Source organism: Rhinolophus hipposideros, assembly GCF_964194185.1.
Source record: "Rhinolophus hipposideros genome assembly, chromosome: 19".
NCBI lineage: Eukaryota > Metazoa > Chordata > Mammalia > Chiroptera > Rhinolophidae > Rhinolophus > Rhinolophus hipposideros.
In genome coordinates this window covers 40865357-41153714 of record NC_138065.1, presented here as the reverse complement: position 1 = coordinate 41153714, position 288358 = coordinate 40865357, and the positions used below count along the sequence as shown (strand labels likewise).

The window sequence follows — 288358 nt, the reverse complement described above, 5'->3', positions numbered from 1 at the left end:
TAGTCCAGCAGGAGAGGAAGCAAGGCAGGAAATTTATCATTCGTTTTAATTACGTGCCTATCTGTTGCACATCTGTCTTCCTTATGGGAGACAGAAGAAGAGAATAAAGGCTGAGACTGTAGATGAAGATAGTGTGCTAAAGGAAAAGCAATGCAGTGGCAGGCTTTTCCCAAACAGGCGGAGCAGAATTTGGGAAAATAAAAGGAGCTCACCTTGAAAGATTTGTTTAAAATGGCATTACCATTCTCATGTCTTCAGAAATTATAAACTGACTCCCCCACTGGAGCCCTTGCCCCATTCATGTTATCATGAGAGCTTCTTGTTTCTTCCACTTGAGTCAGGCGAGATGGAATGACCTGTCTGCTCCCAAAGAGATGCCAGTTATTTGCACTCACATGTACTGACTACGTGTCACCATAGGGCACAAAATCCATGTAAAAATGGGAGGAGTGGGCACCTCCAGAAAAGTCTCGCCCTGGCCTTAATGATGCTTCCTGAGTCAGAGGCCACCTGCCGGGTGCAATCGATGTGTCTCCAAGAAGCCCCAAAAGGTGGCATACCCCTGAAGGAACTAGCCTCAGAGTTCTACCCCCAATCTCTCCATCCTTTCTGGAGGAACTATGGATTCGGAGCAATAATAGGAGAAACATGGGCCAATCTGAGACCAAAGTCAGAAAACAGAATTCTAGAGCCTCACGGCTCCCATTTATCATGGCCCAGGGTGTGAATGACTCAGCCTGGTTCAAAGGCACAGGTCATGTTGCACGCAGTGTGGAAGCGCAGCTTGGGTCATGGCTGTGCTCATTGGGGCCAACACCCTACGTCCAAATGTCCTCCTTCTAGTAGTTCTGTTGGTCAGAACCAGTTCTCAACTCTGGCTAAAGAGTGCAATCAGCTGGGGAACTTCAAAAAATACTGATGCCCAGGCTTTTTCTGAGATGAATCAAATCCGGATCTCTGGGATTTCAGAATATCTTTACACTATATGCTTCCAGTGGTAAATGAACTTAAAACAGATAAAACATCAGAAGAATCACAAAGGAAGAGAAAATCCCGAGCTTACAATACCAGGTTCCTAACATATGTAACACTTCTTTAAAAAAACCTCTCTTCTTGTGGAGCTGCTGTGCTTGTTCGTGCCTATGCTAAGCGTGCTTTTATGCAATACCCTTTGATCACCTCTGATTATCTGATGTACTTGAAGAATGTCGGCCTTCAATGAGTCTGCAAAAAAAAAAAAAAAAAAGTTGCAAATCTGTTTTGACATCCACTTATTCTATTGCTGTTTCTCCCAACCAGTGTGGTTTTGTCAAAATAGTGCCTGGCACTTAGTAGGAGCTCAGTATGTTTTTAATAACTGATTGGCGATCCTAGATCTTGCCCCTGAAAATTTCAGCTCACTAGATGCTTCGATGGGTTTCGGGTAATTTATGTAGAACTTAGAATGTTGGTAAGTAAGTCAATCCTTCATAGCCACAGGGGCGACTGGCTGTAATACAGTTTTCCAGAATTTTATTTTCTATCTATAGTTCTCCTGCCCTACCTCATCTGTCAGACAAACAAAGCGCTCACACTGCAGGATGTTTCCACCTTGTCTGCGTATGCCTCATGAAATGGTATAAGGAGCTCAATTGCAGAAGAGGTAGATAGAAGTCGTTTTCAATGTTTATAGCAAATTTCAGACCTGGATTCTTTGAGTCCACTGAAACCTGGGTTTCTGTTGTTGGTGGTGTTATTTAATATTCCTTTGCAGTTCTCCTGTAGGTGCTGGATGATGGATGGGGCAGGAGTGCAGTCTATCAAAGCATGGTGCTGGCATACAGATTGCAAAATCTGCTATGCCAATCATCAGTGCTCACGTAGAACCCCGTTCCTCAGCCCTATTTATCTTTGTTCAAGCTTCTGTTTCTACCTGAAAGGCTTTATTCACCACCGCCCTCTCCATCTCTAGATCATTCTTCCAGGCACCTCCTTCAGAAAGCCTTCCTTAGAACCTTAATGTCCTGATCATATCTTCTGCTTTTCCCCGTGAGCACACCTACCACTGCATTTGAACCCTTGAGGACAGAAATTGTGCTTATTCATGTCTGAATTCACAGCACGTAGCAGATTACAGACCCTTGCAAAGTTTTTGATCAGTCTATATACTCGATATATAATTGTCTGGCCATCATCCAAAAATATTTCTGAGAGAAAAAACATTTTCTCCCTGTCTCCTAAAGAAAAAAGTAAGTCACTGTTCTTTGCTACAGACGTTCCCAGGCTGGAATGGAATGGTGGTTCCTCTTTGACCCCTCCCTCTTCCTATAGGCCTTCTTTCTTCCATCGTTCCGCCTGCCTTGTGGTGGCTCTTAGCTCTCCATGCGTCCCCCGTTGTCCTAGGCCTTGCCCGCCTGCCCTCCCTCTTCTAAGGCACATGCTCCTCTGTTGGCAGTCTCTCTTGCCTCCAACCAGTTTTGCAATCAGTTTCCACAGTAATCTTTATAAAGAGAAAGGCTTGCTTTTGTGCCTTGCATTTGCTCAAGAACCTATAATGGCTCCCTCTTCATGTTTATTTTTTCCTGAAACACTTCTTTGATTCATTGTGCGACCTCCTGCAGACCACCTATCCTAGATCTACTCACTACTCTCCCTACTCCACCCACCCAAGACAGATTGTCCAGTCCAGTTCAGTGGATTGCTTCCCTGCTCACCCCATCAGCGTGCGCACAGCCATCCCCCACGCTCGCTCGGACATGTCTGCTGTACGGCTGTGTTCAGTTTCTTCCTCCACAGACAGTGGCCTCATCCCCACGCTATGCCCGTTATCCTTCCAATCCTCAAGGCTCACCCCAATCCCTCCCACTCCAGTCCCCCCTCATCTCCTCTTTCCCTGGTTTCCTTTTACATTATGAGTCGATGCCATGACTGCTTAGTGTTCCCTAAACATTACAGGTGTTTTCATATCTTTTCCCCAACTTGATTGTAAGCTTCTGAGACAATTATACTTTTTCTTTTGCATTCTTTGCCTATCGCCATGGATCTGGCAGATTTGTTGGTGTTTATCGTCTCTTAAGAAGGAAAACATACCTTATTTACTGTGACCGATAGGAGTGTTATAAGAGGTTAGACTGAAGGGGCATAAAACACCAAGAAATAAGCTCTGAGTTGACATAGGGAAAATAAAATTGGTCCATGTAGAAGGATCACGTATATGATTATTTTTTATATTAAGATACTTCTTAGACCAATTATTTTGATGAGGACAATAATGGTGATAACAGTAATAATAATAGTAGTAACTATAACCATTATGCTGATTCAATTCAGCACACATGGGAGCATTGAATGAGTATATACCACGTGTCAGCCTTGCAGTGGAGGAGAGCTGCTGGAACTTGAAAGTGAATAAACTGTAAGCAGGTAATAATGGTACCACTTAGGCTGCAGATAACACTCTAAGAGTTGGAAACATTTTTAATATATTTTGACCTATGGTTTATGGAAGGACTCATGGAACGAGGGCCTTGATACAGGATACTGATTTTTAAAGGGAGAGGGTAGAACCTCACAGAGTACTGGGGATGAAGGGAAGCGTGGAGTAGAGTAATAGTGCTAAGAGGAGCACCTGGCATGGAATTTGAAAGTACAGTATGTGTTTAAAGAATAGTGAGCGGTGTGCTGTTCTTTTGGAACATAATGTATTCGGGAAAGGGAGGAAGAGGCAGAAAACATGGCCAGGTAGAAAGGTTCATTGCTACCAGGTTGAGGCCCCAGCGGTTTGGACTTTTTATGTAAGCAAAAAGAAGCCATTGAAAGTTTTTGAGCAAAGATCTGATTGCAAATTTTTGCTGAATTCTGTGGCATCATTCCCTTTAGGATGTTGGAGAAGTAAAAGCTTGGCCTAAGGCAACCAATTTCCTCTTTGCTTGAAACGCCGGACTTGAAAGACATATGTCAAATGAAACTGAAAACTGTAGAGCATCTCACACAGCCAGGAGTTTGCTTTTTAATGTGTGGGATTTTGCTAAATGTATAATATTTGCATGTTTCCAGTGTTGTCATAGAAGCAAATGACATGTTATTGAGAAAGCAGATCTCCTCTGGTGTTTCCTGGCTAGTACAGGATGTGCTTCCATTTACAGAACTGCATGTCTGGAGCCCTAACCAGGGTGCACGTACACCTTCCAGAGTTGAAATGATTGGAGGTGAGAGGTGGCCACCATCTCCAGCAGCAATGGTTCTTTTCAACTTTTGGCAAGCATGCCCACAAAAGGAAAAGTAAATCAGAGAGGCTGAAATCAAAAGCAGTTTATTTTCACTAACAACTGCATTTGCATTTAAGTATTCCGCACTCATATGTACTGGAAGTAGCAACTTGTGTCGTTTTCTTTGGGTCATTAAAATGTGCTCATCGGAGCCATAAACAAAGCCAGTCATGCCCAGATATCAACTAGAACAACTCGATTAGCGATAATTGCATCACAGTCCTCCAGGAGCATTTAGAGGCTCATTTGATTACGGTTACTAAAGATAATCCTGGCAGGAGGGTGTTGGACAAGTGGTTCTTCGTGGTTTCCACCCTCAGACCGTTGTGAAGGGGAAGGATGCTGCCTTACAACTGTTCTCCCTCAAAAGCGTTTCAACACCGCAGGTAAATTGGTGGGGAGAATAGAGTAATATTATAATGGTAGTAAAAAAGTTTTAACGTAATTTGGTTATGGCTTATGGATATAGTCATGGAATCAGGGCCTTGATACAAGATACAGGATTTTGACAGGAAGAAGTAGGACTGTTAGAGTCCTGGGAAATGAGGGAAAAGGTGGAGTATAGTAATAAGGCTAAAATGAGCAAATGGCATGACATTTGAAAGGCTAGCATAAAATAAACAACCATATGTTGAGAAAATGTATTGTTATTGTCTGATCTTAAGCATGAACTCTTTAAACTTTAAGGAACTGGTCTTACCAATCACAGTCCCATGGATTATATTTTGAGAGCCGCTTCTCAGGTAATTAATACATGCACACAAAATTGAAGGATGCTAAAAAGGCAAGGAGAGGTGAAAGAATAGGTAAGAGACGTTTCAGAAAGTGCCAGCCCAAAGAGTCTGGGTGTGTGGTGGTGCTTCTTGGAAGTAGCCATCTTGAATCTTGACTTTCAGAGACGTGGCTGGAAGTGCTTCCTCTTAGAGTCCCTCAAGTTCAAATCCAAAACACAGGTTCTTTCTCTATAATCACTGAACCCTTCAATGCTGTGCACATCGTAGGTGCTCAAAGATCGTTTGCTGAACAAATCCTCAGAGATAGTTCAACTTCATGCATATAGGTGACTCTGAACCCAAATGAAGCCATCTCCACGCCTGTGTAGGGTACCTGCCCTGTTTCCAAAACAGGCAAACGCTCAATGCTGACAGAGATTCTCTTTTTGTTGATTTGTTCATAGTTTTCCCTTTGTGAATGTTAGTTTGTTTTCCCCTGCTGGATTGATTGCAAAGGTAAAATAAGAACTTTGTTTCCCCAGGGCTATCTTCATTCTTCCAAATTGAGCTGGGAAATACTGTTATTAGTTTTAACAATACATGAAAGAATTTCTCCCTAATATATTGCTTCTAGGGGGCATTGGGGAATTCTTAAGCCTAGGTAACCAACATGAGAGATCCAGAAAGAATCAAGTATAATGAGAATGTCTGGAAGAGTTTGCTCTTTTGAGCAAACTAGCCCATCGAAGGAGTATAGCAGCTTAGGCATATTTTGAATAACCATTTTAGAGGAGTTAGTTTACCTCTCTAAGTGCCTACGTTTCCTCATCTGTAAAACAGGGATAATGAAGAGTGCTATGAGGATTTCAATTTCAATGAGCTATAACGCATAACATGTAGAAGAGAGCTAGCATGTAGTAAGTTCTCAATTAATTCTAGCTTTCATTATTTTTATTCGCATTAATTTTTTCTGAACTTGTAAAATAAATTTGTACAATAGCCTTCTGCTTTCCTTGGGAATTTAGAAATAATATCCATCATTTATTGAGTATTGTATTGTTTCTGGTTACTTGGCACACATCTAATTTGATCCTCACAATAATCCTTTCAGAAAGGTACTAGAAATCGAGGATCAGAGAAATTAAATAACTTGGCCACACATAATAAGGAACGAAGCAGGGATGTGAGCTGAGGGCAGAATGATTTCTAAAGCCCAATTTCCCACTACGGTGCTACTTCTCTAAGACACTAAGGAAACTGCTTTGTATCCCAACATGAAACTGAACGCAGTTAAAAATAAACACATGGCCAAAGACTTATCTCTCACAGGGTAGATTGCTTGGTGCCTCTCAGACAATTTCAGCTTAACACCCTGAGATTAGTCAGCCTTGCGTCTCTGATCCGTGGAGCTTTGTTTAATTCAAGTCACATGTGGGCATTTTCGCTCCAATTATAACGTCAGTTCTAAATCTGTTGGTATGTCATAAAGGCACAAGTTCAAATCCAGGAAAGAACTTGAGCTGCCGCTGTTCCCAAGCAGAAACATCCTTGGAAGCTTATCTGAACAGAATGCCCATCTGAAACCTTGGAGGTTTGCCCGGCCCTGGTTTCCTGTCTAACTGAAAGCAGAGAGGCCCAGAAACATAGCCAAGAGGTTTGTACTCAGGAGATCCTAAATTTGAGGATTTGGACCAGTAAGGCCAAATGCAGCCTGCAGCCAGGGCTTGGCCAGCATTACCGCTCCAATGGGCCCAACAGTACAAGCGAGAACGTACAAGGTAAGTGTTATAAATGAAATAACAGTATAATGAGGCAAACCAGCCCCCCAACTGGCAAAGAAGAGGAGACAGATTCCCTAGATCATTTTTATAGATTATTCTGCTGGTTTTGGCATCCAGAAAGGATCCTTTGCTATCTGTGATAATTCTGGGAGCTAACATAAACACTTGCCATGTTTGTGATACTATTATATATGTTACATATGTATTACATATGTATATATGTGTATATAATACATATGTGTTATATATGTTATTATATATATTATATAAGCCCCTTACACATTATTACAACGAAGGTGGCCGAAAGGCTAGCGTGCAGCTTCAGGGGCTCCACAGAAGGTGTCATTTTGGCAGAATCTTAGCTAAAAAGAATCCACCTCTATTTTTAGAGCTGCACCACTTCACCTGGCTACACCATTTTCTATACCCCAGCACGAGGTCACCTTGAGTCAAGATGCTTTGTTGTCACTGGCGTGGCCGTACTACAGAAATGACCCCATCACCTAGTTTGGGAAGCAGAACCCCTGATGCATCCAAGGCCCTTCAGCAGATATTTCCGGCCACCTTTCAGTGATGCTTGTTGCCCTGCCTACACTTGAAGCCCACAATCAAACCATATCGCTCCCTTGTGAACACCCTCCCTTTGCTTAGAGGAGACAGGGCAACGTTTGTGAGAAGAAAGGGGAACTAGCTCTTCATGTGTTATTTTCTTGGGAGGGAGAAAGCTTTCCTAGATACCCACGGGAAACTTCACATCTCCTTGGCCAGACTTTGGTAACATACCCCTTTCTAAATCCAACCTTCACAGGAATGTGGTGTCATGATTATCGTAGAGTCCCTGGGGTCTTTCCCTAGAGCCGTGAATGGGGAGGACCTCCCTCGAATCATGTCAGCAGAAGTAGAGACCGGAATAAATGGAGGGTAGGAAGAGAGAGTGTGTAACAGCCAGCAGTGTCCTATGCAGGTGTCCACATTTCACAGCAGTGACTGTCCTTCTCACCTCTGCCCCAGGTAAAGTCTTCCTTTCCCTCAAGTATCAGCACTCCAGGACTGGGCTCTGCTGTTCCCAAGGGAAAAAAAAAAATCTGTCCCTCTTTCTGTTTCCATGCCAGTCAGTGCCTGCCTCTAATATAGCCCTGATGTCTATTTTTTTTTAATAGATAGCTTTTTTGTACACATAGCTCTCCCGGCTAGACTATGAGTTCTCCGATCATAGAGGCCATGTGTTATTAAATTTTATATTTCTAGCATCTAGCATAATGTATGAGATAAAACAAGTGCTCAGTAAACAGTGGGCTGAAGTGATTCCTGAATTTCTTTTATGAAAGTCTATTTCATCATTTACCTAGAATGGGGGGAGGGGGAGTGCAGGTTTGGTGTAGAAAGTGGGAAAGGAGGATGGCTGTGGTCGGCTTGTTTTATTACAATGAAAATTTAACCTGCTTGATTCAAAAGTGGGATGTAAAGGAGCCAGGAGTGCTGGTGTGATGTGCTCTGCTTGCTGTCACCATTCCTATACTCCCCACAGCGCACAGGACAAGGTGGGAGGCAGTGATTCTGACCTCAGCCGTCTGTGCTTAAATTCAAAGGCAGACATATTTCCCAACTTGCCCGAGGCGCTGGCAGGGAAAGCTCAGATCCCCAAACTCAGGTCATTCTAGGCAGCAATAACCAGCTGGGCTTTCAGCAACTTGGATGGAGCCATCTGTTTTCCCAGCCCACAGAAAAATATGCACTAGAAGGGTGCAAATCAGCAAATCTACAGTTTCCAGGGGACCCAGCTGGGATGTGCCCTTCCTTTGGGGACCCCTGAAAGGTAAATTCAGCGTTGGAAGACAGAGGGCCAGCAGCAAGGCTGAAAAGCTAAGCAAATCCAGTCTCTGTTGTCTCTTTTCTGCCTTTGCCTAGAATAGAGCCCATCTGGCTCCCCAGCCACATGGCCACTTGCTTGTTCGGTGCCACAGAGCACGCTGAGAGCCCGGAAAATTACCAGCGGCCTCACACCGTTCCCACCGGGCCAGGAACTGGCCACATAGGAACTCCCTTCTCTGACACTCCCGGGTCCTCTGACTGCCTGGTCAACTCTCGCCTTCTCACATAACGAGCCTGGTGAGCCCAGGTGGCCGGGAACACAGGGGCTTTTTGTGTCCTGGTCTTAGAGAAGAGAGCCCCTTGGCTTTTCCCACAGACCCCCGCCCCTTCCGTGGCTGCAGCTTCTCCTTCCCTACCACGTCACATCACAGACGGAGATTTACAGTTGTCTTGGCTCTCCAGAGAAGACAGAGGACAGTGGACTCCACATGAAAAACAGAACAAAAAGGGGGTGCTGTTAGCCAGCCACCCAGGTGCAGATGGCTTTTGGCAGCCCAGGATCCAGCGGTGATTTAGAGGGGTCTGTCTCAAAGTCATTACAGTTAATTGTCACAGAGCTGCGGACTCATCAGTGGGCAAAGCGCCAGCTCAAAATCCCCAGGACATTTCAGATGGATTAATAAACAAAGTGGCATGCATGTAAGGCAGCTGATTATCTGTAAAGAATTCTCTCTTTGTTCTTCATTCCTGGATCCAGGGCGTATTGTCCACATCTTGGAAGGCATTTGCCCAGCAGGACTCTGGGTCAGAGGAAATGATTGTATTCCTTGTTTATCATCTGGCAACACAAACACTTTCACCTAAACGCCTGCGACTAGTGCGTTTTTCACGGCTCCTGAGTCATCTCAGAAAGCTGCCTTTCAACCTGGTCACCTTCTTGACTCAGTGGCATTCACCGTGAAACCAAAATTCTGCATAGAAACACTGACGCATCTTAACAACGATGGTAAGAATGGCGTCACCACTGGCTATGTATAGAAAGCCTGCACAGCACTGGGAGCCAGAGCAGTAGCTTAATTGACATCATACACAGAATGAGGGGATCTGTTCGTTAGAGCTGGTACTGAGGAAAGGAAGGCAGGTCTGGGCTTTGAACATAACTTCCTCTTTCAGTTTTTCTTCTTTGATTTTTATGCTTAGGTCTCTATCATTACTCCCGAGAAGCAGGAATTGTCTCAGAAAGCATATTGTTTTTTGGTGTACAATGTGATGTACAATGGCCCCAACCTACCCCACAAACCCTGCAAGTCTAGTGTGGATGGAGAGAGCTGTGTATCTGCCAAAATCCACCCATCACAGATGACCGGTGCCTGGCTTCGTCTCTCCTTGCTGCTTGTGACTTTCCATTTCCTCTAAGCCTTCTCTACTCTACACAGCCCCAAGAAATACATGTTAATGAAAAACAAAGAGTTTGACTTTATAAATGAAGAGGAAAATGCATTCTCTATAAAAGCAGAAACTAAGTGAACTAATATCTGTGTGGGAAAAAGAAAAGCTTTTCGGAGCTGTTTAAGAGTAATGATATAATTACCACGTTACTACTTGAAGATATTCTTATTTTGCCCGTTAGTGCTATTTCCTGTTTAAATTTCTCAGCATGACTAAAGAATTTATCAGACTGAGTCCAAGCTTTCCGTACTTAAAATTGCATGAAAATAATACAGAAAATAAGTGGGTAGCGTTGCTCCCAACACATAAACAGGTCAGGCAAAATCTGCGGAATAATACTCCATAGCAGGGGTTGGCAATCTTTTCCTATAGAGGGCCAGAGAGTAAATATTGTATGTTTTGTGGGCCATGCAAGCTCTGTTTCAACTATTCAGCTCTGTCCTTGCATCACAAAAGCAGCCATAGCCAATACGTAAACAAATGAGTGTGTCTGTGTTCCAATAAAACTTTATTTATAAAAACAGAGTTCAGACCAGATTTGGCGCATAGGTTATATCCGGCCGACCCCTGCTTTGTAGTAAAGCCCTAATAAATTTTCTTCTTTGGCTAAACAGTGAGTGGGAGCTTGCAAAACAAAAGTCATTTTGAGGGGTGATATATCCCCTCATGGCAGCAAGCACAAAAACTGGGTTTTTTTTCTTTTACATTCTAACAATAACTGGCAATTTAACAATTATTTTCAGCTTACAAAGTATATATATATTATCTACTTGAACTATAAATTCTGTGAGACAATATCATAATGCATATTATTTATTATCTCCGATTTCAGGAATAGCAGGTAAGTTATCCAGTTTAACCATCTTACTGAAAGCAACTGAAAATGCTGGCTGTAATACAAAAAGCATCTATCTAAAAGTACTACAGAGCTATCAAGGTAGAAAGAAACTATCAGACCTAAATGTAGGGAAAACATTAAGCACAGAAACAACTTTTACCATGATAATATTTGCTGATCCTGGCAAAACTGAACTTTCATTTCGATGATTTCATAGTGATCAGGACAGAAATCAAAGTCTAGGGCCTGTATAAGCTAGAAAGACTACTACAAAATCATCCCTACAATAAACTTGAACCTCCAAAGAATAACCCTTGGGGTAAAAGAGAGCCAGAAGTGAAGCAGCCTTCTGGCAAATAAGCAGGTATATTTCATATCCCCAGGAGGAACAAGGACCCTCAAACCTTGAACTTTGTTTAAGGTGTTAGTTCTTCTAGACATCTTTCAGAAGCAAACATAAATCCTCTCTGGAGAGAGGTACATATGATTCATCCTGGGCCTCAAATTCCTCCTACAAATGATTTCCCAAGCACAGGGACCTGGAATACAGTCAAGAAAATTAAGCACACAATTGAACAAAGCACCATGATGTCAACTAAAACCGATTTGCAAATATACTAGCTGTTAGAATGATCAGATACAGGTTATACAGTTAGATGTTGCTATTCTTAAAGAGGCAAAAGAGCAGGCTTGATAGCAGACAACCACAAAAATGACAGCATCATTGTTTTTCTTTTCTTTAAAGAACCAACAGGACTTCTAAAAAGGGAAAATGAAACAACCAAAAATTAAAAGCTTAGTAGACGTATTTTTTTAAATTAAAGTTTATTGGGGTGACAATGGTTAGTAAAGTTGCATAGGTTTCAGATGTGCAATTCTGTAATACCCCCAAAATCTGTAAACATTTATCCGTAAAGATATATGTGCTCCGATGTTCATTGCAGCTTTATTTATGGTGGCCAAGACATGGAAACCACCAAAATGTCCTTCGATAGATGGTTGGATAAAGAAGATGTGGTACATATACACAATGGAATACTTCTCTGCCATAAGAAAAGATGAAATAGTGCCATTTGGGACAACATGGATGGATCTGGAGCAGAAGTTTTTAATAGCAGATCAGATACATCAGAAGAGAGAATAAGGTATTAGTAGCCCCAATGGAAAAGAGATGTCCAATGTCCCACTATTAACAAGTGACCCCAAAAATAATTTTGGACCTAAAATCTCACAGGCTTTTCAATACATGGCCAACTCTGTGGTGATACCTGTTTACATTGCAAAGAGAAAGAGCAAAGCTTACCTTCTTCTCTTCCCTGCATTAAACTGATAATTTTCAATCCAGTCTTGGAGCCACATTCTGTCTCCTAACAAACTCCCCTTCAGGCCACCAGGACGTTGCTGTCTGTGTCCTATCGAGTCATTTTGGTCTTCGGACCAAATCCACTTGATTGCTACAGTGGAATTCAAGTTCTTCTTACCTTTCACTTCAGTTTGTTCTAGATAATGAAATGGAAAAAAGAACAGCCTGCTGTGGCTCAAAGGGCCCTTGTGTGTAATAACCAAGCATGAACAAAATTGAGACTAGAGGGGGAGAAAATTGGGAAAGAAGTGTTCATAACAATATTTCTTTATCTAAAATTATTTAAAAATCAATACATGAGAATAATGTTAGTTCCACTGGTAGTTTTACAGCTCAGAGAGAGGGCTAGGTAATCATGTTCCTCAAACAGCTCTGGACACTATCCTTAGCCTGTTGCACTTTGTAGTTCCCAAGGTCCCCTAACACTTTGTGTAACTAACTTCACTGGGACTGAGCTCTGCCCAGATACCTTTAGAAGGACTCTGAAGACTTAACCAATTTAACTGGTTGTTTTTTATGGCTTCCTATAATAAATTAGAGTGCAATTGACACCCCATCCTAATTTGTGTTATGGTCTTTATGAATTTTCATTCTCTCTACATGTTTATCCCCACAAGACCATCAGTATGCATTACATTCACCATCTACTCTTTCTATTTCTCTGCATTCCTTCTTGGATGTCTGGGATAATACTCCTCCAGTCTGAACAGTTCCCTTTAGCATTTCTCTTGATGCGGATTTCCTGGTGATGAATTCTCTGTTTCTGTTCGTCTAGAAAACTGTTGATTTCACTTTTGTATTCGAAGGATATTTTCACTGGATAAACAATTCCAGGTTGGCAGTTTTAATTTGGGGTTTTTCTTCCTTTTGGCATTGCAAACTTATCATAGCATTGCTTTCTGGTTTTTGTTTCTCTTTTTGAGAAAATAACTATCAGTCTGATTGATGCTCCTTTTAAAGCAATGTGTCTATTTTCTCTGGATGCTTTGAAGGTTTAGGTTTGCAGAAATTTCATAGTCATGAGCCTACTGTGGTTTCCTTTGTAATTATTCCGCTTGACATTTGCAGCACTCTGATAGCTTTCATCAGTTTTGGAAAAAAATCTCAGCTATTATCTTTTCAAATAGTGCTTCTGCCCTGTATCATCCCTCTTCACCCCTTCTGTGGCTCCAATTAAATGTATGTTGGATCTTTTCTCCAGGTCCCATGTATCTCTTACGTGACTTTCTGCATTCTTCATCCTTTTGCCCCCTGTACTTCAGTCTGGGGGCAAATATTTCAACTGACCTATCATCTAGTTAACAAGGCCTCTTTCTTTGTTATGTCCAATATGCAGTTAACCCCTCTATTGAGATCCTATTTTCAGATATTACATTCTTCAGTTGTAAAAGTTCCATTTCATGCTTTTGTAGACTTCAGTTCTCTGGCGAAATTCTCCCTCTTGACATCTATTTTTCTTGAATATATTAATCAGTTTTTGAAAAAAATCCAGGCCTCAGAATTTTAATAGCTAGGATAACTGTGGGTCTGTTTCTATGGTAAGTTTTTGTTTTAAGTTCTTGGTATATTTAGTAATACTTTGTTGACTATACGATATTGTCTATGAAAAATTGTAGATGTTCAGTATGATGTCGTTTTTCTCCAGAAAAAATTTATCCTATCCACTGACATACAGTTATAGTAAACCAGAGACTGGGCTGATTCAGGAGACTTGTAATCTTGGTAAGGCTTTGTACACCTCTGCCACGGCAACTGAGAGCCTAAGGGATCTATTAGAGCTCCTCCTTTGCAGATCCTGAGCTCCAGTTTTTATCTCTTCACCCTCATGAGACCACCTCGTACTCCTTTTGGCTTTTCACCTGCTTTCTGCTTGACTTTTAGCCTCCTGTCTGTATACCTTAAGAATTTAACAAATGACTCTAGATGAAAACCAGACTATCCTCCATACCTCCCTCTCTTCTCTCTTCTCCTCAAGTTTTAACTCCATAGGCACTCCTAAACTCCAATTTTTGTCTCCCTAGCTGTGTGAGACTGCTCAAAGCTCTGGTGGGTTCTCTGCTTCTTAACATCCACCTTCTGCACAATTCTTAGCCTTTCCTTTCTTGCCCCAAATTGGCAAACTCCCTGAATTGGCACAGAGAATATTGGACTCACCTTCATGAAGTTTATTTCCTCTGGGATCTTGACCCCCTCACGTCCTGGATATTTTGGCTGTTCTTTGATATCTTATAAAAATGTGTATTTTGTGTTTTATGTGGATATTCTAGGTGTTTTCAACAGGAGACTCGGTCTGCTGTGAAATAATGTCATTATAATCAGGAGTAGGACAAGCTTCCTATAATAGAAACATAAAATTTTTATCTCTCTGCTTTCATCTTTCTTCTTTTGTCAGGTACAAGAAAATTTGGCTCTCAATCCCTTCTCACACATGTGAGAATCTTCTAATGCCACTTAAATGTCTCATCGCTTCATTATTTTAAGGTTAAGCCTACCTAGTTCATGCTTCTGAATATACCCAGACCTCCAAGTAAAAGAATGTGATTGTCACATATTTCCTGCGGTGTGGGTTTCTCGTCTAATGTCTGTGAAGACATACTTCCTTAATTTGTGTCTTCAAGCTTCAAGTTAATCTCTGCTAATTTCTAAATTTCTCTAACTTACTAAGCTTCTTCCTGTTGTTCAAGACGAAGTTTCCTTCTTTATTCATAAACATTTATTTGTGCTCAATAATTTCTTGGTCCTTTCCTTTTTGAGCCTATACTTCCATCATAAAATGCCACAAGATCAGGAAAACATGAGAAAATCCTAGGAAAATCTGTTCACATACCTATTGCTATCCTTTCTTTTCTGTTGTGACTCCTTTAAAAAATATCTTTTAACTGTATTTAGAATCCATCCAATGAGGCCTATTTATTAAAATCCCATTAGGCATTATTAAATCAATTAAAATACATCATTCAGTAGACATTGGATTGAGCCTAATTTAAAATGCATATTTTGGAGCCATAATGGATTACCCATGTTGTCAGATATGGTGGTTCTTCATCTGTTGCTGATAAAGATGAAACTGTTTTTTGAAAAGTAAAAGCCATCTGCAGCTGCTTTGAAAGTCAACTGACATTTTGTTAATTAGCATTTATTTACAGTAGTTGAATAACAATATCAAGCCACAATAAGGAATGAGCAGTTAACATTAAAAAAAAAAAGCTGGTGACATTAAGTTTCATCATTTGGTATCTAGTTAAAAACATGAATTCTTTCAGGATTGTAGAGAGGGATTCATTGAAGTCTGTTTAAATGTAAAATAAACTAGAGAAGAGAATGCAAGATCTGAGAGAGGTGGGGTTAAGGTGTGGCTCTCCCACAGGTCTCAGAATGAAGCAGATAAGCAAACCACTAGTTGAGTAGCCAGTTAAGCAAAAGGGGAGGTTAAGAAGTAGATGAGATTATTTCCTTATTTAGTGGCTTTTTAATACATGCCAAATCATCACTGGAATTTTGGTAGTCAGCAGATTCCAAATGACTTGATCAAATTAAGATGTCACATTCAACTCAGGTCCTGAACTATTAACATCTAATCTGGACATGGAGACATGGAGTGAAGGGAAAAGAGAGTCCTGATTTTATCAGGAACTTTTTGTTACATTAGAATTAGTTATCAGGGAAAAAAAATACACGCAGTTTTGATTTCTTGCTTGCTTTCTTCCCTTCCCATGACTCCTAGGAAATGGGAATGTCAAAACTGAAAGTCACTAAGATACTTTCATAATAAAGCCAGTGGTATGTTACCAGATTTTCAGTTAATCTTAAATGCTATCAGTAAACAAATAAATCACAATCTCACCATAAGCCAGAGAGAAGCACAGTTGCCACCTCTGTATTTGTCCCTGTATTTGTCACCAATGCTAAACGTTTGTTGACAAAGGAAAAAGAACAAATACTGCTATTTGTCGTTTAGGAATGTGAACGCTGTTTCTAACACAAAGGTCTTATGTGTCTAACCTTCCATATTGATAAGCAGGGAAAACACTGCTTCTTCTTTCATAAAAATGCAGGCAAGCTGGCTTTGCCTCACACTTACAATACTCTAACATTATTTTCTTCCAGGAGGGCGATAAAGCAAAACACATTGCCAGAAAACAGCTAACGTTTTCATGCTTAGATTGTAAGCTATGCGTTTGTGGAACTACGGAGATAATCCATTTTCTTACATCTCTACAGGTTTGGTGTGCGTTTTCCTACCCAGCCTCCCGGAGTAATCTCTACTCCTTGAAGTCTGGTGGGTAAGCAGAGATGTGAAAGACTGCCTGGCAGTGCTGGGTAGAATCTGCAATTCCGCCTATCTCGGTGCTCAGGTACAAATTAGATAATACAGATATGGAACGTATTAACAGAAATAAAATGTGCCAACTTTCATTCTCCAGCTCATGCTGGCCAAATGACACTGATGGACCGGCAATGACCAAAAGTCAAAACTAGTTTTTAAAACCTCCCTCATTTACTGAAAAGCGATGGGTGAAAGACTATTAAAGGCCAGTTGCTCAAAGTTTCCACTCCACTGAAGCCAATAATTGTAGTTTAAAATTAAGGAGTGGCTTTATATTTGAATTATTAATCTCTCTTTGAACAGATGTGTTCTGAATCTGCCCACTACTCTTTGGATCAAGTCAAGTGATCTGTTTCCCCAGCTATGCATGTGGAATGCTAGTAAATAAAATATGTGTACTATCAAGTATTTCTCTTATAAATACAATTCGTGAATACCCCCCAGTTTTCCTAAAGATTTTAGATGGGCACATTTTAAAAATAACCAACCTAACGTGCGATATGATAGCAAAGCATGATCTCATTTAGTTCACTAAGTCTCCGTTTGCTGTTAAAATTCTTCCAGTTACCCTTTTGCTTCAAAGCATGGAAAGTTGTACATTTTTTTCATTAAACATTTCCCTTCCTTACCACTAACTTTTATGTGAGATCTACCCCGAACTTGCATTCCCTTGTTCTGATACACAGGAGACGGATTACTTGAAAAATAAATTCGCTTTTTCACGCTGAATGATCAACCATTTCATATTAAATCGAAGCGTGCAAAGCACGCTGACAAATAGCATCATCTTTAATGTAAATAGCATCATCTTTAATGTAACTCAATCCGTCAACAATCTTGTAAATTAGCTATTATTATTCTCATTGTACATATCAGCAACTGAGGTTTACAGGGGTTAAGAGAGTTCAAAGTGTCACAATGCGAAAACAGTGCTCTTCCTATCACAGGACAATGACCTCATTTCATTAAGACAATCGGGAATATAGTTGATATTGTTAAGGTGAAGGATAAGGTGGTACCCTTCTCCCTAAATTTTTAATTCAATTTTGAGTGATGCTGCCTTTTATTTGAGTTGGTCCTCTTTTCCCTTAAAAATCAAAACTAATGCCAAACCCTCCATTATCATTAGAATATCCAGAAAAGGTTCCCATTGTTTAGTCACCTGTTTCACCCTTTGACATCTTAGGAATAAAGTAGGTATGTTTGCTATTATGCTTCTTTTTTCTTTTCTTTTTATTAAATTTATTGGGGTGACAATGGTTAATAAAATTATATAGGTTTCAAGTGTACAATTCTATAATATAGTGTTTTGTGTGTTTAACACCGAGAGTCTGTTCTCCTTCCATCACCATATATTTGACCCCCTTTACCCTCTTCTACTTTCCTCCCTCTTTTATACCCTTTTGTAACTACGAAAACTCTTGTTTGTGTCTATGAGGTTTTTGTTTGTCTTGTTCATTTGTTGCTTTCAGTTTTGTATCCCACATGATTGAAGTCATACGAGTTCTTGACTTTTTCTATCTGACTTATTTCGCTTAGTGTAATAATCTCAAGATCCATCCATGTTGTCACAAATAGCACTGTTTCACCTTTTCTTATGGCAGAATAGTATTCCATTGTGTATATATACCACACCTTCTTTAGCCAATCATCTATTGAAGCAGACTTTGGTTGTTTCCAGGTCTTGGCCACCGTGAATAATGCTGCAGTGAACACAGGGGTATGTATATCTTTACACTTTTAGATTCAGAAATCAAAGGAGGTAAGAAACCAAAAATGAGCTCTAGATGTTAACAGGAAGTTCCTTATCCTGCTCATAGGTTATCCATCTCTCTCATTTGGTTAGGGATTATTTCTTCTTGCTTTCTCTTCCCATAACTGAGCAATGTTTGCAGTTTTTCAAACGTTCCTACATATGGGGTTATGGTCTTCAGTGAAAACTAGCCCGTTAAAGCACAGTGTAGAAGAGAGTGTGGGCTTTGTCACAGACAGATGTGGCATCAGAGTCCTCATGTGACCCACCCCCATGCTGTCAGAATAGGCACGAGTAACCTCTAAGCCTCCGTTTCCTGATGATGTTGGCCCTACAGAGTTTTTGCTGAACAAGATAACGGTAACATAATATCTGAGCAGGAACCTTTTTACAGTAAAAATTATTCTCTCTACTTCCCTGTGTTAGTTTATCTAGAGGCAGCTTATTTTCTATAAATCTATTTTCTCCATTGTTGCTCTTTCTGGCCTGGACAGATAATTTATCATTATTAATTTTAACTGTGGTAAAATTAAATACACATAACATAAAATTTACTATTTTAACAATTGTAAAAATTGTTAACAATTGTAAAAATTGTTAACAATTGTTTTTACTATTTTAACAATTTTTAACTATACAGCTCAGTGATATTAAGTACATTCACATTGTTATACAATCTTCATCTATCTCCACGACTTTTTCATCTTCCCAACTGAAACTCTGTACCCATTAAATAAGAACTCCCCATTCCCTCTTTCCTCAGCCACTGGCAACCACCATCCTACGTTCTGTCTCTATGAATTTGGCTACTCCAGGTACCTCTTGTTAGTAGAATCATAGAATATTTGCCTTTTTGTGACTGGCTTGTTTCACTCAGCATAATGTCCTCAGGATTCATCCATGTTGTCACGTGTCAGGATTTCCTTTCTTTTCAAGGCTGAATGATATTCATTGTATGTGTCTACCTCATTTTGCATATATATTCATCTGGACAGATCATTTTGATTGTGTGGATGCTTGGGGAAAAAATGAAACTGAGACCATCCTCCTTCAAAAAGCACTTCTGTAGTTTATTCTGCTCGTTGGGCAGATTGAGGAACAGAGGGGAAAACTTAGTGCTGGGTGTTCAAAGCTTTGTTGTCCTCAGCACTTAACCCCTTCTCCTTTCTGTGATTTAGCACTTTCTCTTCACCAGTCTTTTCCTTCTTCTCTATTGGGATATATCATTTAAATAGCAATGGCCTCAACCAAACCCTAAACCTAAGCTTTCAGTCTGACATTAAGTTAGGCAATCACTCAGTGTGAGGAGAAGGTAAATAATACTTACTGTGAGTTTAGAAATCTTTCCTAAGCAAAGCTTGGATTTTGATGGTTCAGAATTTTTATGCCTGTGAGACTAGGAAAGAATATGTTTCATTCATCTATTTCTTCTGTCTCCCTTCTCTTCTCCCTCTCCTCCTGTCTCTCTCTTGCCCCTCTTTCATTTCCCACACTCATCATACTTCTTTTGCTGTCATGATATATTTGAGTCTCTGTTCTTTCCTTAAAATGAGTCTACAGAAACATAGTATTATGTTATATTCTAACTAAATAATTTTCTATTTCAAAACTGTTCCTAGGAAATTCTCCCTTTTTTGCTCATTTTGTTTTGTATCTCCAGGGTCCCAAATCTTAGGAGGAAACGAAGAGTGAAACACTAGATACTACAGTACAATATTATGTAGCTCAATGGGAATTTGAAATAATGGAAAATTTGGTACAAATACAGTCCATTTACACTGAACTTCCAGGCTGGTTCTTAAGACGTATATCTTTTTGAAGAATTGTTCCAAACTCAAACCCGCTGTAGGTAACAAGAGCACATGAAACATCCATCCTTCTTTTTTAGAAAATGAAGAAATATAAATCAATCTTTGTTTCTTGCCTTCAGAACAGTATGAAAAATCACCGTTGAATTATGTGTCCTTCCCAACCTAGGCAGCTTTTTAATTCTCTCTTAAGAAAAGGGAATGAGGGGTTTTGGTCAGAAGCTGTTTAAAGCCCAAGTCCCCATGCAAACATTTTTATAACCAAATAGTCCCTGGAAATACTTCTACCATGAAGACTGGATGGTTTATTATTGGACCATAAAAAAATTGTAGAATTTTTAAGGTGGAAGGATCTTGGTTCAAATGTCTAAATGGGTGCTTCTCTTCTAGTTGATAAAATGAAAGATGTAGCTGACAAAGAGTAGGGACAGTGGCTTGTGTGACTCATGATCATTGTAGGAGGCTGGAAATAAGATCAATGTATTTGGGAAGCACAAAGGTGGAGGAAAGAAAGGGAGAAGGGGTGGAAGAAGGGGCAAAACAGAGGAACAGGGAGCGAGGGAGGAAGCAGGGAAGAAAGGACAGGAAGGGAAGTAGTATTTATTGCATATTTTTTTTTCCAATAGATATTGCCATTTTGATTAATTAAATTTTACAGACTCACACTTATTAAATGCTTTGATTCCAGTTCTATAATGAAGAGATTATAGCTACACCCACAAGTTACATAGACCCTGGATTAATATCGACAAAAGGAATTTCTTTATTTGTCAGATTTGGTGAAAGAAAAGATGATAGAATTTATAATGTTTTCCTTTCTAAAAGTTCTCTTATACTGCTAATGTCCCCTTCGATCCCTCACCAATTGTGGAACATAGTAGACTATGGAAATATGGTAGGAAATGGCCTCATACCAATAAGCAATGCTAAAAAAGGAGGAAAACATCACTTTCAACCAGGCAGTGTTTGTACCCCAAGATGTGAGTTCTGATTATTCTGATTTTAGTTCCTAGAACAATCGGTACTATAACTGATTGGACCAATAACTAATTGCAGGAAAAGAGATAGGACTCCTGAAGTGTGTGTAATTTGTAAGCAGGACTTCACTGACACATTATTTAAATAATTTAGAAAAAGTGAAGGGCTTTCAAATTCCCCAGCATCTCTTGCCTCAAGACACAAAGGTCTTTTGGGGGTGTCTCAAATGTAATGTTCTGAGGTTTCATGCAGACTTCTCTGTCAAATCTTTTTTTTTTTTAGATTTTAAAATATGCATTCTCTTTTTTTCAAAATAGAATGCATTTTCAAAATATGCATTCTCTTTTTTTTCTTTTTTTAAGTTTATTGGGGTGACATTTGTTAGTAAAATTACATAGATTTCAGGTGAAATCTTTTAACTTTTGTGCATCTCAGTTTCCTTCGCAATAAAATGAGAAAGCTGAACCAGTCTCTATGGTCCATGCCAGCTCTAGCCTTCCAAGGCGTTTTGGATTCCCTGAAAGGTCCATGTATAGAATGCTGAATTCACTGTTGACTTTTCTGCACCAGTGCAAAGATTTATACACACATTTTCATCATCAGCCTCATCCCAGGAACTTTCACAGAGTATCTGTTATATGCTAAGAACTGTATGTATAATATTTCTAATTCACACTAGAATCCTTAGGATGGGTATTCATATCTCTAATATATTAATGAAGAAATTGCACTAGCTTAAGAGTTATTCAATATTGGGGATCTGGGCTATAGGACACTTTCAAAGCTAATTCACCAAAAAAGGTTTCTGTTTGTTTGTCAGCTTAGTTTTATTTTGTTTTTTTTTTTGTTTAATTCTTTTTCTTTATTTATGATTGCTTCCTTAGGCTTGATTCGCAAGAGAATAATTGTATTTTTAAAAACTATGAAGGTGAACTCTTTTTCTCATTCTTATTCCATGAGTCAGGCAGTTCCTGAACTTGTCTTTCCACTGCTTTCTTGGTATCCATTTTGGACACTGAACATATTTCTGTCACAGAACCTATAACACTTGATTGAATTTAATCATTACATGCCTATCTCCTTTTACCAGATTCTGCCTGTGAACCCCTAAGATGATTACTTTTGTCTTCATTGGGAGAGGATTTTTTATCTTTATTATTCCATCAGTTCAATAGTGCCTGATATATTGTAGGCACATAAAAAAAATCATGAATGAATGAAATGTTGATAAATCAGCTTTCATGCTATTGTATAAATGTAAACTACACACACACACAAAAACGTATGAGTGTGTTTTATTATATCATTTCTACCTTTGCATCAGCGTGGTAGACTGGCAGAGGAGATGCCCTCAATCACTCTTTTCTTCTCAAAGTTTCTGCTTCATCCTTATCCTGTGTCCTCCTTCACCCGTTCCCTCACTGTTGACAGCATTGATGAGATCATAAACATTAGAGATGGAGCAGCTTAAACCATTATTTCTTGATTGGTCAACATTAGCATTAGGTTAATCATTGGCTGTCTGCTGAAATTGGCCTATAATTTACCTTTAGTCCCTCCTTTTCCCTATGTACGTGTGATGGTAGATTTTGCTTGTCGACTTGACTGGCCCATGGGATATCCAGATATCTGATTAAATATGTTTTCTGGGTGTGTTCTATGAGAGTGTCTCTGGAAGAGATTAACATTTGAATTGGTGGCTAGAGTAAAGCAGATGTTCTTCCTCAGTGTGGGTGGGCATTATCCAATCCACTGAGGGCCTGAATAGAACAAAAGGTGGAGGAAGGTTGGATTTGCCCTCCTTCTGCCTGGCTGCTTGATATGGGACATCTATTATCTCTTTCTCAGACTACACTGACTTCTGTGGGTCTCAAGCTTCACACAGCACGATGTGGGACTTCTCAGGCTGCTCATAACTGCATGAGCCAATATTTCCAGTAAATCAATTTCAAGATATATCCTATTGGTTCTGTTTTTCTGGAGAACCCTAATACAATACATATTTTTATTTCCTCTATTGAATACACCTAAACTTATTCTCTCATTAGTACTCTTTCTTTCAATTTGTTGAGAAGCAATTCTTCAAGTAACGTCCTAAGAAATTCTGCCTGGGAGGTAGAGTTTTACTGTACAGGTACATTTGAATACATTTTATTATTGGACTGATCATTTGGGCAATATATTCTAGACTGAAAATCTTTTCCCTCATACTTCAAAAACATTGATCAATTTGCTTTCAGCATTCACTGTTATTTTTTTTTTAATTGGTTGCCAGTCTGGATCTTATCCATTTTTATGTCACCTATCCCTCGCCCCTCCACTCCTTCTCCCACTGTGGAAACTTTATGATCTCACATCCAGAATTTCACACAGGTATATCTAGATTTCTATAACCATTCACGAACCGTTCTTGGCATAGAGTAGGGTCTCTTATTTTGTGATTCTCTAGTATCTTTGCACAGATGTTACCATCTGAGTGAGGCCTTCCCTGACCACCCAGCTGAAGTTGCAGACCCGCCCCAGGACTCAGTCTCTCTTCCTTTCCTGCCTTATTTTTGCCCATAGCTCTGAGCAATCTCTCTCATACTGAATAATTCACTTACTTTTTATTCCTCTTCCATCACTAGAATACAAGCCAAGAAGGCAGGGATTTGGGTCTATTCTGTTAACTATTTTATGCCAAGAACCTGCCCCATATCTAGTGGGTATTTAATCAATGTTTGTTACATAAATCTTTGTTTCATATTTTAGAAAGAGGCAATAAAACTCCGTCAGCATATGTAGGGCTTGTCAACTGTCAGACTCCACTTTAGGTTGAGCATAGAGGCAGCTCTCCATGAGGAGAGCTGGCCATTACACAGGGGACTCTCAGATGAGAGACTGAAGAAGAACTCACACTGCCGTGCAAACACCCAAGTTCTCTGAAGAGAGTTCATTCTGGAAAGCAACGGGACACAAATTTTTATTTACGATTATGAGTAAATATCTTTTAAAATAACATGTGTGGGAAGGATGTGGAGAGAGAGAGAATAGAAATCAGAGGTAACTCCACTGAAATAGATGGTAAGATTATTGTGATTTCTTTTTCTCTGTATCTCTGTATTTTCCTGTATCTTTCAAATTTTTGTATTTATTATAGAAGTTTACAAAAAATTAAAAATTAATAAAATGTTTTCAAGATGCTCCCAGTGTTAGTTCATAATGTGACATGCTCATGTGAACCATCTATTCAATTGATTTCCTCTTCCACTGTCTCCATGTTCTTTTTTTTTTTTTAAACTCCTTAACTGTTTGGAAATACCACTTTAATTTAGGCATGGGTTAATTTAGAAATCTTATCTTTGATAGAGTTGTTAGCATGTCCGCTATCTAGGCAACAAAGCATGGTTCTGTCACTAACATCTTTTCATTTTTAGCAAAAGTGAAATCTAAAATCTTTTAATAAACTTGCAAAAATAAAAGCCAACTTAAAAATTTCTCTTAAAGAAAAAAAGAGAGGAGGGGAGGGAATAACTATAATGGGCTACATGAATGACTGTGTATCTTAGAGAAACCAGAACAAGTTTGGAGAAAGAGTGATAAGGGGGCATATTTCAAAATAAAACCAAAGACATTCTGAAACATCAATAACATCCAGTTCTATTTTTCAAAGTTTGATTAATTCCTTGAAGAGCATACTGACTGAGTACACATATTACATCTTAAATACATGTAGACCCATATACGCTATTTTTTAGATTATGGAAGCAATGCTTCTTATTAGAGAAAACATGAAAGTATTAAAAATGCAAATAGATTCCAACTTTATTACCCTAGTGCAATACCCTAGTGCAAATTCCAGAGATAACATCTCTAGAATGTAGTTTTGATTTCTACACTTTTAGTTAAAAATTGTATTGTGAACATTTGCCATATCATTAAAGTTCTTTTTCAACACATTGGCACACACACAACACAATATTTTTTATTACCAATATCATAGTCTTTTAAAATTGTCAGTAAATGTAGATTGCATCTCATTCTTCTAAATATATGTATCCACATACCCACACACACACAATTTCCAATGTACAGAAATAACATGGCTCATTTCACAGATTTAAAAAATTACAATGTAATAAACAATAATGAGAATAACATTCTCTTTGAAAACGTTCTTCAAATAGCAAAGATAAGTGTATATATCTTCATAGTTCCTCCATTTATTAAGTAAACACTTAATAAAGTTTTCCTTTGAAAAGAGTTATAGATTTCATCACAAAGTAAAACAGAAAAGTTGTCAGAATATCAAGAGTGGGTTCCCATAGAGCCTACACACGATCTCTCCCATTGTTAATATCTCACGTTAATGTGGCACGTATGTCACAAGTAAAGGACCAATACTGGTAAGTAATGAGTCACTAAAGTCATATTCTTTTCAAATCTCCTTAGTTTTGTGTTTTATTTTTTTAATTTTTGATTTTTGAAATAATTAGAGTCACATGCAATTCTACCAAAAAATAGTTTGTGGATCATTTGCCCAGTTTCCCTCAGCAGTAGTATCTTGCAAATCTAGAGAACAACATCACAACCAAGATTAAAGTTCTTCAAAATCAAAAATGTTTTGAACCATCAATGTACCATAATCTAACGATTCCAATGCAGTTTTTTCATTTAATTTCTTTCCAGTGTTTTATATTATGAATAGAATGTAAAGAGCACCTCTATACTAAAAGTGTTGCCTACATATCTTTTTTTCATTTCTAATGACAATTCCAGAGGAAGATCCCTAGGTCAAATCACCAAGGTTTTTAGGCTCCTGAAACACACTGCCAAATCCCGCCCTGGGAAGATAGTGACACTGGACACTCCTCCCAGAATTACCTGACAGTGTCCACCACCTGACCCTATCTAGTTCTGAGTTGACAAATAGGTTAAAGATGATATTTAGATTTGAAAGATTATTAGGAAAAGTTGGACTTTCTCCATCCTTATTGACCATTTATAATTCTCCATAAATTACTCATGCCTTTTTATCCATTGTTTTTTGTAGCAGTATTAGTATTTTTCATTTCAATTGATAAAAACGCTGAAAGCAAATGTTATCAAGTCTTTGTCTATCATCAGTGGCAAACGTTTTCCCAAGTTTGTCATTTTAATGTTTTCTCTAATACTTTCTTTTTAGTTGAAGAAATGAGAGTTTTGATATACAGAGTTTAAAACTTTATGTCACCAAATCTATTGATCTTTTCCTTGCTCAAAGGGGTCCTTTTCCTGATAGCCACCCTTATTTTCTTCTAATATTTGTGTGGTTTCATTTGCTATATATATTGTATTATTTAGAAATTACTGGAAATGATTACTGTATGTAACATATGGGATAAGGTAAGGATCTAGCTTAATATCTTCCATATTCTGTTTATTGAGCAATCCATCCCGTCCTTCGTTTTGCGATGTCATCTTTATAGCATCTCAAGCCATTGCACATGGTAGGGTGCTTTCTTTTTTCAGGCTTTTCTCTTTTATTCATATTTGTGCCAGTCCCACTCTTTGCTGGAGCTTTGTAATATGTCTTCTATCTGGTTGAACCAATTCCTCCTCATTAGCTTTCCTTTTGAAAATTTCTTTTATTATTCTCATGTGTTTACTTTTCCAGCAAAATCCCAAAGAAAAATCCCATTGAGAGAGTATTGGATTGCATTATACCTAAAAATTAATGTGCATAAAATTGATATATTTTTAATAGTCCACACTGACACACTGTATGTCTTTCCATTTAGTTAAGCCTCATTTTCTGTTTTTTGGTATAGTTCTGTGGCATTTTTCACAAAGGTCTGACATATTTCTTATTAAGCTTATAGTTCTAAGTGTTTGAGACCTCTGGTACTCATATGAAAGAGATTTTTGTCCTCATTATATTTCCTGATTGTGGCTGGGATGTTTGAAATCCATTATGCTTATATTCATTCATCTTGCTGAACTCACTTCTAATTATTTTTTTAGCTGATTCTTCAGAGTTTTTCTAGGTATATGATTATATCATTTGCAAATAACGATAACTTTTGTTTCCTTTTTACCAGTAATCATACTTTTTCTGCTGTGAACAAAACTTATAAAATAATATTAAACAATAGGGAGAATAGCAGGCATCCTTGCTTTGTTCCTGATGTTAAAGGGACTCTCTGGTATTTTTGCAGTAAATAATGATATGAGCTGTCAGTGTAAAATCTTCTTTAATGTGATTATTCTTCTATTTGTGGGTAACAAAAAGATTTTTTCCCATTACAAATGATTGTAATATTTTCTCAATACCTTTCAAAATTTAATGATCATATGTTGCTTTATTTGATCTATCAATATGACATGACAACAATACATTTTCTAATATTAAGCCAAACTGATAGATTGTACTTGGTTGTGGCGGATTATTCTTTTCAAATATTTTTAGTTCAATTGGCTGCTAAATTGTTTCGAATTTTAAAATTATATGTACATATATAGAATTTATATAATTCTGTCTATATTAATATTTTAGTTCTTATCTTTTTATTCTATCTTTGTTAGGTTTTATTACTGATAATAATAATGGCAGTTGTGATAATTGTGAAAGCTCATACCATATTCCAATACAGTATTTCCTCTTGTAATTTTTGCAACATTACAAACTAGGTGTAGCATTATCTATATTTTGCAGATAAGGAACTGAGCCCCAGAGAAGTTCTTAACTGAGGCTAAAATCATACAGCTCAAGAGGGGAGCCTGTCTCTACAGCCTGTGCTAGATAGTTTGGGAGCATTAAATATGAGTTAGGTAGCTTTCTGTGTTCTTGGATAAAGTATATAAAATAGGAAAAAATCTGTGCCTTGAAAAATGAAACGACTGATTCCTATGAGTGAAAGTACATGGACTTTGAAAATAGACAAATGCTGTTTCAGCTCTGGAGTTGCAGCTCCGTCCATTACTTAGTAGCACTCAATAAATAGAAACTATAGTCATTATAAAAACATCTTGTCCAAGAGCCTTCTTTGACAACATTTTTGATTTGTGCCCGGGTCTTTTTCTCATATTTTCCCCATAACACCCTGTTGCCCCAGGAAATCATGGATTTTTAGATAATGAAATACTAAATCTAGATAATGCAATACTAAATATACAGAGCATGCCGAAAAAATGTATACACATTTTAAGAAAGGGAAAAACTGTATTAGAATTACGCTGATGGTAACCACTTTGAGTACCTCTTGTAACTGCAGAAGTCAAACATGACTTGTGGCAGTTTCTGACATTCATGTTTTTGATGACTTTGTTTGAAGAATATTGGTCAGGTATATATTTAGAATGCCACTCACCTGGGATTTGTCTGATGTTTTCTCATGATTAGACTGGGGTTATGGGTTTGGGGGATGAGGACCACAGACAAAGTGCCATTCTCATTACATTATATCAAGGATCCATGTTGTCAACATGACTTGTCACTCTTAATGCTGACCTTGATTACCTGGCTGAAGTAGTTAGTGTTTATCAGTTTCTCCACTGTAAAGTTACTCTTTACCCTTCCTATGTCTAGTGTTTTTCAAACAAGGAGTTTTAAAGTTTTATTTGTCAATTGCACTATTGTTTGCTTTATAAGTAATTAGTGTCTGCTTTTATGTTGATTAATTCCTTCTGTCATTCTTGTAGTTATGTTTTTTATTTTTCTAACTTCTTGAGTTAAATCCTATGTTTATTTTTATTCTTTTAAAAAATATATGAAGCATTTAAGGACACATGATCTCCTGTTGGTAAGGGGTTGTTTGTTTGTTTAAATACTTATTATTACCTTCCATGTTTATAGCATGGTGGTAAAAGAGTGTATTTTATATAACTGCTGCCTTTTGGAACTTGGTCAGTTTTTATTTGGTCTATTATATAACTACTTTCTGTACTTTCTTTATTTCCATGAATACTTTGAAAGAAGTTCTGTTTTCTGTTAACAGGGTATAAATGAGGCTCTGAATTTTGCAATGGATAGGAACATATTTATGTTGATTACTCTCAAATATGCAGTTCCTCAAACAGGGCCTGACACACAATAGGACCTCACTACACAATTGAGTAAATGACTACACAATTTTGACACCCCCCACTTGTGACAACCAAAAATGTCTCCAGACATGCCCAACTGTCCCCTTGGGAACCAAATCACCCTCAGGAATGAACCACTGCTCTAAGATGATGTGATGGTCTACATAGAAAATCCAAGAGAATCTGCTCCAAAATAATCAGAATTAATATTTGACTTCAGCAAAATTAGTTGATAGTATAAAATCAATGTTAAATAAAGATTCCTAGACAGCAGTAGTAAATATTTAGGAAAAAACGTAGTTTTAAAATAAATAACATCCAGGGCCGGCCCGGTGGCTCAGGCGGTTAGAGCTCCATACTCCTAACTCCGAAGGCTGCCGGTTCGATTCCCACATAGGCCAGTGGGCTCTCAACCATAAGGTTACCAGTTCAATTCCTCGAGTCCCGCAAGGGATGGTGGGCTCCGCCCCCTGCAACTAAAATTGAACAGGGCACCTTGAGCTGAGCTGCCGCTGAGCTCCCGGATGGCTCAGTTGGTTGGAGCGCGTCCTCTCAACCACAAGGTTGCCAGTTCGGGTGGGCTGCACCCCCTGCAACTAGCAATGGCAACTGGAGAGCTGCGCCCTCCACAACTAAGATTGAAAGGACAACAACTTGACTTGGAAAAAAGGCCTGGAAGTACACACTGTTCCCCAATAAAGTCCTATACCCCTTCCCCAATTAAAAAAGAAAGAAAGAAAGAAAAAAGAAAAGAAAGAAAAAAACAACATCCACAATAGCAATAAAAAATTCAAAGAACAAATCTAATACGAGATGTGCAAGAACTTTATGAAAAAAATGGTAAAAAATGTAAGTAAAGATATTTTAAAAACCAGAGAGAAATTTTCTGTAATTGTGTCTGAGAAGACTCATTACCATTGAGACGTCACTTCTTCCCAAACACTGCAACCTCTTCAATCTTTCACGGTCTGGCAAGCAAACCAGCATCTCCTGGCTCTGTCTGGCTTACTGCTTATGCTCTGACCACTCTCTCTCTGGAAGACCCTCCACTTCTTCTGTGCCCTAATGGGTTCAAGACAATAGAATGGCCACTTCAGGAAAGAAACTTTTTCATTTTGTAGACTAGGAAACCCACATACCGAATGATTGGGTGACTTGTTCTAAGAAACCAAGTGGTACACTAGAAATAGAGGGGCAAGCATAGTGAAAATGACTTGGTTCGCTGACGTGAGAAACATCTGAATTTGAACAATACTTTGGTAACTTACTGGCTCACTGACCTCAGGCCAGTTACATCACCTTCCTGAAACACATTTTCCTTACTTATAAATTGGGAAGGATAATATCTTCTTTGTAAGATTGTTGCAAAGATAAGAAATAAAGTATATAAAATATGTGACGTGTACTAAATTTTACTGTAGTTTTCCAGTTCTTTCTTAATTTTATTACACTGCCTCTTTCTATAGGATTAATTTCCTTGAAAGTGGATCTACGTTTTAGCAGTCCCTTGTATTCTCCATAACACCCAATACAGTTCAGAGTATACGCTGGGAGCTTCAAAACTACAATAAAAAAGTTGTTCTCCAAAGGACCCTTGCTTAAGTGAATGTTCTCTGGAAGAACAACATTCGCTTGAATGAAAAATGAATTTAAATCTATTCACATGTTTGTTCCATTCCTATTGCTCTATTATGCCCTTATCTTTCATATACATTCCCATGTGACAAAATATTGCATAAACAAATAAAATGTTAGTAGCAAATGAGATTTCTGCCTTATAAGAGAGTAGTATCCATTGAACAAGATTTAGGGACTTATGTAGTTACAATCCATGGAAAATAATTAAGGTCTTCCCAATGTTAATTTACATTTTAGTATGAAAACACCAGGTACCAGAACTGAAAAGATTTCCAGACTCATGCCAGAGGGTAGCCTCTAAGTTTACTCTGGCACAAGGCCACTTGCAGGGTGAGAAAAAGTTCATGGTTTCCCATTGTGTGAAGTCACATATACACAGTCCCTTTGTCCAAGTGGCCTTGTCATGTGACACTGCTAAATAGCTTTCACTTGGCCTTCCAATCACATCCAAAGGGTCATAGCCCTAGAAGCAATTTGATATGTGAATAATGGGAATTTAAGGTGAAGTTCAGAGGGGTCATCAGTTGGTAAGAATTGTACTGTGACTAGTGAACCGAAAGCAGACATCTCCCAAGTTTACTTAGAACATGTAGAAGGTGAGAAAAATTCAAATTAAGAGTTGAAGTCATTTCAGGGCTAAGAGGTAAAAATAGAATAGTGGTCAGGTTATTGGAGGACAAAGTGGATGAGTGTCTTGTTTGAGAACAGAGCTTGAATTAAAATGGAGTTCAAAGCATTTTAGGATTTATTCATTTTACCAAACACAAGTAAAGGCAAACGGATCATTTCTTAGAGAGCAGAAGACAACAGAATCAGAATTTAATTTTTCACATGGCATAAATAAAAACCCGCAACATTTTTCTTGTTTTGAAAAAATAACCAAGGGGTTACTTGGTAGGAATTTTATTTTTAAATTCCTGCTTGAAGCTACTCATTTTTGCCCTCGTAAGCAGTCTTTGTCTCTTACACCAAACCTGAGTCCGGTATAGTTGTTTAATCACATGAACCACAAAGGCCTGTGTCTGCTTGTTTTATTCTGCAGATTATCAATCAGCCCTCATGAATGCTTGTTTGGACACAGTCCCATTAACAATTCTATGTGCACTATCCAAACTCCTCCTCTCTTCTGGTAACAAATCTTCATTAGACTTCAATTCTTCCACCATTTAAACCCTGACTACACATTTTAGAATATTACCTTGGTCATCTGTTTGCCAAACTTAGATGGTAACTTTCCCAGGAGAAGATACAATTTTTGTGACTTAGCTCCACCATGTATATGTATTAAAACAACATCCTTCTAAGGACAGTATTAGCATGTATTTATACAGGGGATTTTTTATCCTTAAGGATTTCTTGAGAAGGGGCAATGTTCCAAGTCCTTGTGACATTCTCTAATAGAAATAAACAAGAGAAAAAGAAATCGTAAGGAGATGAGCTTTTCTTCCAGTGGTATTAATTATGGAATGATTTCTGGGCCCCTGATGAAATCTGCTCCTTCTCACTTGTCTTCCTGGTTAATATGGTGAAGAGAGCAAAGGCCATTTTAAGAATTGAGTGAAGGAAACGCAATGCAAGTCTTCCACAAATGTCTAGAAGGGCGTCCAACATTCCCAGTTATCTAGTTCTTCCCCACTGCCCAGGAGATCCTAGGGAACCCACATCCTCTTTCCATGGTGCTCTTGAGAATATCGGTCTTATTGATTTAAAAACAAACGGTGCTGGAATTTCCAAAGAGAGGGATGACTGGGGTAGGCAAAGGGATACTTCTTGAAACTGCACAAATTTTTAAAGAACAGTGAGAAAACATCAGGTGGCCATCTCAAAGAATGATGATTAAGAAGTGTATGGAGATTATGCGGGGACTAGTGACCCCAGTATCTCCCACGCTCACGTAATACTGGCTTTTATTCTTTACGTATTGCTCCTTGATAATAAACTTCCCACTCCCCTCACAATTAGTCAAACTGAAAAAAAAAACCCAATGCACCACAGATTGAAAAACAGGTCATACTGTATTAATAAAATGTAAATTATAGGAATCATGTTTTTTTTGTGTGTGTTGCTTGCCTAATGCTTTAAAAGCCATATTTTCTCTTTATATTCACCACGTGGAGCTAAGACCAATGTGATGTTTTCAATATTTGATGTTTGAATCTAATAATATGAGTTTTCATGGCCCATTATCGTTTGTCATGTGCTGTCTTTTGTATAATGTTGTTTCTCAAGCAGAGATCATCAGAAATAGGATAGAGATATACAAGCTCAAAGAATAAAGAGTATCAATTTATTGTTTCTACTGGTAAGGCATTTAAAATGTTATTTTGTATTAAAACAAGTACACATCTATTATTAAATATAATGCATAATTCACTTGAATTTTTCAGATAAAACCTGAAACTTCAAAGAAATGCTATGCCTGTAATGCACAGCTCTCAGCTTTCCCTTTAGTCTGCTAAGAGCTTTAAGGGTGCTGGGTGGAAATTTGAGTAACGTAGGTAGGCATTTCTCTTCTTTTATTTTCCCAACAAGATGTACGGTAGAGAACATGTTTATTCCTGTAATGCAGGGTCTCAGCTCCCGCTCCCCGCACAAGAACACAGGATATGGTGAGGCTGAAAAGGAACAACAACGGAGCCCTAGATAGGGGAGTCACACCACTATATTCTCAATGGCGGCTGGCCGAGACACAAAAGCCAAACATCTGCCAGTACCCCACCAAGGGGTCTTCCTGCACCCCAGTCTCACTGTGAGACACAGGAAGTAGGATTAACAGGATCTGCAATCCACAATCCGCTTGCTAACTGCGCTTGCTAGCTGCAATCTGCCATCCACTTCTCTGCCAACCAAACAACCCCCTAGGCTAGCCATGGCAGTTATATTAGTGGCTAATGGCTAACTGGTAACAGTGATGGCCACCCAGCCACAGCGACTGGCCATCTGATTACAGCTGATGACCATCTAATAACCAAGCCAGCACCTTTCCACCGAGAGCCTGGAAACTGCTCTCTGGGAGTCTATCCCCCCAACCCCTTTACAAAACAGAAATCTAAGACTTGGGAGATTCAAAGCTTCTCCGAGTCCCTTTGCTACTTTCTACTTGGCAGGGCTCTTTCTGGCTGCTACTCTGTGGGGACAGAGCCAGGAGTGCAGTTTCCAGGCTCTCGGCCTCACGTGGAAAGGTGCTGGCTCAGGTAGTAAATGGCCATCAACTGTGATTGGATGGCCATCAGCTGTGGCCAGTTGGCCGTCAGCTGTAACCAGTGAGCCACTGGCCACTCATATAACTGCTGTGGCTACACTAGCAGCAAATGGGGGCTAGCAAGGGCGGATTGCAGTTAGCACAGCGATTGCAGCTAGCAAGTGGGGTTGGTTGGCAGAGAAGCCGACAGCAAGTAGCGGGTCACGTGGCTGTTACTTCCTATGTCTCCAACCCAGCCGCCAGCAAGAATATAGTGGTGTGACTCCCCTACCTATGGCTCCGTGGGTGTTCCTTTTTGGCCTCACCATGTCCTGTGTTCCTCTGTGGGGAGCAGGACCAGAGACCCTGCATGACATTCTCCATGAGGACGACTTTAGTGAACAATGGTTTCCCTGGTATGGGAGGCTGAATAGTAGCCTTCCAAAGACACCCAGAACCTGTGAATATGTTGCCTTATGTGGCAGAAGGGATTTTGCAGATGTGATTAACTAAGGATTTTGAGAGGGCAAAATCATCCTGGATGATCCAGGTGAGCCCAGTGTCATCACAGAGTCCTTATAAGATGGAAGCAGGAGGATCAGAGTCAGAGAGAGATGTAAGGGTGGAGACAAGGTCAGAGGAGAGAAGATGCTACATTGCTGGCTTTGAAAATGGACGAAGGGGCCACAAGTCAAGGAATGTTGACAGTCTCGAGAAGCTGAAGAAGACAGGAAGTCAAGGTAAGAGAATGGATTCTCCCCAGAGACTCCAGGAAGGAACATAGCCTTACCAACATCTTGGTTTTAGCCCAGTGTGACCCCTTTCATACTTCTGACCTCCAGAGAACAGATTTCTGTTGGTTTAAGCCGTTAACTTTGTGGTAATTTGTTAGGGCAACAGTAGGAAATTAATATACTTGGTAAGGCTCTGGTAGCCCCCTAATTTTTCTCTCATCCTTATGTCTATTATTAATGATATCACCTTATGGTTTTATTTTAATAATTGTCATTTATCACAGTGCTAGATAAGCATAGTTTTTAGTCTGTTGAGAGTTCCATGAAATTTTAGTTCCATTAACAGACAGATGGACCAGTATGGATGAGGATATGGAGAAAATGGAACCCTTGTTGATTGGAATGTAAAATGGTGTAGCCATTGTGGAAAACAGTTTGGTGGATTCGCATTAAATTAAACATGGAATTACCAAATGACCCAGGAATTCCACTCCTAGGTACGTACCCAAAAGAATTGAAAGCAGGTGTTCAAACAAAAACTTGTACACAAAGTGTACATTATTCACAACATTATGCGCAAGAGCTAAAAGGTGAAGAAAAAAAACCCCCAAATGTCCATTAGTGATGAATGGATAAACAAAATGTGGTGTATTCATACAACAGAATATTATTCAGCCATAGAAAGAAATGAAGTACTAACATATTGGATAGAGTGAATAAAGCGTGAAAACATGCGAAGTGAAAGAAGCCACTTACAAAAGGCCATCTATTGTTCAATTCCATTTATATGAAATATCCAGAGTCAGCAAATTCATAGAGACAGGGAGCAGGTTAGTGGTTGCCTGGGGCTGAGAAGAGGGAAGAATGCAGATTGACTGCTTAATGGGTACAAAGTTTCCTTTTGCAGCAATGCAAATATTCTGGGAATGAGATGGTGGTGATGGTGGCACAACCTAATGAATTTACTTTATGAAGTGTCAAAAATGGCAAAATTTATGTTATGGGTATTTTGCCACAATATAAAAATTATTTTAAGACAAATAGAGCTAAAAAATTTGAAAGTCAAAGGTAATTAGATATCAGACCCCTTCCTCCACTGATCTCTGATTCCCAGTTCTGCAGGCCAGGGGCTTCCAGTTAAAACAATTTGATTTTGGGGTCACTGATTATTTGGATATATTCTGCACATTTCCAAATAACATGCTTGTCGTGTACTGTCATCTATTGATTTATAGTTTTTGACATTATCGGTTGACTTCCAATTATAGTAGACATGAATTTAGCTCTCTTTTTCAATAAGCACATTTTAAATATCCAAGATCTCTTTCTTGTTCTCTGACTTTGTGTTTTTGCAGAATACCATTCTTCCCAATCGCTGCAATAACTTTTCTCTGAGGATGTATATTATAATTATTTTACATTTTATTCTGCTCCCTGCCTCGCCTCTGTTTCATCCAAGCTCTTTTTTCCTATATATTTATTTTCTTCTCTGTCCTTCATGTTGAAGACTTTCTTCAAATGTCTATGGCCTTTAATTGTTCATATTTAGGAGCAAGGCACTGAAAAGATGGTTGGCAGTTTGTATTATTGCAGAATAATAGGGCCAGTTGAAACTTTTATTAAGGAAACTCATATGTAAGTATCTTAAAGTCTTTTCTCTGGGGAAATGTGGTTTCTGCAGAGAAAATTTTTTAAAATTCCACCTGGTTTGTATTCCTTTGTGTGGAGGGGTGGAGGTAACATAGGTGCTGCCAGCTCTCTAGGTGTTCCATCATTAATTATTTCCCTTACACTCCAATGTGCACCTCTCTACCCTGTTTCCCCGAAAATAAGACCTAGCTGGACAATTAGCTCTAATGTGTCTTTTGGAGCAAAAATTAATATAAGACCTGGTATTATGTTATATTATATTATATTATACCTGGTCTTATATTATATTATATAAAACCCGGTATTATACTATATTACATTACATTATATTATATTATACCTGGTCTTATAGTAAAATAAGACCAGGCCTTATATTAATTTTTGCTCCAAAAGACACATTAAAGCTGATTGTACAGCTAGGTTTTATTTTCAGGGTAACACGGTAGTTCAGTTTCTCCAGGTAATAAACTGCTGGACTTCTGTGGTCACCTGGTTGTTTACAGGCCAGAGAAGGGCCAAGGCGTTTAACAGATTTCCTGCCAGTCCCGTTTCCAGCTGGGCCTACATCTCCACCTACCACAGCCCATGGGGCTTCTCCACCTTCCCCTTCCCAGACATCTGCCAGGAAAATGAGTGATTTTCTCAGTGGCATTGCCTCTGCTGAGACTTAGGTCACCACTTCATTGTAATGACCTACCTACCAAAAATTTGGTGGCATTTTTTGCCTACATTTTTATTCCTTTATTTCACTCTAGTGGGGTTCCCATAGGGAAATGATAACTGTGTGTTTAAACTTACAATTTTAACTGGAAATCAGATTTGTTTGCTTTGGGTGGGATATACAGCATTCTCACTTATCCTGTCTCGTGTATTCCTCACGAAAATTCTGTAAAGATGGTTGATGTTATTGCCTGAAATTTCATAGCTAAGGAAATAGATGTTCAAAAAGGAAATTAACTTGCCCCAAAACCACACAGCTGGTAAATGGGGAACCCAGGATTTGAATACAAGTCTTTAACTCTGTTTAAGGACTACTACTACTACTAATAATAATAATGCCAAGAAAGGCTAACACTTATGTAATACTCACTATTTATGGAAGGCAGAATAATGGCCCTCAAACATGTCCATGTCCTAATCCCTGGAGCCTGTGAACATTACGATACATGGGAAGAAGAATTATGGTTGCTGATGGAATTAAGTTTGCTCACCAGCTAATCAACTAGGCAGATTATCATGGATTATTTGGATGGGACCAGTGTAACCACAAGATTCCTTAAAAGTGGAAGAGGGAGTTAAACAAAGGGAGAAGTGACTACAGAAGAAAGACACAGAGAGCTAGCTGCAACATTGTCGGTTTTGAAGATGGAGGAAAGGGGCACACGAGCCAGACATGTGAATGCCCTCTAGAAGCTACAAAAGGAAAGGAAATGGATTCTCCCCCAAAGTCTCCAGAAAAGAACACAGCCTTGTCAACAATTCAGTTTTAACCCAAAGAGACCTGTGTCAAATATTTAACCTGCAGAACTATAAGATAATAAATTTGTGGTTTTTATGCCTTTAAATTCCTGGTAATTTGTTATAGCTGCAATAGTAAACTTATAGACTATCTGCCAGGAATTGCTTTATATATATATATATATATATATATATATATATATATATATATATATATATATATATATATGATTTAATCTTTCTAAAGATGTTGTAAGCTATGTATATTTCTCTTTTTTCTGATGAGCAAACTGAGGCATGGAAAATATTTAAAACATGTAACACAAAATATTTGAATAGACACTTTACAGAAAATATAAGTGTCAATGAGAACATGAAAAGATCCTGAGCATCCAGTCATCATGGAAATGCAGATTAAAATAATAATGAAGTAAGTGCCTATGAGTAGAGGTACATTAGAATGACTAAAATTAACAAGACAATATTAAGTGTTGGCAAGGCTATTGAGCAACTGGTGCACTCATATATTGTCAGCATGGGTGTAATATGATAAAAATCACTATGAACACATTTTCACAGATTCTTTCAAAGGAAACATATACTTACTGTGACACCCAGCAGTTCCACCCATGAGTATTTTACCAAAGAGAAATAAACATATGTTCACACAAATACTTGTACACAAAAGTTCCTAGCAGCTTGTTTCACAATATCTTAAATTGGAAGTAATTCAAAAGTCAATCAACAGATGAATGGACAAACAAAATTTGGTATATCCATGTAATGAAATACTTCTGAACAGTAAAAAGGAATAGGAAAACATGTAAAAAAAATAGGATGAATCTCAAAAACATGCTAAGTGAAAGCAGTTAGATACTAAAGAGTACATACTGTATGATTCCATTTATGTAAAACTCTAGAGGAGACAAATCTAATCTGTAGTGATAGAAAACAGATCAGTAGCTGTGTGGGTTGGAGGTTTCCAGATTAACTGAAAAGATGTGCATGGGAGCATTTTAGGGTGATGGAAATGTTCTTTATCTTGACAGTATTGGTGGTTATATAGGTGTGTAAAATTTTTAAAACTCATAGAAATGAGGGTATGTCACTACATATAAATTATATCTCAATAAAATTGATTTTTAAAAAGTTTGCGAAGTCACAAGTCGCAAGGCTTGGATTTGAATCCCAAGCAGTCCAACTCAAGAGTTTGTGCTCTCACCACTAGATAATGCTGCCTTTCAGGACTATTTGGGCTCTGTAACAACCCAAATAATTGTCCCTAATTGTGAGTTAAGATTCTTTCACACCCCTCCCATCAAGAGGCAGAGTCTTGTCCTCCCTGTGTGAATCTGGGCTGGCCTGTGAGCACTTGGACCAATAAAGTAAAACAGAAGTGGCACATTCCAGTTCTGGGATAGACGTTAAGAGACTGGCAGCTTCTGTGTTGGTCTCTTGGAGCCCTGGGATGCCTTACCAGGGGTCAAAACTACCCTTTGTGAGAGGCCCTGAGATTTTAAAGAGTAGGAGGGGAGTCCAGCTGAGCCCAGCTTCCTACCATTCTCCAAAAGACACCAAGTATATGAGTGAAAATATCTTAGACCCTCCAGACCAGAGAACCCCTGAGTGAAGGCTACCGAATGACCCCACACCACATCCCATGACTCAGTAGAATTGTCCGGCCGAGCCCTGTCTGAATTCCTGACCTACAAAACCACGAGATATAATTAAAAGGTGGATGTTTTAAAACACTAAGTTTTGGGGTATTTTTGTATGCAGCAGTAGTTAACTGGAAAACTGCTCAACGGGCATTCTCATTTCTGTTGTCCCTGGATTTTTTCAGTGCTTCCTGGAAACCTTTCTCTTTAGTATCCCAGATATGATACTGTATTGTCCCACTCATGGGCTTAATAAAGGATGAACAGCTGAAAGAATTACGGAGACCCATCATCACTTGTTACATCAAATCCATAAATCCAGAGAAATGTGAAATCAGAACTACCAGGGTCCCTGCTCAGCTTCCGCGTCTGCGTCTTCACTGCATTTAAAGGAAGATCTAGGTGAGCCACAGCATGCCTACTCCACAAATTAAACAACCTTGAGTTTTTGTGTCATAACTAGATGTTTATATAGTTCTTCTGTGGAAGGTAACCCTTTCTGAAACTGAATCACCTAGTGGATACAGATAAGCCACGGGATTCCACAGAATGAAGATATTTTCTGAAATGCTGGACAACGTCTGAGCTCAGCATCTGCGTGAATGCAGTACGGTAAATATAAAGCACTGATGCTTCACTTTGTGGGACTGGAACTCTGCTTAGCTACCAAATGCCAGCTGTCCCCAAGGTCCAATTGCTTACTATTCAAGAATAGCCAATGTACAAAACAGAGCTATGCACAGACTGGTAGAGAAGCCCTTGACAACACTGCAGGTTTGAGAACTGTCAGGGCTTTCCTGGTGCCTTTCAGATGAAAATGCTTCCATTTGTTATCCTTTCTAAGTGTATTTTCATAGAATCAAAGTTTCTTGTTTGTTTCTTTTGGTGTTTATGACAACCCAGACTGTTTATCTACAGTTTGAAAAAATATCAAATGTTAATTAATACTTAAATGATCTGCCAATATTACAAGGTCGGACAATTAAGTTTGCGAACTCATTCTAGAAAAAGTGCTGCATATCTCATTGCTGACTGTCACTACTATCACCTTCGAAGGACTCCCCTTGGGAAGCTATGTACTGATGCCAGTGCCTAGTCCACTCTTCAAAGCAATTTTGGAACTCTTTTTCTGGAATGCCATCAGAGCTGTGGTCATATTACACTTGATGTCCTGAATGTCATCAAAATGTCTTCCTTTCAATATTTCCTTTTTCTTTGGGGAAAGAAAGAAGTCACTGGGGGCCTGATAAGGTGAGTAGGGAGGGTATTCCAATACAGTTATTTGTTTACTGGCTAAAAACTCCCTCACAGACAGCGCTGTGTGAGCTGGTGCATTGTTGTGATGCAAGAGCCATGAATTGTTGGCGAAAAGTTCAGGTCATCTAACTTTTTCACGCAGCCTTTTCAGCACTTCCAAATAGTAAACTTGGTGAACTGTTTGTCCAGTTCATACAAATTCATAATGAATAATCCCTCTGATATCAAAAAGAATGTAAAATGTTAGTTACAACAAGTTCGCGAACTGAATTGACAGACCTCATATTAGCAATGCCAGGCCACGTTCTCCCTATATAAAAGCCATGGTCTAAAAAAATCAGACACAGTCTCCCCACTGCCAACCTCTTTCACATGATGTCTTTCTCTTCACTATTTTCCAGTCACAGGGGCCTTTATGAAGCACTTATTGTACACCAGGCTCTGTGCCAAGTTCTTTAGATGCATTATCTGATTTAATATTCATAAAAGCCCTAGGAAAGAGATAATATTATTGCCATTTTATAAATGAATTAAAACCAAGAAATTATGTAACTTGGCCAAGGTGACATATGTACTGAGTGTTGGAGCCAGATATTAACTCTCTGTATACTGAACCAACTCCCAAAAGTGTGCATAAGTGAGATTGCATAACTTCTTTACAAAATTTGGGTATTAAAGTTGTGTAGGCTTTGTAAAATTAATCAGGAGCATCTATATTTTTCTATGTTCTAGAATCATTTAAACGACATAGGAACTAGCTGTTCTTTAAAGGTTAGATAGATTTCAGCTATGAAACCAGTAGGTAACATTTTTAGTGAAAGATCTTTTTGACCTTTCCAAGGTCTTCTGTGGTAATTGGTCTATTCAAAGTTTTTCATGTCTTCTTCTAATTTTAGTCATTTATATTTTACTGACAAATTATCCATTTCCTCCAGATTTGCAAATTTGTTTTCATGGAGTTGCATGTGATTCTATATTGTAATATTATTAAAACTCTTCTATATTATAGTTTGTCTCTTTTTCATCCCTACATTTTTCATTGTTTTACTTTCTCTCATATTTCTGCAATCAATTTGGGAATAGGTTATACATTTCATTGGTTCTTTCGAAATGCCAGCATTTAGATTCATTTATCGTTCTACTAAATTCTGTTTCTCATTTGGGTTAGGTTCAATTTTTATCTCTATAAATTCTTGCTTCCTAAATTGCAAGAAAAAGTTTTCCTATTCTTTTTCTAATTTCCTAGATAGATACCAAGTTTCTTAGTGTTTTTATTTTTCTTATTAAAATAATAAAGGCATTATGACTATATGTTATTATTATATTTTAGCTGAGTACATCTTTGGCTGTGACCCATAGTTCAAGTATGAAATGTTCTCCTTTTTCATTGCTTTCCATAGAATTTAAAATTTTAGCCTTAAGGTTTTTCTTGATCTAATGGCTATGTAGAAGTACGTTTTTTAATTTCCAAGTAGTTAATGTTTTTACCTTCGTTCAACATTTTATTATTTATTTCTAAAGCAAATAGAATCTAGCTGTGTAACTAAAGAATTAAAAAAACATGAATCATTATGGATTATTCAAGGAACACAAAGGTGGTTGTGCATTAGAAAGTCTATCAAAGTAACTCATTAGAGCAGCAAGGGGAAAGTGGCATTTAATGAATTCAACGATCATTCCTCTAACCCTCCAGGTCAGGGGAGGACTTCCAGAAGGGCTGAGTGCAGGGCTCAGCATATATTATCCCACAAAGCAATAAAACTAGACAATATTGTCCAAAACAATCATTTCAAACTCTAGAAATTAACCAAAGTATCCAAAAAGTTGAAAAGTATTTATTCCTGGGTACATTTCTCATTGTGAAGTCTCTTTTGTCTGTTATCAGGATAGCCACTTCAGCATTCTTTAGATCAGTGTTTTTATCTTTTTACTTTTATCCTACTTGTAATGTTTATATATAAGGTGGATTTCTTGTAGAAATCTTACATGTCATGTCCATGTAATGCAATTATTAATATGGTTAGATTTAAGTACACACTTTTGCTGTTTGTTTTCTCTTTGTCCCATCTATTTCTTGCTCCTTTTTTCTCCTTTTTCCTGCTTTTTTTTAATAAAAAAATATTAGTATTTCATTTAATCATTACTTCCTTGTTAGAGACACCACTTTTTCTTTTGTATAGTTATCACAGTCTATCTTCAAATAGTTTTACAACACTTCCCATATATCTTAAAAACCTTACAACAGGGTACTCTACCTTTCCTCCTCAAACATATATTATTGTGGTATATTTTAGTTCTATATATGTTATAAAACTCACAATACGTGTGAGTAGAGAAAAACCAAGTTCTCCTCCTATGTTTTTCTCTACTCTCACACTACTACCACACTCACACTACTACCCCACTCACACTTCTGACACCAGATATGTGAGGGGTTTTCCTCAGAATGAGAAATTCTGTGACACCAGCTGGGTGTTCTATAACTGAACTCAATTCTGACACTATCTACGTGGAGATTGTGTCAGATCCCACAGGTTAAGTGTTCAGTATTATAAGACTGACCCCCCAACACACACACACACACACACACACACACACACTTCAGATGCCAATCGCAAGTCCAGGTTGTCACCTGACTTCTAACTGATTGGCTGTATATCAGAGGTTTCCACATGCCCCTCCTTGGGTTCAATTAATTTGCCAGAGTGCTCACAGAACTCAGGAAAACAGTTTACTTACTGTTTATCACTTTATATTATAAAAAGTGATGACAAAGGATGCAGATGATCATCCCCGTGGAGGAGACTCGTAGGGCAAGATGTGTGAGTCAGGGTGGAAAGCCACAGCTGTCTCTCCACTCTCCCAGCACCTCCATGTCTTCACTCACCTGGAAGCTCTCTGCACCCTCTACTTTTGGGAGTTTTATGGAGACTTTATCACATGGACACGATCAATTGATTGTTGACTCCATTTTCAACCCTTCTCCCTTCTCTGGAGAATGGGGGGTGGGGCTGAAAATGTGAAGTTTCTAATCATGCTTGGTCTTTATGGTGACCAGCCCCCATCCAGGAGCCACCCAGGGTCACCTCATTTAGAACTAAAGACAATGCTATCACTCTGGAAATTCCAAGGGATTGAAAAAGTGTGTGTCAGGAACTGGGGTCAAAGACCAATTAGAACAAAAATGCTCCTAGTGCTTTTGTCTAGGAAATTACAAGGGTTTTAGGAGCTCTGTGCCAGAAACCGGGGGCAGAGACTAACACATATATTTTCTGTTATCTCACAACATGCTTATTACTATTCTTTAAACAACGAATTATCCTTTAAAGAGATTTTAAAAGTGGGAAAAATGTATCTTATGTTTAATCACATATTTTACCTTTTTTAGTGCTCTTTATTCTTTTGTGTTGATCCAAATTTCTTTTAGTATCATATTCTTCTGCCTGAAAAGCTTCTTTTAACACTGTTTGTAGCATAGGCCTCTCAGGTTTTATTTGCCTGAAGTCTATATTTAACTTTCATTTTTAAAAGAGATTTTTCTGCCTGGTAGAATACTGGGTTGACGCTTTTTTCTTTCACAACTTGAAAGATGTCACTTCATTATTGAAGACAAGAAGGCTGCTCTCTTCCTTATTTCTGTTCATGTGTCTTGGCATGATTTTCTCTGTGTTTCATTTGTGGTTTCTTAAATTTCTTATATTTGCAAGGTTAGAGTATTCATTAAATGTAGACATTTTTCAGCCATTATTTCTTCAAATATTTTTTTCTGTCTCCTACTCCCTTCTATAGTTTCACTACACACCTGTTAGATGGCTTGATAGTGTTTTACAAGGCTGATGTTCTGTTCATTTTCCCCCCAGATTTTTCCCTCTTCTGTGTTTCAGTTTCGGTAAGTGTCTAATGCTAATATGTCTTCAAAGTCATGAAGACTTTTTCTGTGGTGTCTAAGCTGCTGTTAACCCCATTTGGTGTAATTTTCATTTCAGATATTGCAAGGAGAAAACTAGAATAGGGGAGATAAAACCCAGGTCAATATTTAAAATATGGCCATCAGGGAAAAACCTTTGTGATTAGGTAAAATTTGAGCAAAGACCTGAAGAAGGTGAGGTCAGGAAATTCATGTCTTCATTCCCTCTAAAGCCTTTTCTATTATACCCTTAACACTTTCTATTTAATCTGTTCTTTTCTTCTAATATAGCAGGATAGCTTTCCATTGTCTTCTGTGTGTTCCTTTTTTTCCCCCTCAGCGTCTCCTTAATTCTGTTTGTTTATTTATTTATTTATTTATTTTTACATTTTTTTCTATTTATCTCTCTCCTGTCTTCCTTTCCCTTATGATTCATTTCTTCTGCTGCTTCTCTTGTGTCTTCTGTATGTAAATGGTTTTATTTTATTCTTTCATTCTTTTCAAAGCTTTCACTACTCTTCACCTCCTCTTACGTTATATTTGTTTTTTTTTTTTTTTTAACAAACTTAGTATTTTAATATATAATGATAAATTTCTACAGTTATTTAGGTCTTTTTTATATATTAGATGCATTAGTTTTCAGTTTGATGTAAAATTGTTACATAGTATTTAAAATTTTATTCTTAGCTAGTTTATGTTTGCATTGTAAATTAGAGTGTTTTAAATTTAAATTTACTTTTAAATATTTTGCTAGGATTAAATAGAAATATAAAATGTGTTTTCTTTTTTTTTTTTTTAAATTTATTTATTAGTTTCAGGTGTACAAGACAAGGTAATACTTAGACGTTCATCATTTATATCCCTCACACTGTGAACCCCCCTCCCCCCATCCACTATCCCTCCGACCTCACACTGAACCATCACATTATATATATAAAATTATAGTTGGCATTCATTAATGTTTAGCTTCTGGTGTACAATGCCATGATCAGGTATCCACAGTATCCCTGAGGTGGTCTCCCAAATAGGACGCATGTCCATCAGATACCCAACAAAATCTTTACAACATTATTGAATACCTTCCCCAAATTAATTTTTCAAAAAAACCCTGAGGCCATCTTGTGGTTACCAGCTGCTTCCAAATCCCTTCACCTTTCCCCTTATCCCCAACCCCCCCCCCCACCCATCTAACAACTCTCGGTTTTTCCTTTGTGTCCCCAAAACTGTTTCTGATTAGTTTATTCACATAGTCTTTTCTTTAGATTCCATATATAAGCGAGATCATATGGTATTTGTCTTTCTCTTTCTGACTTATTTCACTTAACATAATGTTCTCTAGATCCATCCATGTTGCTGCAAATGATAAGATTTCTTTCTTCTTTATGGCTGCGTAATACTCCATTGTATAAATGTACCACAGCTTCTTAATCCAGTCATCTACCGATGGGCATTTCGGTTGTTTCCATATCTTGGCTATTGTTATATTTGAACACTTTTATCTCCCCTTTAATTTTTATTTCTAGAGACATTTTCTTTAATTTAGTTGATATCAGGAGGAAACATATTCTGTGACATAAGTCTTCATCTGGTGAATATTCTTTATCCAATTTTTGCTTGTCATGTACCTTTTTCCTGTGGCTGCTTTGTGATAATTACTCAACTTTGAATGGGACCAGTTCTTTCTGGACCTATTACTTCTAAAAAGTCGTCTGGGAAGGGTTCATGAACTAGTAGAAACAGAAGCTACCTTGGACTTAAGACTTTCTCGCTTTCCTATTGCATACACGTCCACACTGCGTGCTCTCAAATTCTAATGTTCTGGAGCGACCTTTGGGGTAAGCAGAAAGTTCCCTTGTCTCTTGTACGCCACGGTTGTCTAAAATGGTGATTTAGTGATCATTGGTCTTGATAATTTTCTTTACCTGTTAGCATCACCAGCAGCTGAGCTGATTGTCACTTAGGTCTGCTCACCTTCCCCATCAAACTGACAGCCTCTTGTAGAAATGGCAGGTCCACACAAATGATCATGCAGCCCCTCATCTCCTGCGTCTGTATGGTTTTAAACTAGGTTTGAGATACTCCCACAACCCCAACTCTACCCTGCCAGACCTACTGATACCAGAAAGTGAGTAATGGTTTGGCCCTCAGCATGGCCACCTACTTGGAAGAAACTCATGTGTTCCTCAAGGTTTGTCCAGATGTGTGCCCATTCTTGCTGTGCTCCCTGTTTGGTCCACATATTACTATATTTGACAGCAGCTATTACTCATAGGCTCTTGTGTCCCGGCATTGCTCTTTCCTTATCTCATGTTCTTCTCTGTGGTTTGTGATTGCTGTTTTGCTGGTGGTGGTGATTTCACAGAGAAGAGTGGGGTAGAAAAGTCTTCATTCCAATCTCTAATTGGAAGTTTCTCCTAGTTATTTTCATTCAGTTCCACTGAACAACTATTTCTTCAGTGCTTCTGAAGAGTAAGGTATTATGCTTAGTGTTGGGGAGATTAAAAAGGCGAAAGTAGAAAGTCCACAGCAAGTATTTGAAGAATATAAGTAAACCCATTCTATGGGAGCACAAGTGTAAGGAAAGAAATCCATACCCATCACTATAGAGGCAACAGGATTGTTGTTTCAGCAGAAAAGTCTTTGCAACTTTGCCTTAAGTGAAATAGTCCTATTTATGTTCTGGGAACCCTCAGGACTAGCCTAATAATAGCAGTGCTTGGAAATATTAATAAATGATGCTGAACCATCTAAATAATTATGGGAACTAATATTCAGCATACTCTTTGGTAGGTACTGTCATCCAGAAGCATGTGGGCCATTTAACAAAATAGCATTTCATCAAAAACAAACAAATCAAAACAAAAATGAGCTAATGTAAAATAAGCAATTCTCTGGAGTGACTCCTTACCTAACTGGGAGTATGGCTGTGCCCTCCAACTTAAAGAAATTGTTCTGTGGTAATTAACGGAGGGGAGTACGAGGGGGGAAGACTTTGTGTCTCTTCAAGAGGCCAAATAAATGGGATCAAGGGCTATGGGGACCCGTGACGTTGCTTCCGTCAGGAAGTGGATTTAAATATAACTAAGCAAGAATGAGGGGTGGTAGCCACTCTTTCTTCTCCTTAAGTCTGGAGATACTGCAACCAAAAATAAACAGCAAGATTTGATGGGTTAATTGCTCTTCCTTCTGCCCCAAACCATGACAAAAAGTCTTCACTTCAAAGAAACAGTAAATGACTCTCAAAGCACTTGCTCAGTCATTTGCCCCTGACCTCCCCATCCATCTCCTCTGTGTTCTCTGACTCCAATGTGTTCTCCCAGAACCATACTTTGCTAAACCTCTGGGTTCTGAGATGAACTTGCCCATGGAACTATGACCTGTTGTTTGTAAAACAAAGATTACAAGGTGAACGGGGGGGCTTTTTTCCCTCTTTTGGAATCTTGTGAGAAGTCATACAGATGGACTAGCTATGATAGCCCTTGAACTGGGAAGAACTGACATGAAAAGACTTAAGCACTGCTGGCCTAATATCAGACCTTAGCTTTCAAAAATGTTAATAAATGCCATGTCATGTTAGTAATGGTTGGTTCTGGATTGGAAATAACTATATATAAGCAGATTCTAGAAAATATGTTTTATTACATCAGCATTATTAACCAGATGGATCCTCTTGGGAGATATAGAAGAAAGAGAAGTGACAGTTGTGGAACTAAGACCTCTGGGGCAATGGTTCTCTGAAATGTGGCCCCCAGACCAACAGCTTGTTAGAAATGGAGCTTGTTAGAAATGTTCATTCTCAGGCCTCTCCCCATACCTGCTGAACCAGAAATTTTGGGGGTGGATCCCAACAATCCATTTTAACAAGCTCTTTAGGTCATTCTGATGTATGTTAAAATTTGAGAACCAATGCACTAGGGGACAAAAAGAAACTCAAGTTATAGCTCAGTAGTACTTCTCAAACTTTATCTTCCACCAGAATCTCCAGGAGAGTTTATTAAAACAAAAATCACTAAACCCTACTCGAAGAGTTTAAGACTCAGTAGGGCTGGGTAGAGGAAAAGACAATTTGCATTCTACCAAGTTCCTTGGCGATCACACTTTGAAACCACTGGTCCACATAGAGATTTGAGTAAATGCAAGACTTCTTGGCTCCAGATTAGAAAAGAATTTTCTGGACTTGGAATTGGAGTTGGGGAGACGGGGGAGAAGTGGTGACTATATAGGGATTTATACAGAGAAAGGCTCTGCCCCCTTTGGGTTCTGGGGAGACAGCAAAGCCTGGGTAGTCAGGGCTTCAGATTCACTTACCTAGTTTCCTGCTGTCCACGTGTGGGAGTGATAGGAAAGTAGTAGAAAGAAAGAGCAGTCCAGAAAGGGCCAGGTGGACAATCTTCAAAGTGGTCAGCATAAACCCAAGGCCCAAGGACCAACCATGGTGAAGACCTATCAAGAGTCACCTGCATGAAGAGATGAGTTCATGGAGAAGATTCCACTCTGATACCCTGACAACTTAGCACCTTGGAAGCCTCCTGAGCACAGCCATGAACTGAGGGAAAGTAGGGAAATTTCCAAATGGACGTAGATTGTTTTCACCACCATGTAGTAATGGCCAGCCCTGAGAGAGTGAAGGATCTGGGAGGATACAACTAAAATAGTGCATTTGAAAGGGTGTATGCCGTTAGCGTTTTTCGTAGGCTCTTTGGGATGTTGTTAAAGACAGAATTTTTGAAATTTAATTTCAGTGACGCTTAAGGTGCAGTGTCTCACAATAAACCCTTCACGCTTGTTCCTGAAACGGCCACCTCAGTTGCCCTACCAAAGAGACTAGCCTTATGGGGCCATAATATGCAAATTAAGTTGAGTTATAAAACACAAAATGATTAATTTTATGGAAATTAGGAAATAATTGGTACAACTCAAATTGAAGGCATTTTACCAAACAATCGGCCCATACATTCAGATATGTGCTGCATATTAGATTATGAGATTATAGCAATAGTTTCCTAAATTTGAACACAAATGAACCTGACTTTTGTGGATTGAGATTTGTACCTGTTACCTTGTGGGGACGGAGTCCCAGAGAGCAGTTTCCAGGCTCTCGAATTCACGTGGAAAGGTGCTGGCTCGGGTGGTAGTAGATGGCCATCAGCTGTGACTAGTTGGCCATCAGCTGTGACCTGTTAGCCATTAGCCACTAATATAACTGCTGTGGCTACGCTAGCAAGTGTGGATTGCGGATGACATGGTTAGCAATCCCGGCTAGCAAGAGCGGATTGCAGCTAGCAAATGCGGTTAGCAAGTGTGGATGGCGGATTGCAGATCCTACTTCTTGTGTCTCGCCTGGCCGCCAGCGAGACTGGGGTGCAGGATGACCCCTCGTTGGGGTACTAGCGGATGTTTGCTTTTGTGTCTCGGCCAGCCACCATCAAGAATACAGTGGTGTGACTCCCCTATCTATGGCTCTATTGGTGTTCCTTTTTGGCCTCACCGAAATCTGTGTCCACCCGCCAAGAGTGGGACTAGAGACCCGGCATTGCATACCTCCACACCCATATCCCCATGTTTGATGCTTTCACCAGAATAGTGATGCCCAGAATAGTGAAGTTCCTACTTCAGCACAAAGAACTACACCAAGAATAGGAATTGTGTGCTTTTTTGATTTTGAATTATTTGAGGACTTTCAAGAGTCCATAGTTGACTTCCTTCCCTAGGCTCTTCTCACCCCTAGAGTGGGATGTGCTGGAATATTCTAGGGCAGGTGTGGAATATCACACAGTCTTGATTTCAGTCTTTCCCAGGGTGATAACAGCCACCACGGTTACTACTGACACCTGAGACAGGAAGCGCGGCTTCTTGCAATCTCTTTCAAAGTGTCTGCTCTTTGATTGATCTCCTTGTGGGATCTGTCTTGCTTCTGAATTTCTATAGTGCTTGGACTCTGAACTAAGCACCCTAACCATTGATTTTATCCAGCCTGGTATTTCCCCCCACTTGTTTCATGTACATATAATTCATCTCCCAACTCAGATGTAACCTCCTCAGAGGCAGGAGTTGTGTTTTCCATTACATTTGCATGCTGAATAGTGTTGCACTGTGTGGGACCCCTGTAAACACAGAAAAGCATTTGTCAGTTTATTCAAATGATGTAGTGAATGAATGCGGAAATGAGAGGCAGTGCCCATTTCTCCTAATATGCCAGATAAAAAAACCAGCTCCTCTCGGAACTATGTTGGATTTGAGAGAAGTTGGATAGCCAATTATATACTAAAAAAATTCAAGAATTCTCCATCTGCATATGACACGTTGTTGTTTGTGTCATGAATGGTTGCCTGTATATTCCTTTCAACTCTTTGTTAGAGAATTCCTGCATGCCTCATTATTTAGGCCCAATCACCATGCATCCCTATGTCAAGTGAGCTGTTGGACTAAGTCAAGCGAAACTGTGACATAAGCAAAATCTAGCTCTGTTGTCCATCCTTCTAATGGCTGTTCATATCCTATCCCCTCATCCCCACTCTCCCATCTCCTTCTTAACTAGCAGTTAATTAACTGGTAAGAGCTAAAGTATTACCCCTCTATAGAACGATTTGTCTTTTAGTAAAGGAGTCATTAAGAGCTAGCTTTTAGAGGCTAAAGAAATGAATCCCTAACTGTAAATTTTCATATATTAAACAGCCAGTGGAAGTGAGATTTAGGTACTCAGGTTCCTTAAATCTCCCCTTCTAGGAAGAAGCCCATTTTAACTACTCATGAAACCAGTGCTAGTAATATTTATGAAAAATAACCCATTTCTATGTAGAGTTTAGAAACTCAGTTTTTAAAATTTTATGTAGGTATAGTCATGTGTTGGAGAATAGATTGGGCTAATGAAACTCACATATCACTGTTTTATAAATCAGAAAGTACTTTATTAACTTGTTCATGCTTTCTTAATTATTAGAATATTCATGTGTTCTATTAAAGGGATAGAAATCAAATACCTGATAGAAGGGCCAGCGATTTCTCTTCCTCTGCTCAGAGCAGATATTGCTAGTAGTGCAGAGCGCGCCTTTCCTTCTTCACACAGTGCCTTAGGGAGCAATTGCCATTGTTCTGTGCTGCCATTATCGTTCTTTCTAATATCAAGGTACCCAGGAAGTAATAATTTATTAGAATATTATTTGGCAAGAATGGAATTAGAGCAAATGCCCTATCACGAAAAAATACAATTAGGAAATAAAATAACACAAGTGAAAATACATTAGAACAAAGGAATTATGAGAAACGAGTAGGAAGTCAAGATAGCCAAGGGGTATGGCTCTATGTAGTTATTATTGTTCTAGAACGTAACATAAATTAACCGGATTCAGAAGTTCAAAAAAGAAAGAAAGTGCAACGCGGTAAAGAGGGAGGAAAAGAGGGATGGAAGAAGAAATTGGGGATGGAATGTCACATGAGGGATGAATGATTTGTTAGACTGTATCCTTATTACTATGGCAAATGCAGCAATGGATTTCATAAGGCTAACTCAGTGATATGTCCTAGGCATAGTTCATTGAAGGCAGTTCCATAGTGGGTCAAGATCATGTGTTCTAATTTGATATCAGAAAAAGAACCAAGGCTTCTGAGAAGTGTGGGTGGATAACCCGAAAAGGAATTTGATAGTTTTGCAAAATATTGTCTGTGTTTGGGATATTACTGCTAACCCACAACATAGTATAACTTTCTAATGACTGTAATACCAAAAAACAGTATCACTCTTGTGTAAGCCCTGATACAACATTACTCTTCCTCTCTCCTTTTAAGTAATTTCTAGAGTTTGCCAGAAACTTCTGTCATTGCATTCCCTCATAACATTGCTATGTCCTGTAATGAGGTATTTCTGAATTAGTAATATTTTAGAAGAATTGCTTCTTGCAAACATATGAATCCTATTAAATTGAGAATGCTTTTCTATTCCGTAGTGTAGCACATAGTGGTACCGTTTTCTCAAACATAGCCATTATAACTCCAGACGCTTCCCAATCACGTACAGTTTCCGGTGAACCGAGGTACTTGATAATATTCAGTGAATAAATGAATATCAAAGAGCCCCTTATTTTCTCCCGCATGCTCCAGGTTTTGAAAGAATTTGTCTGGTAAAAAATTTGCATGTGGATAATAATGAATTTGCATTTTCAGATCAGTAAGATATAATGTTGGCTGTGTTAATTCTGATTTTTTTGTGCTCTTTGACTCTTACTGGATTTCACTTACAGAGAATAAAAGACACTGCCTGGTCTTGAAATGTTGCCTTCGTTTGGGATCTTCTCTCAATGGTACATGCATCATCCTCACTGCATGCCATGAATCAAACTAAATTCCAGAAGTTTAAGAAATAAATGTAGAAAAAGAAATGATAATCAAAAAACTAAAAGAAAATTTAGATGAATTTTTATCTTCCCCACATTTAAGAAAGGAATCTAAGCATAAAAATCATTTTTTAAAATGTAGATTTTATTATATAAAAGTTAAACTTCTGCACATAACAAAAAATCTGAAGGAAAACAAAAAGTAAGAATATACTTTCATTAATATGTAAAGATTTAATAGCCTTCATTTATAAAGCATTCATACAATCAAATCGATTTCTCAATAGGAAGGTTGTCAAAGGACACTGACAATTTTAAGAAGAAAAAATAAAAATAGGCCTTAAAAACATTTTTAAATGGTCAGCACTAACAGTAATAAATGGAAATTGAAATGAGACACTCAGTCTGATCTATCACTTTAGTACATATTTCAAAAGTAATAATACTCGATATTGGCAAAGGTATAGATTTTCTGGAAAGCATTTTGGGAATATGTGCCAAAAACCTTTAAAGTTCCCCTGTAAACCCAGGCAAGGTTGTATATATCACATAATATTTATCACATTATTTATAATGGCCAAAATCTGGAGGAGGGGAGATTAGATATCTAAAGTGAAAGGGAAAGATTAAAATAATTAAACCGCAAAACCGAAAAAAATTTTGATGAAATTGGAGAATCATGAGAAATTGCATATGAAATAATACTAAATGACAACAAAACCGTGTGCCTACATACATTGTAATTTCAGTTACCTATATATCTATGTATGCATAGAAAAAAGTTGAAAAGGAAATACGCGTATACCAAAATATTAACTCTGTGTTGTACTCATATAAATGATTTTTTTCTTCTTTGTCCTTTTATTTTCCAAAATTTTCTGCAAGGACCCTATATTTTTCTCTCAAGTTTTAAATGCCCTATTTACGTGGAAAATTCTAGAATGCTTCCATATAAACATTCAGCGTTTTCTAGATGAGTTATCTCCAGTGCGTTCTCTGGGCCCTGCGTTCTGGTGTTTTGTGCCCTTAAGATGTTCTCAACCTACCAGGGGTAGAGACACTTCAGTAGTGGAGGATACAATTTCTCTAAGACTGTCCCTAAATTACTAAATGCCACATCAAACCTGATGGGTCACATGTGTGGTTTGTCATAAGAAAAAAAAAACAGACTGTCACAAAAAATAGTCAACAGGATCCCTGACGGACTTCAGAAACAAGCTTTCTGCTCTGGACAGTCTCCCCAGAAGCCTTCCTTGCTTCACGGGAGGGTTAGGGGTTCCTCTTCTGACTTGTGTTGTCCTGACTTGGCCTCAGCATTTACTGAATTGTTTTGAGATAATCTGTCATGTGCTTTTCTGCACTCCGGGCCCAGGCTGTGAATTCCTCGTGCACAAATCTCTGTTGTACTATCTTTGTTTCTCAGCACACAGTCCCTGTCAATCAGGAAAGTATTTCTTGCCTAGTGCTTTCATCAGCACCTCGACCATTAAACACGAGTTCAAATGAGAAGTGAAAATATTAGTCTCTAAGATCAGGGCATGGTGCCGAATCCTGCCTGCGATCCTCTCAGCATGGCCCATCACATATTCATAAAATTGGTGGTTTCAGATTATTCTGGCCCAAAGTGGCTGTATGAAACCCAACCCTTGTATCATTAGCACATGTTCCCTTCAACTCTCCCGGTCCGTCCACAGACGAATCATTGACTTAAGTAAGCCCTTCTTTTAATAACTTTGCTTAGAAATGACTGCATAAAACCATGAAATAGAATAGTTTCGCATTTCACTGAAATTGGACCAAGATTACTGTCACTGGCTGGCTGCTGTGGTCCCTGGCTGTTCCTAGCCAGGGACTCCTCTCTGTCAGCTGCCTAGTTGTCTCATTTGTACAGCCAGAGACTGAGGCGACAGTGAGCCCCACAGTCTGCAGGAATCCTGGGAGACTCTGTAAGTTAGGAAAACCCTTCCACTTGGGATTTTCCTACAGAGCAGTTCCCCTTATCAGAAAGGGCCACATTCCAGGAACCCTCAGTGGATGCCTAAAACTGCGAATGGTACCAAGCCCCATTTATACTATGTTTTTTTTTTCTATACTTAAGTACCTATGATAAAGTTTAATTTATAAATTAGGCACAGTAAGAGAATAACAATAACTATAATAAAATAGAATAATTATAACAATATACTGTAATAAAAGTTATGTGAATATTCTCTCTCTCTCTCTCTCTCTCTCTTTCTTTCTCTCTCTCTCTCTCTCTCTCCTTCTTTCCCTCTTTCCAGCCCCCCATCCTCCCTCCCTCCCTCTCTCAAAATATCTTATTTTTCTGTGCATACCTCATGGATATTCTGGATAAAGGGATAATTCATATCCCAGCAGGATGAGGCAGGATGGTGAGGAATTTCATCACACTACTCAGAGAACGGTGCAAAATTTAAAACTTATGAATTGTTAATTTCTGGAATTTTCCATTTAATATTTTTGGACTGTGGTTGACCGCAGGTAACAGAAGCCTCAGGAAGTGAAACCACAAATAATTGAGACTACTGTATTGGAGTATCAATGCTGTTTGCTCTGCTCGGAAACCTTCCCGAGCCTTGTCCGTCTGGAGAACTTAAAGCATTCTTAAAGGGCCCCTGCTCTGGGAAGCCCTGCCTGACCACTCTGTTCTTTAAGTTCTCACCAGACTTTGTATGGGTTGATCCCATGTCCATTTCTCTCCCTAGGTAGTAGGGCAGCGTTAATAGTTCACGTATTTTTGTAGCACAGTGCCTGAAACATAATCAGTCAATCACGAATTCAATTGAACCACTAAAACAAACAAACAAACAACACCATGTTTTTAGTGCTTATTATATTTTTAGACTCTGGGAGTTGCAGCTATTTGTAAACAGAATTCTACACTTTTTCTAGGACATAGTGTGGTTGGTAGAAATCTTTGAATCATCATTCTATCACTTACCAGCTTTATATATTAGGAAGCTAATATCTCTTGAGCCTCAATTTCCTGATCTATAAAATGGGAGTGATTATAATAGCACTGTCATCAGGATGAATGACATTATGCCATTCTCCTGGCAACACAGTAGAGGACTGATAATCTTCCAGCTATGTTTAGAGTTTCCCTCACACCTTCCAGAACAATTTTTCCCAGCCAAGTTTTTCTCTTGTACTTTAAGATTCTTAACTTTGTTCAGTCAGACCTCATGATCCTCTAGAGCAGGAATCAGCAATCATGTTCTGTAAAAGACCAGATATTGACTATTTTGCAGGCCCCATGATCTCTATTGCATATTCTTTGTTTTTGTTTCTTTACAACCCTTTTAAATGTAAAACCATTCTTAGCTCATGGGCTATACAAAAACAGGCCTTTTAGCAAGATACCCTATACGGACGCCCTAACCTATATGGGTTTGTGGGTTTGCTGAAACCTGCTCTCGAGAGGGCGGCTCTTAGAGTGTGCCCACAATCCCCAACCAGCAGCAACAGCACCTCCTGGGAATTTCTTCACGTAAATTATTGAGCCGCCCCCCAGACCTACTAGATCAACTTGAACATGGGCACAGCGAAGGTGTTTAATAAGCTCTCCAAGTGATTTTGAGGAAGGCATTCAACTTTGGCTGCGCATTAGAAACATGGAGAGCTTTAAAACTTGTCCATACCCAGATTTTGCTCCGTGCCAGATTAGAAAGTCTGGGGCTGGAGGGAGACACGGGTATCGAAAGGCCTTCAGGTGATTCAATGTACAGCCACAGTTGGGAACCACAGTTGGGAACCAGGTATAAACCTGCGGAATAGCTTTTGCATCTCCAAAAAGATTTACTGCTGATTATATTACCAAGGTATCCCATACTTGGGTGTCTCTTCCTGTTTTGATAAATTCTTGAAGAAATCTCACTGCAGTCAATTAATCAGAAGATAGCTAGCTATTCAGTACTACATATAAAGCACTACGTTAGGAACACTGGGAATATTTTCTTTTAAGTATATTAAGATGCTCCCTTCTTCCTTTAAGTAATTTGCATATCAAAAGCAAACGTCTCCATTTCAAAGAAGCTTATGATTTTAGTTTTACAGGGAAGGAACAATGCAAGAAGCACCACCGATATTTCCTTTTTCACTGAGTTTAAACCTGGTCACTGGTCACTATTTCCTCACTACCCTCATCATTACTGCAATGGGCGGGGACCATTACTCCAGTATTCCACATGGAGTAAGCTGTGGGGTGTTTCCTTCTTGTTTCAGAAATGTGTTTTCCTATTAATATTCTGTGGAAAAGCCTTTATATGGTTTTATATTGGTAAGATAATTCTAGAGTGCCACATTTGACAAATGACATCAGCCCGCCTGTCCTAGCCATAAACCATTTTAGAACTCTTATGCATAATTTGGCTTCAGGTCAAGGTAGTATAATATGCAGCAGCAGAATATATAGCACAGTGTGTCCTTAGCAGCTATCCTAAAGATCAGCAAAACTTATTCCTGTAAGAGAAGCTCATCTGTGAAGCAAGGTCAAATCCAGTGGTCATCAGAGAAGGTGCCCTTAATGGAATTGCTCCTTGCCTGGAGGTGCTTCTGCTTTATAACCCTGCTGGGGTGGACCCTCCATTGCTTACCTTGTACGCATTTCCTCGTACCACCAACTACTGCTCTGTCTTTTTCACTGTAAGTATTCCCATTTTGTTCAGGAAGCAGATAGCCATAGTTTTAAGGGGGGGATTGGCCTCCTCTCTAGCCCTCATGGTTAAATCTTGATGGTTTAGATAATCATGGCAATTCCATTTCCCTTGTCAGTGATTGGTTTAGGAATAAACATGTGACTCATCATTCTGGCCAATGAGACCTGAGAGGAAGTCTGCAAAGGGAGCTTCTGGAAAGTCCTCCTTGCTATTCAAAAGGAATGTAGAGGAGGATGTTTCTTCTTAGGCCACTGGTTAAGGTTTTGTGACAACATAATGCTCAGAGCTTCAGTAGCCATCATGCAGCCAGGAGGGAGTCTTTGGAGTCAAAAGGCAATGCAGTGAGAATGGTGTAACAGCAAAATGAAAAGAATCTGGGCTCCCAGGTGAACTCGTTGAGCTGCTGAATTAAAACCCCAGAAACCACCTGACCTTCAGATTTCATGTGAGTAACAAATGTCATTATCTAAGCCTCTTTTGGGTGGATTGTCTTCTAACAGCAAAATGCATCATAACTGGTACCGATGGGAAAGAATGTTAGTGTCCGCTTACTCCCAACACTTGCATACTACCACTGGTGACGTGTCTGTTGGGAGAATGATTTTTTACTCATTCCTTTCTTAGTATTCTCCCTTCCCAGCATAGCTCATCTCAACAGAAGGCTATAGCTCACTGAGTACTTTATATCTACCACTCTTCTTCAGGAAGACCTGAGTGAGTCATTCCCTTTGATATTACATCAGCCTCAAACAGAACGGTCGTCCCATTCACACCAGACACAGATACAACCGAGGATGGGCCTTGCTGTGCACCTGTCGGCATTCTTATCCACTTGTTGCTCACATTGACATTGGCACACTCATCAGTCTGAAAGCCTCAAACATTCTCTAGATGCCCAGTGCTTGTCATCATATAGGCACTCTATAAATGTTTGGTGGATGAATGCAAGTATACTCTCTAATTATTTGCAAATAGCATGCCCAAGAGGATTTAGAGCCTTGGAAATATTTGAGGCTCCATTTTTGAGACAGAAACCTAAGTCCTAAGTAACCTTTTCTGCCACGTTTAGTTCAAACCAGAGAGTGAAAATATTGTAGCTCCCTTTATAAAAATGAAGTACCCCCCACGCCCTCTCTTCTTGCTTTGAGTCTCATGATTATTCTATCTGGAAGTTTCAAAATGTAAGTGATCTGATTCTGTGAATATTTTTAAAACAGATATTTTATCATGCCTGCAAAGAAGTTTTTTATTTTTATTTTTTGAAGCCCAGACAAGTCCATCATTATTCATTAAGAGTTTCTGACATCTTGGGGTGTGTACGCCTGTGTGTATATATGTGTGTGTGCATTTTGATAGGAACATGCAGTCATGTCAGTTCTCTAGTAACTAGTTTATTAGATGACTTCAAAGGCAAGAGACTGTGTATAACATGGCTTTGAAGAAGTGCCTTCGTTGGAAATATTACATCCAGCAGACTGACTTCAGTAGCTGGGTAAAGAAATGATTGGCTTTGTTTGGCCTCCTGTGTACGTCCCTTCAGCAAAGGGCAGATTGGTGACATTCAGGGTGAGCCTGGGCAAGGAAGGAAATGTTTACTTGTGGAAACTTCATCTGTCTCAGAGAAGGCACTTAGCTTCATTCTAAGATGAAATGTCTCAAGAACCAGATCCTACTCCCTGAGAGAAATTGAATGACTTCAAAGGGGAGAAAAGAACGTCCATTTGACACCGAGCTTCTCTGAAGCTGACTCTGCTTCAAAAGTTAATTCCTTAGTGGACGGCACTTCTCCAATAGTCCCACCAAGGAGCAAAGCATGTGTATTAAATATCCTTCCTGCAGTCCCTTGTTTCCAGGAGAGAGAGCACAAAAATTATTGGCCGAATCCCACTAATTAGTATCAATCCCTCTGCAGTAGAGTTGCTTGAATTTCTACCTAACACGTAATGTTTCCTTATGAAATAGTGACTTGCTTATAGGTCTGTGTCTTTCATTAAATGGTAAGTGCCTCGAGACCTGGTCCATGTTTCAAGTCATTTTTGAACCCACTGCCTGAAATACTTAACAGTAGTAGCAGGAACTCAGTAAATATTTGGAAATGGAACTAAATCATGTAATAGTGAAAAGGCCCAGACTCAATATGTTGACAGGTATTTACTAAGCCTAGGAGAAATAATGCAGAGACTTTTAATAGAGGTATTTTGCTTATATGATGAGAAGAGTCGGGGGTTTGGAATCAGACAGACCATGTTTCAAGTCCCAGTTTTACAGCTCACTGGATGAGCTTCAGTTTCTTCCTCGGTAAAATGGGGATAACAACAAATTTCTATCGTGTTTCCCGAAAATAAGACCTAGCCGGACAATCAGCTCTAATGTGTCTTTTGGAGCAAAAATTAATATAAGACCTGGTATTATATTAATATTATGTTATGCTAAAGAAGACCTGGTCTTATTTTACTATAAGACCTTATAGTAAAGGTCTTATAGTGTAAGGTCTTATAGTATAAGACCTTATAGTCTTATAGGAAAATAAGAGCGGGTCTTATATTAATTTTTGCTCCAAAAGACATGTTAGAGCTGATTGTCCAGCTAGGTCTTATTTTCAGGGAAACACAGTAAATGAGTTGTTGGGAAGGGTAGATGAGGTGGTGTTCTGGGTTGAATTGTACCCCACCCCCACCACATTCATGTATTCAAGTCCTAATCCCCAGTACTTCAGAATGTGACCTAATTTGGAAATAAGGTCTTTGCAGATATAATCAGTTAAGATGAAGCCATACTGAAGTAGGGTGGGCTCCTAATCAAATATGATATGTGTCCTTATAAAAAGGGGAAAGTTGAAGACAGACACACACTCAGGGAAAATACCATACGGAGATGAAGGCAGAGATCAAGGTGAAGTTTCTACAAGCCAAGGAATGTGAAAGATTGCCAGCAAACCAACAGACCCCACAGGAGAGGCATGGAACAGATTCTGTCTCACAGCCCTCAGAAGGTACCAATCCTGCCAACCCCTTGATCTTGGACTTCTAGCCTCCAGAAACATGAGACAACAAATTTGTGTTGTTTAAGCCACTCTGATGGGGGAATTTTGTTACAGCAGCCCTAGCTAACTAATACAGGTGACATAAATAGTATAGAGAGGGCTGTCCCTGGTGTGATATGTATTCAAAATCTGTACTTATTATTCTCTTTCTGTAGTAGATTTTCATGGACGTTTATGTTTAAGAATGACTTTGGCTACAGGAAACATTTGATTTTGGTAGGGACCACTGATGTGATGATTTAATGATTTATGTTAGGAAGGCAGAGATTGGCTAGTACAAGTCAGAATAAAAATGTGAAGAAATGGCATTAGGTCAGGATATGTTACATGGTTTGAGCAAAATATCCCTCTTTAAAGAACGACATTTTTCTGGAAGTTATTAAAAGTTTGTTTTTATTTTTTCCCTAGTATTTTTCGTCTTCTTAAAGCTAGAAGTTAATGACAACTTGTGGTATTCATAGTACATCCTTAGAACTAAAAGAGAACCAACTAGCTAAAACTCAAACAAAGCATGGATGTCTTTAAGAGTTTGCTTTCTTATTAGTTGAGAATAACACCTTTTATGGCTTTGATGGGAAAAGTACAGTAAATTCTTCTTCTATTTCCCTAGAGAACAAAGGCCTTTTATTCCATGTCCAAATTTAAAAGCAGTGGGCTTGAGTTGTAGCCATTCATAGACATTCATTCATCCAGCATTGTTGTCTGAGTGGGCCTTTTACTCCGTTATATTGCTGTGTGTTCAGGTGTTGTGGGCTCCTCCCCTGAGATCTTAAGCTAGTGAGAGAGACAGATGGGTGACCTAATGATTGCCATGTAAAGGACAAAGAGCATTGACAGAGTCAGGAACATGATGCTGGGGGAAGCAATCCTACCTGAGAAAGGGAAGGAGAGCTTCATATAGAGAGACTAAATGAAATTTCATCTTGAGGGATGAGTGGAAGTTTAAGTGCTATGGAAAGCACCAATGAGGGGTTCTCAGCTAAGCATGAGAATCAAGGGGGGCGGGACTTCCTGGAGGAAGAAGTCTGAGTGACATTTGAAGGAAGGAGAGAGCATGGAACCTTATGGTGGAAAGAGCATAATTCAAGTGCCTTAAAGTCTGGGAGACACTAGGGAGAGGAACCTGGAGGTATTGGCAGAGGTAAGGTCATAAAAGGTTTTATTTTCCATGCTAAGGAGCCTGGACTTTCTACTGTTGACAGTGAATAAATGTTTCGTATTGTGGTAAAATATTAACAACCTAAAATTTACCATTTTAACCATGTTTAAGCATGCAATTCAGTGGCATTAAGTATATTCACAATATTGTACAACCATCAACACTATCCATTTACAGAATGCTTCATCCTCCCAAACAAAAACTCTACTTATTAAACATTAATTCCCCACTTGTCCTCTGCTCCCCCAACCCACCAACCCCTATTAACTTTCAACCACTATTCTATTTTCTGTCTCTATGTATTTGCCTATGTTTAGGTACTTCATATAACTGGAATCATATAATATTTGTCCTTTTGTGTCAGTATATTTAGCAATGTTTTCAAGGTTCATCCATTAGTAGCATGTATCAGAATTTCATTTTAAAGGCTGAATTATACATACATATGTATACACACATAAACGCCACATTTTGTAAATGTATTCATGTGTTGATGGACATCTGGGTTTTTCCACCTTTCAGCTATTGTGAATAATGCTGTTATGAATTTTTACATATATGTGTCTGAGTCCCTGCTTTTCATTTTTTGGGTATACACCCCAAAATGGAATTGCTGGATCATATGGTAATTCTATGTTTAACTTTTTGAAAAACCATTGAACTGTGTATGTACCATTTTACATTCCCACCAGCAATGCACAAGGATTCCAGTTTCTCCATATCCTGGCTGATACTTGTTATTTTATTATTTTGGGGGGAGAGGCTTGTTTGTTTGTTTGTTTGATAATAGCCATCCTAACAGGTGTGAAGTGGTTTCTCATTGTGGTTTTGATTTCCATTACCCTTGATATTAGTGATGTTGAGCATGTTTTCAGGGGCTTATAGGCTATTTGTATTTTTTTTTAAGAAACATCTATTCAAATCCTTTGTCTCCTTTTGTAATTGAGTTGTTTGCTTTTTTTTTTTTTTGTTATAGGCTTGTTGGATTCTTTACACATGGTAGATATTAATTTCTTACCAGATATATGACTTGCAAATATTTTCTCCCATGCCATGAGTTGCCTTTTCACTTGTTTTGATAGAGCCCTTTGATGTACCAAAAGGCAGAAAATAATTTTAAGCAGAGGATTAATATGTTCTGATTGATGTGTGGAGAGTGGATTTGAGTAGGTCAAGGTCAAGTGGTTGGGAAACAGGTTAAATGGCCACAGGATTCAGACAAGAGATGGCAGGGACTGAGCTCAAACAAGCAGAGAAGAAATGGAAAGGAAGACTTATTTAGGAAGCAAAAGCAACAGGATTCTGGTGACAGTGTGGAGATAAAAGGGACAGAGGGAGGAAAAAGTATGGAGAAACTACTTCAATATTCAGCAGGAAATGATGAGACCCTGAACAGGGGGAGCAGAGGTGAGAGCAGAGGAGAGAGTCAAATTTGAGCAGGTTAAGTTCTGATTGGACAGGTGTGGGAATGAGAGGAGAGATGGATGACCAACCAACATGGGCAGCCTAGTAAAATATGACCTTAATTTATAGTTAACAACCTAAATTAAATTAGTCGAGATGTGTCAACCCTTCTGGTAGCATGATTTAATAGCGCTTGTCCTGAATTCTTTTTCCTACCTCACTTTCTACTAGAATCATTTCTTCTTGGAGAAGTATCTTCTATGATTTATCACTGCTGACCATACCAACCTCAAAATCTTTTTGGAAGGGTATGGGATAATAAATGTCAGTAAATAAACCCAGGTTGAAATCGGGACTGCCATCTACTAGCTTTGTGATGTTGAATAAGGACCTAAATTCCATGAGCTTTCCTGAGCGTTCATATCTGCTCGGTGGTGTCATGTCCCTTCCTCAAGGAGATGCTGTGAGCATCGAATGGACGTGACTTAGGTCAAGCCTTAGCACTATGCCTAATATGCAAAGTCTCAATACACGTCAGCTGTTGTAATGGTTGCTATTCTACCTCCATGACCAAAGACCAAGTCCAGTTGGATCTGAAATAGCTTGAAGGCCGTAAGGAAAGAGGGTGGCCCAGCAGTGAGCAGTGAGGGAAATACATGCAGACTAGGAAACTCTAGCTCTTCACTCAGTGGGCATCATGGAAGAAGCACAGACCTGGAATCAGAACATCCCAGGTTTAAATCCTGCCTCTTCTGTTGACTAGCTGTAGACTTCAGTGGGGGTGACAGCAGGTCATTTCCAGAGTGAAGGGAACACTGGGCCCCACTGTTTGCCATTGTTTTATCTGTCTTGAGAGGCATGACATCCAGTAGAAAGGGCAGCTCCCCTCACTTGGAGCCCAGACCTATAGAATCAGCATTGGATCCCCCACCCACAGGGTTGTGGTGGTCAGCCTGGATGACACACGGGGTTGCATTCAGAATGTTAATGGTACCAGTTATGAGAACTCACACATATTCTCTATCAAAGCCCATGTTCACGATCACAACATGCTTCCTCTAACCTCACTGGAAGTGACACTGTGGAGGGCTGGGTCTTCAGCTTGTTGACCGCTCTGAACCTCAGGCGAACTCCGGGGGCGTGAGTTACAGCTGTGATGCTGTCACAAGACGCATCACAAGGTGACTTCCTGACAGGCTCTCTCTGCCAACAAAAGATCACAGCTCTTTTGTAGCTGAGAGTGGGAAGGACTTTGACACTGTTGCATTTAAAACATTTTCCCCTCTGTGGGTTCAGTTAGAAATAGTGACGTCAAGCATTTAAAGGGGTTGTGCCCCTTCTAGTTATATTTGTACAAGGAAATGGTAAAGAAAGATCCTTCTATATGTACAGAGAGAGAGAGAGAGAGAGAGAGAGAGAGAGAGATTAAGAAACCTAGTCTGTAACCACATGATTTTAATATTTCTGAAACAGGCTAACCCAAACTTTGAAGAGCATATGACACCACCCCTCTCTCCACAAAAAAAAGGCAATATGGCGGCAGCTGGCAGCTTTTATGATTTTTTGGCTGTTGTTTAATTCTCTTACTAATAATGCTAATTAGCTTGTTACTGTACTTTATCTACCTTCAAAGGGAGTTACATGCAGTGGAGAGTACTAGTCATTACGATGTGTGTTCCATGAGCTAACAGTGACCCACACACATCGCTGACATTCAAAATGGGAAGATGTCACATAACAATCCAGATTTCTGGTCTCTCTTGATAATGCACAGATGTTAGTAGCACCTGGAGCTGAGAGGTACCCCATACACCTCAGTCCCCACTTAGCCTGCCTCATGGCTCAAGATATTTCTAGGCACTTACAGCCCTGTGAGGAAGAGACCCTTCCATCACACACATTCCACACTCTTTCAGGTAACAATAAGTAACGAACAAGTATTGATAAAGCACCTACTAAATGCCCATCACAGTCCCGGTTGTTCTAATCCAAAAGCAGAATAAAACTCACTCCTTTGTTTAAGGCATTCCTGGTCTAGTTCTGTGCCACCCAATAAAGCCTCTTATCACGTAGGACTACGGAGCATTTGAAATGTCGTTGGTCTGAATCAAGATGTGTCATAAATATAAATACACAGTGGATGTCAAAGACATATCCCAAGAAAAAAAGTAAAATATATCATTAACAATTTTTATATTGATTACATGTTGAAATGATAACATTCTCATGTATTGGGTTAAATACAATCTCGTAAAAGTAATTTCACCTGTGTCTTTTTAGTTTTCGATGTAGCCATTAGAAAATGTAAAGTGGCATATGTGATTCCCATTATCTTTCTATTGGCCAGCACTGGTCTCCTTGGTGAGTGTGTGTTCAGCAGAAACGTATCCAAACTCCAAGAAGTTGGGGTGAAGCATGCGCACTAATAAAAATTGAACATGGATCTGAGTGGATGAAATGGGACTAGATCCATGTTTATTACCTCACAAGCCTGAAATGGCAGCGGGCTCTCTGATCCCTTCTGACCGTGCATTGATGGTGAGGATGTCACAATGTCATGTGACTGTCTGAGGAGCAGCGGGGCGGGGGTGGGAGCAGCAAGGCTTTGAACTTCAAGACTGCTGGGAAGTTATTTGCTTGGGTCCTGTGAGAAAGCAAACCCAAGATGGGATTATGTATGCAAGGATTTCCTTAGGGAAAATGCTCCTGTGAGAAAAAATAGGGAAGGACCCAGAGAAGGCTGGGAGAGCTGTCCAGCGGTAGTGAAGGAGCAACGGAGAGAAGGTTGGGGGAAAGGGTGCTAGGCTGCCCTGCAGTCTGAAGAAGTTTCAACAAACAGCAGAGTCCTGGAGGCAAAGTCGGGGGTCAGAGGAGCCTGTGTCTCTCCGGAATGCAGCTGCCAGAATCCCTGCTGCCGTTGGTCGTTGGCTGGGAGCACTGCTGGGGAGCATGGCCTTTGCACAGACACAACAGTGGGTCTCAAAGGGAAGCAATTGGGGCTCTGGGTCAACTGTGTTCTCTCTAGTCGAAGGTCTGCAAGGGTGTTCTGTGGCTGCCATAGAAGCCAGCTCCTGTACCTATCAGGCTGTTAGACAACCTAGGAAAAGCATGGCTAGAATATTCCCTGCAAGAGAGCAAAGACTCAAAATAGCCATTCTTTTCTCTCATCCTTGGAATACCTGTACCTTTACCTGTCAACATAGGCCTTGTGGTTCCATCCTTGAATTATCTGTATGACTACCCTCTGAAAACTCTATGTAAACAGATATATATGTCCTTAAAGAAAAAAGCGCAACTCCAAAATATATTATAATATGAGTTGACACGCTGAACAAGCTTGCAAGGAGCAGAATGGGGGTTTGAACTAAAGCTCTGAAAGATCACTTCCAATCCCAATAGCTATACTTCTCCAATTGTTCTCAGGAAAGACTCTCAAAGATATAAGACTCTTTTTTTTCAATAACCTTTTTCTCTAACTATGAAAGTAAAATGTACTCTTTGAAAGTGGAGAAAACATTTTAAGAAGCAATCACTCGAAATCCCACCACAGAAATCACCATTATTAACATTTTAATATTTTTCAAAGCACATGTGTATATATTTTAACTTATTTATGATCATGCTATATATACAGTTTGAGATTCTCTTTTATAGTATAATGTATCATAAATATTGTTCCATATCGTTAAAAACTTCTTAGCAGGGTACATATTAGTGTACATCTATGAATATTTCCTTATGATAAATTCCTAGATGGCTAGTACTTCCTTGGCAAAGGGCATACAAATGTCTAATGCTTTTCATATATACATTGATAAATTACTTTATCAGCAGCATATGAGAGTGCCTATTTCCCTAAACCTTCTTCAACTATTGAGAGAGTGATTTTTAAAAATCTTTGTCAGACAGGGAGAAAATGGCATCTTAATTTTAGTTCATGTGAACTATAACATTGAACATTTTAACTTATTTTATTAATAATTTATATCTCCTCTTTTGTGAATTATTTTCTTATATTTTTGACCAGTTTTCTTTCGTATCTGTGTCTTTTCCTTGTTGGTTTATAGGACTCTTTACATATTAAAGGCCTAACCATTTATCTATCAAATATATTGCGAATATTACCCTAGTGTGTCATTTGCTTTTTAATTTTGTTTATGATATTTTCTAATATACAATTGTTTTATACATTCAAAAGTATCAATTTTTCCTTTAAGATGTCTGCTTAGATAAGGCTTACCTGTTTCAATATGATATAACATTTTAACCTGTGTTTTTTTATTCTACTGAAAAGAAAAGAAAAGTGGCTTTACTTTTCAAGTTGCAAAGTAAAATCATGTTCTTTGATTTTCCCCCTATTCTTTTCTCCATGCTTTTCTTTATTCTCTTGCTTCTCTCTTATAATCAGTTCACATCAGGATAGCCAGTGGGTGATATCAGGAATAAATAACTCATTCAGTAAACATATTTTGACTCCCACAATTTACAAAACTTTGAGCAAAGGCTTATAGGAAATGTGAAGTGTAAGTGAGTACTGGCTATAGCAACTGTCATCATAAAATTATACAATCTGCAACAGAAGAACACATGAAAAGATGTCCAACAAAATTAGTCATTAGGGAAATGCAATTGAAAACCACAGTAAGACGTAGAACAAAAAGGACAGGAAATAACAAGTGTTTGTGAAGATGTGGAGTAATGGGAACCCTCCTATTCTTTGAGGGGATAAAAATGTTTTACAAGTAGATAGTGGTGGTAGTTGCATTGTCATGTGAATATACTTAAAAGGACCAAACTGTACCATTTACAAAATGCGTATCTGCCATGTGATAGTCAAAATTGGTTGACTTCTATAATACATAAACAAATCTCAAAGGCTTTTAAGAAAACCCAAAACTTCAATAGGAGGTGGAAGAGGAACACCCTTGGGACAACGGGGATTTTGGAAAGCTTCTCAGAACAAATGACATTTCAGCCAGACCACAAAGAACAAGTGATAATATAATAATAACCATTTGCCACACATCCATATCTGCTCTGCAAATGTGCAAAATGCCAGGCCTTTGTTCCTAATTCTCCATGTACGTGGTTTGGCCCTTTTGCTGCAGATGAAGAAACCAAGGTTCAGAAAGGTCAAGATGGCTTGCCAAGAGGTAGCAGTGAGTGAGTGGTAGAGAAAGAGCAAGCTTTTGAAACGCATAGGGGTTTGAGCCATCTATACAGAGGAAACAGGTGCAAGGCACAGGGATAGAAAACAGTAGAATATGGATGGGAGCCATCGCATCAGCCAGGTAGCTGGGCCATCGACCAGTTAGCGGTTGGAGCTGGGATCAGTCTGCAAAGTAGGCAGGAGCCAAATGATGTGTGGTTTTGTTTGTGTGATGGAGAAGTTTAGACCTCGTTTTGGACTCATCAAGAGCCGGAGGCTTGCCACCTGGAACAGTGTTTTAGAGAAAGGACAGTGCTTTCAAGAAAGGGCTCTGACAATCAGGACAGTGTACACCAGAGAGCCAGCAGTCAAGGTGACTAAGAGTCCAGCAAATGCACCAAGGCGTGGACCGCGGCTGCAGAACTAAGCAAGGAGGAAACGAGGAAAGAAATTAAATCACCATTTCCAACGGGTGAAAGCCTTTTCAATGTTTCTGCTGATGGTTGCCTTTCAGTAAACACTGGGCATTTTGCATAAGGCAAAGCTGTCCTTCCTAGACAGTTATTTTGGACCAAGGACGGATTTAATTAAACCAACTGCTGAAGGATGGAAATGCCATGGTGTCCCCAGCCGTCTAGCCACCTTGGCTCTGTAATCTCCTACCTCCATGAATCGATTCATTGTCTTCTCTCTGGCTGGGAGAACCCACAGGAAGCTTCTGATTAACCAGCAGGTATCACAGTCCCACCCTGCTAATCCTGCTTTCCTCATTCTGGCCCCGCACAGGAGATAGAAACCACAATGGAGAAAGTGAAAAGTGTACTGAGGCTACTTACCACTCAGTGGACCCCTGAAGATAAAATGGTTCTTTTCTATGCCTGGTGGCTCCCATCAGGATGGTGTAATCTAGGCGCCAGGTCTAACAGGGAATTCCAGCTCTGTCACTGATTAGCTGAGTAACCTTGGCGTTACCCTAATAACTTAACCTTGCTGTTCCTCAGATTGTGCGTCTAGAAAATTGAGATATTCATGATAACAATACCTTCACAGCATTTTAGGGGTGCTTCAATCAGTTAAAACATGAGGGGAGTTTAGAAAACTTCCTGATTATATGCAAATATCCCAAAACTATTTGAAACACTTGTTTTGGAATTTCCCAATTCCTTTCTTTCTCCCCGTTAGAATATGATCTGAAACCAGCAGGTTGTTTGTATCTCTGTGGCAGCAATATTTTCCATTAGCTCTTACAAATTTTAATTCTCAATAATTTTATCTGTAATCATTCCATAACATCACAATCAGTACAGCTTCTGAAAATTAATGTAATGAGAGGTAATGCCTTACTAGTTTTAGGGTATCACGGTCCCTAATTATGGGACTTGCTTAATTATGGTGAAGGGAGCTGAAACTTTACTCCTTAACTGTGTCTCTTCAATATAGTTTCACTTTCTGAAAGGGAGTAGGGAAAGGAGAGGACATGTTCAAAGAGATAATGCTGAGATAGAAATGAAAATAATGGGGGTTTTGTTTGTTTCGGCTCTCTCTCTCTCTCTCTCTCGCTTTCTCTCGCTCTCTCTCGCTCTCTCACACACAGGTTCGTCCTTTTTCTTCTTTTAGCCACATTTCTCTGTCAGTGTCACAGTTGCAGAAATTTCTAGTTATCAGTATTGGCTTTCCATTATTATTACCAAGAGGAACCCACATAATAACTTCATAACAACTTAATTGCTACCTTACCTCCAAGGCTGTAGGAGACTCTGCTGTCTAGCCTAAGTGCTGTAGTAACAGCAAAGCCTTCAGTTCTCACTCAGAGCTTACGATCAATTGGAGAGACATGACCAACCTGTGAAATAACAATGCTATTAGCACTTATAAGCTGGAAGTAGGACAATACTCTAAACAGACATCAGTGAGCACCAGATGACTTCATCTGTTATACCCACAGTGATGGAGGCATTGTCGGAAAAAGAGAGCTAACTTCTGACAGCTGGGCAAGCATAGGAAGCTGTGAGGGAAAGGGAGCACACAGCCTCGGGGGCTTAGCTGACCCCCCCTGGGGGTTTGGAGTTTTCCTCCCTCTGCTTCATCCTTCTCTTTTACTTATGGTTGAGTGTCATGCCTTGGTTATGGGTTCTTAACACTCCTTAATTCAAATGACTTGATTCCATCTTTTCATCTATCTACCCAACTTTTGAAAAAGAGATAAAAGAAAATACATACCCCCAGGGGAAGCCCAAGGAAGAAATAAATAAAAACAAGAACCATAATTTTCATATCTAGAAAAGCAGGTGACTCAGAGTAATTCAAACATCAGGGAGAGACCAATTAGAATCACTAGCAAATTGTTAGTTATTTAAACTATCTGCTCTGATTTAGCCTGCACTCAGTAGGAGCTGTGTGGTGTCACTAGAATTAGTCATTATAAACAAAATACATAAATAACCGTCTATCCACAACTACTTATTGGGTGCTTTACCTCTGTGTACATTATGTACCCCACAAGGAAGATTTGGACACACACACACACACACACACACACACACACACACACACACCCATCTAGTCTCAAATCTTGATGGTGGAGTTAATATAAAAGACGTCTCAGGTCCTCAACTGTGTAAGGGTGTAAAATCTCAGCAAGTGACAAAGACTATGGGATACCCCAAAAGTTCAGGAACTCAGAAGCGGGGCTGCTCAGCATAGCACACTTCAGAGTAGTACTTATTTTAGGATGTTTACTTGATTTTGAATAATTCTGCCAAAGCTACCTTTAACTTGATTATTCAGAAAAATCAACCTGATTGTAATCTTTTAAAATAAATCACATACAATGAATTCCTATAGATTTATATGAGAAGTTCTGAGGTGTTTAGCTTTTACCATTTTTATATGTATTGATTTTATTATTCTTTTTTCAATCATCCTGCGTTTTCCTTTAGTCCATGGTGATGGGAACCTATATTGTCTTGCTTTGGACTGCTATAACAGAATACCACAGACTAGGTGGCTTAAACAACAGGTATTTACTTCTCTCACAGTTCTAGAGGCAGGAAGTCTGAGATCAGATGCCAGTAGGTTGAGTTCTGGTGAGGACCCTTTCCCTGGCTTGTAGATGGCTGTGTCCTGGGGGTAGGGGTAGGGTGGGTGTGGGTGTGGTTGAAGAGAGCACTCTGCTTTCTTCTTAAGGGCACTAATCTCATTATGAAGACCCCACCCTCACAAGCTCATCTCCCAAAGACCCTACCTCCTAATATCATCCACATTGGGGTTTGGGGCTTCAACATTTGAATACAAGCCTTCAGTCCATAACACTAATTAGAAATAAGAAAAAACTCAACTTATGTGTTATGAATGGCCCTATAGAGCCAAGTATTTATAAGTTAAATCTTTAAGAATAAAAGAAAATTTGTATGATAGTAATGCCTTTGAAGACTAAAATTAAGCTTTTCTGACCAAAAAAGATGTCACTTTAAAAAATTACATTTAGACTATTTGAAGATAGGGAATTCTGAGATTCCAGTGGAGTAGAAGGGCAAAGAGGAAATGGTTTTATTATTTGTATGTGTGTGTGTGTGGGGGGGGGGAATCATGTTTTATTCTTTTTATATGCGTTTCATTCTTTTTATGTTTATAGTCATCTTAATAATGATAAATAGCTAGAGAGATTATTCTGTAGTACAATGTCTTGTAGGTTTCGCTTGTTCTAACCAAAGAGATTTGCAGACAGCTCCTGCTGCATGGTTTGTGGTACATTTCCACATCTGAGGTGTCTCTCCATCACCTCAGTGTCCCATCCTGTCAGGCCCTCTCCCCACCCACTGTACGCTTCCTACCCTCTCTTCTGCAGCCCTTGGTGAAGTCTCCAATAGTTCCACTGCCACTACGATGGCCATGTGCAAAAAAGTGTATGTGTGTGTGTGTGTGTGTGTGTGTGGTATGGGAGTCTCCACTCCCATCTCTTCCAGATTTGCGAGGGGGAGGGGAGGGACATGTCCCAGGGATTCCAGATGAAATTAGGAATAAGTTTGCACATTAAATGTTTATCAAAGCAGTTAATTTCTACAGAAATTCCAGCACCAAAGAGGGTTTACTGAGACGGAAAAGGGGCTTAAGTTTCATAGCCCCTTATTGACAGGAGCCCTTCCAAAGAGGTTTTGTATTTTTGTTCCTTATCTTAAAGATGGCTCCCCAAATTGTAAGGCTTCAGACCCTACAAAATCTGGATGCTTTCTGGTTAGCCTTTTGTTTGATTACAGGATTCCTTTTTACAGACTTTTTGTAGACTGTTCGAGAACCTCACTACCATAAAAAATGTTGCTTCTGAGAAATAGCTTCTATTGAGAAACAAACACTAACCACATACAGTCTGTTCTAGGCCCTAGGAAGTTGTATAATCCCTAACTAGGTACTTAATGAGTGTTTGCTGATCGAATAACTGAAATAAATGAAGGGAAAATGGATATCCTTGAAGTACATAATGAGTGCTTCTCTCTGGGTGGTAGGATTATGGTGATTTTTATTTTCTTCATACTTGGCTGAGTTTCCAATTTTTTTTTTTTAATTTATTGGGGTGACAATTGTTAGTGAAATTACATAGATTTCAAGTGTACAATTCTGTATTACATCATCTATAAATCCCATTGTGTGTCCACCACCCAGTCAGTTCTCCTTCCATCACCATATATTTGATCCCGCTTACCTTCATCTCCCTTCCCCCACCCCCAAAATTTTAAAATACAGTTGACCCTTGAACAACATGGGGGTTAGGGGTGCGGACCTGCGATGTTGAAAATTCATGTATAACTTTTGACTCCCCCCAAAACTTAGTTGTCCCTCAGTATCTGCGAAGGATTGGTTCCAGGGACCCTGTGGATACCAAAATCTGTGGATACTCAAGTCCCTATACAGTGGCTATTATCAATGGACACAGTTGGTCCCTGTATCCATGGACTCCCAACTGTGGGTCATCAATAACAGTACAGGTATTAATTGAAAAATATCCAGGTGTAAGTGGACTCATGCATTTCAAACCTGTGTTGTTTAAGGGTCAACTGTATTCTACAATGAACATGTATTTGAATAATTAAAAACTTGCTTTAAAAGGGATAGTATGACTGTCCTTTGATGTACACATGTATAAGTGCTTGCTCTGTGGTTTTCGGGATCCCCAGTCAAAGAAGACCCACAGTGCCAGTCACTGTTCTGAGCCCTGGAAGGCTAGGACACAACACAGGTCAATATTTATAGAGCTTGTTCAATTCAGGGTGGTCTCTGTAGATGAAGGAAGGAGAGGAGTGGGGAAAGACAAAAGCTTGCTATCCTAAGGATCCTTTTATATAGGATTATATCTATATATATAGATATATAGATAAACACACCCACATCTTAGCTACATACTTCTTTCATTTTACCATAAGAGAAGGGTTCAGGCTTGGCCCAAAAACCCCAGAAAAAGATTGACTACATTTGGGATAAACCCAGAGGATGGATCCCCCCTCTCCCAACTTTTAGGAGGAATGCAAAGAGGAAAAGAAATCTACTAAATTGGGGGTTAAAATATATATCGGAAACAACAGCTCATATTTATCGAGATTTTGCCATGTGTCAAGCATTATGCAAAGTGTGTTACATACATTGCCACCTCACTTTATTTTCCTTTTACTTCCTACGAGATAGGAACTAGTATCAATTCCATTTTACAGATGAGGAATGGAAGGCTAAAAGAAATTAAACAAGGCACCAAAGGGAAGAGATGGTGGCTGGAAGGCAGCCTCTGAATGGAATCCTAATTAGCCCAATCTCCCTTCTTAATCACTGCTCTTCAGGAAGCTAGACTACAGAGTTCTGGTTCCAAAGAGAAAAATGAAACAGAACATGCATAATTAAAAAAAAGGAACACAAGTGAGTTTCAAAAACAATGCAATACCAGCCTTTTAAAATTGAAAAAGGGAGTGCACTGGAAAACCCTCTTTTTAATCAAAAGGGCCGACTTCCTAGCCATTGTGGGTGGCTATGAACTCATGTCATTAAATTATGAATTTGCTTTTCAATTACGTGTCTCATCACCGTCACCGTTCAGGTGTGGCCTTTTCTGTTTTCCAACTTCATCTTGGCTGAAAGTGAGACATGATTCCGTTTGTGTGTAACCCGCGGGACCCGAGGAGGATCTTTTTTGCCCCCATTGTTTTCTTGGGTGCCCTCACTCTGGAGGCCTGACATTCCTCACGTGTCTAGGGCCATGCAGGACCAGCGAAGCGCGGGGAAGCCACACAAAGGCATCCGACCGCTATCAACGCCGAAAGATCAATGAAGTGCGCACACGCAACACCCAAAATGATCGGGGAGAGGAGAAAAATACCTCCTACAGGATTTTAGGAAATTGGTTGACCGCTTGTGAGGGTCCATAAAAAACTGCACAGATAAAGTGGTGGACGGCGATCTTTCCGGATCCCGACCCCTCCCAGACCTTTCATCCCAAAAGGCCAGAAAGGGAGGGGATGAGGCGCAGGGAGCCAAGTCTCGCACCCTCGGCGCGCCCATCTCTTTACCCTCCTCCCCCCTTGCCCCCCCCGCCCCTCCCCCCCCAGTGCAGCTACTGCCGAGTCTCCCGGGCTTCATTCATCTCGCAGGCGCGCGGCTCCAGGGCCGGGTGGAGGGGCTCTGGTGGCCGGGCGGGGGCCGCAGGGCTGCGCCGCGCCGGGGGATGCCCGGCCTTCCGTCCGTGTGTGTGCTTCCTGCGGGCGCAGCGCGGCGTTAGGGCCCACGGCCTGGCCGGGGTCTCCGCAGAGTCAGGCCCTCCGGGTTCCGAGCCGCCCCGATGCTCCCACGCCACCGCACGGGTGACGGGACCAGGGCGCCCCTTTCCCGCCGCGGTCTCCCCTCCCGCCGGCCCACGTCGCGGGGCGCGCGCGCTCGCGCACACACACACACACACACACGCACACACACACACACGCACACACAGTCGCCCACAGCGCCGGCCCCAGCTCTCCTTCCCTCCCCGCAACCCTCCGCCGCCCAGATCGCCCGCTCGCCGGGTCCCATCCTCCAGGCGCGGCGCCCCCGCGGCCTCCGCAGGCCCCTCCCCGGGGGAGGGGACCGGGACGCGCGCGGGAGCCGGGCTGTGGGGGAGTGTCTGGCTGCCCCCGCCCCTCGAGTGAGCGGCTGGGCACGGAGGTCCCCTCCCTCCCTCCCCCCTGCCCGCCCTCCTTCCCGGTCCACTCCCTCGCTCGCTCCCTGCCCACTCCCGGGGGGACGTTCCGCGCCGCGCTCCGGGGCCCCGCTCCTTTCCCACTTTACTTGGGAGCCGCGCGCCGCGCTCAGGGGCTGGCGAGCTGGCCGCGCGCCGCCGCCGCCACCCACCCGCCCGCACGCACGCGGGCCCGGCTCCGGGCTTCTCGGCTTTTACTCCCGGCGGCGGGGAGGAGGGGGAGCCCCGGGCGCACTGTGGGGAGGCGGAGGAAGAGGAGGAGGACGGAGGAAGAAGCCGGGCGCGGAGGACAGGGGCGGGGGGCGGGAGGCTTGCCACCTTCAGCCCCCCCTGCGAGAGCCCAAGGTAAGCGGGAGCCCTCGCCAGCCCCGGGGCGGGGGGAGTTGGCGGCCGTGCCCCCCCGGCGCGGCTCCCCGGGCACGCCCGGGTGGGCTGGGAGGGAGGCCTGCGGGGTGTCTGCCGCGCGGCAGGGATGGGAGCCGCGGTCGTGGCGCTGCCCGCCTGCGGCCCGGGCTGGGGGGCTGCTGCCTGTGCGGGGCTGCTGGTGCGGCCGGGGACCGAACCTGGGGCGGGGGGCGCTGCAGGGGGCGTCTGCCGGATGCGGTTGGGGCTGCTGACGGCTGTCGTCACATGGAGGCCTGGGTGGCTGGTGTTAGACACCCCTCCCTGGCCACCCGCACCCCCGCCGCCCTCAGCCTTCCTGCACCTCTAGCTTTGCATGTAGCCGCCGTACTTTGCAAGCCAGAGCTTGAAAGAAAAAAACAAAATTCAGGATCCTTTGCGGTGTCTCCAAATCCCGTCTCCGGCTCTGACGGATGGATAGGTTTGTGTGGGTGCAGTGATCCCCAGGTTTCTGAAGTTTTGACCTTTTCTGGGGGTGGCTGGTCTCCGTGCATCTGTTTGTCTGCTGCGATGTATTTATTATTCGTGCCCAGGCGAGGCTGGCGGAGAGTGCTTGGTAATCGAACAGGGGAAAAAAAATTTCACTCCCCTCTGCAGGCAGTTTGCGAAGTGCGGCCGCGGCGGCTGCCTCTGGTCGGCTGCTGTACGTCCTTCCCCTCTCACCCACCCTGCCCCCTCCCGCTAGGAGGGATTTTTTTTACCCCCCTCTTACTGTTTGTGTGAAAACAGTCCCCGGGCTTAAGGGCTCTCATCTCCCATTCATTCCTCTTCTAAAGCTCTGATTTGGCTAAATTTGGGGTGGCTTTCTTTGCTCCAAGAGTTGCGCGGTCAAAGATAAATACACACAGAAACACACATTAATCCTGAGATGACAAGCTCAGTGTGAGACAGAAGTGTTTTGTTTCCAGTAGGAAGTTGACGACCTATGTAGGAGGTATCTTCCATCGTGTGTGGGTTAGGAAAATTGTTTTAAAATAGATAGTGATTATGTTGTGCGTGGTTGGAAGACAGCCATAAGTTCAGCTATTGGAGCAACTCTGAAAGTGATACACCCTGGTGACACAGAACCTCGGTAAAGACACATAGGCTCTGACTCAGATGGGGGGGGGGGCTGACACACCACGGATTTCAGGTAGCACTTGCTTTTTTTAAATTTATTTAAGGAAGCAGTATGGACTCTTTGGAGAAGGGACACGTTCATTACACTCACAAATGTTCTGAACACTTCTCTACTTCAGGTGGTGGGGCTCACCTTCCACCTAAGGAGAATAACCTTTCAGTTTGGTAGAATTAGCAGGTACCAGGGTAGAAAAAAATCATAGGTAGAATGGACCTGGGCTACTTTTAGCTCGCTTGGGGGGAAAAGGTGATGTTTCTGGAGAGTCTTTAAGGCCAAGATCCTCAATTTGGGAGTTTTCTGCCCTTTTTCATACTTCTGGATTATAGGATCCATAGAATGTGTTCTGTGTTGGCTATTTGGAAATGCAGTTGATCAGACATGGAAACTAATTTAGACTTGATCACCTCTTTTGGTTTTGCTACTTAAGTGTTTATCTGCATTCAACCAATGCTGGGAGTAGCCCTTCACCAATCACAAATGCAGCATTGAAATGAACCTACCCTCATGTTTCCTGCTGTGCAAACTGGGTTCATAGAACAACTCTGGAAGGCTGCTAGGAAAAGCAACAAAGACAGCAAACTCAGACTTGCATGAGTAGATGCCCACGGAGGAGTGGGGTACATCTCTTGTCAAGCTTATCTCCATTTGGGCATATTTCCAAGAAAAATGGCCTTGGTTGGCGGGGAGGTCTTATATCCATTGTTAGAAGTTGATCCTAGAAGGACCCTGAAGTTCTAGCTTCCCACCTCAGCACTGATTCAATTTCACTGGTTGAGAGAAATGATAATATTGTTTTCTCGCCTAGTAATTTATCCTTCACCCCCCTCCCCCCACCTCGCTTTATTGCCAAGCATGGATTTCTGGGGATTAATAGGCCACTGTATGAAGTTGTGGGAGCTTCTTAAAGAATCACAGGGTATAAATCAAGAACTTGTTCATTAATTGGTACTATTTGATGTGATTGATTAAAAAACCCTACCAAAGAGGAAGATGGCTTACCCCAATAAGGGTATCATTTCCAGGCTGATGACGCCTCAGGTTGGATTTTTGACAGGCACGCCTTGAGTATTACATCCTGAGCGGTTTGCTCTAGGCTCTTAGTGACCCCTTTCTACTGGGTATTTTCTGTCAGAGAGTGAGACACCCCAGGCTGGGAGAGGGAGTGTCATGTCACCTCCCATTAGGGCAAGAGAGGGCAGGCCACTCATTCAGAGGGTCCTTAGTGATAAAGTATCACCAACTTCTGTTGAACTTACCAATACAACTTGGAACCATGTGAGGCACACACAAGGGCAGTTTGGGCCATTTTTTATGGTCCTTTAGAATTTTAGCAGTCCCCTAGTGTGGGAGAAGTAAAAGTTGTGATTAGGTTCTCATTAAAAACATTAAAAGCAGATTGCAATAGACCAGCATGAAATAACTGCTTAGAAAACTGAAAAGCTGGGATAGGGCCCGTGTGCAGGGAGGATTGCAACACTGAAACTGTATTTAAAATTGGTGACAGTTATGACTTTGAGAGGTCATAATTCAAGCGCTTATCTGAAGTGGCATGTAAATTACGTACATGTACACATATTTTTTAAATAGGCAATTATTTGGCTTGACTATCTCTGTTCTGAAGTTTCATTTTACAAGTTACAGTTGCAACAAGAAACAACTTGACATGCTGTGATTGTGCAATTATGACAAGAGTGGTTGGACGTACACTGGGCTAGGATGAACATAGAGGTGAACACACAACAGTGTCTGAAGTCACCAGGTATATTAAGAAGTTCCTTTACTTTTTTGTTTTTTGTTACACGTTTTCTTGGAAAATGTACTTCTTAGCTTGTAGACTGGTCACATGATGTAAAGATTGATTGCTCTCTACACTTGTCAGAGGAGATGTAGCTTTCCCAATCTGAAATGGCAACTGAGAAGATTCATCTGTGTCACGCCCAGGACAGCCAGCATACTCACTACCTTGCGCTTGGAAGTCCCTTGAGGGATTGAATTGAATGGAATTCACCGAATTAGTTAAGATCTATAATGTGTCAAAAACAAAACAAACAAATTCCTTGGACTACATTAGATGCAGACTTCCATTTTGAGAAATCGGTGCAATAGTTTATTACGAGCTCCATAGGATTCCTCAGGTAAAAATTTTAAATGTCAAAAAATATTTGACAGGAAGGTAACCATACCAAGCATAAAGTCCTCTCGAATGACTGGCATTTCTGGTTAGGGCATCTTGATTTGGAATATGTATAATGTCCATATTTGACAAACATTTCCTCACTCGTGATTGTGTGGTCTTTCTCTTCTGTGTCTGAGGGAGTCAGTGAGTAACAGTGCCTCATATTTATAGGGTGCCTGATGGTTCTCAAAGTCCTTCTGGTACTCGTCTTACCTGAAGATGTGCGGCAGCCATAGCACTCAGGGTTTCCCGTGCTGGAATATTCCCATCCTGGAATATGCCTGGCTCCAGGCGTGGAGGAGAGGTCCTGGGGAAGCTCACATTGCCCTACCTCTTGCTGTAGTAGGTTTTCCCAAGGGAGGCAGTATTCAGGATTCACTGCTGCTCCCTCTAAAATAACTTAAAACAAGGAAAGACGAGACCTGTCTGGTACAGTGAGCTCAATTGGCCTGCCGGCATTCTGTGGCTCTGTCCTCAGTCTCTTCTCTCTTTGGGCTGCCTTTTACCTCTTACTGCCTTATGCCAAATGTCCCTTTCACCTTTATCCTTTCGGAAGCGTTTCCATGGTTTTCTGTCCCCCAGATTTTCATCTATAGACTGTCCTGCCTTTTATCCCACCACCTTACTTTTGCCTGCAAGACTTAGGTTTTCTGTGTCTGAGTGATCTTTTCCAGGATTTTAATCACATCTCCAGGCCTACTTTGTCTGTGACTCCTCTCACCTCTCTGACAAGTGTAGACTTCCCGCTTCCAGCCCAGCTTCTCCCTTCTGCCCTCAGGGTCCCTCTACCTTGTCCTACTTTGCCTCACACCTGCCTGATTACTCCCACCCACTTCTCTCCATCAAGACTTCAGATACATCTTCCAGCAAGTACCTGTCTCAGCAGGTGTGTGTTTATAGTATTCCCGAGTTGAAGTCCACATGCTTTATACCCTGTAGAAAAATGGAACCAGAGGTCCCCTAAGTTTAGGGATCTTGCTGCCTCTGTTTTCACTATTGATTCCACTACATTTTTGACTTTTTAAGGCTTTTAAGCCATTTAATGATAGCTGAAGTACTTTGCTTCTTTATTTCACTTAGCTATTACATCCTGTGTTGGATAATAGATAAAGGAATGGCTCAATGATTATTGCTATTTTTTTTTTAAAGATTTGGAGAACAAATCTTGAAAAGCATTTCATAGATTTTCATAATGGCACCACCGAAAGTCTTTAAAATCTACTTACTAATCAACAGAAGTCAAATGGTTTATTTAATTTCATCCTCATTGCCTTAATTTTTTTCTCCTTTGGTTAAATAAATGTTGGTTAAATAAACATGATTGTAACGTGAACTAATTTTTTTTAATCATTTGTTGTGGTTTTACTTCTCTCCATGAAAACACAAGACACATTTATGCAGAGCAAGGATTTTTTAGCTGAGACCTAACACTATTGGGTCCCCCTATTAATTTGTGGGCTATGTTGGCCCTATCAGTTGAGTCAGTGGGGAAAAAAGTATTAAAGTGAGGACTACTATTGGCAAAACATATTCTATTGACTCATTGTATACAAACTTGGATTGATCTTTTTATAAAACTACTTCAAAAGTAGGTCCAACACTAGTTACGCAATATCCTGAATGCTCCAGGGCTTTGGGAAGAAGGAGCTTTAAAGCAGAGCCAGGAGAATGGTTTTTAAGTAAGAGCCCCTTTCTTTGATGGATCTATGGTTTATTTGAGTGCAGGGGATATTGAAGTATTTCAGTTCATTGTTAAACCATATGTTAGGAGAAATTCTACGTCACATGGTGACTTCTGGTTTTTCCTGCCTGAGCAGGGGAGGGAAAGGACAATGAGAAGTTGGTGGTTTTAGCTGGCGTGTGGGGACATTAACACATCCCATCATGGTGTAAGGAAGACATGCTCAACAACCCAAGAGATGTGGTGTATATCACAGCCACTCCTAGAAGCTTCTCCCTGAACCCCAAAGTTGACAGGAGGTCTGCACATGGTTATTTACAGTGTACAGTGGTGCCCCTGTAGTAACACTACGGGTTCTTTCATGAGAAGATTGAAAGGCCGGGGTGTAGAGTAAGGAGACACTGCAGGCTGCCAGGCTGTGGTTTGCAGAGAACTTTTCAAAGACATAGATAGTTAATATTAATACATGCCAAGTGGTGACTTCAGCAGTTCTATCTGAAAGTTCTGCCAAAAGTAATTTTCCTAAGATAATGTTTTAGCAGTTCTTACAATTAAAAGGTTCTAAAGGAATAAGCAACTTGTATCTCATTATATGTCTCCGGCAGATAACTGTTTTGAGGAAGGAAGTGAGAATCCAGGAACCTTTTTGAGTGGCTTGCTATTTGCTGAAAATTCAGATGTTCTGGTTTCTGTGCCAGGAATCCGTGAAAGTCTAGATACAGCTCTAAAACCAAATCTGCCTACCATTGGTGGCCTCCCCAACACCCACCCCTGCCCTGCCTTAGGATCTTCTTTTTTCTGCTGCTTCTTTTGTGGTCCACGCCATTTTTCAAGTCTACGTTCAAATTCCATCACTTCCAGACAGCCCCTTTTCTGACCATAGGAGTGGTTACTCTCTTGCCTCTCATGAAGTCCTGTCACACTTATTTGATGTTTCTTTTATTTCATTATTAGTTTTGATTTTCATTTACGTATTTTTTTTGTCATCCCACCAAAGTATAAGCTCTTCTATCATATCCACTGGGCCTTAAGAGTATGTTATGCTGAGTAATATACTTTATTACTGTAATATCAGCTGTTGGCTGATTGACCGCTGGCCATTGGTCGGAGGCTAAGAATTTTTCTCTGTGAAGACCTTGCTCCCACTAAAAACTCTCTTTAACCAAATGAGGAAGTGTAGTGCGGGATGAGAAAAGATAATGGGAATTTTTAAATTCCTTTGCTGGCCACGGTGAAGGCATCGACTCTTTCTTACTCAGATAATTTATTAAACAAACATTTGCTTTTGTTAATGACACTTTGTGTCGTCTCTCTGCCTGGCACTGGAGAGATGCTGGAGATCCAGATAAAAAGGCCTGGCCTTGTCTTTGTGGAATTCTCATGCAAGTGCAGGAATTGACACGCAAACACATGATATGTGCTGAACTGACAAAGGTGCTTTGGGAGATGAGGGAAGAAAGCAACCAACTCTGTCTAGAGATGGGCTGACCGTGCAGCCTGGTTTCCCTGGGGTAGCCCTGGTTGGTGTCCGTTGTTCAGTAGAGTTCTTAACAGCACCACCTTTGCCCTTCAAAGTCTCCCAGTTTGAACAATAAGTTATACGATTCCCCAACGTTGAGGAGTCATAGAAGGCTTCGCGGAAAAGGACGTGTTTGGGATGACACTCGAAAGGTATTGTTGACATTTCCAAAAAATAAGGGGGCACTGACATTGGTTTGCTAATTTTATTTTTCTCATTTTAGTATGGATTCACAGACTAAGTCACAGGTTGGCATTTGAGGATAAAGCTGTTTGGAGAAAGACAGAAGACAAAATAGGGCATTTCAGGCAGAAGACACGGGATGATATGGGGACATCCGGACATGGGTCTTTGTTCCTGGGGTCTCCACCTGTGGTTGAGCACAGTGGGAGAGGAGACTGATGAACTATGAATTGCTTCATAGTACAGAATTTGGGTTTATTGCCCGAAAAATAAGAAGTGGGAGGCACTGAAAGGTTGTAAATGGGACAGATATAATTGGCATAATAGATGGCTCCTTTTTGGGTGCGGGCAAGAGACAGGAAGGTGATAGAGACTCTAGTCAGTGCAATTGATCTCGTGTAGGTACTCACTTGGTAAGAGACGATGGGAACTGATGCCGGAAAATAGAGAGAAGGGACAGATCAGAGAGGTATTTTGGAAGCAAAATTGGTAGGACTTGGTGACAAATTGGGAATAGAGCATGGTGAAGGGAATAAAGGGTAATTGCAAAATGTCTGGATGGGTCATACTGTCTTTCACTGAGATGGGGTATCTGGGCATTGCAAGGAGAGATTATGGACTCATTTTGGAGTATATTGAATTTTAGGTGCTTATATTCTTTTTGGTGGAGATATACTGAAATTCTAATCTAGAATTCAGAAGAGCGGTTTGGGGCAGAATTATGGGTTCAATCTCAGTTCAGTCACCATCTTCTTAGGGAATCATTCCCTAATCTCTATGATGAGGTTAGATCCCTTTAGTCTGTTTTTTTGTTTTGTTTTGTTTTATTGTTATTATTATTATTTTTAATGCAATATGTACCTTGCCTGCATTCACTCACTACTTTTTAAATGACACATTTATCTTTGTGATTTTTTTCAAATACTGACCCCCCCATCCCCCACAAATGTTCCACCACTTATGATGGGTTACATCCCGATAAACACATCATAAGCCGAAAATATCATAAATCGAAAATGCATTTAATATCCCTAGCATACCATAACATCACATCTTAGCCTACCTACCTTAAAGTACTCAGAAGCCCATCTTAAGTCGACCAGCATCTGTGATTGCTTTCCTCTTCTCATCAGAAGCAGGACACACAGATGGGTGTTTTGTAGACACGATGGAATGTGAAAATACAAAACACAATATCCAAACAACGCTGGCAATACACTACACCGTGGGATATCGGTCGTTCATTCCCGCGATCACGTGGCTGACTGGATACTGGTAGGCTGGCGCTGTCCAGCATCACAAGAGAAGGTCCTACTGCATATCGCTAGCCCCAGAACACATCAAAATTCAAAATGCAAAGTAAGGTTTCTACTGAATGCTTATCACTTTCGCACCATCGTAAAGTCGAAAGGGACCTCTGTTTTTGATCCTCTTGTATGTATGTCCAGGGCACCTTCCACACAATTAGGGCCCAGTACTTCTTTGTTAAATGAACGAAGTATGAATCAAAGAGAGTTTTTGTAAATGTGGTCCTTGAAGCCCCACCTGGTTTGACATGAGATTGCCTAGGGGAAGGAAGTAGGAGAAGGAAACAAAACAGTGAGTACCAGGGACCACCCACCTTTAAGGACTGTGGGAAAGGATGGGAAAGGATAATGAAGGAGACTGGAAACTGCAGGCTGTCATATAGGCAGGAGTACCAGGCAAGCTGGTGCCTGGGAGAAAGGAGAGTGGAGCAAGAATCGGCGTGTGGTCAGGATTGTCGCAAGAAGTAAAATACTGTTGAAGAGGTTTTCTAAGAATTTCTGATTCAGTTATCAAATAGAAGTGAAAATATTTTCTATGATATTCGCAGCCACTCTATGAAGAAACTACTGACTGCTATTACCTCTCCTTTATAGATAAGGAAGCACTGAGGCTCAGGATATTAGGACTTTGACCAAGGTCTTGTAGCCAATATGTGGTGGTGCTGAGATTGGAATCCAGCGTCTGGGACTCTACAGTCAGGCTTTTAGTTACCAACTCCTGGCCAATTGCGTTTCTCCGGATACCCCTCCCCTTCCCACCACACACACACACACACACACACACACACACACACACACACACATTTGCTTCCCCTCACCTACTGGTTCTTTTTGAAGCCAATCACAGACATTATGTCATTTGTCTGTATCAACTAGATTATATATATATATATTTTAAAAATATTTTATTGGGGAAGGGGAACAGGACTTTATTGGGGAACAGTGTGTACTTCCAGGACTTTTTTTTTTACCAAGTCAAGTTGTTGTCCTTTCAATCTTAGATGTGGAGGGTGCTGTTCAGCTTCAAGTTGTTGTCCTTTGAGTCTTAGTTGTGGAGGGCGCAGCTCAGCTCCAGGTCCAGTTGCAAGGGGTGCAGCCCACCATCCCTTGTGGGAGTCAAACCGGCAACCTTGTGGTTGAGAGGACACTCACCACCCAACTGAACCATCCGGGAGCTCAGCGACAGCTCAGCTCAAGGTGCCACGTTCACTCTTCCATGTTCAGTCTTTAGTTGCAGGGGAGCTGCCCACCATCCCTTGCGGGACTTGAGGAATCAAATTGGCAACCTTGTGGTTGAGAGCCCGCTCTCCAATCAACTGAGCCATCCGGGAGCTCAGTGGCAGCTCAGCTCAAGGTGCCATGTTCAATCTTTAGTTGCAGGGGATGCTGCCCACCATCCCTTGCGGGACTCGAGGAGTTGAACTGGCAACCTTGTGGTTGAGAGCCCACTGGCCCATGTGGGAATCGAACCTGCAGCCTTCGGAGTTAGGAACACAGAGGTCCAGCCGGCTGAGCCACTGGGCCAGCCCCTTAGATTATATTTTTAAATGATAAGACCTGTTTGTTTTTCTTAATATAACCATAATATCATTATCATGCCTAGAAAAATTCAACAATAATGCTTTAATATCAAATATCCAGTCAGCAAATTTTCCTGACTGGCCCATACTTTTTTAAAAAGAATAGTTTGTCACATTCAGGATTCAAACAATTTGCACCCCTGAGAGATGTAACTTTCTTTATTTGTAGGCTTCCTTTCTCTGTTTTCCCCTCTTCCTTTTCTTCCCTGGCAGTTTATGTGTTCAGGAAACAGGGATCTGCTGATTGCATCCTCTTTCTTGGTGTTTGTGTCTATATTCTTCACTTATACTTCCAGTAAACTGGTAGTTTGACCTAGACTGGGAGCTCAGTCAGGTAGCTCAACAAGAGTACATCCTGGAAAGAGTGGTGTGGTTCCCAGTATGTCACATCAGGGAGCACACATGCCTTCTCGTTTCTTCTTTGGTGATGTTAAGACTGGTCATTGGTTTCAGGATTTGTCGGCCAGATCTTTCCATTATAAAGTTTCCCCAGGCCCTTCATCGATGGTCATTGCTTTAGATATATTATTTCAATAAGGTTTGCAAAATGTTGACATTCAGTTATCTCTTCTGCATTGGTTAGCTGGAGATTTTCTATCAAGAAGAAATTAACCACATCAATTAAATTTGGTTACCTCAGGGTATAGTTTATATAGGAATATTAATGCTTGGCTTTATTCCCTCTATTTTAAATAATGTTCAGAATAATAAACTGATTTTCTAGCATCGTCCAAAGAAGACCAACGAGGGGTTTGTTTGTCCGTTTGTTTTTGTTTTAAGTATCATGCATTCATGGATTTTAATAAAATTATGTGTCTCAATCCCTTGCAATTTTTTCTTTTGAAGTTCAAATTTTCTTTGGTATAAGAAGACTCTTCTTTAAATTGGCTTCTGAATCTTTTTGACATGACTATAGCAGTCTTTGATGATGACTTTATTTTCTAGTATATCAAGATATTTCAGACTTATCTAGTACTTTTCCTAGTACTAACCCAGATCTTTTCAGTGGCAAGTGGTATTTAGAGACCACAGTTCAGGTGTTAGAGGTTCTTATTGCTTCTGGGCTGGTCATTATTTCTAGGTCTGTTCAAGTGGACAAAGTTAGGAAAATATATACGGAGGGTGCCAAAAAATGTGTACACATTTTAAGAAAGAAAAACTATATTAAAATTATAACACTCAATATATACCGATAACAAAAGATGAATACAAGTCACATTTGACTTCTGCAATTACAAGAGGTGCTCAAAATGGTTACCATCAGCGTGCAGACACTTCTGATTACGGCGAACTACTGCTTGAGCAACGCTGACCAAAGTGTCCACTTGTATACATTTGTTTGGCACCCCCGGTGTGTATGTATATCTGCCTATTGATATCCATAATATGTATATATGCGTGTAGGTATGTTTTTGTGTATTCATGTATGTATGACATATGAAAATGTGCCTATTGTTTTTATTTGATGAAAGCAAACATCTTTATTTCTTCCCTCTTAGAAAAATAGCACACTGCAGCTTTGCACCTCACTCGTTGCTCTTCACAGTATATTTCAGAGATCACTTTGGAGCCGTTTTTAAAGATTTTTTTCAGTGTGTTTTACAGCTGACGAGGTTCATTGTGTAACTATACCAAATTTTTTTTCATTTGAATATATGATTTCCAGTCTGGCTTTTATGTCTTACACTGTAGCGGGAATGATTTGTTCTTGTTGGTGGAGGTTTATTTCAAATAAAAAATAAAGCCTGAACTGAAAACATTTTTTTTCTTAACTAAATGGACAGCTGAGTGAACAGTGCTGTAGTGAGCAGCCTTGTGAATATTTATGTTTGTATTCTAGCCAGTTTATCTTTGAGATAGATTCCTAGAAGTGGGATTGATGGGTCAAAGAATAAAGACATTTTCAGTTTTGCTAGATGTTACCCGAGTTCCTTCTGTGGGTGCTGTACAATTTTGCATTCCCACCAGGGAACTGTGAGAGCACCTTCTTACCCAACCATCTCTTTTATTATGACCTAGCGTGATTTCTATTTCACATGTTTAGGGGTCATTTTCATTTTTTTTTTCTGTGAACTGTCTCTTCATACTTTTTGCCCATTGTTAGAGGGTCTTAGGTCTTTTCCCCCTTTGTTTTATTAAGCTTCTTATATATTAGGGGTATTACATATTAGGGATATGATCTTTAATATTTAAAATTTTTTTCTCCAGTTTATTATTTGTCTTTATTTACCTGTGATTATGGTTGTTTTAATGCGTTTGTTTCTTTGAAGTAGTCAGTTATTATTATTTTTCTTTATTTCTTCTTGGTTTTGAATGACAGTATGGAAAAAAATTTCCTTCTAGATTATAGTGCAGTACTATCTAACAGCACAAACCACGTATGTAAATTTATAGTAGACACGTTTAAAAAAAGTGAAAAGAAACAGGTGAAATTAATTTAATATGTTATTTACTGTAGTCTATCAAAATATGATCATTTCAATAAGTAATCATTATTTTAAAATTATTGATGAGCTATTTTTATACCAAATTTTCAAGAGTGGATGCATTTTATACTGTAGCATGTCTCAATTTGGTCACTAACTTTTCATCATAAATACACATGGTCTGTGTTTAGACTTTATAAAATTTACAGTTGAAAAATAAATTCACATCACCAAGTTTTTCCAGGTGGACATAAAAACTTTTCAATAACTGAGTTAGTATCAATTTTTAAATTAATTAAAATAGTTTAAAACTGCAAATTTAGTTCTCAGTCACACTAGCCCCATTTCAAGTGCTTAGTAGCCACATGGGAATAATGACTGCTATTTTGGACATCGTATTTATAGGGAGAGTCGCCCGTATTTTCTTTTAGTACTTGTGTGGTTTTCTTATTAACGTTTCAATATGTGACCCATTTGGAATTTACTTTGGTGTGTATGGTATGAGGAATGGCTCCAATTTTCTTTTTTCCACATGGCTATCTGGATATCATAAACCACTTATGAAAAAGTCCATCTTTTCCCCAGTGATTTGAGATGTGTCCCATCGTAGACTTAATTTCCATAAGGAATTAATTGGCTGTATTTCTGCATTTTTATTTCCTATCCTATTGGTCTGTCCTTTTATGTTCCAGGACCCTACTGTTTATTATTATTATTTTTCCCCCCTTCTTCCGCCTCGCCCCCCCAACTCTGGTTCGAGCTGTGTGTCTCAATCTAGTTGTGTAGGACACAGCTCCCTGGCCCTTGCTGGTATTACGAGCCTTGCACTCCCCCTGGCTGAGGCAGTCGGTCACCAGTCGTCGGTCGTCCACTCACAGCAGCTCATGGCAGCTCTTGCCAGCGGCTGGCTGCTCACACCGGCTGCCGGCCACTCACGATGGCTGCCGGCCGTTCATGGAAACACATGGTAGCCCACAGCAGCACACAGCAGTCCGCGGCAGCTCACGCTGACCTCAGGCTGCTCATGGCAGCCCAGCTCCAGGGAGATCTGTTGTTCACAATCTTAGCTGTAGAGGGTGCAGCTCACTGGCCCATGTGGGAATCGAACCGGCGACCTTGGCATTAGGAGCGCAGCACTCCAACCACCTGAGCCACTGGGTCAGCCAGGCCCTACTGTTTTAATCATAGAAATGGTATAATATGTTTTAACATTAAAACCACTATGAGATGCCATTTAATACCTACCAGATTGGTAAATATCTGTCAACATCAAGCGTTGGGCAAAGGTATGGAGCAGAAGAAATATGCATACAATGCTGGTGACAGTATAAATCGCTATAATGATTTGGGAAAGAAGTTTGGAATACCTTATAAAATGGTCCCCTAGTCCCCTAGCTTTCAGGATAGCAAAGTAAGATAGCAGAGCAGATCGTAAGCCTGGAGTGGGAGAAGCTTTGTCGAGTAACTTTAGTTTGCCATTCTAATATTATCCTTTTCTGTATAAGTTAGGTTGTGACAAAGATTGGGAAGCACCACCTTAGAGAAATTCTCACACACGCACAAGAATGCTCAGAGCGGTGCTGTTCATAATAGCAAAATACTGGAAACAGCCTATGTCTGTCAATAGTGTATTGAATACAGAAGTTGTGGTTCATTTATAATAAACAGTAGTGAGAGCAGCCTCCAACTGTGTATATCAACAGGGATGGATCTCACAAGCATAATGCTGAGTGGAAAAGTAAGACAGAAGAATAATAGTACAGCGTGATTCTGCTCATGTGCAATTCCAAACATGCTGAACTAAAGCAACACACTGAGGATTGATTCATATAAGGGAAGACTATACAGTAGTACCTCGGTTTTCGAATGTCTCCATTGACGAACATTTCAGTTTACGAACGCCATAAATTTTATGGATCTATGGTATCATTAGATAGTAAAATTCATGCTAGGTTGCAGTTTTTAGGGGTTGATTCTAAAGGTCTGGAACGGATCAATCCATTTTGCATTGTTTTCTATGGGGACACCATGCCTCTGTTTTTGAACGTTTCAGAACTCAAACGGTCTTCCGGAATGGATTACGTTCGAAAACCGAGGTACCACTGTAAAGGAAAACAAGGGAGCTATTTAACGTAAAATGCAGGAGGGTTGCAGTTACTTCTGGGGGTGGAGGTTAGGGTGTATTTAGAAAGGGCTACATGTGGGACTTTAAAGTGTCTTGGAATGTTCTGTAGGTGGTCCACTTTGCTTTTATCCATTAAATTGTGCATGTGTTATGTGATTATTTCATAGCAAAAGAGAAGCAAACAACAGCAGCAACAATCCAGACTCAGGAATAGGCTAACCAGAACTCGAGTAATTAAATTTATGCTTAAGAAAAATTTCTGTTAGATGTGTAACACTTGGCTCTTTTTATTTCTTATTTAGCGACAGTGACTGTTTTAATTGGTTTCATGGACGATTGAAGACAAAAGATTTGCTCTTTTAGTGTCTGGTCACGCAGCCAGAAATGTTATATTTTGGTGCACACACATACCAGTGACACAACACCAAGTACAACTACATGTAGAGTCATGGGTTCTTTGACACTTAAGGAATTTTTTTGTACCATTTGTGCAAAAATATCATCATGCCCAATTTTAAACTTTATTCAGCGAGATTTTTGAAGGGACAGCACCATAAATAGCAAACATTTATCAAGGATATGCTACATGCCAGATGCAGTAGGTACATTAATTCATTTAATCTAGGTAATAGTCCCATGAAGAATTAGATGCTGTTTTCAGGTTACTGATGAATAAACTGATACTCAGAGAGGCTAAACCACACAGGAAGTACATGAGGCCAAAGGTCAACTCACAAAATATATTTTCGTAAAGGTTTGTCTGGCCCCAAAAGCCATGTTGCCAACTTCTATTCCAGAGTATTTTTTTGAGAACTGCAGGTGCTAACCAATCCCTTTGCTCGGTCAAGGCCCATCCGAGACAAGATAGTATTTCTACACTTACAAGTTTGCAGAAGGAAATCCTTGACTCTCTTGTGGCAGTTCTTCACAGTGTCTACGTGAATTTTTAACGTCAGTGTTAAATTTTCTTCTCTTTAATGGCATTTACCAGTTGCTGCCCACCCACTGTGTGACATGCCCTTTCATAGACTTGGTGTCTTAAAGAAGTTGATTGCCTGGGCAAAGGGAGACCTGTGAGGATTTCTGTTTGTTTTCAGATTTGCAGACTTCCCCAGTTTTCCATCCTCACGGTGGAAACCTGAACCCCCAAAACCTCTCTTGAGAATGCTTGTGCAAGACCTTTGCTGCCCATTTTCCCTTTTCACATTAAGATTATATGTATCTATTTCTCCAGCTTGTCAGAATTTTAAAACCTTTTTGTTTTTCTTGGTTCCTCAAGGATGGCATTATATATCCCAAACTGTGATGTCAGCAGATGAAACTCACTTTCTCTTTTATCTGAGTCATTATTTGGTAGGTTATTGTCAGACCCAGCGCTAATAATGATTATCTTGCTTTCAAGTTGCATCATGTTTATCTTCAAAATTCCACCCTTTGTCTTACCCCCTCTTCCCACTGGTATTTTTGGGAGACAACCCAGTCGATGCAGTGGGTAGGGTGAGAAGGAGCATTCAGATGAGCCTTTGGTTGCTAGGGAACCTAGCTCACTCAGGAATTGTGACTTCCCAAAGTTATGTGGAAATTATGGCACCAGCTCCTTGCTATCTCTGTCTGAGAGCACATTCCTCTTTGGGTTAGTGCCACTCAGCCTCTTGCTCTCAGGTTTGTTACACTTGCTGTTTCAAGGGCATGGACATGGCAAAATTTTTTTTCTAATCTAAATAAGGTCAGTGTAAAAGTGAAGATGGTGAAGCCCCGCTCATGTTGTGATTTGTTGATGCCTTTCTGAATCCAGGAGGGTAGTTTTTATCATGATGTGGAGGCCATCCTTATATCTTCCTTCTGTTTTCATTATATTTGAGACGCTACCAAGTTTGCTTTACGTGCTAATGTCAAGAAAACTGTTTTCCCTGCATATAATCTCAGATGAAAGTGTTATGATGCTGGTCTGAAGAGAAAATCCTTTGCAAGTGTTTTGACGTTTCACTTTAAAAAAAAAACCATGGTATCTAAGACTAGCCAAGTTAAAAAGAAACCAATTAGAATTAAATAAAGGCCTGTGATTAGCAGGGAAGTAAAATGAGTATATCCAGAAATGAATGCATGTGAAATTCATGTTGGTTTTCTTATTACTTGCTTAGAGCCTGTGATGATGATTTTGGGAGGGCTTTACTTTGGATCTTAGATGTGGACAGTTACAAAAATGAGATTAGAGTGAGGTGGAGGGTGTCATGTACTTGGAAGGGAAGAAAAAGAAATACTCATTTATGATCAAGTGTTGCTCTTTGGAAAATAAAATTTACATTAGAACTTGTAGGTTATTTAAGTGGCACAGAGGATCAGGAATAGGGAGAAATTCAGCACTGCTGGTCTTGTCCACACAGCCTGAAGGTAACCATGTAATTTACAGAAATGCATTCAGACTGTATTTTCCTGATTGCTCCCTTAAAGGACTGTTCAGGAAGGACTGCAGTCTCATTCTGTCTGTTACATTTGCTTTAATGGGCCAGCTGCAAGTGTATGAGAGTGAGGGAAACTTGTAGATACCGAGGCCTAAATCTGGATGCATGCATGAGATTAAATGGGTTTTATTCTCTTTTCCACACTGCCACCACTCCACCTGCCCATTTCTCTATGGAATTGAGTCTTTGATGTGGCACTGACTCTGGCTATAACATTTTACATTTCTAAATGAGTAGGGGAAAAATTCAATAGACACCTAAATGGTATTTCCCATAATTGAATGAATCTACAATTACATTTGGTAACATTTAATATGAAAACCTCAGAAAAATCTCTCAGGTAAGATTTTCTTTCTCAGCTAAACAAAACTTTCCCCAAGGGTCACATCCTGTGTTCTGCCGCCTACCCGTAGTGCAGTGTACACGTCTATTATGCAAATGCTTGCATGGTGGTTCAGAAATCCACAAACACATTTTCCCTTTCCCTCCGAAGTAAAGAAAATACATCATCTTGGGTTATTTTGATAGCTCGAATTAAATCTCTTGCCTGTTTACCTTTGAAGCATAATGTCTTGTTTTTTGGGGGGGCTGGGGGTGGGAAGGAGGGACTGGGGCGTTTAAAGAAATTACCAGGTCCCTAGCAAATCATTCATGGCTATTGGGATGCCGAAGGAACATTATATTTGACATGACTGTGTTTTTCATCTAGTGTAAAGAAGTCTGGAATAAAAAGTTATGTATCTGCGTTGCCCTGATAGTCAAGATAAGGTCATGATGAAGTCATAATGAGGGGGACCCAGGGTCTGGTTTTTCACTGCATGGGCATATGGATTCCAGTGCAGATTTGCTAATTAATGGGTATCAGGTGAGGCAAGAGCCAGAACCTTCCACTCCCAGGGTTTGGAAACCACGAGGAGGGCCACAGGGAGACTGGGTTCTCGTTTTCACTTTTTATTAACCTGATTGTAACTTTGTTAACAGAATAGTCAAGACAAGAGAAAGCAGTTGGAGAATTAATAACTCAATGACAAAAACACTGAGATTGGGCAGATAAGAATGCGAAAAGAATCCTACGTAGAAACTGTGGCAATTCGGTATTTCCTTGCTGAGTAGGCAGATGACTCAGTGCACTTGGTAATACATTCAATTGCTCTATTAAAACTGGAAAGTGCATGTTAATATTGTAACATTGCAGTGGGGAATAGTTTATTTTCGTTGGTGGTAGTTTATTTGCAGATCAAACATAAAGCCTGAACAGAAACATTGTTTTTCATTCACTAGGGGGACAACCAAAGAAAAGGTGAATGAATTTATTCTTCACCAGCAGTCCTGGGTACGGATTTCCCCAAGAGACTTCTCTGTCTCCACAGTGGGACCCAATCTATCAGTGAGAAACACTGCTTTGCTGGACTTTTTATTGCCTTGATTTTTTTCTTCCATCCATCATTTTTATTGTTTTGAATCCATATCCATAAAGGGTGATTATTTGGGTCATTTGCTGGGGCCTGGAACTTTGCTAACCTGAGCTATAAGTTAAAATGTTTATCATCAAGGAGGAATTTTTATCCGTGTTAGGTGTTAGGTGTTTGTGAGACATGAGGAGTTCCTGATAGGCACTTATGAGTAGGAATAGTCACTGAGCTACTGGATAGACAGAATGTGAAGGCATGTCTCCCTGAAGACCTTACCATCCTTTGGGGATAGTCTGACCTTTGAAAAAGCTGTTGTAAGCCTGGTCAGGTTTCACTACCTTTTCTGTTGGATCCCAATCTGATGCAGTCTCGTGCATACCCACAATGGAAAATTAGGGTCCTTTTATTTAATTCTGACAATGCTCCATCAGAAAATTTTAGAACAAAGTCTGTTCCTTACTCACTTGGCTATTCTCACAGTGACCTAATGGGTTTGGATGTCAGCATTCTTTCTCCATGAGACTACCAAGCGTTCTTTAGGCTGAGAAGGTGCAATATGGGTAGTTTCCAACATTTCCGTTTTCTATTCAGCGCTTTTTTTTGTTTTCGTTCTTACTCAGTTTTCAAAGACAGTTTCCTTCGGCGTGTTTTGTAGTGTTGGGACGCCATCAGGCCGGCAGTTGGCAGCAGTTTCCTCTTGGTTCAGGTGAGTGACAACTGAGGGGCCAGAAGTCTGTTCTATTTGTACTTTGCAGTGAGTAGGCTCTTGTGTTGAAAGTGGCTCTGATCTTCAGCCTTTGTAGAAAACAATCACCTCACCTTAGTACTGGGGAGGAAGTACCTGAAACGAAGTAAATGGAATGTAAGTGGGTGTGGACTGTGGGTTTGAGATGGGGGGCGGGGGTGGGGAGACAGCAGGAAATGACCTGCAGGTAGATTTTGTTTTTTAACACAACTCCCCTTTCAGGAATCCTCCTAGAATCAAAGTGATTTATAATAGATATTGGTGAATTAAAACAGAAAGAAGAAGATGAAAGTGGTCTTTACCAGAGTAACAGAACTTTCAATCATGAATTAATTGTTCTTTACAGACCAACAATGAATAGTCCCTTGCAGAGCGAGGACTGTGGTCCACCTGGCCCTCCCCATCTTTGTAACTTACCATCCACCTAGCACTGGCCTGGTTCACTGCGGGCCTCAACAAATATGTGCAGAATTGAATGAAATGTTATGGTGACTCCACGGGCTCTGGGTATTCATTGTTTCATTTCCCTTCTCTGTGGGTTACTGAGTAATATCTTACTGTTCTAAGCTGTACTCTCAATTGGTTTGGCTCTTATTTATGCCCTTTCTCAAGCAGCAGTGCAGCAGAGCTACCAACAGAAGAGAATCAAAACATTTATATAAATTTATATCCGGGCAGGGAAAGACGTATAGCAGAATCGGGAGAAAGTACGACCAATTGGCAAACTTATGAGAAAGGAAAATGATAGACTATGGAGAAGAAAGTGTAAGGACAATGGGAAATTTGTTATTTTTCAATCAACTAGAAATGAAGTGTCTGTTCTCAAGTTTTAAAATAACATCTTTCTAAAAGTACTGCAAGATTCTTCTTATGTAAGAGTTCATTGTTCTGGTCAGCAAAATAAAAAAAAAAGAACTACGTTAGATAAAAGATCTGTGAATAGTTTGTTTACCTAGGAAATAGGGTTTTGGAAGGCATAGCCTGATAATTATACCTGTGTCTGGATAGGTGAAAACATTTTAGGAAGTTGGAATCTGTCTTGGGAGGAAGCGTTATGCTGAGATGAAAGATGTCTTTCAGGTGGAGAGCTTGGATTTCATACTTTCATCATGACTTTTGAGTATTTGAGTGATTTTGACCAAATTCGTAATAGTATAAGCACTATTTTAGATCCGACCTGTGGTTTGGGGAGCAAAGTTGAAACAAAATGTTAGCCAATTCATTTCCAAATGGACATAGTTCCGTAAATTGAAGTGAATTACAATGAATCTTATGTGGATGAAGGTGGCTAATGTAATCTGACAGTATTGAAGCAGAACTTGCGGTCAGTTTTCGGATTTTCTTCTGTATGTACTTTGGATGAACTTTATTTGATGCAATGAAAGCTTAATTTACCAAAAATATCCTCCCCCCCCCCTAAATCTATGCATCAACTAGAGTTGTTTCTCTTGGGCAATTGTAAAATCCTACAGAGATAATGCAGATGAAAAATTTCCAATTTGGAGAAAACGCCCTATTGAGTCTCAGTATTCTATTGCCCAAGTTTTGTTTGCTTGTTTGTTTCGATGTATATGGAGGCTTAAACATGAATATATGTGGCTTATGGGAAAGTTTATGATCAAATGGAAGAATCAGTGAGGTCCCATCCGCTTTCAGGTTTTGGCTTTACGCAGGCTTGGAAAACCTGAGGGCTTCTCCAGGCTCGAGAAGTGTCTTCTGCAAACGGAGTAGGGGACATTACTTCCTTATTCGTGATTACAAAATAATTAAGAATATTTACCTTTTTTTTTGCAATACAATGTGGCTGCTGAGCAACTTTGTATGCTACTTTCAAAGGAGGATGTGGAGAGTTCCATGCTATCTTTTTCTTAATGCCAACATGACTAAAATTTATTGGTTATATGAATTCTTTTCAAATGGCCCATTCTGACGTTACTATGAGAGGGTACCAGGTTCTGTATGATTCAAAACTTACTTGATGGTCTCCCGGTGCTAATCATATACTTGGGACACTTAAAATTATACAGAGATAATTGCATATTTAGAAACGATTTTTTTTTATGACTGTTCATATTGAATACAATTTGAAAGAGAACTGAGTGAAGAGCCTTTTACCATCTCCATACTCTGCCCTCCTTTGTTATAGAAGGATGGATGGCTTTTTAATGGGATGGATTCTGTGGCAAAGATGATGTCATTGGGTGTTTTTTTGGTATTTCTGTGTTTTTAGATTCGTTATTGTACTTCCCTAATCCCCAGTTTTCAATATTCTTGTCGGCTAAAACAAGGATTTTCTTAGGAGACTAGAAAGCCTGGTCTAATTACACTCAAAATAAGACACAGCACTACCAGCCACTATTAAGGCCAGAGGATGTCACACCTTGCAACTGTCAGTAGGCCAGCAATGGGTTTTCTTGTGTAAGGAATGTGTGCCTGAAGATACAGACGGTAAAATCAGGGTAATGCATACATGGCTTACTGCTTAGGAGACTTCTTATATGGGGTGAACACTTAGGGCACGTCTCATACAGAACAGATGGTGCTTAGGTACTTGTTTGTCTGTTTCTTAAAGGAACACATTAATAAAGACAAGGAAACCAGAACAAAAAATGGCATCGGGATCAAACAGATGAAACCAGAAGAGTATTAGAATCCAGAAATGCATTCCGTAACGTTCTCTGCCTTATTCGATTAAAGGTACTCTGCAAATCTAGGCCCGAGAGATTCGCCGTAGCCATATGAGAGGAAGAAACATTCTCAATGACAAGATTCGATTATAAGATACAGTTATATCAGTTCTTTGCACAAATGCAACTGTTGCTCTTCTACAGAGAGTAATTTCTCCTTGGAAAGGGACACTGAGCGATGACAGTTGAACCGTGTGTGGAAAAATCCCGATTTCTTCCCAGGCCTTTTCTAGAAATACTTCTGTTGATGACTGCAGTCAGGGAACAATGTAAGACATCGTGTTTGACACAGCTAGAGGGATTAACTCTTGGGATACACTCATCCTAAAATCCTGAGAGCAAGTGAAAGAACACTAATCTCTGCTTTTCTTCCTGTTATCTTTTTGGTGGACGTGTGTGACTGGGGTGATCTTGCAGTGTCCGCCTGGAGTCGTTTCTTAAATTCTTCAAGCAAAGGCATGATTGGGGCTTTCAGGCATGTTGTGACGGGTATGTACGTACATGTATGACAAAATACACGTAGGAGAGAGTCTTGAAACCTTAATATTTGTCATCAAACCCAGAGGTGAAGCTCATCCTCACACTCTGATAAACACTTTGCAGTGTATTTGCCATCAGTCGTTGAATTTATTTGAACTACCTCGTATAGTAGTCATGATGCCAAAAGTAAAGGAGTGAGTAAGCTGCTTTGGATCAGGATAGATATCCTGTAGTAACATCCTAATGATGTCAGAGTTGGTATTCTTTTTGTGGTTCCTAAAAGTGTTTGGAATCTGGAGCATATTTCTTTCTTGTTTTGACCAGCTGCAGAGCGAGGTAGTAAATCTCAGAAGCAGTTACAGTCAGCCCTGAGTTGTCAGAGGAGTATGTTTCTGAAAAATGCCCAGTAACCCAAGGCATCGAGTCTGTGGACCTCATCAGCTGTCTCAGCAACCACTAGTTTATAGGGAGCATTGCAGGGAATCTTGGAGAGGGATGTAGGAAGTAACGTGGGAAGGTGTGTCAGCTTTGCCCTTACTCCCAGGGCCTTGTGACAAAGTATCTCTGCCCTTAAAAATATGCCCCGTGTATATGAGACTCTGTGTGTGTGTGTGTGGGTGGGGGGTAGGTGGGAAATGTCTTCAAGCCTCTTTTTCCACCTATACTTTGCCAGAGAAGTCACAAGGAAAGGGAGGAAGGAGACGTGTCAGAGTCAGAGAGAGGAGGGGCCAGGGAAGGTCACTCTGCCTCACATTTGCCTTTTTCCCTGAAACGAAGTGCCCTGGTGTACACATTGCAGTTGCTTCCTCCTTCCTCCCAGGTAAATCCGTCGGCCATTGTGTACCTGCTTGTGTGATTCTTAATCATAACCTTATACTTAGGTACACCCAGTGAATTTCGCCATGGAATCTGTGAGTTCAGACTGCAGAGGCTATTATATCTCTTCCCACTTCCCTGCAGCCTCACACTGGACCCAGGAGTTAATAGTTGCTCAATAAATACAGATTGAATTAATTTGATGTTAGACCTTGGGAAAATCATCCTTGGGCTGCTTCTGGAAGAGAAGGCAAACATTAGTCAGCAGACTCTTCACAGAGCACAGGTCGTGCTCTGGGGCTCTCTGTGTCCGTGGGTATTACAGCCTGCCTATGTACGCAGGAACTAACTGGACAAGCCCTTCAGACGGAAAAATTGATATTAGAAAGGCAAAATCAGAAAGCCTAACCAAACCGTAGATTTGGCAGTAAATGTTCCAATTCCATGGTTTATATTTATTCTCTTCCACAGGGCTTTATTTAGCATCCTAGATTGACTTTGGTTTTTGTTGATATTGTTCCTTTGTTAAAATCTGAGAAAACCACTTGTAAGACTTATGATTTAGGAACTAAAACTGATGCTTCCCCTGATTAGTTTATTGATTCTTTTGGCCACCTGTGGATCATTTATGTAACGTTTTCGTCTTATCTGTGTGGAGGGAAAGCAAAGTGCCTTTGTCTCCATTTATTATGTCAACATTTGAGATACTTTGTTTTGTTAGGTCAGAGGTACATTTGATGAAGATTAATACTGATCAAACCTCATGCTGGTTGTTAGATTGGCCGTGTATGTGATTTTGGGCTCCCATCTTCTTGGAATTTTAATTTTCAAAATGAGAAGACATACATTTCTATGGCTCTTCCTAACCCCCACCCAAACATGGCTCTGGTGTAGACATTGGAGACATAGCAGGGACTGAGGTGTCAAGTTGCAGGATTCTGGACCTGAGATGGGCATGAGTGCTATTCTTTCTGTGTTTAAAGAACACTGTCGGGGAATACAGAAGGCAAGGATCCCCACTGTTAGCTCATTAGCAGTGTGACCCTGAAAAATCACGTAGCCTCTTTGGACCTACTTTCCTAATGTCTCATGACTGGATACTGGTCTAGATAAGTTTCCCAACTTCAGTCACATCAGAATCCCCTAGGAAGCTTATTGAAATGACAGCTCATGGACTTGGCCAATGGGTAACCTGTTGCAGGAGGTCTGGGATGGAGCCCAGGAATTGCTTTTTTTTGCTTGTTCTGTTCTGATGGAAGTGGTCTGTGGGCCACACTGTCAGAAACACCTGCTGTAGGTCAGTGTTTTCTGAACCATGGGAAGTCATGAAGTCAATTTAGTAGGTTTTGAAATACCTTTCACACAGGAAATAGAGGACTGTAAGAGGTAGCCTGGAGCAAAGCTAAGTAAAATTAGAAAGCCACTGTCTACACTTTTAGGTGTTTGTTACAGCAGCACCCCACTCCCAGGAACCTAGGAGATCATTATTCTTACTCTCTGCCATTTGACTTCTGTGTGCAAATAGGAGATTTGGAATTCATCTGTTTCCTGAAGCACTGGTCATTTCAAAAAGGTGAATTTACCTGATAGAGAGGTTTTAATACTGACCGTGCCCCGTGAACGGCTCCTGGATAGAAGTGCTAATCCCATCATGGTGGGGGAAACTTTTTCTAGCTATCATAACAGAAAGTAAGATCCTTCCATAGAGTAAGACGTCTTCTCTTCCGGAATATCATGGGAAACCCTGCTCCCTTCCATTTATTGACAACAACTTTGGTAACACAGAAATAACAGTCCCAGGCCAAAAAGATTGCCAGGGACAAACGACACCTTCCCAGCATCAAAATCATCTTCCTAAAGAGATGATTTATTAAAAGGAGATCCAGATGGTTTTTCCTGGCAACCTGAATGTCTCTCTTCCTAGTATTTGTTCAATAAATCTTTTGGATGAATGTTCTCTAAAGCCACTTCAATTCTAAGGTGCTAAATAAGACTTTTCTTTCATTCATTCAATCATTTTTTTTCCTTGAAGGGATCATATATTTTAATACTTGTACCCATCATAGTGAATGATTTTAATTTATGAGAAGGATAATGGGAAAAGAATAAAGTTTTGTGAAAATTAATCAAAATGTTAGATTAGGAAGCAGTTGGCAGACATCATTAGTTTAATTTATTATATATTCACATATGTATGTGTCCAAATGAGAAACACTGTCGTCAAAGTAGCTTGGGTGATTTTGTATTAATTCCAAAGATCTTTTTGCCATTGCTTAAAAACACACGAAAAACAAGAATATCCATCATCAAACACCTTTTGAATCCTTTTTTTGAACTTGCGTTTAGAGTCTAGTTATGATCCGTATTAGAAAACCAGTTTCATCACTTTAATGACCACACCTTATGTTTATGAAAACCAGCATTGCGCAACACGGTTACCTACCTTATTTGGTGAGCTTGGCAAGCTTGGCTCTGAAAGCCTGTGGATTGCTTCCCAGAATCAAATGCATCTTCATAGCATGACAGTTTATTGTCCTGAGCGATTGCAATGGGACAGGCTCTCCAGGCAGTTCAGAAAGAGGGGTTTCGAACATATTTGAGCAACCGTCTTCATTGTGTTGTTGGCTCAAGTGAGTGCTCCGAAGGCCGATATTCCTTTAAGTGTAAAATTTCTGAAGCATTTGTTTTCAAAGAAAACTTGGTCACACTGTCTCGATTTTGATTGACAAGTTGCCAGTGAAGTGTCTGGATAGGAGAGATTGGAATCAGGCCAGCTTATCCAGTGGCAAGGACCTGAACGGGCCTTGTCTATGGTTCCTTCAAGGAAGGAATGATTGAGTGAATGAATGTCACCTTTTTCTCTTCTTGGTGGATGCTGGTATTCCAGCTGACCTGTACTTTACCTTCATGTTTTCAGGTCAGCAAAAAAGAATGGTGCTTGAACCGTAAGAGGGAAGAGTGACTTTCCAGGCAAGGCAGGACATTCTACAAGCTAGGTGGTTTACTGTCAAAGCCCTCTGTGGGGAAAAGAAAAGCTGCACATAAAGAAGATGGCCTTTGCTATCACAAGGAAAAACCGTCAAAATTTAGAGCTGCTTCCATAGCGACAATGCTATTTTTCAAGTACAGTTAGATCGTAAGCACACCCGTCTCCCAAAGACACCCATGTGTCAAGACAACTCTCAGAATGATTATGGAATACTTACGAAGGATTTTCATTAAAAAGAATTTTTCCTAGGGCTGACCGGTTTATTTTACATTATGAATCAAGTAAAATTTTCGGCAACTAATAGACCTCAAAAATTAAGACTTCAGGATTGCTCTCTTGATCAAAACAGTTTAAGCAGGGATTTTAAATTTGGGTTTTGTATTTTTTTTTAACAGTGATCGCAAAAAAGGAATTCTTGGCATTTATGTGAAATCCAATGTTAGATATTTGAGCTCCCAATTGAGAATTATCATCTAAAAGAAAAACGTCCGTGCCCCATGCGATACCTGGAAGTTTCAGATACTCCATCTGAAGGAGGCCATTTCCAATATCAACATATGAGGTTCTCCTTTTACCTCTGTCCCTAGTCACTGAGATCCTCCAAGATGGAACAGTGAGAACAGATGTTTTCATATGCAGTGTCTGGTTGAGAAACCACCAAGCACATTTGGGGAGCTCTAACGGATTGTGTTGGAATAAGGCCCGGTCTAACTGGGGACAAAGCATTGTTATCCTATGTGTGTGTGGAGATCTCGTGGTCTTTCCACCTTTTCCCCCCAATGTCTGTGGTTCTGGAGTTGCTTAAGGCAGTGACACTAGCCTTTATGTGGGCACCCCCAGCCTCGCCTAACCACACTGCCTACACTGAGCCATAGAAGTGGGTGACTGGTTTGGCCTGTTTCCTCCTCTGCCCAAAGAGAGGCTGACCCTTCTGGAAACTTTTACTCATGGACCCTGTCTCCTTTGTGGCTTGGTGGCAACTAAGACTTTGGTCCACCACTGAGATGATTCACAGAAAAGAGCGTCTGATAGCATTCTCCCTTTTCTGCCATTTTCTGGGAACTTCTGGGCTAGTTATTTGAGTGGACTTAGGTTTTGCTCTGTTGGGCTTGTGAAACAGGTCTCAAACTACAACCCACCTGAGCAATGGTGACCAGGAGATCATTTCGTTTATATAGTGCCTTCTCTCCATTCATTCATTTTGCACATAGATTTTTCTCATGTATTCGTAAAATCTGCAGGTAGTACATATGACTCGATGGCATTGTGCCCATTTGCTGAAGCTCAGTGAAGGGGTGAGGGCCTGTCTTGGGGAGACCGATGCTGAATTCAGTAGGTCATACCCTCTCTCTTTCATATTCTGTTGTTATCGGTTTGGTCATAACAGTATCAGAATGATTGTATAAGAATGACCATATGTTATGTTTTATTACAGAAGTACAGCATCTTTCACATTTCATGGCGTTTACTTATTTATTTTTCAGTCCAGATTTCCTCTGTATCGCTGTACCCTGGAGCCTTTTCATAACATGTCCATGGGGTCTCTGTTCTCTGATGCTATTGAAGAAGTGAATCAATTTTATTTATTTGTTTAAAAATGTTTTTTATTTTTCAACTATAGTTGATATACAATGCCATGTCAGTTTCAGGTGTACAGCACAGTGATTAGACATTTATAGCACTTGTTATAGCACGTGACCATCACCCTGATAGGTCTACTACTCATTGGACATCGTCCACAGTTCTTACAATATTATTGACTCTATTCCCTGGGCTGTGCTTTACATCCCCGTGACTATTTTTATAACTGGCAATTTGTCCTTCTTAATCCCTTCCTCTTTTTCACGCAGCCCCTCCACCCTCCTCCCATCTGGTGACCATCGATTTATTCTCCATCTCTATGAGTTGGTGTGAATTAATTGTACAATTAAGTGAAGCTGAAGGGGTGCCAGAAAACTCTGGATCTTCAGGAAAGCCCAGCACAGAAACTCATATTGCTGTGATCTTGGGTTATTTACTTAATCTTTTGGAGCCTACGTTTCCTTAGCCTCCTTAAGACATTAGGGAGCAATGTAATGTCTTTCAAACTTGCTTTTGGTGGAGATTAAATGAGAAAACGTCTGTACAACACAGTATCTGGCACATAATAAATTCTCAATAAATGGTGGCAATTAATCAAGTGTTTTTGGAGTCACTTAATTCCTTAGGTTGGTTTCTGTGGGGAACATAACTAGTTACCAGTTTACCAAGTACGAAGGACCAGATACTTCATGGAATCATAAGAAGTCAGAGGAATAAAACATCTTATTCATTCATTCTAGAAATATTTGTTGAACACCTGCTACATACCAGGCACATGAGATACATCAGTGAATAACTCAGGCAAACCTCTGCCCTCAAAGTATGTACACTCTTGCTGGGGAAAAAGACAAACAAGAACCGTGATGAATAAGTCAATTATGTCATTTGCTGGAAAGTGCAAAGTCCATGGAAAAAAGAAAAAGAAATGGAGCTTAAAGGACGTGAAATTTCTAAGTGAATCTAATTGGAAAGGAAACATTTAGTCAAATATTTGAAGGTGACAGACAGAGTTCGCCATGTAGCAATTTGGGGGAAGAGCATTCCAGGTAGGAAGCAGCCAGTGCAGAGAAAGGCCAGTGTGGCTGGGGTGGAGCGGGGTGGGGCGGGTTGAGCAAAGAGAAGAGCAGGAGGTGAGGGCACCAGGCTGGAAGAGGGGTCTGGGGCCATTGTAGGGCTTTGGTTTTTACTCTGAGAGGGAAGGCAAAGGAGGAGTTTTGAACAGAGGCATGACATGGTCTGACTTAGATCTAATAGGATCGCTCTGGCTGCTTCCATAACAATGAAAAGAGGAGCCTAGATCTTGGAGGTCACCTTTAATACCTTCAGCTTATAATAGAATTTGGAATTCTGGTTGACTCCTGGGTCTGCCGCTGTATTACCAGGAGCAGACCCAGAGGTCCCAAAGGGCAGGAAATCTTCAAAAAAATCCTTTTACTCTTTTAGAGCCAAGATTTAGGCTGTGCAGGGAAAAGTGCTGATTCCATTTATCTTACCAGCAATGTGTCTTTGGGGGATGAAAGCTGAGGCGTTTTTGTAGTCTAAAATTACTTTGGGGGGTGTTTGTCCACACAGCTTTGGGTTTAGAGATTGGATATTTCAAATAAGAAACGAGATTTCATTAGGTTGGTTGTGACATTTTATTAGACAAATTCTCTAGGTCTGGTTTACCTGTGAAGTTAGCTGTCAAGCCGTTATGGAACCCAAATACTTCAATGGTGTCAAGAAGAGAAGTTTGTGGTAATATATCATTTTCACTGAAAGAAAGATGGCGTTTCTAAGGTATCTAAGTTTAGAATGTTCGGAGGAAAAATGTAACTTATTTGATAGGCTTGCCTTCCCATTAGGCCTTCTCAGTTTTAATGCTGGTCAGGACTTGATCCCCCTGAGTTTGTGCTTTGGAGAAGCCCTCCCCCACCCCCAAATGTCTTCTTTGGCATCAAAATATACTTTTATCCTCCCTGTTGCTTAACCTGAAGTTGTTAAAAATAAGTTAATACCTTAAAAGAGCCCTAGAAGCCTACCCACCCCAAAAATTAATCTTCCTTCAGTTCTAATTTTCTCAGTATTTCTGAGCCCATGATTTATTTATTTTTTAAATAAGGAGACCTATAGTAAATAAATATTAATCAGTACTCAGAGGCCAAGTTCATTATCTGGGGAAGGGGTGATTATCTAATGTTTGGGTCATCATGATCTTTTTACTTCTTTTCTGTCACTTTGCCTAGACTCTGACCACAAGTCTGCCTATGCCTTCCAGACTGGGCTGAACGAGGGAAGAGAAGGAGTTCATAATTATCCATTTCATCCATTACCTTCACTGTTTTACCATTTTTTTTGGGGGGGGTGGGGGTGCATTTTCTCTGCATTTCCACCCCCCTGACCTGCTAGTACACTTTGGTTTGATTGTATTTTTGAGGTGTTTGACCAAAAGTTGGCCGTGAGAAAAATAAAATTCCCATGTCTAAAATGAAGCGATATTTGATGTAGGCTGGCATTGGGAAATTTTTACTGTATTTCTGATCATTTTCACTATACAATTTTTTCCCACTTTCTTCCACTCCAGATTATAAGGAAGCCAAGAAAGCAAATGTGACAGTTTCAGATAAACAGGCATTGGGGAGGGTAGAGGTTTCTTTTGTCTCAAGTTCTCCGTGTCCATTTTTTTAACTACTTAGATGGAATCACAGTTCTAAATAATAAATCACAGTGTACCTCCCCCATGAGTGAGAAATTCAGGGTGATGAGTTAGGATGAGTAGGAAAACTATTGTGTACAGTGGAGCTGTCTGTCTGCAGTGTGGGGATGGTTTCTGATTTCAACTTGGCTACAGTCATTAGGATAACAAATGTCTCTGAACTTGGTGATCATTGTCTGTGGTGCTCATGAATTACCTGCTCCATGAGTGTGTGGCATTCTGGAAGCCCTGTGGATTGCTGCTCATATGCATGCATGTGTGGGCATACTTGTGTGGACACAAGTATGTAAATACCACTGGATACACAAGACTAAACCTGACCAGTGAACCATCAACCAAGTGCATGGGAGCAAGGTCATGGAAGACGTCTAATGGGATGGCTTTGTTAGCTGATGGATAGGGTTTCAGTGAGTCAAGATTGCTAGGAAAAGAATGTCAGGCAGAGAAAAGAATGAACAAATGTGCAGCAGGAGGGCAGTATGGAATGTTGGCTGTTCCATAACGGGTCATACCCTCCACCCCTCTTACCCTTTCTTTGTCTTTCAAAGTTCTGCTCAAGCATCACCTTGTCTTAGGTGCATTCTTAAGGAAGGGTTTGTATGCAGGGGATTGGACACTGGAATCAAACAATTACTTGCTGTGCTCTTGGTCAAGTTACTTAAAAGAAAGTGAAAGGTATGCAACACTATATACCAGACAACATTTTTAATATCTTCCATAGGTTTAGTCTTTTAATCACTACAACATCCCTGTGAGGTAGAAGCTACCAATATTCCTGTTTTACAGATGGGGAAACTGAGGTGCACAAAGGGTAAGTGACTTGCCCAAGGGCACACAGCTAGAAATGAGCAGTCCTGAGAGTAGAACGATTGCACTTTGACTCCAGAAACTATTGTGTCAATACTAACTGTACTATAACTTAGCTAGGCTGCATTTTATTTATAAAGCCTTATGATAAGATTTTCAGCACACTATTTAGCACATAGTAGGTGCTTGATAATTGTAAGTCATTGCTCTAATTAGTATGTCCTGTCTCCCTACTTTGATTGAAATGGTTTTCTTCTTGTATATACCTCTCTGATACCGTTATTGCACTGTGCCATAATTGTTGATTTGTCTGTTTCACACATTAAACTATAAGCTTCTTGAGGGCAGGAACTCTGCATACAAAACCTACCTTCTGATGGCTCAGTAAATGCCTTTGAGTGAGTGAATGAGTACCATTGGTTGCTGTGGATGGTCTTGTTGCAGGAAAAGGAGCACTGTAGAGTGGTTCCAATGCGGTACCAGGTTTGAATCCAGCCCTTACCACCTTTGTGTCTTGTGCAAATTATTTACCTTCCTTTAAGCCTCCACTTCCTTGTGCATTTCATGGGGACAATAGAGTTGTTACAAAGATTCAAGCAGATAATGCCTATCAGGAATTTAACAGAATGCCTGGTTTATGATAAATAATAAATAATTCTTATTATTAGTGGATAACTGCCAGAAGTCAGGTCCTCTACTACTTGTTGGAGGTACAGAGGTAAAGATCCTTCTAACATTGAGGGACTTCACAGTCTCATAGAAGAGAAGAACTGTCACCAAGTGGATTACAATTGTGTGCAATGATAAATAACAATGGACAGAGTTCAGATACACTCTGGGGTGGGGGAAGGTGAAGACTGGCCATCTTCTTGATGGAGGGATACCGTCAAGATACGTTTTGAAGAATGAACAAACATTATTAAGGCAGAGCCAGAAGGAAGCCCTCCAATATCAGGATTGCGGAATTAATTGAATAGATAAAGGGGAGCCATTGAATTTTTTGAGGTGAGTGACATTGACAAAACTGTCCTTCAAGAAGATGATCTGACAAAAATATGTAGGATGTTAGTGGGGAGAGAAGTGAGGAAATAAATTTCACATCGACCTTTAGCAGAACCTCCTACATGGGATAGAAATCCATTCTGCAGCGCCCTTTACAGATGCTTCTCCAGCTGTTGCCTGAACACACCCAGCAAGGGGAAGTTCACTATCTCTTGAAGCATTTCCCTCTTTCCTTCCTTACTCCTTCATTGCCTCCTTCCTTTCTTTCCTCCCACCCATCCACTCACGCATCTACCCACCTATCCACTCAAACCATCCACCTACCCATCCACACAATCCATCCACCCACACATCCAACCACCCATTTTTCTGTCCATCATTTCTTAAGAGTGTCCCATGTTCCACTTACTGGGCTGGCTGCCAGGAGTGTAATGTTGAAAACATTACACTGCTGCCCTTGAGGATCCCACAATTTTGAATGATGATGAGTCCATTATTGAATCATTTTTATTGTTGGAAAGTTCTGTTTTCTTTAGCCTGACTCAAAAGCTGCTTCCTTTTGAGCCTCCGAGCCTCTCTCCAATTGGCCCTACTTTTCTAATTATTTCTTGTAAAATAAACTAAGTCATCTTGTCTTTTATGTGACTGCTTTTTATCATTTTCAAAATACCACGGAGCTTCTAAATCATCTCTCCCTTTAGAAAATCCATTTCCCTTAAAAAAGGTCCCCATAAGTCAGGGATTCATAAATTCTAAGGACTTTTGGAGCCGACTGGGCCTTTAGAAGTCCTTTAGGATTCATATCTCAACCCTCATCACTTTACAGGTAAGATCTGAGTCACAAATAAGTTGTGACTTGCCTAAGATCACAGTTAGTGATAAAACTGGGTCAAGAACTCAGGCTTTTAGATGTCCAGACTTGCAAGACTAGTGCTTTCTCGAACCTTCTCTCCGGATAACCCTTCCCAAATGTTCTATCAATTTTTACTATCATAAAATGTGGCACCAGAAGTTGAGTGTGGTGTCTCAGATGTGTTCTGACCTTGGCAGAGAGCTGTAATGAGAGTTAATCCAGGCCAACAGTCACAGAATGCGCCAGGCTCCATGCCAGGCCCATTACCTGTATTTTCTCATCAGCCTCCCAACAACCCCTGTAGGGTGGATTTCGTATTCCAGTTTCCAGATGGGGAAACTTCGCTTCAGAGTGAAGTAGTTTCCAGTCCACAGCCAAACAGCTAATACATGGAAATGCTGAAAATCACACTAAAGGCTGGCTGTCTGACTTCAAGGTCACAGAGGGCCGTTATTTACCATCATTTCTTAATTGTGTATATTTTCATGAAGCTCGCGTGACCTGAAGTATATAGTGCTTTGAGAGCTTGTGTTGAATTTGTGGTTATCCTACACTTAAGGACATTTTTTGTTAACCTAAATAGTGGTCTTTATTTTCCTTTTTGTTAAATGTCACACTTCATTTTGTTTGGCCTCGTTGGTTAAGAGTGGAATGAGGCTCAGGACAACTAGGCCACGTGATTGAGTGAGTGAAGCCTCAGTGTTCTTAGATGTCAATCAAGATCAGTGTTACTGACCTCATTGTACATCTGAGATTAAATGAAACAATATATGTGGAAGGCCATTGTAAACTGGCAAATGAATGCTAATCCTGATGTTTCAGAATGTGCATTGGGACCTGCCTTGCCCCTGGGGCTCCAGCAGACCCGCTCCTCACTAACACTTGGCCTTACTCAGGTTTTTCCTGCTCCCAGGAATGCCCCCTCTGTCCCCTCCAACCCTCAAAATGACAAGGTGTTGGAAGGGACAGAGACCAAAGGCAGAGCCAAGGAGAAATTGTGACCCTCCTGTGCAACGAAGATCTTTTCCCTGTTGTTACCTAAGCTTGAATGAACTCTTGGGTTTTTGTTATGTAATGGTGATTCCTCAGAACAGTGCTCTGGTCATTTGTCTATTCTTCCAAAACTTGCCAGGGTTATTGCAGGAGCCTCCCAACTGGTCTTCTTCTACGTTCCCCCTCCAGTTTATTCTGCACACACAGCCAGAGGGGTCTTTTGAAAAAGCCTGTGTGATCACGTCACGCTGGTGCTGTAAGCCCTTCGGTAACAGCCCCGTTGCTTTCTGGGCAGGAATCATCAGTGGGCCCTGCCCACCCTGCCTGCTTGGCTCTCTCACTTTACTGGGGTGTACTGTACCTTATTCCATCCCTACCGGCCTTCTAGGTCTCTGATTGGGCCCCGCATCTTCCTGCCTGGGGGATTTCACACAGGTTCTTCTAGAAATGCTCTGCCTCCTATCTTTGAACTTGCTAACTCCTATCTTGGTTCTTGGCTTAAGGGTCGTTTCTTCAGCGAAGTCTTCCCGAATGCCCCCTCATGTATCTGGTACTTTCCGTTTGTAACTGAGAATTATTTGTTTTCTTTATGCCCATCCCTCCCACAAGACTGGAAGCTCCCTGAGGGCAGGGACCATGTCTGTCTTGTGGAGGGAGGCGGAAGGGTGCTTGGCACAATGCCAGGCGTGTTGTAGCTGCTCGGTAGATAGTGGCTGCATAAGCAGAAGAATGAATTCATTTATTCCACTGACAGCTGTCGAGATCCACTTTTTTGCAGGGGTGCGGGACCGACTCATCAGCTCACAGGCCACTTAGGGGATGCAGCTGGCGGAAGCCACCTTTGCTAGCAGAGTGAGTGTGCCATCCTATGGGAGTGCGGAGGGTGGGGGTTTCCAGAGTTGCCGTGAGGCTGGCAAAGGTGTCTTAAGAAGGTTACATCTGAGCTGAATCCAGCTCTGACTTTGCCACTTTCCTCTCCAGGTATCAGACTACTCTACCTGAGTCTTGACTCTAAGTGGACCAGACCTTTTCTGCTCACCAAGAACTCTGTCAAAAACAAGACGTAAAGTTAACTTGACATGATATCCTAGTGAATTCTTGTTGGTGCCTGGTACTTACAAAAATCTGCTAAAACTCCTTTTTAGCTTGGACAGAAATCTTTCCACTAGTTTAGTTTCCTGGATCCTTCCCCATTCAGAAGAAAAAAAAATCCAAAAACCCTGACCTGTCTCCTTTCCTTTATAGAAACTTCTCTTACTCTTTGTGGATCCCAGAGATTTCTCAGAGAGGCTTCAAGGTCAGGACCTCCTTATGTGTCCTGGATTGATTTTTTTAAAAAAATTTTAATTTCGTAAGTTTTTTGGTTTTCACTTCTCACTAGCAGGCTCAGGGAGGCAGCTGAGGGGAGGGGAGCCCGGGAGTGGAGCCTGGAGGCCTACAATACCCTTCAGGTATGCGATTGTGGGGGTGTTATGCTATTTAACCTTTCTTGGCTTTGGTTCCCCATCTGTTCTACGAGGTGGTTGAAATGAATGGACTCACTGTCTTCCCCCAGCTCCTGGCAGTAGGAAGATCCACCTCCTAATACAGTGACCCTCCAGCTCCCAAACAGAGGCCCAGTGTCACTCTCTTCAGTTTGAAGAGTTTGCATCTTACTGTTTCCATCTTTCTCATCGTCCTTGCTTGGAAAAATCTGTTTGGTTGTCTTTCTTCTCTTTCCACGTGTCCCCAGACTTAGCTCATTTGGGGGCATGGCCATCCTAACATTTTTCCAGATTTGAACCAGTCTTGGGCAATGACCCTTTTTATCCACTTGACTCCAGGGCTGGAGCAATCAGTGCCTTACCTAAAACAGGATCACGTTGTCTAAGCTTAAATCCTGGCTCAACTGTGTGACCTCTGGTTTCATCCTTAACCTGATTCTGAGTCTCAGTTTCCTTGTCTATAAAGGGAGGATGATCAGAGCTCCCACTTCAGTGGGGATTGTGAGGTGTCAGTACCTCACCGAGTACAGTAATGTATTCACACACGGTGAACACTCGTGCAAAGCCATTTTTCACATGTGTGCCTCTTTTCATTCTTCAACCACTGGGACCTCTCCCCACAGACCCACACTGAATTCTTTAGCTGTCCCCTACAAGACATCGCTGTGGAGGAGACTAAACAATTTCACAAGTAAACAAAATTGCTGCACAAAGAAGTATTTAAAGTCAGGACATTCCTGCAGGGAGCAGCTTGGAGGAGGCAGAGGATAAAGGCAGGGAGGGACCAGAAGCAATGTTTAGAGAGATGGTCTACCAGGTAATTTCATGAAAGCAGCTTCAGATGGGTGGGAGGGAGGAACGTGGACAAAGGATGGTCATATCTCACATTGTATCAGAATTAGTAAAATGTACCTACATTCCACACTAAACACGATTTATATTTAACGATGTGAGCATCGAGTTGCATTTGATTGTTGACTTGAGGTGGTATTTTTTAGACGTGTAAGCAACCATTGACTAATTTTGGTAGTTCTGATTTCCTTATGGATTCTGGAACTAACTGTGTTTTCCTCGGGTCACAGATGTTCCCATAGTAGGTCTGTGAGAGCCTGTGGGTCACTACCTGTGCCTGGGCCTCTGGTTGGTAAAGTGGTCCTGAGAGGGCAAACAGCTGGGTCTGAGCTGACCTGAGGCTGAGATCAGGGTGCTTCCTGAGGACTCAAGTGCTGCAAGGGATGACATCTTTGCATCATTTTGGGGGATGGGACAAACCAAAGGAACCCATGAGGAAGATGGACAGAGGGCAGGGGCTGTGGTCATTCTGCCTTCTCCTGTCATCCTGCCCTCACCTCAGACTTCCCCTCCTGTACACTTTCCCCCATCTCTCTCTCCCATCAACACATATTTGGTCTCATGATTCAAGACTACACATTCATTCATTCATTTATTTATGCATGCATTCATTCATCAAACATTCATTGAGTGCCCACCAAATGTCAACACTTGGGTTACACAGATGAATTCAATAACCACTTATTCCTTAGGAAGCTCACAGTCCATTTTTTCTCTATCTATGTCACCACTTGTCACAAGTACCCTTAACAAGTTGCTAGCACTTGTTGGAGAGGCACTGGCATCTCCTCGGCTCTCCTGTGGTTAAATGTGGTGCCCACGTCGCTCTCCTCACCCCACGTTGGTAACAGTTTGTAGGAAAGTTCTTTGTACTTGGGAATGACCTAATTTTTTTTTTTTATAAAAAAGGAATCTATGCAAGTCTCCAATTCTAAAATGTTTTGATCATATGATTCTAAATTAATTTAGGAAAGGAGGCATACAGTTTTTGAACATATCTCCATGGACACTGTAGATATTGTGTTGAGGTGTCTGCTTAGTCACATTTGGTGCCATCTGGCATGAATGAATTACTGGGTTTTGGTCTGAGGGCAACTTAAGGCACTTAGAGGGATCTGCTATTTTCCTAATATTCAGGTGAAATGTTGTAGCAGCTTAGCAAACCACCAGGTAGCATTAGATTTGCCAGATAAAATATACTGTACTAAAAAATACAAATAATTTTTTAAGACAAGTGTATCCCAGATGATATACTTTGGGACATACTTATACTAAAAAATGATCTGCTGTTTATCTCAAATTCAAACTTAACGTGATTTTTTTGTTTGTTTTGCTTTGTTTGACTAAATCTGGCAACCAATAATCTGGAATTTTGCGAATGTACAGGTAATACTGCACAAAAGTATCTGTCAGATAGTAAGAAATTTTCCAGTCAATCAACCCTGCCTCCCACTGAATGTTCACTCTAAGGCCCTCCTCACCTAGGGGGAGTTACTATTTCAAGCATAACACATCTTACTGTTTGTAAGACTTTGGTTAATATTTCTGTTCCCCCATTACGAATGAAGTGTCAATCATTCTATTAAAATCCTCACAATGTCCATACATAAAATTTATATGTTTATTAGCAGTTACTTACATTTTGAAAAACAGCCTTTTTTTTTTATTAAAAAGCATTCGGTGAAATTAGAATTTAATTTATGAGCACTTTTTGGCTTTGCATTTCTTATCTGATAAAATGGCTCTGGAATTTATTTGGGGTCAGGGCCTGTTAACTCACGCACACGCCAGGAGCTAACCCCCAAATACCTATTTTTCTACAGTTCGTCTTTGGTTCTCATTAGCCTTGAAATATTTATAACTATATCCATTCATCATTCCTTCTTTTGAGATCTGGTGCCTCTGTGAGAAAGAAGGAAAATTACAGCCCCACATCCTTGCAAAATTTATAAGCTTTTGGTGAGTTAAGATATTTGCTGAAGAACTAAATGGAGAACATGAGCAGTTTTGCAAACTCCTTAAAATGATTAGGAACTAGCTCTTCTGCTTTGCTTTTCCTGTGTTTGGTGAAGGAAAAGAAAATAGAGAGTAATGATTTGCCACTTTTCATTATTGTATTTGCTATTAGAAGACAAGTCTCAGAATCTTTTTTTTTTTTTTTTTGAACTTCAATTTGCTCATGGAATTTTGGCATTCAAGTTTGTGATCAATGGCATCCAACTAAGACCCAAGAGGAGCATGCTTTTGTTCTGTCAAGTTTGTAGAGTGAGGGGCCACAGATAGGGCTCTTTTCTAAGCTGTCCCCAGACGCAGGTGGGAGAACTTTTTTCAGGGCCCTGGATATACCCTCACTCTGGCCATTCCTTAGGCAGGTGGGTTTCAGCTGCAGCCTGAGGCCATCTTCTCCTGGCTTTCAGTGTTACAACAGATCTGGCAGCCCTTCCCTTGGTGTGGGTGGGAGGAGTGTGTGTGTGTGTGTGTGTGTGTGTGTGGTGGTCACCCATGCCCTGGAGTCCAAAACCACAGTCATGGAAAATCCTTTTGCCTTCTGCTTAGGCTGTCAAGAGTGGTGGTGCTCAGAGCTCTGCCGGGCTAGCAAGAGAGAAGGGGAGGCATGCACCAGGCTTTCTTACCCAATCCCCTCTTTGCAGAGGATGGAGAAAGGACTGACTTAAAACACGCACTGCATATGTGGTGTCACTTGTATGCGCATGTTTATGATGTGAAAATCTGAACATACTACTTGCCCACACTGATGCTTCCAGTGGCTCTGTTCCCTGTGTGAAGAATTAGAAAACTCTTCGGATATCCACGCGGTGGGGACCAAAGCCCGACAGGACTGTGAGAGAAAATAGGACGTGAGGATGAGCACGATCCAATAGAAAGAGAGGTGCTGCTGATGCAGGAGAAGGGGGATAATGGCAGAGCACAGTCCTTGGTAGGTGACAGGGAGTAGGGAGGTTGGCCTCAGCCTGAAGGGACACGTTTCACATTGTAACTGGCTAGAAGTCGGAGTACGTGGCATAGATGCAGCTAAGTAGATGGCATTAGTTTGGGAAGACAGGGTAGTTCTCATTTCCTGGCGCTTATTTTCTTGATGATGAGTGTTGCAATGCCAGCTGAGAGTAAGCTTGAAGTCTGAGATTCGAAGAACTGGCAGTGGTCAACATGGAGAGTCTGCAAAGTGCACGCAGAGAGGGAGTATAGGAGTGTGTGGCCAAGTTGAGTGCCCATTAGAAGCATTCAGTAAAGAAGCATTCTCCTAAAGGGAAGTCACCATGGTTTGGGTTGCAGGCAATGCAGCCCATAACTTAACGACATGCTTCTATGAAGGTAAAAAAAAAAAATCCATGTGATCTGGGCCATACTGCTTTGCGCCCCACAGAACTGACTAGTTGTTAGCACACATAGTACCATTTCCTTCCTTTGCCCTTCCTGTGACTTCTCCTGGTAGCTGTCCCTTATTCATTCATTGAACACTTAGCAGTGGCAGGGATTGACCTGTGCGTCAGGAATACAGCTGTAAACAAGGCAGAGATCCCTGGTCTCATGACCATCTGTCCTGAGAGCAGCCATAACCAAGTAAAGAAACAACTGTACGCAATAATTGGAGAGACTGGCAAGTGCTGTGAAGTCAATAAACTAAGGCAGTGAGATGGAGTGATCAGGTTCTGTGGTGGGGTGTGGGGAAAGGATACTTCAGAAGCTCCCCTGAGGACGTGACCTTTGAGTTGAGTCCTGAAGGGTAAGAAAAAGCCAGCCCTGGGGAATCTTTGAACATTGGGAGCCTTTTCTCTCCCTTGTGGAGAATGAGAATGAAGGTGAATTCCTATGGGAGTAAGGTATTGGGGTGGCGTAAGGAAATCCTCTTGCAATTTTTGTTCACAAGATTAAACTATTAAAATGTTTCAGTATCATCATGGAAGGAATCTCTCTCTCTCTCCACGCCCCCTTCCCTCCTTCTCTCCCGCCCTCTCTCCTTCCTCCCCCTACATTTCAACGACTGTTCATTTCAGGAAACAAAATCACCCCGGAAGCACAAGAAGGGGTTTGATTTTCAGATCAGGACCACTCCAAAATGAACTCAGAAAATTAACCTAAAACTCGAAATCAAAGCTCTTCTTTCAGTAACACAAACAAACAACAAATAAGGAAATCTTTCTCTCCGAAGACTTTCCACCCAGATAGTCAGTCCCTCAGTTCTTGTTTGCCCTCCTATCTTAAATCTGTATGTTTGGTTCTTATCTTACCTGAGAACCTTTTTTTCCCCCCTGGTGTAACACCTAGTATCAAGATAGCCATAGCTGTGTGTGTGTGTGTGTGTGTGTGTGTGTGTGTGTGTGTGTGTGGTGGGGAGGGGCTTGGAGGACTGGTGGTGTCAGGCTGTTTGTGGGCTGGTTGGATGGGTCCAGAGGAACTTCCGTTTTAAATAAGTTGTTATGCAGCTAAAGTGTCATTGTATGGACTTTTCCCAGAGGAAAGAAAAAAGAGGAAGGCTAAAGAGGTCCCATTCTTAGGCGCTTTCAAAAATCGGTTCTCCTCCTCATTCCTGATGAGTGTAATATAGAACTTAGCTAAATTCCAACCTCTGCGTTGCACTTGGCGTCCTGAGCAAGTACCATGATGAGAAGAAATAAAAAGGATTTCATTCACCAGTTATATTGCGCTTTCAGGAAACCCAGAGCCAGGAGAGATCCTGGAGCACATCTGGTTCACGTGGGAGGTCCCTGGGTTCTCCCTCTGTGGTGCAGTTTGGTCTGGATGCTTTGGTGCCAGAAGAGCAGCCTGGCCCATCTTGCTGTGCAGCCCCTCTAGTACCCCAGTGCGGTGCTTTTACTTTACGGCACAAGTAGAAAATTGTCGTCTTGGCAAGGCACCTTGAGGTTAATAGACATGGACGTTCAAAGCCAGAGATGACTGACAGGGGACCTTTGCTGGGGGTGGAGGGGGTGCTCACATAGAGGACACACTATCGGCATATGTAAAAGCCAGCGGTGGCCCTCTGGTTAGGAAGCACTGCTGATGGATTGTATGACTTCACATGCCCCTTGAGGGTGGGGACTGTGTTTGGTCATCCTTGAATACCGCAGGCCCTGGACAAGTTCTTTACAACTAATAAACAGCCCATGAATATGGTTGCCTGACATGCAACAAGGATATCTCCAGTGAGAAACAACTACAGAACATTCTTTCTAAGCTTCATTGAATTCGGGATCTGCCACTCATTGGCTGTTTCATCTTGAGCAGTTTGCTTCATCTCTTGAGGCCATCGTTTCCTCCTCTATACAATGAGCATCGTAACATTATTTAATATGTGACAGAATGCAGACCCTACCCCAGAGCTGTCTGACCCCAATGCCCTTGCTCTAAATCACTCCATCAAAATTCCCAAGTAGCAGCCTTTTATTAACATAACCACGTTTATAAGACACTGGAGAAGTCAGTTTTACAGATTTTTTGTGGTTTAGTTAAAATAGGTATTGGCCAATGCCTAGATTTGTAAAGCACTAGAGATCAATCACTCAGCATACACATTACTAGGCATTGTCTTATGTTTTGGAGTTACAAAGATGGTCAAAATAAAGGCGGTGTGAAAAAGTAGGATAAGCGAGCTTGATGATTTCTTAAGGTTTTGTGGTTGTTAACTTCGCAAAAAATTAACATGAATTAAGAATTCAGCTTGGTAACAAGTACGTTCCTCTAAAGAAACCAAACCACAAGAAATAATATTAGACTTGTTTCTTGCTTTTACTTCCCCCTGTTCTGACTGGGGGTAAGTCTTGTGAGAGTGAGTAGCCTCCGAGCTGAATTTTAACATGGTTGTTGGGAGAGGGCAGTAGAAGTGATACCCAATTTCTTCACAGTAGATATATTGAGTGTTTTGGTAGAAATTAGCATGATGAGGCTTGCTTTAAGATGAATAGCACCAGAAAATATGTCGATTTCCTTAGTTTCTCCTTTTCGTATTAGTGGAAGCTGTCTAAATATTTGCCTTGAGGGAATCTTATGATTCTAAAAGATTCTTTGAAAGAAGTTGATGAAGAAGTTGAAGAAACATATTCCATACAGTAAGTTTGGAAAACATCTTTGACATTTTAAAGGCCAAAATATGAAAATTAAAAAATATGTATGTATAAATAAATATAAATATATATAAATAAATATAAATATGTGTGTGTGTATATATATATGTATATATATATATATATATATATATATATATATATATATATATATATATAGAGAGAGAGAGAGAGAGAGAGAGAGAGAGAGAGAGATGGGGAGAGGCATACAGAGAGAAGGAGAGAAGAGAGAGGAGTGTTTCGTAAAGTTTGTGAAGTGTAGGTCCCTTAAAAGTATGCTTATGCCTTAAGCATTTATGTTAAGAAATTTTTTAGGAGACTGGATTTACTTTTTCCAATTAAAGGGACCTGGCTGAGAGACCAGCCAGATTCAACATTTTTCAAGAAAGTCAAGACCTGTAAAGGTTGCATTTCTTTCTGAATGTTGGTGCCAGAGATATCACAGATATGGAGGGTGGGTGGGAATCTCACTGAGTTTGCCCTATAATTTGAACTGAAGAACCCTATTGATGTTTTTTTTTTGTGTGTGTTGGATCTAATGTCCTAGTAAATTGAAATTCCACTTACAACCTTTGCAGAGGCATCAGGGCAGAAGTACCTCCTTAAAATTCCTCTTCTTCTGATAGAAGAAAGCTTCCTCTTTCGGTTAGTGGAAATTTCCATCCCCAGGACACACATGCATTTTTACTTCAGGGCAGCTTCCTCTTGGTTTTGTGATTGAGTTGTTTTTAGTGGGTTACCGTGTTTCTCCTCATTGCCTATCTAACTAAGCTGTATCTTTTACTTCTCCTTCTCCATTAGTTAATTCCCACAGCTCTCTTAAACCTTTCCTACACTGAGAGACAGTTCAATTTTTTTTTTTATGTTCCTCTTTTAAAAAAAGGGAAATAATCTGGTTTGTCTAGAAATCAGATTGTCAGACCTGCCCCCAAATCAGGTGCTTGATTCCAGGCTTATACTTTTGTGTCTTATAACACAACACAGTTTGAATTCATTCCCTAGTTTCTTCACTATTTTATTCTTACTTAACCTCCAAGACCCAATTCCCAAATAAAAGGACAGTAGCAATGTCATGTGATTACCATGTGCCAGTGCTGTGGACATGCATGGCTTTGTTTAAATCTCACACAACAGTCCTCAGATAGGTGGTACTAGCCCCATGTTGCGGATGAGTAGGCCACGCTAGTCATCTTAACCACAGTGTTTACAGTGCTTGGTAATACTGTCTAGTAAATGTATAATTCTGAGCTAATTGGAAATCTATTCTTATATTTAAAGCTGCTATATAAACCCAAGATACTATGAAATTGTTTTTGACTTGGTTTAGAAGCATGTCAAAGAATTTGACAATAATAAAAGGCCCATCTTGCAGTGGTTCATGTCCAACAAGTATTCATGTTTCTAGGGGTTGGTATTCCTTACTAATATTATGGGGAGGTATCAATGAATGTCACGGCCAAACTCTTGGACTCCATTCAGGTATGTTGTGGTCGGCCCTGTCGTTGAGTGCACCATGGATTTCCAGGTCAAATAGAATTTGATTCAAATCGTGACTTTCTCCCTATTCTTGGATGACCTTGCAAACCACTCAACCCTTCTAACCTCAGTATATTCATCTGTAAAATGGGAATAATAATACCTCATGGCTGTGGTGGTGATTGCCTTAAATGGGAACATGTATGTCAATTGCTTAGAGCCTTACCCATAATACATATTCAGTGACATGGTAATTGTTCATAACAGTTGTCATAATCATAGAGTCTCTGAGTTGGGAAGGCTCTTAAAGTCTGATGGGCTTAGTTCAAGTTCTGATGCTGCTAGCACTAACCTTAGCCATGACATTGGCCTCCCTGACTTTCTATTTCTTCATCTGCACAAAGGAGGTAGTATTTAACTCAGGGTCATGGTAAAGATTACATGAAATGTGACATCCGTAAAGCACCTACCACTAACTGACCCTCAGAAATGATGGTGACCCTCTCCCTTTGGCTGACAACCTCTAGGGATAGAGCAGCCCTAGGGAGCTGGACTTGGGTAGAGCTTTTTGCTTATACCGAATATTAGTTTCCCTGGGACATTTACCAGTTTAGCTCTAACCCCATGACGTGAGTGACGGAGAAAGTTATTTTTGCTCTTTGGGTCATGAATGGATTAGATTTAGAAATATTGTCAGGATCCCAGCCCACTTACTTGATTGTTCAGATTAAAGTTCTTATTCTTCTACGGTTGATCTTTATCTCCATCCTCCTGGATACATTCTGTGCTGAACAAAAATATTTGTGGACATGAAAAAACAAAAAACGAGTTCTAAATCAGAGGACTATGACAGGCAGTCTCTCGGCTTCCATTAATGTGTAGATTGGATGGTTCCGTGCTATGTGTGGTTGTCACCTGTGATTCAGAGTTTAATACCGAAATCATCAACACGTTAAATAATTTAATCCTAAGTGTGACATTTTAATTTGTTTTATCTCTGCCCTGTTCTCCCTTTCTGTCTAACTTCATATGAAGCACTACAGTTTGAAGCCCGTAATAACAATAGGAGTATATGCTGGGCTTTGAATGTGAAGTAAACCCTGAACAAAGAAGCTAAATAAAGAATTTTACTGTGTGTTTTCCGGAAGGGAGTTCCCCTGCTTGCAGGATTGCCCCTGAGGTTTAGGTGCTAAATCCTTAATCATATACTTAGCTTTCCTTCTCCTTATGTGCAAGTTTATTTTATTTTTGTGGGCTGTTCCTGTGTGCCCTGCATAAGTAGCTCTGGTAGAGAGATTATTATGTGTAATTTTAGATCTTACCTAACCTGCTTTTCAGTGTTTTGGACCTGGGAGTGCAATAGCTGCTCTGATGTGAATAGTTACCTGGTTTTAAAATTCAAACTGTTGTTCGCCACTGGATGCCAGATTTTATATTCCACCGGCTAGCAAGTCTATAAATACCACATTCACTTCCCTCCCTTCTCTCTCGGAAGGGGACTTCATCTCCAGTAGCAAGCATTGTGAACATACGCCACAAAGCAGAGTTTTTTTTAGAAACACGGTACCTGTAAAAGACATTTGCCTCCTTGGTGGTATTTAAGGGGCATTGGGAGAATTCTTCCCCCCAAGTTATTTTCCTTGCTAATTTCACCCTCTGGGGGTCACATCACTCCTCGCCAACCCTCCATGTGCCCCTGAGGGATAGTGCTGAGGTTCCTAGTACTGGACTGTTGCATCATGGTCCGTCTAACTAGTTCACTTTTCTAGAGCTGCTTGGAGGGACGGCAGGGCACGAGTGGGGTCCCGCTGGCCTGGAGTTCCGGAAAGGGGGGTATCGGGCACAGAAATCCAAGCAAAACCTGAATGCACTGGGTTCCACTGTGTTTAGAGCCTTCTGTCCTACCTGGGCAGGAGGTGAGGAGGCCCAATTGGAGGTTGAGGCTCTATGTGGGCAGCATTTTTCCATCCTGATCGGAAGTAAACCACAGCCTTTCAGAATGAGCTGGTAATCAATAATTCCTTCAGTTAAAAAACTCTTCATTTCAGTGCATGCAGGGCGAGTACAGCCTCCTAGAATGTCTTTCATCCCAATTTGTTTAACCTTCGGTGTCTCTGGGGAGGGCTCTGTCTCCATGGGAGTACAGTCCTGGAAAGAGAACCCAGGGCCTCATTGTCAATTTGTGCAAAGGAGGATTTTCAATCTTTTGCCTCCATCTGTTGGTCCTCTCACTCATCTTTCCTCAAAACAGACTGGGTTCCAGAGAGCCTGTTTACTAGCTCGGAGACTTTGGGGAAATCACATTACTTTTGAACCCGATTTCCTTACATACAAATGAATATAAAATCTCTATCCTTCCCGTCCAGCTCCCAAGGTTGTTGTGAGAAAAATGAGGAAAGTGCTTCATCCGGGCATGTGGCAAACCCATGATAAATACCAGGTAGGGGTTAGTGCCAAGTACACAGTCTTGACGTGGTCCCTTGTTTAGGGAGATAAAGAGAGCACTCCTCTAAGTGAAGACTGCTTCTTATTCCTTATTCCTTTACCTGTCATTTCCTCAGTGTGGAAACACCTAGTAGGAATACAGTACTGTTCAGTGGTCATGTGTAGAGTGATTTGTATTGTAATATATGTTATACGAGTATGTGACCCAATAGGGGACAGTAGTGGGACGGCGGATTGGTACTTCCTTCAGTGCAGGAAGACCTCCCAGCAGAGGTGACATTTGAGGCAGGACACAATAGGTGAATCCAATTTTATGAAAAATTTACTATGTTGCCCTTATGGTTTGCATTTCACAGTGGACTGTCACTGTCTCCAGACTGGCATGTGGGAAGCACTCCTTGATTTTTAACTTGCCTATTCATCCTATAAAATCACCTCACTGATGTGTGTTTATAAATGTATTAAAAACAGGCTGTTTTCAGATGAAAGTTTTTAGAATATAAAATTGTATAATGAAAAACCTATTAATTCGTCTGAACCCTCCTTTTTTTAAACCTGAGACTCCTGCACTTGAAATTAAAACGTGCTTTATTTTTAGACCCGGTGTTCATTTCTAACAGCAGAGTAATTATGGTGGACAGGAACACTCAGTGAGTTAGAACATCCTTGCTATAGATGTTGAAATAGAATTTGTCTTTTTGAGACGGGCCAGGAGAGAAGTCAGACAATGAGACAGGTTTTCCCAGAAGGCAAGTTGATGGAATGAATGTTTTCCTTAGGGGGCATCAGTGAATGGAGTCCTGTGCTTCTTACAGGTGCATTTTTGTAAAATGAAAGTTTAGGTCCCTAGAAAAAATGTTATGTGAGGATACTGGTGAAAATTAATTAAAAGGGTATACATAAGCTTGGATCTCTCTCTTCATTACTGCTTTACCGTAATAATTACATCAATGTTGTATTGTTGGCTAAATATTTCCCTTGCGGGTCGGGGATGTGATTATACGGGTTCTGTGTTTACAAGACAAAATAGTTACCTCTACGGATGATGCAGTTGAGATGCTTCTTCAGTGCGTTTTCTTGGGAGAGTAACTCTTTAAGCACAGAAATGTCTGATCCTGAGAATTGTAATGATAGACTTTTTCAAATTCAGGAAAGTGCTTGCAAAAGTAAATGCAAAGTAAATGCAAAATAATTTAGTCTTCTTGATGCCGTGAGGATTATTGTGATGGGTGCTGGTTATTACCTCGAATTTATGGAGAGATACTCGAGCTGCCTGAAATGGCCCCAGAGCAGGGTGCTTTAAGAGTAGAGTATGCAGTTACTTTGTATATTTTTCCATTTCTTTTCTCACCATCCACTGTCCTTTTGCTGTGTCTTTTCCAATTCTTCAACTTAATTTTTTTGCTGGCTTCTTTCCCATAGCAAATGAGCATGATTTGTCAGTCCCATCGTTTTTTAGAAAATCCTACTTATGTATCTCCTAATGGAACTCAACCCCTACGAAGTATTCTTGCCAAAATATTGAACCTGAATCTCAATAAACCTCTATATCCAAGTATCAGTTTACAGGATTTAGAGGAATAAAATGAACATTAACTGATACTTCGAGGGGGCAGTCAGGAACACCCCCCCCCAAAAAAAAACAAATAAAAAACCTTTATAGAATTAACAATCAAGTGAGTAAAAACAGACAGCTATGCACTGGAAACCTGTAGATTAAAAGAGACTAAAGAGACTCGTCAGCCAGTAGCAATGTGGGGACCTTATTTGGATTCTGATTTAAACAAACTGAAAACAAAATGAAAATATATGACTTAATTGGGGGAAGTTGAGCACTAATTGGATATTTGATGATTTTTAAGAATTTCTTGTTAATTTTTTAAGATGTGAGAATGGTGGTGTGGTTATGGTTTTTTTGTTGTTTATTTGTTTGTTTGTTTTGTTTTTTAGTGTGGTCCTTTTAGAGATAGATACTGATATTTAGGAGTGAAATGATGTGAGTTGATATGAATGAAATTAAATGAGTTGATAATTGTTGATAAATAAAATGAATGAAATGAGTAGATAGTTGTCGATAAGTAAAGTGAATGAAATGAAATGAGTTGATAACTTTCAAAGTTCAGACATAGGTACAAGGGGCTATGTTATACTGTTCTCTCTACTTTGAATATATTTGAAATTTTACATAAGCAAAAATATGTTAAAAACAACAAGGAACCAAAACTCAACATTGAAAGCCAGTCCTGTCTGTATACTGCGTGTTATTTCATATACATTTCCAGAAAGAGTGTCTGCAGTCTCTGTGGAGGCGGTAATTCTTCTCGGCAGTTTCTTCTTCTGTCCCCAATTTCTTTACATCTCCTTTCTCAGCCCTCTTCTCTTCTTGCTTTCTACTAGGAGTTCATAACCTGTGAGATCATAGATGAGCTTCAAAAGATATATATTTCCTCTGAAATCAGCACCTTGTGTATATTGCGCAACTGTGCCTTTTTTTAGGGGGTAAGCTCATGACATTGATCAGACTTTCAAGGGCCTGTGATTCAAGGTTAAGAGCCACCTCAATGCCCTCTGAGCTGAACAATCCCATCCACGGCTTTTCTTCTACTTGCACGTTTGGTCTCTTATCTGATCTCTAGCTCATAGCTCTGTCTTGTGCTTCAGCCTTGTCCATTCATTTGTCATCTCTGTAGCTCCACTAACACCTCACAGATAACACGGGTGATGGTTTTAGCACTGACCCAAATGCTCTTCCTGCCCAATACCTCTGAATTAGTGTAGATTTCACTGTTCTCCTTACTTAAACATCTGCATCTGAATAGTCATCAGACTCATCATTTTACCTCCTAAATGCTGTCTCTTGTGTCTTCCTCTTATTTCGTACAGTGTCTTAATTGGGATGCTCACCATCTCTCACCCAGCTACTGGACCATCACCACAAAACCTTCTTACCAGTCTCCTTGCTGTTAGCCCAATCCTTTCTGTTCCCAGAAATGATGTTATTAACACAGAAATCTGGTCGTTTTGCCTCTCTGCTGACATCAGTGGCTTACAAGGTCTTAGCAAGGCCCTTCATTATCCAGCCCTGTCTATCTAAGCAATGTCATTTCCTGACACTCCTTCCTCGGATCTATTTAGAGAATGACATATTTGTCAGATCTCCTCGGCTTTCCTTATATATTCAGTTCTCCCCGGAAATCACCACCCCTTTCCACCTCCCTACCTGACCCATCTTGACAACATGGGAAACCACTTTCTCTTTCAAGTCTTAAAGATGGCTCTTCTCTCAGAGGCTTTCCTGATGGTCCCCTGGAGGACTTGGGAGCTGCTTCTCAAATGATCACTCTGCCATTTGCACATACTGCCATTAAGTGTTGTTTTCAATTGCTTTGTGATTGTATAGGGCTACAAGCCAACCTGTTAGTACTTTCATTGCCTCTTCCAGACTGTCTGGGTTTTGCCAATACTGAGGCCATGAGTGTTTCATAAGTGAGGGCTGAATGCCTGCTGACCTGGGCCTCCAGGGTCTCTTCCTTCCTGCACGTGGGCGCCACCTTGAGCTCTTTCAGGGAGCGAGTAGCAGGGACCACAGGGCTCTGTTTTTTCTTGGATCCCATTTCCTCAAGAGAGGAGAGGTGGTCTGTGTGGCTACTGGGAGGGGTAGGTGAGAGGCCATTTTCAAACGGAAGTTTTTCTTTGGGGACTTAATTTCCCTTCCGTTCTAGTTTCCTCTATTCTCTCCCATTTCTTAGTGGCCCCTTTAAAATATGTGAGTAAAGGGTTTGAAATAAGACTACTCTCTTCCTGAATATCTTGAATTTTATTTTTAACTTATTTTATAGTATTTTTAGCAAAGAAAATAGGGGCTTAATTAGATTTCTTACTACCTAGGAACCACTGAGCTCAATATTGATTGTGGACCTATTTTCCCAGAAAATTATTATTTAAATCTTCTGAGAATAGTTTTAGTCAGAAAAGGCCCTGCCAATGGTTTTAACATTATACCAGTCAAAATTAAGATCTCTGTCTCTACTATATTTATAAGCCCACAGATTAGCAGCTTTGAGTTTGTATCTAACTGTGTGATCATATATCCTCATATAGCTTTCCTTCACTGTTTAGTTACTTCATCCTGCCAGGTCCGTGCTGGAGAAGGCAGGGTGTGCCAGCCCTTAGTCCTGAAACGAGGAAAGGAAGGCTTATACTGGAATGTGGAAATCACAGGAAAGTCTCCCTGCCTGGCATGTGGCATATGGGTAACAGACAGACACATGATGGAGGGAGGTATTTTTATGGTAGAATTGGGGTGTGTGGTGTCTTCAATTCCAGGCATATGAGTCACTTGTAGAAGACGGCACAGTGAGGTCATAGGTGGATGCCGGGTACTGCCATTGAGGGGATAGTGGGTGGGGCACCTTGCAGAGAGGTTGTACTTAGGGTTTGTCACTCAGGATTCAATCAGAGAAGCATCCCTTTACGGGACTTAGTGCGGTCAGTGAAATGGAGAGCACGGCCACTACCTGCGTGCAGGCCTCTAAGGAGCCCTGCAAGCCCAGTGACCTTCCAGGCAGGGTGCTAATCACTCCCTTTTCCTGGACTCCTCCAACCCCAAATCAGAACTTTTTAGTATTTAACCAGCTCTACTGTAGTACTAAATCAGGAAAGGGTGTTAATGGCCGACTATGTAGTCTGCCTTTTAATGGATGTCAACAATGCCTTAATGCAGAGAATGAGAAAACTATTTTAGGGTGACAGTAGCAGAGGTGATAGTCCCAGTGAAGTACCTGTGTGGTAGATTGTGGCTACCCAAAAGGTGTATATACACACACACACACACACACACACACACACACACACACACACACACACACAGCTAGATAGGTTATCAAAATAAACATATAGCCAGGTTGCCTGTCCTTTTGCTTTAACTTTCCTGTCTTCTACTATGTCCATATCAATATTAAACTTAATTAAATTTTATCTGGATGAAAGGCTTTGTAAAGGTCAGGGAGGAAAACTAACTCATTTTTTGTATGCGTGTGTGCTAATGAGTTCTTTTATTCTTTAAAATCCAAAATGAGGATAGAGGAAAAAGTTTCAGGTTACCTTTGCAATCAACCAGTATAAAAATTGCTTGTTAAAGCTATGATTTAAAATAATGAATCACATAGAAATGATTGCCGTGCCTGTTATTTTTAAAATTTTATCTTTTTACTCAATTTTGGAACATTAGTTTTAATCTCAGTTTGCCCATCTACAGTTTTCATACTCTGCTTTGTGGTTCTAAAGAATTCTACACACACACACACACACACACACACACACACCTTCTCCAAACACTTAGGCGTGGTTGCACAGTGTGTTCAAAAACAAATGAATTAAAAGTTAATAACAGAATTCCCCCTAAATGAGATCTTGCTCACTGGTGGCCTCTTCTGCTCCAAGGTCACAAAAAAGGGCATTGGCAAATTATAAGCATCTGAAAGCGGAACTTTTCCATGTTTATAAACTTCATGAGCAAATGCTCCATTGAGTGATTCCATCCTTTATAAATGATCTAGTTTTTAGAAATAAATATTCATGTTCGTTTGTTACTGGAGATGAATAAAAACGCTAATCAATCACCAAGTGATCCCTGGAAGGTGAAATATTTTGTGACATTGAAATCAGAAGTCCCAGCCAAAGCCAACTACTTCAATGAAATTTCCCTCTGGGTAGTGTAGGAATGCTTCTTAAACTCTGAGACACGTGCTTGTGCAATGTTGATGTATTCCTGATGAAAATCTTCTGGAATGCTTCTTGGAGGGAGCTTATTTCTTGTCGACAAGATAGAAGGTTTATTTGTCAGGGGTGATGGTATCACCACCATGTCCCCTATGAAGGGGTTATTCCCTTTAAAAAGATTTGTTTCTAGAATCCTCCAAGCCTGAAACAGAGCAGAATTCCCCGTCGTCAAAAGTGTAGGTAAGACCAGCTCACTTATTTGTCCAAAGGGAAATCACATTTCTCATCTCATTGGTGGAGTTGCCATTGGATGTCGGTCAGTGGATAATGTTGTGTTTGTCAGAAACAGCAGATTAAGGGTTCCTCCAAAAGTAAGCTCTGTGTTTTTCTGCTTGTGAAATAAGGTCATAATATCAGCCTGACCCCCAGCGTGACCAGGTGGCAAGAGGAGGGCGTGGTCACCACGTGTCATTTGCTTGTACAAAGGCGGTGATTTGTATACCTTTTCATGAGATGTCTGTGTGGCCGATGGCTCAGAACAAACTTTCGTTGGCCTTTTTGTTGTTAAAGAACACAAAGAATTCTGTGAATCACTTTATGGTGTCACACAGGATTTATGAGATTGTTCAGGTTATATGGGGTAAGAGCAAAATCTATATGTTGCTTGTTTTGTCTCTCTGCCTGGCTCCTCTTTTTTTTTCTTTCTTTCTTTCTTTCTTTCTTTCTTTCTTTCTTTCTTTCTTTCTTTCTTTCTTTCTTTCTTTCTTTCTTTCTTTCTTTCTTTCTTTCTTTCTTTCTTTCTTTCTTTCTTTCTTTCTTTCTTTCTTTCTTTCTTTCTTTCTTTCTCTCTTTCTCTCTCTCTTTCTTTCTCTCTCTCTGTCTCTCTCTCTCTCTGTCTCTCTCTCTCTCTGTCTCTCTCTCTCTCTGTCTCTCTCTCTCTCTCTGTCTCTCTCTCTCTCTCTCTCTCTCTCTCTCTCCTTCCTTCCTTTTGACCCAGGATAGTTTTATCATAAACTGCTCTGTTTGATGAGCAATTTTTAAGGCCTTTAAAAGATTTAGTAGTTTTGCCTCACCTCTGTTGTTTGTGCCGTAAAAGCTTTCCCTGGCCTCATCAGTGGAAAACTTTCAGTCAGAAAGAAGCATTAAAGCCTTTTGCTGAGAGGATTGCTGTGTTCCAGAGGCCATTGGTCTCTATTCAGCCAGGGTTATCTTCCTCCTAAATGGTAAACAAGCTGGCTGATGAGAAGGCACAACCTGTTTCTAGAAAAATTTTAGGGCTGAGGAGCACACTGTGAAATGTCTCTAAGTGGTGAGGCCCACAGCCCATATCACTTTGGGGAGAAGAAGGCAAAATTGTGTCATAGCCAATTTTATCTTGAAAAACTGGGCCCTAGTCCCTTCTCCAGAGATTCTAGGAGCAGAGAGCGGAGAACTCAGTACTAACTGACCTTTCTTTTTGCATCTGTGAAGCCCCAGGTCAATGCATCCTTGTCTCAGGTGTGAGTAGAGCAGAGAGCAACACTTTTCTGCCTTTATTTTGTTTTGGTTTTGCAATTCCTTCTTTGCTTTCTATACATTTTTAAAGTATGGACTAATATTCAGTTTAGTCACACATGTTTACTAGATCCGCCTTTATCAGGAAATGAGTGTTTCATTTTCCTGAAGGAAATAACCCAGGGTAAACACTGACCTGCGTTTCAGTGTTTTGTCTTTTCATTAGTTTGCTTAAGGTACTGATGTTAATACCTTCTCTTGTTCCACCTATGTCGGTTTTTAATCTCTGAAGAAATCTTGACCAAAACTGGTTTTTCACTGGCTTATTTGTTTATACCTACCGTGTTTGACTTGTTCTTCAAGAAATAGCTGTTAGTTTTCATGTGTGAAACTGGAGGGATTAACGGACAGTGAGTGCCAGATATTTTACAGTTTTTGTCTACGTAAGTTAGAGTTTAAGGTTGAATGAAGCTGCTTTCTTGCTTTTCCCAGAATGTGCTTTTAAATTACAATTTTGAAAAGTCAACCCCAAAAGAGAAGAGGGATTATACTTAATCTTTCCAGTGGTTGCAGAAAGTGAGTGGAATTTGTTTCTAAACTTAAAAACATGGATGGCAGGATAACATCGCCTTGTCGGGACGCCAACTGCTTTATGCTAAACATACACCTTTGGCTGCAGGTCCATAAAGGAAAGCACTAAACAATATGTACAGAAGGTGAGTTTCTTTTGTTTTACTTACATTTGGAAAGGCATGAGTGAGGAATTTTCGTAGATTTAAAACTGAATCCTTATCTAGTAATCGAAGCTAAGAATCAAAGGAATGGTTCAAGTTTCGATATATTTGATAGACTTCAGTATGATATAGTTGAGTAGATTAGCAGCTTTTAATTTTATATGGATAATCTATTATCAGAGTAGGAGTAAAAATCAGTAATTACAGTCACAGATACTTTGAGGTAAATTTAATGCTAGGTCCAGCAGCAGTGGGCAGCTTAACTGACTAGTCAACAACATGTGGAAGAAATAGGGTCTCTCAAAAAGAATCCACTACCACACTCTGGTTTCCCTACATTTGTTACGAATAATGAGCCACTGATCTCAAGCAAATGCACAACTGTTGTCAGATTCCTGAATTCTTTGGAGATATGAAGGGATCTTAAATATATGTCTTTTATATAGGCCATTTTTAATTAGTTAATTATATCCTTAGTTCAAAAACAGTCTAAATTCTGAAAGTAGGAATTAGAGTTTAATGAAGTGTGATATGTCATGTTTGTCTAACTATTCTGGCATCTGAATTTTGAATTTCCCCAAGTTCCACTATTAAAGCTAACAAAGATATTTGTAGGTTTGTCCCTCACCTTCAGACCTGAGCCCTTCCCAGACTTTCAGTGCCATTGTCATAGGTATTGTCTCCAATGTCGGAAGGAACCTCAGAGGTCTCATTCAGCCACAGATCTAAGGTGACCCGTCTTGTAATTAAACTTGTGAATAATCCCTTCTAACACTGCTCCTGAAACATCTATGTGTGTACCAACCACGGGGGATCTTGTTAGAAATGAACGATGCTGGGTCTGGGCTGGAGCCTGATTGTACATTCCTAAAAAGATCCCAAGTACACCCCAATCCTGTTGGTCCCCAGGTCATACTTTGAGAAACAAAGTCTTAAGCTGTAAGAGAGCCAACCTCCTCCACCCCCCAAATTAGGAACTCTCTTTTTCTACGTTCCCCATTACAGTGTTTTGTTGGCCCCAATATTTTCCTTTTGGGGGACAGCGATGAAAATAGAACCACAAATGATTACCTTTCTGGGATTGCCTATATTGAGATTTACTATAAACCTCTGTCAAAATAACCGCTTAAAGCTCCATATATTTCATTCCCATCACATCTCAAGCACCTAGAATGACTCCCTGTACGTGTTGGGCCCTGAATAAATATATGCTAACTGAAATCATGAAGGGATGAATATATAACATTCAGACTTTGGGCTGTTATGAGTACTTTCATTTTGGATTTCCACTGTCAAATTTTTAATAGTCCCTAAAAACACATCAAGAGCGACGTAATTCTTGGTGGCTATGTGCAGAGTCTATATAAACTGGAAGCTCGTTCTTACATGCTGCGAGTTGTCAACTTGGCAGCTGATCTCTTTTCATTGCTTCCTGCTTAAATGTCACTTCCCGTTTAATGAACCAAGTTAGGTAATTTCCTTATCATAGCTAACAGCTTAAAGGCGATATGAAGAGTTTACCTCTGAGACAGAAACTTGATGATCTTCACAAAGGTTCTCGTATGTGACTCTTCTTTCACAGTAAAGATAGTCCCATCCTTTCTTTTTAGAAACAAGTAGGATAGCACAAGTTCCAGATCTGATATTTTTTCATGTTAAAATTCTCCAAGCGTCAGCTCAAATCCTACCTTCAGCACAGTTCTTCCTTGAATTCATCCAGGCATACTTTGTAGTTTTATCTCCTCTGCATGCTTTTGTGGTGCTAGATCAATCACCCGAGTGTTTTGCAATTTCTTACTAGCTCATCTTTTACTCCCTAGGAATCACTCCGTTGTAAACAAAATATTTGCATTTGTGTATTTATCTGTGTCCAGGTGTGTGTAGTTTAGTGCTGGCCCGCTGCAGCAGGAAATGTTAACTGAACAAAATGAATGAATGGTTTGAGCATTTGGGGGGAGAGAGAAGACCAAAGCAGAAAGAGCAAGTTATCTGAGGCCGCTTCCTGGAGAAGGTGGTGGTGATCATTTGGTTTGGCATTATCTCTTGCCTTATGATAAGATCGGGGCCAATATTTTAGAGTTGTAAATACACACTCCGTAAGAAGACGGTGTTGCTGCAGAAGCAGTAAACTGTGAAGATATTTGCAAGGTGTTCTGAACTTAATTCTTACTTAATAGGAACGAACTTGTTGGGGACGTACAAGTGACTAGAATTACATCTGTCATCGCGAAAGGAAAATTGACTTGTTCAACACATGCTTATTGAGCAAAGATGAATGAAGCTGGTTACCTGCTTTCAAGGCACTTAACACTTTCTGATGCACACACTGACACCAATTACATGCGAGAATCTGTATCATGGAGAAGCAAGCAAAATGTTGTGGGAACCCAGAAAGCACAGATGTGGATTCCAGCTGGAGGGAGCAGAGGCTAACTAGTTGGATAGAAATATTTTTTACATAAATTTTATCTCTCTTGCCTCCTCAAGTGGAATCAGTCCCCTGAAGGCAATCTGACCTCTTTAGTGAATGTTGGTTTTGGGGCTTGGTCAACTGAAAGCTGCTGTCGCTGTACTGCACTGCCTAGGCTCTTCTGGACTCTTGAATCTGCTCGTGGTTCTTCTGTGCCTCTCTGAGGGGCATCTCGCCAGCTGTCAGTGCGCTCTGTCTTCCCCCATGCTCGGTCTGATTTGTCATGGGGCCATAAACACAGATAAAGGGACCTTGGGATTGCATCACCTTTGAGTGTCCTGAGGCTTTTAACCAGAGCGTAGTTTAGTATAAAGATTATTTAGGCTGTAATAGCCATTTTTATCATTTAAAGGCTGTGTACTTCCTGATACTTTATTTTTACTTATTTATAATGATAGGGTTATAGTATTCACTTATTTATAATGACAGCTCTCTTCTGAAGTGTCCACTCAGGGCTTGGTAGAATAGCAGTTGCTTTGTAGACTTTACTTCCAATGCTCGGAACTATCCAACAAGGTAGATGGTGTTATACCCATCGTATAGAAGAGGAGGTGTAAGAGATTAACTTTCCCTGGGTCTCATAGCTGGTAAACAGGAAAGCCTGACTCTTTCCCCATCTGTGTGTCTCCAAAGCTTAGGTTCTTTTAACTGCCCCATTCTGCCTCTGTAGGTCGTGTTAAGTAGCCCATGCTAGGAGGGGGGATGGATGGCCCAGGGGACCCTGTTCTGCCCTCCTGAAGCTTTGCCTGAGGTCCCCGTATTTAAGGGCTGCATAAGTGATCCCAGTAGAGGAAGTATTACTATTTTGTGGTGTAGGATACAGATTGTTCTAAAAGTGTTTACCCTTTTGTCCATGTTCTGCTAATATTTGCTTCTCTCCAGGAGTTTAACCAAGGTTTGATAGGGAAAAAAGGTTTGTCACGATCTGCTAGACATTCATTCATCTGTGCTGGGTCCTACTGGGGAAACAAGGAAAAGAAATCTTCTTTAGAGGAGTTAACATATATACTGTTAGACCTAGACTTCTTGAAGCAATAACAAGAAGTATATTATGCTTGGCACGTGTGTACTGCCTAACAAATGGGTATGATTTTGACTGCTATAATTTGAAACAACTCCAAAAGTATTTCAGTTAACCATCTTCAGTTATTTACACCAACTCTGGCTTTTACAACAATCTAGCTTTTTGCCAGTTATCACAAGAGAATGGAAATTTCCTCATAACAAAGTTAATTTTCATTCATTTCTAAATATATGCCATAAAACAAATCAAACTCATAGACTAACCTGGAGTTTAAGCGGCATTAAAATTTGGAAACAAACTGATGATAGAAAGCTGGAACTTCAGAAAGAGTGAGAAATTCACTCTTGCATAAATGAGTTTGTGGCAAATTTAAATAAATAAGAATTAGCGCGGTATTCATATTTTTATCCAGTTTCTCTGAGAAAGAGCTAATTCTATCAATTCCATCAAGGATTTTCACACTCCTTGAGTAAAGCTAAGCGTATGTTTTGAAAAAAATAAAACCCAGAGTATCTTAGTAGTAATCATATTTACTTAAACCTTATTTCACTGTCTGCTATGTATGTTGCCTCGTGCTGTTTGTTATAAATTGCTCCTGTTTTTGAATCTTGATCCCTTTCTTGGAAACGTTAATCTGATAAAGACTTTTCCAGGGCCCTAACTTTTTATGTCAGCTTCTACCATCTTCACTAGAAAAGTAGATTAGAAAGTTATCTGGGAAGTAATTTATTTAGTAAATCGCCTGACATTCGAGACGTTTACTCTCACCGAATGGGCTATATTTTTCCAACATGTAAGTTGTTCCTGGAGAAGGTGAAGAGTAAATCAGACTCTTTTTGAGGTTTGCTTTAGCACTTTTAGGTCAAAGAGTGCAAACTGTTAAATCTGTACCCACAGGAATTGATGCCAGTTATAAAAGTGCCTAATTTGCCCTTGTAGAATGTTGAAAGAAACTGCATGCAGCTTTCTTTGTTTATTTCCCAGTGGTTGAATGACTCTGCTTTCTTATAAAAGGATTTTATTACTCTTTGTTGTGCTGTATATCAGTTTAAGATCCCAAAGGTGCCCTGGGAGTGTTATGACCGGAATCTGTTTAACACCTTCTTCATTTTTAAGATTCACGGTATTTGCAAACATGTGTTGCACACTTTCTATGTGTCAGTCACCGTGCTCTCTCTGTTTCCCTGAAAATAAGACCTCGCCGGACAATCAGCTCTAATGCGTCTTTTGGAGCAAAAATTAATATAAGACCTGGACCAGGTATGATATAATGTAATGTAACATAACATAACAATATAAATATAAATATATACCGGGTCTTATATTAATTTTTTGCTCCAAAAGACGCTTTAGAGCTGATTGTCTGGCAAGGCCTTATTTTCAGGGAAACACTGTAGGAGTTCAGGATGGATATTTTTTTTAAATGAGTCTCTGTGTTTGTCACTCCTGTTCTAGTTCTGGAAACAGACACATAAGCAGGCAGTGGGGAGTGCAGGGAAGAGCTGAGAGGCAGAAGGGAGGTGTCAGACCCAAGGATCACAAAAAGGCTTCCTGAAATTTTACACTGAGCCGTTTAGAGGTTGAGTTGACCTGATAGGGAAAGCATTCATAAAAGCGTTTCCATCCATTTCCTTCTCTTTGATTTTTTTTCTTTCACTTTTCCTCTGGCTGCTTCCAATTTCCTCCCTCTGCCCCCACCCAGCTGCTCAGCCTGTCTTTTTCTTTCACCCCAATTCTCTTTTTGTTGTTCTTCAGGACTTTCCCACACTGGGACTCGACACGCAGCCCCACCCCCTACCCCAAAGAAAGCCAGGTGAGCCAGCACCCTGAGATTAAGCACATTTCCTCTGTGGTGGAAACCGTCGCTGCTTTTCTCTAGACATCTTCACCAAATCCTGTTGGTAGGTAGTGCTCGAAATAGATTAGGGGTGAGGGAACTAGCCAGAGGCAGGAGGAAGTCACTGACTGAGCCCCCACGTCTCCGTCTCAGCGTTCACTCTGCTGATTCCAGCAACTACTACCATTGTCAGGGAAGCAGGATTCCCCTGTGGATGATTACATCCCAGAGAAAATGCAGCTTCCATAGCCATTCAACAGAAATTGCGTTGTGGACGTGCCAGCCAGGGGTACTCAGGTTGGAGATGTAACAAATACCATTGAATATGCTCTGAGACATCTATTGATTTTTGTTGTTGTTGTTGTTCACTAAAATCCTACTACTCCCAAGCAGAGGAATTGAAAACGGGGTGACTACCCCTGTTTCTAAAGTTGGCACTTCCTGTTCTTCATCTCTCCAGTGGCACCCGCCATCTGGATTAACTGTACTGGCATTTAGCGTTGTGCTGTCAGTGTCTTCTAAATCATCTAGAGGGGACCCTGGCAGGTGGACCGAGCCCATGTGTGTGAAAGGCTCCGCAAATAGTAAAGTGGTGTTTGCACATCTGTTGCTTTTGTTACCTGTGGTGCCAGCAGGCACCCTGGGTACCGTAGCTCTCCGTCACGGTTTGACATTGAGGACAGCTGTCCTTCCTTGTCTCCATCTTGCCTCCGTTTTCCTGGTCTTCCTGGTGTCCATTTCTCTCCACAGAAAATGCTGACTCTTGCATGCCTGCCGTCATCTGAGTATCACTGTTAGAGGTGGCATTTTCAGTGTCAGCACCCCTCCCCACTCCCATGACCCAGGAATACCCCCACATTCCTTGTACCAGCCAGGCCTCTTGCTTCGGCCGTCCGAGCACTCAGCCAACCAGGGCTTGAACTGGCTTGTCCCTTATATGCAACATGGTGGCCTTGTCCATCTAATGGATTATCCCAGTGCCAGTGGACAGGGTTCCCCAATGCCTTGCACACTCTTGTCTTCGGTCTTCTTGGCAGAATGTTGTTGGTGTCCAGCTTCTAATATGGGAGGTTGCATTGAAGGGGAGAGAAGTGCCATTGGGTACTTCTCATGGGATTCAGTGGGTCTACGAGTTTTGACTCCAAGCACCCTACGACCCAGGCAGCCACCTGATCCAGAGAGCTTTGGCAGGTCTGGGTCTCCATGTCCCAGGGCACTGAGCCGCCCGCCCAGCATTGCTGCTACTCAGAGTCTTGTCTGTGAGCCCATTTCCTGCACAGCAGAGCCAGAGCCACCAGCCAGGAGTCAGCTAATGTTTAAAAAGGACGCAAGTCTGGCTGCTGCACTTCCTGTCTTGCAGATCGATGCTCTTTGGCTGTTTTGCTGATGTCATGGCACATGTCTTTTTTTTTGTTTCCTTTGGGAGTGAGACTTTGCAAGGAAGAAGAATGTTTAATCTAGCAAGAACGCATTACACCGTGAATGATGAAGGGTAGGCTCCTGTTTTATTCCTATTGGATTTGTTTGCTTCATGGGGAAAACAAATGATCCCATCACCCTATTGAGGATTTCACTTTCTCTTGGACATACACACAAACAGGCTTCCAGGGTTTCATTTATTTGTGCCGGAAGGGTTGATTTAAAAACAAAAACCACGTCGTTATGCTTCTTTCCTATATCATGACCTTCACTGTGGAGTCAGGGAGGAAAACCTGTAAAATATGTACATTTTTTAAGAAATGAAGGACCCTTCACTACATATGTCCCTGGAAACCCGGGTCCATTAAAGCAAGGTGGATGAGATAATGACAAATGAAACCAAACAACAGGGGGGGATATGAGTCTTCATGTTGTGGCGTGTACTATGTCTTGGAGATGAGGATTCAACTTTCATTAATTCACTAAAATAAAACATTAATATGTCCCTTTCTCTTCCTCTCGTCTTCATCTGGCAGAGCATTCCTGGTAATGGGTACGTTTATTTCCACTAAAAACATGTGTTCACCTTTGGTGTATAAACCATGTGAGGTGGTAGTTGTTAGAAGGTGATCGATGCTGGCTACTTTGGGTTTTCTCAGGGCCAAATGCTAATTGTCCACTTTCTGGCATCTCGTCTCTAGGAGTGTATACTCTTCCTGTTTATATTCTTTTGGAGCCCAGCAAAAAGGCTCCTGTGTTTTGTGATTTTTCCATTGCTGGCCAATATTGATTTGTGATTAGCCAAACCTGCCTTGAGCAGTGGGTTTGCAGGCCCACGGATGTGTGACAGTTGAGGGTACAGATTGGGAGGTCTTTACATTCTGTTGCTAGGTTACTGAACCCTGAATTTCCTGAATCCTGAACACAGTATTGGTGTTCTAAAATTGTATTATGGTGGAAAGCAGCTGCTGTACATGTGTGTTTTTTTTGGGGGGGGGGTGAGGGAGCATGGTGAGATGTGAAATAAATAAAACAAAATAGACACAGTACATCAAAAAATAATTATGAGGAAATGTGTATGGCAAACTAGGAGATTGATTCCCTCTCCTCCACCCTTGCAACCCAGGAGAATTATTTTGTTCCTGTTCAGGGACTTGTTGGGCAGGCCTGTATGGAGCCATCTTGGTATCTCAGTCATGAACTAGATTTTGTAACAAAAGTCAGGTGATGCATTTGTGAATGCTGTAGCCAGTGCAGTTTCCCTGATCTAGGGGTAGGGGTTGGGGTGTCAATCTTGGGTATATGTTTTACTTTCTTTCCCTTTGTGTCCCTTTTCTACTAAATTTTCTCTTCTATTCATAATTCTTTATCATATGGACAAAGGCTTCTATTTAAAAATAATCTTTATGCAGAGAATAATTTTACCAAATTATAGTGTAATTATACTGTCAACATTTGACCTTTTAAAATAGCCTCTAGGGATTAGAAAGCACACATTGGTAACCACAAGATTGCCACAGGGATACGAAAGACAGTTTGGGGAATATAATCAATAATGTAAAGATTTTGTAGGGTATCCGACGGACATTTGTCTTATTAGGGAGACCACTTTAGGGACGGTGTAGATGCCTGATCACTGCGCTGTACACCTGCAGCTGAATAACAATGAATGTCAACTATAATTAAATATATATATAGTCACAGGATGTGGAGTACAGCCTAGGGAATGGAGTCAATGGTATTGTAACAGCTATATATGATGTCAGAGAGGTAATAGATTGGGGGAGGGGGATTATCACTTTGTGAGGGGTGTAAATGTCTAACTATTACATTGTTTTGTACACCTGAAATAAATAAAGAAAGAATAAAATATTTTCTCTGTACACCCTTCATTTCCATTTTAGTTAGGAGTAATGAATCTTGGTATGGCAGACAGTTGAAGAACGGAGAAAAGTGGATAGCTGATAACCCAGATAGTTCTTGGCACTCTGAAAAACCTCAAGTAGAGCTATCTAAGCCAGTAATTATATTATTGCATTATTTCTGTTTAACTGAAAATTGCTTCTTGTCTGTACCCTTGAATTTGAATACAATTTCATGAGACTCCTTGTTATATAAAGAGGAAAAATAAATAGGTAAATAAGCCTCTAATAATCAGAAATTTTCGACTTTTGGCAAAAGTTATTTCTTCATAATTTCCATAGTTATCTCATTCTGCACACTTCTGCTTTCTAGCCAGCAGGTCAGGTAACAAATATTTATGAATCTCCTACTTTGTGCAAAGAACTGCAAAGGATCAAAGGCATCAAAAGCATGATCTGCCTCGAAATAGTCATAAATGAATTAGGACACCAAGACAAAAATGCCCAAAAGTTAGTACTGTAAAACAACGGTACAGGAGACGTCCCAAGACGGTGTATGTAATTATTTCCTAAATGAGAGGAAAATGCTGACTTCAGAGGCAGGGGGTTCCCGTAGACCAAGTTAGACTGAGATGGAAGGATAGCTGTGGACTTGTAGCAACATGGGTAGGTGATGACTGGGCCATATGGACACATGCTGATGAATTTAGAGAAGGGGAAGGTCTGTGTGGCCTGGAGCAAGGTTTCCTAGAGGTGATAAGACTTGTTCTGAACCTTGAAGGATGGGTAGAATTTGTATAACAGGCAGAGATTAATGGGGAAGGCCTTCTGTTGAAGGTGAAACTATGAGCAGCGGAGGCAGTTAGGATTATAATATGAGCCCTGTTCAGGGGTAGCTATAGAGACCAGAGCAACGCACCTGTAGAAAGCTGGATGACACTGGAGGTATGAACGGAAAGCCTTGATGTCCATGAGAAGGCATTTCAACTTTCTTCTGCAGACACTCTTTATTTATTTATTTATTGAGCACATATTCTGAGCTAAACACTGCTAGAAGTTGGGAATATTATAGAGAACAGGAAACATACAGTCTGTGTCTCTCAAGGAGTTTACACTCTAGACTTAGGGAAGCAATAGATGGGCAATTAGGAATTAGGAATATCCTGCACAAGATGAGGGCTATGAAGGGGGCTTATCAGGTGCGCTGGGACCTTTTCGGAGGGACAGGTCACACAGACTTGAAGTTATCCAGGCAGAGGAGGGGAAGGAGAGCCTTCTAGGCAGGGGGTAGCAGGTGGAGAGGTGGGAAGACCGAGCCAGCCAGCTGCTCGCCATTTGAAAGAGGGTGATTGAGTTCCTTCTCTCTGCCCAGCAGGGCACCCAATATAGCAGGGGAGACAAATACAGGAGATGGTTTCTGCCCTCCAAGCACTTAGTATCTATTTATAGAGAAATGTCTAAGAAACGCCAAATATTTGACTCTATAAGAGTTTAGGAAAGAGAAAAGGGAAGGAAGGCATGGAATGGTGTGGAGGCTTCCTGGAAAAATAAAGGCTTATGCAGAAGTAGAGAGGTGGGCATGTGAGTAGAATATTGAGAGAAAATGGGAGCCTGTGAGACCACCTAATGTGATGAAGAGGACACTAGTTACCTTGGAGCAGTAGGAAAAGGTGGCAGTGGGTCGATAGGTCTGAGTCCTGGGGGAGCCAAAGTCATATAAACGCCTTGTAGTTTTCTCATGGGTAACTTAAGCATCTTGACCTGAGTGGTCCCTGAGGACACATCTAGCTTGAAAGTCCACATATCTTGAACTTCACCCCGGAGTGAGTCCTGGAGGATTTTGGACCAGGGGAAGGAACTGACAGAATCAGTGCATTAAGAATCTTAATTTGTCTTTGTGGTAGAAAATTAATGGCATAATTACTAATTTATGAGAAGTATAATTTTTTACTAAAAATTTTCCTCGTGTTCTGATGTTTTAAAACCACCCATAGGACCATCCTGATGTCCACTGGGCCAATTCCTTCTGAGATTTTCCTTTCTCAAAAAAGGAAAAAACAAAACCCAGAAAACACCACCACCAACAAAAAACAAATAAGGCCTAGAAAAGGCTGACGAACAAATAAGGTTGGGTTGGGTCCAGCAGTCCTCTTCTAATTTAGACATTCAATTTTAATTTAGATGCTAAGATTCTTTTAAAATTGGAGGGTGATCTTAGAATTAGAAAATTTATATCTTTTATTTTTGCAGGGCCACTCTAAGGGTGGTAATGGCAGTGACCTAATAGAGGCGATGGTAGGTGGATATCCTCTTAGATGCAGGATTCCTAAGCACCTTGCCAAATATGCCTTTGTCACATCCGGGACCCACACCGCCTCAGCCTGACCACCCACTGGAGGTCCCATAAAGATGACAGCTGGGCAGAGGCCTTGTTCGAACAGCATGGGGTCAAATCCTAAATGTTATAGAATATGCTTTACCTTTCTCCAAGAAAAGCGGTTATCATCAAGCCATACATTTAGTTCTCTATTCAGACGAAGACTTGAAACTTACATGTGCCAGACTGGAACTGAATGTGGATCTGCTGGAGAACGTTAAGACCAACTGGGACCGGCGGATGCATCTGGATGCTGACCTGTGGTCCCCTGCTGGGGGGTCCCAGTCGTGTTGCGCCTGCCATGCTGTCCAGTTCTCCCAAGCTTGTTGCTCTGGTCTCATCCTCTGAGTACATTTTGCTGGACAAGTAGCAAAGAACAACATGTTCACGAATTGTGCTACTTTCAGTTGGGGAAAGCGGGGCTGATTTAGAGTAATTATGTCAGAGTGGACTGCAGATTTTTGGTAACATTGACGAGGTCATACTGATTCATCACCTGTAACCCCATAATGTTCTTTAATAGCTTTTTGGCGGCTGGAGAAGAGCATCAAGGTTAGGGAAGAGCTTCTTGTCCTCCCTTTTATGTTTTTGTTACCTCAAACCCCACTAAACACCACAGAAATGATGGTAGGCGCAGAGGAAAGGGTCTTCAGTGCCCAGTCATGAGCGAACTTGTCAAGGTGGAAGGGTGTTTTCTGGTACATTAGCAAGGAGTGGCCATTACTCAGCTGACTGCTTGTCCTCCTGGGTCTTTTCTCCCAGCTTCTTACTTTTGTTTTCTTTAAGTCGATGATTGTACAGAATGTGTTTTTGACCTAGCTCTACAAAATCGATGAAGGTCCCAAAAGTCGTGTGCATTTCTTGAGAGCAGCATGAGAACTGAGGTGGCTGTTTTTTTTTGGTCATTATTTTTAAACTCAGTAGGCTAAAGGAGCATTGGTTCGTGCTATCTGAAACATGATATTTATAATTTCCATTTGATTGGCCTTCTAAGGACATCATTCTTAAATAGTTCTTTGTCATGGAAAGTTAACCAAGGATTTAAATTTCAGCAATCACCCCCACCAGAAAAACAAAAACACCTTGATTTTTCAGATGGGTGAGTTTCAGGAGCACTGCTAAACATCTCTAGATTCTAATTGAAAATTGGGAAATGCACATCAAGTTCTGGCTGACTTATCCACGTTGGAATCTCTAGTCCCTAGTGGAATGTTGACAGCAAAAAACAAGTCGCCTCACCCCCAAATGATTGTTGAAATAAATAGAGTAATTTTCTGGGCAGATTAGGGTAAACAGTATAAGTGCCAAAAGCTTTCAAAATTGCATTATACTAGTATAATATTACATATGATACTATCTTTTTAAGGAGTATATATACTGAACATAATTTTAAGTTGTCGGTGATGGCTCAGATGAACGTCTGTAACCATAGTTATTGGTGATGAACTAAAGAAATCACTGTCCATGCAGGTGACCTAGGATACAGAGCTGAGGAGAGCAACCTTACTTAAAAGCCCCCAACATCTCTTTGTGAAAAGAATTCATTCACTCAACATCTATTGCAGACCTACCGTGTGCCTGACCTGTGCCAGAGGGAATATACAGAAGAATAACTAGGGCATGGTCGTGACCTTGGCAATCTGACTAGTGAAGGAGGCAGGCACATAAACACTTAATAGCAGGAAGATGTGAGCTGTACTTTCCTCTAGACTGTGACAAAGCTTGGGAGAGAACTCGCTGACCTTCAACTTGTGCACATACAGCAGTCTTTGTCTTTCGAGCCCTGGGATGTGCCACACAGAGGCTGACCTCCCCATCCCCAACGCCCCCAGGCAATACTCAGGGCTCTCTGCAGATGCTGCACTTGTTCCATGAACTTCTCCTGCTACAGAATGTTCCGTCTGTCTGCTTATGTTTGGTGCAGTTCTTAAGAACCAGCAAGCTGCCACAGTTAACCTCTCATCTCTCTTTCCATCTCTTCTGTCTAGTTTCTTTTGCCTCTGGCCCTTTCTTCTTAAAGTTCATTCCCATCTCTTTAAGTAATGATGGTGGTGACGATGATGATAACTTTCCTGTATTAATTGTTTACTAACTGTCTGGTGCTGTCCTCAGCACTGCACATACATCATCCCATCTACCCCTCTCAATATTCATGTGGTCTTATCCCATCGGATAAATGTGGACCCAAGGAACTGTGGAGTTAATGACTTGCCTAAAGGCACACAGCTCCCTTCCCTCACAGAACCACAAAATATTGGCTATAGTCTAGAACTTTTATGGCATGTGTATACAAGGAAGAGAGAGAGAGGCAGGCGCACACTACACCCTTGACCAACAAACAGGTTTTTACTTGTTTGCTTTTTCTGAGTTGTTAGGGCACTTTCAGATCTTGAGCTGTTCTGGATAGCACTAGAAGGTTCTAGAAGCCAGAATTTCAGATAGCCAAGGCTTTCCCTCAGGAACACTTATTTTTGAGTCAGTTGCCCTCTGCCCAGCAGGAGTGGGATGGTTGTTCTCAGTCACTGGGTCATCGCTGACCTGTTCTCAAGCCTGGGATCGTGCGGCCAGGAGCAGAGCAGAGAGAGAGAGAGACCTTTGATGCGAGTTCGCACCAGTCTCTCATGGATGATTTCATTTATTTTAGTGGGGGGAGGGGGAAGGAAAGAGGTTATTTTTGGAGGGAAGAACGATATATGTTTAGATTATGAAGGAAACCCCGTTTTTCAAATTCTATGATTCAGATCTTTCGAAGTATTACTACATTACTTGGTTACAAGTATTTATAATTCTGAGGCTATTAAATGTATCCATACTCAGATATTAGTAGCAAGGTCTTCAAATAAAATGTAAGCAGACTTTTTTGTTTGTTTTCAAATGATTCTCACACTTGCTGCTAATGGTTCGTTTAGGTAATCCATATCTCTTGTGTCTATTGGTTGCATTTCTTTCTAGCTACCACAGTAACCAGCTTAAGGCTGTGTTATGAGCTATGCCAGCACTAAATTTAGAGATTGAATTGAATCAAAAAAATGTGGAACACAGTCGTCTTGTGTAAAGTGTAGGCTCTTAATTGAGTGATGAAAACATCATATGTGCTTTTCCAGTGTGCATGTCAGACAAGGATCACTGGCAATGGCTCTTGACTTTGGCACCACAGAAGTGACATTCAGATTTCCGAGGGGTTAATCCAGCCACAGTTCTGTTGTCCTTTAGGGCGTTAAAGAGGATCAACAGCTCAAAACTGACATGACATCTGTTGTACTGTCCTCGTCAGTAAACGCTAACTGAGGATCTGCTAAGAGTAGCACAGTATGCGGGATTTTCCTACATCTCTTGTTGCATAAAATAAAGCTGAGGCAAGCACTCATTTAATTAACTTGAATTATCCTAGGACTTTCAAAAACATCTCCGATGTTTTCTTTCTCTGCAGTGTACATTAGTCATTGGAATTTTGTTTTATTTTATTGTTTATGATCCGTTAGCCCTACCTGAAGGCTAGTCCTTCGAGTGCAGGAATCATGTTTTCTTCACAATGTATTTCAACACGCAAATCACCCATGCAGATGTTTTTCACTGGCCATTCAGGAAGGATCACGATTTAATGGCTTAGATTGAAATCAAATTGTGCTTTTTTTAGTAATTTGTACTTATCCTGCTTTCAGTTTCTTGTCATTTCATGACTTTTGTCTTTCCTTTTCCGTTTGTTTTCGCTCATTTTCTCTGGGGCCGCCTATAAGATCCCTCTGGGTAAACCGATTCCACTCAATGCTCCCGAAAAGCCATGGGTTGGAAGGTAATGGCCTGCGCCTGGCCTAGCAAAGTATGCACCGAAGAATACTACCTTGCATTTATATGTACTTTTCAAAGCATTTCATTATCTAGATTTTTAAAACAATTTTTGGGGGGAATGCTATTATTATTAGGATACTGACAAGGAAATCACATGGATTTGTTCCAACTGGCATGGTGAACCAGCAGCACAGCTGTCCCAGTCGTGGGTGTCATGATACAGAAGGTTCTTCAGTGACACAAGTTGACTTTTTGCAGATACCCTGGGTATTCTGAGTCTTAAAAGTGGGAAGAAGACAGAACAGTCAGAGTATAGGAGTGTCTGCCATTGGCCTTGACCACTGAGGAGCAAATCCACAAACAGCATAATTCTGCATGGGTTCGCCCTGGCATGGGTGGGTGACTTTCATCAGAATCTGGTGTTTTCGTCTCTTGCCTCCCCAGACATACTGTCAGCCATGCCAGAACCTGTGTGAACATATGCAGCTAATCTAAGTTTTCAGGTACACGGTGAGGCCCCAAACTCCTTAGCTGAAGAACAGTTATTTCACAAACTTTTTCTAACCAGATCCCTACAGGAAATATTTTTTAAATTCATTTCATTTTTATTCATTAAAAACTGGATAGAGGAGACGGGAGAGCACAGTTTTGTTCATTTTTCACTTTATACACCATTGAAATCAACACCCTCGGGCCAAAACATCATTGATGGTAATCTTGAGACCTCATAGGGCTTCTTGAAATTTTGGGGGGAAGAATTTGTTTGCAAACATGTCCTATTTGGATAAGGGCTGAAACAGAGTTTGCCAATAAATTGAGTATAGTTAAGAAATAGCCTTTTTGTAACTGGTAATTTCGTTCTTAGCATCACTTGGATGCTAAGGTTGAGGTAGATCACATGATCAGAGAGGCTCCGAGAGGTGAAGTCCAGCCTTGCTACCGAGGCAAGCGTGTGACCTGACACCAGAGCTTGTCACTCGCATTCCCACTCTGGTGTTCTTTCCACTTGCCACCTTGCCCCCTGTCCCCACACCTCACTGCGGAAAATCCAGCAGAAATCTATCATCTCACATAGGACTTTTTCTTGTTTCTGAGGACACCTCTGTACAATTATTTGTGGAAATGAGAGTTTTTCCCGTAAAGAAAGCAGAAGCCAAAAATTCCTGTTTTTTGCAGATAATAGCATGTTGTCGATTGTCATGCCACCAAATGAGTGTAAGGCAAGGAACGAATATCTTCTCTGATGCTAGCAATTGCTTGTCACAGGAAGGTTTGACTTTTCCAGATTATCCTCATGTCAAATGTGACATCTCTTTATGTACTATTTTTAACATTCACAATGAAATGTGAAATGGTGTTAACAGTAGCCCGAGGATACCAAAGCTACAAGATTAGAAATTATTTTTAAGCTGCCTTTCTTCTTCCCCCAAGGGGGCTGCTGTATTAACACTCATTATAGTGAAACAGAGCAGATGGGCAAACAGACTGATTAGTTTTTCATCCATATAGTTTTCTATATGGAGCTTTGATGTTGGCTCTTTCTTCAATAAAAGAAAGGGGTTTTTAGATAGATATTGCCTTATCTTGATTTCCCTTTTTAATCAGAGGGAAAAAGGGGATATTTTGCTCCTGATCTATTAATAATGTGGCTATGTCTTTTTCTTAACTACTGACTTCATAGCTCTCTGTACCCATTGCAATCAGAATTTGATTCCTCTGCAGTCCACCAAGCTACACGTGGTGTCTTCATGTTCTTTCTGGCCTTGGATTTCTTAATGGCGTATATAACTTTCAATTCATTTTTTAGAAGTGTCTTTCTTGACAAGGAAACTGTTTACAGTATTTTTGCCTTTTCCATCCAAAATGAAAAAGTCTGTGACTAATTAATGGAAAGTAAAATTACCCATCATATTACGTAAAGAAAAATATTTTCCTATGGCTTTAAAAAAAAAAGGGTCAGCTATCACTTTGATTTTTCAGAAAACAGGATTTTGCTTATTTTTTCCTTCCCAATTTTATAAAATAGGTTTTTTGATGAAACTGTGCTTCTACTTCAAAACATTAAGGTAAAGAAAAAAGACATCAGTTTTGGTATTTTATCTAAAGGTAAGGATATTTTTTGTACCCCCATGTTCACTGCAGTATTTTCCACAATAGTCAAGGTATGGAAACAACCTAAAGTGTCTGTCAACAGATGAATGGATAAAGAAAATGTGAAATATATGTATGTATGTGTGTATACATATATATTCAATATATATATAAATTAATCAATAAAATATATATATAAGTATATATGTGTATTATACACAGAGGGTGCCAAAAAAATGTATGCACATTTTAAGAAAGGAAAACTATCAAAATTTTAATACTCAATATATACCGATAACAAAAGATGAATTCATGTCACGTTTGACTTCTGCAATTACAAGAGGTGCTCAAAGTGGTTACCATCAGGGTCCAGACACTTCTGATTGCAGCGAACTACTGCTTGAAAAACATTGACCAAAGTGTCCAATTGTATGCATTTTTTTTGCATCCCTGATATGTATACATATATGTATATATGTATATGTACGTATATGTATATATACACATATACGTATATATACATAAAATTCGATCTTTAAAAGGAAGGAAATACTGCCATTGGCTAAGAGAGTAGAACTTGTGTTCTCACCACCAACAAAAAAAGGTAAATATTTGTAAATAAATATGTGAGGTGATGGATGTGTTAATAATTAACACGATGGTGGAAATCTTTTCACAATGAATATGTATATCAAATTATCACATTGAAGACTTCCAGTATATTGCGGTTTTAGCAAGTATACCTCAATAAAGCTAAAAAAATAAAGTGAACTCATCATTGGGAAAAAAACATCATAATCTTTCCTTATAAAAGGGTAAATATATCACTCACATGTAATATGTAGTCATAGAAAAGTAGCAGACTTACTGTGTACAGAAAATAACTTTCTCATGTTATATAGTTTTCTGGAACGATAGTTCCCCTAATGACACATAAAGTATTGTCTAAGGAGGCTTGAGGCATAGTGTGAGGACAGGAAGGATAGACATGCATGGCTACAAACTTTTTAGTCCTTTCTAAAACATTTGAATTGGATTTAGAAATTTGCTGATATATTTTATCTGGAGCGGGAAAAATATCCTATAAAGATTGTGCTAAGCTAAATTAGCTCATAGCATTATAGATGTGGATTAAAACTTCTCATTTCATGGTACAGGATATAGCCAGTGGGGAGACTTCTACACAAAGCCATAGGCAATTAATTGGACCCCGTGATTTTAGAGGGGCCTGATGATCCTATCACATAGATTATTTAGTTTCAAAAAAATCATCCCCAATGGGACTTAGCATTAGAAGATTCCATCAAACATAAAAGGTGCTTCGGTTTAATTCTCACACTGTGATCTGTGACTTCAGAAATAACATGTTGTGAATAATATGTGAACCTGAGACTCTCAGATCTGCTCAGGGTTGCAGTCTCTGCGTGCTCGTTTGCACCATCAGGCTACCTCTCTAAGTGGAGTGATTTCAAGGAGGTAAATGAATAGAGGGTGTGGGGGTTGGGAGAGAAAGGCTGAGCAAAGCTAATGGAAAAATGGAAGCTAAAAAAGTGCTAGGGTTCATGTGAATGGTAACACAAACCAAAAGGAAATGTTTTGGAACAGATTACTGTAGCAGTCATTACCTGTTTCTCTGAAAATAAGACCTAGCTGGACAATCAGCTCTAATGCGTCTTTTGGAGCAAAAATTAATTAAGACCTGGTATATTACATTATATTATATTATATTATATTATATTATATTATATTATATTATACCCAGTATTGTATTGTATTATATTATATTATATTATATTATATTATATTATATTATATTATATTATATTATACTCGGTCTTATATTATAGTAAAATAAGACCAGGTCTTATATTAATTTTTGCTCCAAAGGATGCATTAGAGCTGATTGTCCGGCTAGGTCTTATTTTCAGGGAAACATGGTAGGTGGACATTTCTGAAGATCTGTTCAATATGAGGTCTCGGTTGGGGTCAAGTGAGAGAATTTTCAGTGGAAATGAAACTTTGACATACATAAAAGATGCAGTTCAGGGTTATTTTAGTGATGTTTCTTTAGCTGTGGTCAGGTCTCAAACCTGACCTTCACATTCCTTCTCACAAGGCTGAATCAGGTACCTGTGAGGTGAACTTCTTGGTCAGCCTATATTTAACCTGCAATAGTTGTACCACGTTGCTGTGAAACTGGTCTTTCTAAATGCTGTCCTTTCTCTGAATGTTTACATTTTATGGGGATGAGGAGGAAAACCCAACTTGTCTTGTTTATCACTACAGAGGGTGCCAAAAAATAGTATACACATTTTAAGAAAGGAAAGCTGTATTAAAATTGTAACACTCAATATATACCGATAACAAAAGATGAATACAAGTCACGTTTGACTTCTGCAATCACAAGAGGTGCTCAAAGTGGTTACCATCAGCATCCAGACACTTCTGATTATGACAAACTACTGCTTGAACAATGTTGACCAAAGTGTCCACTTGTATACATTTCTTTCTTTGCACTCCCGGTATATACCCACTGCGTACCAAACACGTCTGTCATTTAATTTTTAATAAATATCTGTTGATTAAATGAATGAATGATTAGATGATTGTTTATGTGCAGAATGCAGATGACATAGTAGAAAACTTTCCCCAGTGATCCATGGTCAGCTTTATGAATCGGAGATCTTATGCCTCTCAAACGACTTCATAAATATCACCTTCAAAATGGGCAAAATGTTAAAGATATTTTTGATGAAGTTGTAAAATGTAAAAACATCACTCTTTGAATCACTGCTGTACAATAGATAGTGTATATGTTTCAGAAACAAAATCTACACCTCTTTAGGATGTGGAAAGAACTCGTATTGAGCGATAGTGCTGTTTTAGAATAGATAATTCAATGGGAACTTTGTGAGTCATCTCTTGAATTGAATGTCTAATCTGCTTGTTCACATGCCCCTCACCTCCATGCCTGAATAACAGAGAAGTCCTTGGAAAATCGTCCTTAGATGTTTTATGTTTGTTAGCTTCCTGCAATGTATTTGATTTTCATGTGATTTCATGTGATTTTAAATTCAAGTAAGATTTTTTGATACAAGTACAACTTTTAAAACACCACACAATGCTTTTCCGGGGTAGCAAAGCCTAATTCATGACTTAGAGTCTTTCATTTACTTCTTGGATAGCATGTGAGGCTGTAACAGGAAATAGGAATGAGGAAGAGAAAAGCAAGAGGAATCCCAGAGAGGAAAATTGTAAATTGTCACTGGATTACCCCTGTCCTTTGGGAATTATGTTAGGATTCCCACTCTCCTTCCTATATTTTTACTTTGTTTATTCTGAAGAAGTGGCAACAGACAGGTAAGCAGGTGAGGTTTCCCCTGTCACTTCTGTTGGCTCTTCTATGTCCCTATGAGGTGGTTTTCTCATATTCCTTTTTGAAAGGAAGGAAATCATTCTGGGGTCTCACACCTGTGACCTTACCTGGTGATGCTGGAGACAGGAGGAGGGGGAATGTAAAGCTGCAACAACTCCAGCAGTCACCACCCCTATAGGGCAGCCACCTGGTTAGAAAAGCATGTCCCCCCTTCTCCTACCCTTAGCACTGAATCCCGTCTCCTACATTCTTGTCTCATGTTTCAGTGATGTTTCTTCAAAAACCATGATAAGTTTGACAGAACAAATTTCGACACTCTTAATTTAATGTTTCTCAAAGTGTGCTCAAATGTGGATCAGAAGGACTTCCTATATTTTATGAGGTTTTACAGTTTATTAAGTTGGATAAAGTTAGCAAAGCCTCCTCCAGGCCCTCAAAGCATCAGAAGCGCCATCCTCTTTCCTGCCCTCCCCCACCTAGGCCCCTCTGCACACACGCACACGCACACACAGTGCTCTTCCACATTCTAGTGTCTTAGCTGAGGAGCTCCTTACATCTGGATCATGGACTATCCTTTCCTGGCAAAATTCTACCAAGCTTTTAAGACCCTCCAAAATACCACTTCATAATTTACTCTGCTTTTTTTTTTTTTTAATTCTGCATTGTCACAGTTTCTTGTGAAACCTCTATCACAGCACTTACGACACTGTACTGTGAGGATTATTTTTCTTTTAAATGCCAACATATCTCCCCCATCAAGCCCCTGAACTTTATAGATCAGTATGAATAGGCCATCAAGTGATAATACTGTTTCTTTATTGACGTTACTGCTAAATATAATAAGAATAGGGGTGTGTCTGTATATTCTATGTAGCTTTAAAAAGATGAAAATGTGTTCACCTGAAGTTACCTAATAGTATAGAAAACTATCAGCATTGTCTATCTAGGAAAAAAAAAAAAATCTTCCTTGTTTGTTACAGTTCATCACCTAACCCTGTACTTCCTGTTAATGATTTAATATAAGCAGTGATAGAAAATAGTCTGAACTATACAAAGGCATGGATAGAGTTGTAGCCATAGAGCCAATATTGAAATTTGTCTTTGCTTGGCTTAAGATCTTTACCTTTGTATCTAAATGCATTTACTAGATTGATTTAGATTTACCTTGTAGTGTTAGGCTAATTTGAAAACTGCCCGTTGCTGAGATTTGATGGTTTAAATGCCTTGAATTCTACATCCATAGATGTCTTTCATGCTCCAGGAAAGAGGGCTGAGGGGCAGCCATCTTGATGGAAGCAAGAGCCTGCAGCTGCCTCTTGGTAGCTCTGTTCTTGACGCTGAGAAACATCAATTGTTCCTAAAAGGGAGAGGAGGGTGCTGGGGTGTGGGTGCTAATGAAAATTAAGAGCAGTATCTTGATGCTTCTTTTCTGTACCATGGGTGTGAGGAGGTGAGGGGATGAGACGAAGGAATGGGTAGATGGTCCAAAGGAAACATCTGTAGGACTGGAATAAGTCACATATGCAATGGTTGGATAAAGATGATGAAAGAATCAAATAAATAAAAATGGGCAGGTTGAGCACAGCAAGCCCTGAGAATTTAGGCAGTGACCTTGGGTGGGGCAGGGGAAGGTAACTAGGGGATTATCTCCTTTGTGGTTTATCTATGACTGCTCTTTCCACTGTCTTAGAGGTCAAATTAAGGCACAGAGGCTCTGAAAGAGATAGACAACTGCCTTGTTTTCTTTTCTTTATATTCCTACAGCTGCTCAATCCTTAAAACATTCAGCCAGGTAAGCAGAAAATGGATACGAGTAAGTTTAAGTTCTTGTCCCATCTCCTTTATCATCCCAAATAGTGTCACCTCAGGTAAAATAAAGTATTGAATAACTTATAAAACATACCAGAAATATATAAACCAGCCCATGTTTTCAGCCTGAGGAGGAAGGCTGTCTCCTCTTGGCAAAATTTAGGAGCTGGACGAGCCAGCCTGCAGGACAGGATGGGGACAATAGAGAACTGCCCCAGCCTCGGACTGAGTACGTCTCATGAGTGTTCTTTCCTTACTCTGAAGGTTTTTGATGTTCCAGAACATTAGCAAGCACGTGTGGCAAGTAGTAGTGCTCAGATATTTATTTGAATAAATAAGTGTATGTGTTTTTGTATCTCCTTAAAATGTTCAGCTGTGTGGGGTGCAGGGGGCGTACCTCTGGCCTTGCTCCCTGAGTGGGGATCAGGTAAGAATGGGTCGTGTTCCGTTCTGTTCTACAGCGTCTGGTCCCAGCGCCAGCACAGCAGGGCCATGCAGGAATATTCTAGTGCATTGCTGGTCTCACCGCACACAGCAAAGACACCAAGACAACGGTGTCATCTCACCCATTCTGATCTAGTTTTCTTTCTGTTCTTGCAGGTGCGCACATCTTAACCGACTCAGCAGGAAGATCGATTTTCTTTGTGTTGAAAGAAAAGGAAAATGTCCCCGTGTCTGTAGAGATGATTTGCAGTTCAGCCCGGCTAAAGCTGAGCGAATGAGACTATGGGCTGTGCCTCCGCCAAGCATGTTGCCACTGTTCAAAATGAAGAGGAAGCCCAGAAAGGGAAAAACTACCAGAATGGAGATGTGTTTGGCGGTGAGTACCTTGGAACTTTATTCTTGACCAGTGGATTCAGGCCTTTCACTTTCATGGGCATGAATCCTTGCAGTCTGATTGTGTTATACCTTTTGGAGGATACTGAGAAAGAGGTGATGAGATCTGCTAGGAATCAATGCGAATCTCTTACATTGGACAATCATCATAACTTATACATAGAGAACTTCATGGAGGATTATGGAGGTTTTATGCAAAAGCTAGCACTTAAATCAAGTTTTAAATGACTAGTAGGACTTAAATAGGTGTGTGGGTGTCCAGGTAGAGAAGAACAGTAAGTCTGAAAACAGAGAGGTCCAAAAGTGGAGCAAGTGAGAATTTGTAAATGAGACAGTGACGTATTTTTTAGCAGTAATAGAAAGTTACTCTCTATGTGAATTATAAATTTTCAGATTCCAAAATACAAATACAATACATTTAAAATCATCTTTTAACTTTTCTATGATGCCTCAAGGTAACTTCAGAATATCTAGTGTGAAGGTGACATACTGCCAACCCATGGCCATATTGGGCCTGCAAATATGTTTTCTTTGGCTCCCAGAGAATTTTAAAATGAAAAGCAAGGTGGCCTTTAAAATAATCAAGATGCGCCACATAAAATCCCAAATTTCTTCAGAAGATTCTCTGAGGCAACTCTTAGGGGGGTGGGGCAGCGGTTGCCCCTTTAGTCAGGCTCCAGTGAACTCCTAAGCCTTGCCCATGATTGCACATTAAGCCCAGTTTGCTCACTGACCATGAACGTTACCTGCCTGGCCCCTGAACGTTACCTGCCTGGCCCCTGACAGGCTTTTGAGTTTGCCTAATCTTGAGTTTGTTCCTTGGAAGATCACTTATTCCTTTGATGAAGCCATGTCTGTGTGTTAGTCCAAAATTCCAGTTAGAACAAGGCAGATGAAGCCGTTTTTCTTGCTGAATTATTTTAACAATGAAACCCACTATTTGACATTGGCACGGCCCTTGTATTCCTAAAAGCACCTCTTAATCTCTTGTTCAACAAAGAACCTCCTTGGAATAACATTTACGTGTAAACAACTGAAGTTGCACTATTCAGTCATGGTCAAATAATCCTACTGCATTTAGACTCTCTAGCTTTGATCCATTGCCATGGGTGGTTCAGTCCCTTGGTGAAGAATTGGGAATAGGCTCTGCTTCAAGTGAACTAGTATGTATGGGAGGAGGATTTTGTGTTGTTTTGTCTTTTTTTGTCTTGTTTCAAGGAGAAGTAAAGTTGCTTCTGGAGCAAATTTGCTTCCAGGGTGACTCCCTATAGAATTTAGAATTGTGGAGAAGAGTAACATCAGCATCTTTAATAAAACTAGAACCTGGATCACTGAAACCCCAGTTTCTGGAAAAACAGCTAATTGGAACCGCCCCCGCCGTTTGCTAATTTAGTTACAACTTTTATAGCCAAGAAGACTTTCTGTTGTTCTGGAGTGCCATACGTCTTTTGCAAATGTTAGCATTTAATACAGGAGCCTTGTATTAGTCAACCATTGCCTCTGGACCTCAGTGGCATTCAACCATGAAAGCGTCTTTCTTGATCACGCGTTGGTGGGTCAGCTGGAGTGGCTCTGCGCCAGGTCTCTCTCATCTTCCTCCTGGGACCAGTGACCTAAGGGGGGCAGTGCCCTCCTTTTGCAGAAGGGTAAAAGTGCAAGTGGTACCCAAGATGCCACTTGAGCACGGGCTTAGAGCTGGCACACTGTCACGTGTGCCAACATTTAAGTCAAGTCACCTCACAGGCTCAGAGACCAGTGGCAGAGAAGTACATCCAATCACAGTGCATTCATGGCAACGGTGTGGATGTAGAGAAGGGTCAAGAATTGGGGCTCATAATTCAGTTTACCCCAAGCCGGCCCAGTCGTTGCCATCTGTGTGGCTCCATGCAGAACATGTGGTGAAGTGCAATGGAGTCCTCTGCTAACGTTTCCTCATCCTCTCAATACTCATATGGAAGCTTTATTCACTCCTCCATTCTTGTTGTTCTGTCTAACATCAACGTTTGCAGGTTTGTGGAATGGAGTTAGATAAAAAAGGAATACAAGGAGAGAGAGAGAGCTTTATGAACCAGTCAAGGAAGATAGTTTTTCTAGTCCTACAGGGCTCTGGAGGGAGAATTGTCAGAACCCACTATGAGTATCAGTACCAGTACTAGATGCTCCTGAATGCTGGGCTTTGAATATGACAGGAGAAGGTCCCATCAGTGTTTCTCCACTGAAACTGGTCTGTGAGAAGTAGAGTACAAAACCCCAACGTGATCACAGATGCATGGTAGATGTGACTCGCTTTTAACCATTTGATGTCTTTTGTCACCCATTGTTTCAGTGATCTATAACCACGTATAACAAAGAACTCCAAACATGGTGGCTTGAAGCAACACTGATTCATTATTTCTCACAATTCTGTGAGGAGGCTGGGGTTCTTCCATTGTGTTTGCCTGGGCTCTGTCCTGCCGCTGTGTTTAGCTGGGAGCTCAGTGAGTCTCAACTTACCGAGATGGTTTCAGCCCTTTGTCTACCACGCCTCTCTTTCCAGCTGGGGAGTCAAACTTTTCGTGTGGGTGTGGGCTTCCAAGAAAGACAGTGGAAGCTGCCAGGCCTCTTAAGACGTGGGCTTGAAAGTCCAAGAATGGCACTTTTGCCACAAGTCCCAAGACCCGCGCAGGGTCCAGGGAGCATCGAGGTGCTTCATCTCTTGAGTCTGTGCCTAGAAGGTGGGGAGGGACTGTTGAGGGCCGTCTTTGGAGACTGGTCACCACCCCCATTGATAGAGGCAATGAGGACTCCGTGACTAGATAATATTCCAGCCTGGACAGTGATATTCTGCTCTCTAAACCCCTCTTCTGTTTTTCACTGAATAAAGTGGCCTCATTCACATTTTGCAAGCTAAATGTTTGTTTTTGAATGTTTGAAAATATTATTGCCACATGTTGTTGAAGAATTGACAAAGTCTGTGTAGTGTGGCATATTTGGGGTTGCCTCTGAAGTGTGTGTCTCTGAGTGTACACACACACACACCACACATACACCATACACTCATGCACACACACTCGATCCTTCTTCTAAAGGTGTTAATTTAATTTCATAGCTTCTAAAGACATCCTGGGGAGCATTGATAAGCAAGGTGTTTTTATAAATGATCATTTCTGTCTTTATGCAACAGTTTGATCAGTCTCTGTGATGTTTTGGTTATTTAGGGGACTGACCACTGCAAATACGTGTGACTGAATTTCTGTAGAATATTCCACCATCAATGATTAAAAGACAAATGGGCGTGTTGACTCCTAGATTTCATAGCATTCACGCGGTATTTTATCACTGACATTTACCTGTCAACTTTCTTTCCCTTTAAATATCGAAGCATAAAATGTTTCTGTTCTAATGTTGTGCCTCACTTACTGTGGCCCTTTCAGAAGTAAAATCCAGGCCAGATAGCTCATCTCCAGATTGGGATTTCCTTCCCTCAGTGGTCAGGGCTGATATGAAGTGTGGTCAGCAGATCGGCTGAGGTCATCCCAAGGACAGCTGAGCAGATTGCCACGACCAGCCTGCATGAAATAAGTGACCAACAGGTTCAAGTTATGATGAACTTTAAGCAGGTTCTAAGAAGAGCCAAGTGCTTGTTGGATTTCTTTCGGTGGTCATGCACTTAGTCTGTTAAAGTAGGTGCTTAGAACAGATTCAGGTCTTATGAGGGAAATTAATATGACAAACCTGAGATCATTATCTCTTCTGCAGCCCATCCCCAAGAGAGGGAAAACTTTTTAGTTGTATTGACTTTTCTACTTACGAGAAGGTCACTCCAATTTTCCAGGAATGTAGACTTTGATCTTGAAAAGGCTTTAAACTTGAGGTCTTTGTCTCTTTCAGTTCCCAGACCCTGTGAATCTTACGCTCCCTTAGCATCACTTTTCCTGCCACCACCAGAGTTTATTTAGGTTGTTATAACCCATAACCTGGAATAGTGCAGTGTCCTCACAACTGGTCTCTATTTGCTCTCTTTATTGTTTGTTTGCTTCTTCGTTTGTTTTGTTTATTTTGTTTCTAACTGTCCAATTTTTTGCACCATGTCAGAAAGCTGCTTTCTTTCACTTGGGCTCTGTATTGCTGTGTGGCTTCAGTTCAGTTGTGTGTGTGTGTGTGTGTGTGTGTTTAATGCTGTCATGCCAATCTGTTACCCATATAAAATACTATAGGGCCCAACTTCACAACTTACGGTGAAGATTAAATCAGAAAATACATCACATTCATTCAGAAATTTAAATTGGAGGCAAAGTTTCGTTGTTTTCTTCCTGTAATGATTTCTGATTGTGTACAGTGAAGCTTAATTAATCTGTTTGTGTTTGTGAGACAGTAACAGAGAGAATAATGTTTCACTCTGTGCCATCCAATACAGTAGCCACTGGTCACATATGACTACTAAGCATGTGAAATATGGTGAGTCCTGCTGAGATATGGTGTAAGTGTGAAATACACACAGGAGTTTGAGGACTTAGTATGAAGAAAATAATATGAAATAGACCATTAATAATTTTTTCATCGATTACATGTTGAAATGATAATACTTTGGATATAATGAGTTAAATAAAATTTATTATTAAAATCAATTTCACCAGCTTCTTTTTATTTAATGTGGCTAGAAATATTTACAGTACAAGTACAACTCACCTTATATTTTTATTGGATAGTGCTAGGTTAAACCACTGGCAGGTGGTGTTGGTTGTACAATTTCCTTTCCTGTCCAGTTTCAGTTTTGGAGTTTACTTGTTATTGAAATCTAAGAGCCAAGAAGATAGGCTGAGGCAGCAGGCCTCATTTTCTGCTTTGACTCTCCAGAGGTGATAGGTGTATTCAGCTCGGGGAGGAGGGTGTGGGGTATGCTGGACCCTCAGAGAGGCAGAGATTGACAGGCAGGTTGGCAAATGAGCAGCAAACTCTCTAACTTGCTCATCTCCCTACGCTATTTAGTGGTTAGCTGCCTCCTATGTAACTTATTTGCTGGCCTAGGGAAGTTTCTGTTGACTTCTGAAGTTATATCCCAAAGGTCAGAGAGGAAATCTCCCCCCATTTCTGTTCTCATCGAGTCGGTAAAGAACCTTAAGGGTATGAGATGTGCTTGATGGGTCTGTGCTAGAACTGGATCGCAGTCACAAATAAGCTAAAAAAAATGTCCGTCAAGATGAGTGAGAAATGAGGCTCTGGGTTTTGTCTTTGAAGACTCCAGGATGTCTTGAGGTGCACCTCAGAAATATCGTAATGGGTCGAAATATACATGGGGCTCATGAGATTACAGAAGTCAGCCCACCTCAGCCGGGAGTTTCACTGCACAGTTCTGAAGTGAAAGTGTTTCGCCCAGTGTCTGACTCAGAATAGCTGCTCAACGTATCTTAGTTTCATTTCCTTCTTTTAGGTGGCTCCTGGGCCATTCTGATAGGTGCTTACGACTTTGACAGGAGAGAGGAGACAAGCCGGTATGTAAAGGAGTGACTGTAGGTTGTCTCCTACTGGCCAGGCTTTGTTCCAGCTTCCCCACTCATGTTGTCTTTGACAAGAAACTTAACCTCATCAGTGCCTGATTTCCTCATCTATAATACAGAGATAATAATGGGACCCACCCTTTGGAGTTGTGTGGAGGATCAAATGTGTTAATTATGGATGGAAAGCACTTAGAACAGTGCCTAGTACACAATTAGCACTCAAGCATTAGTTGTAAATCTGAGCAGACTGGCCCTGACATCTTTCCTCGCCCTCTTACCCACCTCAAAATATACCCTGCTAGAAGCCCCTTGGTACATGTTCAATCTAGCTGTGATAGAGGCAGAATCAAATTTCTATTTGGAAAAATCTATGATAGAAAGTCAAGAAATGGTCTATGCTTTCTATATTTAAAAAAAAACACACACACACACACAAAAATCCAAGTGCTATTTTTCCTTTTCCTTGCCAATCAGTATCATGAGCTTGCTCTTTTAATGTTGGAACCAAGGTAAGTGTTAGGTATTGGAGACAAAAGGAGGACCATTTGTCACTTATCTCTTCAAGGCAGGCTGATGGCAAGATCAGGGAGCCTCTGAGTTCTCAAGGCCATTGGTGGCTGGGCCCTTGATGGCATCCCTTAGGTTTTATGTCTTAAGGATTTGCTTTCCTTGCTCTCTTGTCCCTCCAGGGGCCTGGTCTTCTCTGTAGTTGCCTAGAGCCATTCCTCAGACCTACATCAGAGTGAACTTGGCCTTGGAGAAGGCAGTAAAGAGACTGCTGGGAGCCTCCAGCCCTCTTGGTACCATTCAGTGAAAGGCACTGAGGACTAGAGCTGCAGGCAAGGCTTGTTTTGTGCTAAGGGAAGTTCTAAAAAAGTGATTCATCATTCAGACAGAAGGTGGGAGGGTTTCTTTACCCATAGCACTTCTGAGAGTTATTTTCTCCTGAGTGACATCACAAAACTCAGAAACTCAAAACAATGGCTTCTTCCTGGAATCCCGGCTGATGTGGCCGAACGGACATGTTTTGCCCTAAGCACCGACTTGGGAGTGCCTCCCAAGCAGTGGCCACCTGGCATCACCTGTCTGATCCTTAGACCTCATTTAGATCCTGGTTGTTCCCTTTAGAGGTCATCACAGCGCCTCCCTTCTGTACCTGACACCTTAAATGTGGCTGTTTCCTTTGCCCCTGAATTGTTACATCAAAAGCACAACTTTTTGACTCATATTTTACAGTGTATACGGTTTTTTTCCATGCGATTATTATTATCCCTACTTGAAGTTAAGAGCCATACCAGTTCACTTAATGAAAGAAATGAGAGTGTGGCTAGAATTAAGGATGTGCACCTTTATTTACAATTAAAAATATATATATTCAATTACAGTTGACATACAATATTATATTAGTTTAAGGTGTACAACATAGTGATTAGATATTTATATAACTTATGAAGTGATCACGCCAGTAAGTCTCGTATCCATGTGACACCATACATTGTTATTACAGTACAATTGACTATGTTCCCTGAAGGATGCTGACTCTTGCCTAAGGGAGATTCCCCTTTCAGGAATAAGATGTCTGTCTTTGCCATTCAATCCAAACCAACCTTTGCTCAGAAGTCTTTGGGAAGTAATTGCTAACTGGCTGCTTGAGCTCAACCTCAGCTTTTAAATGAGGACGTCTGGAAACTCGATTGTAGTAATTAGGGCAATTTTCAGTGGACCTGGAGTTCACTGTCATGGTAAATGCATGGGCCTGAAACGCATGGGTAAATTGTTTCACATGCTGTCTCAGGGGCTCACTAACAGGTAGTTTGGGCAAATTACTGGGGCTTCCTTTGCCTCAGTTTCCTCATCTGTAGTGGATGGGCAATGAATACCAGTATTTACCTGCTTTCAGAGGACAGTTGTGAGACTTAAACGTGTCAATGAATGTAAAGTCCTTAGATAGTAAGACTTGCCACGTGATACACAGAGTGAATGCCATTTATTCATATCATCATCATATTAGCAACCATGGTTTCTCTTGATTACGCTGGGGGAAGAGCATAATCAATTTATTGCAGATGTGTAATTCTCTAATCTTAAAAAACCTTATCAATTATCCATAAAATACTTATCTCTCTATTTTGTAAATACGTTCTCTCTCCGTTTTGACCTAGACCAACTTCTGTTCTGTGTAAGGTGTGTGACTATGTGTGTCTTTAAAAAATCAAAAGACTATAAAGTATATGATTTAAGAGTGGTAAATAATAATATTGTACCTATTTCTATAAACATGTGGCTTAAAACATAATCCCATCATAGAAGTTAACAAACATATTTTCATTTATCAAACATAAATTTGTGTGTGTGTGTGTGTGTGTGTGTGTCTGTGTGTGTTGTGATCCAGCATTTTCCTGCTCTTAGGTTTATCATGTATATCATGTGAGGAATTTTATAGAAGTAAGGATTTTTCTCTGCGAAGCACCATGGAGAGGCCAAGAGGTAACAGGTATAGATGATATCCATAGTGATTGTAATTGGATAAATGTCTCCATAACTAACTGAAATAAAAAGATGTACAAATTAGATACTATTAATATTTCAATTTGTATGTGTTCTTTTAAAATATTTTGTTATTCATAAGTATAACACCAAAAATTGAATTCCTCAATTTATCTTTTCATACTAGAGTTTTTCAGATGATTCTAAAGATTGAATTGTCAAATACGAAACCGTAATACTACTATTAAAAATATGAGAGTGTTTTTATAATGTTAGGTTGCAAAATACCACAACTATCCAGTGCCATAAAGAAAAAGTTGATAAATTTGACTACATAAAAATTTTAAATCTCTGCATAGCAACAAATAAACAAACCACCACAAACTAAGTTAAAAGACAAATGTCAAACTGAGTAAGAATAATATTTGCAGCACAAATAAGTTTAATATGACTAATATAAAAAAGACTCTTAAAATCTGTAAGTAAAAACTAACTCTCCTTTGAAAAATAGACTAAGTTTGTGGCCAGCTATTGAAAAAGAAAAAATACAAAAGGACAAAACACATACAGAAAAATATTTAACTTCTTAATAATCAAATAAACCACACCAAAAAAAAACACAAACAAAAATACAAAGCAAAACAAAACATTTTTCTCCACTTATTTTGGCAGAAACAGATTATCTGTCTCATGTTATAACTGGGGATGTCAAACCAGAACAATTTTTCTGGGATTATATGTATTTTATATGTGTGTGTATATATATATAATTTAAATGAGCATGGCCTTTGTCCCATCAGTGCCACTTCTAGGAATTTATCATAAGGAAATAATTGGACTAGCGTGTAAATCTGTATACACAAGGGTCTGTCTCACTGATGAAACATACATCGAATACTGCCATTAAAGATTAAAGCACTGTATATATTTATTGAGCTGGGCAGAGGTCTACAGCACGTTACTAAATGAAAAGTATAAAAGGCTTTTACACAGCATATCTGGTTTGTGAATTTGATTTTTTAAAAATATATATAAAAGCCGGTGCAAGTACATAAAAGAAATGTTTGGAAGGCTCTATTCACCAAAACATTAACAAGGCAAGCTCTCTATGGTGGAGTTTCAGGTGATTTTTAATTTCTCCTTTGTATTTTTCTGTATGATTTAAGTCTTTTACAGTTAACGTTTATCATTCAATACAACAATTTATTTATTTATTTATTTATTTATTACTTTTTTAATTAGTTTATTGGGGTGACAATTGTTAGTAAAGTTACATAAATTTCAAATATACAATTCTGTATTACATCTTCTATAAATTACATTGTATGTTCACCACCCAGAGTCAGTTCTTCTTCCACCATCATATATTTGATCCCCTTTACCCTCATCTATCATCCCACTCCCGCCTTACCCTCTGGTAAATACTAAACTATTTTCTGTGTCTATGAGTTCAACTATTTATTTTGATAAACATTATTTTATGTTCGCTTCTCCCAAAGGCTTTCTACTGGGCTTTCAGGGCAATGTGAAATCTATCCCAGATGAAAAAGCTGTGTCTGTCACTGGAAATAGCCCCAGGGCCACAGGGATTCGACTGATAGACTTGTTTGTCCAGGTAAACAGTTGGAGTCTGATCACTGACTTGTTGGTTTCATTTAAAACCTAGCAGTTCAGTTCCGTTTATTAAGTACTTACGGACTATACACATTCATATGTCACATGTAAATTTTTCATGGTGAAATGAGAAATCCAGAAACACGGTGATCGTTACTGACTGGAGAGTCATGTAGGCATTTGCTGTGGGTAGAACTCTTGTCTTCGCCCCGATTTTTAGAGGGGAGGATTGGGACACAGTGGGCGGTAGTAATGGCATGTCCATCCCCACGGGACAGAGAAAGAGTAGCTTCTGCCCGTCATTCACTCACCTGTCCTTCCTGAGCGTTCTTCAGCTGTTAAATATTTCCAGCTGAGTAGTTTGTGATCATAAATTGGTGTCACAGTTTAATTGTGTTTCTGATAACAGTGTTCTGAACAATAAGGGAAATTGCTTCATCCAATTAAGTACTCCTAAGGTCATAATCCTCAGTCAGTGGTTGTTGATTGGCCAGTTACAAGGTTAGAATGGTTCCGATTGAATCATAAACAATTGTTCATAAACAGGCCCTCTGTGCTTGTGGGTGGTGGATACAAAAGAAACACAATCAGCTGCCCTGCCCACAAAACTTGACCCAAGTTTAGAAAAAACAACACACCATTTACGCACAGGAAATAATTCAGCAAGAAACAGAGACTTGAAAACATGAAACAAAGTGCTACATTTTCAGTGTTGCCACAAAATGTCCATAAGTACCATGAGCAGTGGGGAATATCAATGTAATCTGCTGTAGGGGTAGAGAGAAGTAAATTTAAAAAAAAATTGTATTAAATTTATTGGGGTGACATTGGTTAGTAAAATTAAATAGGTTTCAAGTGTACATTTCTATAATGCATCAGCTATATATTGCATTGTGTGTTCACCACCTAGAATCAGTTCTCCTTCCATCACCATATATTTGACCGCCTTTATCCTCTTCTGCCACCACTTTTGTCTTCCCCCTTACTGTAACTCTGGTAACCACCATACTGTTGTCTGCGTCGATGATTTTTTGTTTTTTTGTCTTGTTCGTTTGTTGCCTTCAGTTTTATATCCCCCATGAGTGCAGTCATATAGTTCTCAACTTATTTGGCTTAGCTTGATAATTTTATGATCCAATTTGATGGGGGGAAGTCAAGACATTTCCTTCTAAGAGAAAAATATCACTATTCTTCAGTAAATCATCATTATTTTATTATTTTTGACTTCTTGAATATAATGCTAATAATTTAATCACACCTCACCATTTCTTACCATATCATAGTGCCCAATATATAAGTTGTTTGGTAGTAATGAACTGACATTAATAATAATGACCACTGTTATTTACCAGGTTCTGTTACACCCATTTATAGGTGAGGGAGTGGAGGTTGTGAGAAGTTAAGTAACTTACCTAAGTTTACATAGGTAATGTGTTAACTCAGCATCTGGTCAGGAACTCAGCGATGTCTGATTTCAAAACCTCAGCGAACAAATGTGTGCTTTAGAAAAAGGAGGCACTGTGTCAGGCATAAGAAGGGATTTTTTTTTACATGTACAAGGTAACAGCTTCTCTATGCCGGAAACTTTCGATCTAGTGAAAGAGCAACGCATAGGATCACCTCCCTCTTCCTTTCTCAGCCGGGTTGTCCATTCATCAAGCACCGATTTACGGAGCCCCGTTGTGTGGGAAGGCTTTGGCTGTGGCCAGACCCTGTGCACTGGTGGCCTGTCCTCTGACCCATGCCTCTCAGTGTCAACCTCTCCGCCATAAATCATCCCATGACACTATACTCCAGGGCTCTGAAGAAAGAGCATACAGATGTAATGTGCCATATGTGACATTGAGTTTCTTTAGGTTGCTGTTGGCAGTTCCTGAGGCCTGGTAGGAACACGCCCCTTCATACGGCATGTTGCTTCTGAGCCGGCTCCTGTTGGCTGGAGGACTGGGGGACTTATTTCTGAGCCAAAGGAAGATCAACCTCCATTTTAGAGGCTGGGAGCTCATCTGCATGTCTGACTCTGTTTAGCTCTGCAGTTCCTTAAACCATCTGAAAACCTAAGTGTATCAAATAATGAATCCCCAATTCTCTAGACTTTGGAATAGTCTAGAGAATTGTAACAACAGAGTAAACAATAGAATTTGCTATATAGTTGGTGCTTCATTTCTTATTTGGGTTTTCCTGTTTGTTTATCTCATTGCATTAAAACGCTCTAATGTTAAATAAATAAATAAACAAACAAACAAATAAATAAATAAACAAAAACTGGTTATGGAACTTACACAGGTAGACTGATTCCACTAATCAAGTGACGATATATATATTCAATGTATATGCCTTATGGACTGAAAACAAAGCCTCTAAGTGTTTACCAAGAAAGGTGAGTGATGATTATCTCTGATGAAACATTACTGGTGGTGCTGATGATCGGTGAGTCTTGCGTTTTGGTTATATTTTCCAAATATTCTACATCTCTTTTTCTAAAGGAAAAATTTTTTTTTAATTAAATAACTTGTTTTTGAAAACACACTGTGACGAACATCACTTTTAAAAGGGAAACAAATCTAGAAAACTTGCTAAAAGGAGTTTGTTTATTCGCTTCGTGCTTTTTATGTGTCAGTCGTCGTTTCAAGTGTTTTACTGTTTATTCATTCAAGTGTTAAAATAACTTACGAGGTCAGTTCCAATGGGAACCTACCAGTTCAGCCCCCAAATCTGTATGCTTAACCACCATGCCTTGCTACCACATCGTTGGGTCCTTTCTTATTAAAGTCACCGCCTGCCTAGGTTATAAAACATGAAAAGCAATGTGGGCAAGACCCCAGCTGATGAGGAGAATGTCCTGTATTTTCATATACCTGTCGCCACGGGAAATATTAGCATACATAGTACTTGTCCTTGTGTTCAGAAGTACCCCTCAGGAATGGTTACTGATCACAAAGTTCTTCTGGCCCCCGCCTTTCAATGCCGTCTTCACCACCCTGAATCATCCCATGACAGTGAACTTCGGGGCTCCAGAGAAAGAGCTAACTGTGCTAACTCATGGTGCACTGGTTAAACAGTTCGGTTTCATTTTCCTGTTTACAGTTCTGCATCCAGTAGGTTGCTTAAGATCTGAGAACAAATGGAAAGGTAGGAAATAATTATAATTCCCTAGCTTAAGTTTATTTTTAGCCAGTGGGTCTTGTCTTGCTTTTCATTTCAAAGCATGAAGTGGAGAAATCAGCAGGGTGATGTGGAGGTTGTCCCATTACAAATTTTAAAGTGAGCTGTCCTTGTCCTTTGTGACTTGAGTCTCAATCTCTCGGTTCTTCTCGAATTTTCTACTATAAGTAATTCTTTTTAGGAGTAACTTCTCTTAGAGATCACAGTGGGCTACATATGGCATAAGGTTTTATTAAAACAGACAAACAAAGACAAATGGCTGTAGCCTAGTAAGCCGCGATTGTAAGGAAGCCATTGGTCGAGTGGCTGGAGATCTTGGGGACTTTTGGATTCTGCCACAGAGTAACTGCTCAAGATGACCTCTGTGAACTTCAGTTTCTACATCTTGGGAAGGTTAGAGTGTAAGTGATCACGTGGGGAGTATTGGACACTAATATTCAAAGGTTCTACTTTGATCCTCATACTGGGGATGGTTCACACAACTCTATAGTCTCAGTTTCTCTGAAGCCATTGGGGCCACTGAAAAGATTATATAACATATTATTTTGATTTTTTAGGAAAATGATGGTGGTTGTAGTGTTCATTCATTAACAGCTGCATGGTCCAAAGTTGACCAAGATGTTGATTGCTTTGTGATACAATTTTTTTCTTCTAAAAATTAAAAAGAAGTATCACCAGTGTTTTCTGTCGCTTCAAAGCATTCCCATGAGCTAGAAGGTGAGAAAGCTGGAAGTGTGTGGGACACTGTCCCAGCTTACGTCTTGGCTGGCTAGGTTTGTTTTTTTAAATTTTTCATCCGAAAATGATGCTTACATTGGTGTTATGCAGCTGTTAGTCTGGGCAAGAGTTAAGTTGCTGACTTTCTGTTTTAAAGAGTTGTTAGAAGGCGGGGTAGGGCACACTGGTTGTTACTTGAAAGGGATAATGAAATGTATAGTAGATGATAGTTTTAAACAAAATCTAGACAAAAAAAGAATATTTAATTTTCCAGGTTGCTGCCTTTATCGAGAACTATTATACTGCAACCTGGTCACTTCCAGAGTGTGACTTTTTTTTATTATTATTATTAACTTACATAACTATACTGTGTTGGTCCAGACAGACTATAAAAGGGCAAGAGAAAGTGAAAAATTACAAAAAGTCAAATTCTAAAGGATAGCGGAGATAATAGTCTTATGGTCGTAATATTAAATGTATATATAAATAATATCCTGATAACCAGCACATGTTTAAACTGTGAATAAAAGTGGTTTTTGATGGCCTTTAAAAAGTTGCGTAAGTAAAGCTTCTTAGATAGAAGGGCCAGTGCTGGGTAAGGGGATTTGTGGAGAAGGAAGATGGCTGTGAGGGTACAATGTGTGCAGTCTACTTAAAAGGAATTTCAGTCCATACTGAAGTTATAGTGTAAGTGGCTATTTGCATTTCCATTTAAAATCTATTTTCATAAGCTATGTGCATGGCCATTAAGAACTGAAGGTAAAAGATTAAGGGTGAAGTGAAAAAGCATGGTGTTAAAATAGTGGTCTATGAAACTAATGAATTTTCTCAAATTGTAACACAAAACCAATCTGGTGCAAATGTCCATTTAGATTATGTTTCATTTCCATTTTGAAAACCACATTCAAGACAAGCTAAATTACATTTAAATTCCCTTCTAGCTACGGACACTGTGCTTCACTGTGTAAATGTCACTGTTGATTTTGATCATGAAACAAAGAAGAAATTGTCAAACTCTATATGAAATAGTATTTTATTTTTAATGTTGCACTCAGCATTTTGGGACTTAACTGCGTCAGCTATTGAACACAGAAATTTTTTTTCTTTCATTTATCTTTTACTTCCCACTCCTTTTCTCACTCAAGAAATGTTTATTTAAAAGTGTTTAGATTTTGAGTTTTGACCATGGCTTTCCTCCTTTGTTCCTTGCTTTGTTTCTCCCAATGCAATTGTTAAATTGCCAAGTGTTAAAATGAAAAACAATGGTAGAACTCTGAAAACCACAATTATTCATTCAAGAAATATTTATAGAGTCATTGCTAAATTGGTTTTTATTAGGAGATGTGATATGTACTAAGATAATGGCCGCCCTCATTTTGCCTACATCCCCGAGAGTGACAGGAGAGATAAACAGAGAGACACATACTATACTGTCAGGTAGGGATAAATGGAATGAAAAATAGAAATATAAAAGGAGGGGAGAGAGTGATGGGTTGGCTATTTTAGACTCATAGGTCAGAGAAGGTCCATCTGAGTAGGTGACCTTTCTGAGCAGGGACCTGAAGGGAGTACGCCGTGAGAATATGCAGGAACAGACTGTTTCAGGCAGAGGAACAACAGGCCGAAATCTCTGGAGGGAGACAGCTGGTAGGTTCCAAGAAAACGCCTGAGGCCCTCATGCCAGGAGAGTAGTGGGTGATAAACTCAGAGGGGAGTCCTGGGGTTGGACTATTGCTCTGTAGCTCAGGTGTGGACTCTGGATTCTATTCTAAATGTCATGGAAGCCAGAAGAGGGTTTGGGGAGTAGGGGAGTGAGGCAGTCTGACTTTGTTTTTTTAATTTAAAGACAACTCTGGCTGCTCTGTAGGGAACAGATTATATGAGGCAAAACTGGAAGCAGGTGACCAGTTAGAGGCTGGTTCAGGCAAGAGACGATGGCGGTCAGGACTAAGGAGCTTTCAGTAGAGATAGTGTGAGATGTGGCCAGGTTCAGGATATGTAAGAAAATAGTTAAATACGAGCTTCATTAGAGCACATCTTATCCTAGGGTTCCTCAGTTAGTGAGTAGGAGTGACAGGTAGGTGGCATTTTGTACCAACAGAAGCTCCTCCTTTTTAGTTCAAACTATGCAAGGTTTTTAAGCTCTGAAGCAACATGGGGTGCTTTAAGGCTTAGCCACATGGGGTAAAAAAGGAAACTCTAGTATTGTGAAAATAAAGACTTTTCCAAGGTGGGGCTGTTAGGATTATTAATAAGGTCAAAATTCCACATTAATGTCTTTTGCCTTGTGTTTTTTACCTTTTTGAATCAAATTTGTTTGATGCTGGCCGGGACACAAAGAGCAGTACAGTTCCGTTCTTACTCTAGTTTATGGTGCTTGGTGGTACATAGAACTCTAGAACCTTCTGGGATGAGGTGTGTCTGTTAAGCATTTCATCGGATCTAATAGAAACAGCATGTTTCATTTCATTCAACCTGGGTATCAAGGGATCTCCGGACATGACTTGCTTTTTCATTTTTAAGAAGTTGGTTGAAGGCCAGAGGTGCCCGAAGAGGCACATGGCTGGCCTCACCTCCCTTCCCTATTTGCCATTTCTCTCCCCATTCTCCTGGCTCTTCCCTTCTCCCCAACACAGACGTTTATTTGTTGCTCATAGAACTCTGCACCAGTTCCTTCTTTCCTTGGCTTGTTCTGAGCACTGGTCCTTGTTCCTGTGCTATTTGTTTCAGATATATCCACCATCCCAATTCAGTTACATTTTATGTCTACCCAGAATAGGAGCAAACTCCTAGGAGATGCAAGAATGGACACACAAATAAAACAGATTTCTGTGGAGGCAAACCAAGCCCCCAGATAATTTCCCATTGTGAATTTCTTTTCTAGTTTGCACTGTTGCCTTTTAGGGAAGGAATAACATCAGTACATTTACTCATCTTCCTGCCCTCCCCCTACTACATGTAATACCATCAGTATTCTTGGAGTGCTCTACAAAAGACATTCTTTTGTGCTCAGTGGAAACTTACAGAAGAAAAAAACATCACCTATTTGAAGATACATCAATGTGTAACCTTCTTGTTAGACACCCTCACTTTTGGTAGCAAGTTGGGCTTTCAGGGGTTGATTTGCCTCCATAGATTGCGGGGAGGAGAAGTTGACAGAAAATGGATCCTGGAAGATGAGATTATAAAGAGAGTCAAATGACCAAGAGGAAGGGATGGAAAGGGAACAGGTAAGAGAGGGGTGATGAGAGTGCGGTTTGGTAAATCAAAGTCAGGTCTACCATAGAGCACCTTGAGAAAACAAATGAATAATCTCTATGCCTTTCCCAGTATGGGGGGGGGGGTCTGAACTCCTAGCACAGGAAGGATTTCAAGGCCTAAAACTCAGACCTGAGAGTGGGTGGCATGGCTTCCTCCATGGGGGACAGTTGCCTCAATTGGTGGTACAGGCTGTTTCTGGAAACTGACATGGTGAGGGTGTATATGGCAGTGAGCCTGCAGTTCTTGCCCTTCTGGTATGGCAGCTATTTCACTGGGTATGTCATGCCAAGACCCCCAGACTTCGGTTGCACCTCTGTCAGGTCCTAAGGAGCATTGGGGAGCCATAATCACCTCTGGGCTTGATCAGGTGAAAGGCGTCTTTGCACTGTTTCTGATGTAGCCCCCATCATGCATTAAACTTGAAAATCTTTGCATGCAGACATTTACCTAATTCAGCCTTCAGGTATAAACAGTATCTCAGAACAGTAGATCTCCACTTGAAGGAAGGTGGTACCCATACAGAGATGTGTGGCTAAGATACTGTGGATGTTTTATGTCACTACATGAGCTGTTTTCCCAAATTCTCCTTTGGCCGATTTGTATAGATTTGCATGGGCCGTTCATACTTTGCTATATGTTGAAAATATGTGATTTAAATCATCCAAAGACTTAGAAATTAAAGTTCTGGGATTTTTTTGGTTTTTCTCTCTACTTTTTTCCAGCTTTATTTATATGTAATTGACACATAACATTGTCAGCATTGTATAAATTGAAGGTGTACAATGTGATGATTTAATACACTTGTATATTGCAAAATGATTACCACAATAGGCTTAATTAACACATCCATCATCTCACATAATTACCTCTATTTTTGTGGTAAGAACTTTAAGATCTACTCTGTAAGCAATTTTCAAGTATATAATAACTGTAGTCACCACACTGTACATTAGATCTCCAGAACTCATTCAGCTTCTAACTGGAAGTTTGTATTCTTTGACTGACATCTTCCCCCATCCCCCACCCCCAGCCCATGGTAACCACCATTCCCCTCTGTTTTTATGAGTTTGACCTTTTTAAATTCCACATTTTTTGGATTCCACATATGAATGAAATACAGTATTTGTCTTTCTCTGTCTGACTTATTTCACTTACCACAATGCCCTGAAGATTCATCCATGTTATCATAAATGGTAGAATTTCCTTCTTTCTCATGACTGAATAATATTCCTCTGTGTGTGTGTGTGTGTGTGTGTGTGTGTGTGTGTGTGTGTGTGTATTACATTTTCTTTATCCATTCATCTGTTGACAGACACTTGGCTTGTTTCCATACCTGGGCTATTGTGAATAATGCTACAATGGACATGGGCGGGGGGGTGGGGGAGAAGGTGCAGATATCTCTTGCAGATAGTGATTTCATTTCCTTTGGATATACTCATATACCCAGAAGTGGCATTGCTTGATCCTATGGTGGTTCTAGTTTTAATTTTTTGAGGAACCTGGAGACTGTTTTCCATAGTGGCTGCCACTAATTTACATTCCTACCAACAGTCCATTGGGGTTCCCTGAACTCCCCATCCTCACCAATCCTGGTTATCTCATTTTGATAATAGGCATCCTAACAGGTGTAAGGTGATAACAGCAGTTCTTTTCTGGTACTATCATAGTTTTCTTTTGAAGAAACAAAATGGAATGTGAACTTTAAGAACCTTGGAGATGGTAAATCTCCATTTAAATAGCCTATGTATAGATGGTGGATGTGGGTCCCTAAGGACACCCTCTCCATCAGCTCTGTGTCCTCAGGCTCTCGCGAGGGACCCTACCTCAGAATGCCGCATTTGAATTTAGTTGATTTGAATTTAACTGAACTGCTCAGATGTACTTATGAATGAATCTTCCCTTCTTCCCCAAAAGATAAATTTTCAAAACCACAACGGTCTCTTACAAACAAATTGAGCAGACTGTGTTACTAAATTGAGTTTGTTCAAACTGACTGGGTCGTGGGAGATCACGTGTTATTTACTGCACCACTCACCATGGAACACGTGGTCTCTCCCACTCTCCCACACACATTATTCCTAAAGAGCCATACTTTGTTGCCATCAGAACCTGCTTTAGTCTCTGAGAGGAAAATAGCTTGGCGATTCATAGCAACTGGAAATGATCTTTTGTGTTATGTGAATGAAACTCTTGTGAGAAGAGGTACTGACTATCAAAGGAGAGAGAGAGCAAGAGCCCTCTTCCTTCCTCACATGCACGTGTGAGTTCTCTCCTAGCATTTCAGGACATTCCTTCATGAATATGAACATTTCTTTCGTGAGATCTGCAGGGAAAGTCAAGTCGTGAATATTTTTCATAAGCAGAAATGCTACACTCTTTCGTGACATGTTGTATTTTAGCTGTGTTCTTCCCCTTAAAAAATACAGCGGCCATCCTTATAAACTTGGGAATTAGTTTGACTGAAAAATAACTGTTTCCAGTTTCTTCCTATGCGTGTTAATGATTTTGTTGCCACTGAACTATTTCTGATGGTTGTATAACCCAGATCATGTCAGGCCTCCAGAAGCCAGATTCAATGTAGAGGCATGTTAACAAGAAACACTAAAGATCATTGAAAAACAGTTTACATTTTTATTGGATAACATCAAAGAATCCCAAAGAGTCATCCCATTCATAAACAACTCCCCAATATACTGAAATCAACTCCTAGGAATCCCTACCTTGCTGACACTCTGGTGACCTTTGGCTGTCTTTCTTTTGACTACCTCAAAAATCTCCCTCTTTCTCTATTTAATCTTCTGCAAAACTTTCCCCTCCATCCCAGCCCACTTGGAATTTTCTGCTACTGGCCATACCTATTCTTCTCCTCTCATTAGCTCTGCTCTCTCTGGTATGAATCCAGAAGGCTGCAGTTCTCCCACTAACCGCCTCACCCTGTCACCAGACTGCGTGCGTCACAAAAGAGCAAAGAGAGTAGTAAGCCCATCCAGCCTGATGGTGAGGTGCCTTGGGAGGCGGGTGCTGGGATTTTCAAGTGCTAATGCTTTTCTCTGTCCTGGTTATTGTCTGAGAATCTTTGACTTAAGGAATCTACTTAAGTCAGAACCCAATTAATCAAATCAGCTGGACGTGAAGATGTACTTCTTTGTGTACACATACACACACACACACACACACACACACACACACACACACACACCACACCACACCACACCATTGGCCAAATTGTTCAATATTTGGAATGACTCTGTGGCAGCCATATGAAATGGGGAAGAGTTTCTGAAATGATCATATAATTTCCTAATCTTGGTCTACCATCACTGCGAAGTCATCACCATTGATCTTGGCTGGCAGGGAAGAACTGACTACAAATGAGTCAGCAGAAATGTTTTGCCAGTCCTAGAAAAACAACTCACATTTCAGGCCCTCTTGATGACGGTGGAATTTTGTCAATTTCATACACAAAGAAGGGCATGTGAGACACTCCATTCAGTATCTACATATCTGCTGTGACTGCCTTAGAGTTTACCCTGAAGAGAATATATCCCTGTGTTTATTTTACAGCCTATTTTATAATGTAATTTTTTAATGCCTGACCTGAAAAGGTCAGGAGAGGATACATGTTGTGATAACACGTTGTCATAGCTCCTTAATGGAAACCACTATACAAAGATAATTTCCCTTTTTATCAGAAATTTACTTTCCTACACATCTGTGGGAAACGCGAATAAGAGCGTGGCGTCTGAGTCCGGCTGCCTGGGTTCCAGGCCTGGCCCCAGTCCTTCTCACTAACTAGATGGTGCAGCTACATGAGTGAATGCTCTGTGCCTCAGTTTCCTTATCTGTATGATGGAGACATTAATGGTTCTACTTCATAGACCCGTTATGAGTATTCAATGGCTTGTTTATGTCAAGTTTTCAGAATTGGATCCCCAACTTGAAAAGGGCTGTGTATTTGATAGCTCTCCTTCCACCACTTCCTCGCCGCTTCCCACTCCCCTTTTTCTTCCTTCCCCTCATCTTCCTCCTCCTTTCCTTCCTCCTCTTCCTTCTCCTCCCCATGCCAGTGAAGGAAGAGATCCTGGATTTATAGTTTGGTCTTAACACTAAGATCTGTATCAAATTTGTGGTCGTAATAGCAGAGGCCTCAGAATGAAGTTATTCTTTCAAAATACCAAGTTTGCGTAAAGGCCCCGCAGTAATGACTTCACGGTACGTACATTGGAGAAAACCCAGTTTTCTTCTATTAGGTGCGTTGGTGGTTAGATCGCCATTGTGACGAAAGGTTCACCGCACCCCTAATGAATGAAGCACACGGATGGCATCTTCCAGTGAGCTCTGACAAGCGGGGGTGTGGGGGGGTGTCTGATAAGTTTCTCTGATGTTGGAGGTCTTTATAACTTTTATTCATATCTCTGTGATTTCTAAATTTGTCCAAAATCCTTTTTCAATCCATTCATCCTTGAAGCCTATTATCACCTCCCAAAGAAATTTCTTCCTGTGCTTTGTGATTAAAAAAACAAAGCAGAACACAAAACTGACTTGGTGGTTAAGAGCCCGGCCCTGGACTCAGACCAGCCTGGGTGGGAACCCACCATTGGACCCACCACTGCCACTTGACCAGCCAATCAGGGACTGATCTCTGCAAAGGTGGCAAGGGGCTTATAACACGGGCCTCACAGGGCTGACGCGAGGATTACATACAAGCAGGGAGAGGATACACAATGGTGCAGGTTTTCATCTTGAGTGGTTCTCAAGGATATCCTTGTTCTTAAGGATAACAAGAAGCCCACTGAGAATGGCAGAGAGGACTTAGCGGGTCTCCAATGTTTCAAGAGCCCCAGCAGTTGGTTCTGCGGTGGGAGGAGAATCAGCCCTATTGGAGAGTCAGAGCAGGGCTCTTGAGAAACCTGACCAACTGCTGTTAGAACAACCACATGCGCCCGCGTTCTCTGGGAGCGGCTCTGAATGCTGCTCATCCTGTTTCTCGGTTGGGAATTATTACCATATGGCATAGAAATTAACCCCCTGCCCATAGAAGGCCCTGGGTTGCATATGACTTCCTACAGGAATTCAGGCTGGATTTGGATCTGGTTGTATGTCTTTTGTCAGATCTTGTCAGAAGATAAATGTTTAGGGGCCCTTAATAACTGGGTAATAATCCCATGGTCACTGAATTATGAACCCCCAATGAATGAAGGAAATGTGTTGTCTGGCCTCTGAAATGATGAAACGATTCAAGAATGGGGCCTGCAGGAGTCCAGTCTTAATTATTAAAGGTGCTGGTGTGAGAGAGGCTTTATCACCCTCTCATCCTTGCAGCTGCAGGCGCCCCTGGTCCTCTAAGAAGACAAGCACAAGACCCTAAGAATGCTAAGAGACCATAGCACTCTGTGCACACGCACCTCAACGCACTCAATTCACTCAGAGAGCTCTCACCCCTGCGTCCCCGGCACACAGATGGAAAGTCACAAAGCCAGGGTCGGGAGAGAAAGGTCCTTTAAAGGCAGTGCTCCACCCGTTAGGATTCACTGCTGTCCCATTGAAGGGGAAGGAGCTGGGATCAGGTTCTATAGCATTCCCCTGGCCCCTAGGAGAGATCACACCCCCATCCGTACCACTCCCTATTCTGAGTGTTATGATGCCCCCAGTTGAAGGCATGCCTGTTGGAGGAGGCAGGAAGTAGGTTCTGGCAGATGTTGCCTCTTCAGCCCCAGCCCCACTAGCACCCCATCAGGTGACTGTGGGGTAGACTCCACCCTCCTGAGAGTCTCCATGTCTTCTCTCTCTGGCTCTTTCCCGGTCTTCATGTGTTCGTCCTCACCGTCCTTAACCAACGTGTCTTTCTCAGGATGGATGCTCCCCTTTTGCTGCGTCTCCTTTCAGAGAGAGGAAGAAAGTCTTGGATTAAGCTGGTTGGGGGTCTCCAAAGGAGATGGCTGAGCCTGTAATGATGGCTTCAGTGACACAGCATTGGGGGTGGAGTCCATATCCCCTCAGAGGGCAGCCAGACTTGCGTATCAGCTCTTCCTGGACTTTCCCCATCGGCCTCTTTTCTTTACATGTCTCTGTGCCCCCTGGAATTGTGTGTTGACCGTATGGAAGGACCTGTAGGAGCCCCTGTTTGCCTTTGAACTCACCATCCCCTTGCCTGAACCTGTCCTTTGTACCCCCACTAGTGTCCCTCAGAACTCCAGTGGGATGTTACCTCCTCTAAGACTCTCCCCAGCCTTGCTGAGGGGGTCCCTCCTTTCTATTCCAATCACAACCACACCACACCTGTGCTTCTCAGATGTAAACACTCTACATACTACTTACTTATTTTCTTATCTCCTCCCTCACCGGCTATGAGTTTCTTCAAAAAAGGGTATGCTTCCTTTTCTTAGACATAACCCCAGGACTGAATACTACATTGTATGGCACATAGTAGGTGCTCAATAAATACTACAGATGGAAAGAAACACCGAAAAGACAGCAGGGGGTAGACTACATTGTCTGGCACATAGTAGGTGCTCAATAAATACTGCAGATGGAAAGAGGGAAAGAAACACAGAAAGGACAGCAGTGGGTAGCCCAGCACTTGATTCAAGGACAGAAAGCAGGTATTTCCTTCCACTTCCTCATGTTTGAACTAAAATCGAGGTATTTTTCCCAGACCTTTTTGGACCAGAAGTTTGTCTGTATATTACCGTCATTTACACAGAGCCCATAGAAGTCAGTAAGAAAATGCTACAACTCCAATAAAGTAAAAAAAGACGAAGGATATGAAAAGATACTTCGCAAAGAAGTACAAAAGAATGATCAATACACAGAAAAAGTGTTCAGTATCACTAGTAAATTTTGAAACATCAAACCAATATAAAAATTAGATACCAGTTTCACCCCTTGAGTCATTGCATATGTTTAAAAAAGATAATACCTTGTATTAGTGAGGGTGTGCTGAAAGGAGTTTTACCTCACTGAAGGAAGACTAAACGGAGCCAGTACCACCAGCTCTGGTTTTCAAATATAAACAATGAAATGAGGTTTTCATTTAGTGACTAAGGAGAAAATGTGTTTCTGAGAATTACCATTTTAGTGACAGTAACATTTTTGGCTTATGAGATATCCTAAAGGGAGATAACGTACAAATATTACAATCTTCATACTTCCCCTAGTAGAAACCTAAGGGCCAGATACCTCCATGTCTTCTCTCTACAAATATAAAGTCTGAAAACATCATTTTCTTGCTTCTTATGTTTGAACGACTTATATTTTTATACTCTTAGAATTTAATACATCACACAGTCTTATTTTGAAATTAGTTTCCCTCTTTTGGTTGAGTTGAGACAAACTCTGAAAAGAGCTGAAAACAATTGATCTCAAATGCACCAAAGCCTTGTTTTGGAAATGTTCAAAACATCACGAGTGGGCACTTTATAGTGTCCCCAGAAATTGTTTAGTAATAACTATTGCATTGGAAAGGGCAACATCACTTTCTATAAGTGAAAGTACAGTAATTATCGTTAAGTGGCTGCCTGACTCAGAGAACTGGTCATGATAGATAAGGTGCTGCAATTGGGTCTCTGCTTTGAGCATACCGTTGTCCTACATTTAGAATCAGCCCTGGTGACCTGTGGCAGAGTGGAATGTGGTCACTCTGTGTGCTGAGGGGTATGTTCCAGGGAGCAGAGTGGGTTCTCAAAGCATGAGCCTTCCCCTCAAGACAGCTGGTTTTCCTCAGGCACTGTTTCCTGGCTTCTGCGATCCCCTCCCCTCCACGCCCCTGCATTGCTTGTCACAGAGCCTAGCACATAGTAGGTTCTCAGACTACTGCAAAAGTGCTTTCCAGATGAGTTTAGAAGTGAACCAGGGTTGGGTATGATGAGGTCATGAATGCTGTCGCTAGTCTGTGAACTTTAATGTCTCTGCAACAAAATTCTGTTCAGTCTAGCAGCTTTTGTAGGCACTAACCTATTGCTGTGAAAATGCGAAGCACAAAACTGTATTTTGGAGATTAGGATGACAGAAGTGATTGAGTTCAGAAGCATAGCACAATGATAGAATGGTTAAGGTTGTGACGTGGGCTCTGAAATCAAACAGCTCCACCGTTTACAAACTGTAAAAGAAGGAAGGGGGGAAGAGAGGAATAATAGCTGAAAATTTTCCAAATTGGATCCAACAGCAGCAACCCATAGATGCAGGAAGCTCAGCAGCCCCCCAGAGGATAAAAGCTAGGGGATATTGTCTTGCCTGGCAGTGACCTTCTTGGCCTTGTACCTGTGGCCCCCATGTCCCACTTTCCACCATAGCACCCATCCAGCCTCAATTTGTTCCCTTTATGTTGCATTGCTTAGAAGTGCACCAATTAGAGATTACTAATTTAACATGAATCGTCTTTTGATTGGGCACCCCAAAAAGGCTGAGATGATATAAGTTTGAAAAATGGCCTTTGAAACATGCCTTGGGGCCGGCCTGGTGGCTCAGGCAGTTGGAGCTCCATGCTCCTAGTTCTGAAGGCTGCCGGTTCAATTCCCACATGGGCCAGTGGGCTCTCAACCACAAGGTTACCGGTTCAACTCCTCAAGTCCCACAAGGGATGGTGGGCAGCGTCCCCTGCAACTAAGATTGAACACAGCACCTTGAGCTCAGCTGCCACTGAGCTCCCTGATGGCTCAGTTGGATCACGTCTTCTCAACCACAAGGTTGCCGGTTGGACTCCCGCAAGGGATGGTGGGCAGCGCCCCCTGCAACTAGCAATGGCAACTGGACCTGGAGCTGAGCTGCATCCTCCACAACTAAGACTGAAAGGACAACAACTTGACTGGAAAAAAGTCCTGGAAGTACACACTGTTCCCCAATAAACTCCTGTTCCCCTTCCCCAATAAAAAAATCTTAAAAAAAAAAAAAGAAAAAGAAACATGCCTTGGTGGAATCTTACAGTAGAGCGTGGGTGGGGGTGCTCTGGGAAGGTGGCAAAATGCACTGGAGGCTTGGGGATTAGAAGAGGACATTCTTTGACATCAGAGACAAACTTCACCTGTTTAAAATGTTGGCCCAGTTCAAGCTTTACCTGGAGGAAAAGAGAAGGAAGTGTTTTCTTTCTCTTTCTCTACATCCTTGGACCACATAACCACCTTTTCCCAAGTCCTAGTACTAAGTTAGTTGGTGCTTTTAATAAACAGTTCAGCTACATTAAATTAAATGGGTTTCCATGGAGTAACCTGGAAATGAAACCGTATCTTCTTATGTAGTTTCTGTGCAAAAAATGCACTTCAAGTGCAAACCTCTCAAATATTGGGGTTTATTGGTTGTTTTGTTTTGGTTGTTTTATTTTTTAACTTTTAAATGCACTCATTGTTAAAAACACCAGTAATTTAATTCCCAAGCAAATCTTTGATTTTGCTAAATTCCCAATTCCAAATGGTTGATGGAGGGTCATCAGTGGGACATAAAGGGATTGGCCCTCGGTGCCATCCCAGTATTTCTTATCAATGAAGTTTCCTGAATCTGTAGGTACTGAGGGTTGGGGGAGAGGAAGACAAATAATTAAGTGGAGGAGCTATGGTGTGAAGAGACATCCCAGTGATATTACCTCTTCCCCCATTGAAGATGAAGGTGTTACTTCTTGAAGTGCAAAGCAGCTGGGCTTAGAAAGAGTGATTTTTTTGTGTGTGATTAAGAAGCTTTTGCTAATTGTTGAACAAACTATAGATATTATTTTGTATTTGTATTATGTATTATCTATGGTATTCCCAGTCAACAAATGTTACTGTAACTAGTTTTATATTTTCTTAGAAACTTGCAGTTTATGCAAAGCCTTTACTAGAGTTAAGCATATGGTTAAAGGAACTCTTTAGTTACGAAAACTTTGCAATGCCACTTAATTCCAGTCTTCACCTAACATGTGGACATACTTTCTGTGGCTCAGCCATCTTTGAACTCGAGAATGGCCCAGCAACGTTCCATCTCAGGGTCTAAAAATATAAGACGTTTTTTGGAAGATTCAGTTCTATCATAAGCTTGGAGCGGGTTACAATTAGTCTAAATGATTTCACATGTGAAAGAAATAACTTGAAGAGAGTTTGGGGCAAGTTTTAGAAGTGAAAAGTGAGAACTTTAGAAATTTGGAAGCAGAAGAGATACTTGTAGCCAAGAGAGAGCAAAAAAGATTTTTTATAAAGATAGTGACACTTGGGAAAGAATAGTCTTCCAATCAACTGAGAGAATGGGAATGAAATTCCAGATAGGGGAATAATATAAATTTTAGCTCAAAAACCTAAATACAATTTAGCCAAGTATTTCATACTGAGGATATCCACAGACCAATAGTGGACTTGGAACAGGCGGCTTCATACCCATTGTACTTGCAAAAAATCCGGAGAATGGTATGACTATTATTGTTATTTTCCATTTGAGGTCTTTTTTCCTTTCTTGGAGAATCGATGGGGGAGTGGGGGGGGGGGGAGAAAAAGGACCTCAGAGACAAAAGCACTCATTAGAGGAAATATTTATTTATGTATGAACTGAGGTCAGTTCTCTGTGTTTTTTTCCCCCTCTTTCCTTCCTTCCTTCCTTCCTTCCTTCCTTCCTTCCTTCCTTCCTTCCTTCCTTCCTTCCTTCCTTCCTTCCTTCCTACCTTCTTTCCTTCCTTACTTTCTTCCTTATTTCTTCCTTTCTTCCTTTTTTTTTTTTTAAATAAAAAAGAAAAGGCTTTATTCAACACCTTTGTGCCAGACACTTTGAGGAGAAAAAAACAGGCACACAGAAACCAAGCTTAATGGACTTCATCTGATGAGCCCTTGAGAAAGACCAGGCTTAGCACACAGCAGATGTTGAATGAATAAACTGATGGAGGCATGAACAGCTGATGAGGTGATGGAGTTCTCTGAAGTAAAGGCCACCTCTTCCTAATGCAATCAACACGTCCATCCATCTTTGGTTCATAGTGCCAGAGCGTCCTGCCTCTTTGTCCTTCCAGAAAAGGGTTTTCCTTCCACAGTTCCTTTCTTTAGAGCAGTCTTCACCCTTTTTGCTCTAAAACAATCATTCTACCTGTGCTAAATTGGAACTTCACCTGCTCGTTCTTGTGCCCTCTTTGTTGGCTCAGACTAGGACCTGTGCCAACGTCCAGAATCAAGTGAAGGTATAAAAGGGAGGTAGAGGGGCATTATTTTATTGTACTCTTGGTTTCAGTTAAATAATGATCAAACATCTGGTAAGAAGAACTCTAAAATTATTTTTTGTTTTAACTAAAGTAATATAGGCATAGTAAAAATAATACTAAAGGCTTATTGTGGATGACAAATCCCCTTCTCACTTCCTCTCTCTTCATTTGTTAACACAGTTAGTACACAATTTTTGGTTAAAATAATTGTTGATGTTTACATTATGTTTTTTGTTATTATACCTTAATTATTTTTGTGCATTAGGAATAGTGTTCCCTGCAGAACCAGCAGAGTTTCCTAAAGCATCAGCTAATACTTATTGAACACTTACTATGGACTGGGCACTGTTTTCATGTTATGATTCATGTGGTTCTGTGTGTGAGATTTGGTGACATAAATATTCCCATTTTACAGATGAAGACACTGAGACTTCTTTATTTGTAAAATGTACAGGAAAGATAAGCAACATGCCTGAGGTCATATGGCTAGGCATGCTGGCTCTAGAGCTAAGCTCTTAGCCACTGTGAATGCTCATCTGTTGAAAAATCCTACCAAGTAAGGAAATAAAGATCTGAGGCAAGAATTTGAAGTTGTACCAGGATTTCGGGACACAGATTTAGTTAGCTTGGGAGACAGAATGTTCAATGGGAAAAGCCCAAGGGAAATAAGTTTATGCTATAAAGCAGAATAGTTTGCTTCTTTTAATTGGTTTGTTTATTTTTGTAAATACTTCTTGTACCTCCTTTCCCAAGCCCTCATGTTTTCCTGACCATAGAATAATAGTCTTCATGCAAATTCTGGATGAAGAGGCGATCCAGCGCATTCCACTAAGGTGCCCAAGATGTTGGACTATTTTGATATGAGGACATTGGCACGGAATTTTCAAAATTAAACAGTCCTGCAAAAGATGGGATTTATTGTCATATATGTGTCATTGATCAAATGTGGGCTAAGTCAGAAGGTATGAAAGTAGGTGCAAATTTCACCATTTTAGAAAACAAGTGTCAGATAGATCGCTTCTTATCTCAGAGAGTAGCATACAGAGGGTTCTCCTCCCTTTTTTCCTCCTTCCCCTTCTCATTTGTACACTTATGAAAACTGTTAACTTTGTTTATAATTCTGGCATTAGAACTCACTCCAGCACTCACCTCCACCTAATTGACTCCTCGCAAAGTCAGTTTTATTGATTATAAAAGTAACGTTGTAGGAGATCTTCCATCTACAAAGCTTGGGAGAACAGTGACAGGGTCAGTAAGTTGTCCATAATGGAAGAGTTGACGGGATCCAGAAAATGGGGATGATGCCATACTTACCCAAAGCAAGTCCAGCCATAGGTGTACATATAATGATACACTTTACCTCAAAAGTGAGGCACAGAGATTTGGGGGAGAAACAGTCTGTCTTCAGTGTAATAGAGCTGCCACAAAAACAACCTGGCCCCTCTCTGATGTGATCTGAGGAATAAAATGCTAAAAATATCACCAACGCATTACTTTTACCCCAGATCTATTGTGACTTGCACAGCTTGCTACTGAGAGAACTGGGAGGGTTGGAACGGGGTGTCAGCCTACTGTTTCTGACGTGCATTTTAATAAGCCACCTGACAAGATCAACAGGAAGAAAAGAAAAATTGTGAACAGGTGTGAGGGAGCTGGAGGAAGACAGTCTTGCTTCTCCCTCCTCTTAATCAAGCTGGCGCATTGTTTGGCTGCAGAGACCTTCGGGCAGGTATCAGTGGCCATGCTAATTGCCTCCACTGTGGGATCTGGGTAAGGGGGGCTGAAGTCCCACATGGATCCCCCTGCGCCTTAAACGAATGGAAAACTGGGTTTCTGTAGTGGTGGTTTCACTGTCATAACCCGAAATGCTCCATTCGTCTGCACAGAGTTAGTTCCGTTGGCAAGTGCCATTCCTGACAGCTGCGTCGCCATGGAAATGTGTGACACATTTGTGATGAGTTGTCTGTTTCCAGATGGACGTACTCATTCCTTTGAGAAATTTGACAGACCATTCTTAAGTATTTGCTTTGTGCAAATTGTGTCTTATCTAATGGTCTTGCGGTCTTTTTTTTGTTTTATAGGATGACTTTTGTGCAATGTGTTGTGTAAGTAACAATGCTTGCTAGTCTGGCCTTGCACTCATGGCTGTTTGTTGCCTTTCTTTGTATCCAATCATACTGTGTTCCTCTAACACAGCCTTGGTTAGCCACTCTTGGTTGTTAATGACACACTAAAACCTATCCTCTTTCTAAATTGGGTGATGATTTTATCTTGATTTTAAAAAAAAAGTCTGGTTCTGGGATAATGCTGCATTGAAAATCAGGTAGTAAGCAGCTTTTCCATTTCGTTGAAGAAAAATATTAGAAAAATATCAATAGCTTGTCCACTTCTTTCAATTCCGTTGTTTTCCCTGGAGGGATAAAAAGAGGCTGGAGTCTGAATATTAGGCTGCTTAGCGGGTGGCTACAGTGAGCTGTGGTTTGGCGGATGGGAGAGAACAGGGACCAAGGCAAGAGTGGTTACTCTCTAGAAGAGACCTTTTGCTCTGCAGCCAGCAAAGGGCTGTCTTTCAGAAGGTTCTGCTTAGGTCCTAAAATGTTATCCTTCTCCATTCTATCATGTGAGTGTTTGGGTTCTACAGATAAAAAAATAAGATCCGCTGGCATTGTGTTAAAATGTGTGTGTATTTAATTTATATTTAAATAATTAGACACTCACCATAAGTAATTAAGATCACAATTTAGATCAGTAAAATGTTAGTAATTATCACAGTGAACCATGGTTTATAAATATTAATGTCTCAAATTGAAGTTAAAGAGGCCCATCTTTAACTATTATTTTTTTTCTTTATTTTTATCTCTGTGTAATTGTATTAAAGTCATACTTTGTCAGTGTCTTTTTTATTTATTAACAAGTGCTTTTTCTAAGTAAGTAATCTTTAATTAAACGTGCCAATTTATTAATTCATTAATTTCATTTTTTCCCCTTCTGAATACCAAATTGGAATGTGAAGTTCTTGTGGGTTGTAATTGTGGATCACAATCCATTGATTAACCATTGATTAACATGTTAGTACATTTAGGACTGGGTGTTCCTGAAGGGCTCATTACTACAACCTCAAACAGGTCTTTCTAATTTCTTTAGGAAGAAGCAGAAGCAATAACTGTCTTGAATCGTCAAGGGGAAAAAACAATTGGCTTAGCCATAAACATGGAGGCTTTATTCGGATATATGCAAATGTGTTACTTTCATAAAGATGATATCTTTGACAAACATTTGAACAGCATCATTACTTGGAGAAATGTTACTATGACAAATTTTTTTTGGAGGGTAGTGTGTTAAGGGATAGTATAAGAAAGCCTAAAACTATATAAAATATGGTATTATAAATAATAAGGCAAAAATGATATAAGAATATGGTCATTGTTTCAAATTAATCATAGTCAATAAAAAAGTAGAATCCAACTTCCTGAACTGAAATACAAACTCTTTTAGACATCTTCCAGGTAGCCTATCCATCAACATTATTCCATGCCATTTGTTGGTTGATGGAATGTTCTAATTCCATAATTCCTGTGATTTTTCCAAGAAAGATGACTCAGGGTCACACCTGTTTTTGACCTTAGTATGCCCAAGTCATATCCTGTTGACAAGAATCTGATGGAAATATCATTGTCATCACCAAACCTCTATCCTAGAGAAGAGTTTTAGCCTCAAGTTTTCCTGAGTTTGTCCTATGATGTATAGCAATGCTGGGACTTACTGTACTCTCTCTCTGGCTGTTGTGAAGTCTAGGTGCCGTCCATGGCCCCTGATGCTCTCCAGCGTTGAGTGATATACCTACCTATTATGGCTCTTCATGCATGTGACTACAGAGTGATTAACGTGTGTGTGTGTGTGTGTGTGTGTGTGTGTGTGTGTGTTTGTAGCAATGAAATAATTGCAGACTGCGCTATGTTTAATATGGGGATCACAAATAGGAAAAATTGTTTTTCCCAGTTGTTTGTATCTATTTGTGGATCAATTAAACTATAGTCTTAAACAGTACTTTGTTTTTCCAAAGAGAGAAATTAAGGTGTGACTATACAGCTGAAAATTGCTGCTGTGGGTATTTTGAACTAATATTCTCATAAGGAAAATGTTACTTCATACGGTGAAAAATCTCTCCTGGCCCATGATGTGATTGATGTGTCCCAGTGTGTATATTCCAAATAGTCTTTGGAGATGGAATAACCTCTGTTTCCTCTGCCACTGTCTGTGAAAGGACCAGCCAGAACCACCTTCCTTAGCTGCTTCCGTGGTGCTGAGTAAACAGAGGAGAGCACCTCGTAAAAAGAGGCTGGTTAAGCTTCTTCCAGATGGTTTCAAATGAACCACCAAACAAAGCCACAGGGAAAGGGGTCTAACAAATGATGCTACTGGGCTTTTCTCACTGACACTTTTCTACCATTGTGAAAAATTTATAAAATGTCTTTTTTTTTTTTTTGGTACTCAGATGAGTATAGAATCAAACCGGTGGAAGAGGTCAAATACATGAAAAATGGGGCAGAAGAGGAGCAGAAAATAGCAGCCAGAAACCAAGAAAACTTGGTAAGAACAAAATTTCTCATATAACAATGCCTTTTGGTGACACCATTGTAATAAAATCTGCACTGCATGTTTAAACTGCAATTTACACCCTGGCGCAAGATTTCTTGAAAATGCCGTTACTATTTATAGCTTGCCTGGAAGCTGCACCATTTACTCCTGTATCCTGTTTGTTTCTGAATAAGCCCTTCTTTAATCTTGATAAAGACTGCTTGGGGGAAACAATAGCTAAATTATTAGTGTGTTAAAATGGTTAAATGTAAAGGAAAAAGCAGGAAGTAGGATTGATATTTATGGGGAGAGGACTATTCTTTTCTTTTTCTTCACCTCCTTGAACTCTAATCCAGGTCACGGTGAACGGCTAAGTTTCATTATTCTGGACATGTAGTATGTTGCACAAGTTGTCTTTCAAAGGAAAAGAATGTAGTTTTAAGGTAGGTTCCTATCAAAATAGTATTTCATATTCACAGTGGTAAAGGTATTGTGGGATTTGAGTTAATGTGAGAATTGTAACAATCTGAAGCCAAAAATTAGGAACCTCTTTCTTGAATATGAATTAATATACATGCTCCACCTTGTTATTCCATCTCTATAAAAAGTTATTAATAATTTCCATATTAGCTCATTTCTTAAGAGATTACAAATTGTTAAGAACATGCATTTCTTCAGTTGTGCTGGAGCAAAATTATTTCTGTATTTTGTTTTGGGATTAATTATTTGCAATTTTTTCATGTATGAGTGCATGTATTTTTAAGAAGCTTGCAATGTCATAAAATATTTTCACTTGACTTTAACTTCTTTTTCTGTTATGTACTTTGTTTTTGTTTTTATGATGTCTCCTACAGCACAGGGGGTTGGCAGAATATTAACCAGTGCTCATGAGTATTTAAGACTATTTTCCACGAAGCACTAATGAATATAATGGGCTAATTCTTCTTCCTCTGTTCTTTTCTGAACATAGATCTACCACTCAAAATACTGAAGTATCAACAACTGAATATTTAAGATGATTTTAAAGGAGTGAAAATACTTTATAATAAAATATTGCTTCAAAACTGGGATTTGGTTTTAAGGTATCATTTAAGTCACAGTGACTCATCATACCTATGGTATATTTTAACATTAACATCTAAATGCAGAAAATGGTGTCTAACTAGTGGAAGTTAAATCAGACATTTAACATGATTTTTTTTGTTTTTTACTTTCACTAGATAAATAGAAGACCTGAGTAGTTAAAGCATCAATACTCATTTTTTTGCTTTATTTTACTGAAAATCAGAGATTTTCAGCTTGAGTTGTGAAACTCATCTTAATAATAATATTTCAATTTGGGGCTAAAGACACTGGTGACCAGTCTGGCTAGTAGCCATTTCTTAGATCTAACTACTAGTGTCCATCTCTGCTTTGCATGTTTGTATTTCTGAAACCTAAGGGAAGAAATGATTTTACAACTTATGAGTTTTTCCTCAATGTGTTCTCCTCATATTTAGGGCCCATTCAATGTTTTTCCTTCTCTCTTAGTTTTGTAATCGATCACTTCCTTGGTGCTAGTATGTTCTTTTTCAACATAGTGGCCACAATCGGCGCTAGTGCTTTTCTCTGCAGACTGAATGGAGATTCAAAAAGAGAGAAATTGCTGGTCTTATTTACTGATCAATTATCTATGACAACCTCACACCCCTTCACTCTGCCAGACAATCAGAATCCAGGCCTCCTACAGGAGTTTTCTATGTAAAGACTTGCGTGGAGAATGAGAGTAAATGGTTATCTTTGATTCTGAGATTTCTAGACCGCTTTCCAAAATTAAAGGATTTTCAGTTATCTGGGAATATGTCATCTTTGTTATCTCCTCCGTCCTTTGGGATGCATAATCAGGTATTGACCCTTGATGTTGCTTGAGAAAACGAGTGGCCTCCTAAATGCGAAGCTTACTTTAGAAGCGGGATGAAATAGATTGAACAATTCTTGATTTTTTGCATCCATTAAAGTAATCTCAGAGTCAAGAAGTTTTTCATGTTTCAAAGAACTATTTTATTTAAGAGGTAGGTCAAAGTATTATTAAAAGCTTTTATTTAAAAAAACAGGAACTGTTGCAGTTAGGGGGCACAGCAGACCTCACCAATGTAGGATGACATAATGGAGACGATGGTGGGCTCTGGAGGCAGAAACTCCCTGGGTTCAAATCTCAGCTCTGCCACTTCTGTCAACCTCCCACGCAGGAAAAGACAGTGTCTTGCCGGTGCTGTTGTGAGGATTAAATGACATGATGGCTGTTCAGACTTTGAGTGCAGTACATGATAAGCACCTAGGAAGAGTTAGGCATTATCATATAAAACAAGAGGAAAGAATAAAGGGTGGTAGAGTCAGTGTTTCTTTCTTTTTTTCTTTTATGTTGATCGGTGAGGGATTTCTAAATGAATACTTTAGGTTAATGCCAGTGTTACATGCATTTTGGAAAATCTGGCTCTAAAACGAGGAAATTTTGAAATCAAGTATGTTTGGAGCACCTGTTATGTACAAAGCCCTTCCTTGTATTGAAAGCCCCAGGCCACTTCAAGTCACCGTGCTCCAGGAGCTTACAATAAAGTTGAGAAGTTGAGAAGGCAGTTCAGTTCAACAAATATTGTATTGATTGCCCCTGAGTATGAGGCTCTGTGCTAAACTCTGTGAAAGAATACAAACATAAGGAAACCACTGACCTTGACCTCCAGGTACTTGAATTGCAGTGCACAAGGTAAGCACCAAATGACTATAAATAAAACAGGGTAAGATTGATTCCAACGAAGAAGGCAATACCAAGAGCTGCTGATATCAGAGGAGGCAGATTTCTTGTCTGTTGGGGTATAGGACTCACTTCATGAAAGAGCTTATATTTACAATGTGCCTTGAAGGACAGAATGAAGAAGAGTGCCCCAGGCAGAAGTAACAGAGATGAAAAATGCGAGACAGAGTTAATAAAAAAGCATATAGTCCGGTTTGATTGGGGAGTCGGAAGGAAGAGCAGAAGCTGTCAGTAGGATAGCAGTGGGAAATTAGACTCAAAACGTAGATGGGGTAATATATAGAGGCTCAGTGTCCCACTGAGAGGTCTGAAATTAATTCAGGGGATTAAAGGGAGCCTTTGAAGGTTTTCAGTGAGACCTTGGCAAAATGAGATTATGATTCGGGAAAGTTTATGTGGCAACTGCAGGTGTAATGTGGATCGGTGTGGGGATCCCATCATATTTTTTGCAAGAGAGTGAGCCTGAACAGAGGTGGTGGCAGGGAGAATAGAAAAGATTTGGGCTGGGTTGCAATAGAAGCAACAAGATTTGACAGCTCATTATGGATATTAACGGAAGACAGAGGAATCAGGAGATAATGGTTATCCTAAAATTGTGACCTCCCTGGAAAAGGGACTGGTGGTGGTGAGAATAACTAGTAACCTCAATGAAATGGTAAAATCACTCAGAAGATTGTGTTTAAAGAAAATACAAGGTCTTCTTTCGTTCCTTTTTTCCTTCCTTCCTTCCTTATTCATTCTTACCCACCCTTAAAAATCTCATAGTAGAGTTCACATGAAAGAAAGGTAAGCAACTGACCACACGACAATGTAATAGGTTCAGCAACAGAACACACAGACTGCCAGGGTCTTAGATTCTTAGGAAACAGAGGCACATCAGACATAAATCTCACCCCAGACAGCTCAAGGTACATTGTGAAGAGGTTGCTTTTGAGCAAGCAAACCAATTCAAGGTACATTGTAAAGAGGTTGCTTTTGAGCAAGCAAACCTTTAGGAACTTGTAGAACACCTATGCGGAGAAGCCCAGCAAGGGGTACAGAGGAGGATGTAGAGCTGAGGAGCATTGCCTGGAATATGTTAAGTGTTCCGTATATTTTTGTTTGCTTGAATGAATGAATGGATAAGAGTAGTTGGACTTAGTAGTATTTAGATCTTCCAGTCACTTAGGCTCTTGGACTGCAGTTTCTGTAGGTGGAAGAGATCACACTTCTGGTTTTCTGAGGCTGATGATGAATCACTTATAGGTCAATCATTTATGTATTCTCGATACAGATGTATGTGTTTATCCCAATTTTCGTCCTTGCTGGACAGCGTGTGTTCCACTTTACTTTGCTCAGACTTTAATTCCTTCTCAAAGGAGGGTGGTGTGAGTTGGAGACGATATATAGATATATAGCAGTATGGGTCCTGGCTTCATTGTTTCTAGCTGTATCATTTTGGTCAAATATTTAAAGCTTCTGAACTTCAAGGTCCTCATCTGGAAACTGGGAATAACAAAATTATCAAAGTATTAGAAGAAAATATAGGAAAATATGTTTAGAATCTTTGCAAAGGGAGCATCTCTTGGACAAGATATAGAAAACCAAAGCTATAGAGAAAGCAAAGTACTTTATTTCATTAGATCGACATTAATCACTATTATAGACAGAATAAATACAAAAAAGTAGCAATAGATAGGAAAGAACCTGGCTGAAAATATTTATGACATATGAATGGCAAAGAGGGTGACCGGTTAGCTCAGTTGGTTAGAGCATAGCACTAATAACACCAAGGTTGCCAGTTCAATCCCTGCATGGGCCACTGTCAGCTGCACCCTCCTCAAAAAAGAAAGAAAGAGAGAGAGAGAGAGAGAGAGAGAGAGAGAGAGAGAGAGAGAGAGAGAGAGAGAGAGAGAAAGAGAGAAAGAGAGAAAGAGAGAAAGAGAGAAAGAGAGAAAGAAAGAAAGAAAGAAAGAAAGAAAGAAAGAAAGAAAGAAAGAAAGAAAGAAAGAAAGAAAGAAAGAAAGAAAGAAAGAAAGAGAAAGAAAAAGAAAGGCAAAGAATTGGCATCTGGGATTTACAATGAACACTTGTAAACCATTAACAAAAATAAAATCCATTAGGAAAATAAGTAAATGAAATAAACAGATGGTTCACAGTAGAGGATATTGGGCAGTAAATATATGAAAAGATGTTCCACATCGCTGGTACAATGGATGCTGTCTTACCCAACTCACTGCGTTAGAAGACTCACAAATTTCTCTCTGAAAGATGCTGGCTGCAGCCCAAGGAATGCTCACCTGCATGACTGGTGGGCTGCTCTCTAGAACACCTCTGTGCCTTTGCTCCCTCGGTTAACTGTGCATTCTCTATGAGCTGCTGTGATGGTTCCCAAACCTGTTTAGACTGGTTAAATATCACTATAATTGTGTAACTTAGTTAAGTTACATGTAAACCAATGAAACACAAGTGTGGAAAGAGCTGTTTCCATGAAAAAGTAAACGCTTTTGAAAGTCTTGATGAAGGCACAGTACTAAAAGGTCGCTGTGAAATTAAATTCTGCATTCCGGTGATGTCACAAGGTCTTTCCATGCTCACTGCACATAAGAAACCAAACCAGGGACTCTCAGAGGTGCATTACTAGGGCGTCGTGGATAATGCAGGAAGGGAGTATATGTGGAGCTCTGGTCAGTGGTTCCTCACTTAAGGGAAAAGCCTTGTTTCTGCATCAAGAGATGGGAAAAGAAATGCACATCTGTGTTTTTAAAATAACGTAATGTGCTTGATGTATACAGAGGATGCCAAAAAATGTATACACATTTTTAAAAAGGAAAAAACTGTATTAAAATTGTAATACACAATAGACACCGATAACAAAAGATCACTACAAGTCATGTGTGGATGTTTCTTTGGCACCCCCGGTATATACATTTTTATGTCGCCATGCTCTAACTCACTTTCTTGTTTAATTACCAGTCTGAATGGCGTTACCTAATACATCTTTTATTATAGTTAGGGAAATACAAATTAAAACCTGATTCTTGAGACTGGTAAAAATTTGAAATTTAGTGATACTGTATTTTGATATGGTTGTAGGAAAATATGTATTCACATACTAGCAGTAAACATCTTGGAGGGCAGTTTAGCAGAATCTATTAAAATTTAAACACATGTACCCATGACCCACCTCTTGCCCATCGTGGTATCTGCCCAAGCAGTGGCGTGTGTGCACGATACTTCATTGCAGTTTTGTTTCCATTTGTGAAAAGCGGGAAATAATCTTATATAGATTAACAGTTTGGCATATAAACAATTTAAAGGTAAATGACTCCAGACTTGGCAGTATCCAGTCTCCTTGGCCTCCCCAAAATAAGTATCTTAACAAGGAAAAGATATTCTAGTTTTAGTTTTGAAATGCTCCCTCTTACTGGACACTAAAACTTCTTGTTTTCCTTAATTATCATTTGTCATTGTTTAGCTTTCCTCCCTTAGGAGTTCATAACTAATTTGATGGTGGATTTTTTTGTTCTTGTTTTTTGGCATGTATGTCTTAGATTTACATGTATTACAATGGTTTTTTGATTTGCTATTTCCAGATACCTTTGTTAAGTGAGAAGATTCTTTTCTATCAGATGACATGTATCCTGGTTGGTTGGGCTTTTGATTTCATCTTTAGCATAGAGTTGAAGACTAATTTGAAACACCCTTGTCTAAATCTCTAACTCCTGAGTACAATCAAATGACAGAATGAAAACCAGAGTGTTCTAATGTGCTTTAGCAGGAAAGGAGAATACAATCAAGCTTTAGGCCTAACTACGTCCTCCTTCTGCCTGTTGAGTTTGTAATAGCTTCCATATCTATCTCCAATATGTTATATTTCCAAGAAATGTCAGAACGTTCAGTAAGAAATGAAGACTTGGCGATGAGGAGATATATTTAATAAGAGGAAATGCTCCAGAAACTACGAGAGCTCTCCTTGGAGCAGTGGTATCCAGCTCGTGAGAAGTGGCCCTGACCCACAGAATACACTGTGATTGAAACAGTTGCATATGGGGGCTAGTGTCCCCCAAAGAATTGGATTGATTGACAGCCTGAAATAAAACAGAAAATAGTCTGCAATTCCATTCGTCACTGTAGGTCAGTGCTCCAGGCCACCATATCACTCTAATTGTTAGACTATACCTGTGAGGAAGGAAACATGCAAGTGAGCATTGTAGACTCTGAGTCAGTAATGTTCATCATACTAAGATATATACATTCCCCTAAAGATGTTCTCATAATTAGGAACCCTCTAAGAGTTGATTTAAACTCTTCAACAAATACAACCAGGTTTCCTTATCCGATGACTATAGAGCAGCTAATATGCTAGCAAACTGGCTTTTCTGTGTAAAGGTTGTTTCTTGTGATCTTAGAAATGACTGTTTACCTCTGAGTGCTCGTCCTCAAATGGAAGCTCAAGTAATTATTTTTAGAAACTGAAGAATGCAAATTACCGTGACTTTGAGTTGTCCCAATTTCCCTAGTCATTTAAAACATTCCTAGTACTGTTGAGAATAAGGTAAAATAAACCCCCAAGAGTAAAGCTGATATTACAGATAAAGATAAGTCAAACTTTATGAAGCATCTCTTCCCTACGTTCTTTCCAGATGCAGCTTGGTTGGATTTGAGCTCAGGCTGGGGCTGGAATGGGTTGTCAGAGGAGGTCTGAACTTGAGGGAGATAATTCCTGGTGGGGGAAATTCTAGAGGACTCAGGGTTCCCAGACCAAAGAAAAGATAGAGAGTGGTCCTGAGAGTATCTGATTTAGACAAGAGAAACCTCTTCCTAGAGCAGCTTCATAGTTTTCACTTTAGCACAAGACTCATCCGCAGAGGTCCCCTGCTTCTAACTCAGGGTCTCATTCCCACTTGCTGTTCTCTCATGCATATGATGTTGACATCAGCCTCAGGTTCTTCCAGATAATTAGAAAAAGAGCATCAGGATTCCAGATACTATCTACCTGAATTTTTCAGTTTCTTAAGGGAATGAGAGGTCATGTGAGTAGAGGCTTTGATGGTATCATTCTCTTTTATTCTGTTTGTTGTGGCATAGAAGGTATAGGAGGGAAGAATGCTACCTCTTCATCGATCTTGGAAGTCGTCCTTTGTCCAGCTAGCATTTTTGTGTTCCTTGAGCCAGTCACATTCAAGGTCTTACAGATTCTTCAGGCACTGTGGTAATTTGTTTTGGAGTAGAACATGAGGAGAGTTTAATTCTCTAAGGATGAGGGATTGTCGGATCAGCCTTCTAAGTTTCAAGTGTTGAGCCGAAGCAAAGTTCCTGATGCAGGAACAGAATGTTATGAGAATAAAAGAATGCCCACAAAAGTGCTTTGTAAACATAAAGCCCAGCACAAATTACAGTGATTATTGTTGCTACTAAAAGACACCTGTGTTTGTTTCTGAGCTTAGTGGCTATTTCATGGTGGAAACGAAGTTAAGGTACAACATTCTTCTGGTTTTCAGTAAGAGTTAATACCTAGCCCCCTTGAATAAAGACAAATCATCATAGCACACTTCATTCTCCAACAACGAAAGAGCAATATAAAAGTTCATACTCAACAAGTACAGAAGCCAATGAATTGAAGGTGGTTTTTACAGCAACTACTATAATCAGCCACAAAGCTAGGCATAGCAGAACATGACTGAAATCCTATTTTAAATGGCCTTGACTTTCTCTTTTCCATACTAGTACACCGAACTGACCATATGAAGGTGAACACAGTCTAAGGACCCTGGTACAAAACAGCTCTTGAATAAATCCCTATTTCAGTGTAGTCAGTTCTCACTGTCAGCCAGGCATTGTCTGGGCAGTGAGAGAATACGAGAATTGACAAAGCAAAGCTGTCACTCTCTGGAAATTCAAGGGGACAGAGATACATACACTGCAGGTCTCCAAAAGTGGCCCTACCGAAGTCTTTCGGTATCATGAGAATGGAATTGTGGACCCTGACTGGGAGACCTGGGGAGAGTCCTAGAGAGCTGGCACTGCCTCCGAGCCTTGAACAAAAGCAAGTTTTCATTGACAGATGAGGTTTGGAGAGGGCTTTCAAGCAGAAGGAATAGTGTGAGCCAAGCACGGAAACGTGGCGTGAATAATGAGTGGATTGGGAGGTTGATGGAGCTCGTTGTGAAGTGTTTATTTGGGTAGTTGGTGTGTTTTAGCTGTTTTTTTAGTCAGCACATTAATTTCTGGTTTACAGATAGCCACATTCATTTACCAGCTTGCAGCGTTTGTAACTGCAGAATAAACAGAACAGACCTTTGCTCATATAATCTAAAGATTGAGCATGTTGATAATGACTTCCCTTTTCCCAGCATTGTTGCAAAATGTGATGGTTTTTAAATATGCTTTCCTTGGATACAAGGTACTACCTAGGTGTTGTTGAACGTAGTTACCCCTGACCTTCTCCTGCCAGTAAAGGATAGCTTTTCATTTATCCTCTGAAATTTGCCCTGTTTAACCTTGGGAAGCACAGCGAACAAACAATACCTGAGATGTAGACTTTTGGCCTCTTCTCCAAGAGCAGTACCCTGGTATTTAAACGGAGAGTAGAAAGAAGCCCTTCTTCAGAGTTTTGATTATATGTGATCCACCTGGTCGTTTTAGATATTGGATTGATTTATCTTGCTAAAGCATGGGCATTTTTTACCCAACTAGCCCAGTTTTAACAGCAGAGTGGGGAGAAATGAGTGACAACTGAGAGGGCCACCTAAGACTTAACCACCCGCCGTTTTTAGTCTATCTAGAACAATAATGCAGTGGTGTGCCTTTTCTGCAGGTTGTTCATATTTCTCTCTTATCTCCCATGTGAAGCTAAAAATAAAACCAAAGCATATAAGTTTCACTCATCAGTTGGCAAACTCAGTGAGGTAACTTCACCCAAAATTAATCATTTATGCCCTGGAGGTGAGAGCATCAGAAGAAACCCTAATGTTTCCAAGAGTCTGGGCTTTGAGATGTGTCTCTTCTTGTGGACTTTATTTATGAGCAAATAAGCCCAGTATTAACAGGGATACAAGATTCACAAGCCCTGTTTATTTTTAAAAGGTTCTTGGTGATTTTGACAATGAATTCTATACCTGTCATTCAGAGAAGAGAGAAATAAATAACGTGGCATAAAAAATTCACGCATCTTCTTTGAAGACAGGAGGATATATTGTTTAGCTTGTCAACATCATAATAGATATATGAATATGCCATTGTAACTGCCTGCTTCATGTTCTTAATCGGTCTAATTTAAATTATTTTCTCGGTGCTCTGTATGATAATAGATGCGATGTTTCCTCCTTTGAAAATTAAAACCATCAATAATGACAATGATATTTTCCAAAACTTAATGAGCTGGCCCCTTTTTTTGTTGTTTGTATCAAGTATGGTGGCATAGCACAGATTTCCTTTCTTTTTTTCATTTTTTTTAATTATTTTATTTTATTTTATTGAGGAACAGTGTGTACTTCTAGGACTTTCTTCCAAGTCAAGTTGTCCTTAGATGTGGAGGGTGTCGTTCAGCTTCAAGTTGTTGTCCTTTCAGTCTTAGTTGTGGAGGGCACAGCTCAGCTCCAGGTCCAGTTGCCATTGCTAGTTGCAGGGGGCGCTGCCAACCATCCCTTGTGGGACTCGAGGAGATGAACTGGCAACCTTGTGGTTGAGAGCCCACTGGCCCATGTGGGAATCGAACCAGCAGCCTTCGAAGTTAGAAGCACGGAGTTCCAACCGCCTGAGCCACCGGGCCGGCCCCATAGCACAGATTTTCATTCACTGGCAAACTTCTGCTCCTAAGTAGAACATTTAAGGGCTTGCTTCATTGCAAACAAACCTTTTTAAAAAATACTTTATGGATTTGTACAGTGAAGGGTACTTAGATTAGAGGCAAAGCAGGAGTCTGGTGATTGGACCTAGAAGATTGGGTAAAGTTGGTCCGAGAAACAAAGCTAACATTTCCTTATTGGAAGTGGGGTGCAGCAGTACTGCCATGAATCTGGGTCTCCCAGATGCTAACCGGGATTCCTTTACTTCTCCTGAGTCTGAGACTTGCAGAGCCTGAAAGGATTGTCAAGGAACACCAGCTGCAGGGAAAGAAGAGAAACATCTCATTGTAGTGCACGTTTCATAGTCTATGTGATAACACTCAAGATGTGTAATCTCATATCAAAGGATCTGTTGGCCAGGAGCTTGTGGGCTAGTGAAACACGGTAAACAACACGTAGCAATTGTATTTGGCTGACTCCTGGTATTCTCTGTTTAACTGTACTTTTTAAATTAACTTTTCCCTGATTGGAAATGTGTCACTTGCTTGAATTACTTTATAACATCCTTGGGAAATGCAGAAATGAATAAAAATAAATAAAATCAGTCATCAATGCCATAACAATTGTTTATGTTTTTATTCCTAATATACATGGAAATATAACTTTTTTCTGAACACAAATGGACCTGAATGGCTTACAGACCTAAACATAGTTTTACCTTACATCCAATAATCATGCTCCTAGGATATTTTCCCAAGTGATTTGAAAAACTAAGACCACACAAAAACCTGCACATGACTGTTGACAGTAGCTTTATTCATAGTCACCAAAAAAATTGGAGGGAACCAAGATATCCTTCAGTGGGTGAATGAACAAACTGTGGTCCATCCACACAATGGATATTATTCAGTGATGAAAAGAATGAGCTACCAAGCTGTGAAAAAAACATGGATAAATCTTAAGTGTATATTGCCAAGTGAAAGAATCCAGTCTGAAAGGAGGTAATATGGTACGGTTCTACTTACATGAATTCTGTAAAAGGCAAAACCATAGAGATGTAAACAGATCGATGAGTTCAGGGAAAAAGGAGAGCTGAATAGATGAAACACAGTCGATTTTTTTAGGGTGGTGAAACTATGCTGTATGGCACTGTCATGGTAAATACATGACACTGTGCACTTGTCAAAACTCATAGAGCTTTCCAGCAAAGAGAGTGAACTTTAATGTTTGCGAATTTACAATAACATTTGGGAGGTCAAGGGAATCCCAGGATAGAATGTAGACTGACAAAAGAATTTGACAGTATTATAAATAAATGAAATAACCTCCCTGAGGAGGGTGGGGGGAAAATGTGCTGACCTAACTAACTTTGGAAATAACACTGTAAGACTAAAAGTGAGAGAAACTATACATAAGCACTGTACTCCTTTCTTACTATGGAGCTAAGAGTTAATTCTGAAAAGACTAGAATTAATTAGTGGAAGCTGGATGGTGAAACTCGGTTCTCACTGTTGGAGGGGGAGATTACAGACACACATTGGGAGGTGGCTATAAATAGCCAGTGGCAATAGGTGAGAGTTGGAGACTTCATTGTGAATTGACATTTAGCCTAATATAGATCAATTGGATACATGTAGAAATATTGACAGATATGTGTATTCACATGTATAAACATACATACATGTGGCCATGTATTTATTTGTATTGCGTATAGGTATACATGTATTACATATAGGCATACAAATACATGTATCTAGATGATAGATAGATAAATAAATAGATACATGTGTATACACACACACACACACACACACACACACACACACACATTTTCTTGCTCTGTCAGCTGAGAGAACTTACAAGCAATGACACCCCAGGAGCAACGAGCATACTCAGCTCCCAGATCTTGTTTCTGGTTACCTTCTCCAAAAAAAGGAAGCAGAACTCCTTGGATAATTAATCAACTGATTGTAGATGATCCTGGAGCATTCTGTACTGCCAGAAAATTAGGAAGTGCTAACAGACAGACACACACACGTACAATCATGGGGTACACAGGAGCCAACCGAAAGAGCTCCCAATGGCCAAAGCTGAGCCAATTTGAGCAACAAAATTAATACTATAGTATTAGATTGTACTATAAATTTAGTATAGTGTACAATGCATTTACTTTATACAAAGTATAAAATAAAAATCCATGGGTCCATACTGATATCAATAAATGATTGTATAAATAAATGGAGAAGAGTTGATAAATCTCCTGGGCAGAATAATTCCAAATCACTTATGTATGACTTTGCCCTCACGGGGATGGAGTGTAACTTCCCACTTCTTAAGTTTGGACTGTGCACCGTGACTTCCTCAGAAAAAGTATATTATGGAAATGAGGGAGAAAGGATAACCTAAGAGTGGAGCAGCCTGACAAACACTGCCTAAGCCAGGTGATCAAAATTAACATCAACAATGATAAATTGAGTTGATAGCATGTACCCTTGAGATGACGTGATGAGAATGGCATTTTATCTCTGTGGTCTCCCTCCCCCAAACCTCTAAGCTCAATCTAATCATGAGAAAAACATTGGACAAATCCCAGTTGAGGGATATTCTACAGAATACTTGGCCAGTACTTCTGAACACTGTCAAGGGGATCAAAAACAAGGAAAATCTGAGAAACTGTCACAGCCAAGAGGAGCGTAAGGAGTCACGGCAACTAAAGCTATTAGTGGGATCCTGGTACAGAAAAAGGACACTAGGTAAAAACTAAGGAAATATGAATGTCTTATCAACGTTGGTTCATTAATTGTGACAAATGTACAATTAGAGGAAACTGGGTTACATAGCACCTCTGGGTACTATTCTTACAACTTGTCTCTAAGGGTGAAACTATTTTTAATTATGAAATTTATTTAAGTATAAAAAGGGACCTATACTGTATATACTATGAATATGCAATTTGAACATACCATAATATTTTTTTAATTAAAGTTTATTGGGGTGACAATTGTTAATAAAGTTACATAGATTTCAGGTGTACAATCCTTATAATACATTATCTAGATCTCACATGTGTGTTCACCACCCAGAGTCCAGAGTCAATTCTCTTTCTATCACCATACATTAGACCCTGTTTACCCTCTTCCAGAACACCCCCCTTACCCTCTGGTAACCACCAACGTCTATGTCTGTGAGTTTTTGTTTCTTCATTTGTTTGTCTTGTTCTTTTGTTGTTTTCAGTTTTATATCCCACATATCAGTGAAATCATAGGGTTCTCTACTTTTTCTGTCTGACTTATTTCACTTAGCATTATACTCTCAAGATCCATCCATGTTGTCACAAATGGCACTATTTCATTTTTTCTTATGGCTGAATAGTATTCCATTATATGCCACAACTTCTTTATCCATTCATCTATCAAAGGACATTTTAAATTAATACTTTAGTGAACAATTTCCCTTAATACTTTGTGTCTCTAGTTATTCCCTTAGGATAAATCCCTATGTGTAGGATTTTTGAGACAAAAATGCCAACTTGCCTTTCTACCACAAAATATGAGTGCGCATGTGAGTGCCTTGTATGGTTTTGTTTTGATTTGTATTTCATTGATTACTGAGTTTGAAACTTTTAAAATGTGTTTATAACTTAAAATGCAAGGTCCACCAGGATGAAATCCTTGTCTGATTTATTTGGGACCTGACATAATGCAGATACCAATAAATATTTAATGAATAAATTGTATTTCTTATGTTTCACTTTTGTTGGAATCTGATGCTTTCCTTTCATTGGAATCTGGGGTGGGGGAGGCAAGACAAAAGGATTTGTTAATTCTATTGTTACACATGAATATAAAACTATAACATTGGATATCTTCATGAGGAATTACTAAATAATGGCCTCTTTGGACCTTATTCAGATAAGCCCATCCTTTATTATGGTGCATTTGAATTTGACCCAAGATATTGCCCCACAAGAACAGTGCATAAGATGGGAAGAATTGTGACATTTAGGGAATCATGACATTAGCTGAAATGATCCCTGATTAAATATTCTTCTAGAGTCCTTCACCCACCCATCTATCCATACATCCATTCAATTAGTATACAGGACTGGGATAGCAGTATTTTTCAAACATTTGACATATTCATCAGGTATTCCAACAGTGTTGAATTAAATATATAAATACAACAGGGTAATAATCACTTGACTGGCTGCTGGAAAACTCAAGTCATTCAGTAGTTTTCTAACTCCTCTGAAGAAGAGCACCTTTACTCACTATTGTGCTCTTACATCAAAAACTTACAAGTTTCAAAAGAGAGCATCAAAACTTACAAGGTTCCTGCTTTAACTTCAGGGCCGCTTGGAGTCTTATAAATGATGAGCTCATTGAACTGAGATGAAACTCTTTGAAGCAGATATTATGGGTCTTATTTGCTTCGTTATAGAAAATATTCTCAAAACGTATTGCTTAAAGTATCCATCAGTTTGGGGAGTACCTTGAGGTCACCTACTAAGAATAACAATATTTTCTGAGTTGCAGCCATGGTGAGTGTTTTTTACTCCTTAAATAATTAAAGACTATTCTGCTTCTTGGTTTTTGCAAATAGTTATATTTTGCTATGCTTGAAGGCAAATATGAACATACCTGCAGAGATGAATGGGGAAAAATAGCTCTTATTTTAAACTTAACATTAACTGCTAAGAACTCCTCTGTTTTATTTTTATATAAATCTTGGTTATTATAATAGTCATTTTCATATCACTGGTTTCCATGGAAAATTAGCTTCCATTTGTAGCATCTTAGTTTGTCATCAGATTATAAAATTTACACAATGTACTCTTTTGACTTTGTTTCAAAGTGATTGGATCAAAAGCTTCTAGTTTTATCTATTCATTTTATTATTTTTGTCTTTAATTTTTTTCTTTTTAATCTTTTTGTTTCATGACATCTTTCTTTTCCGTCATTTGGCTTTTGTTTGTTTGTTTTTTATTTTAAACCAAGAAATTATGTCAGCATTAAGAAAGATTAGCTTAGCATTCTGATTCTTTAAGCAGAGCCATATGAGTGTTGTGATATGTGCAGTGATTTTGTGATCGTCATGAAATGTTTCTAAAGACTAAACTCCGAGAGAAGTTTGCTTGTGTTAACTGACCAAAAGAATATGAGACAATTGTCTCTGGGTAGCAGGGTTATGGAACATTCTTCTTTAAAAAAAAAAAAAAAATTCCTTTCTGCATTTAAAATGTTTTCCTCCTTAATGGACATTTATTAGTTTTACAACTCTGGAAAATGAAATTGTACAAAAAGCATTTGAAACACAAAGATTTACAGCAGAGCAGAACAGCAATATTCATGCTACTTCAAATATTAGTTACTTTTTTTTTTCCCTTGTATGGGACATCTCCATGAGAGGAAGGAAAAGGGCCCCTTCACCCAATTTCCATCTCAGTTGACAACCAGTGGAAACTTCGTTCTGCTCTACGTGGTAAATGGATGAATGTAGCTGTATAGCTTCTCAGGATTTTATAAACTGGGAAGATAATGTCCACATTCCTATGTGGACAAATTGTTTTGGCTTTTTAGGAGTTCTGTAAAAGAGACAATGAAAGTACCATTGTGAAACTTTTCCCATTATTTCCCATTATTTAGCAAAATGGCAGTAATGTTTAAATTTTATTATTAGAGTTAATGACAGAAAACTTGAGTCAACCAAATTACCCAGAGAATGGAGTACGCTGATCCAGCACCATAATTCCTTTATTCTTGCCTGGCTGTTGAAAATGTTTTGAAATATATTCACCCTCTCTTTGTTAGTTAAGTGCAGGATATTTCATGCTAATATATTTTGCTTTCATGATTCAGTATGTTGCTTGGTCTTAAAGTCATTGTTATAAACACCAAAAACTGAATAATAAATCTAGAAGCTGAGGAGATTTGACTAAACTGTGTTCGCCTTCTGATATTCCCTAGAAAAGAGTTCATTTTATTTATCTACACATTATTTTCTCTTATACTTCACCTGTAAATATTGTTGGAGCATACTTCCATTCCCAGCATCTTTTTCTTTTACTTGGGGTCATTAGTTCTGAATTCTCTCTCATCAGCTCAAGTGGAATTTGGCAGGTAATACAGACATAACTGAGGTTACTGAAGCAGTTCAGTGACTAAATCACGTTTGGTTATTGCTTTAAAAAGAGAATTGTTTGGCAGCCTCATGGTAAACGAACTGCAAATATATCTATTCGTTTTGCTGAGAACCCACTCTGTTCTCTGGATAAAAAATAAAAGCGTCAGCGTTGAAACAGAACACCTCCTTGTATAGCCTATTCATTGAGGAATAGCCCAAAATGGAAGAATGTTTATATAAGTACATTTTCATCGTCTCTCAATTCTTTAAAGAAATAACCCTCAACAAGAGAATTTGCTTAATCATCACTTCAGGTGTGTACGAGTATGATGTTTTTATATATCCCCCCAAAATCTACTCTCAGTTGCTTAAAATAAATAGTTGCTTTCCCCTAGAAGAAAACCAACAGCACCACTGTTCTGATGATCTATTATCACATAACAAACCACTGCAAAATGGAGTGCCTTAAAATAACAAGTTGTTGTTGTGGATCGACTGAGTTCAGCTGGACCGTTCCTGTTTAGGGTCGCTCACGCACTTGCACTTCGATGTTAGCTGAGTTGCAGTCATCCTAAGGCTCTCCTGGGCTGGATGTTCAAGATGGTTTCTTCACAGGGCTGGCAATTGATGTTGGCTGTGAGCTCCGCTGGCGCTCTCGACAAGCAACTACATGTGACTTTTCCATATGGCTTGGGCTTCGCACCGCATGGTGGTTTCAGTGTAGTCATGCTCCTCACCTGACACCTGGCTTCCTAAAAGCAGCAGCACTTCTTCCAATTCTGTTTGTCAGAGGAGTCACAGAGACTGCCCGGAGTCAAGGGAGTGGAACAATAGGCTCTTGTCACGCAGGGGACCCTGCTCGCTGCGCCATTTGTCGTGCAGGGTCTCAGCTCCCGCTCCCCGCCCAAGAACGCAGGACAGGGTAAGGCCAAAAAGGAACACCCACGGAGCCATAGATAGGGGAGTCAAACCAATATATTCTCGCTGGCGGCTGGGCTGGAGACACAGGAAGCAGGATCTACATAATCTGCCTAACAGCAGTCCGTGCTCGCCAGCCACCATCTTCTTGCTAGCCCCCATTCCATTCCTGCTAGCGTAGCCACAGCCGTTATATTAGTGGCCAATGGCCTACGGGTTACAGCTGACGGCCAACTAGCCACAGCTGCTGGCATCTGATCACAGTTGATGGCCATTTACTACCCGAGCCAGCACCTTTCTATGTGAGGCCGAGAGCCTGGAAACTGCTTTTTTGGGGTTTTGTCCCCACAGCTCTACCTCTTGATGGGAGAATGGCAAGGTTGCCTTGCAGAGGAGCACACATGGGAGCTACTGCAGCATGCATCTTTGGAAAGTACGGTCTGCCACAACTGTTAACCTGTTCAAATGTCAGGGTGGTTAGAGACCACTTTATGTGAAAAGCATTGTGGGAAATCCCACTGACTCGGGAAACCTGAAGTATGCCCTTGGATCTCATTTCTATTTTAAAAGAAAAGCTGGCAGAGAAACACATTTACCTCATACTTGAGTCCTGAGGAAAACACCTTTGTAAGTACCAGGTACCCTAAAAGGCTAAATGTCTCTAATCCAGGGAAATAAAAACAATTTGGTTGTTCAGAGTCTTCTCAGATGTAGGCTGACATCAGTAATGAGCTAAGAAAAGCAGGCTTTGGCATCAAACCTCACCAAGCTCCTTTCCACCTGGATGACCTTACTAAAACTCCACAAGCCTTGATCTCTCATCTATAAAGTAGGAATAATGATTACTACTTTTCTGTGTTGTTTTGAAAAATAGATATGGTAGTTTTTGTAAAACACCAAGCATGTTGCAGTACATAGTAAGTACTTGATGAAAGGTAGCTGTTTTCCTCTTATCTCTATTTTCTGATCTCTATCTGCATCATATGCCCTTAAAACCTACAAGTTACTAGAGTGTTCCAACCACGTCAGTGCTTGTTAACAGGTTTACTATTTTGTTGACTATCATCCATAGAAATTTTTAATGAAGTCTTCTTAATTCCACTTTCAGGCTTTTAAACTTATAAATATAATATCAGAATCAATATTTACTAATTTTTTCCTTTCCTAAAAAGTTTCCCAATATGGTGGCTCATTGCGTTTTAAAGAGGAAGATCTCCATTTCCGTCTTAACATCTAATTTTCCAATTTGAATTGGTTCGTTTTACTGGAATTTAAGAAGGAACAAAGGAAGTGAATCTACAGTATGAGCGAAAATTCATGTTTAACTAGAATTTATCATCGCTCCTTAATGAGGAAAAACTGTCTGTCTCTAGGCGGCCCTCTTGTCTCAAGAGCCTGCTAATTAGCTAAATGTTTGGCATATCTCAGTAACCCTAGTAGTCTGTATAATTAAAATGAGCTTTGAACACACAGTATCCCACGTCTTATCTTCCTTCTTGAAAGCCGCTTCTTCAACTGAGAGCTTTCTAACAATAGTTCCTCAGCCGTGCACTGAGCTAGGATAAAGGGAGAGAACATGTCCACCAAATGAATCATTTTATTTTGTGTGGTTTTTAAAGACTGTTTAAGTGGGAAACATTTTTACTTTCTCAACAGGTCCTATTTGGTTTTAGAGGAAAAATAAACCCTTTCTAGGATCAGAGCCCCCAGTCATTTCCCCATCATTGAAGAGAGCACAGAAAGATTCAACATAGATGGACAGAAGTTTCACCCTTTACGTTGTTTATTTGATTTTTACCCAAAATTCTAGGAGTGTCATGAAACTGAAAGGGGTTTTAGGTTGACACTGGTAAAGTAGAGCATGTTACAAGTTGAAATAGTGGATAGAGCACCTAGGGGAAGAAAATGTCTCAACTCCACTCATTCATTCCTTTAATCAGTCGCTCGACAAATATTCCTTAATCACCAGTTACATGCCAGTCACTGAGGAATATCTACAGTCCTCCCCAGAAGGAGAAGGCAAGCCAGTGAGCAGGCAGTTTCCATGGAGTATGCTCAGAGGCCTCATGCGTAAACACATGAAACTACACAATCTTAACCGAAACTTAGTACGTGAGGGACGTCTTGGTGGAGGGGTCCCTTTATGTTCTTATGTAGCTAAACTACCTTTCGCATTAAAGCTCTGTGAAAAACTGCAGAGAAATACGGGCTCCTGATGTGTGGTCTTTCGTACATAGAAAAAGACGCTCCAATGTTGACCAGTGATTTTGGGGAACATCCTCCACGCTGGAAGTGTTTGTTTATTCAGCAAGTAGTAGTTAGGTCCTTATCATGTGCTGGGAACTGTGCTTAGAAACAGGACTGTAAGAGTACACAAAACTATAAAATATGGTCTTTGCCTTTGTGAAACTGTAGTTTGGAAAAAACAGGCTGGTAAGAAACATAAAAGCAATATGGTCCATGTGGACTTAAAAGCACAAATTACTATTTAAAAGAGCAGCAGATAAGGGAACAATGAATTATGTCTCCCAAGGTGCGGGAAGGTGGAGCCTTGAGGGGTGAATAGGAGTTTTGAGGAAGACCAGATGTGGAACAGCAGGAGCAGAAGTCAGGGGCTTAAAAGGTTTTGATGTCAACTCATAATGCTCCTAGATTTGGAGTGAGGAGAGTGTGGGCAAGGTCAGGTTCTAAAGCACTGTGTATGCCAGGGGTGTCCAAACTGCAGCCCGCGATCCATTGTTAATTGGCCCGCAGCAAATTCCAAAAATATATTTAGTTTACTTAAATAAACCAGGTGAGGCAATACATGCTTCACCTCAAGTGAGTGGCCTGGCTGTGTATTTTACCGCATGTGGTTCTTGGTGAAAAACGTTGAAAAAAGTTTGGACCATCCTAACAAAATTGGTGTATACCATCCTAACAAAATTGGACGCACTACCATGTAGGGACGAAGCTCCAGGCTCTGAATGCAGACAGACCCATTTCACACCTTGGCTCTCTCATTCATTAGCATGTTACATCACCTCTTTGAGCCTGAATATCCTGAGGATACCATTACAGGGCCTACCTGATGGATTATCACAAGGCCTTTCCGAATGCAAGGAAACCACTTAGCACATTAGCAGACGCTAATGTAAATGTCAGCGGTGCTGTTATTGTTAGATTTGATCCCATGGATGTTGACAAGTTATTGAAAGTTACTGTTACCTCGCTATTATCATTGCAGATTACTGAACTTTGTGCATCACATTTAAAGGCGTTGATAATTAAACCGGGTAATATTTCTAAAGTGCTTAGAACAGTGTCACGGACATAGTTAAGCATGATGTGTTTATCGCATAATTTGATCTGCTAATGGAGAGAAATATAGTTGTCTCCTTTTATCGAGGAGTAAGTTAAGTTCAGAGAAGTTAAGCTCCTTGCCTAAAATACTACAGCGAATGAAATGTAGAACCTGTATATAGCCTGTGTTTCATTTCTTATTATGGCAGCTGCCATCTTAAAATTGGATTTAAAAGTATACACAAAGTCCAATCATCACAACACATTTTTCATTTTTGTGAGTTCTTGCGAGATGCTTTCCATCTTTGCTCAGGTGCAAGTAATAGTTTTCATGCAGTGGCAGTCCTAGCCAGCATGTAATTTTGCATTCCAGTTTTTTCTTAGCATTGTATCTTTCCATTATCCTTTATAGTCATCATGTTACATTTTAATGGATGTATAAAAGTACTTCAAATTGATTTTTTTCAGCTTTTACTCTGCTGTTAGGTATTAGTCTGTTTCCTATTTTTCATTATTATATAGAACATAATGTTTCTGTAACCCTTTCCTCAAATATAGCTATTTTCTTCTGTTGATTTATTTCTTCAGATAAGTTTCCAGGAGCGGGCTCATTGGGTTGATGGTTATGAATAGTTTCATTGTTTTTGATAACATTGCCTAGTGCTTTCTACCAGCTGTATATGGAGACTGCCATTTTCAACACCGAGGTAAAGAGGCAGAATTGATAACCTCTCCAGCAGGGAGTGTTTTAATTTTGAAACTCTTGCTAATTTAATTAAGTATAAAAATGATACCCATTTTAGTTTTTTGTAGTATTATTTTCTTTAATAATCCATTCTTTAAAGAAGACTGTCACTTTAATGCAATACCCTCTTCCATGCTTTCTTTCTACTCTTGTTTTTATTTTTCAATTAGTAAACATTTCTTGAGTAGCGTATCCAAAACTTCACTACTTGTTGTGGAAACAGAAGTGAAGTGAAACATAAGCAATTTTACACTCTGGTGGGAGAGCTATATGAGCAAACAGAAAATTTCAGCTTTATGCAGTAAGGACTCTAAAAGGTACCCACACACAATCAGAACGTAGAGACATAGAGGGCAGGTGAGAACAAACCTTCTTGAATAGAATGGTTGTTGAGCTATTTTGAAAGAGATATGGATGCTATATGTACATACATACATGTGTGTGTATTTAGCAGGCAGATACAGATACACGTGTGTGTGCACGTGCACATCTGGACAAAAATCTGGAGCTGTATAATTTTTGGTCGTCATTATCATAAGATGACATGAAGAATGCTTGCCCAAAGCTAGGAGCACGGATGAGTAAGGAAGGAGATGGGCAGTAGAGGAGAGTGAAAAGGAAAGGGCAGTTAGAGGTCAGCACTGGGAGGAGGGAATTCAAAGAAGGATGGAATGGTACCCTCAGCCAGATGATTGAGGCGGGGGGCCTCTGTGGAGTTGAGCTATTAGGAGTCCATTGGTAACCTTGATGGAAGCAGTCACTGTGCCTTTTTTAAAAATAAAGTCGGCCTGATATCCTTTTACCTATTGATGCCATTCAGAATGTAAACAACCTGTCCCGATTGGGACGTAGCATAGTGGAGAAGGACCCCAGGCTTCAGGGTCAAATAGAAATATTATGGCTTTGCAACTTACTAGCCAGGTGACTTTGGCAAGAATCTTAATACCTTTACAATACCTTTACTTTTGCATAAATTCTTTACTTTTATAGTATCTTACAGGGCTTTTAAAATTAAATGAGCTGATGTCTGTAAAGTGCTTAATGCAATGCCTGGCAATAATAAGTCCTCTGTACATAGTAGTTACGATAGTGATTATGATTACTTTAAATGTAATAGTGATTATTTTAAAACATATCCCGTACATAGTGCATTCTTCTAATCATAGCAAGGCAGACAGTGGTTAAGGACTGGATTAGAATCCTACTTACTCAACTCTGGGTCTCAGACAAGTTATTTTATCATCCTGGTCCTCAGTTTCCTCATCTGTGAAATGGACACAATAACAGCACCCACTCCATAGATTTATTTTAAAGATTAAAACACTTAGAATGCTGCATAATAAGAGCTAAATTAGGAATAACTTTGATGATAGTCACTCTTTTGGACAAAGTAACTATACTGTATTTTAAGAATAGGAGTAATTCTGTGACTTTTGACTTCTTCCCTTTACTAATCTTCCTCTCTCATAGTTTATTAATCTGAGGGTCTTAAAATTCTCTTTTTTTCTTTCTTTTGAAGTTTCACTTGTATTTCTATTTTGTTTCAATAATTTCATCAGTTATTAAATGTATCAAGATCAATATTTATGATTTTTTGTTCCTTACAGCACTTTTTTTTATCAGTAAATATCCTCCTCTGAATTGATGATCTTGCTTCCTTCCTTATTGCTGAATGGAAAATTGATTCCATGGTCACCGAAACCCTTTTCAATATCCATATCCCCCATAAAGTGATTTCCCCCTTTTATTCTGTCCCTGATATTTGGGGCAGCCTCTGATTTTTGTAGAAATTATATTGGGGTGATGTAGGCCTTCCTACAGAATTTTAAAATTCTGTAGATGTCACACACACACGCCCTACAGTCCTTATAGTGCCATTCTTCTGCTCCCTCTGTTAAACTTCGTTTTTACGGGGGGAAAACTAAAGCTATACCAATTTTCATCCGTTTCAAAGTGATCCAGCTTGAAACTTCAGAATGCTTTTGTTTGCCTTTATGTCTTAAATAGGTCTGCCTTAGTTGATGTTTCTGATCACAAATGTAGCAGAGAATTCAGTGAGCACTCCAGTGTCCAAGCCATGAGATTTTTGCATTTGGCTTAGGTGTTGAGTTCTGGAAAACTGACTGTCTTTTGTTGGTTCTTTTCCACTAGAAAGTCCCCTTGCTTGCAGGTTACAGCTCCACACTCTATTTTCTATGTCTGCCATCGTCTCTCGCCTTCTTTTCAATGTTTGAATATTTTTCAACCCTCCATATATGTCTCTTGTATCTACTTTTGATTCACTAACCCAGTTTCCTGCAGGGTTGATTTTAATATTTACTCTGTGCAGTGATCTGACTTCTTCGGTCATGGACTGAGTGCATCCTGCTCTGTTCTTGTTTCTTAATGGGGATGTTTCTTTTTATCTCTCTGAGAATGAGTAACAGCTGCTTCCTGAAATTTTCTTGTATGGTGTGCAAGGTTTATTTCAGGGGGATTATAATTGCTTCTTAAGATCTTCCTAGTTTTTCATTTTTATTTAGGGCCATGTAACTGTCTCATTAGGGTGAGACTTTATTTTTTTCTTTTTTTTTTTATACTACCTCTCCAGTATTTGGAGTGTTTACTACATGGAAGCTGACATTTTATTTCCACTTTTTGAGGGGGTTGGGAACAGGTCTATGAGAGATGATCTCTTTTTCCTCCACTGTCCCACCCTTGCAGTAATCAGCAGTGCAATTCAGTTCCTACAGTTGCAATTGTACATCAGATCATTTTAAGGTGACATGTTTATCTTGTCCCAGCCAGGTGGTTATGGCCAATATTTATCTCCTGAAACAGGTTGGCAGAGCATTTTTAAAATTCTGTGCCATTAGTATGGTAGATGAAAACTAAAAAATTTCTTCTGAATTTTTTCAATTCTTATTATTCCTTGTGACTATATATATTTAATATGTATGTATATATGTCATATATATTATATAGTATATATTATTTATATTACATAATATTATGTATGATTATATATATTATATGTTATATAATATATATCTAGTTAACTTTTCAGAAAATTTTAGGTAGTTTTTTTTTTTTCATATAGGTAAATAAAGTTTTCCCTTCCCATTCTGATTTTTTCCAGACCAGAATTTAGCATTTGATAATGATAAAAATCTAAAGTCAATACGGCATGGCGGCAAGGTATGGAGCCGGAGGGAAATGGCTTGGATTCTCATCACACTTAACTACCTGTGTGACTTTGGGCAATTTAAAAATACTTCTGAGCCTCAGTTTTTTTCAACTGTGGAATGGTAAAAATAATACCTGCCTTACAAGATCGTACTGAAGATTAGATACAGAAAGCACCTAACAGGTTGCCAGGCATATGGCAGGTTCCTAAGAAATGATTGCTGCTATTATTAGTGGAATCAGTAAGTTCAAAGTGGGGAGAAAGCAGTCAGTTCTATGCTCATGTAGTTCTATGATTATGAGTAAAGAGTGGAAAAGCTATGACTCCAAATTCTGTTATTTGGAGTGGAGGGTGGAGGGTGCTATTATAGAAAAAAATGAAAATAATCATATTGGACCAAGAGTCAGAAAAAGGAGGTTCTGCCTTCAACATATCTCTGTGTGTTATCCTTCGTCAAGTGACTTCATTTTTGAGGCTCAGTGTCTTCGTAAAATGAAGGGGTCCCCACTCTCACCCCTGTTCGGTTCTCTATGCTTCTTACCACTCTCCTGGGTATTAAAGTCGCCTTTTGTTTTTGCTTTTTCCTCCATATCTGATCGTGTTACTTCCCTGTTTCAAGTCCTTCCTTCAATGGCTTCCTGTTGCTATGGGGTTGTGATCTGAGCTGGATGACCCCGCTGTGCCTGGCTGGCCTCCTCTCTCCCCTTCTCTTCTGGCTCCTGCTCTGGCCAAGGTCCTTCCCGCCTTGAACCCGCACTCCTGCTGTTCCTGCCCTGGACTGCTTTCTCTCTCCTCCTTCCCCCAGACAGCGCCACCTACCTTGTCTGAGCCCTCATGCTCTTGAGTCTGGAGAGCTTCCTCTCACCCCTCCACCACCCCTCTTTGCCTCCCACAGATTTCATTTGGGTGTGGACCCCTACACTTTTCCTTTGTCACTCTTATCACCCTTGTAATTAAAGTTACTTGTGTCACTATTTGCTTTAGGCCACCTCTGGTTATCAATGGCTGTTTCCCCAGTGCCTCACTTACTGCCTCGCGTGGTATGTCATCACACTAAATAAATATTTGTGGGAATGAATGAATGAATGAAACAAATGAATGTAATCTCTAACATAATACTAAAGGAGGCATAGTCTTTGATTTTTAATACTAACTATAGATCTGAGACTTAGCCGGGTTGGATGCTAAAGAATAATAAATAAACAACTTTGTAAACAATTTCAAAAATAAATGTTCTAACATGATGTTTGCAACTATGGGTGCTATGATGTGAGGAAAAAGTAAAATTATATTGCAGTCCTCATTTCCAGTAAGAAGTGACCGGCTCTGCTAAACCCTGTCCAATTGGGGCGGACCCAGGGGCTGGTGGTGGTGCATGGTGGAGGCTTTTCTCCTGCATTTTGTGAATGCATTTGCCTCAGAGGTACACCAGTTTCTTTGCCATATCCAGACTTGCCCTCAGTTCATGATACTCAGATCCAGAGGGACAGAAACTGGTCGCACAGTGAGTCTACCTGAGCGTAGGTGGGTTCCTCTAGGTGAGCGCTTACCAGGGCAGTCCTGAGTTTCCAGGTATTCTTTGAATCTCTGACACCTGCTACCTGGTCTGGCCCACAATAACCACTCTGAAGAGGCTTGTAGAGTGAATGGTACTTGTTTCCTTTTCTTTCCCTTCTGTGATAATAATGCCCGTCATTTACATGTCATTGAATAGTTTATAGAGTTCTTTGGAGGCCACCGGCTCATGGAAACTTCACACACTGTGAGGAAGGTAGGCAGGTATCTTCATTTCCATTTTAAGCTAATTTAAAAAAGGAAAAGAAAATCTCAGAGGGATAGTTCTTGCCAACTACCACCTGAGATTTACTTTGGAATGAAGTGGGATTTAGATTTTAATTTAATAAATTTAAACTGTCCAGAGTGAAGGAGACCGAAAGCTCAGAGCTGAGACTCAAATCTGGGTCTTCTGATTCCTCGTGTAAAGACACCAGTTGACTCTCAACCAACTGTTCTGCACCATAAATTTTTTGCTTCTTTGCATCTCAGTGCAAAAGATGAAACAGAAAGACACTATTATAAGTTTGTATTTCTTTCACACATCTAGTTGGTTTTTATTTTTCATTTTAATGTTTTGGACTATATGGGTTAGGATGCTTTCTTTTTCTTTTATTCCGACAGTGAGTCAGCAAGCATCTATTGAACATCTTCTATGTGCCAAGAACTACCCCAGATGTTTGGAATAAAACTAGGATATGGTCCCTTTCTTTGAGGTGCTCACAACTTATCAGGGGGCGTGCATGCATAAATGACTAAAACACAGTTCAACCGATGATGTTGTAGAAATAGGAAGGTCCAGGGCATCATTTCTCCATGGAGTGGAGACAGAGCAAACCATGAGAACACTTAATGGAGAATAAATTGAGAAGGGAGCAGAGGAAGTCACTCCAGGCAGAGATTACAGAAGGATGGGCAGAGAAAGTCCCCGGAATGGAGAATAGTCCAAGACAATTGTGGCAAAGGAGAACCATGGGGAAGATAGGTCTGAAGAGGCAGAAGGGGTCGATGTGAAAGTCTTAACGATAGGAAAGGCTCAGGCGTTCTCTAGGTAACGGGGAGCCCTGTATATTTTTTCAAGAAGGTGTTGACATCCGATTTTTAAAATAACTGGCATGAATGTGTTCCCTTCTAGCAATTCCTAGTTCCAGATCGAAGATTATGTGAACTGGAAGTGAAGTGAACAACAATATTTTTTGTAGGAAAGTGAGCCTCATTTGCACTAACTGTCATTTCTGCTCGTATAGTAAAAATGACTCAGGACAACTTTGTGGGAACTTGGAAAGAGGGGTGGATGAACCTGAACCAAACGGCTTTGCATTCTGGTGGCTGGTCGGCTGAGGTTTTAGTTGTCCCTGATTCTGTGATGTTGGGACTCATTTCAACCCTCTCAACACAAGGACCCTAAGTAAAACCTAAAAGAAATGTTTCCAAGGTATATTCCAAAGAAGAGAAAGCATTCTTGTTTTCCATAAACTGTACCCAAAGCTTAAACGGACAAGGTCAGATGTTATTGCTTGAAACCGTTCCCAGCCATTTCGCAACTCCTTATAGCATCAGACGCACAAACCACGTCAACCAGCCTAATTCCTGTTGAATGTCATTTTAAAACAGCAAATAAGGAGAGCAAGGAAATGGTGGATTGTGAACCATTTTCCCCTCCTTTTCTATGAGAAAGTTAACTAAGAGCAAATGTGGTTCAATGGGTGCATTTTATTTTCATTAATAAGCCTGTAGTTTCTTCTATGTGTACTGAAAAGCTGGGTGCTTACACCATCGAAGCCAAATTCCAATCACGTCTGAAGGCTTATTGTTCTTTCTCAGAAATAAGTCCAAATACAGTAAAACCCACTGATCATCTTCCTATAGACTTTGGAAATATCTTCAAAATACTTTGAAATATTGGAAATACTTCAAGAATATCTTCCAAACGTTCAGCTGTTTCCTCAATCAAAACCTTCAGAATTTCCCAGTAGCTTTGAATCCTGGCAATCTACATTGAATTAAGTAATTTCTATTAATCGGCTATGTTTATTATCCGAAGAAACTTGAAATGATGTAGTTCTTAACATTAAGTTCTATTGTTCCCCCTTCTGATTATGACATTAAATCAATTAAAAAAATTGTAGAACTTCACTCGCATGCCCGTTAACATGGACACATCTTTTAATCTCTCGGGCCTCAGTTTCTTCATCCGAAAACGAGGTTTGAACCAGCTGACATGGGAATAGTTAACACTTTATTATAAACATGTGTTTCTCTTACATAGAGTCTAGCATACACACTCTGGGGCTGTTATGGGAACTTCATAATTTCAGAGCTCCAGATTCCTTCTATCTTATCGCTCTGCCACGCTGAACACACAGCTCCTGCACTCGCCATCATGTCTACCTACCAGCCAATGAGAAGAGGGAAAGGGTCAGGAGAAGATGTACCTGTGCCTTCAAAGGTGTGGTTTCAAAGTGACACACAACTTCTCCTCACACCCCTTTGGCCAGAACACAGTCATGTGTTCACACCTGGCTGTGAGAGAGGTGGGAGATGGCTGTCATGTCATGTAGTTGTCATGTACACTGTACCGTATAGAAGGAGGAGGGGGTAGATACCTGAGGATCAGCAGACTTCTGTCCCAACATCTGAGGTCCTTTCCAGTTTTAAAATAAGTGAAATATAGGTTACACTTCTTTCCTCATTTTTCTGATTACAACTTGTGTGTGTTTTGCCCACCCCAGGATATGGGGCTTTATTTCTTCGTTTATTTTAAGTAAGCATCTAAAAAAGATTAAGTGGGAGCATTATCCAGAGTGAATTTGCTTCCTTTCGTCATTAGAAGAAACAGCCTTGACCTGTGGATCTCCTGTGCGTTGGGCCTGCCCTTCTCCGCCCCAGTGAGCAGAATCATGGCTTCATTTCTTTAGGTCCTGGACTAGGACTTCTTACAGGTGGTTTGTCTGGATATCTTCAGATGACGGAATAAGGACATAAATCTCGTGCTCAGACCCTAGCAGAAATGACAGGGAGAAAATATCAGATCTCTAAATATTTACTGAGAGGTCTCATCATGGTCCCCTGCTGATGTTGAGGGCCCAGTCAGCCTAAATTGTTTACAGTGTTCTCTAGTTAAAACTTTAAAAGCAGTGGCCTGGCTTTCTTCTTTTGCACGATAAGCAGAGTGGACCTGGCAGTCAGGATGGGAAACTTAGGATCTTAATTGGCTTTTTGAGAAAGGTGTGCCAAGGAGTACATCTTCATTGAATAATCTGGAATCCAGGGGGTGACACAGGCAGAGTTGCTCAGTCAGAACCGTCTGAACTTGAGTGGGAAGGTGACAACACTCCACGTGGCTTCTGGCAGGTGTGGCATGTCAGCTTGGCCAGCTATCCTACAATTTCTTAAGTGCAGAAATTCCTGACTTTGCTGCCGTTGAATGTTCTGGGAAAGGAGGGATGAGGGTGATTAATTGCCTGAGCTGTGCTTTTGTTTTTGCTTTCAGGCAAATTCCTCCTCCATGCAGGGTGCAATCATCTTTAGCTTGTCAGCCTGTTATTGTCACAACATGTTGGGACGCTCAGCCACTTACAGCTCAGTAACTGATTGAGCAAAATCCCCAGTCCTTCTGCAGGATCTTACCTGAAGATCTTACCAGGTATGGGGACATTGAGGTATAGGACAGGGCAACTCAGAATAATAGTAGCGACCACTATGTTTTAAAAGGCATTTTAACAGGCATTAACACATTTAATACTAATAGCAACCATGGAAAAAATGCTTTTACTATCCTTACTTTACAAATAGGAAAATTGTCAGTACTTAGGTAATTTCACTGAGGTCATACAACCAGTAGAAACAGAGCTGGATTCAAACCTAGGCAGTTTGGCTCCAGTAGCTGGAATTATCCAATCACAGTTCATAGTAGTATTCACTCAAGGATGGTAAAATACAGGATCAATGTGATTCAGAGGAAGGAAATGTATATTTTAGCAAAATATACTGTTTTTTTTTATTGTGGGAAGGTTATAGATGAGTACCTGACAAGCAGGTCAGAATTCTGAGCTGCTACTGGATGAGACATTCCATGTGGGAGAATTCTTTATCCTTCCTACATGAAGAATTAGCAGATTGTGGTGAAATAACCGATGGTGCTTATACATAAATAGGTCATTAGAGAATCTGTATGGTGTACATGTTGTGTGAGGAGGTAGCAATGACCAGACCGGGGTCGTCATCTTAGTATTTGCCTGAGGATCCAGCAGACCTTTGGGGAGAAAGAGTAAAATTCACTGTAATAGATATGTGTTGACCCAAGGAAGGGGATGGTGTAATGGGACATGTGGCCCATGACAAATGGGAGGTGTGGCCCATCACAAAAACCCATGACAATGGCACGAACAGCTAGGCCAACCCAGGTCATGGCCAGGTGGGAAAGAGGCTGTCCATGAGAGGTGTCCCTGGAGCAGGGCACAGCGGCAAGAAAGTTTTAATACCCTGATACCCACCCTGGGTTTCCCTGCCAGGAAAATTGTGGGGAGAGAGATGGAAATCCCAGCGAGTCTCCTGAGAAAGGGCTATGTTTTACCCCACACCCTTCAGTTATTCTTCTTCAGACCAGGTTAGCCTAAGGAAGCAACAATGATAAATTATATTACGTACTAAGTGAGAAGTCCACTAGCTAGTTTAGTAACCATACAAGGCCTTCTGAGTTGCTCATTTATATGATTAAAGTGATCGTTTGAGATCATCTGCAACCAATTTGTCTTGGTTTTTGGCTCTAGATAACTTGATAGTTAGGAATGCTTTCTAGAATTTCTCAGGTGTAATATGTCCATCGAATTATTAGCAGTAGGTTTGTTTTTCTAAAAATGTGTTTTTGTGACGTCTGGCAGTAGAAAAAGATATATTTAATAATTTAGTGAAATGTCATCATGAATAATGTTTATTTTTAAAAATAACTAAATACGCATTTCTCTTCATTATTATGGAACTTGGGGGGGGGAGGTGGTGGCGTTGGGAGACCTGTAATGATTTCAGATGCTTTTCTCTAGTAAGGAGTATTATTTTTGCTTCTCTCAGCTATCACTGAGTTCCAATCCTCTTTATAGGTTTTTGTAAAAGATATCTTCCATAACCATTTATACTCACCAGAACTCGAAGCCAAGTAAAACTCAGTTGAGTTCATATTTGATCTGAGACTATTACGATGTTTCATTTAAGTAGTTTTGGAAAATACAAACATTTAGTTCCCATGTGATCCCAATCACTCACTCTGGTTTTATTTTTACACTTCTGGTTCAACAAAATTAAAGGAAACTAATATTTGAATTTAGATCATTTCTGATTTAGGGGTCATAGCTTAAGGTTCAAAATCATGCCTCTTAAAATCACTTAATGTTCTATGCATTTTTGAGAAAGTAATCAAAATGAGATGCTTACTTGACTCCCAAAGTCAACTTCAGAGGTTATTATTTGTATAAAATTAATCATTTCATAGAAATTTGACATGATCAGATAGTGGCCTAAGTGTTGAAGCACGGTGGCCCCCAGTCTCTCATTTTGTAATAAATCATTTTGAACCCTACAGTGCATCTTTTCCCTTGCATTTCTGATGATGCATGGTATGTGTTAAAAAAAAAAAATTGAAATTAAAGCAACACACATCAAAGCAACCAGATGCCATTTTTCACCCATCAGTGTAGCAAAATTGCTTAAGTTTGATAGTGTCTGGTGCTGGTGAGGTGATTACAAATTGCTGCCACAATTTGGGAATAGCTTTCAAAAAATTTAATGTATGTTCCTTTGATCGAGTCAGTCCACTGCTAGGACTTTCCCTTACGTGGTAGATTAGTCATCTATTACGACCATAAGAAATGACGACTAAACTTAGCAGCCTACACTGACAAATATTTGTTATTTTATACAGTTTCTGAGTTCAGGAATTGGAGGCAGTTTAGGTGGGTGGTTCTGGCTCAAGGTCTCTCAATAGTTTTCTGTCAAACTGCCGACAGGGACTACAGCCATCTCAAGCTTCTCCCCGGGCTGGAGGGTTTATTCACAAGCTCACTCTCATGTTTGTTGGGGCGCACATGGGCCCCCCCAAAGGCTGCCTGGGTGTCTTCATAACATGGTTGTTGGCTTCCCCCAGAGCGTGTGAACCAAGCGAGGCAGAACACACTTGAGAGAACTCCCAAAAGGGGAGCCACCATCTTTTATAAACTATTCTTGAAAGTGACATACCATCGTTTCTGTCCTGGGTCACATAGACCAAGAGGTCTACAAAGGGTGGTCCAATCACGAGGCGGAGATTCTTGGGGGCCCTCTTGGAAGCTGCCAACCCCCTGTGGCTACTTTAAAACACACCAAAACCTAAGTTCTAGCTCCAATCTGAATCACCATCTTATGCTAAATAAATTATGGTCAATCCTATTGTGGAATGTGTGGCAGCTGTTAAAAAAAAGAGTAAGATCAATCTGTGCAGATACGAAAATATCTTTAAAACATGCTATTCAGTAAGGAAAGAATTATGGTCGAGAATACTGTATAGCATATTTTATATAGATGTCTTTAGGATATAGATATAATCGGGTATAGCGTAAATTTCTTTTTTCTAGAATGAAAACTGTTACCAGTGATTATCTTTCACCTTTTTTGCTCCCTTCCTTTCCCTAGTGAGTAATTTTTTTAAATGTTAGAATTGGGGCACCAAAGCCTGCACTAACCGTCCGTTTGCCCTGCCCCACTCCTCATACCCCACCCTGTACCACACAGCACAGGGTGTCCTTTTCCAAGGCCCTGAGGACTGTAGGAGTTGCTGGGCTGTCACTGTTCCTACACTGACCTCAGCATTTCATTTACATCCCATTTACCTGTTGTACCATGCACACACTGACTGAGTGACATGTGGAGGCTTTCTGCCTCAGTATCTTCAGCCAACTGGGCAAGCATTTTTGTTTCAACAAGTTTTGCAAGTTCCAAGATGCCTGGCTTACCTGGAATCATATGAATCATTAGATTTTTCCTGCATTTTGGTTTCCTCCCAGCTTACTACTCTCCTGTCTAAAACGTCCTTTGTTCCCATTCAGGGTATTGAAGCACTACCTCTGAGGCCTGACTCTGCTTTCTCCTAGAGGCAGCACGTTTCTTTCTAGCTCTAGGGTGAAATGCTTCAGTGAAAATTCTGGCTTATGAAGTTATGAAGCGTATCGTTTGGTCTGCCAGCTTCCGCTTTTTACTATCTGTCGAATCCTCATTTTTTCATCAAGTATAAGTAACCTGCTAGATACTTCCTTGTGCCTCAAGTCTGGCTATTTCTTCCATTTCAGCATCTCCATGGCTCTCCTTTTTATTAATTCATTCCACACAAATGCATTTAACACCTACTGTATACCAAACACTGTGCTAGGGTCAGGAAATGAGCAAAAGCCCATGGTCCTAATAGATCTTATTTTCTAGTGGAAGAGACCGATACTCCCCAATGAAACATACAAATCAATGACTATAGACTCCTGTCAATGCTATGAATGAAAAGTCCAGTTGCATATGTATAGCAGGAAATAAGGCCAGTAATACAATATACCGCACCTTTGTGCTAATTAGAAAAAAACCATCCCCTCTAGATGGGCAGATTAGAAGACAGCCTCTCCAGGTATGTGCAAACCTGTGGGAACAGAGTTTGGCCAGCTGTTGGAGCCTTTTTCTAGTTCGCACAAAGGAATCTCTTTTTTCCAGGCAGACACAGCCTCGTGCCAGGGCGTGTGACTTGGCCAATAGAATATCCTTCACCTCCCCTCACCATGACGAAGAGTCCTTATTGAGAGCACAGTCGACCCAACCAAATGCTGGACCCTGGGAGCCTGGCTGATCTGTAGCATCAGGGAAGGCCTGGGACAAGACCTGAAGGATGAGTAGATGTTAACTAGATGATGGAGGGGGTGATGGGGAAGACCATCAAGAGTCTTCCGGGCAGAGAAAAGTGCTGCTAGGAATTCCCAAAGTAGGAGAGAGCCTAGGATATTCCAGAAACTGAGACTAGAGGAGACTGAGGACAAGGGTTAGTTGAGCTGAAGCCAGAGAGCAGCCAGAAGAGTCCAGACCAAGCAGGGCAGGATCTGCTTGGACCCGTCAATAGGGCTAGACTGAGGATGGCCTTGAATGCCAAGCTGAGAAATTTCAGCTGGTGTACCATCCTTTTATTTTTATAGGGTCTGAATTACTCTGCCTCCTTTTTTGTCTTTAAATATAATCAGGCTTTATTTTGGGGGGATTATGATCTTACTTCCTTGCCGATTAAAGATATAGACAAACCTATTGTTTTTCTCTCTTAAAAAACTGCAAACGGCTTGCATGCTCTAGGCAAGTCCTTGGGCTTGCTTCTGGGAACATGGTTTCTGAGAAACACAAGGAGGAAATCATATGGAAGTTCTGTTCCCTTTCTCAGGACCAACGCACGTGTTCACACACACACAGACGTGTACACACGCACACCACCACAAGAATGGTCTCTTCACATACAAAGTCGAGAAAATAAAGCCAAATGTATTTTCCTATTTTATTTTGGCAGCATTTCAGGTATTTAAATTTCTAGCTTGTGAATTACATCTTATTAATTTAAAATCTTGAACAGGTTAACGGAACATATCCCATCATACATAAGAACAACCAAAATGGCTACGCTGTTCTCTAGGAAGATGGTGTGGGTGAATATCAGGAACCTCAGGAAGGATTGTTTGACTTTCATCACAATGTGAAGTGTTGACCTTGAGCATCAGGGCGCATATTTAAATACATGTATTAAATCTGTACAGTAAGGGAAGGTATCATATACACTAACATTTTTACCTTTTTAGTTGTTGCATGTTAAATATTTCAGTTTCTAGTTTTCTGTTAAGTTTTTGCTAATAACATTGCATTCCCTGCCCATTTTCTGCCTGTGAGATAGTATCTCTGAAGGCTTTTTCTTTTTTCTTTTTTTTTTTTAAAGATTTTTATTGGGGAAGGGGAAAGTGTGTACTTCCAGAACTTTTTTCCAAGTCAAGTTTTTGTCCTTTCAGTCTTAGTTGTGGGGGGCAAGCTCAGCTCCAGGTCCAGTTGCCCTTACTAGTTGCAGGGGGCACAGCCCACCATCCCTTGCAGGAGTCGAACTAGCAACTTTGTTGTTGAGAGGATGCGCTCCAACCAACTGAGCCATCCGGGAGCTCAGCGGCAGTTCATCTCAAGGTGCCGTGTTCAATCTTAGTTGCAGGGGGCGGAGCCCACCAACCCGCAACCTTGTGGTTGAGAGCCCACTGGCCCATGTGGGTATTGAATGGGCAGCCTTCGGAGTTAGGAGCACGGAGTTCCAACCACCTGAGCCACCGCGCCAGCCCCAGAGGGCCTTTTCTTTTTGTTTCATTGCTTTTATGATGTGTGAAAATTTGTGTGGGAGGCTGCAAGCAGAGAAGGAACCACCTGGAACATTCCTGGCAGGTGTTTTTTCCTTAGTCCATCACCTTTCTTTTAATGAAAACATTTATCAGTGAAGCCCCCAAATGACTAACTTTTCCTGTTTATTTTTATGTATTCATATCATCCTAATTTTAGATAGATACATACATCACTGAAAATACCTAAACATATATGGAAAGCGCCTTCATAACTGGTTAAAAGACAAAATTTAGTTATTGATTGGAGATGTTAATGGATGTTTTTCCTTAAGGTACCAGTAACTATTGTTTGTTCTTGCATAAAAACAAATAGCATAAATAAATGTCTAAAAATTAAATGTCAAGGAAAGCACTCTGTACCACATCAGAGTGTAAGGCCGGTTTATGTCTATTTTAAGGACTGTTTGGAAAGAAAGTAATTAATTTGTTTTAATTTTGTGAGCTACTCAGTTTTTTTTCCACCCAACTATTTTTTAAAGGCAAATTATAATGTTGCCCGCAGCATATTTGTTAAATTTATCTTAGCCACCTTCTTAATTTAATCTGACAAAGCAGGAGTTGTGACAGTAGATGCGGCATCCAGAAGTAGCTTCGTCTCTTCTAGTTTTGTAAAGATGGACCCTACTGGACTTAGTGAAAAGATAACTGGCTGTCCAGAGCTTGAGATAGTACTATTAGTGACGTGATGAAAGAAAAAGATATCTATTTTAATAGAGATTTTCCAGATTTATTGAGGTATAATTGACAAAATTTGTGTATAGTTAGGGTGTATAATGTGATTTTAATATAAGTGTATATATTTAGTGCAAGTATATAATGTAAAATAATTACCACAGTCAATTTAATTAACACATCCTTCACCTCACATGGTTACCTTTTTTTTTTGTAGGGAGAATACTTAAGATCTACACTGTTAGCAAATTTCAGTATTTGCTATACAATATTACTACCTATAGTCACCATGCTGTACATTAGGTCCCCAGAACTTACTCATCTTATAACTGAGAGTTTGTACCCTTTGAGCAACACCTCCCCATTTCCCCCACCTCCCAACCCCCCAAAAGGTATCTTCTGATAACAACATATTTTGGGGCAGGGTAGCTATGAAAAATTTTAAAAGCAATGAAAAGGAACTTGCTATCTCAAATATTAAAATATGTAATAAAAGTGCAATAATTAAAAGTATATTGCACATATAGGAATCAATGGAATAGAATAAACAGCCTTGAAACACACACACACACACACACACACATGCACACACACACACACATTTATGATCAATGGATCACAGCAAACCGATGGGGGCAGAAAATAATTATTCAACAAACCACATGCCAAAATAAACTCCGGAGAACTAGAGAATTATGTTTTGTTTTGTTTTTTAATGTTTTTTAAAATGTGGGAGAGAAAAATAGGTGACTATTTAGCCAGTACTGGAATTGGGAAGGATTTTGAAACATAAAAGCAGTGGAAGAAACCACACAGGAAAGGTGTACTTTATTTCATCGAAGGTAGTTATGAGTGTGAGGAACTAAACCAACTCACAATTCCACAAGTAAACGGAGGGTTTACTGGAGATGGATCTCAGCTTAATCCAAGTGCAGGGTCTATAATTGGTCTGGGCCTTCCTGAGGCTGAGATAGAGAAGTTACTCTAGATTCTGAAAGGACCAGGAATCTGAGCGCTGGATTAGAGCTCAGTTATACAATTTATGTCTGCTTCTTTCTGCGTAGCTAACCCCCACCTCTACCCTGAACAATCATGTTGATTGGCAGGAGGGAAGACCAATTACCTCCTCTCAGCAGGAGCAAATTCTCTAAGAAAAAGATGTGAGTTGGATAGAAAGGGGCTCTGGGCAGGGCAGAAATGACTCATGCCTAATGTATACAAATTTGAAACTCCTTCGACCAAAAAGTACAGTAAACATTTAAAAGATAAATACCACCCTGTAAAAAAAATATTTGCAACAAATATTATAGGAAAAAAAAGATTTAATACCTTTAACATAGAAAGTGTTTTTGCCAAACAATAAGGATATCCCTAACAATCCAGTTTTTCTTGAAATGGGCTGAGGCATGAATAGGCAGTTGGAGGAAAAAAAACGAAACGAAAATAGTATGGAAGGAAAGGGGATTCACCTTATTAGTAGCAAAAATAAAAAAAAAATAAAAAGCAGATTCAAGAAAACAGTAAGATAATTTCTTTGTTTAGAAAATTGACAACGTATTTGTGCCATTTTTGTGTGTGTTTTTTAAAAATCATGTTGTAAGTTCAGCAAAGGTAAAGTGAGTCAGACGCTCACATCCTTTTGCTAAGGGTGCAAATTGTTGCAGCCTTTCTGGATGAAAATATTTTGAGTCATGAAAATGCTTATGTTCAAATTGATCAAATAATTCTTCTAAGAAGAAGGAAGTCAAGAATATGTATAAAAATAGTTATTGCAGCATTTGTAATGGTGGAAATCTGGAAATAACCTAAATCCCCAATATTACCTTAATGGTTACCTTATGGTTTATCCATATAATGAAATACTACAAGCAATTAAAAATCATTTGTTCCAAGAATGTTAAATTGCATAATTCCAACTGTGTAGATAAATAGCAGAGAGAAAGAAAAGCGAGAAACAAAGAGATGTAAAACTAATATGGGAAACATTCCAAACTGGAAGTGGCACTCAGTAGGATAGCAAGTGATTTATTTTATGCAACGAAAATATTACTTAAGTTAACAGAAAAACAACATACTTGGTATTTATATCAAAGTAAAATAGACGTTTTTATCATTTGACCTAAAGAAGGAACATACCTGCTCAGGATAGTTGTTTCCATGTATTCCTGACATATTCGTTAAAAAGGAATAAATTAAAGGATGCATCTTTGAAGGTCTTGATGCCATACCCAGTACTCATAATAGGTGCTCAGTAAATGTCCATTGTACATTCAGGTCCCCAATCTCTGTTTGTACATACACAGAAGGCCCCGGCTGAATTTATCTCCTCAAATCTTAATGCAATCTCGTGCGGCTTTTCACAGACCCCAGGATGAGGGAAGATGAATTTTATTGTTTTAGGTTAGGAAAAAACATTTAGTTTTAAACTCTATTAATAAATTCAAGAAAAACAAGCTAATTCCGTGTTTTTTTTCTTGAGAATGACTGCTGGAGTTCCATTAATAATCATAGGCACAGAAGTTATTTCACAGGCTCTCTTTAAATTTTATTTGAAAACAACAACAAAAGAACATAGTTTAGAATTCAAATAAATCACATTCTACTATTTATTCTTAAATCAAAAAAAGTCAGTAGCTTCTTACTGTTTGCCCAGCTCTGTGCTACACATTTTAAATGTACTATGTTATCTTCACAACCCTGTGGTTATGATTTTTGCTCCCATTTTACAGACATAGAAGCTTCAAAGTCAAGTCAAAACGTGACGGCTTTGAACCCATCTGTTAACGGGGTTATAGTACCTCATTCATTCATTCAATGAATAAGACAAATATCACTACAAAAAAAGTCTGCATATAGCAAAGATTTGTAAACTTTATGGCCCAATTCCTCTGTATCAGAATTTATAAAATAAAATCTAAGTGCAATAAAAATTATGAAGAGTCCCTTAAAAATTTCTTATAACTTAAATTGGTCTATAATAGAATTCTTTTAATATGATAGTTGGAAGATTTTTGAAAATGGGGAAAAAATTGAAGTTTTTTTTATTGTTTACTATAAAGTTTGAAAGTGTAGTTGTGTGTGTGTGTGTGTGTGTGTCTAATAGTATAAACATTTCTCTAATTCCAGAGACCTTGACGTTCCTAGCTAAAGAGTAGTGAGTAGTGTTCTCCGCCAACCCCCACTCTCTATCATACTTTTGAATTTTCTTCTTACTCCTTCTCACTACTGGACTTGATATTATTTATGTGTTTGCTCAGTTTTTATTGTCCTCGGGCTTCCCTGGAATGGCGTGTTATTTTTGTCTTCTCTGCTCAGCACCTAGAACAATGCTTGGCACATAGCTAGTCCTCGGTTCCATTTATGTGGGATGGATGGATGGATGGATGGATGGATGGATGGATGGATGGATGGATGGATGGATGGATGGATCTCTCTACCTTTATCTGCCATTGGAGCAGACCCCTCCTCTCCTTTTTGAGGTTCCCAAACTACTCCTGTGATTTCCAGGAGATATCTGATGGGTGACTTTGAACAGAGTTCCAGCACCACCATGTGGCACGGCCATACCACCTACCCCTCACCTACTCTGCTCCAGATCTGCTGCTGGACCCACAGCCCCAAGAAGCCATGTGCCAGGCAGAGGCCCCTCTGACTTGCTGCTGATGTCTGGGCTGACATACCCCTCAGGACCCAAGCTGAGGGCCCAGTGTCCACAGCCAGATGCTGCTTCTTTCATTATGCGAGACTCCTCAGCGAGTCCACCATTCTTTGAAACTGCACTATGAGCCTTCTCGGCTGATGTGGGAATGCCACATACACATACAAGCATGTACGCACACACACATGCACATGCATACGTGCACTCACACACATGTATATGCACCCACATGCAGATGCACACACATGCACGTTCACCCACACATGCGCATATAACATGCATGCACACATGCGCGCATATGCAGACATACACATATACACACATGCACGCACATGCACGTACACACGTGCACACACATGCACGCACACACATGCACACATAACATGCATCACTCACAAACACATGCACTCACATGTGTGCACCCATGAAGGCACACACACTTACCTACATGCAAAGACACTGTTACCTTCCTATCCCAGCGTTCTAGACCAGAGCTACTTTGTGCTCCCAGAGTCTTCTGAGGTTTTTGGTGAAACCTCCCTTTCTGTTTTATTCCCAGGTCAACGGGTGCAATTAGAGTGAGAGAGTGTTGTGTGGGGTGGGGTGGGAGACTTGACTAAATCAGAAGTTCTGAGTGAGGAAAAATTCATCCCAGCTCCCCTCCAGCACTGAGACATTCTTCTGACTTAGCTGACAAGCCTCAGGCAGGAAAAATAATTTCCCTGGAGGCAACTTGATGCCTTGTACAAATTGTCACTGTGTGAGCAGCCCACTGGCCCTCCAGGCCATCTGGACACAATGGACCCCTGAGGTGAACTCACTTTAGCCCCAGGCTAGGACGGCTGCTCGAGGGAGATAAAGCTCCTCGGCTTCCTTTCTGCTTTGTTTTGGACTGTATTCTAGAAAGATATGTAAAAAATGTTATCCTAATTAGTAATTGCTCACTCCTCTCCCTCACTCCCCTCCAAACACACACACACACACACACTCCACAGACACATTGAGAGGCATTCACCGTGTTCACCGCAGTATATATTCTCACGGGGTTTATTTGGCTTCCTGGACAAAGAAACCGAGGCTAGTGAGCGTTGGATAAAGCCGTAGGGCAGGTCAGCTGCAGTGGCAGGATTTGTCTCCCAACCTGAGAAAAGGAGCCTGCAGTGCCTGTTGACATACACGGCTTTGCAAATTACCAAAGCATGTTTGAAGTAGGCTGGTGGTGCCTCTCAGGGTCCTGGCAGAGGAGAGAAATGGGCCTCTGCTGGAGGCAAGGCTCACCCAAAGAAAGGGAATTGGGACAGCCCCTATTTATTTAAAAACAAAACAAGAAGAAAGGAACCTTTTACCATCACTACCAATTGTGACCACTGCTAATTATTTTTTCAGGTTTATGTACTCACCTAATGTTTTTAACCAGAAAAGGCTGTTAAGTTTTATTTTGGAACAATTCAGCGTGTTAAAAAAAAAAGAGTAAAAGAAGGGAAAACAGAACCAGCCTAAGAAATCATAGAAAGGTGATATCTGCATAGTGATAGGTTCGAGCAGGACCAGGCTGAAAGGAAAAACCGTATTCCACACGTGGTAATACACGATTCTTACTGTTAAGGAGGATGGCTGTAATTTTAGAAAGGAAAAGATGAATGGGAGACTGTCTTTGCTTAGACAATCCACTTCTATTTTTTGTCCAACTGAGTCACTGTGTGATAAATGTGGCCCAAATATCACAAGGCTTACCAACCTTTATGTCATTTCCCCTCCCACCCTGTTCCCGAAATGCTGGTTGTTGTTTTTTGTTTTGGTTTGGTTTTTTTCCTATCAGTTTTTATCAGGCTTCTCACAGTAAAGAGTTTCTCCTCATTGCAAACATTGCATCAATTTGTGAATTATCGCTGATTTATTTGCATGTATGGCAGCTGCCCTCTCCCATGTTTGCACTACCAAATTGAAATTTTCAACGATATGCCTGAGTTTCCTGACTTTCGCGAATATCAGTGTGGGGCAGGGGGGTCATGAGTTGATCCATTATTGTTCTTACAGTGTTGAGTTAGCCTGAGAAGCCCAATTTAAATCATCATTCCCTTCAAGTTTTATTTTGCTCTTAAGAAGTATTTAGATTGATTTTGGTGCTCTTTGATTATATATTATTATGTTGGGGTTGGTTTTTTAAAGTAATTTTTTAATTAGTTTCAGATGTACAAAACAATGTAATAATCAGGCATTTACACCCCTCTCAAAGTGATAACCCCCCCATCAACTACGCCTCTTACATCGTATACAGCTGTTGCAATTCCACTGACTCTATTTCCTATTTTGTACTCCACATCCTGTGACTATATATATATATATATATATATATATATATGTGTGTGTGTGTGTGTGTGTGTATATATGTATATATGTATATATATAATGTGTGTATATATACATATATAGTTAATTACTTAATAGTCAATATTAAGTAATTTTGTTTTAACTTAAAAAGACCACCACTGATAGCTTAGTGGTACTTCCAGAGAACGTAGCTGATGGAACCTTGCATTCTAGATGACAGCACTGTGATTCGGGCACAGCAATTCAGATGTGAGGTGGTGCATTCCAGTGGAACTTCACCAGCATGCAGTTGTCCTAAAAGGACATTGGGATAAACCCGTTTTTTAAATGAATTCAGGCACAGGTCTATATACAAAATCTAACATGTCCTGCTTTACCTGCTTGGTATTTGAAATGCTGAGAACATAGGGCCTCTAGCTGCAGTGGCCTTGGTCAGCAGGCTCTAAGGGCTGGGTCATTCCAGCCGGTTCCTGTCCCCTCTTACTTCCTACTTCTCACTCGTTCATTAGCAGTCCTGAACGTGAAAGCTTAGCTGGCTATTTTCCTCTTCAGCTACCTCTTCACATCTCCCCCAACACTCACCAATAAGAAGCTCTTAGCATGTGTGTCCCAGAATACACGACCTTTAATGTCCATCAATAAATTACCCTTATGATTTCTATGGCCTGGATTTATGTGAGTGATGACTGCTGATTTTCACTTGGGCTGTCGAACATTTGATCCTGACAAAGTGACAAACTGTACATTCTTTCATTTACTAGGGTAGTTGCTAGGATTTTTTTTCTTAATATACCCATTTTATGTGCCAGGAATTCCTAAGTCAAAAATACACTTAAACTGTTAGGTTGTGAACAAAAGCATCTACAGATCCTTAGCTGGAAGAGGGTCAAATGCAACGCCTACCCAGCTCAGGGACCCTTCTTCAGCATCCCAGACACAGGGTCTTTTGGCGGCTGGCTGCCACCCCTGGTGAGAGGAGGGAACTCCCGGATCACCAGGCTGCCCCCTTCGGTTGTCGGTTGTCGGGAGTCACATGTGTGAGCTGGGACTGGGTCCTTAAATGCTCTGTTTTCTTCATCTGAAATGGTGACGGTAATAATAATAGTACTTTCTCATAGAATTGTTATAAGGTTAAATCAGTTAATAGACATAAAACCTTTGGACAATGCTTGGCAAGAACTGAGTGCCCAGTCGCTGCTCGTTGGTAATGCTGCCTTTGTAGGTGGAGCCATGGAGTTAGAAGAGAAAGGAGGAATATGAGTCAGGCTGCCTGTTAGACTTTACACTCTGCCAGTACATACCCCGGTGAACATGAAAATTAAGTTGCCTAATATTTTCTGAGCTTGAATTTCCTTATCTGTGACATGTGGATAAGAAGTCCCTAGTATGTACTTGTTAGAGCAGGCAGTCAGTAAAATGCCAAGTGATTTAAAGGGTTAGCAAGAATTCATGTAAGATGCCCGATAACAGAGTAGACATGCATTCGACAGTCATGATTAGTCACATTTTCTGCTTAGTTGAAGAGGCCCAAAAAGGTTATGTTTACATTGCCTTAAGACATTACAGCGCTGAGCCTGTCACATTATTGCTTAACAGATGTTGGATTATTTTACTCAAAGGAAAGTAAGAGATGAAATTGAAGAGTAAATTCATATTTGGAGCTTCTAAGAACCAAAGAAAGGACATGAAAGACTCTTGCAAACCTAGAGATTAAAAATCTTTTACATTAACTTACTAGAATGTGTAAGATTCTCTGATGTGTATCAAGTCAGAATTCCTAGTAATGTTTCTCTTTAATTGCTAGCAAAACTGCACTGGTTTCTATGAGCCAAAAGAAAAGGCAAATCAGAATATTTGAAAGGAAATTCAGACTTTTCCCTTTCAAGTCTCATAGTACCCCCACCCTTTCCTGGAGAATCTATAATTAGCTGAAAGAGTCATTGTTAGGTGTCTTTTCTGCAGATAAAGGATCACCTAGCTGGGGTACCCAGCCTCTTCCCAGCCATCAACTCCAAACCAGCAAACCATGAGCCCACAGAAGCAGGCTCTCCAGAATCCTTAAATGTAACAGGCATGATCCTTGGCTCGCCCCCTCTACAAGGAGCCAGTCCCTGGCAAATTGCCGCTATGAAATTAATTCTTTCCTTTACCTTGAATGATTCTTTGAGCATCGATTAGTGAGATTGTGACTAATGGCAGCTCTTAAATTTGGGCCTGTTTTAATGAATAGATAGGAATTCTTTTTAACTAGTGCTTCAGTTGTCTACATGTAAAGGATACTCTCTTATATGCTTAAGGGCCTTTTGAAAACTGTTCATTTCCTTAATTCTGTTAAGCATTGATTGCCTAAGCGCTCTTGTTTGCAATGTGATTTGTGTTCTCTATGAGAAATCTTTTGCTAGGTAGTTATCATTTCCAGCTTTTATGGAATAATCCAATTTTAGTGGAGACCATCTTGACAAGCTCATTTACCCTATTTAGAATAAATTGCATGGTAGTGGGTTGGCTGAGCCCAAGATGAATCTCCCAGGGCCTGAACAAGAGGCATTTTCGTGTATTTCAGAGCTGGTTCCATCACTCAACCCTCTGCCCTCCTCACACACACGAGTGGGCCCACCAATTTTCATGGCTGCAGGGGTGGAGAGTTGGGAGGATATGTGCTAAATGTTGCCAAACCAGGCCCCTGGCCTGACAGAATCAGATAGATTTCACCTGGGTGACTGACAGCAAACATTCAGAGACAAGATGAAGCCAAAATTTGGCATTTTAGAATCAATAGTGAGTTAGTTAAAGGACATGATCAGTTCACTTGCCTTGGCCCCAACACTGTACTCAAAGTACAGTATTTCAATTTTTGAAATTGGTCCCCGAAAAGTAACTAACTTTTGTTTCCAAAAGTCTGACGTTCCCTATTGAATGAATGGATATATTTTTAGGATTTCTTTAAATATAACACTTTGGTTTTTTCCCCTAGTTCCTTATTTTTTTAATCATCTAAGAATCATTTATACCCACCAAAAGGCTTTGAGGTTTTCTTTTTTTAGTCTGTATCCCAGAATAGTAGTTTCCAAGTTGAAAAAGGACCTATGTTTTGTGTGTGCTGCTAAAAGCTATTTCCAAGCACAAACTTAGGTGGTTTTTAAAAACTAGTACATGGAGTAACTCAATGTGGTTTCGTGTATAGCAGGAAAACCCACTTCACCTCAGTACTCCAAAAGCTGTCAGGTCTTCTAATCATAAGCAATAATTATCTTGGACTTGAGAACTTGAAGGAAAAAAATTACATTTGACTTAGTAATTTTCAAGAAGGTAAATGGTCCTTTTAGCAAAAGGGTATCAAGCTGTTCACCTTTAAACCACAGTTCCAGAGTAATAGCTTTCCCTGAACTATAGGAATGCTCCCGCAACGTGGGATATACTCAGGCTAATTTATTAACTCACATTTCTCTCTATCTTAACAATTTATCAATCAACAACTGTTCACCCAGTGCCTTTTGCCCAGACTACTCTAGCAGCTGTGTAAAGTATCAGAATAGAATAGTATCGCGTTGTCTCCTACTTGGAGTCATTCACTCCATATGGGGGAAGCGATGTATGAAGCAGGGAGGGAATGATTGAAGAAACATAGTGATAGCTTGGTAAATTGTCATTCATCACACAGTCCCTTTCAGCGTACACAGCTAATTCATTTCCTTTTAAGAAGCATGTAGTCAAGTGCTGCAAACTTGTTTAAGTACTGGAGTTTGTAGGTACTCTTTATACATTCAGAAGATTTTAGACATCTGCTACTACAAGTATGTTGTATAGTAGGCATGATTCTAGAACAAGTAATTTTTCAGACCACTTCAAAGTTCAGAGAAGGATGTATATGTGTATGCAGTTTTAGAAGGATATATGTTAATTCCTGATCATATGGCCTTTGGAAGTGGGTCTGCTTATTGTTTGGCCTTTTATGTGTATGTTAGACTGAGCTTGTGTGTCCAAATTCAGCATAAGCACTGCTGTGCTTTCTAACCTTCCTAATCCTATGTATTTACTGCATCACAATTTATTAACGTGTACTTAGGTAATTTAGCTTAATTGTGGAGCAACTGATTTAGAACTAAGATTTCCGGACTGCTAATATGTTGGTCCCACTAATTTGGATTGTGTTTCCTTTGGCTAACAGATTCTGTTAACTGCCCTGAAACACAAGTCTTTACACCATCAACAATTCTCTAGAGACAGTGACACCTTCTTTGGATTTAACACCTCCATTTCGTTACCTTTTAATTGAGTTCTCGGACATGCAGGTAGAAACAGCCATAATGCGTGACTAATGCTTCTACACGAGTAAGAACTGACTATACATACAATGAATAGAACTTATTTTTAAATTTCTTCTGCAGTAAAATATTGTGTTGGCTCACAGTTACCAGGTGGAGGTTAAACAGGTTTTGATTCAAAATTATAAGCCTACTCTCTACCCCAGAGCACTACTGCAGGCAAATCTAAGGACACCAAATGGACAAAGCCCCTAAAATTGTTCAATAGCACCCCCTAGCATACATAATTTTAGGCTGTCAGACAAGGAAGCAAATACTAGTTATCATTTACTCCTAAAAAGGTATGTTTTTTTACATGTCTAGTTATGTTAGCACACTCTTCACATTATTCCTTGTTTAAAGGTAAGTAGGTATAAACAGAGAATAGTGTAATCTAGTAGAATAATTTCTTGTGCAAATATTTTCAAAATGATTTTACTTTAACTCTAGCTGTCTTCTATTCATTGCCTCAGCTTTGGTTGGCTGGTTTAAGGAGATTTTTGTTTTCTTCTGGAGTAAGTCATTTAGGAAAGAGGAAAGAGCAGAGCTGGAGGAGGGTCCTAAAGTACATTATGGAAATCTGCCTCTGGAGCCAGATTCTCTGGGCTCTGTGATCTTGGGCAGGTTCCTTAACCACTCTGTGACTTAATTTCCTCTTCTGTAAAATGGGTTAATAGTACTTGTCTCACAGAGTTGTTGCGGTTAATACCCACAAACCACATAGTGAATGCTGAATGACTATCGACAGTCATTAGCATTATTTCACCAAGAATGCTTACATCTGGTCACGATCTATAGCATTGGGTCTGACCTCAGAAAGACCTGAGTTCACACCCTCCGAGAGACTTTGGGTAAGTTGCTGAAACTCAGTTTCCTCGACGCTGAATGGGGATAAGAGTAACAACTACTGCACACAGTTGTAGAATTGGCAATGTACACAGAGAGGTAGAATGGGTAGAACATAGATGTTACCCTTTATTTCCTTCTGAAATGCCAAGCAAACAACAGTTAAAGGGCTCTACAGAATAAAAATAATCCTCTATGCCTAAGAAGCATAGAAGACAACATGTCAACATTCTGCAAGATGGAAAACAGAGAGAGTGGGAACTCTTTAGCAAACCCAAGACAGTCAGTTGCACAGTACAATGAACAAAGGCTCAGGAATTGCTGGCACCAGATATCTCTGGGGATGGAGGTGAAAATGGGGCCAAAAATAAGAGGTTTCATTGAAAGTCTGTGTAAAAAGCAGACTCCCAGATCCTTTTGTCCATTCCTTGCAGCCACGTGCGATGAAGCGCAAGGATGCCGCACCGAAATCAGGGCTTTTAAGTGAAGGTCTGCATTCTGAATGTCAATATTCTTGGTTGTCTTTCCCCCAGCTGGCTCCCAGGAGACTCACAAGGAGGTTTAGACTGTCCAAGACGAGATGAGATGCACCTTCTCTGGGACCCCTACCGGCCCGAGTAAATAGACCCAAGCACACTGTTCTTGGAGGTGATGTAACTAAAAAGCTCTGTCACCTCCCTGAAGCCACAGTCCACAGGCCCAGCCTGTGTACACAGAGCTTCCAGTCACATGTCTCGTGTTCCATTTTCAACTAGGACAGACAGCCAGGGAACCCCAGACCACGGTCTCCTGAGGGAGAATCATAGTGGTGTGTACACTGAGGCATGTTATCTGACCGTGTTATAAGGCTTCCAAGTATGTTTGTTTATGTTTTAGGGTTTGTTCATTGCTTCATTCCTAGAGTGTTCAAGCACACCCCTGGATTTCTTCTCAGCTCTGCAGGATGTAACATGCAGGAGCTGGACTCTCCCATCTTTAAAGGTGCCTTCCTTGCTTCCAAATACCCCAGGACATCAGGAAAACTCAGTACTCATTCAGCCATCACAGGAAAAAGCAAGTCATCTTCCCTGTGTTTCTGGCACATAGAACTAGGAGGCGAGGTTTGAACACTCTGCCACTTTTGTAACTCTACCACTTACGGAAGTTCCACAGTAGAGAAAAAGGAGCCCTGGATTAAAGAGCAGGCTCTTAATTCTGCCACTAACAGTAAGACCTTCATCACGTCTTTTAATCTCTCTCAACGTTAGTTACCAGCGATGTAACATGCAGGAGCTGGACTCTCCCATCTTTAAAGGTGCCTTCCTTGCTTCCAAATACCCCAGGACATCAGGAAAAAAAGTATTTCAGTACGTGTCTGAGGTTGACTGGTTACTTCTCAGAAGTGTAAATATATACCACTAATAATGCATGCGTTAGCAGTAATAAATAACGGTAATACATCATGAAGGTAAATAATAATATCTAAGAATTACTGAGTATCATCTTCCAGATACTTGCATTATTTTATTTAGTCTCATTTAATGGGATACTAGTGTTTCATGAGAGACATTCGGTTATCCTCGTTTTGCAGAGAAAGTAACTGAGGCTTTGAGATTTTAAGTTACGTGCAAAATTTATGGACAGCAAGTGGCGGTCTGGTTTTTGAAGATCGGGCGTCTTTAGGGAACCGGTTCTCTAGACCTCATCACGTACCTCTTTTCTGAATTCCGGTACTTCCCCAGTAAGATCATTACATTCATTCTAGTTCCCTTGGTTGCTTTCGGTTTTTAGTCTGGCTGTATTGCCTCTCCCCAGAAAACCATATTTTCTCTTGTAAAGTGGACAGGCATTGGAGTCATAAGCAAACCAAGACCCATATTTTCCTTTCACAAAGTTAATTTGCTCTTTCTCGAAGTCCAAGGACCTTTAAAAGGCTCTGCATATGTGAAATTACATATTGTTAACATTCTTGCCTATTTAAACCTTTTAGGATGTGCTGTTTTTTTCATTGCATCCAAACCGGCAAGATCACTGTTGTTCAATGGATTATGTGACACATCAATCATCCTTTGAGACTGCAGACTTTATAAATTTACACGTAAATATTTTAACAGACCTTTGTGCATAAATCTGTTTTCTGTTTAATGTTGATTTTGAAGTGTAAAAATAAGGAGAGATGTGATGAAGCAAACAAGAAAATCTTTTAAAAGAAGGTTGGAGGCTGGAAGTAAGAACGCCCTCCAACCTTTGCTGTGCATTTTTTTTTAATTGTGTAATATATACATAACATAAAATTGACCACGTTAACATTTTTAAGAGTGGATAGTTCTGTGGTGTTACATACAGTCACATTGTTGTGCAACCATCACCACCATTCATCTCCAGAAATGTTTTCATCTTGCAAAACTGAAATTCTGTACCCATTAAATTAACTCCCCATGCTCTCCTCGCCCCAGCCCCTGGCAATAACCATTCTATTTTCTGTCTCCATGAATTTGACTACTCTAGGTTGCTGTGCATTATGTCGAAGGTCTTACGTGACATGGTCAGTATTATTAGAGAGAAGCAATTGACATGTACGTATTACTGTTATTACCCAAAAGGTTTATGCTGGAAATATACCAAAGGCATTTAGAGTGAAATGGCGTGTTAGGCTCGTTCCTTCTTTGAAATAAGTTAGAACCTATTTAAAAAAAAAAACCAAAAATCAAAACCCCTAAAGTTCTTATAACTCAGTTTCATGAAAGTGACAATGCCCAGGTGTTTGGACAAATGTTATTATTCCTTGCTATTTTTTCCCCATGGAGCCCCAATAACAATTTTAGTGAAGGCTACAGTAAAGGTACCATTCCTTTCCTTTCTCCCTTTGGTCTCCCCATCCTTGTGCCCCAGCTGTAAAATTCGTCCCTAAATCCACCTGCCCTTTTGGTGCCCAGGCTCATATTCATTAACCTGGGTGAGGTTAATGTTGTTGAACAGTGCAGCACCCCAGTAAAGGATGACAGATGTTCATTCATTCTTTCCTCGAATCGTTATTGAGTGCCTACCACCATCACCAACTACATACAAAGATAGGTAGACACTACCACTGTCTTTAAGGGGCTTGCATTCTATTAGGCTGATGCATTTAAAACAACCTGTAGTAAGAAAAGAGAGACATGTAAACAGCCAAGCCAAGGCGCCATGACAAATCTATGGCAGGACCAGTGAGGGAGAACGTGGTCTACCCTGGTGGGCAAGGATGGCATCATGATGTGTATCCTGCATTTCTTCATGGGGCAGATGAAGTGTGCATGCTTCCTCGACTTGCTTCTGCAGCTCACGATCTCTGGTGGGCGTAGAGTTCTTTGGATGCTACAGAAGCAGGAAAGCAGGCTCATTAATTTGAACAAGGAAGCAGTAGTTCCTGCTGCCACTTGTCGCTCATTTCCATCCTCAGTGATCATTGAAAGGAATGAGAATTTTCTAGAACAGGGTTGAAAGTCGTGTTATACACCAATTAGCTAAATTCTGTTTTTTGTCTCATGTTTTGTGGGAAGCTGAACTTTTCTTTTCTTTGGAAGAGTAAACAGGGTAACACTAATTCATTTCCAGATTAGAGTATTCTTTCAAAGAAAATTCCTGAACAGACAACTGCCTGATTTGGAGAGGGAAAAACATAGAGCTTTCCATAAGACACAATGATGACAGAAAGTGGTCGTGGCCAGATAGTGCTTTTTGGAGATTGGGGTGACAGACAGTGAGCTAGGGATGGAGAAGGATCTGTCATCAGTGCAGGAAGAGGTCACTGTGCTGTGGAAAGGACCAGGACACAGCAAGTGTCCTCGAACATGAGCCTAGGGAAGCCAAGAATTGAGGCCCCTTTAACCCAGTTTTTAAAAAGCAGCATGACGACCTTCCAAACCAGTCCTTCCAAAACATTCCACTGGATGTTAGTTTCCTCCCGACCCCAGATAAAGGATATTTATTAGAGGGAAAAATCTCCCACTTAATTAAAAAATCTCCCACTTAAAATAATGTAAGTCCACCCTACCTGGTCATGAAAACTGTCTCAAGCACAGAACAAAGACTCAGGTAGAGATGGCAAACAAATAGAAAACAAAATCATTTATATATGCTACACACACACACACACACACACACACACACACACACACTGCTGGTAAACCAGCTCTCTGGGGAAAAGAAGTCCTGGTTTATACTGTTTGCCAATTTCCATAGTGTAAATATTCCCACGAAGACTGATTTCAAACTACCAGCAGTTGGCTTTCAAAAGTCCTGAATATTTAACAATTGGCTCTCCATAGTAAAAGGCAGCTCCAGGGTATCAGTGGATATATGTATTGTCTGGTCAGCAGAAATAACCTTTTTTAAAAATTTACATTTGAATGGTTTCTAGAGATGGGGGTCAGAGGGTAGGCAAAATGAGTGAAGAGGATCCAAAGGTACAAACTTCCAGTTATAAAATAAGGAAGTCAAGGGACGTAACGTACAGCACAGTGACGATGGTTAATAATACTGTATTACATATTTGAAAGTTGCTAAGAGAGACCGTAAAAGTTCTCATCACAAGGAAAAAAGTTTTATAACTTTGTACGGTGACACATGTTAACTAGGCTTACTGTAGTGATCATTTTGCATACAAATATGGTATCATTATATTGTACACCTGAAACTAATACAGTGTTGTATGTCAATTATACCTCAAAAACAAATCTGTATGCTTTTGGAGAGGCACTTGAATACTGTTTATTTTCTTCATCCCTTCATGTTACTTATCTCGCCTTGACTTGCTTTGGTCAGGCAGGTACAGATGCTGCTTTTCAGCAATGGCCATGGAGGGAATTCCCAGGTTTCTTTCTTGTGTGTCTCTTTCCAGACCTTCATCTCATCTTTAGGTATTGAAATTTAAAGGGGCAGTTTAAAATTGTGTAGACTATTCTTACTTTCTCTTTCATTGATATTGATTTGGCTTTTTTAAGAAAGCAAAATAGTTACTGAAAGAGGTGCAGATGCAGAGTTCCTTTTTCCTTTTGGCCAATAATTTTCTGACATTGGGCAACTTACAAAGTATCTCAGAGCCTCTGTGTCCTTAATGTTTTCCTCATGTTCTCCTCTGTGAAGGCGTGTCTTACATAGTTGTTGTGAGGATCAAATGATAAAAATTTAATAATAATAGCAACAACAATAATCGTAATTGCTGACATCTATTAGGTCTTACCACATGGCAGGGCTCGTGCTTGGCATTTTGTCTGCACTAACACAGTCCGTGCTCACAGGCCTTGGTGTGGTGTCTGCCACCTGGGAGGGGTACCATCCATGACAGCTGTTGCTTTTATTGTTGTTGTTATTTTTGCAATTGTAAGAGACTATAAGTGACAAAGAATCAAAAGGTATGTTTCTTCATTGTCAGATTATCACAGCAGCCTCCGTTCAATGCATACATATGGCTTCATGTAAGACACAAGTTAAGCATGATCTGTACTCTATCTGTACTCTAGGAGTTTATCTTCTATTATAATAACTGTGTGAGAGGGTGGGGTGAGAAGGAGAGAGAAAGAACGTGCATGGAGGCGTACATACCTGTTTTGTTTTGGGGTTTTTTGCCCTCAGTATGTTTTCTACCAAATGACTATTGGACAAGAGATACAGCACTCATATATGAGATTTTATTTCAGTATCCCATTTGCAAAATGGGCTAAAATCTATAATGATTCTATTGAATTTTATCAGGAAACCTTGGATTTTGGTAAAAGATAGCCTATAAGTCTTCTTCACATGGTAAGAGTTTCCACCATGTTAGGATATACTTGTATGCTAGAATATGAGCGGGGTTTGTTCATGTTTTTTTAAAATTATGCTTCAAAAAAGTGAACGGCACCTTGTATCTGAGTTTTAGTACAGGGCATGCTTGTTATTTTGAACACAAAGTTTGGCAGAAACATATCAGCCTAAAACACTAACTTTAGTCAGTGATCCCTTTAGTTGCTTGTAGAGGTCTTCTGATAGAATCAGTTTTAATTCTAAATGAGAAAAAAAATCTAATTTAGTTATTATTTCTGTGTGTCATCCTATACAGCCTTTGAACATTTACTTTGTAACAATAATACAGAAAATGGTGCACAGCATAGAGATCGTCACTACTAAATGGGTATTTATGGCTTGGAATCAAATTTCTAAGACAGCAAACATACAAAAATTCAAACTACATTTTATTTTAAACAAATTAGAAAGATGATATGTCTTTTGTTTGTTTGTTTGTTTTTTATTGGGGAAGGGAAACAGGACTTTATTGGGGAACAGTGTGTACTTCCAGGATTTTTTTCCAAGTCAAGTTGTTGTCCTTTCAATCGTACTTGTGGAGGGTGCCATTCAGCTTCAAGTTGTTCTTTCAGTTTTAGTTGTGGAGGGCACAGCTCAGCTCCAGGTCCAGTTGCCATTGTTAGTTGCAGGGGGCACAGCCCACCATCCCTTGTGGGACTCAAGGAATTGAACCGGCAACCTTGTGGTTGAGAGCCCACTGGCCCATGTGGGAATCGAACCGGCAGCCTTCGGAGTTAGTAGCATGGAGCTCCAACTGCCTGAGCCACTGGGCCGGCCCCGAAAGATGATATGTCTTGGAATCATTAGAAAACTCAAAAAGTGGGTGACTCTGATTGTGAACACACCAATGTCAGATGTACCCGAAAAGCTTACATTGTTTCATGAAATGCGAGTGTGGAAAGAGTAATACTTCTAAATTAATGTGACATTTTTACACAATGTGTGGTTTTAAATATATGTGTAGCTGAACTAATAAACTATACATTATAAGTAGTCACCTGATGGTTTCAACCACATCCCTAAAAGATCATATATTTAAGCTTGTCAAGACACACAGTTGAGGATCTGGTCTTTGGAAGAAAGGGGATCACCTTATATTCAGGCTTGTATGGTTCATTAAAGCTCTTAAACATGTATTTTAACATATTTTTCTCTCATTACCAGCTCTAGTTGTTTTGGAAGGGGGGGGCGTTTACTCAGGAAAATACTTTTACTTAAGTTGAGAGGCAAAGGATGGAGGCACAATCTAACTGGCTGTTAAGACTTATTGGTCTAGGAGGATCTAGAGAGAATGAGAAGAATGAAGAAAATCAAACATTCAGAAACCATTTTACATAATGGTAGACTTAGTAAATGGAGGCTTCTTGTATCATTAATAAACCCCTAATTTGAGAGCCTCTTAATAGAAATACCCCAGAGAAATTAGGAATGGCAGAGCAGGAGCCATAGATCACCCCTCTTACCTTTTCTCTCCAGCTTGGTGTCAGGCTGCCCAAGGGGGCCCAGTCCCATCAAGGTCCTACATCAACAATAAGTGCTCGTCTCACATGTCTTAGGGGAAGATACACCAAATTCGAGGGAACATGTGGAGAAAGAAATAAGGAAAAGTCTGACAGCTTTTCTAGAAAGCTTCGAAAGAACTGAGAAGATAAGCAAATAAAGACATTCATGGTTAAACACACCTCTCTAAGCATTTCAGGATCAATTCTCTTTGTAAAGTTTAAAATGAAGATATTTCTAGGACTCCATTTTTCTAAAAGCAGAAAGGAAAAACCAGGGAATGGTGCTTAGTCTTTATTGCCGAAGTACCATATTTCAACTTTAAAGAGCTTTTTCAACCCAAACGCTAGCTACAACCAACCAGTCTTTTCCTAGCCTTGGGCTAAAAGTACATCAATAATGGACCAATGTCAGATTTGATTACTGACTGTCCAGACTGTGTATAGAAATCTGTGACTGACTCCACATTGTCAAATAATCACACCGTGACAGAAGTGACACTTGCGTTAGCTAGAAAGCCTAAAGGCACTACTAAAACATCGACTTCCCCTCATTTACCCTGTCTTCTGATGGGAGACGTTGCAAAGGCTACAGAACAGAGTATATGGGGCCGGGAGCTAAATTTGGAATTAGTCAGGACTCGTCCCGGAAGTGATGGAAGACATCATAAATGAAAAAAAGAAATCAGTTCTTTTCCACCAGTGAAAAACTTAAATTCCCATAGGTGAAAACATAAAACGATGTTTTTTAAAAACACTCTTTCAAAAAATCATAATACGTGCAACAGAGAATTTATGTATGTTTAAATATGGATAGTCATAGAAGAAAAACAACAACACTTTTTCCTACCGAGAGTTCATTGGCAGAAGAATAAAAGATGTTGTGGTCACTATCGCTTTTCTTCTCCCAGCAAAGCCCCTCATTCCTGCTAAGAGATGCCACCCCCCTTACCACACTGGGCGTCTCACAAAAGGCAGGCAGGGAATTCTTCTAACTGGGGCAAACCGGGAAGACCCTCTTGCCGGTGGGGCCACAGAGTTGCAAGGATTGCATCCAGGGTTGCCACAGGGTCATGAAAAAAAATGAAACCCAGGTGATAAGCTAAGATGAGAACCAGCGAGAGAAAGGAGGTATTGCTCGACCCCCTAGATCCAGTCAGGCCTGAGCTTAGATTAGATTCACAACTGTGAGGACAGCCAACAAACTCCAGGCATTCAGACAGAGGTTCTTGCCGTCTGCACTGCTTCTCTGCCCTGAAGCCTAAGTGTCACCTTCAAGAAAAATGCATCTGCCCAGCCTGTTTTTGCATTAATAGCCATGTCACCTTTCCTTTGCTTGCCCAGAAACATACCTTTACTGGGAATGTCAACCTATCCATTAGGTATACACAACAAGGAAGAAAAAAGTTGTCAGCTAAGCCAGAAATGGAGGCTGTCCTCAGCCATACCATTTCCTCTTACATCTCCCCTACATGTTTAGTGGACCTCAGATTCTACCAATTCTTAGATTATAATTTAGCATTTGGGTTTTTTTCCTCTGACATTTGCAATTGCACAAGGAGGGCAGGGATCTCGTTTTGTCATTTTCTTGTTGTTTCTCTCAGAGCCTAGCATGGAGTGGGTGCTCAGTAATTTTCTCTACAGCTCTCAAATCTCGTCTCTATTCCCAGAGCAGCTAATTTAGTAATAGGAGCTATCATTTGTTATGCGCTTCCTATACGACAGACAACCCAGGGAAGTACGTACTCCTTTTATCCCCACTTCACAGCTGAGGAAACTGCAGCACAGAGGTTGTGTAATCTGCTCAGGGTCAAACAAGCAGGAAGTGGAGAGGCAGTCTGACTCCAGAGCCCGAACTCTTGGTTTCTGCCCCTCTTGTCTGAGTTCAGCCTTTCTTAGACTCTCTTCTGATTTATTGGCACAGCTTCCTGACTGCCTCTCTGCTTCCATCTCTGAAACACAATTCTGATATTTTGCCGGAAGCTTCAGAAACTCTTTCAGTGTCCCCCTCGTGTTTCAAAGGAAAATCCAGATGCCCGAGCGTGAACCCTTCCTGGCCCGGCCCCTACCCACCTCACTTCCTCATCTCTCATATGTTCTCCTGGCACCCCAGACTCTCTCTGACTGTACTAGACTCTCTGTGGTTCTTAGTACAGGCCATGTTTTCTTCTTTCCCTGCAAGGGTATATATTCCTGCCCTCTAAACCCAGCCCTACCCGGTTCCTTTCCCTGGAAGCTTCCCTGACCTCCTCCTCTGACCTCTGAGGAGGTCATTGCAAGTGCTTCCCCCACACATACGTACTTCTATCATTTTAAACATCTGTTCCCTTTCCTGTTTGTTTTGAGTACATGAGGATTATATCTCTGATTTCTTCACATAGTCTGGCACATAAGAACCATTAAACACTGATTTAGTGAAGAATGGGCCTTCACTAAAGAAGTAGCTTTCTCCACTGTGGTTTTCCACTGTGGTTAGGATAAGCAGAGCCCTCCTCTCAGCCTGTGCTGACATGTAACATGTGTAAGACATAAACTTCTACACTATTAAACTACTGATATTGGGGGTTGTTTTGTTATCGTAACATAACCTACCCTTACCTAACTGATACAAACATCTTGGGCAAAAATTAAATATGATTGTTCCAAATTAGTTAATTCTCTGGATGTATATATAATACTTCTTTGAAAAACTTGGAGATAATATCATCTTGTTGAAAATAACCTTAACTTATACTTGTCCGTGAAATTTGTAACATTATACTTTGTTTCTTTTAATTACTGACATGGTGACCTAATGACTTTGTTCTAGATTTATTGGTATACAATCAAATCTGTTCTGAGCAATTTCTTACAACACTGTTTACTTGTTTCAGGTTGTTGTGAATGTTTCCAATCTACCTTGAGAAACAACTGTGTGAAAAATATCAGGTGCTTGAAAACTGCTGTGCCCCACTTAACAATTTGCTTGATATAAAATGATGTACATGGCTGTATTTTAATTTATAGAAAAGGAATTTCCATAAAGCTAAGACTTTTCATGCCAACTTCATCACTACTCAATAATTCTAACAAAATGCTCATCATTTTAATAATATCTTTGGGCAGATAATTATAATGGAAGTGTTGACTTGATATAATTATAATTATACTGGTAGGCCCCAATCCGTCAACAGTTGAATCCGGTAGCTTGGGCCTTGCCATTTGTTAATATCCAACAATTCTCGTAGAAAGGATGTGGCAGAAGACAGAAGATAAAATTCTTTTATATTTGAAGGAGACAGTGCCCTATCATGTTAATACCACTTGAAAAATCACACAAAGCATCAAATGAGATTGTGTTCTTAGAGAGTACATTCTATAGGTTACTGCCCCAAATTTGGAATAATTACTCATTTGTTTTATAGCTGAATGTGTTCCTATTTTTTTTAATGTGTGTATGCTCTCCACCGCTGCCACGAACTCTCCTAATTCTAGTTAATAAGTAAGCTTTCTGAAATGCCGTGACGCAACTGGACACACACACAATCTGTGTGTAGGGCCAACCCTTGGAAAGTTTGTATTTAGTGCTTTTGAGTCTTTTCTCTGTGTCAGTCCTTCACTAACAGTCTTAGGAGTTACTACTCCAACCCCCACTACTTTTCTCTAGGTCTCCAGCTTCCTGCATCAATCTGGCCCCTGGGATTTCTTTATATGGTTGGGCCCAGAAAAAGAAAATGAGATTTCTCTCACACTTCCAACCCAGAACCAATTCAGGGAACCTCACAAGGCTGCCAGGGCCTAAGCCTTCTCCTACTCAGTGGGTCAACACAGGCAGAGACGTGACAGAAAAAAAAGAGATTTCATCTCTCGCCAAAAGGGAGGTGAAGTTTGAGGGATTTTTCAAAGAAGCTGTCAGTTCCCCTTGGTAGTCTGACTTACCCTGTGGGAGATGCGACCCAGGGGTTGGGGCACAGCAGCATAAATACAGTTGGTTTGACGGTCCCCAGCATCCGAGAAACTGAGAAGGGAAAGACAGGTTTACTCTAGACAATGACAAGTGTCTGTTCTGTTCGTAAAGAAAGAAAATTCTGCCAAGCAAAGGAGAAAATTGTTTGATGTACTGTTTAAATAAACCTGTCACTACCTGACATCAGTTTGCAAACATTTTGAAAAATGGAGCCTTTTTTTTTCAACTAATGGAGCCCCTAAGTAGAAAACAGTTCGAGGGGTTGCTACTCTGGTGGGCCTCTTGACCCCCAGGACAGCTCTGCAGAACCCCAGGGCTCAGTTTGAAAACTGCTCTGTGGAAAGCCAACTGGGGGAATCCTAAGTGTAAAGGTATCTTTTTCTCTGAAATACAGGTTCTCAAACTTTTTTGAGTTAAGGTCACGTGGGACTCTTGTTTAAAATGCAGATTCCTGGATTCCTGGGCCTCAATCCTAGAGACTCACACTCAGGAAGTCTTGGGTGGCGCCTGGAAACCTGTATTTTAACAAGCATCGCATATGATTCTGGTACCTGAATAAATCATGAAAATACTGCTCTACAAACTTCCTGCTGAGGGTCGTTTCAATGGCTTCATCTTGGTTCCACGTGGTCCCAGTTTATTTTAGGTTCTTAGTTTATGAGTGTCCCATACCACTAAGATAGTTTTTTCTTGCCAAGGGAAACAATATCTTAGTACCTCTTCCGTCATCTCCCAGTTTAACTCTCTGTTCGTGTAACTGGCGCACAGCAGACTGGCCTGGCTCTGAGCCCTCTGCTGGGTCCTCTCTGGCTGAGGTTCCCATCAACTTTGTTCTTCTTTGGTTTTGTTTGTTTGCTTGTTTCCTTCTTTCTTTCTTTTTTCTTTTTCTTTTTCCTTTTTTTAGACAGATCTCTTTAAACCTCCTCTTCCCCAACAAACAAACCCAAAGGAGAAATTAAATTATTACATGAATACAGACTGATTTATTGGTGCAAATAAAGCTAATCAGTAAGCATATCCATGCTCCATGCAGGAACGTATGAGTTCCTCTGAGGGACACAGAGAAATAGAAGAACAAATCCAACAAGTCATATTTTTAAAATAAACAAAGCCCAACAATGAGACACCCATTTGAATGGCAACAATCGAAGACAATACCAGGTGTTGGCAGGGACGTGGAGAAATTGGCACCGTCATGTGCTACTGATGGGAATATAAAATGGTGCCACCACTGTTTTGGGGAAAACAGTTTGGTTAAATAGTTAAATATAAACTTAGCATATAATCTAGCAAATCTGCTCCTAGGAATCTTCCCAAAAGAAATGAAAATACATGTCCATACAAAGACTTGTATGTGAATGGTCATAGCAACATTATTCATAACGGTCACAAACAGGGAACGATCCAGATGTCCATCAAGAGATGAATGGATAAACAAAATGTGGTATGTCCATACACTAGAATATTATTTAGCAATTAAAATAAGTGAAATATTGAAATATGCTACAGTAAGGATGAACCTCAAAAACATTATACTAAGTGAAAAATGCCAGACACAAAAGGATATATATATACATATACATATATATACATATATGATATACATACACATACATATATACATATATATCATTTATCATATATATGATATATATACATATATATGATATACATATATATATACATATACATATATATATGATTTCATTTATATGAATCTAAAAAAGACAAATTTGTAGAGAGACAAAGCAGACCTGTGGTTTCCTGGGGCTACAGATAAGAGCAGGAAATAACTGCAAATGAATTTGAGGAAATCTTTAGGGGATGATAGAGCTTTTCTAAAACTGGATTGTGGAAATAATTGCCCAGCTCTATAAATTTACTAAAATAATTTAATCATACATTAATAATGGGGGGATTTTATGGAATATTAATTGTTCCGCAATAAGGTAGCTAAATATCTTAAATAAAGCATAGAGCATAATTAAATAATCGATGCTTCCTCTCTATGCAAAGAAGACACTACAGTCAAAAGTGTGGCCTGTGGACCCTAAGGGTCCCAGAGACATTCTCAGTCCTCAAGGTCATTTTCCTAATAATAACTGAGAAACTATTTGCCTTTTTTTTGCTGTGTTGACATTTGCTCTGATGGCGCAAAAGCAAGGGTAGTAAGACTACTCGTTATCACAAATCAAGGCAGTTCCACCAAATTGTATCAATAGTCATTGTGTTCTCCACGACCAGGCATTCAGTGGAAGAATGCATTCCATTTTCACTTAAGAATGTCCCTGATAAAGCAGTAAAAATTATTTAATGTTATTATTAAATCTCGCTCCATTATTAAAAACATGCATATGTTTTTAATAATGTATGAGGTGATATGGGAAATAGGCATAAAGCATTTCTTCCTTATGGATGGATATTCAGACTTGAGTATTTGGCAAACCTTTTCTCAAAGATGAATGAAGAGAACCTATGACTTTAAAGAAACAGTTGGCAGTATCTGTTGCCAGTCATAAAACTCAAACACTAAACCAAAATTAGAATTTTCGAAAACATTATACTGCCATGTGCTTGACAGCTTTTGTCAAGACTTTTCTGATGAGATTGATGGTGATTTTAACAAATGTGATTTTTTGCATATTGTATAGTGAAAAGTATCAAAATTTGGAGAATATAGGTAAAGAGGTTTTGATACTAAAAAGTTTGAGAACTGCTGGCCTAGTGGCTAAAAGCATGGACTCTGAGGCCATTCTACTTAGGGTCAGATTCCAACGCTAGGACTTACTATGTTGTGATCTCAAGTAAGTGTTCACTTCTCTACACCTCAGTTACCTCATCTATAAAATGGGGATAATAATGGTACCTATCTCAGAGAGGTACTATGAGCATAAAAATGAGTTCATATATGCAAATTTATGTAAATATATTAAAATGAGTTAGTGTATGTAAATCACTTAGAATAGTGCCTGACTTACAGTAAGTGCTCAGTGAGTTCTTACTATTGAACTTGGTGAATGGTGATTTGTAAAAATTACATTATAAACATAATGGATAGAAATCTCTATGTAATTATATGTACTTTTTTTCTCTAATGGGGCAGTCTAAAGCTGATTTTCCTCCCTTTGCCTCCACCTCACCTTTGATTCTCTTACTTCCTGCAAGTGCAGGAAGTTAGGTGCTGAGGGTGACCTCTTCTCTCGTGAGCAGGAGTGCTCTGCCTATCCACTGTGTTTCTGTTGTTTGGGGGAATTCTTTCTTTTCTTAGCAACCACACAATGTGTTTTTAAGGAAGATTTGGTGAGGCAATGTGATTATGCGGGGCACAGTTTAATACATTGAATATAAACAGAATACCATTTGATGTCATTTGTATCCTTAGAATTGGAAGCTGCTTTCCTGCCTCAGCAATGTTTAAAATTACAACGTATCATTTAAGTTCAACGAGTTTGAGAAATTATGTGACTAGAGAAAAAGTATAAGGTTCTGTTATAATAAATATGTCCATGTTCAATGCTTAATCCATGTCTATAGCAAGTTTAAGGGAGAACATGACAAATTTGGAGGGAATGTACATCTTCTTCGGTCCTGCAGAGAGACTGCATTTGAGTTATTTTTATATCTAATTGTTAAAACGAAGTTAATTATTTGCTGACATAATACATTCATTCTACAAATGTTTAATAAGCGCCTGCCATAAAGGGCCAGGCCCCTAAGCCAGGCACTGTGGCCCCGATGGTAAAGAGAGGACACGGGCTCTGCCCTCCTCGAGTTAGTGCATTAGGAATTTCAAATTGCTTTCCCACCTGCTTTGTAAAAACCAAGGCAGTTCATCTGTTGTTCCCTGACTACATAAGGAAAGGAAACAGTATGTATTTTATGCTTTTTAAATATTCATGAAAACGTTGTTTAGTGGAGGGTAAGGAAAGTAAGATAAACTGCAAAAGAACTGTAATGATTCTTTTCCTAGAGGTTCACAAACAAAAGTACCCTATAGTTTGGAATACTAATGTTATGCAGATAAGCTTGTGTTTGATGGTAAATAACGAACAACCAGGGCATATAACTCATTGGAGTTTCATTGACGTAAATGGCTTTTGCTGTCCTAGGAGAAATACGAATTCAAAAGAGTTCATTTGGGGAACATCTCTTATACGTGCCACACATTCACCCTGCCTTAGGTGAGAATGGTGTGTTGGCCCACACGAGTTGTTACAACTGTCCCTAACCTGGATCTTTAATTATTGCCACACCGCCGCGTTTTGAGATGTATTAAATTGGTTAGAATAGCCTTTCCTTTCACTTTAGGAGTGTTTTGTGAGCAAATGGTAAAGCACCTTGAATATTTTTTAAAATAATAATGTTTGTAAAAGTACAGAGCAGAAGTATTTGAGGTAGTTACTGATATATTGGTATTTTATAATTTGAGAGTTTTTCTTTCCCATGCGGCTGGTTTATTGGGAATAAGAAATCAGATCAGGCTAACAGCCAAAAAAGTGTCTCTTGAATATAGGCTAGTATTGAGTTTTATTAATTCAATTGAATTTAATCCCAATATTTGTTGTGGGTGGAAAATAGTTATTTTTACTCATGTTCTTGTCCCTGTTACTGACAGGGCCTTGTGCAAACTTTATGTCCCAATAACTACGTTTAACCTGAGCAAGTCAGCAATGGCTGTGATTGTGCCACTGCTGCTCTTCTTAACATTAGACTCTTCTGTTCTTTGATTCTCTTACTATTTTCAATAACTCAACCTAGAAATCAAATATTAGTTGCACATAGTCTCCTAAACAGAGTCAGCTGTTATAAAGCGAATTTCTCTCTTCAGGACCATGTTCCCTGTTAAAATATTTGACAGTTCTACCTGGACTGTGTTAACATCTTTGTAAGGACATTTGTCCCTGTGAAGTAACCAACTGTGGCAGCTCCCAGACAAATCTAGCATTTCTGTGATGAAAAATCATGCTATTGTTGAATTGCTGATTCTTATCTTGTCTCTTATATGTGTTTTAGGAAAAAAGTGCCAGTTCCAATGCAAGACTAAAAACGAATAAAGAGATTCCGGGATTTGTTCATCAACCCAGAGCAAAGTAAGTTCTAGATCCTTATTTGTTCTATTGTTCTTAAAGCTAAAAATATTTGCAGGGTGAGTTTCATTTTGCCTACCAGACAATCAAGACTCATTATAAAGCTTCAGTAATTGCAACCAGTATGGTTTAGTCTAACAGAACAGAGAGTCCCTAAACAGACCCACAATGTATGACAGAGCCGACATTTCAGATCAGTTAGAAGGAAATAAAGGGGGATATCTTTATGGCCATGCAGTAGGGAAAGATTTTGACTAAGTCACAAAAGATGCAAATTGTAAGGAAAATGATTAATTATTATGACCGTATTAAAATTAAGAATTTCTGTGTATCAGATATATCAGATATAGTAGGAGAGTAAAAGGCCACAAAATGAAGGAATCGTTTACAATACATAAGTAAAATACAGAGAACTCATGGACAAACAGGCTGAAGACCTGAATGACCATTTGAAGAGGAAGCAGCAGGGTGCCAAAAACAATATATACACATTTTAAGACAGGAAAAAACTGTATTAAATTGTAATACTCAATATATACCGATAACAAAAGATGAATACAAGTCATGTGTATACATTTTTTTGGCACCCCCCAGTATATGCAAAAAAGTCACTTCGTATCACAAGGTTAGCAAACATTTGGAAGTCTGACAATACAAAAGATTGACCAGAATGTGGAACAGACGCACTCTTAACTCCTGCTGGTGGGTATATAAATGGATACAATTACTTTGAAAAACAGTTTGTATTATCTCGTAAAATTGTACCTACTCATACCTTCCCTGCCTCAGCAACTTCACTATCAGGTACATATTCTAGAGAAATCCTTGAACATGTGTGCCAGCACAAATACCCATGGCAGCATTGTTTTTGTGAGCTCTTAAAGGTAAAACCCGAATGCCCATCAAAAATATATTGGCTACCAAAAATGTGGCATAGTCTTATGACGAGAATAGTACATATCTGTGGAAATGACTGAGCGATAGCTACTTATATGACCACGGAGGAATCTCATGAATGTAAGGTTGTAGCAGTATCTGCTTATATATTGTTTCATTCATATAAAGTTCAAAAACAGGCCGAACTTAGCAATACATATGTATGTAGAAAAACAATAAAGACAAACAAGAAAATGAAAAAGCGTTAAGTGTAGAAGAGCAGTTCTTTCTGACTGGATGGAAGACAGTAGGACCATGGGTTCCGTTTCTTTATCTGAGTGGTGATTACATGGCTGTCCCTTTAATTACTATTATTTAAAAATGCACAAATAACCTTATATGTTTTCTTTTCTATGTGTTATGTATTTCACAATTAAACAGTTAAAGAGAACAATGAGTGGTTTTCTAGATTGTTCTAGAACTGAAAATACCTTGGTGATAAAACTCACTTTGTGTGACTTTGAAGGTACCTCCCGTTTCTTCAAAGAGGCTCTGTTATCCCAGAGGCTGCAAATCTTTTTTGTGGGGTTCCCCCTAAATATGAACAAATTCTCTGGGGGTCCTGATCACGCTAGTACATTTGACACAGTCACACCCCCACCCTAAAATAAATTTGACCATTACATATATGTAATAGTTGCCCCACAAGTTAAAATCATAAGCATAAGAAGTTGTGACCCGCGTTCCTCCCAGAAAATTGAGACAAAAATAACCTGGTCCATAATCACGTTAACCTGGCTCAGTGTTTGGAATTGCTGTAGCCATGGCTACCGTGATATGGCAATTAAGACTCTTCAGGGGGCGGTGAATGAGCTCAGGGGTTTCATTTTTTTAATATCAAAAAAAAAAACTAGACACCTTAAAATCCACTTATCATTTACAGTGTCTGTATAACGGCCCAACCGGTTTTTGCAGCCTTAGGTAAATGCTGTGCTGTAATCACAAGCTCCCTAGTCCACTTCACTGGTAATCACTTTTATCTACACTAACTTTATCTGCCTTTAGGGATCCCAGATATACAGTGACAGAACCAAATCATCTTTTCAGCCAAGCCGTCCGAATATGTGCTATTTTTCAATGTTTCCCTTATCTATGAGTTCTAAGGAGAGGCTGGATTAGGGAGGATTTCTTTTTCCTTTAGAGCGAATACGTATTTAACTTGGACACCCTGAAACAGCACACTTTGCAAACTGGCATCAGCTGAAGCTCTCAGAGAAGCTGATTAAATTGGCGTATGTGTTTACATTAAAATTATGAAGAAAATCCTCTGTTTTCCACACAGCAGCATGCTCGTGTGTGTGTGTGTGTGTGTGTGTGTGTGTGTGTGTGTGTGTATTTTAAATTGTGAGTCAGAATGTTGGGTCCCTGGAATTCAACTAAGAAATCTATCTGGAGGGCCAAGACTAGAGGTTTACTTTTCCTACTTGCTGACATATTTATTATGTAGTTGTATAAAATAAGATAATGAGGGTTTTTTTCCCCCATGAGTGGAAGGACAATCTCATACCAGACAATAGCTGATTTATTAATACTGTGTTTCTCCGAAAATAAGACCTAGCCGGACCATCAGCTCTAATGCGTCTTTTGGAGCAAAAATTAATATAAGACCCGGTGTTATTTGACTATAATGTAAGACCCGGTATAATATAATATAATATAATATAATATAATATAATATAATGTAATATAATATATAATATAATAATATAATATAATGAATATAATATAATACTGGGTCTTATATTAATTTTTGCTCCAAAAGACGCACTAGAGCCAATGGTCCAGCTAGGTCTTATTTTCGGGGAAACACGGTCATGGTCCTCATCTTTGATGCAACACATAAGAACACATTCTTACTGACTTTGTGGTCTCAGGAGAATGACCTAATGTCTTTGAGCTTCAGTTTTCTCAGAGAGAAAAGGAGGTGAGCACCCCTATCTTATAGGACTGGAGAGTCAACAAAATAATGTATGCCAGTGCTTATCACAGTGCCTGGCACTGGGTAAGAACATCTTGATTAGAAACCATCCAAATGCCCTTTAACAGGAAATTGGGTAGATGCACTACACTATATTCACACAATGGAATATTAAAGTTAACATTCAATGAGTTCACCTGAAGTTAATATTTAAATTAGTGAAAACGAATGTACTACAGCAATTCCCAATGCTGGATGGATCCTAGCAATAGAATGCTAGAAGAAATGAGTGAGCCCCGAAAGATTGCATAGAGCATGATGCACTCTTTGAAAAAAACAGTGAAGAACAACTAAAATAAATCAGATGCATGGGTTAGCTCTAGGTTGTTGTCCAGGTCCCAGCTTTTGTTTTTTGTTTTGGTTTCATGGCCTATTACACTATTTGTGAAAAACAAAAGCATTAACGAACAAAATAAAAGCGAGCCATGCATGAACTACTAGCAAGGGAGTGTCACGATGTGAAGATTAGAACTAACCCACTTCCCTGAGGTCCAGTTGAAAAACAACAATGATGATCAGGAAGAAATACCTGTGTTCAGGCCGAGATTTGCCGGGAACCCACTGAGTAATTGGATTTCATTTTTGCAGGTGAATTCTTAAGGAAGGAGGACCTTGCCCTCTCATACTTTTGTGGCTTCAATTTTTATTATTTGGAAAAAATGTTTTTAAGTCACTAAACATGAAAGCTAGGTATCTTTCAGCTCTTCAAGCTCATTTTATCTACCTTACCTTCGTTAGCGTACTTGTCGTTAGGATTCCATCCTGTGACTATCCCTCGTCTCATGGAGCTGAGACATCACAGAAAGAGCCTTGGCCAGCTCAGGGTTAACCCACAAAAGCTTTGCCATGCCCACTGGGGGCCACAGGAAGTGCTCCAGGGGAGCGTACTAGGTTTTCCAAGGTTGAATTGTAATTATTAGAGAGAAACGGGAATTACCGAAATTGTTAAGATTTATTAGTTACATTAGGCGCCAACACACAGGCTTTAATAAAAGATTTTTAGATCTAATTAATCTTAGCATCAAGTATTTATACTTCATAAGCAAAAATCATAAGCGATTCAATTATTCTTTTCTAATATCTTTGAGAAAGAGAGAAAGCGAGTTTGCTTTTCCTCCTCCTTGATCCCCACTCACAATCATCAAATTGTGCCTCAGAAAGTATTTTAAGACTGAGAGTCATTACCTAGAGACTGTTTCTCACAGTGCAGTTTATATTCTTGAACTTAAACTAGTATTAACGCCACTCTGTTGAGAAGAGGGCATCCACATTTATCTAGGCGGGAGTTAGAGGATATCGGGTAATTTATTTCCTCAGAGTAAAAATTCTGTTTCTGCCCCTGTTGGAGAGATTTCAGGGCTTCTCTTTGAAACAAATCTATGGAGAACAGCCAAGTAAGCGTCATGATTTCAGGTCCACCACACCTAAGGTGATGCCCAGGTAACAGGGACCTCATGTGGGCATTCGTTCCATCTGGCAGTGGCGGCCATGCTCCCAGGGATACTGGAGTTTATCTGAAAGAACTCATTTAGTACATCAGGATTTGATAATAAATCAAGTCACCCTTCCACTCCATCTTCTGTCTAACACAGTCTACGTGCTGTATTTCAGGGTAGCAAGATAGTGAAGCAGCCTGGTGGGTGACTCTCCCTGGTAGGTTTTTAAGTGAGCCAAAGGCAGGCAGGGAATGTTCAAACGCTGTTAGATGAAGAAAGATTTCTCTATCAGAGGGTATGGACGTAGAAATGTACTTGATTGAAGGCCGGTTGCCTATGTTGAGTTAGAATTATTCCTCAAAGGGCACATGAGAAAATGAAAATGGTAGTTTGTTTCCGGACCATTGTACCCTCTACCCCAGAGTAAGGTTAATATTTAGTTCAGGATTCAGGTGGGGTTGAAAATATACTGTTTTGGTTTGTCTAATTACTTCTGGGTTGGGTGGCTTTTGTTCAGTTTGTTTTGATCAAGGGATACTTTTTTTTTTTTTTAATGGTTAGGAAAGATGTCGTAAAACTACTCAAAACTGAAACCATTGAGGTTTTTGTTCTCGCTTGGTCTCAAGCTCCTGATAGGAACACCTGAGCTTGGGCATTCTTGATCACTGGGGTGGCAGACACATTTGCAGAGTTGCTTTTACTTAAGGCTTTCCCTCTTGTTCTGTCTAATGTGCATATGTATGAGTACTAACCTCCCATCCCTGTTTTCACATTCTTGTAATTCAGTAAAGGAATTAGTGGAAGTTAGTAACAGTCATAGAACAGAGTATCAGAAAGAACCTCAGAGACCAGCCTGCTGGTTTTATAGGTGAGGAGTCAGAAGCCTGTACTTTCCCCCTGCTAACACAGTATGCTGCCTCTGAGGGGTCACAAATCAGATTAATTTAAATGGAAATCACTTGGTCAATTAAATATTTGTTGTCCTCCTGTTATATGCAAGGCAATATATGCTAAAACCTCTATCCCAAACATTTCCACATTGAACATCAAATCCTAAAAATGCCATTTGTATGTGTTCTCTTAGAATTTCCTAGAAACAGATAGCTAACTAGCTAACCATATGTGTACGTATGAGTATGTATAATCTTCATGACTTTCGTATTGGGACCCTGAGCTGTCTGGCAACCTTATCTGCTGAGAGCTTGGCCAGGAACAGGTAGGATGCCCAAAATGTGGGTGCCAGAATATTCATATCCTCCGAGCAGCCACAGTGGGTGCCAGAATATTCATATTCCCCACTGACAAGAAACCCCGAATCTCGGCCTTGGAACCTGATCACATAACTTCAGGCACAACTCAACCAAACGTGGCTGTGCTATTTCCAAGCACGGAGTAGAAGCAGCAGCTGGGAAGGAAACCACAGGAGGACTGATACCTCCTCTGACAAGAAGAAATGAGAGAAAGAGCTCAAAAGCAGGCAAAGAACAAAAGCCTGAAGTTCCAGGCCATTTTGCTTCAGAAGGGCCAGCTCTACCCATCATAGAGTGTGTGTGGGGGGAGGAGGGGTTTTCCCAGAAGATTATTGTGATTTAAGATCATGGAAGTGCCCACTAGTCATTAAGGAGAAAATTAAGTAATGTCTGTGATAGATCCTCTATTAAAAGAGTGTGCAGCTTAGAAGACTTACATCCAAAGTGGCTCAAATGAAAAGTATTTGGCGCTTTAAAGAAGTGGAAACCTGAGGAATCTGGGGAAACTCAGCTATGCATACTGGCTTTCCTGTCCAGCCAGAGACAGGAGACTGTTTAATATATTCTCATTATGCCAGAGTCTGCCCCGCCTTTCAAACCTGCAATAAGATAGGGCTTGTTTCTGAAATAGGGCATTTACTTCATTTTAATGATCATATAAAGGACAGCAAAAGTTACATGATATTTGTGCTTTGTAACAGTGAAAGTTGCTGGTCAGATGTTTTTCATGGGTTTCCTTTTACATCAGAGCTGATACCACTGTGCTTCCAGATTTAAAATCTCGGTTTACACACAGGGGAACACCTCCTTGGAGCCCCATTATCTGTCATGGGACGCCTGGAGGGTTTGGGGTCACTCGTGCCACACTTTGCTCACCACACCTAGACTGGAAGGGACGAAACTGTTCCGCAGTCACTCCCCCACACACCCCCAGCCAATACAACAAGCAGACACTAGCAGTAAGTGAAAGAAACACTGTGCAATGTGTCTCTCACCCCAGCATCCGGAATCCCTTGGAACACCCACAACTGCTAATATCTGCTAAGTAGAAACCACAGTCACTGAAACCGTACTGCCATCGAGGTCCCCTCTTCCCCACACCTTTTCCATCTGTGATTCTTCTCTGCTCCCCTTACCTTCTATGCACCGTGTGCATTTCACTAAGTATGCTGTCAAGTGACATAGGACAAGCAAGCACACAGGACAAGTGCTATTCGAACCTGCTTCCTGACTTAGTCCCACATTTCAGGGGGATTTCAGTCCCAGAGAGGTACACGTGCTGTCGCCAATATAGAAGGTGTTCGGGGCCAGTGTCAAGCGCTGAGCTCATTGGCTGCCAGCCCACCCCTAGACAGTCAGCTGAAAGCGTGTTGGTGCTGACAACCTCTGTAAAATGCACCTTTCAGTATAATAACTAGGACATATTTTCTTCTTTACAGTTACACACAGGGTTGAAATGTGCCATGTGCTGCTTGCCTATGCTTTTTTTTTCCGATCACAAATGTGTATCTGAAGAAAAAATTTGGCATGCCCCTCCCAGTACCGTCTCTATAAATAACATGAACACTGAAAGAAAATTGTATTTCTTAAATTATAGGCACTGATAGAGTATTATGAAATGCATTTGTAGGATTACTGTAATAACATTTATCTTTACTATAACTTCAGAGTATTTCAGTGGAAAAGTGCAATAAATAAATGTCTGCCCCAAAGTGTAGAAACTCAGCATTTTTGTTGAGGGAGCCAAGTTTAAGAAAAAAATTGAAATGTGCACTTAAGTTCTCTCTGTTTTTCAGCATGCACACCTCTGAGAGCCAACAAGAATTCTTCAGGATGCTGGATGAAAAAATTGAAAAGGTAAGAAGTAAAAGATGAGTACGTAGTTCTAGGGAAATATGCTAACTGCCTCATGAGTTAGGATAACAACATTCTGATTTCTGTTACAAAGCTGTTCTTGTAAGGGGATGAGAGAGGGTTAAAAACAAAGTACCCTCCCCCCCACACACACACACACAAATGTGGTTCTGAGACTATTTAATGTGTAATAGACTTCCCAGATCCTGTACTACCGTTGATCATTAACGGACGTGTGTAGAGCCAGATAGAGACTAGTAAGAGGCTTTGTCTAGAGATAGTGTTCCTATGACTCTGTGTTATCTGCACTTGAAGCCCTGCTCTGACCTCAGACCACAAGCAAGAGGGTAACTGCCAAAACATACCAATTACCTACTGTATGCCTGACCCAGCTCTGGAGTGCTTTACAGATATCACCTAGGAGTCGCCATCAATGCCTGCCTCAGGGTAATGGCAGCGAGACATGTGTTATCTGCATTTTACAGACAAGGAAACTGAGGCTCAGAATGCTTGAGTGACTTACCCAGGTTTGCAAGGATAATTATAATAATAATAATAATAATCGTTATTATTGTTATTACTATTATTATTTCATTATTCCCCGTCTCTGTGGTTCCAGAGAGGAGTCTCCAAGTTGCTTCTCTAGGAATGTGTGGGTTTTTTTACATTGACAGTAAGATACAGAGTTGATCCGCGTGGAAATCGCACTTAGAATCTCAGAGGGCCATATGCTAATCAACTGAATGAAGTATGAACTGTGGTCATAATTACAGGCTTACGTACTTGTAGGATTTAAATTCATCACTGCAGAGGGGTGCATTTTAACTGTTAAAGTTTTAAATCTGAGTATTATCATTTGAAAGCTGTATTGTGAAGAAAAGTGAAATCATAAATTCAGAACATATCACCACTATGGTTAAGGCATCACAGGCCAATTTTACCTTTGAAAATTTTTGCTTTAATTCTTGTTTCTTTTTTACTTTTTGTGGTCCTTTTATCTGAGCATTTCTACATGAATTTCTAAGTTATGATATATGTCACTCAGGGGAAGATAATAAAGTCTTAAATTCATCAGTATTTCAGCAGCAGACCCCACTCTAAGATGAACCCCATAAAAGAATAATGGTATAATCTTCTAATGCACCATTAAAAGACCAGCTAATACTACCAGAGTGAAAAACAGAAATGGTAATTAATTAAAATGGTAGTTTCATCTATGGTGCTCCCTGACTATGCATAAATACTCATTTAGAAGTGTAATTTTTTATTTTTAGTGAAATTTTGGCTTATGCATGACTTTTTAGATGGAAAATTTAATCCAGGAGTAATTAACCAAGTTTCACATATTGGTTCAAAAGCTGTTCAACTTGCCGAAACATTTTGTTTTAGTACAGAGAAGCATAAAAAGAAATATTTTGTTCCCACTGTATTGGTGAAGATCTTTTCTTTCTCGGTTTATTTGGCTTTTTTTTCCCGCTGCTAGCTTTTTGGCAACAAAAAGATCTGCTTAGTAGAGGTAGTCTGTAAAAATTGGAACCTGAATTTTAAATTATCTTTGAAACAACATTTACAAACTCTGACAAGGCCCTTTCCTGTGTGTTTTCCATAATTGAAATTCTGCCTGTTTTTACTCAAAATTGAAATGCATTGTTCCCATCTGAAATTCGATTTCCTGTTTTCCTTTTGTATCTAGAGTATAGATTATGATGTGTTTAGCACAACAAAAGCAAAATTTATAACTTGATCATTTATTAGATGGGAACTTCCCTGGATAAAGGAGCATTTGTAGATTCAACATAAATCGTGCCCCTACTATTGAATACATTGCTACTCAAAGAAGAGCTATTGTTTAATCTGTGACATTCACCCAGTTACAGATTTCTAGAGGAATTTTCTATCCTCTCTGAACCAAGCTTTTCCGTTTCTTCTATCTTATTGAAAGTTCATCCTTCGGAATATAGTAAATATGCTATCCTATGTATTACTTAAATATTAAGTCTCCAAAAATTAAAATGTTCCTTCTTAACATATGTGTTTGGCTGATGTAGTCTTCGCACAGTTTATAGAACCCAAATTGGAAGTTGGACTCTTACAAATTATTTTCCTGACTTTTTCCTGTAGCTAATATTTCTTTGGTCCAAGCTAGCATGAGGACAACCATAAATGCAACTCACATCTATTCTTTATGTTTTATAGGGTTGATTGAAAAAAATGATTAAACTCAGAGGGCCATGCTAAAAATTGGAGTCACTCTGAGAGGCCCTGAGTTTTGAGATTTAATCTCTCTCAGAAATGTCCAGGAATTCTTTTTTTCTTCCTTAAATTGATATGAAGCAAAATTGACTGAACCTGTGGAGATTGAAACATGCCATTCCTTGATTCATCCTTTGTATTTACTGAATATCTATACCAGGGGTGTCCAAACTGCGGCCCGCAGGCCAACTGCAGCCCGCAATCTGTTGTTAATTGGCCCGCAGCAAATTCCAAAAATATATTTAGTTTACTTAAATAAACTAGGTGAGGCAATACGTACTTTACCTCGAGTGAGTGGCCCAGCTGTTTGTGTATTTTACCACATATGGCCCTTGGTGAAAAACATTGAAAAAAGTTTGGACACCCCTGATCTATTACCTCTTAACTCTCCTCTGGATACCAAAAGAAATCTCTGCTCTGTCTCTCTCAAGACAGATCTAAAAAATAAAATAAAACTTCAAAAAATAGATATAAAAGTACCATTAGCATAAAGAAACTAGGACTTTTCGATGGTTAAATATGTATAGTGAAACTTAATTTGGGCTTCAGTACACGAATTCAGAGATCGTCACTGTGCTAAGCTACAGTTAACCTTTGCACCACAAACAGACCCACGGTTTTCTCAGAAATAAACAGTGGCACAGAAAAGCAGGTAGCAAAAATGCTTTGGAAACGTTTTATCTAACACTTACTGAGTACCAGACATGATGCTAGTTACTCAGGATAGAAAAATCGATAGGAAACATGGGATACAAAATAGGTAAGGAGCAGTCCCTTGGCTGAGGTGTTCGATTTGTAAAGTGAATTTCTTTAAAAATGTAATTATTTTACTGATGGAGCAGTCCTTCATCTATCTCCCACCCGCCGACCGTTGTCACTGTGAGTCAGGTCCTTCTGTATTGGACACAAGTTTTGGCTGGGTCAGGTGTGAAACTTGGAGTCCCTTAACCAGGCGGTGGGGACAGCTTCTTAGACACTTGGTACCATGTCACTGTGCTTGTGTGCAAGGCCAGGACACCGGGCTCCCTCTGGAGATGACCAGGGGGCAGTTTTGGTCAGGAGATCAACAAAAGTTCAAAAGAGCTTTATTTTTAATTTTTATTTTTTCAGTATTTTTTTATTAGTTTCAGGTGTATAAAGCAGTGTAATAATTAGACATTTACACCCCTCACAAAGTGACAACCCCCCCCAATCTACTACCCCTCTGACATCGTATAGAGCTGTTACAATTCCATTGACTCTATTCCCTATGCTGTATGACCTCTGTTTCATTGGCATTTGTTTTTTCCTTTTGGAGAGTAAAAATCCTGTGAAACAATAGAAGTGTCCCCTTTATTTTTACCTCATGTTTTTTTTTTTCTTTTATCAAGATACCTAATGCTGTTCCATTGGAATCTGTAGTTGTGCCCGACACTTCATAGGCCCCTGAACCTTATGTGAAGGGGTCATATTTGACGAATTTTGCAGCTTGAAAAAAAAATGAATTTACTACAGAGCAAGGTAATGATTTTAAACTCTGTAGTTAGAGGAGAACGAAGCTATCTAGATTATTAAAACTTGGCCCCACGGAGGACTTTCTGAAAACAGTACCAAATACAGATCACCTCTGATTGTAAGATCTGCTTTCTACTACTTTCTACTATACGCTTGAGTTTATTTTGTAAGAAGCAGAAAAGGTAAGCACACTTTTAAAGTACCTGTAATATTAGTATCTTCTCCAGGCAAAAACAGGGATTTAAAATGTCTAACCACTATGCTGTACACCTGAAAATAATATAAAGTAAGAGTGAATATCAAATATAATTTAAACTTTTTTAATTTTTTTAAAGGAAAAATTAAACAGGGAGGTATACTTTGCTCTATGGGGACGTAAGAACAGCTGACGACCAAGGAGTCTTTTGCCCTCTCAAAAACAACCTTGAATAGTAAATAAAGAAGATTTCAGTACAGTGTCGTTGGTATCTGGTTAGTTTTTCTCACGCAAGACTTCTTAAGATTTATTGAGCCATGGGTGTCTTCTTGGAATCTTATAAATATTATAAAGATTTTTCTGTATAAAAATGCACGTGATATCATATACAAGAAATTCTTAAGTAAAATGTACGAGTTTTATAATTCTCTGGAGCCACCTGTCCTTGGGCCCCAGGCAAAGAACTTGTGGATTTCTTTAAGACGCATTTCATTAATGTGTTTCCTTCAGATCTAGGGCCCAGGTGACCCAAGTCTTGCCAGAGACCTTATCAATATATATCTCTGATTTTAAAGAGGATTGGGAAACTGAGGGGAGAGAACTCCATGCAAACCCCTTCTCCCTCCTTCCTTCCCTTTCTTCTTCTCCTCAAAAAAGCTCACAGTACTTCACCCCTGAGAGTGAGCTCAGCTTGCCTACTGTATCATCTCATGTATTCCTGCATGATTTTGAGACTTCGCCTGTTAACTGGAATTACTCAGTGTGACATTTTGAGGAAATGTCTGAGAAAGAGCAGCGTATGGATTTAATTCAGCTGGTTTTAAAAGATGTTTATTGGGAGACCTCTACATCTACTGAAAAATCGTTTACATTTAGAGAATGTTTGGATTCCCGAAGTGGCCCGAATCCCTTGGCGCCAGAATTCACCTTGTTAGTGAGAAAGATCATGGTAAGCCTGCACTTACAAATTTATTTCAAGGGCTCCTTCTCTTAACACTACATCAGATCAGTCTGAATTCACCTTATGAATCAGGGTGTCAGGGACCAGAAGGTGTTTGCTTTTCGTCTGGTGAAGAGCGTGACTCGTGTGTCATGTTTGGTTCTACACAGAAACTATTCCTGTGGTAGACTGTTGACCGTCAGAACTGCTATAGAATCAAATGTAACGTTTGGCAGACGTAGCTGACGATAAGTTTTACTTTCTGCTGGTGTATGTAAAGGCCTCCTCAGTGTGTGCTAGTGATGAGAAAACGTGGGACTGTTGTATCAGACCCTAAAGAATGTCACATGACCTGCCTCCTGTGTACAGAGGAAGTCACGGCATGTCCCTCCCACCCAGTTTGTCACTTTCAGTAACAACTGAGGTCCTCAACACTGGCGGAGAGTTGCTCTTGCTGACATGTGTATTTGGGAAGTGGGCTGGGCTGCCAATATCATCCCAGTAAGCTAGTTCTTGTTCCATGGTAAACATAGTGTGGTCTTGCTTTTGATGATAACCAAACCCTTCCTTGTGTCTCCTTTCCCGTCATCCCCTTGCCTTGCCTCCTCTCCTGTGTGTCCCGTTTCTCATCTGCCAGCCGAATTAAAGCTGTAGACAGGGTAAGGATGTGACTCAGTCCTGTTTTTTCTCCTTACTACCTAGGTTTATGCAATGACTTCTTAATAGTTGTGATGGTAACACTGGTGTAGGAACCACTGGAGAAGTGGGTGCACACCTTGGCTGCATTACCTGTTGCTATTAGCGATGTAGCATTCCCACATAGCTAATAGCAATAGGTGACACAGCCAAGAAAACTAAAGCAAGCATCAAGCCTAAAAGAAATGCAACCCATTCAGTCTCTGTTCACTTTCTTTTCCCTGGAGGGCTTGCTTTTCAGAGAATCCTTGAGGTTCTTTCAGTCTGGCTCTTTAGAGAACAGCAGAGGTGCATTCAGTTTCTGGAACAATGCAGTGCACAGATGCAGCAAGAACCATGCCACTTGTATGAATGAAATGTGGCGGACGGTGCCCTGAACTCCATAGCAGTGTATGGCACTAACCGAATTTTGCCGTGGGTGCAAGTGCTTGGATAAGGGAAGGCAACCCAAGGCACCACCCCGAGAGATACAGTGATGTCCATGTGTGTCATTCCCTTGATGGGTCCCCATTCTGCTTCTCCCCATCCTCTTCTTGGGCTTTCCTTTTCCCTTCTTTCCTACGTCCTTTGTGTGTGGCAGCCACGGGCATCGTTTTAATCCTACAGAGAGCGCAGGGGCGGGGGATAGAGAGGGTGCCAACCTCCGTAAGGGCTGCTTTATTATTTAAGACTCTTCAGAAGGGCTCAAAGCATTGAGCAGGCAGCTCCCTCAGGCTACGAATGAGGTTTCATTTATCTTTGTGTCCCCAAAACCTAGCACAGAACCTGGGACAGAGCAGTTGCTTAATAAATGTGTTGAATGAGTGAATGATGCAAATAAGACCACTGGGCTTAGCAGGAACCAAAGCACACAAAGGAAGGGCATGTGGTCGGCCAGACTCCTATAGGAGAGGTGCTCGGCGTGCTAGAAGGTGCTCCTGCTGAAGGGCAGCCCAGCAGGTGCAAGACCAAGAAACCAGAGTGAGAGAGTCACGGAGAGAGGCAGCATGGAGCAAGAGAGAAAGCCTGTGTTTCCCACCTGGGCCCCGTCCAAGGACCTGCTCCAGGAGAAGCTGGGTGACCCCAGGATAATTGGTTCACCTTTCTGGTCCTCAGTTTCCTCGCCAAAAAATGGGGATAGTAATACTAACTTGTCTGAGACATTCAAGAAAGTTTATGTGGAGTCTCTAGTAGAGGGTTTGCCATGTTGTACATGCCTTGTAATTGGTAGCTTTTCTTTTGGTTGAAGTTGCCTATATCTGTATCCTCAAGGCCATTTGTAAAGATTTGGGGAACGTTGGGGGCGGGGGGTGACTAAGACTGAAACTCGAAATGCAGAACTTACCAGTTTGATATAGAGACACTGCACATGCACACACACACACACACACACACACACACACACGTGCATGCACACATTAGTGTGGTATGGTTTTACATGATATATTTATAAATGGCATCTGTTACATATTTAAACATTGATGTACACGTAAAGTATAGTTTATTTGATGTAGTATGAATGTGATATGAATATTAAAGTATCAAAAATGAGCTAAAGGACACATACCAAACCCATGACCAGTGTTAAGCCTGGGATGCAGGAAGGGAGATGGGGCTGAGATGGAAGTTTCATTTCTTAGGGGGGAGGGTGGTAGCTAGAAGCCAATGTTACAACATAGCACTACTTCTTATGTCTGAGGGATGGAAATACAGTGTTTGTTACACTCTTTATACTTTTCTGTAGCTTTTAAATTTCTCAAAATTAAAAGAAGTCGATGAGCACAGGAATATGCTTGCGACAAAATGTCAAGTGGAAAGAAGCAGATTACACAGTGATCACTGGCCTTGCTCACACCTTGTGCTGCATCCCAGAGTGTGCAGTTCAGTGGAAGGAAACCTTCGGGATGCACTGATCTACAGGCACTAAATATAAACCATGCTCTAAGTCCCTGAAACGCTCCTCTTTCAGATTTCATTGGACATCACTCCTATTTTGAGGGCTCTATCGTCAGGGCCGTAGATGCAGTGGACCTCTATTAACTGCTGTTCTTTTTTGGCCAGTTGGCCAAATGTGTGACCACCCTTCATTTAACAGAGCTTCATAACCCATTGGGCTGATAGTCATCACAGACTAGTCAGCTCTGCTTGTCCCAGCCTCTCCTGTGTCCTCTGGGCCTCCCTTGGTTGTCACTCTCCCCAAGTGCTGATTCCCAGGAAATGTGTTAGGTTCACCAGGCCAGTGGAAACCTCAGGTTCCATGATGAACTGGCTAGTTCACTCTTTTCTCTGTGGGCAGGGACCTCCCGTCAGCAGCAGCCAAAAGCCTGGCTAAATGCACTGCTTCCTATTCTGAAAGCAAAAAGAAAGAAAAGGGAAGGTGAGCACTGTGACCCCGCAATGCCACTCCTCTGTATGGGAAGAAAAGAAACCAACTTTTCACACTCTCTCCTCTCTCGCCTGCTAGTGGCGCAATAAGAGGGGCAAACCCGATGTCCTCCACTCTCTCCACCTGTGACAGGGTGTGGCGGTTGCCATCCACAGAGCCTCGGTGGGAGGGGAGGCGTTGGGGAGGGCCTGCTGGGTTTTCTAATCCATCAAGGAAACTGATTCTCATCTGACTCTTTCTGACTATCTTGAGTTAAAAGCTGTAAGGAAAGGAGGTAGGTGCTTAGTCTCCCCAAACCTCCGACCAGATTCAATATAAATTCTAGGGTATAAGCAATCAGTTCAGAACAAAGAGCTCAAATGCGTTTGTCTAGAAGGCACATCTTTGTCAAGAGGCATATGGGTTAAAATCCCAGACTTGCTAAAGCCATTAATCAAAATCACTATCCTAGAGGAAGTGAACCCTGGAGAAGACCCATGAGGCTCTAATCTACCAAGTGGGTTGTCCTGGCTTGGAAGTGAGGGAGTGGTATTTAAATCTGAACGTTGACACCTGAGAACAGACTAATTAAGACATCCTTTTGAATTAAGCCCATCAAATGGCCTGGAAATTTTCCACAATAATTCCGCCAAAAAATGTATGGGATGTCCATTACCATTACAGTAGTACCTCGGTTTTTGAATGTCTCCGTTGACGAACATTTCGGTTTACGAAGACCATAAATGTTATGGATCTATGGTATCATTAGATAGTAAAATTCATGCTAAATTTGAAGTTTTAGGGGTTGATTTTAAAGGTCTGGAACGCATTAATCCATTTTGCATTACTTTCTATGGGGAAACCGTGCCTCGGTTTTCGAACGTTTCAGAACTCGAACGATCTGGAACGGATTATGTTAAAAAACCGAGGTACCACTGTATAAGGAATCAGTTACAACAGGGAAAATTTTTATAAGATAATGTTAAGTGAATGAAGCCAAATAAAAAAATTGCGTCTATCATAGGATTGAAACTATATTAAAAGGACATATATATGTGGACAGAGATTTACATGAAACTTGAACACTCTTTGATTATTAAGAAGATGTGGTTGTAGGAAATTTTTTTTAATTTAGATTTTGATTGATGGCTTTCTTGTTTGTACAATAAGAACTATTTTATAAAATGGCATTTTGGAGGAGAACTCTGGTCTCGCGAAGTGGAAATTATCTCAGCTGTTTGAGCTCTTGGGAAGAGGGCCAAACCCTTGACAGTGTTAGCTTCCGAACCCTCTGATGGGACTTCAATTCTCTATGACAGGGTGGGGCACACTACAGCCCATTGGGCCAAATCTGGCCCATCAGACAAGAATGGTTTTTACATGTTTAAATGGTTGGAGAAAACAAAAAGCAGAATAATATATTCTGACATGTGAAAAATTATGTGAAATTCCAAATTCAATGTCAACAAAGAAAGTTTTATTGGAACACAGCCAAACTTGTTTTTTGTTTTCACTTTTATCTGTGGCTGCCTTCATGCTTAAAATGGCAGAGTTGAGTTGCAACAGAGACCATATGGAATGCAAAGCCTAAAAGATTTGCTGTTGGGCCCTTCACAGAGAAATTTGCCAACTTCTGCTGTAGGTCATCAGTTGAATGTGACCTAGAGATGTGGGCATCATATGTTTTTACCGTTGTTTTTCTTTTCTTTTTAAAGGATTTTTTTTAATTGGGGAAGGGGAACAGGACTTTATTGGGGAACAGTGTGTACTTCCAGGACATTTTCTTTTTTTCCAAGTCAAGCTGTTGTCCTTTCAATCCTAGTTGTGGAGGGTGCCATTCAGCTTCAAGTTGTTGTCCTTTCAGTCTTAGTTGTGGAGGGTGCAGCTCAGCTCCAGGTCCAGTTGCCCATTGCTAGTTGCAGGGGGCGCAGCCCACCCGAACCAGCAACCTTGTGGTTGAGAGGACGCACTCCAACCAACTGAGCCATCTGGGAGCTCAGCTGCAGCTCAGCTCAAGGTACCGTGTTCAATCTTAGTTGCAGGGGGCAGAGCCCACCATCCCTTGCGGGATTCGAGGAGTTGAACCGGCAACCTTGTGCGTCTTGTGGTTGAGAGCCCACTGGCCCATGTGGGAATCGAACCGGCAGCCTTCGGAGTTAGGAGCACGGAGCTCTAACCGCCTGAGCCACCGGGCCGGCCCTACCCTTGCTTTTCTTTATCCTCAATCCCATTCACCTCCTCATGGGGAAGGAGTATATTTTAAGTCATCTGAGGGCCAACATGAGATAAAACTTGAGAAATAGGTGCTTTAAAGCTTCGAAAATATCCTCCTTTTGTTGGTAGAATGAGGATTTGGGTGTAATAAACACTTCATGGTGGGGGGGGGCAGTTAAAGCTGTTTAGTTAATACTTATTTCTGGGAAATGGAAAGCCTAATATACTGGGATTGCTACCACTAGGTATCATGGTGATTATTCCTATATACGGTCAAAGAAACAGTCAGAGGCTGTCACAGTCCTCCTACTGCTCATTATAAAGGAGATCTTTTTCCAACTGAAATAATAACGTGTGGGCCTAATTAAAATAAAGCTCATTAGAAAGGAGACAGCTATTAATGTCCCAACTGATTTTCCTAATGAAGTAAGACTTTAACAGTACAGGTTAATTATTTTTGCTTTTCTTTGGCATTTCCTCAAAACGGTGTTATAAATTGTTGTTGGACTGTAAAGGAAAATGCTGCTGAAGTGCTTCCTGACTGAAGAGGCTCTGACAGGTCCGGGCCTGAGGGGGTAGAGTGCCTGCTTCAAGCTCATAGCCCTACAGGAGGAGAATGAAACAGCAGCCCCTTGGAGTGCCCTTCATTCCACTGTTCCACCTTTTTCCCCCGACTCCTCCTGGTCGTGTTTGTTCTGGATTCTAGCTTGTCATTCACACACGCTCAAGCCTGGAATGGGGCTCTTCTGTCTTGTACTCCTTGTTCAGAGTCAGAGCTAAAATGTCCTCATTCCCATCGAAACTTGGATCTGAGGTTACCTCTGGGTGGGGATACATGGAGGAAAAAGTTGGGGGAAAAGGTATAGATGGGCAGAGAAGGGAGACCGCCCATTAAATTTCTGCACCAAAATTCAGATGTGGCAGTTGTGTTTCCTCATTGAAGATGCCCTTTGGTGCTTAGAATGCCAGTCAGTCCCACAGTGCAGAGTCGAGGAGTCGTAATTAAGTCAAGAAACTGAGACCCGGGAACCCCACAGTTGAGAAGAGAGAAGAGGAAGGTGAATCATGGAAAGGGAACAGACAGGAGGTAGGAGAATCAAAATAATGTGCGGGCCAGGAACTCATAGATGTTCCCAGCATCATTCAGAGAGGTTAAGAGGAAGGTGAATTCTTGTCAGTCAGTCAGTCAACCCACAAGAGCCTATTTATGACGAGTATAACAACTCACGGTTCCAGATAGAAATAAGCCTCACTTAACCAAACTTCTGTGGTAAGCCTTCATTACAAAATGCATGTTTGCTTTCTCCAAACATGAGAGTCATGACTGGAATGTTTAGTTACCTGGCTCCACTGTGATACCTGTGAGGTTCTTTAATGTAGAACATTGTGACGACAGCACAAGACAGTTTAAGATGGCTGACTGAATATTATGGAAAGAAAATCAGACATGGTTCCTATGTGGTTTACACTGGTATTATTTATATAAACAAAAATGATGAATAATGGACAGTGAGATTCTGTTATCAACCTGTATTCCCACTCCTTGCAGCTCTTCTGTGCCTCTCCTAAGTTCCAGAATATTCTAGTAACCAGTCTGTGCTAATACTTTTGCTCAAAAATTACTTTTTACCAGTTGTATTGTTAAAGAGGGCTGCTTTTCCCCAAATATTGACAGTTTGCTTCACTTATGAATGTCCCAGGACACTTCCTATATAATGAACGTCATTCAACACATTCATCCTTACACACACACACATACACACGCACACACAGCACCTGCCTCTCTCCAAACAGCTTAGTATTTATAACCATTTGTAATATGGGCTACACAAGGATTCCATTAGGTATCAAAAAGACGATTTAGGCTAAAGTTACTATAGAGCATGGTGACGAGATGAAAGTATCACTGAGAGAGGAAGAGACCAATTCACCCTAGAACAACTGGGGGAAATTTCACTTAAAGATAGGATGTTGGAACAAGATCACAAATTTGAAATAGCCACATAGAGAAAGCTGGGAAGGGAGAAGAGAACAATATGTGTAAAATTACTGTGGTATACACAAAGGATCTGCCTGTTTGGGACATCGTGAGTGATTGGTTCTGTTGGTTGTTTTTGTGTGATAGCAGAGAGTACAGCAGCCATACCTTAGAAAATTTTTTTTTTCCAGTGGCGGATGTTTGATTTTTTTTTTCATGCCTAATAAAAATGTTACAATGAAAATATTTGTACATACACTTTTAACAACTTTATGGCGGTATAAATTATACCATAAAATTTATACTCGTTTGACATGTACAATTCAGTGAATTTTAGTAAATTTACCGAATGCCACAACCATCACCACACTCCAGTTTTAGAACATTTCCATCAACTCAGTAAGATCCCTTCTGCTTGCTTATAATCAGTCCCCATGCCAACCTCCAGCCCCAGGGAACCAATGCATATCTATTTTTTAAAATGTATAGTTGAGGGTTTGTCTGTGATGCTGATTTCTACAATTGCTCTAATAAAAGGTATGAACATTTTAATGACTCACAATACATATTACCAAAATACTTTTCAAAGCAGTCGAACCATTTTACGCCAAGGCCAACACTATAGGAGAGTCACACTTCACTGTGCACGCCCAAGAATTGGGTGTGGCTATTCTTAAATAATATCTCATTTTCACTTGTCCTTTTTGATTACCGAAGCAGACCATTTTTCTATTTGGTGTTTATGGCTTTATTTTGTTTGGAATGAGTTTCCACTTTGTGTTCTTCCCTGTTATTGGGTTTGTCTCACTGTTCATTTTTTATTGGTATGAGCTTCTTGTATAACTTTTATCACTTATACAAGGTATGCTGCGGGTATTTTTCCCATGATGAGGTTAGCCTTTTTATTTTGTTGTAATATTTTTTTTTTACATACAAAGGTTCAGTGTTACATAATCAAATGTACTCATATTTTTTTATTTTTCCTTGTGATCTTTTTCTATTCTTTTGAGGCTAAGAGTTATCTGCCTTTGACAGAAGTTCAGTTTCATATACCGTTGTATTGTTGCTAAGATTTAGCACATTGATCTTTTTGGAATCTGGTGTTTCTGTTATTCCCTTTGTCAGATACTTAATTCTTATATATCTCAGGCTATATTTCTGGGATATCTTATTCTGTTTTGGTGATTTTTAGTGGATCCATTGAAAACAAAAAATACATGGAAAAACTGACACACATACAGAGGAAGGAGACCCAGGTGGAGACCAAGGGATGCTGTCAGTGTGGGAAGACCCGTCCTCTGGTTTCAAAGGCCCAAGCTAAGCCATTCTGTGAGAGGAAGGGGTTTGGGATCTGCTGTTGAACAGTTTCATGGGCAGCTTGGAAATGTATCTGATGCTTTCCAGACGGATAGTGAAGTTTCCCTGTATGGAATGTCGTAAGTGGAGGCCCATCCTTTGTTAGCTGCAAGATCAGAGAGGAAAACTTCTAGGTCCCTCTCCAACTCCCAAATTTCAGAACTCTCTAGATAGTTTTCATCCTTTCATTTATTCAACAAACATTTATTGAGCATCAAACATGCTGCTGTTGGCTAGTCTAAGTCCTAGGGAGCAGCAGTGCAAAAGACAGTTTCCACCCACTCCATGTTTCTGTACAAGGGGGACAACCAATAAAGACAACCAATAAAGAAGTGAATTAATATATTAATAATGTCAGGTAATGATAAGGAGTGTAAATAAAATTGAAGCAGAGTAAGAAGCACTATTAGATGTAGGGTGTTCAGGAAAGACAATGAGATGACATTTGAGCAGAGATCTAGAAAAAGAGAGCAATGGATGGGTGGGGGCTGGAGTCGCAGGGAGCCAGCCAGGAAGGAGGAGGAAGGATTAGCACCCAGGCCTGGCTTGTAAACTTCTTTAAGTTGCCAAGAAAATAACAGAGACGACAGAAGAGGGCATGGAAAACCTATTCAGAGTGAAGGTGTGGTCAGGGAAATCTCCGAAAGCAAAAGCTTGCGGAGATGTTCGTGTCTGCACCAAAATGCCCCTGTGGGTTATCCAACAACACTCAGCATCAGCAGGCATTTCCGTTCCTCCAGTCTGTGGGGTTCTTGTCAGGATTTGCTCTCTGTAGCTCTCAGTGTGTCCTTTGCACAAGGGTGGAATTATGTCCAACAGTTCCTAATTCCGCCTGCGCAAAGCGTCTTCACAAAGACTTCCATTTTGTTGTCCCTCTAAGGGGAAAGTATGGGCTTCAGTGAAGAGAATTGCTCTGTAACTCCCCAACCCAGCTCACTCCCACTTCCTGCCTTCTGACAGCTGAAGGTTTTAAGATTCTCTTTTTAGCACAGTTCTTTAAAAATTTAAATGAGACCTAAAGTCATATTCTCTAAGCAAGCTCCCTGCCCTGCTGGGTAGGGCCAATGGGCGATGCTGAGATGGGGCCGCTCTCAGGTCCCCGTTTCTTAAAATGACACCAGCCATCTGGATGTTTTTGATTTCCAAGTTTTCTGCTCATAAAATATTTGGTTCTCAGAGCTGCTGACTGTTGATAATAACAAAAATGATACTGATTTGAATTTGAATGTAGTGACCAACTAACTACAGTTACAACAAAACAACAATAATAACAACAACAATGCAAGGATTAGCCTGTGGGCTTGGGCTTCTCTGAAGGTTCCCCACCGGATGGTCACAGGCACCGCTCCCTCCTTGCAGGGCTGGTGTGAATACCAATGAAACAATGTCTGCAAAGCAACGAGTGCGGTTTTTCTTCTTCTAAAATAATGATAATCTTTTCAACAGAACCAATGCTTGAGAAATGAAAGTTGCAGTCTTGAGATTAAACAGTGTGTTTGTTTATTTGTCCCTCAAAAGAGAGTGCTGTCTTATGGTAACAGTAAACTTGGAGGGTCTGAAATGCACCTTCGGCTGCACAACCCTTAATTCATGTACAGAATTGGAGACACTGCTTATCAATGAACACACTAATTCACGTGTGTGTGTGTGTGTGTGTGTCTGTCTGTCTGTCTGTCATTGCATCCATCCAAGTCTTCCTTTTGGATGAGGTGCCCTCCGAACTCCACATTGGCCAGCTGGGCCTTTCTTTGATTTGAGGCCTCATTTAGATTGAAGTGGGGAAGGGACTTAGGTGTCTGCCCTAGAAGCTTTATTGTAGCACATGAAGCCTGGCCTGTCTTAGGTGCAAGGCTGAGGTGGGACGGAGGGCTCCCTGACACCTGTTGGACCATAATTTATAACCACAGTCCTCACTCACCTGACAGCCACGAGATGGGAGATCCCTATTCCTCTGCCAGGGGACTGAACAAACATGATGTTTAACAGTAATAGTAGTAATAATCGCAGCAGCTAGTATTTATTGACTGTCTGCCAGACACTATATTTTTCCCATTTAATCCTGATCACAACCCTACGAGACAGAGGCCATGATTATCCCCAGGAAACCACAGCCCAGTAATTTTCCCGATGTCACACAACAGTGTATGTCCATATATACACTAGAAATGTCCTCTGTCCTTTTCTAACAATAAAAAAAAAAAAAACCTCCATGAGCCCGCGTTTCCTTTCCAGCGAAACACCTAGCGTCCATTTGCAGGTCTACTCGTGAGTTGAAATATGTGGAAAGCGTCACCTCATATGTTTCCAGCATTGTGTTGATATATTTGTGTGTGTCTCATGTCCCACATTAGAGAATAAGGTCCCAACGGTCAGCGTCCATGACGATCTCCTTCCTAACTCTCCAACATGGGGCTCAGAGAGTGGTCTCCTGAGTGGTCTGGGCCAAGGCCAGTGATGGCATCTGCTTGGGCGGTGTCACCAGGGAGACTGTCCACGTGGGATGACTGCTCAGGGCACCTCTCTTCTCAGGAAGATAAGTTACCCAGTTTCTCAGCCCAGGAGACATTTCATGCAACAAGTAAAACGAGGCTGCAGATGACACTGCACTCAGACACTGCACTCAGACAGCAGGGGTGAGAGGTGACAATCTGATGATGGAAGAAACCAAAACATGCTAATGAGTGAATTCACATTCAAAAGAACAAGCCTCCTGGGGCCATTTAACATGGGGACAGGCAACCCCTGAAGACTTCATGGTGTGGTAGCATTTTTTTTATTTGTCAAACACACGTGCACATGCGTGTGTGTACACACATATACAATATGTGTCAATTATGTGCCAGGCACTATTTAATCACTTCACTACTATTAACTCACTTTTCAGCAACCATGTAAAGTAGGTACTATTGTTATCTTCATTTTACAGGTGAGGAAACTGAGACACACAGAGGTAACTTAAGCAAGATCCCAGAGCTAGAAAGTCACAGAGTCAGGATTCCCCCAGCTAGATGGTAAAATAACTCATTATAATGCTTCAACATTAGGAAAATGTGAAATCTTGTCAATATACAGATATTGTGACACAGAAACACCAATACTTTTGAGAAACAGTTTTATGCAACATTATTATATTCCTTAAGTTTTAAGATCCTTTTAGGAATAAGTTCGAGTTATGTAGAAAATTCTGTTTTTAAAGGACTATTTTTAAAAAAAAAAGCACCACAAAATTGAAGCACATATTGTATATTTTTAAAAAAGGTCAAAGGATGCAAATAGTATTAATCTGTGACTTTTTACAAAGCCCTTATCTTTGACATTGTGACGCACGCAGTTATTTTGTTCCTATGCTACCTGTCAGGGATTACAGACACCAAGCCATGTGTTTGGAGCAAGGCAACCCAGCCAGGTCAGATGTGGAGCTTATGTCCCAGGCCTACACATGCCTTCGTGACTCCGTTCAAAAGTAACAATGGTCTAGAGTCCTTAAAACTTCCAATAACCCATTTCGTTAGGGCATGAATCAGAAGCACTTTTGCCTCTCTTGGGCATCCCACACATAGCAAACACAGTCCCAAAATATGTTATATTCAGGGACTCCTTGTTTGGCTGTTGTTTTTTTAGCCTGTTTTAATTGAGAGTGGCTTAAGACGAAGATATCCCTGGAGGTACTGTCCCCCTCTGAAAAGTGATAAAGTCCAGGCATGGAGACATAGCTGTAGGAAGTGGGTATCCCTAGTCCCAGCTGAAAGGGACTTGTTTATTGTTCATGAGAAATTGCTCTCCCGAATGGATCGTCCATTTGGTAATTTCTTGGTGAATGGCTGAGTCTTGTATGTGCCTTGTATATGTTCTTACCAGTATGAAATAAGGGCTTATTGGGGGCTTGGTAAAATTCCCATGCCTATCTCAAGGCATATATATAGCTCAATATACAGTTTATAAACCACCAACACATACTGTTTATGACTTTCCTACCTGTGCCCAGTAGTCACTGATGAATCCTGGGTCCTGATTGCAAGGAGACGCATACTGAGAGAAAATTGATGGCGAGTAACTGTCTCAGGCCTGCTTTGAATTTCTCATTCACATGTTATTGTTTTCTTTTCCCCTCCAGGGTCGAGATTACTGTTCTGAAGAAGAGGACATCACATAGCACCAATTCTACCACTCGAACCAGGAGCTACTACTGTGTAAATAGGTTACACCCCAGTTGAAATCTTTGCAAAGGTCCGTCCTCTTCAAGGAACAGCACTAAAAGAAGATCGTTCCGTATCCGTATGCCCCATTAAATTACAGTGTTTCTTAATGAACTTGCAAAGGAATATTGCTAAAAACAAAACAAACAAACAAACAAAAAACTGTTACGAACTTTCTTTGTTGCTGCTAGTTCAAACTTGTTGCAACTTTCACTTCTCTTGTGTCCAGGTATGCAGCAAAACTCTGCAATTTCACCTTAAAGATATTGTTGGTTTTACAGAGGCTCTCCAACCTATTTTCTCTAAAGATGGGGTAGTGGTGATCTCATATCAAACTTCTATTCTAGACCCGTTATGCTTCTAAGTATCTCCTTCCCTCTCCCCTTCTTCCTCCCTGGCTCTCCCGAGCCGTCCTTCTTCTCACTGGTAATGTCGCGCTTTGGAGATGGGATGGTTGCTATGGCAAGCCTTTTTTCTGTGCTAAGAAGAAGTAGAGAAGCTATTCTCGATTGAAAGCATGTTGGGACCTGACTCCTGGAAGTGACACAGGAGCAAGCAGCAGGTCGGTTCTTTTACTAGGTATCTTAATCAAGGATTAAGATTGCAACACTGGCTTTGCTCAGATGCAGACGGAAGTGTGTGATCACAATCATTTCGAATCCCTCTTCCCCACTTTTTTTCTAAGAAAATAAACATTTTACTGTTTTTATGGATCCTTGTCTTCTCCCATTCATCCAGTTCAGTGTTCTACGATGCTCCTGGGTGCGGAAGACAGCCCTCCTTTGCTGAGACACCCGTAATTGACCTCACTGGCTCCCTACCATCCCATGAGTTATCTACCAATCATTAGCTGGGCTCTAAGTGGTCAGAGAGGTGAGGGGACATCCCATGAGTTTTCAGGAGGGCCTGCAAACTCCCTGTTAGCTTTCATTTTGTTAGCAAACAAACCACACCCTACTTCCTAATTCTCTCCCTTCAGAATGGTGCAGGGGCCTTGCCACTTTCCTTTCCTGTCCCTTGCAGCACAGGACCGTACAGTGAGAGGTATTCGCCTACTGGAAAACGTAGCACATCGACACTGGTGATGAGACTTGGAGATGCGAAAACTAAAGCCCCAGGGGCAGTCATGGGGAATGTTAACTGGGTTTGGCAGAGTTTATTTTTCCATATTATTATACGAAGAGAATGATCTCTTCCCAAAGACAGAAGTAATATTTTTAACAAATGTTGTCACAAGTAAATAGCAGTCAAAAGGAGAAAATAACTTTTGTATTTTTTTAACGCATTTGATAGCTTTGACTGGGGGATTCTCTTTGTGACTTTCTGGGGGAGGGCACCAGTCCAGGTTTGGGTTTGTCCCACGGAAACACGGAAGGAGCACTGTGTGTTTCTCTCTTTGGGGCTTGTGACTGTGAAGGGCTGTCGGGTGCACTGCCACCCTCCCAAGGTGGCTGGTTAGTGTGTTCTGGGTAGTCAAGAGATCATCTGCCACAGACCACAAGAAGCAGCTCTATTTGTTCTTGTTGAGAAGATGCGCCTGGGCTGTCAAGTCCATCCACACAGCTCATGGCAAGACTCCTCGTCTCCTTTTCGACCCAGGGCACAGCAGTGAGAGGAAGGAGACTCGGTCACGTGCTATAGAAAACGGGCTCGAATGTTAGGAACAACAGCCCTCCATTCTTTCAGCCAGCAGCAGCTATTTTGGGGAGCAGCTCTGGTTGTTACATAAATAGAGATGAAGCCAAAATGTAAGGCTTGTTATCCTGCTTCAAGCAGGAAAATGCTGGGAGAGTCAAGTCGCCTGGAGTTTTAAGGGTCCTCCCTTTGTATGGTTTTTGGCCAAGCGAATAAAACGGTTTTCTTCCACTGTAAACGAACCAGTAAGCCCCACCTCAGACGTGTCCACTGAGGACTCGTGCGCTGTTAAAGCGGACGGCCTATTCCCAGGATTTCTTATTCTTACAAAGCAAACAGTAAATGTCTTCCGTTTTACTCCTTGACTTCCACTGCCTCAGAGTGTATCTTGCCAGAAAGTCATCACCTACCTGAAGGTGAAACGTGCTCGTATCATTGTTCTTACAGTTGTGGTCAACATTTTGATGTGATATACACGTATACAGAGAACCAAGTGTTTCTTGAGAACCTGACTTTTGTCTCATAAAACCAGAAACTGGTTCCCGGGAACCAGTGGCTTTTCATCTGGAGTCGTGTCTTCCGGTTTTAACAGTTGGAGACCTCTTTGAGGTACAAAAGTGATTTCATCTGCAGACACATGTGGGACCTCTAGAAATAGAGCTAAGAAATGGGGTGGTGCAGGGGGTCGGCATGAAATGTTTGATTATAAAAGCAACACTCAAAACGATCTGTTTTCCATTGGTTGGTTTTCATCATAAAATTGTCAAGTGATTTGTGTTTGGACTTAATTTTGTTATGCTTTCTGAAAGGGCCTCAAGCAAAAATATTTTGCCTTTTTCACCCCCGTGTATCTGAACACTAAGTAGATTGTCTCAGATACAATGAAAAGAATAATCCAGAACTAGTGCTCCCACTGTCTGTGATCTCTGAGGCTCAGGGAGATGGAAGGAGGGAGGGAGGGAAACGGCCTGGTGGATGGAGGTAGAAAAAGAATGAGAAATGGACTGAGAAGCATTGAGCAGAGTTGATAGAATGGCTGTGTGCCGGGTACAGTTCAAAATCCAGCTGCCTAGTGGCCCGTGGGTGGGGCCGACTGTCAGCAAGATTTACAGCTGGATTACACAGGCCTTGTGTGCTACGAGTTGTAGAGTTGTAAAAGTTCAGCAGAATATACACAGCTTTCTTTTGGTTGGCAGAGAGTCAGGATCACGGAGTTCTGCTGTCATAATTGAATACGTGTTTGTTGCTGGCAGAGAAGCTTGAAAGAGGTTGTTACCTCAATGATGCCTCTTAGCCCCAGGCTGGAGCACAGAGTGGCGTTATGGTCTATTGAGGGACAAAGCAGGTATGAAGCCCAGAGACAAGGAAACCAGGGCAGCCCTCAGAAACAGCAGTGGCCAGCCACGGGCCTGCGGTAAGGCAGGTCTCTCCCCCTCGGCAGTGCCCAAGGTCTGAGACTGGGCTTTGGATGACTCGAATAAGAGATGGCCTGACTGAAGAGTAGCCATGGTTCTTTAGTCTTCTGCCCGGGTGCCAGCTTCCTCCTGTAAGGCAAGGAAGCACCTCAAGGTCAGGGGCTCCCCCAGGGTCAGGAGTGGCCACGCCTACAACATGACAGGCCCCAGGAGCAGGCCCAGGGATGATGGCACCCACTTTTTGTCCCACATGATACCATCCCACTTTGAGTTATAACTTTGTCCTTCCCTCACCCTCACTATGACATTTGTTTTTTCTCTTAGGACCAGACTCTCCCATAAAAGCCTGCTAAAAACAGAAATTATACCTCTTATGCATTTTACCTCAGGAGCCTGTGATGCAAGTTGGCATATTGATTACAAGTCCTGTTTAGACATCGGGCAAGAGTTTCAAAGAGCATTCCATCTCTACTAGTTTTAGAAAAGAAACTCGGTTAAATATGTTAGCCTTCTAGGAAGAAAATCTATCGAATTCTTAATCCAGGAAAGTACTGACTCTGAATCTTGGACTCCCAGACTCTACGATGTTCGTTATGAAAGACAAAACCATTGGTTTCTAAGGCTCTCTCCTTCCTCCTCCCAACTCCCTTATTAAAACCAAGTATTAGATTGCACTCTATAGTTTTACATAAAATCTGCTTTCCATGTTTTTCTCCGTGGAAGGCATTCTCAGAGCTTTATTTCTTTGTACCTCTCAGAGATTAAACTTTTTAAGTTGCTTAAACCCCAGTAGAAAAATAAGTGATGGTGGTGGAGGGAAATGTCTTTAAGGACATCATGAAAAGGTGGCTTGAAGCAGGAACTTTGGCTTCTTAATGTCACGGGTGGATTACCAGACCCTCATGCACTTGGGTAAAGCTGAGTGAGGCCACCGGCTTTCACACTGCAAATGTCCCTGCAATAAACCTTTGGAATTTCATGAATGAGGTTTAGGAACTGCCTTTTGCCAATGAATGGATGTGTTTTTTTCCAAGGGGGGAAAAAATGTCTTTGACTTCAGTCACCTTTTTGTATATCTCTGGCAAAGGGGCAAAACACTATGGCAGAAAATGATTGTAGGTGAATATATTTACTTTTGTGACAAACTAGCCATGACATATTTTTCAGGAGACTCTGGTACCTTATCTGGGATCTAATGTAATCTTGGGCAAAGAGGAAAAGGAACTAATGTTTGTTATTTATACTCACTCTGTGCCAGATACTGTGCTAATAAGCATTTTATAACTTTCATGTCACCCTCACAATAATCCTGTGCACTGAATCTGTTACCTCCATGTTCTAAGTAATGGATCTCATGTGTAGAATACATCTATCCAACATAAATGCCCGTGTTGAAAGAAGGCAAGATGTCATTCCAGTATTTTCCCAATTTTTGTTATTATTCCTATGCCCTTTGCAACACTGTGAAAACTACCCTTTGGGGGCATTTACCTTCCAGACCCTCTGTTAGGCTCATCACCACCTTGGTTTCCCCATGCAGTGTGTTTTACTTGGCCTCCTCATATTTGGTGAGCTACACACAAATCAGGAGAGGCCTCTGGCTAACAGCACGTGAGTGCCCAGAAGGAAAAGGCTCTGGGAATTTAGGTACCTGTCTCTCCCCCTGGGAACCCTTACCGCATCTGGGAAAGGAACCTGGTACTTCTGTAACTAGACAGGCATCTGAGTCTGTGATCTCTTTCCTGGGCTGCAAGGCTGGTTTCACTGCAGCCTGCATCTTTTTAAGGTGAAAAAGCCTTAACCTTGCAGAGAAGTTTGGGAGAATCTTGTCTCCAAAGGTGGAGGGAAGGCTTGGGCCATTGACTGGAAATCCTTTCTTGTGGGTAAGGGTTTGATGTCTCTTTTTGATCTTTGAACTGGGGTGGGGGGTGGAGGGGTTGTATTTTCCAGGCTGGTTTAAGCCCTGAAACTAGATGTGAATCTCTTTCAAAATATTAAATGTTTGGGATCTGCATATAGTGACTTGGATATAGTCATTTAAATAACTTGTCCCAAGGTCAGAAGAGCTGGAGAATTCCCCAGAGTTCCTCCTGGCTCCTAAAGGCACATCCTTTAAAGATGACTCCCGTCTCCATAGCAACTGTTAAAGGTGCTGCTAAAGGAGACCCGCCCCCGCCCTCACTTACTTAGCTTGAAGGAATCAAAAGAATTTCCTTGTGTAGGGAGGATGCGATGACCAGTTTTCCTATGAAAACTGCCCCCAAGATCCTGCCTCTAACCCGGCAGCTGTCAAATTCGTTCAAGATAATGTAGGAAATGGCTCTTGTCTCGTGGAAGCCAGAGAAATTGCTTTAATTCAGCAAGATTCACTCCTAAACCAAAAGCCTCATTCTAATACTATCTTCCCACTGTACCCTGAATTCTCCCTTCTTCCCTTTCCAGGGGTTATTTTTAGCCCGAGGCTTTGAACTTGATTGAGTAAAACTTAGAGGCAGTAAAAAGAACACCATAAACTCAGCCAGAACAGCCTTAGGGTCCCTAGGGTTAAAAATAGCTGTGGAACCTAGGGGGGCCACTTGGCCTAGACCCAGAAGTGCCAGAACAGCTTCCAGTTTCTTGGCATTTCAGTCCAGACCTTTGGGAATGTTCTCTCTTGACAGTCAAGTGGGAGAGGGACGGTTTCGCAATAGATTTCAGCCCAGCTTTTCTGTTAAGCAAGATGCAAATTCATTTTTCAAAAATTGTATTTATTTTCCTGGAGCAGAACCAGGCAGCTGTCTTATTAGGACTCTAAATTTAGATCTCTTTCTTTCCTTGGGGGTGGGGGGTGGGGAAAGGGGCGGGGAGAGAAAGAGAGAGAAATTATAACTACTTGGTCATGGAAATAGTTGTTTAAGGAAGAGCTGTATTTCACCTGTTTTGTAATCTCTCAGATAATGCCTAGGAAAGTGTTAGCGTTACTATACTAATACAAAACAGGAAAAGCTACTGCTCGTTCTTGCTCACGTCTGAGTTAGACTCCCATAGGAGGATGGAAGCCCACTGGTTGTCCCCCCCCCGTGCCCACCCTGTACCAGGATGTCTGCCAGCGGCATGTTGGCCTCACCCGGGCCTCTAGCCTGGATGTTGTGCTGGCATCCTTTCCCCACCCCAGGCACATAAAGGACTTATCCCGCAGGATGCATGCCAGGTCCGGCTATATACAACCACAGCATTTCTCACACACTCTCCCACTCACCCAGTGTGGCATTCCAGCAGCTCCACTGGGACGCTCCGACACCAGTGTGTGGCGTTGGGGCCCTTCACCGAGGCTGTCCCAAACGCAGCATTGTTAGCCTTGCCTCCCCCAATGTCAAGGATACATTCACGTGACAGAGTAGTTATAGGACACCGAGTATACTTAAGGCACTGAGCTAATCGCCAGCAATACACGACTGAAACAAATGCAGCTCCTGCACTTGAGGACTCACGTCCGGGGAGAGAATATTGGAAACACCTGTGGGATAACCACTGGGTGCTGTGGGAGCATCTCAGAGTGGCAGCCGCCCAGCTTTGGGAGGCAGGGGGCTTCCTGAAAGAGGTGACATCAAAGCCCACGTTTATCAGAGGACTGAGGGAGAGCGTTGCAAAGGGCCTTGCAGGCTGAGGGGACAGCATGGACGCAGCCCAAAGGAGGGGCATTGTGGGCGTCAGGGCCCACATGCAGGGAAGCAGATGGAGCTGGGAGTTGAGAGAGAGAGAGGGATGAGGCTAGAAGAGTCAACCACCCATCCCAGAGGGCTCCATGGACTTAGCCGGGGGTGAGCCTCTGCCCTCTGAAGTAGAGGTCACTGCTGAGGTCACCCAGGGAGATAAAGGGGCCAGGATTTCCCTCCTGTCTGTGGAAGTGCAGCTCCTTGCTGAGATTGACTTATTCCCGTGTATCTCCCACCCCCACCCCACCTCCTCTTCCTCTCACCAAAAGCTGTTTGAATTCAATGGCTTTCACCTGGTCTGGGTCAGAGACATATAAGGAACAGCTCTAGGTCATCCTGACCTGTCTGTAGAGCCACCAAGGTTAAAAATACTTCTTGGGAATCAGCTGGCCCAGACCCCAGGATGAGGGTGCACTCCAAGATGAATACACGGGAAGCAGCAGAGGGCTTCCCGACTTAGTGTGTGACACCCTCATTCAGTCCGCCAAAGGCGGCTGCCCTTGGACAGCCTTTCCCCGGGTTAGGTCACACCTGGTGGCCGAGCCTCTTCTGGGTCTGGAGTCCACACCGGAGTCCCACCAAAAGGGACATTAAATTTTTTTAAAAGCACAGGATTGTTTGCACATGGAAAATACCCACAAGCCTAGACAGCATCCATGGACCTCCCGAGGACAGGGAAGGTTGCCAAAGCCTGGAGTTCTGTGCTCTTCGGACATAAGGCAAGGAAGCCTCAGAGACAAATGGAGTCTCTGTGGAGACAACTCGCAGTGCCTTTCAGGTTTTCCAAAGCACCTGTTCAGAGTTCAGAGCATTGGGTGTTTTCACAACCCCCTCCCCACCAGACAAATAATTAGAAACTTTATTAAGGAGAAAGAAAGAATGGGATGAATCAAAATACTAGCTGTCAGGTAGCATGGTTTCTAGAAAAGGCTTAAACAAGTGACATCATCTCCCTGAAAGGTTGGAGGAATTTGCGGCTGAAGGGGAGTGGCTCGGGTATCTCACAGGGCCCTGAAAGCTCCTTGGGGCTGACCTCTTCTGCACGCTCCCCATACCTGCCCTCCTGGGTGCAGCCTGGCATATCCAACAGCAACTCCAGCCTTCTGGACCCTTGGAAAGATTTTAGCTCAAACACCCACTCTTTTCCCAGATATTCCTCTGGCTGTTTGCTGAAGCATTTCTATCTCTGTATCTTGTGGTTCCCACTTGAATATCCCTAAGCCTAGTCGTTTTTTTAATTAGAATTTGGTCTGTGGCAATTGTGCAGAAAACTGAGAACAGTTGGCCTCACACACGCCTACTTTCAAATTAAGACCCTGGAAGTTCCTCTTGGGAGGTGGGGCTGGTCGTGGAATTTAGCCAGGTTTGCCTCAGAGCGGCCTCTCCCTGTTGTCTGCCCTGGGCCAATGCCCACTCCATTACCAGGAAAAGATCAAGACGGTGGCCTGTTGTCAATGGCTGTGTATTTGCTCTTCGGGCATTTGTGTTTTATTTAGGAATGGGGCCTTACCTTCAAGGAAAATCTAGTGGCAGGATTAGGAGACATCAGCTCTCAGTCAGGTCTGCGCGCTGTCTTGGGGATGGCCCTTTGGAGCACCTGCAAAGGCTTCTTCAGGTGGACATGGGAGACCAGCAGGGTGGCTTCCCCAGCGCGCTGCATGCACAGGAATTCTGTAAAGCCATGGGCGTCCATCTGTGTCGATCACACATGCCTATCAGCAAAAAACTGTGAGATGCACCCTCTCTGTATGTTTATTAATTTATGTAGAGCCTATATTCACATACTTCTGAACTAATATAGTAGGCGCATTATAAAAAGTACACAACATAGACATTTTAAAAGAATAAGATACAAAATCTTACAGGCAGAGGTTCTGGTATTTTCTCTCTGAGCCCCTAAGGGGGACCTCAGTTACCCCCTGGTATGGCACACCCACTTTAGACACCACTGAGTTAAGAGCAGACCAGCACACCTTGATGACATCCATCCCAAACCACTGTGTTCGCAGGCGGCCTGCGGAATGGGAGGTCTTTAGCCAAAGTCCCCAGGAGCTCCTCATCTGGGAAGAGGGCAAGCAAACTCGCAAACAACATAAATTTAAATAATTCAAAACCCCATTGAACAGGAGAGTGGTCCTTAGATGGTAGTGGCTACAGCTGCAGAGCCATGGGGTTGCTTACATTCCCGTTCTGAGTCTCCAGAAAAGGCAACGGGCAATATCCCCACTCCCTCATGACTGGAATTCTTTGAACCCTCAAAGCACGTCAGCAGTGCTATTCTCCACAGCACCCATGGGTCCACGCTGTTTGAAGAGTCTTTTGGTTTGGTCACCAAGATGTAATGATAATTCTGTTCCATTTTGAAAAGGGTCTGAGAAAGTGTACAGGTCTAATTATATATACATATTTATACATGTGTATTTTTGTTTATTGTTACATTTTGACATTGGACTTTCTATTAAATAATTTTTAACAGTTGACCTGGCTTTGTTCTTTTTTTTTTTTTTTTTATGCCTTTCTTCCTTTCCTGGATCTCAGGGAGGGGTGGGTTATAAATGGCCAGGAAAGATCTTGTGTCCTTGTCCCTCTGCTCTTCTCCCTTCTTCCCTAAACTATAGACACGAGGGCTTCTCCTTTCCCTTCTTTTCAATTCTTCTGTGTTTGCAGGACAAGCACTATGCCAAGCACCCACTTGGAAAGCCCCCAACCTTGTTTCCATCACCTCCAGCTTTCAGACAAAGCCCACGTGGTCCCATCAGCTTCTGCAAAGGCACGAATTCACAGACTTGATGAAGTGACAACAAGAAATGATAAAAAATGGTGCCATGAGCCTTTTAAATCTCATGCGTGCTTGCACACGTGTTCTCTCTCTCCCTCTTTCTCTCTTTCTCTCTCATCTTAGCTGGGGGACCTGGAACAATGGGGCGAGTTACTTACTTAACCTTCCTGATCCTGACGTACCTTATCAGTAAAAACAGTCCTCCCTCCAGGGCTGCTTGGCCCACCTGGGACCTCACAAACAACCCTTCAGACTTACCTATGACCACTTGCCACAAGGTCTCAGAAACCACGGTCTGCATTCTAGAAGACGTTGAGGAAGAAATTTGGCAGGGCTAGAGGGAACCTAGAGGATAACTGAGGTACTCCCGGTGCTGGAGGCAGGGATTTCCTAAGACTCAGTTATTCAGCCAGTTCCAAACATCAGACGAGAAGTGCCTGCCAGTAACTCTCCTTCCAGAACTTGGTTCCCCAAAGAGTTTTTTGACTCAAACAAATGGTATTAACAGTGGGAAAATGGTAGGGGTGGGTAAGGTTTGAGAACCCCCACCCCACCACACAGACACACAAAATAAAAGAAGGGGTCGCTTGGGCAAAGCTGCCTCACTGCTTCATGTAGATGAGCTTCCGTTGATGGTCTGTCTCCCCTGGGGGTTCTCAACCATGGCTGCACGGTAGAATCAGCTGGGGGGTTTCTCAGGCTACCAGTGTCCAGACCACGTCAGTTAAGTCAGAATCTCTGGAAGTGGGGATGGGCAGTTCTTAGTATCTCCCCGGGAGACTCTGAGGTACAGGGAGCGTCCCAGAGCCACGTGCATGGCACTGAGGTGGACACCCCCAAACTAAGCTCAACAGAATAAACCCTGCCCCTGGGGAACTATGAATAGTAGGGTGCAGGTTTGTACACAACACACACCAAGGGGCTGTGAGATCCCAGAAAAGGAAACACTCAACTCTGCCTTCATTCTCAACGGGGAGAATGAGCAGGGAATGAAATGAGAAATGAGCAGGGAGAGGTGGGAGAAAAGGGACTCCCAGTGACGCATGGAGTGTTCCTCTTGTGGACATGGCACAAGAGAATGAATCAACCCCTAGAACACAGAGCTCAGGCTCGTGAAAGGCCTCGGGGGTTCATCTGGCTTCTACGCTACGCACAATTTTGCTCAAGACATTCTGAAGAAAGAGAATTCCATGAAGAAACCTTGGTGAGACACCTGCTGTCCTTATTGGCCGTTCTGCCTCTTCTGGGCAGGACGTTACCCCCTTGATATCCCTGAGCCTGCTCCTGCCTGGCCCTGTTCCTGAATTCAGCTATACCTCCAACCTTAGGACACTTCTAGGTGTGGCAGATGAATTCAGGCTAGAACACAGCGTCCAGGGAATGACCCCCTTCTCCCAAAATTAATGAACCTCAACGAAGGCAGGCCACACCCCCTTTGTGTGAAAAAGGGGTCTCTGGTTTCAAGGGACTGAGGGCCGAGGCTGCTTATCTTCTCTGCAGAGTCCTTCAGGTGAATAAACAGAAAAGCAGGATTTTCACCCCCATGCCTTCGGAGGTGGGGTGTTATAATTATTGTAACTGGGACTGCAGTGGTTGGATTCCCGGTAAGTTTGGGAATTGCCAGCTGGGATCTTACCCAGGACATACGTGTCTCCCCGTGTAGAGCAGCCAGGCTCATGGCTGGAATTTCAAGCACTAGCTCCAATTGTTCCCAGCGGCCTGGTCATTGGTATGCTGGGCACTTGGTACATTGACCTGATGCTGGGTTCTCATGATTTCCTGTCCTACAAGAGACTGAGAACCGTGATTACAACCAACACAGACGATCCAGTAAAATGCAGTTGTAAAGACTGATCTGCCACCACCCTGCTCCCCAGAGGCCCAGCTGGGGGGTTAGGATGCTGGCTGGTTTTCCCGCAGTCCTTTTGTGTCAGCCGAAGGCTCCACTGAAGGTTTCTAGTCAGCTACAAACCAAGGCTGGGGCACACAGCAATATGAGTCTCCCATGATCAGACTGGAATACAAATGGCGTTGGGGATTTAAAGATCAGGTTAGATGGCATGTGATAGGAGGGGCGCATGAAGGAGAAACCCTTTTCTGAAGCTCTGTCCTTCTGTAAGTGAAAATTCAAGTCCCTAACAAGGCTCTGTCTGTTTTCAGTTCCCACCCCTACTCCCAGGCCTCTGCCCAAAAAAGGAAAAAGAGAAGCTTTAAATCAAGTCCCTGTAAATCCTCTTTTATCCTTGAGATAATCTGGTGTTTGTGTCTCTGCAAACAGCAGTGCAATTCTGGTGCTCCAGGTCCCCTCAGCTCCTGCCACAGAGGTGGCCTCGAACATCTCCCTGCCCCCACTCCTACTCCCCACCCCACCTACCCACACACAACTGATAGGAAAAAGCTTGAGGGTCCTCCAAAATATAACGAAATTGGATCCTGGGGATAAGTAGGAAGACCCAGGGGCAACCTGAAGCCTCTGTTGTGGTCAATGCTGTGTTCCTGCCCTCCACTCCCACGTGAGACTGGCTCCTTAGCAGAAGCGAGTCTGCAGACACTGGCAGAGTGAGTCCACATCATTCAGGGGACGTGTGGCATCAAAGCTGTCATTTGGTCCCCCACAGATCCATCCTGACAATAGCTGCTGCCACTTAATGAGCAGTGATTAAACAGTCTCTCACAAAATACTCCCAATAACGCCTAGAAATTAAATGCTGGTTCCTCATTTTATAGCTGGAGAAACTGAGCCTCGGCCCAGACGAGCTCAGCAGCTCGTCCACCGCTAATGCAGACACAGTGAGTTGCCTGGCCAGCTCCTTGGAACAGCTGTGCTCCTCCAGGAGGCTCGGGAGGTTCCTGGGGAAGTCCTGCTTCTTCTCAATGTAGGTCACAGCTGCCATCAGTGGACAGAGGATGAGTTTGGTATTCAACGTCGGTTGCCAGTCCAAATCCCCTATTTTCACCTCCAAACCGTCAGGAAGAGTTTGCCCCGCTTGAAGTCAGGGAGAATGACCCGGTTTCCCTGCAGAGACTGCCGCAGGTGGGAGCAGGCCTCGGGCGCCGCCAGGGCTCTCCTCGGCTGGTGCAGCTGCAATATCATGAACTGCAGTCGCTGTCCTCAAAAATGCCGTGGACGTGATGGTGGGAGAGGCCGCAGTGAATGGGTATCTCCGTGGACATCTCCCTCAGCTTTGCTTGAGCAGTAGCGACTTCGGGACAATCTTGTTTGCAAACACCTCCATGGTGTCCGCGTCCAAGACCTCCAAGCACTTGGGGAAGCCGCCCTTGCCCAGAAAGCGGCCGCAGACAGCACCGCGGACTGTGCGGGTCCACTAGGACCTCCTGCATCTTTTTCGCTGGCCCGGCGGCTGCCAGGACCCCAGGAGCTGCTGCCCCCTGGTGGATTGGTGCCTGCACCGGCTTCCCTGCAAATGCAGCCGCAGTCGTGCTCCAGAGTTGCTTAGTGGCCCTAGTAGAGTCTGGGTGAAGTGAGCCTCAACGTTATAAAAGCCTCCTTTTTCTTCTTCTTCCTTTTACAATTGGGGAGGAGGAAAGGGAGTAGCTCAGGACCTCCAGATCCCGAGGCTGCTCCACCCCGCCCCTTGCCTCGGGGCCCTAGCCCCAGTTTATTTCCTGGTGCAGAAGGGAAACAGACGCAGGCACAGGGAAAGTGGCTTTATCAGATTAACTGGTAAAAATGCTCAGTCACCCCGTGAGCCCCGGTGAGCAAGGCGACCCAGCCTCCTGTGTACTCAGTGGTTTCCAGCTGCTGGGTGGTTGTTTTTCCTCCAAACCCTTGGCCAGCCCTGCATCACACCCGAGGGCTGTGGTTTGGGGAATGTTTTGACTTGAAACCTTTAGGCCCAGTGGTGGTATTCGGAGTTGTGAGACCTTTCTGTGCCAAAAGGAAGAATGAATGGTCTATTTAGAACCTGCTAACAATTCACAGTGTAAGGAACAGACAACAATTCTGCTGCTGAAATGTGGGCTTTCTGAGGGTAGCCCCAGGGGAGCTGGCTGTGTGGTAATCAGGGCCCCCGCTCTGGATATTCCATCTGCAAGACCCCCTCTAGTGGCAGCAATGCTTCCAGAAAATGGTAGCTCTACCTTGGCTTTTTCTGGGCCTCTCCTCAACCCGGTCCCAGAACAGTCTACTCCTGGGGCCTGCGGTGTTCTTGGGCTGTGAGTGAGACCACTTTTCCTAAGCCACATGAACTTAGCTCTGGACTAAGGTGGGAAGGGTGGATATTTGGGAACGTCTGAAATAGCTTCTGAGTTGTGAGGTTTTACCTGACCATGGCAGACACAGACAGGGTTCACCTGAAGGAGGAAGCTGGCTTTCCTCTCAGGACAAAATGGCAGCCCCTGGAGCCTTGGATACACTCCAGGGTGTCACCAGACACCCTGTCTTCTGTCACCAGAGTGATGCTTCATTTCATTGCATCCTAGGATCAGACGAGAAAGAGAGAATCATAGGCTTCTTTCTAAACATTCAACCTATTTGAAAACTGATCAGTTTTCAAGCTTTGAAATACCAAAGCTTGTTCCAAAAATGAACCACAATTAGGAATGGTGTTC

At 40.6% G+C, this 288358-nt stretch overlaps 1 protein-coding gene across 1 annotated transcript; it reads left to right on the top strand.

Annotated features, from left to right (window-relative positions):
- Positions 1 to 75499: 75499 nt before the first annotated feature.
- LOC308487520 (uncharacterized protein C1orf21) lies at positions 75500 to 274975 on the top strand. Its single transcript, XM_081025863.1, has 6 exons — positions 75500 to 75911; positions 152551 to 152770; positions 185150 to 185244; positions 249068 to 249144; positions 256538 to 256598; positions 274181 to 274975. The coding sequence occupies exons 2-6, from the start codon at positions 152677 to 152679 to the stop codon at positions 274217 to 274219; spliced, it is 366 nt and encodes a 121-aa protein (XP_080881989.1). The 5' UTR covers positions 75500 to 75911; positions 152551 to 152676; the 3' UTR covers positions 274220 to 274975.
- The last annotated feature ends 13383 nt before the right edge of the window (positions 274976 to 288358 follow it).

Excerpts from the sequence above, each read along its gene's own strand:
- LOC308487520 (XM_081025863.1), top strand. The coding sequence starts at position 152,677 with ATGGGCTGTGCCTCCGCCAAGCATGTTGCCACTGTTCAAAATGAAGAG. Across the intron at positions 185,245-249,067 it reads CCAGAAACCAAGAAAACTTG|GAAAAAAGTGCCAGTTCCAA; the intron begins GTAAGAACAAAA and ends TATGTGTTTTAG. Across the intron at positions 256,599-274,180 it reads TGGATGAAAAAATTGAAAAG|GGTCGAGATTACTGTTCTGA; the intron begins GTAAGAAGTAAA and ends TTTCCCCTCCAG.